Source organism: Schistocerca cancellata, chromosome 2 (genome assembly GCF_023864275.1).
Source record: "Schistocerca cancellata isolate TAMUIC-IGC-003103 chromosome 2, iqSchCanc2.1, whole genome shotgun sequence".
Taxonomy (NCBI): domain Eukaryota; kingdom Metazoa; phylum Arthropoda; class Insecta; order Orthoptera; family Acrididae; genus Schistocerca; species Schistocerca cancellata.
The window spans coordinates 902,262,315-902,550,672 of NC_064627.1; the positions used below are offsets into that span (position 1 = coordinate 902,262,315).

The window sequence follows — 288,358 nt, forward strand, 5'->3', positions numbered from 1 at the left end:
TCAGGAACTTGTGTGCATGAGCTTTTAAGCAGATTGTGTGATAATTCTCGCTTTTGCTAGCCTTTGCAATCTTCAGAATTGTGTGGATGATGTGGTATCAACGAGCGATACCGCACTTGTTAGGGGTTACACTTGTCGACCGCGGTCCTTATTAGTATCGTTGGATCCGCGAGTCACGACCAGCGCCTCTAACGCCGCTCCACGGCTTGTATCAAGTTTCTAGCGAGCTCTCGACCACTCTTGCTCGGGACGTCAAGTAGTAAAGTAGCATAGCCTTCAGCTGATAGGAAGAAACCTCTAACAAGGCGCTTAGTAACGTATGGCCTAAGTGAGGCCTCACTAGCTATCTGTTTATCAATATACGTATGAAGCCAATAAGAATCCTGTACAACCAGTTAAGTACAATATATATTATTTTTACCAACGACTTCCAATTATTTTAGTCGTTGCAGATCCAGACCATGCAGCCAGCACCTTATCGACGTTACTGACAAACCTGCTGTAATTTTTATGTTTCTATTTAGCACTGGTCACCAGTCAACATTGGTGAAGACTCGTTCGTCGCTATCACAACAGATGATGTTCCTCCGAAATTCTGATCGTATATTGCCCGTCTCATACATTTTACACATCAATTTAAATAGCCGTTTTGTAGCCACTTTCCCCAATGATTTTAGAAATTCAGATGCAATGTTATCTATCGAGTGTGCCTTATTTGATCTTAAGGCCTCCAAATTTCTGTTAAATTCTGATCCTAATGCTACATCCCCCACTCGTACTCTGTCGACTCCTCTTTTTCTTGCATCATATCATTAGATAAGTCCTCCTTTGTGCTCTTTCCACCTATTTACTCTCTCATCTGCATTTAACAGTGTTTGTCCCATTGCACTCTTAATGTTACTGTCTTTGCTTTCAATTTCACCGAAGATTATTTTCACTTTTCTATAGGCCGAGTCAGTCCTTCCGACAATCATTTCTTTCTCGATTTTTTCACCTTTTTCACGCATCCCTCCGTATTAGCTTCCCTGAATTTTCTATTTATTTTGTTCCTAAATGACTTGTATCTCTGTATTCCTTAATATTCGCACACATTTCTAAACTTCCTTCGTTCGTTAATCAACTGAAGTATTTCTTCTGTTACTTATGGTTTCTTCCCAATTAGTTTCCTTCCACCTACAGTTTTCTTTCCAGCGTCTGTGGTTGTACTTTCAAGAAATGACCATTCCTCTTCACCTGAAATGCCTACTGAGCTATTCATTGTCGGAGTTTCTATAAACTCTTCTCCGAGAACATCGTAAAACTGTGATGGGAAAGTAGTATGTTGACATTCGCGACAAAATTGGTCTCCAAACATTGAAGAAGTCTGAGAAATGGAATCTTGTTTCTGCGAGATAATGCCCTTCTTCACGAGACGGCTATCACGGAGGAAATATTGACAGAATTTCAATTTGAAATCCTCAAGCATCCGCCCTATGCAGCGAACTTGAACCCCTAAACCTATTATCTGTTCTCAAACCTCAAGAACACTGAGTACGCCAGATAATTGCGGGTGAGTAATTTGTGGCAGAATCGAATTTTTTTTTAGATGGATTAAAGAAGCGGGAAGAAAGATTCCATAAATGTGTTTGGCTGTAGGAGAAATATGTTGAGTTAATTAATTTTTTTCAAACCAATAACATCATTTTCCTTCATAAAGCTAAGGACTTACAATCATCCTCTGATATCTCCACTTCCACTGCTAACATCGAAATTCCACTCCCGTATGATCTTTCTCAGCAATGATTTTTTGGAGATAAGACCACCTGCGTTGTCTTGTGGTTAGTGTTATTGGCTAATGACGCGGAGATCCCGACCTGGTTCACGGTGAGCACCTCAGATTTTTCTGTGATGGAAAGATGCAGCATAGGAGCATTCAGTTTCGTATGGGCACTTTTGAAGCTGACTGGTGAAAACTAATAAGCAGCTGAACTGGTAACGAATCGAATGGCTTGCACCAGGCTTGGTGCCACAGGAGATTTACTTACATAATGATGAATAATTACAGCAGATAATGAATAATTTCAGCGACCCTCTTCGCCTCCCCACACCCCCACCCATGAACCATGGACCCTGCAGTTGGTGGGGAAGCTTGCGTGCCTCAGCGATACAGAAAGCCGTACCGTAGGTGCCTCCACAATGGAGGGGTATCTGTTAAGAGGCCAGACAAACTTGTGGTTCATGAAGAGGTGCAGCATCCTTTTCAGTAGTAGTTGTTGGGCCAATAGTCTGGATGATTGACTGATCTGGCCATGCAACATTCACCAAAACGGCCTTGCTGTGCTGGTACTGCGAACGGCGGAAAGCAAGGGGAAACTACTGCCGTAATTTTTCCCGAGGGCATAGAGCTTTACTGTATGGTTAAATGATGATGGCGCCCCTTTGGGTAAAATATTTTGGGGGTAAAATAGTTCCCCATTCGGATCTCCGGAGGCGACTACTCAGGAGGACGTCGTTATCAGGAGAGAGAAAACTGGCGTTCTACGGGTCGGATCGTGGAATGTCAGATCCCTTAATCGGACAGATAGGTTAGAAAATTTAAAAAGGGAAATGGATAGGTTAAAGTTAGATGTAATGGGAATTAGTGAAGGTTGGTGTCAGGAGGAACAAGATTTCTGGTCAGGTGAATACAAGGTTATAAAAAAAAATCAAATAGGGGTAACACAGGAATCGGTTTAATAATGAATAAAAAATGGGAGCGTAGACAAGCTACGAAAACACAGTAAACACATTATTGTAGCCAAGATAGACACTAAACCCACGCCTACCACAGTAGTACAGGTTTATATGCCAACTAGCTCCGCAGATAATGAAGAGATTGAAGAAGTGTATAATGCGATAAAATAAATTATTCAGATAGTTATGGGAGATGAAAATTTAACAGTGATGGGGGACTGGAATTTGATAGTAGGAAAAAGAAAACAAGGAAAAGTAGTAGGTGAATAAGGACTGGGGATAAGGAATGAATGAGGAAGCCACCTGGAGGAATTCTGTACAGAGCACAACTTAATCATAGCTAATACTTGGTTTAAGAAGCATGAAAGAAAATTCTATACGTGGAAGAGTCCTGGAGACACTGGAAGGTTTCAGATAGAGTATGTAATGATAAGACAGAGGTTTAAGAACCAGGTTTTAAATTTTAAGACATTTCCAGGGTCTGGCGTGTACTCTGGCCACAATTTATTGGCTATGAACTGGAGATTAAAATTGCTCTAGAAAGGTAGGAATTTAAGAAGATATGACGTGAATAAACTGAAAGAACCAGAGGTTGTAGAGTGTTTCAGAGAGAGTATTAGGGAACGATTGACGTGAATATTGGAAAGAAATACAGTATAAGAAGAATGGGTAGCTTTGAAAGATGAAATAGTTAAGGCAGCAGAGGATCAAGTAGGTAAAAAGACGAGGGCTAGTAGAAATTCTTAGATAACAGAGGAGATATTGAATTTAACTGATGAAAGGAGAAAATATAAAAACACAGTAAATGAAGCAGGCGAAAAGGAATACAAACGTTCTCAAAATGAAAGCGACATGAAGTGCAAAGTGGCTAAGCAGAAATAACCAAAGGACAAATGTAAGGATGTAGAAGCATGTATCGCAAGGGGTAAGATAGATACTGCCTACAGGAAAATTAAAGAGACCTTTGGAGAAAAGAGAACCACCTCTATGAATATCAAGAGCTCAGATGGATAACCAGTCCTAAGCAAACAAGGGAAAGCAGAGAGGTGGAAGGAATATATAGAGGGTTTATACAAAGGCGATGTAATTGAGGGCAATATTGTGGAAATGGAAGAAAACGTAGATGAAGATAAAATGGGAGATACGATACTGCGTGAAGAATTTGACAGAGTATTTAAATACCTAAAGACCTAAGTCGAAACAAGGCCCCGGGAGCAGACAACTTTCCATTGGAACTAGTGATACACCTTGGGAGAGCCAGCCATGATTAAACTCTTTTATCAGTGAGCAAGATGTACAAAACAGACAAAATACCCTCAGACTTCAAGAAGAATGTAATAATTCCAATCCCGAAGGAAGCAGGTGTTGACAGATGTGAAATTTACGGAGCCATCAGTTTAATAATTCACGGATGCAAAATACTAACACGAATTCTTTACAGACGAATGGAAAAACTAGTAGAAGCCTACGTCGGGGGAGATCAGTTTGGAATCCGGAGAAATGTAGGAACACGCGAGGCAATGCTGACCCTACGACTTATTTTAGAAGATTGATTAAGAAAAAGCAAACCTCCATTCCTAGCATTTGTAGACTTAGAGAAACCTTTTGACAATGTTGACTGCAATACTCTGTTTCAAATTCGGAAGGTGGCAGGAGTAAAATACATGGACCGAAAGGCTATTTACAATTTATACATAAACCAGAAGACAGTTACAAGACTCGAGAGGTATGAAAGGGTAGCAGTGGTGGAGGACGGAGTGAGACAGGATTGTAGCTAATCCTCGATGCTATTCGGTCTGTGTATTGAGCAAGCAGTAAAGGAAACAAAAAAAAATTCGGAGTAAGAATTAAAATCCATGGAGAAGAAATAAAAACTTTGAGGTTTGCCGACGACATTGTAATTCTGTCGGAGACAGAAGTACCTGGAAGATCAGTTGAACAGAATGGACAGTGTCTTGAAAGGAGGGTATAAGGTGAACATCCAAAACGAGGATAAATAAATCTGGTCTATTTATATCAGGTGATGCTGACTAGGAAATCAGACACTTAAAGTAGTAGATGTGTTTTGGTTTTTGGGGACCAAATTAACTGATAATAGTCGAAGTAGAGAGGACATAAAATGTAGCGTGGCTATGGCAAAAAAAAAAGTTCCTGAAGAAGAGACATTTGTTAACCTCGAGTATCGATTGAAGTGTCAGGAAGTTTTTTCTGAAAGTATTTGAATGGAGTGCTGCGACGTATGGAAGCGAAACCTGAACGATAAATAGTTCAGACAAGAAGAGAATAGAAGCTTTTGAAATGTGGTGCTACAGAAGAATGCTGAAGGTTAGATGGGTAGATCATCTAACTAATGAGGACCTTCTGAACAGAACTGAGGAGAAGAGGAATTCGTGGTACAACTTGACTAGAAGAAGGGATCGTTTGGTAGGACACGTTCTGAGGCATCAAGAGATCACCAATTTAATACTGGAGGTAAACGTGTGGCGTAAAAATCGTAGAAGGAGACCAAGAGATGAATACACTAAACAGATTCAGAAGGATGTAGTTGCAGTAATTACTCGGAGATCAAGAATCTTGCACAGGATGGAGTAGCATGGAGATCTGCATTAAACCAGTCTCACGACTGAAGACGACAACAACAACAATTACAGCACAATTATTGAGCCCGTTGAAGTCGACTTGCCGAACTAGGTGCCACGAAGACGTCAAAAAACGATTTTTAAACTTATACAATGGACTGTGACCAGTTAGAACGGTGAACTACCACAGTATTAACTGCAGGATGAGCTTTTTACATAACTAACTGTGTCAGTCACGTCAGTTATATATTGCTGGAACACGGATTGCAGTTTACAGTTTTTGGTGTGCACATTAAGCACTAATCACAGTACCCAAAATTTAATTCGTTTTATTCCGATGTTAATCAGGCTTATCGTCTTCCGTGAAGTTAAGAGTAGTCGCTCATGACTGTTGCTGCAAATGTCCCACTCAGTTGGGGAGAGTATTGCAACTTGAGGATAGTGTACCTAGGGACAGACGATGTTTCTCTTGTCGGCTCTGCAGTCTAGTGACTGATTTTAGAATTGTATGATGCAATGCACGCAAGAGATTGGCATATGAGGTTTCCGCCATTATCTAGAGTTTTGTAGTTATTAGACATGATGATGAGTTTACGCAACATTTGTAAATAGATTGCGTTCTACACATTTAAGTACTGTTTAATATATTAAAGCTATTTGGAATATTAAAGCTATTTGGCGTATCAAAGTTATTTGGAATATATCATTAATTCTTCAAGAACAGAACTTCATGGTGAGTAAAACGTTACATATTTTTTAACTGTTTATATAACATGTGGACAGGTAAGCCAACAGGTTACCTTCCATTAGGAACGTGGATGCACTCAACGACTGTGATCTGATTTATACATGATAGAGTACAGCAATCAGTCGCCGTTTTTTGCAGGTTTTATTTGGCAAATCCAGATTTCGGCTACTGCCTAGCCATTATCAGTGCACTATTTTCTAGTCTCAGTGCATGTCAGTACCCTGCTGTTAGGGTGTCAGTCACAGTTCTTTGAATACAGAAAATAGTGCATTGATAATGGCTAGGCACTAGCCGAAATCTGGATCTGATAAGGAAAACTTGCAAAAAAGGACGACTGACTGCTGTGCTCTATCATTTATAGATCAATTAAACTATGCCTTACGGGCGGTGCACCGTCTTGTAGCTTGAAGGATAAGAATGCCTGTTAAGAAACATGTGATACTTGAAATAAAATCATTTCCTTTAACGTCTTAACATTCGGGGTTGTATTGAAAAATGAAATGTGTACTAGTTTCCAATATCTCCTATGTCAAACGTATTTTATTTCTGGATGCTTTTTGATAATGCTTCTTCTTAATTGGATTTCACTTACTGATTATTGGTCTCTAGTAGAATAGTAGTGTATAGTACTGTAACAGATAGTATTGTAAATAAATTATTGACAATATTTTATCGACTGTAACGCTTTCAAATTTCTGTCGAACGTACATGACCATGTTGAAACTTGATTTCACATGTGAAAGTACCTAACTTCGGAAAACGGCTGCAGCCCAAAAAAAGTGAGTGTCATGGAATGGAATAACAAAATGTATGAAACATCTTTTACAGGGCTGGCTAGAGGTGGAAGTCTGAGAAGTGTTTCATGGTAATACACTCTCCCATACTCAGGTTACTCTGCGGTAGCGGTATGAATGTGAAATGTTTCACTTTGCAACAATTCAGTGTTAACTGCTACAACCAAATGTAAGGAAGAGAGTTGGGACAGTCGAGATTTTTTTTTTTTTTACTGGCGTTTACGATCCATCGGCATAACAGGAATACGTTGCACCAGCACTCCACGCAGACATATCCAGAAGTCACAATATTTCGGCATGTCGACATTGTGGAGTGGGCCACCGTCAGCGCACCCGACTATGGCGACATGTCGGATCGCCGAAGTATTTTGCACCCTCTATGAACCTGCAACACACCCATGGACTGTTCAATTCGCAGATGCGCTGGAAGAAACTGAAGAATTACAAACGCTGACTGCTGATCAATATTCGCGGCCAGTGTAAGAACACTGTTTCAGTGTAACTTTATCTCTTGAGTAAGCTATACAATTCACTGTGGGAGTAGCTTAGCCAGATCCTAATTGTGTCACTTTATAGTGACATTAACAGAAGTGTGTTGAAGTGTTACATTCTGCATGTGATAGGACGAATGTCCGAGACCAATCCCGTGGCCAGGTGGAACCTATTATGCCAGATTTTTATTAATTACTTTAAAAACCCGTTGAGCGACCTCATCCGCGTGCCCCGTGAAATTCCAGGGTTCATCCAAGATGAAGGTATCGAACTTCACTACAATCTCCGAACCCTGTAATCGGTTCTCTTGCTAAGTTATTATTTGTCAGTCTGTAGTTGGATTTTCTGGGTGACAAGGTGAGTTTGGTCTTTTTGCACCAACTTGCAACCACTGACTTGAGTATAGAGATCTTTTATTCATCTACATCTACATGGATAATCTGCAAATCACATTTAAGTGTCTGGCAAAGGGTTCATCGAACAACCTTCACAATTATCTATTATTCCAATCTCGTATAGCGCGTGGAAAAAACAAACCCCTATATGTTTCCGTACGAGCTCTGATTTCCCTGGCTTTATCATGGTGATCGTTTCTGCCTTTGTAGGTCGACGTCAACAAAATATTTTCGCATTCTAAGGAGAAAGTTGGTGATTGGAATTTCGTGAGAAGATTGCTCCGCAACGAAAAATGCCGTTGTTTTAATGATGTCAATCCCAACTCCTGTATCATTTCAGTGACACTCTCTCCCCTATTTCGCGATAGTACTAAACGTGCTGCCCGTTTGAACTTTTTCGATGTACTCCGTCAATGCAATGCAGTATTCTAAGAGAGGACAGACAAGCATAGTGTAGGCAGTCCCCATTAGTAGATATGTTACATTTTCTAAGTGTCCCGCCTATAAAACGCAGTCTTTGGTTAGCCTTCCCCACATCATTTTCTATGTGTTCCTTTCAATTTAAGTTGTTCGGAATTGTAATTCCTAGGTATTTAGTTGAATTTACGGCATTTAGATTTGACTGATTTATCTTGTAACCGAAGTTTAACGGATTCCTTTTAGCACTCATGACGATGCCCTCAAACTTTTCGTTATTTAGGCTCAATTGCTAATTTTCGCATCATATAGATATCTTTTGTAAATTGTTTTGCAATTTGTTTTGATCTTCTGATTACTTTACTAGTCGTTAAAAGACTACGTCATCTGCAAACAATCTAAGACGGCTGCTCAGATTGTCACTCAAATCGTTTTTAAAGATAAGGAACAACATAGGGCCCACGTTCTTGGCGTGGCCATTCGCGTCCAGTATGTTTATTTCTTGTTGCAGTGGGACAAAAATTGATTCCTTATGGATGTCCCAGAAAACACGGCACAAAAATGAGTTGCGGAACATCCATTAATTATCGTTTTCTGAACTGTTCTGTTGGGAAAGGCAGCCGGCCATTCCTGTTTTACACAGTATCTCCATAGTATTGATTTTACACCGCGACTTTTCTTCTAGGTGACGGATTCGTTATTGTTATAAAAAAGGCCCAAAATATTGTCTTGTTGCAAACAAGGCCATTTCCTGATTGAAGACATGTGACAAAGTTGTTCCGTCCTGTATGGCCGAGTGAATAATATCTCTGTCCTCTCGGACACTAGTCGCTTGGTGTCGTTTCTATCTTGCCTGACGTTACGAATGGCCGTCTTGAACCCATGGTTTTCATATTGGAATCATAATTTTTTATTCAAAACAGCGTTAATAACAATATCACCATACAATAAACTGCAACCTACATTACTCCGCTGCCGAATTCCGACTCATTGTGGTAGACATTTCTTCTTCTTACACGACACATTACACAACCTTCACAGAAACAACCTATATTCGAATGTGATTTGCGAATAAGAAAAGCTTGCTTAATCTTTCAGTAATTATAGAATGTACGTAGATGGCGCTATTTATATTTTGTGCATTCACATTAAAATGCCAGTAATTTGCATATACAAGCGTGTAGTACACTTTGTGCTAGTTTGATATGCCTGCTTCATGGTGTTGCAATTTGAGTGGTCAGAGCTGTACAACTGTCTCTGTTTGTCCCATAAATCTGCTCACAGTCGGTTAAGACGTGAAGGTGAAAAACCTGTGTATTGTTTCTTCGTGTGCGTCCGAAGGCTTCATGGAATTTGCTGCCCTAAGTCAGGGCTGCTGGATACAAGTGAAGACAAGGGGATACCCTAATGTCCGCGGTAGTGTCTGGAGTGAAAACCGCGACTTGCGGAGCCGCAGGCCCTGAATTTTAAGGCCGCTCCGCAGGCAGTTGGTGCGCCCTCTGCTGCAGGAGCCAGCCCTCCCACCTCCACTTCCTCCCTTCATCGCCCTCCCTCCATCCGCAACCCGCAACGCCCACCTGTCTGCTCGGACAGCGGACGAGCGATGTGCAGCACCCGACCCGCTTATTAAAGCCGCAGACACCATCCATCTTTCACACGCCTGATGGGCTGCCAAAGCTGCTACGGACAATGACCCGCTGACGAGGTTACCTGGTTCACACATACAATTTTTCTTAACTGCGTAATGCAATTATTCCGAAGGCTGTTATATCGTTAAGGAGGAAACGGCACATTTAATTCTATGTTTTCAACATGTCACAAGCTTAGCCATAGCTGGTAGGGGAGAGAGAGAAGGAAGCGGTTGCTGAAGAGTTTTCGTCTTTCAAGAACGTTCATAGCAGCAAGTATTTCAGTGCACAGCAAAAATGACTTGTTTCTGCTAGCCATAAAAACATAATCAGCAACAAAGATAAATTTCACCGCCCTTATACAGGGTCTTATAAACTGGTGGCCATAAAACTAGGTGTGTGTTCCTGCCACTAAAACATTGCCAGAAGTTCGGATGAACATAAGTCCGAAAATCCTTCGTTACAGAGTTAGATGGACATTGAGCTTTTGTGATACATTTAACAACTTCCATTCACAAAAATTGCTCAGACTTCCTCCTATATCGGTGCATACCCTGTGCCTACATTCCATGCTTTTTCATATTCTGTTGAACCCCCTGGAGTGCGTTGTATTTGGTGGACTCTACTTTGGATTCGCTTCCGCAGGACATCGATACCATTTACAGAAGTTGACTAAACGATTTTAAATCTCCCCAGTGGTAAAAATCGACTCAGTTCAAATATGGTGACGGAACAGGCTATGCAATGGAACCCGTTTAAACAAACCTGTGATTACAACACAAGTTATCGAGATACCGACGAACTATGGAAGTGAGACAGTGCAGCGTCATGCAAAAGCCACATACGTTAGATGACGTCTAGAGGTAAAGTAATTTAGCAAGCCCGCATCTCGTGGTCGTGCGGTAGCGTTCTCGCTTCCCACGCCCGGGTTCCCGGGTTCGATTCCCGGCGGGGTCATGGATTTTCTCTGCCTCGTGATGGCTGGGTGTTGTGTGCTGTCCTTAGGTTAGTTAGGTTTAAGTAGTTCTAAGTTCTAGGGGACTTATGACCACAGCAGTTGAGTCCCATAGTGCTCAGAGCCATTTGAACCATTTTTTGTAATTTAGCACTCCGTTTCTCAGAAGCAATAGGTACGTTTGCCAAACAAGACGTTGTGGTAAGAAGTAGGGATCAACAAGATTATCGTGAATGATTCCTCCCCAAACACTGATACTGCACCATCGTTGTTTGTCATGTCGTACTTCATTAGCGTTTTCGTATGCCCAGTTATAGCTGTGCTGTATCTGTGGTAGTGAAACATCCCCTTACGAAAATTTATATTTTACTGTGCTGGAAAACCTCTACGTTATTTGATTTTCAAACAGCTGAGCAGAACTGAACGTACTCAGACATTTCGCTCTTTACTTATTCTGATCAACACTAAACCGACACTCAATATTTTTAGCGCAACGCAACCTGACATTCAATAATCCCTACAAAACAATGGCCCTGACTAACAATAACCTATACCTTTCATGAATCACTTACCTCACAAAAATCTTCGTTACTCGAACTACTGCAATACAGCGAGCGCCAATACTGCCAGCTAAATAAAAGATTGTAACTACTGAAGGCACTAACTACGGATAGGCATAGTTAGCAACTGAAAGATTTTGTTGGAGAACAAACAGTGTATTTACCTTAATAGTGTTCAAAAGTCATAATATATATAGCAGTTCATGACATCCAGTCTTACAAATTTATTCTTTGTGGTGGACACACGTCCAGATCATCCGCTCTCAAAATTCTGCCATCTCTCTTCCCACATCCACCACGGTTCGCGGCTCACCCCCAACTGTGCAACGCTACGCGCTGTTAACTGCCAACTGCCCAACACTACAATAGCAAATTCCAACAATGCAAACCAGCCACAGACTGCACACAGCACAGTCAGTGATTTTCATACCGAGCGTTACGTGGCGTTACCAACATAAAAACCTAAACAGTCTACTTACAGTAATAGAGATAAAAATCGAATGGTATTCCTCAATCTGGTTTTATTGGGAAAAAGCAATGAGCAAGAACAATACTAATGTCGACAAAGTAGTCTAAACGAAACACAATTTTAAGCAAGAAACAAGGTATTGACCCCACTTCGGATCTTAAACAGAAGAATAACAAAATGAAATGTTTTCCTCACAGGTATGTCGCTCGAGAAAGACCACCAAAGAAAAGACGGACACAAAACTATTAGAGAGAGATCGACACAGCATCACAGCATTACTACAAAGCTGTTCATGGAGGCCAGACCACTTCTACAAGACGCTCTTGACTCACATTCCCAAACTATCACTTCTGACATTCCAGAACTTCAAATGGGTCAAATTGCTCTGATCACTATGGGATTTAACATGTGAGGTCATCAGTCCCCTAGAACGTAGAACTAGCAGTGTCCGGGATGACAGGCCCCTACAAATCCAGTTGACTTGTCGCAGTGCACCAGCTTATAAGATCAGCTGGCGGATGGATCTTCTGGCACTATTTTCGATCACGTGAGCGACGTAGGAAAATAGTCTGCTTGTTGATCGCGACCTCTGGCGCTGCTACCGATCCGGGGTGCTCGGCCAGCAGGCCCTGGCGACCGTTGGCTGGCGTCACGAAACTGTTTTTTCGCCTCCGGCGGGGGCCTCGTTCGTATCGTAAACATCTATTTTGGTTTCACTCGCTGTGATGAAAGCATCCCACATCTCTGTTCTGTCGTGTGGGATGTCGATGTTGCAGGCGGACGGGACGGTGCTGCAGTTTGTTATGATAACTGCAGATAGCATCGTGTGGGAAGCCAGCTTGATTAGTGCATCGATGAACGAATCCCACTACTTTTACATACACTTTCATAAATTGCCTACCAGGACACCCTGCATAAATCTGAGGTGCTGCTACCGCGTTCCCATGTGCTAGACCAGTGGTCGTCACACTGCGGCCGCATGCGGCACGAATCAAGTAGTCGTGCTGCACACGATTCTCAGCCTATTTTACAATAATATGAATCTAACTACGAAAAGCCGAAACCAAAAACGTCAACTAAGGTACAGAGCTTCTTAATACTGTAGTTTTCCCGCTGAGTAACAAACAAAAGTATTTCCAGATGCAGTAATATTTTAAGATGCGCTTAATGCTAATAGACGTTGTTGAAATCGGCCGTGAGCTAAATAAAATTGGTCGCTTAACCCAAGAGGCAGAGGGGTAAGCAGTGCGGCGAACGTTTTCTTGTGGCGCACTATGGCCCTTACCACAAAAAGAGGGTATATTTATCTTTGAATAACTTTTCCCATGAGAACTGCTATTCATAATTCCATCGACAACATTACACATGAACAACTTGGAGAGAGTACTGCAGAGCAAATAGAAATACATGCTGACGTATGTGGTTATCACGTTCACGGAGTATGAACTGATATTCCAGCCTGCAGTAGATACACACACCAACTGTTATAAAAACAATTTAAAAGATCATGAATTTTATACGGCGTTTAAATGAATTATATTCCAGAGTAGGTCCATGGCAGTGCACAGTACTTTAGGATTATGGGACTCTGTACGATGAGAATTCAGTATGTTGTTAAGCTCCTAAGCACTGCTGTTAGATCCTCTGAATGGCATGACTGAAGCTAAGACGGTCTGCATCGGTACCTGGGGAATAATCTCTCCTCGCCGTCTATATGCCTGTCTACTAAGACCCATCCTTTGAACTGGAGAAGTGGCACTGAAAGCATTGGCAGATTCGTAGCTTTTCTTTGTTTTGGTAGAGTGTGGGGCATGGTCGTCATTAGTTGGTAGAGCGATTTGTTGGGTTAATTCCGGTAACTAATGACTCCCTAACCAGCTACCTGCTCGAGTGATTTACTTTCTTCTTAGAGGGACTGGACGTTCGAAAACCTCAGAAAAATAGGTATAAGCTACAGGGAAGCAAATGTAATAATCAATATGTACAAGAACCAAGAGGAGCAATGAAAACGGAAGGAAAAAAGAGAAGTGCTCACATTAAAAGCAATGTAACGCAGGGCTGTAGTGATTCTCACATACTCCACAGCTTCCTTTAGTAACATTGGTGTCCTAGCAGTTTTACATGGTTAATTCAACATTAATTTTTTTGACACCTGATACAGTAATAGCCTAAAATGAATAATGAAATAAATAACATACAAATATACAGATTACTAATTAACAAAGAAACCAAGTATTTCGACTTTACTCATCAGAATTGTTTTGATTCCAGTATTGACGATTTTTGCCCATTGATGGTGTTTGCAGCTGGAGGTTCGTTGCGGCTGTGTGTTCCTGGAAGCTGACTCCTTGTAAAGGGGTGCCTCGTTCGTGTGGCTTCTGCAGCTTTCTGTCCAGTCTTCACGTGCCTTGTCGCTGCGTTTTGATATTGGTAGGAACCCATCAGTTTGTTGTTAGCTGGCCTGGTTGCTGACCGTCGTATTTAAAACGGTAGCTAATGCCTAATGCAACGATGAAGAGGTTCAAAGGGACTCTTTATGTTATTTCATTTTATTTTATTAGTGTATTTATTTATTTTTGCATTTTGGTCGCCTATAAGTGCTAGCATGAGTTTCTTAGAAGTAGATACCTTAGGGGTTGCGAAGCAACTCAAATCGCTTGATACGGGCAAGTCTTCAGGTCCAGATTGTATACCGATTAGGTTCCTTTCAGATTACCCTGATACAATAGCTCCCTACTTAGCAATCATATACAACCGCTCGCTCACCGATAGATCTGTACCTACAGATTGGAAAATTGCGCAGGTCGCACCAATGTTTAAGAAGGGTAGTAAGAGTAATCCATCGATCTACAGACCTATATCATTGACGTCGGTTTGCAGTAGTGTTTTGGAGCATATACAGTATTCAAACATTATGAATCACCTCGAAGGGAACGATCAATTGATACGTAATCAGCATGGTTTCAGAAAACATCGTTCTTGTGCAACGCAGCTAGCTCTTTATTCGCACGAAGTAATGGCCGCTATCGACAGGGGATCTCAGGTTGATTCCGTATTTCTGGATTTCCGGAAAGCTTTTGACACCGTTCCTCACAAGTGACTTCTATTCAAGCTGCGGGCCTATGGGGTATCGTCTCAGTGGTGCGACTGGATTCTTGATTTCCTGTCAGGAAGATCGCAGTTCGTAGTAATAGACGGCAAATCATCGAGTAAAACTGAAGTGATATCAGGTGTTCCCCAGGGAAGCGTCCTGGGACCTCTGCTGTTCCTGATCTACATAAATGACCTGGATGACAATCTGAGCAGTTCTCTTAGGTTGTTCGTAGATGATGCTGTAATTTACCGTCTAGTAAGGTCATCCGAAGACCAGTATCAGTTGCAAAGTGATTTAGAAAAGATTGCTGTATGGTGTGGCAGGTGGCAGTTGACGCTAAATAACGAAAAGTGTGAGGTGATCCACATAAGTTCCAAAAGAAATCCGTTGAAATTGGATTACTTGATAAATAGTACAATTCTCAACGCTGTCAATTCAACTAAGCACCTGGGTGTTAAAATTACGAGTAACTTCATTTGGAAAGACCACATAGATAATATTGTGTGAAAGGCGAGCCAAAGGTTGCGTTTCATTGGCAAGACACTTAGAAGATGCAACAAGTCCACTAAAGAGACTGCTTACACTACACTCGTTCGTCCTCTGTTAGAATATTGCTGGGCGGTGTGGGATCCTTACCAGGTGGGATTGACGGAGGACATCGAAAGGGTGCAAAAAAGGGCACCTCGTTTTGTATTATCACGTAATAGGGGAGAGAGTGTGGCAGATATAATACGCGAGTTGGGGTAGAAGTCATTAAAGCAAAGACGTTTTTCGTCGCGGCGAGATCTATTTACGAAATTTCAGTCACCAACTTTCTCTTCCGAATGCGAAAATATTTTGTCGAGCCCAACCTACATAGGTAGGAATGATCATCAAAATAAAATAAGAGAAATCAGAGCTCGAACAGAAAGGTTTAGGTGTTCGTTTTTCCCGTGTGCTGTTCGGGAGTGGAATGGTAGAGAGATAGTATGACTGTGGTTCGATTAACCCTCTGCCAAGCACTTAAATTTGAATTGCAGTGTACTCATGTAGATATAGATGAAATTGTAGTTTCTCGATGTATCGCAGTTGCGGGATAGTATGTGCGGTGTGAACGACTATCCGTATGGTATCATTTCTCTTCAACTAAAAGTAGTTCAAAATGGTTCAAATGGCTCTGAGCACTATGGGACTTAACTGCTGTGGTCATCAGACCCCTAGAACTTAGAACTACTTAAACCTAACTAACCTAAGGACATCACACACATCCAAACCCGAGGCAGGATTCGAACCTGCGACCGTAGCGGTCGCGCGGTTCCAGACTGTAGCGCTTAGAACCGCTCGGCCACTCCGGGCGGCAACTAAAAGTAGTCCCATACACAGTGATTTAACGTAGGAGAGCATGTGAGAGGGCGGGTAAATAATCAAAACAGTCCCTATTTCCTTTCGTCGCTATGAAAAGACACTTGAATTGTTTGCGCGTGCTTTATTCCTACCTTCGCCTTTTATAAGTGACTGAAAATTATTTTTGCCATCGGCCAGAAAGTGATGCAGAACATACTGACCGTAATTTCCAGTCTGCAAGTCCACATTATGCATTGTGCTCACTGAAGGAAAATGTTCCTACTTGTTATTTACTCAGCGGTGTCAGGAACAATGACTAAAAAAAAAAGATTTTGATTTTTAACTGGTTCATGTATTCAGTAAAAAATCACATACACAAAATATGATAATATTCCTAATAATAGTAATAATGCCCCAACGCAAAAAGAAATATTAACAGTTCAGAGGCGACCTCTACTGAAAGTTCTAGGTAAAATTGTCTATCACCCTGACTTCTAATCACCAAAAGTTAATTGCTGGCCTTAAAAGTGGAAAATAATCTCAACACTTGCCACGCAGTTTTGTCAACATTATGGTGACACACAAACAGTTACTTCCGCGAAAGCTCAGCAATTCAGGACGGTGTACAGTCCTCGCGTGTTCACTAGCTGCTTTACTGAAACCGCTTTTGGTGGCTACTTGGTTCTGACGTCATCCGTGGTACTGCGCACGCAGGCGTTTGACAGACACGGACAGATTGATTTCTTGTTGCGAAGTGCCTCTTTTCGCCGTCTCTCTGGCAATATTTATATAGGGGCTCAGCGGACCACCGAACGTAATATCTGCCATCAACCGTCTAATGTGCAGATAGCAGTATCTAAATGGACGCTTTCTTGGACACGTATCAATTGATATCTCTCTCTTTTAACAATTTCAAATTTTCTTGATGTTTATGTAAATAGTGGTAAGTTTGGTTTAGTTACTGAAAAAGTTTTAGCTCGATTGCATTTAAATTTTGCCAGCCAGAATTCGTGAAACGGAAACAACAGTAAAATATGAGCTCTGAACTGGCTCTTTAGGATTCCTTCTAACGACTGTTATTTAAAATAGATTTTAGAAACTCGGTTCATATGTATTATTTCATGAAAGCAATCGAGTGCCGTAATTAGAAATTTTTATTAAAAATACAAGTGATCTTTAATCCTTTATGACTAAGGACATTTTTGTTCCAAATTCTTAGTAAACAAAAACTAAAAGACATAGCTTATTGGTGTCATAGATCTCAAGTTTGTAGGTCAAACTCAGGCTACATACGAGTTTTTATCTTCATGAGTCAATTATTTAGCGCCCTCAATGTTTCGTCAGAACGACGATTTTGATCAAAATATTTCTATGATCAAGTTGAGACTTTTACTTGCGACATACAATTGCTCATTCTGAACAGTTTTCGGGTTCCAGCTTCATTATTTAGCGCCACTTATTTTTTCTTAAAATACGTTGAAGCGCCACCGAAACTGGTATAGGGGATGCGCATTCAAAAACAGAGCTATATAAACAGGGAGAATACGGCGCTGCAGTCAGCAACGGCTATATGAGGCAACAAGTGTCTGGCACAGTTGTTAGATCGGTTACTGGTGCTACAATGTAGGTTATCAAGATTTAAGTGAGTCTAAACGTAGCGTTGCAGTCGACGCAGGAGCGTTGGGACACAGCAAATCCGAGGTAGCGATGGAGTGGGGATTTTCCCGTACAACCATTTCAAGTGTGCTGCGAATATCAGGAATCCGGTAAAACATCGGACCTCCGGCCGGAAAAAGATTCTGCAGAAATGGGACCAACGACGACTGAAGAGAATCGTTTAACGAGGCAGAAACGCAGCCCTTCCGCAAATTGCTGGTGACTGCAGTGCTGGGCCATCAACAAGTGTGAGCGTGCGAACCGTTCAACGAAACATCATCGATATGGGCTTTCGGAGCCGAAGGCCCACTTGTGTACCCTTGACGACTGCGCGACACCGTCAACACCGACATCGGACTCTCCGTGACTAAAAACTGTTCGGACGAGTCTCGTTTCAAATTGCATCGGTCGGATGAGAGTGCACAGCAAAACTGGTACACCTGCCAAATATCGTGTAGGGTTCCCGCGAGCACGCAGAAGTGCCGCAACACGATGTGGCATGAATCCATGGACCCTGCACGTTAGCAGGGAACTGTTCAAGCTGGTGGAGGCGTTTTAGTAGTATGGGGAGTATGCAGTTGGGGTGATTTGGGACCCCTGACGGTCTAGATACGACTCTGACAGGTGACTCGTTTGAAAGCATCCCGTCTGATGTCCATTGTGCATTCCGACGGACTTGGGCAATTCTAGCAGAACAATGCGACACTTTACTCTACTCTAAATTGCTACAGAGTGGCTCCAGGAACGCTCTTCTGAGTTTAAACACTTCCGCTGGCCAGAAAACTCCCCAGACATGAACATTATTGCGCATGGACGTGCTGTTCGGAAGAGATTTCCTCTTTCGTTCCTTATGGATTTAAGGACAGCCCTGCAGGATTCATGGAACCAGTTCCCTCCAGCACTTCTTCAGGCATCAGTCCAATCCATGCCACGTCGTGTTGCGGCACTTCTGCCTGCTAGCGGGGGCCCTACACGATATTAGGCAGGTGTACCAGTTTCTTTGGCTCTTCAATGTATTTAGCGAAATATATTCGTTTGACCATTCTGAGACTTCACAGTTTTATCATTGATATACTGAAGCATGTCCGCAGCTCTTGGTCTTGCGGTAGAGTTCTCGCTTTCCGCTCACGGGGTCCCCAGTTTGGTTTCGGGCTTGGTCAGGGATTTTCCCTGCCTCGAGATGACTAGGTGTTCTTGTGTCGTCTTCATCATAATCATTCATCCTCATTACGGTCGGAGGAAGGCAATGGCAAACCACCTCCCATAGGACCTTGCCTAGTCGGCGGTGCTGGTCTACCGCATCGTCCCCTACGCTCCTGTGGGAACTCTTCATCATCATCATACTGAAGCATACACTAACAGAGTTTCTAGGCGCTACAGTCTGGAACAGCGCGACCGCTACACGGTAGCAGGTTCGAATCCTGCCTCGGGCATGGATGTGTGTGATGTCCTTAGGTTAGTTAGGTTTAAGTAGTTCTATGTTCTAGTGGGCTGATGACCTCAGAAGTTAAGTCCAATAGTGCTCAGAGCTTTTGAACCATTTGAACTAACAGAGTTTGAAGAAGATAATTTAATATTTTGTTTCACTCTTATGTTACGGTGCAATCCTTTGTATTCTAAGTACAGGTGCGTGATAATGACGCGGCATTACTAGTAGTGAACTGGGAGAAGCCCCAGTACACTCGCTCTCCTCTGCACTTCTTACAATGATACAGCGCTTGTTTCGTCTCAAGCAGATGTGGGAATCCTGCATCGCCGTTGTACAACTGATCCTAGTGCAGATGGCTTCCCGTTGCCTTTCCCGGCCTGTTTTGAAGCATCAACTGTGTAATGAAGAGAAGGCAGTGGATGAAACCCGGTGCCAACTCATAAGCTATTCCTCTTGAATAGCACCAAGGGCGCCGCCGATAGACGGATCGGCATCAACTGTATCACATGCCCTCACCTCAGAACACACTACAGAAAAGTTACAGAATATATTCCAGGACTGTGATCAAGAACTTTGGGTCATCGCCTCTCCTCCACTTGCTAGCCAAATACTGGCAGTGCAAATTTTTCACTCGCAGGATTCTAACTGGCGTACCTCCGAATCGAGCGTCACCGGGGAGACGTGCGTTAATGATCTCGCCTATGGAGGCTGGTCCTGATTTCCTGCGTGCAGGGAATGTCTCGATGTCTGGTGCCGTTATTGTTGTTGCGCCAGAATGGTCCGGCACGCTTCTCTTCATCAGACTACTTATTTACTAGTATTTCAAAGGACTGCAAACATTCGACACAAAATCCTGTGCTCCAGGGTATATAGTTCACTTATCGTGTATCAGGAGCCGCCATAGATCACGTGTGTGACTGCCGATTTTCATTGACCATCATCCTCCTGTTTACAATCTTGTACCTCATGCTGAGGTCTTTTCGTGGTAAGAAACGCGCCAATTCCCTATATGATGTTCTACCGGTACTGCGAAGCTTCGACGCGATGGTAGTCCAAAGTGAGTTGCCTCCCACAGCGTCGTATGTGCTGTCTTCTCCCAATGATTCTGTTAAGTATCTCTTCTTGCGTGTTGTACTGCCATATGTTTCGAAATGTAGATGGTATCTTTTTGTAGTCCATTAGCGCTGTTGCGGACTCTGCGCTGTATCTGTCGATAAAATTGGGCTGACCGAGTGCTTTTCCAAGATTTTTTATGTCCTGTATGTCAGTGGTACTGCATACTTCGGTATAAAGACGGTAAGGCACATCGGAAGTAGCTCACTTTCCTGACAGTTAACATTTTGTGGAACGCTGAAATGTTGTGATTTACATAAAACAAAGTTGTAGTTCAAGCAGCTAGGTGACTCAGAGTCGAAGCAAATATCACCATCCCGTTATTCAGTGTCTTATGAAATAAGTATACTCCGTGCAACAATGTAAACGGGCCTTCTCTGTATTGGAAGAATAATCTAAAAATTATTATTAATTTTATTTTCTGTTGGGGATTCTTGGACAACTTTAGAACCAGCAAGCCAATATATCGGCAATACTATTGCATGTAGCATTGATTAGGGTGTTACATTCCCTGATAGAGAACAGTAGCAATAGAGGCCTAAACTATTGTTCAAATGTGTGTGAATTCTTAAGGGACCAAACTGCTGACGTCATCGGTCCCTAGACTTACACATAACTTAATTTACCTTAAACTAACTTATGCTAAGAACAACAGACACACCCATCTCCGAGGGGCCGCGCAGTCCGTGACATGGCGCCTCGAACCGCGCGGCCATTCCGCGCAATCCTAAACGATTGTTCATCATCGAGGAAAACGCCGCGGTCTGCAACCCAGCGTAGCTGTGGTTGTCACACGCCTCCATCTTCCAGCAGTCCGAGCTTCTGCTCTGTTTATGATTACCTAAAAAAGGTCGGGACGTTAAACTCTACCCTACATTTCTTTCCGGCACGACATAAATTCTTGTATAATTCTATGTTGAGTCATTATAACTATAAATGCTTACCTGTTCGCTGAATTAATTTATTTCTACGATTGTCCAACTATGGCGTTAAGCCGTTAAAAAGCGGACACTTTGAGTGCTACTGCAGAGGTCATAACGTCTCACACAGTGTGGCAATGAATAACATATCTGAAACTAAAAGTCACATTTATGTCACAGTCGAACTCTAATGGTCTCCTTGATATCGACCTAACGCCGAAGTTGGCCAGTCATGGAAACGCGGATATGCTGTCGCGTTTGGCAAATACGTTATCAGTTAAAAAAATCATTATGACTGCAACACCAGTAATAACGAAATTAATATATTATATCAACGTTATCTGTAGTAAACATTAGCAGAGAATGCTGACGGCTCGTAGTTTACGATGCCTGAATGAACTTTCCTGCTTCCATTATTCGGCTATAGATTTAAAACGTTATATTACTTGAGATTTTAAGGTTTATGCTGCTGCCAGGTGAGACTCAAGTACGACACAAATTTCTTGCAAAATATAATGAGTGGTTCAGTCATCATTTTTGTGCGGCGATTCAGTACTTTTAATTCTGATGTAAGCAATGCTTTATATATCCGGAAGGCGGTAACTACATTATTATTTCTAAAAGTATTTCTTGGGCGCATTATTCCGTGCGTCCATGTAGCCAAAGAGCACTATCATATTCTTCGGAGCGTCAAGCACATAAGCCGTGGAGTATATTCCATTTTCTTTCCACTTACACCCGCAGTCATCGTTAGTGCGTCTGTCTCAAACGCCATTCATCTACCGCCAGTGCTACTGTTTAACAGTTTCACCATTTCACAGGCCTTCAATGTAAATCACTTTAGTCCCATTATGGTAATAAACTGGCACAATTTTAATCGTCATTGTCTGATATATGTGAATCATTAGTAGCACTTACGAAAATCACTATGTGATGAGTTCCACTTTCAAGGAGTGCCTTTTTCAGAAAACAGTGAAAATATTATAAATTACTTTATTTTATAAGTTTTTCGTGGTAATGCCGGTAGGTGAAGGGCAAGGGGGCGAGAGGAAGGTGTGATAGTACTTTTACCTATTTATGAGCTTGTACTTGTTCTTCACTAGACATCTTGTACATCATTCACTGAATCTGAAAGAAACAATACTGTAAGTTAGGGTGGAAACTATTCATCTCTCTAAGGTTCTCACTGGACTTTACTTACGCCAGGAAATGTTTACATATGTACTTGGAGAATGTGAATGTAAAACACATAATTTATTATATAGTAGAATACTTCGTACCGTAGCCTAAGTTTATCAGTGTTTCTATGAACGCTCGAAAGGTGGAAGTCATTTAGCTGAATTTTGCATGGACAAGGAAATCACTTAGTTCTCCGAATTGATGAACTTTTGGTATGAAAACTGTTGCTTTGACTGCAAAAAATGAGAACTTGCTTTATAGCGATAGCGGCAGAAAGGAAGTCAATTATCTGTACTGAATTATTTATTTCCTCTTTATAAACTGCAGTCAAGATAAATAGTAATTGCATAAGACATTTGTGATTTGTGATAGTTTTTTGTTGATTGTGTTCCACAGCTTCGATAAACGGCAGAAATGTAAGACATTTGTGATTTGTGATAGTTTTTTGTTGATTGTGTTCCACAGCTTCGATAAACGGCAGAAATGTAACACCGTATGCAGCAGTTTACTTTAGTCCTTAATGTCCTGGATATTGCTCTTCGACAAAGCCGGCTGCACATTAACGAATAATTTAAGCAGCTTACGGTGTTACTGGATGCAATTTCTGTAATTTATAATAGTCGTCAAATGCAATGCCGCGTGCAACATATTTTAGCTGGACTTTTAGAATAATCTTATTTGAGAACGGGGTGTAAAACGGTGATATATTGCCTCAGTACCTATACATATTATAACACGAAAGCGCGTAAGAACAGTAACATTTCAATTGGTGTCCGTATTTTCCGACCGTCAAAATGAAAATTATTTTATTGTTAAAAACGCTTGATTTAAAGCAATCATTTAAACGCTGTAGCATAGGACCACCGGCACGTTCTACAGTGGCGCCCTATCTAATAATTCACAGCCGTCTTTCACCGTCACGCTTTGAGAGAGATTCATAAAAGCCGTGAGAAGAGTTAATGACGTATATAAAGATAAGAGCAATAATATTTCAGCTCTTAAGCCACAATTGCTCGTTGAGGGCAATAAATCCGCCGTTACGATGAATGCCGACTGCCGATACCACGCAATTTTTCAGTGCATCCGCCATTCCAACCGTTTTGTACCATCAGGATCGTTCACTTCTCCACGGAATTTTTTTGGCAGATCGTAGTATAGAGGACACTGGTACTCGTAATGATCTTTTAGTAACAGATATATAGCAAAGGACAATCGATGAATAGATTAGTTACTTATTATATTTACGACTTTTTCTCCTAAATCCCTCTAAGTTGTATATGATGTGTTATTTACAGGAGCACGACCGGTTTCGGATACCAAGTCACATCTTCAGGTGTGCATCTACGTAATAAGAACATACCATAAACATAACGATAAAAATGGATACCTATCATAATAATCTAAGCTCTATGACAACCATAATCAAATGCATACACATCAGTTAAGAAGAAGGAAGGCAACAAGGAAGGCATCGTAGATCAATTTGAGCACCTGAACAACTAACATTATAAAAGCACGTTAACTACAAAGAAAAGAGCAAATTAAGAAAACAGAGGAAAGGTAAAAATTCCTAGCCGGTAACGCTGAAGGCTCGACGGTTAAGAAAACCTGCTTCAAATGAGGAATGGCAGACAGTAGCCTTCCAACCACCTTTTCGTGCAGAGCCAAATTGCTCGTCTTCGTGTTCATATGTGACACGGAAAGCACTAGCGCCACCATACACATTTTCGCGGGTATACTAATACGAGAATTACTGAGGTTCCGTTACACAATGCAGTCATTTAAACTATAAAATAGTTAAGCTTAAAAAAAGAGATGAAATCCAATAAACCAGACGCAATAGCATGTAGCAACATGCCCAAAATCAATAAACAAGCAGTCGTAAACATTCAACATGTCCTTGAAAGTCAGGGTTAGTAAATTGTAATGTCTTAACTCCACTTGATTATTAAAGGTGTGTTGGGCATATAGCTTTAAACTCCCCACAATTTCAGCATCTCACGGAATAACTAAGGTCTGACCCTTTACTTCCTTGTGTAAGTTTTTTAAATTACATGCTACACCTGTTATGGAGTGGTCAGCATTACTTAAGCGGTTACTTAACATAGTTTTCGAGTTCTTCAGTCTTTAGTGTTATCGTAACCTAATGCCATACCCTATACTAGTCTGCCCAACATACCTGGCAGGACAATTGTCGGAACTGATGCTGTATACACCAACAGCGTCGTAGAAGCTAGAAAATATGAAGAGGGAAATGATAAGGCTCAGTGTGGACGCATTGGGATCGTGTGAAGTGGAATGTAAAGAAGAAATGTGTTTCTGGTCGGATGAGTATACAGTGTGAATCAATGGCTAAACGGGGCTCGTAACTCTTAAGGTATGCATTTTCGACGCTATGTTTACTCAGACTTTTTTGCTTCTGTTATCGTGTACTTTCAACTGTATGCTTTTACGCCATTCATTATGATACTCCCTGTACAGTAATATCAACAGCAGCAGAATATCTTATAACGGAAGTAGGATTCATTATGCATAGGAAGGTGGGACAGAGAGTGAGGTACGGTGAACAGTTCAGTGTTGCGGTTGTTCTCATCAGAATCGACAGCAAACCGACACCTACAACATTTGTTCAGGTATGAGATGAAGAGACAGAGAAAGTATATGAGGAGGTTGAACGGGTAATTGAGTACGTTAAAGGAGTGAAAATCTAAGACTCGTGTGGAATGTGGCTGTAGGCAAAGGAATAGAATAACGCTTTATGGGAGAATATTCGAGATATTAGGAATGACAAGTGAGAAAGACTAATTGAGTACTGTAATAAATTTCAGCCAGTAACAGCGAATTCTCTGTTCAATGATCAAATGAGGAGGAGGAGTACTTGGAAAAGACCAGGAGATACTGGAAGATTTCATTTAGATTACATCATGGTCAGGCAGAGATTGTGAAATCAGATACTAAATTGTACGGCATACACAGGAGCAGATGTAGACTCAGATCTCAATGTTGTGGTTATGAAGAGTAGATTAAAGTTTAAAAGAATAGTCAGAAACAGTCAGTATGAAAAGAAGTACGATATGGAAGTAAGGAATGAAGAAATAAGCTTCGAGTTCTCTAAGCCTATGGATAATGGAGTAAGAAATAGCTCAGTATGCAGTGCACTTGAAGAGGAGTGGACACCTCTAAAAATGGCAATCACAGAAGTTGGAAAGAAAAACATAGGCACAAAGACGGTATTGCGAAGAAAGCATCGATAGCAGAAGAAATCTTTAGTAGATTGATGAAAGAAGGAAGTACACAAATGTTCAAGAAAATTCAATAATAGAGAAATAAAAGTCGCTGAGGAATGAAATAAATAGTAAGTGCAGGGAAGGTAAGACGAAATGGCTGCATGAAAAATTTGAAAAATGGAAACCGAAGTGATTTTCGGAACGACAAACTCAGCATATGGGAAAGTCAAAACGACCTTCGGCGAAATTAAAATCAAGGGTGGTACAAGGGAATTCCAATGTTAAATGCAGAGGACGGAGCTGATAGGTGGAAAGAGTACACTGAATGCCTCCATGAGAGGGAAGATTTGTCTGCTGTGATTGAAGAAAATGCAGGAGTTTAAGAGAAATAGTCGATGCAGTATTGAAATCAAAATTTAAGCAGATCTGGAAGACTTAATATCAGTCAGACTGAAGAAATACATAAAATTCTGTCAGAATTTCTAAAATCATTGAGGGCGGTGAAAACAAAACGGCTGTTCACAATGGTGTGTTGAATGTATGAGTATGGCGATATAGCATTTGATTATCGGAAAAATGTCATCCACACAATTCAGAAGATTTCAAGCGCTGACAAGTGCACGAAATATCGCACAATCAGCTAAACACCTCATGCATCCACGTTGGAGAAAGAATAATATACAGAAGAAAGGCAAAGGAAACTGAGTATGTGTTAGATGGCGATCAGTATGGCTTTGGGAAAGGTAAAGGCACAAGAGAAGTAATTCTGAAGTTTAATCGATAATGGAAGCAAGACTAAAGAAAACTCGAGTCGCTTTAAACGTTCTATAATGCAAAATCGGGCAAAATATTTGAAATTCAGAGGAAATAGGGTAAACTACAGGGAGAGACGGGTAATGTATAATATGTACAAGAGCGAAGATGAAATAATAAGACTGGAGGACCAAGAACGACGTGCTCCGGTTAAAACAGTGTACAAGTAGCTAATGTATTTAACAATCATTTCTTAAGTTTAGGAGAAAAAAATTGTGAGAACATTTCAAAAGAAAAAGCTAGGGAGTACATGGAAGAGTCTGTTTTGAAAAAAAGCAGTTGTGAAATAGGTAAAATTATTAAATCTCTGAAAAATATATGTTCTACTGGAGTAGATGACATCTCTAATAATATATTAAAACAATGTGGAGCAATTACAGTTGATGTTCTGAGTCACATATGTAATGCATCACTAACACAAGGTATTTTCCCAGACAGGTTAAAATATGTCATTGTCAGGCATGTCTACAAAAAGGGGGACACCACAGATGTCAATAATTATTGGCCAGTATCCTTGCTTACAGCATTCTCAAAAATCTTCGAGAAAATAATGCACTCAAGAGTGGTTAGCCATCTCAACAGAAATGGGTACTTAGTAAATCATAGTTCAAGTTTCAAAAATGCTGCTCCACTGAGACATCAATATACAATTTCACTTTCCACATAATAGAGTCTTTTAACAGTAAAATGCCATCAATAGAAATTTTCTGTGACTTGTCCAAAGTATTTGATTGTGTGAACCATGACATTATGTTACAGAAATTAAAATTCTATGGTATAAACGGAAAAGCATATGAGTGTTTTAAGTCATACCTACAGAACAGGAAGCAAAACGTTTCCTTATACGGGTCAAGTGCTTTAAATAAGTTTGCCACTTCATCTAACTGGGGTGGAATTGCATTAGGTGTTCCACAGGGTTCAATCATTGGTCCCCTTCTGTTCTTCATATACGTGAACGACCTCGCTTCCTATCTGAAACAGGAAGCTGATCATTGAAACATCATTATTAATCCAGTAAAAGAAAGTCCAATCTAAAATGATACAAATAAGATCTTTGGGAAAGTCATTAATTGGTTTTCTTCAAATGGGCTTGCTCTAAACTTTGAAAAAACACAGTACATCCAATTTTCTGCTGCAAAAAGTACGGTTTCTTCAATAAATATAACACATCGACGGAAGTCAGTGGACAGGGTAGAGCATATAAATTTTTTGGATGTACACATAGATGAGAATCTTAATTGGAAAATTCATATTTTGGATCTCCTAAAGCGACTAGGTTCCACAACTTTTGCGATCAGAATAATTGTCAATTTTGAGGATATAGAAATTAGTAAGCTTTGCATAATTTCACTCTCTGATGTCGTACAGAATAATATTATGGGGTAACTCAACATTTAGACAAAAAGTATCCACTGCTCCAAAGAAAGTGGTTAGAATTTTGTGTAGGGTTCATAGTCGTATATCTTGTAGGCATCTTTTTAAAAGATTGGGAATTCTTACAACAGCCTCACAATACATCTACTCACTAATGAAATTTGTTCTCAACAACATGGACCATTTCAAAAACAACAGTGGTATTCATGATTATAATACCAGAAAAAAGAAAGACTTACACTAGCCTTTGCTCAAACTATCTTTTCTTGGAAAGGGGCAAAATATGCAGCTATAAAAATGTTCGACAAATTACCAGATGAAATAAAGTGTCTGACAGACAGCAATAATAGCTTCAAAAATAAGTTGAAATCATATCTTCTTGACAACTCCTTCTATAACATAGATGAATTCTTGAATAGGAATAAACAAATATATAAATATAGTATATGCATTTTGTGCCATTTAAGGGAATGGGGTAACTAATAAAAATATTAATGCTTAACTTCATATTGTAATATATATGTATTAAAAAATTTTGTTTTGTATGTGCATTTCTTGTGCACATGACACGTTCCACATCATAACGGCTACCGTTCCGTGCGATTGATCAATGGAACACGCAACCGACTACCTAACTAACTATCTAAAGAGTGTAAGACAGAGATATAATCTGTTGTCCTTACTGTTCAATCTATGCATTGAAGAAACAATAACAGAAAAAAAGAAAGGTTCATGAGTGAAATTAAAATTCAAGGTTTACCGATCTCAGTGATAAGACTTGATGATGACATTGTTAACGTCAGTGAAAGGGAAGAAGAATTACAGGATCTACTGAATGGAGTGAAGAGTCTAATGATTAGAGGATATCAGTTGAGAGTAAATCCAAGAAAGATGAAAGTACTGAGAAGTAGCAGAAATGAGAACAGGGAGGAACTTAACATCAGGATTGGTGAAGTATATGAAATTAAGGAATTCTGCTACCTAGGCAGCAAAGTGACCCTTTACGGACAGAACAATGAGGACTTAAAATTCATATTAGCACTGGAAAGGGCATTTCCGTCCAATAGAAGTCTACTATTATCGGGAAAAGGCCTTAAGCTGAGGAAGAAATTTCTAAGAATGTACGTTTGGAGCACAGCTTTGTATGGCAGTGAAACACTGACTTTTGGAAAACCAGAAAAGAAGAGAATCGAAGCATTTGAGATGTAATGCTACAGAAAACTGTTGAGAATTAGATCGGCTAATAAGGTCAGTAAGGACGAGGTTCTCCAGAGAATAGGAGAGGAAAGGAATATACAGAATATGGAGAACACTGACAAGAAGAAGGAACAGGATGGTTGGACATCTGTTAAGATATCATGGAATAGCTTCTATGGTATTAGAGGGAGCTGCAGAGGATGAAAGCTGTAGAGGAAGACAGAGATTGGAATACATCCAGCAAATAACTGAGGACATAGGTTGCAAGTGCTACTATGAGATAGGTTAGCACAGGAGAGGAATTCGTAGCGGGCCGCTCCTATGACCTATGAAAAGTCCTACTTTTCACATACTATTTTCTCTCCGTGCACAAGCCTTTGACCAGGATTCTGTGGAGTAAAGAAATCTGCCTTTATCTTCCTTGTTCTTACGTTTTTGTCGTGTCAAACTATGATAACATATTGTAACCAATCAATGCACCTTGCTCTTTGTCCAAAGTCAGTAGCGTGATTTCATTACCCTTTGACCTCTGCCTACTCCTAGTAAATTCCCTTTTACGCAGTATAGAATACTCATTAAATCATTCTGGAAGCGGCATAAATTCTAGAGGCTAAAGATATCCTCCCAACACATCTTTAATAATCAGGCGCAGCTAGGACGTTACTAAATACTATCCAGCTCTGACTGCCTTTCAGAGACCTAATGTCAAATGTTTGCGACTGCTTGCTTATCGATCCTGGACTCTTGTTGTGATATGCTCTTGTTTCTGGTCTACTCGGTTTTATCACTATTTTTAAATATTTTATAGTTGATTCGGTTGCGTTGTGTACCGTGCGGAAATGTTTGTAACTTTCCCCGCAATTGGATGAGGAATCTCGTCTTATGCAAGACACTCATGCATGTGGAATTCCTCTTTCAATTTCCTTAATAATCACGGAAATAATAAGAACTGTAACACTGCAAGACGATCATTTCTCCGCTAAGTGTGTGGTGGCACTAATGCCTTCCGTGACACACATGATCACGCTGAATAGCAGTGTGGCCCTTCACGGTGAGGCTGTTGCAACGTTATTGTCCGCTATTCCTTATTTGAAATGCGTTTTCTTAAACATCGGGACTTCGACGTTACCATCTGGGATTTTATCCCTTTTTTGTATTCTTAATTTGCTCTTCTCACTTCCAGCATGTCAGTTTTTCAAGTGGTCAATTTGAACTATGACGCCCTGCTTATTGCGGGTAACACTACTTCGTTTTGAGAAGGTTGAATTCCCTTCCTTCCTGTTCATGGGATTAATGTCTAACTAAGATCTGAGTATTTGATATTAGTTGTCACAGAGCTTAGATTATTAGGATAGGTATTCGTTCTTTTAAGATAATGTCGATTGTGTGTTTCCTGTCTTGTAGATGCACACTTGAAGATGTGGTGTGATATCAGGAAACTGGTCGTGTTCCTGTACAAAAAAGATTATGTACAGCTGAAAGCCGTTTATTTCTGAAACATGGACTGCTTGAGCTGTCGTTTCGCTCAACAAAAACCTTTTTTCTTTCCTAGATGCAAACATCCAATTTTTTGTAGTGCTCCCACTGCTTTATCGAATGGCCTGAATCTCCCCTTATCTTTTAATAGCAAACAGCAAAGGACAGTTTACGAATAGATGAGTTACGTATTTTAGTTAGCATTGTAATTCAATCTTCCTTCTTTATGAAAACATCCAGTCTTTTGTAGCGGGCCTATAACTGTGTGGAGTGGACTGAAACTCTCCTCCTTTTCTTCTCTACACGAGCAGTCTGGTAATGTGACATTTCCTCCCTTTTTCTACAACATAACAACATTGATAACTACCTCGTCGGTTCATAAATTTCGAGACTGGAACAATAAAAAATACTAAAAAGTTCACATGATTGTTTTAATACTTGACGTGTTCCACATGGTCTCCGCCCACTTGAGTACAACGCACAGAACGTTCTTACAACAAAGTGAAACTTTCAGTCTTTCTTTGCGATACTGTTCAACTCGTGCGTGACATCGCACCGTCTTCGGTTTTGGCGAAGCATCAGAGATTCTGCACTCTGTCGTTTCGTGGTACGTTCATACTGATACCACAAAGTCTCATTACCCGCTGTGATTTTTTTCAGAACAGAAGTTTTTTTTTCATTTCAGTCAAGTCACGACAGACATCCACGCGTCGTTTTCGCTCGCGCATTTTTCTCTTCTTCCAAACATCTAGGCACTGTCTTGAAGCCGGACGGAGTGGCCGAGCGGTTGTAGGCGCCATAGTCTGCAACCGCGCGACTGCTACGGTCGCAGGTTCGAATCCTGCCTCGGGCAAAGGGGTGTGTGGTGTCCTTAGGTTAGTTAGGTTTAAGCAGTTCTAAGTTCTAGGGGACTAATGACTTCAGACGTTAAGTCTCATAGTGCTCAGAGTCATTTGAACCATTTGAACTGTCTTGAATACTTGTTGTCACGATGTTGAGTTCTCTGCTCGATTGCGGTATGTGACACAACAGCGATGACGCAGTAGGGCTTCACGCCCAGCACTTAACACTGTTAGCTCGTATCGGACCGATCGAATGCACATCTGTGTTTATTGTGGTTAGTTCCAGCTGCCGCCGTACGCCATTTATACATCAGAAATAAATCAGTCTCAAAACTTTTTTAACCAATGGTGAATACACTGTACGACTTGTTATCAGTTCCACAAACCACTGTATATTGTTCGACATTCTAGCTGAATAAAACCACGTGAAAGAGGCCTAGAAGTTACCCTCTGACAACAATGACATTACAGAAGTTTACAGGAAACAGTTTAGTTGTAACGTATCTCGTAGTAAGATACTTGTTTGATCTCGCCTGTTAAGTATCCAGAGAAGATATTATTCACATCCTCCTCATATTCCACTTATTATTCCTGCCATTATTTATCCCACACATCTAAGTCTGACTCTATCAATCTTTGTAAGAAATCGGTAGCTGGTACTCTTCAACGTGAGTAAGTGCCTCATCCAAAATGTAATCAGCATTATTTATTTAATTTTTTGGCATCGTGGGACTTTTACTCTCTGTCAGGTTGCAAGAAACTGTTGAAACGACGTAGAGCTAATTTGTACAACACTTCTGTGAGGCGCATTAAAAGATTTCATACCTTCATACTTTCATTTTTGAAAACCTCATACCATCGATGTTTCTCATCTAGCATTAATGTTTTTTTTTTTTCGTATTCGATAATGAGCACAATTATCTCAGTTACGTTACCTTACATAAATAAACTTATGACGCTAACCAGTACACGGTTATGGAGATCCAGTCCTCGATTCCATTTTCAAGCTCAGATGTTTTTTAAGCCTGCCGTTAGTATAATACACTAATGAAAAATAAATAAAAATTCAATGGTACCTTGTGAAGTAAGTCTTACTCTCATATAAAGTGTGTGTAACATTTTATTTTAAAAACTGACACGCATGAACATCTACAGTAATAGAAATAAAGACGCTCCTATAAACAAAGGTCCGAAAATGAGCCGCCTGAATGGTTACTGTGAATGTGTGGCTAGGCGCCACAGACATCAACATTGATAATTATCCGATTTAATACAAAGAGATAAGTAAACTTCTGAATTAAGTCCCTGTCTAAGTGGAAGCTGTTCGCTGGATTCAATGAAATAAGAAAAGACCTGAACGATGACTAATGGGAGATGGGTTATTGCCATCATAAAACGTGCAGGAAGAACATGAATTCTCAGACCGTCTACAGTAGGCGTTTATCCAGTAGTTGATGCTGTATGGCTGACGGTAATCCACCTATTTAACGGATACATCATCATACGTCCCTGTTTTTGTTTGACGTAACTAAGTGATGTCAGCACTATGGAGAGAAGCTAGAGTACAAAATACGCAACACGGACAACCAATAAACTAAAATCATTCAGTCAACGAAATAGTGAGTTCCGGAACATCGGCTGCATGAGATGTCGTAAAAGTGCGCTTGTTCCAGACATGCATCCTGATTACCACACGAGAAGGTACTGATTTTGCACTGCATTTGTAGAAGACGTGGAAGAGAACAATTTTTTCTGGACGATTAATTTTTTTAGAATGAATCGAATAGCCGGCCGTTGTGGCCGAGCGGTTCTAGGCGCTTCAGTCCGGAACCGCGCTGCTGCTACGGTCGCAGGTTCCAATCCTGCCTCGGACATGGATGTGTGTGCTGTCCTTAGGTTAGTTAGGTTTAGGTAGTTCTAAGTCTAGCGGACTGATGACCTCAGAAGTTAAGTCCCATAGTGCTTAGAGCCATTTGAACCATTTGAATCGAATATTCATATATCTGCTACACTTAATCGCCATAACGTGAGATCTTGTTCGAGTGAAAATTCTGTATCAGTTATTCAACACGAATGCGTTCGCTGGCAGTTAACGCATTTTGTGCTATCCGAATAAACAAAGTTTATGGGTCATTTTACTTCATTAACATTGCGAAAAGGATCTGGTATCTATACATGCTAGAAATCTGGCAATTTTCGCCACTGCAAAGTGATTCACATACGTCCTTTTCGTGCAGGATTGCTTCCCGCCCCACTTTTCCAACCCCGTCCGACGTTAGCCGAATAACACCATTCCGAGATTTGGGATTTGAAGAAGAGGAGCAAAAAAACAGTTCCACCGTCGATGGCCCCCATAGTCACGACACCTCACTCCTTGCATTTTTTATCTGCAGTGATGACTTTCACCCGTCTGTGGATGCTATCCTCCAAGATCTGTGACGTGGAACTGGTGAAGATGTAAGTTCGAAATCTAGAGTTTCGTGATTGGCAAAAACGTTTGCCGTGTAACACATAGTGCTCACACAGAGTGCAGAACCATTTGAACCATGAAGTCTCAACGTTCCTTTGTCCACGAATGTTGGAATAATGCTTCTGCTTTTTAGTTTCTTAAAAATAAATTCTTGAATTCAGCTCTCTCTTTTTGAATAGCTGTGTATTTTTTGAAGCAAGATACATGAGTATAATGGCTGCTTGGATTCCGAAACAACACACAGAAAGAAATAGTACGTCCTGGAACAGAAGAAAAGAAAAACTTCAAGTATGAGAAAGATTAAACGGAATTATTCACATGGTCCACTGCAGTCTTCGGACGATTTTAAGGCGAAAGTAATGACGCTAGATGAGAATGTGGATTGAGAGCTGACGCTGTATGCACGGCCTGGGATAGAACATGCAGTCACAGGAGGAGAGAAGAAATCTTCATTTTAATTGTTTGAGAAAAGAACAGTAAAGCTGTTACCAGACGGCACGGACGTGGAAAGTGCGATTAAGTGCGACGATTCTGGGTAATTGCCTTGAGATGGAATTTTTCTTGCGTTTTTTTTTAATTTAATTAATATTATTTGTGTTACACAAAATATGGACATTTGTGTTTAATTGTTATACATTTGCATTTTTCGTTGCACGAATGCTTTGTCCATAGACTTTAATATCAGTGTGAAATCAGAGGAACAGACATTTGAAGGGAGGTGGAAGAAGTAATGGTTTGAGTTTTTCGAGACGTCATGTGTTGTAAAATAAGGACATGGAAGGCTCAGGGACTAACAGCCAGTGAAGAAGTTATATAAACGTGGAGTAAAGAACGTGTGATTCCAACTGATTAAATTTGTTGAGTTTCTGAAATCGATTTCTGAGCATAGAGGAGGTGATCTGTAAATGGGGTTATGACGCAAATTTTTAATGAAGCTTGTAGAAGGATTGGTTACCAAAACACATTTACGTACAGGAATAGGACTTGTAAGGGCCTTATGTGCCTTATCCGTTTAGGAAAGGCTTGAATCCTACAGTTCTATATCCAATGTTGCGATCAAACGCTACTGAAATTCGACGATTGTGAATAAATTGAAGATATGAGTCCCAGTTGAATATTCTTTTATGTACTTCCTTGATTTTGTATGTACCGCCGAGAGAAGCTGTTTGATTCGAGTCAATGTGTCTCCTAAGACTGTATGTTCGCATAAAAATCAAGAAATGCGCCAGGCATTCTCAGTAAAATCAGCGAAGGCAGAGATTGCAGTATCACTCTCGTCTTCATACTTCACTGGGGCCAGTTCGAGGACATTTTGCCAGACAAGCGATATGCAATTTAGTGTCTCCCGCCCCCTCTCTCAGGCATTAGTTCGTTTCCTTGGGCTCCTGGTAAGACGCTTAAAAATTCTTTAAGTCGCCACCAGTGGCGCTCCTCTCTGTAGGGCTCCCCAAGTAGACGCTGGTATCGCCTGGTTCTCAAAGCGGGCAATTACGTCACTAGGCTGGAGAGATTTCTTTGCACGTATGTTTGGGAAACGAAAAACAATGAAAGCAAAAGTGTACAAATAAGCAGTGTCACCTACAATTAGTTAGCAGAAACTATCATACCTTGCCTAAATGCATTAATCCTGTGCCCGAACGAAATGTTGGCATCGAAGTAAAGTAGCGGGAGAACTTTAGTAAGGACGTAAAATAAAATAAACCTATCCTCATACCCGTTTTAAGATGTGATGCAGTTCTAACTCGAGCGGTTCATGAGTAGTAGAGCTGACCAGAGTTACGAAGATATGGTTACAGTCGAAACTAGCTTTAAATAAACAGAGTACTCAATAAATAAAGCTTTCAATGAGTACACAAATACACTCCTGGAAATGGAAAAAAGAACACATTGACACCGGTGTGTCAGACCCACCATACTTGCTCCGGACACTGCGAGAGGGCTGTACAAGCAATGATCACACGCACGGCACAGCGGACACACCAGGAACCGCGGTGTTGGCCGTCGAATGGCGCTAGCTGCGCAGCATTTGTGCACCGCCGCCGTCAGTGTCAGCCAGTTTGCCGTGGCATACGGAGCTCCATCGCAGTCTTTAACACTGGTAGCATGCCGCGACAGCGTGGACGTGAACCGTATGTGCAGTTGACGGACTTTGAGCGAGGGCGTATAGTGGGCATTCGGGAGGCCGGGTGGACGTACCGCCGAATTGCTCAACACGAGGGGCGTGAGGTCTCCACAGTACATCGATGTTGTCGCCAGTGGTCGGCGGAAGGTGCACGTGCCCGTCGACCTGGGACCGGACCGCAGCGACGCACGGATGCACGCCAAGACCGTAGGATCCTACGCAGTGCCGTAGGGGACCGCACCGCCACTTCCCAGCAAATTAGGGACACTGTTGCTCCTGGGGTATCGGCGAGGACCATTCGCAACCGTCTCCATGAAGCTGGGCTACGGTCCCGCACACTGTTAGGCCGTCTTCCGCTCACGCCCCAACATCGTGCAGCCCGCCTCCAGTGGTGTCGCGACAGGCGTGAATTGAGGGACGAATGGAGACGTGTCGTCTTCAGCGATGAGAGTCGCTTCTGCCTTGGTGCCAATGATGGTCGTATGCATGTTTGGCGCCGTGCAGGTGAGCGCCACAATCAGGACTGCATACGACCGAGGCACACAGGGCCAACATCCGGCATCATGGTGTGGGGAGCGATCTCCTACACTGGCCGTACACCACTGGTGATCGTCGAGGGGACACTGAATAGTGCACGGTACATCCAAACCGTCATCGAACCCATCGTTCTACCATCCCAGACCGGCAAGGGAACTTGCTGTTCCAACAGGACAATGCACGTCCGCATGCATCCCGTGCCACCCAACGTGCTCTAGAAGGTGTAAGTCAACTACCCTGGCCAGCAAGATCTCCGGATCTGTCCCCCATTGAGCATGTTTGGGACTGGATGAAGCGTCGTCTCACGCGGTCTGCACGTCCAGCACGAACGCTGGTCCAACTGAGGCGCCAGGTGGAAATGGCATGACAAGCCGTTCCACAGGACTACACCCAGCATCGCTACGATCGTCTCCATGGGAGAATAGCAGCCTGCATTGCTGCGAAAGGTGGATATACACTGTACTAGTGCCGACATTGTGCATGCTCTGTTGCCTGTGTCTATGTGCCTGTGGTTCTGTCAGTGTGATCATGTGATGTATCTGACCCCAGGAATGTGTCAATAAAGTTTCCCCTTCCTGGGACAATGAATTCACGGTGTTCTTATTTCAATTTCCAGGAGTGTATATTCAAAATTTTAGCACAATGCATTGAGACATGTAAATGTCTCTGAACTGACAGTATATGTCCCAGAGCAATATATTTTGTTGTACAGATTAGGTAACGATTAAAAAAACAAGCTTCTAACTATACAAGGTTAGAAGAGCTCTCTATGAGAAAAGATGTATTATTTTGATTGGGAATGTTCGTAACCAATTTTCTTATACTTGCTTTCACACACTGGCCAGCACGAAAATCATAACACTTCGATATATTTCAAAAAAATTTATTCTACTTTTTATGTTAAATTCCAGTCACTTATGACACTGATGTACTATTTTATGGTAAAACTTTGTTTTATAGATCCATCTAAATCTAACATTGAAACATAAGACGGCTGTGAACAAATGCTGAGATGCGGAAGTAACACGAATCGATCACTTTTAAAGAAAATTTTGAGGGAGTTCATGAAGATAATGCACCTGTGTTTAGATTTTCTACGCTTCACACTTCGCTGCACAGAACTCCCTTTGCATCCTCATCCCGTGGCACCTATCACATCATCCAACTTTCCTACCATACCCCTGATTAATGATGCAACGTGCTCTTCATGATCCATGTCCCATTCCTTCAGGAAGGCCTCCCGTAGGTCCTGTAGGGATTCCGAATGGTGTTGATGGACCTCTCTTCCCAGCTGGTCCCATACGAGTTCGATAGGATTCGGTTCGAGTTCGATAGGGCTTCAAGCATGCCAAGCCATAGCATGGATATCCTCTTCATCCAACAGTTCTAGTACAATTCTTGAAACATGTGGGCGTGCACTGTCATGCATTAGTGTAAAGTAATTACTAATAAATGGATCGAAAGGTACAACATAGTCCAAAAAGATATCCCTGCTGTAAGGCCCCAAAGGTCCAAGAAGACCCCATCTGTTCTTGCAATCATACTGATCGCTGCCCACACCACTAGACAACCACCCTGAAAGACGTCCTGGAGGAGAATATGCATGGGCAATACCTTTTCTAAGGTTTTCTGCACATTCCCTCTCTACTGACAGGTGATAGCAGAGGGCGAATCACGACTCATAGGTGGACAACATTTACTCCCATTTTTGTACTCTCCAACCGCGATATTCTCTTGCAAAACCTAACCGAGCTGTGCGTTGATCTCTGGTGAGTTCTGGGCCTATAGAAGATTGTCTTCTACCAGTTTTCTTCCGACAGTTCCCTCATTAACTTTGACCTTTTCGAATGTGGTGGAGTTCATTTCGTCCTTCATCGGAGGTGGGGTGACGACTGAGAAGAACACGGAAGAAATGTTTATCTGTCACCGATGCTGCTCTTCTCTGGCCTAATCCTAGTATCCTTACATAGTCTCTAGTTTCTGTATCTTCTTAGCGGTTCTGGAAATCGTGGAAGATGAGGTCCTCACATCTTCTACCAGAGCAATAGATTTTGCAGCGTCTACAGGGTTTAACAGAATGTTTACTTCAGAAAGCTGATTATGACGAACACAGAAGGACCTTAAAAACACGTGTGACTGAAATGAAAACAATACAAGATAGAACAATAGGTACTAAAAGAGCGGGAATACATCATTGCCTCAAATTTAGCATTATGTTTTCTGGTTGCGTGGGGAAAAACGATTAAGGCTAATGTAATAAGCAGTCGACGATTCATTGTCAGCTCACAAAGCAGCGTCAATATCGCACTAATGACATATAGGGAAAAGTGCTGCAGTTTGATAATTACACACCATTTCTTGCGTTTCACGTTTTTCGTGACGGTCAGCGTATATTACCCGTAAAAACAACTGCTTGAAAAAGGAGGTAAATAATGGAGCAAACGTGCAGAGAACAAGATAGTAACGTGCACAAGAGAGTAAAAGACTAAACAATTCTGATAATTGACCGAATAAGGGTGCTGGACTATTATCAAGGAGGTTCACCTGATGCACTAAGGGTGAGCAGGCCCCAGCTGGGTACGGAACGAATGTCTGATGGTAGCCAGCATTACCAATATTATTCATGTTGTGCTTAGTGCCATTGTGTCCTTCATCCTAACCCTGTGCAAAGACTGTTGACGGGTTGATGACAAATACTGTTATATCTTAAAGCTCACTCTGAAGGTCCTCAGTGTGTTGCAAAATTACGAGGGCTATGTGGAAAGTGAGGGACGGTCGGTCGCGAAATGGAAACCACTGTGAAAATCCGACGAGGCGCTCTTTTCAGTTGTGAGCGCACTGTGAGCGAGTAAAGGTGCGTAGAACAACAATGTTTCCCGGCAAGTAGGAGGGCCCACTGAGAGGCTTCGCCTTAATGAATGCAAACCACCTAACACAGCTGCTACGCACTTCCTTCTTCATGGCAATTCTCAACTGTACTCTGCAGGGGCAGTGAAGATGTTCCTGCAGCCTTTTCGATGGGAAGTGTTCGATCACCCGCATCACAGCCCTAATTGGCTCGTCCTGAGTTTCATCTCAGTTCACATGAAACGCTGGATAGGAAAACAACATTTGGGCGCAGTCTATGCGCTACAGGTCAGCGTGGAAAATTATCGGAAAGCACAGGCAGTTGCCTTCTATGACGATGGTGTTGGAAATTTGGTACAGTGCTTCAACAAATGTCTAAGTCGGAGCGGCGACTATGTACAGAAGTACCTGGAAGTTGTAGCTACATGTGCTAAGAAAACAGTTTTGATTTTCACTGTGGTTTCCATTTCGCGACCGATCGCTCCTTACTTTCCGAACAACCCTCTTATGATGAAGCATTGTGTACAACGCGACAAGTGTAATTTCACCTCTCCTCAATAGATAACCCAATGGATGAACCGTTCATACGGCCATTCGACAGTCTTCCAATAAGTTAATTAATACGATGTAAATTCCTTCATTTGACAACGAAGTTTTGGTGTATGTTGTTCAGTACTGGATATAAATTTGTGAGCATAGTTAGACTATTAAACAATTACGCCTTGATACTCATTTTTTCTTTTGTGTGAAATCAGAGTCTAATCTGTGCCCTTTACGTTTTTAAAGTAGTATCGATATGAGACAGCCGCACGTCGTATTTTCATCTAGCTGTATTTAATCAACAACCATTTATGTTTGTTATGCTGTCTCAGTTGTAGTCCGTTATTTCAGACAGTAAACATATATTTAATTTTGTAACTGTAGCTGACATATTCGCCCTGAGAGAAACTCCTATTACCATTTATTCACCAGTATCAGTTGCACATATTTAATTGCGTGACTTGTTTCGATCACTCTGAATCATCTTCAGATCTAAAATAGAGTGCAACAGAATATGTAAAATTTAATACTTTACAAAAAGTGGAAAAGAACTGTTCAGTATGCGGCTCGCGTTCGTGCCGTTGGTAGGTTCGCATCGTGTAATGGGGATAGTGGCGTCTCGTTTTCTTCTTCTGTTTACTGGCGCCACTAAGTTTGATAGCATTGTCTGTCCACGAGTGGCAGCAGCAGCGTTTATCGATATCTACTATCTTTGGAAGGACGCGAAGTGTTTTCTGGGTCGGGTGTGACGGTAGTTCAGTTGGGACGGAGCTGCAGTGAGCTCCAACAGCGCCAGTAACCGCCGAGGGAGCTGGCGATATATGCACTGTCCGATGGAAGGATGTGGTCGCGAGAGTGCACGACCACGTCGAGGTCCAGATTCAGCGAGTTTAAGTTGAATGGATCGTTGTATTCGAGTAGTGTAACATTCAGTTGTGTGTGTGTCCGTCCGCCGAAGTAACCTCGAGCCATCAAGCGGTCAGTTGGCGGTTTTATATTCAGACATTTGCCTTACCTAACTCGATCAAGAGCGACCGCTGGTTGGTCGTCTCAACGAACGACGTCATTTGGTCTTCCGACGGCCTCTGCGTTCTCTGTGTTTGTGTCGACTTGTAATTCGTCCTTGTTGCTCCATAGTGACTGGTTTTAGTATTGTTAGTGGAATTGTTTTCGCGGATCCGTGTATATCTAGTGTAGTTTTGTATGAGCAGTCATTTTAACGCTGTCGGTGTACTTGATTCGTGGAGGCAGCCTGTTGTGATTTCCTCGGATTACTCTTGCGTTTGAACATGTTCTTTTGTATAATGTTTGTCGTTTTACAATGTCAAGAGTGTAGTCCGCTCGTCTGCCTGGCATGGGTTATTCTATCGTGTATAAGGCGTCGGACGATGAGTAGATTCTACGAGAGTGTTGGTCTTGCTTTTAACTGTGACTGGTTTGATTTGCCATCCTGTTAAGTGAGTATAACATTGGGCTGCCTGTCTCACCTTACTTACGTTTGAGGGACTTTTCCAGGTCGATCCTTGGAGCACTGTCTGGGGATCACTCCCTTCTTTATTTGGTCTGATTGTGTCAATTGTTTAAAAATATTTTGTTTAAATTATTCCTATTGTTTGTTGCCATCAGCCGACAAATGATTTGAATTCTTCTCAATAAGGCCTTCAGCCATCAGTGTAGCTTGTGTCACAGTCAAATATTTTTAAAGTGATTTTCTTTTTAAAAAATATTTTCTTAAGTAAAGTGTACGTGTTTACTGTGTAACTAACGGTACGTGATTAGCCCTCGTCCACACCTTTCCCTGCTTTCCCTAAGTCTCATGTTTCATGTTCATAAATGTGCAAGTTACCTAAGAAGCTGCGTAAGCAAACCGTTGTGTCTGTTCATAACCTGATATCACAGTACTGCGTTTTGCTACAGTAGTCAATGTTTTAAATAAGTATCTGGCGGTGGTGGGGGAGGGATGGAGGGTGAATGGGGGAAAGAGGTGGAGATGGAGAAAATGGAGCGAGAGTGATTGAGAGAGGGGAAAGGAAGCAGAGAGGCGGAATGGTATGGATGTTAAGAGTTTAAAAAGGGCATCTTGTTAAAATCGTAAACAGTAAAATTATGTAAAAATTATCTTTAAAATATTAATTGTGTGAAACAATGTGTTTGTCAACTGTAAACAATATAGCAAGTATAATTATAAAATGGAGGGAGGGAGCTTGAGAGCTGGGAAAGAAGGCGCGAGTGAGTGGGGGAGGGGGTTGGAGGGGTGGAAGGTGTAGCGGTAGGGATGTTATGGGTTATAGTAAAACTTCAAAACGTCAATAATGTACAAAGTTTTTCCTTTAAAATATTAAAAGCGTAGACCACTGGACATGTAAGATGCCAAAAGGGATAAAATAGTGAGGTAAAAAGTGGAAATAAAGTAGTTAAAACAGAATTAATGTTTCAAAATGTAAAAAAAATATGAAATGTTGACAATATAAAACTATAATGTCTTTCTCTGAAAGTACGAAAGTATAGAAAATAAAACTGTATAAAAGTTTTCGTTAAAATATCAAAAGTAAAGAACAATGGATCTGTAAATAGAAAAATACATAATGATCATCAAATTGTAGAACTGGGAATCTGTAGAGTACCTAAAACTGAGTTAAGGCTCATTAAATATCAAAAATTTGAACATCGAAAGGATAAAACCACGGCATGTGTAAAACAATAAATTATAAAATTGAAACTACGTGCAGCAGCTACAGTTGCAGGGAACAAGATGTGGCAGTTATGGTTATTGGCATTTGGCTCTGTTTGATGGCGTTCTAAGGTGCACAGTTGTACAGTTTGCCCGAGAGTCAATCTGTACGCCGAACTTCTGTAAGAACGGTGTACGAGCCGGTAGTACGCTGCCAGTGTCTCTGTTCACTGAATGGGGCTGTTGCTCATCCGTGCACTGAGTCGCGTTGGACGAATGGAATTCAAAGGTTCGTTGCATTTTGCCCTCCCCCCACCCCCCTCTCTCTCTCTCTTTCCGTCCCGTTTCTCCATCCCCCTCTCTTGTGCCTCCATCAGATATTCATTTAAAACACTGACTAAACTTTCAAAATGCAGTTCTCTGGTATAAGGTTGAGAAGATAGGAGACAGTTTGCTGATGCAACTACTTAGGTAAATTCTACATTTATGTACAATTCTTTTCTACGTTTTGTAAACTATTAGACGGAACATATTTAGTTTTACATTGTTTTAGATCTCAAGATGATCCAGCGTTATCAAAACATATCATTTTATTAAAAACATGTAACTGGCACTAAAGAATAAATGAGAAATGTTTTAAATTTAATTTTGTATATAGACACTAATTTGAGGTCAGACGCCGCAACTTAGCCACTTTTGTACGAGGGTGAGTCAAATGAAAACCTTAAATTTGTAATAACAAATCTAAATTTCGCGCCGTTATCCTGTAAGTTGCTAATCGTGCGACAAACAGCGTGCAGAATGGCCTGTAGGTGGCAGCACAGTGCAGATGCACACATACCGTCGCAGTATCAAAGTAAAGATGGTTGCCCCACTTGCGACTTGCACCAGGGAAGAACAGTGTTCTGTTATCCGGTTTTTACGTATTGAAGGTGTGAAACCTATTGAAATTCATCGACGAATGAAGGCTCAGTACGGCGATGCATGTTTGTCACAGCAGCGAGTCTACGAATGGAGTACGACGTTCGCAAACGGTGTGACTTCAGTGGAAGATGCTCCTCGTCCAGGTCAGGCACAAGGAGTTGTGACTCCACAGCAGTTGAAGCCGTAGTGAAGGAAACCCGCCGAGTGACACTGAATGACATTGCAGCATGTTTACAGATTAGTCTTCGGTCAGCACACCACATTGTGCATGATGTGCTCCAGTTTCACAAAGTGTTTGCAAGATGGGTGCCACGGCAGCTGACTCCTGAAATGAGAGAACGACGTGATTTTGCTTGTGAAGAACTTCTTCGGCGCTTTGAACGAGAAGGTGATGGCTTCCTTGCAAGAATCGTTGCTGGGGACGAAACGTAGATTCACTTCCACCAACCGGAAACGAAGAGAGCGTGCAAGGAATGGCGCCATTCCTCATCACCAAACCCAAAGAAGTTTCGAACAGAACCATCAACAGGAAATGTTATGCTGACTCACTTTTGGGTCAAGAAAGGCGTCATTTTGGAGCATTACATGCCTAGAGGGACCATTGCCACCAGTGTATCATACACAGATCTCCTTAAAAATCATCTGCGTCCTGCAATCAAATCAAAGCAACGTGGATTGCTGTCAGCAGGTGTCCTTTTGCAACATGACAATGCAAGGCCCCATACTGCCCGTACAACAGTTCTAACAATCACAGACCTGGAGTGTCTTCCTCATCCACCATACTCACCATACCTTGCCCCATGTGATTTCCGTATGTTTGGACCACTCAAAGACGCAATGGGAAGAAAGAAGTTCAATTCTGATGAAGAGGTATACCACACAGTGCATGAGTGGTTGCGCGGACTACCAAAAGAATTTTTTGTAAAGGATTTTATGCACTTTGTAAGCGCTGGAGGACTTTTATTGAGCGTGGGGGAGATTATGTTGAAAAGTGATACAGCTTTCTACCACTTCTGCACAATAAACAATATTTAAAAAAATATTTAAGGTTTTTATTTGACTCACCCTCGTATATACAGGGTGATTGTTCTTAACACTTAGAAACTCCCAAAGCGACGCAGATTTCGCTGAGACAATTAATTTAACATAAACAGATGGGGCCGCAAAAGTCAGGAGACATCCAAAAAGTGGATGAAAAGCGTTGACGAACCTGATTATCCCAACCCAAATCAAGTAAGTTCAAATGGCTCTGAGCACTATGGGACACAACTGCTGTGGTCATAAGTCCCCTAGAACTTAGAACTACTTAAACCTAACTAACCTAAGGACAGCACACAACACCCAGCCATCACGAGGCAGAGAAAATCCCTGACCCCGCCGGGAATCGAACCCGGGAACCCGGGCGTGGGAAGCGAGAACGCTACCGCACGACCACGAGATGCGGGCAATCAAGTACGTATTCACGTCGGTGTGACTCCGGACCTACATGTGCACTTCAGCGCGTGAAGCACAGTGTTCGAGACTTCCGCCTGGCAGCGGTATTTGTTGCATTACGACACACAATTATTTTGCAGGAATGTAGTGGCCATTACTCAGTTACTGTTCCGTTGTGCGGTCAGTTATTTCATCTATACTGTTCTGCTACCTACAATTTAGTGTGTCCCATGTGGCTGACGACTACATTTCATGTTCTACTATCTGTTGCACACTTTCCACGAACCTAAACCACAATCGCTCCCATCAATTACGAACGGGCGCTGGTAACCTCACTGTTGAGTGCCCTACATGGTGGTAGCCGCAACCATCACCACAACTCAGTGAAGGCATTTTCATGAGATATTTAAACATATGTTTAATGTAAATGTCTCTTTTTTACTGTCGCCGATGCGTGGTAATAAGTGTGTAGCGGCTGGACTATGTGAGGAGGAACGTTCCTTACACAAACTGCAGCCTCCAACATATTGTGTTGTGAGACAATGCTAGTATTTCATAAAGAAAGATGTGGCAGGCATGTAGTCGCAAGGAGACCAGATCCCGAACGGCCACGTGGAACTACCGAGAAGAAAGACCATCGTCTTCTGCGTTGGCTCTGGCGCATCGTATTGTGTTTGCAGCAGCAGTATAGAAGCAATGGGCATCACAGTAACACAAAGAACTGTGAATAATCGGTTACTTCATGAACAGCTCCGAGCAAGACATCCGGTAGCGTGCATTCCAATCATCAGAACTACCACCATTTGCGACTTGAGTGGTGTCAAGCGAGAGCTCATTGGAAGGCGGGATGGAGGTCTTTTCTGTTTTCTGATGCAGGCTGGTTCTGCGTTGGTGCAAGTAATGGCCGTGTGAGGACTAGAAGGAGGTCAGTTAAGGGGCTGCAACCAACCTGTCTGCGTACTAGACACAAAGGACCTCCTGTAAGGTGGCTATAATTTCGCACCATACAAGCACTTATCTACACTCCTGGAAATTGAAATAAGAACACCGTGAATTCATTGTCCCAGGAAAGGGAAACTTTATTGACACATTCCTGGGGTCAGATACATCACATGATCACACTGACAGAACCACAGGCACATAGACACAGGCAACAGAGCATGCACAATGTCGGCACTAGTACAGTGTATATCCACCTTTCGCAGCAATGCAGGCTGCTATTCTCCCATGGAGACGATCGTAGAGATGCTGGATGTAGTCCTGTGGAACGGCTTGCCATGCCATTTCCACCTGGCGCCTCAGTTGGACCAGCGTTCGTGCTGAACGTGCAGACCGCGTGAGACGGCGCTTCATCCAGTCCCAAACATGCTCAATGGGGGACAGATCCGGAGATCTTGCTGGCCAGGGTAGTTGACTTACACCTTCTAGAGCACGTTGGGTGGCACGGGATACATGCGGACGTGCATTGTCCTGTTGGAACAGCAAGTTCCCTTGCCGGTCTAGGAATGGTAGAACGATGGGTTCGATGACGGTTTGGATGTACCGTGCACTATTCAGTGTCCCCTCGACGATCACCAGTGGTGTACGGCCAGTGTAGGAGATCGCTCATCACACCATGATGCCGGGTGTTGGCCCTGTGTGCCTCGGTCGCATGCAGTCCTGATTGTGGCGCTCACCTGCACGGCGCCAAACACGCATACGACCATCATTGGCACCAAGGCAGAAGCGACTCTCATCGCTGAAGACGACACGTCTCCATTCGTCCCTCCATTCACGCCTGTCGCGACACCACTGGAGGCGGGCTGCACGATGTTGGGGCGTGGGCGGAAGACGGCCTAACGGTGTGCGGGACAGTAGCCCAGCTTCATGGAGACGGTTGCGAATGGTCCTCGCCGATACCCCAGGAGCAACAGTGTCCCTAATTTGCTGGGAAGTGGCGGTGCGGTCCCCTATGGCACTGCGTAGGATCCTACGGTCTTGGCGTGCATCCGTGCGTCGCTGCGGTCCGGTCCCAGGTCGACGGGCACGTGCACCTTCCGCCGACCACTGGCGACAACATCGATGTACTGTGGAGACCTCACGCCCCACGTGTTGAGCAATTCGGCGGTACGTCCACCCGGCCTCCCGCATTCCCACTATACGCCCTCGCTCAAAGTCCGTCAACTGCACATACGGTTCACGTCCACGCTGTCGCGGCATGCTACCAGTGTTAAAGACTGCGATGGAGCTCCGTATGCCACGGTAAACTGGCTGACACTGACGGCGGCGGTGCACAAATGCTGCGCAGCTAGCGCCATTCGACGGCCAACACCGCGGTTCCTGGTGTGTCCGCTGTTCCGTGCGTGTGATCATTGCTTGTACAGTAGAGATGGGCAAAACTGTTCTTTTCAGAGATTGGATCAGAACTGTTCACTCCCTGAAATGAATTAGCTCTTTTTCATGACTCACCACTCATTTACAATATAAAATAAATGGAAGGCACATTGCCCTTTAAACTTGGTTTATTCCAGTACTATACCTGTATTTTGATCTTATTTGATCCTATTTTGAAGTAACACAGATAATGAGTAAGAATTTTGTTTTGTTTATTGAAATTTCCACGATATGACAAAGTTTTTGATTATTGATTTATTTTCCACTATCGTGGTTTTTTGGGTGATCGGAAAATGTTGTAACTTGAGATTTACATTAACAATATATTTGGCTATAACGTATTAAAATTGCATTAACCTCATACAAATACATCGCAAGCCATATATTTTTAAAGTGAACGTTTCCTTTCAAAGACGCCCAAAATTGCAAAATCCGTACCAGAATAAGAAAAAAAAATATAAATTTGACTGTAAAACGAAAGTGCTTCATATAGCCTAACGCAGAATAAAACAAGGAAAATATTGGTGTATCACATTTTGCGATACGTTTATCGGTTCGCCCGTAATTAAAGCGTAAATTCGAGTGTCTATAATAAAAATCCTATACTAAGAGGAGTCATCAGGAACCTAATCTAATCAGTTTAAACAAATAAAAATAAAATAAAAACAATTGATGTATACATAACATAATAATGTAATATACATAGCGGCATTACTACGAAGAACAATATCCAGTGGGGACGAACTCCGATGCAGAGGCGCTGAGTCGAGCAGGTCGAGCCGCGAGCTGTATTACTGCGTGAGCTGAGACCGCAGAGACCGCAGTGACACCTGAGTCGCTTTGCTCGACGCTCTGGCTAGAGTCGAGACGGTGGGGCGAGCGTTGTGCGGGCGAGTTCCGAGGGAGGGGGTAGCGGTGAACTCATCCGCTCCGAGACAAATAGTTCGTTCCCTTGCGAGCAGGTTTTTGCAAGTAGTTCCTATGTTATCCGCTAGGTGGCTCTTTGTCCTGTTGCTCGCATCAACTGCCCAGAGGGCAGGACGTGCGACTGAAACGATCGCCGACAGAGTGCGATGCGAAGTTACGCTGCGCCAGACACTGCGCGGCAGACGACGCACAGAGACGCCACGGCATATGTGAAATACAAAATCCAATGGGGCACTGCACAATGCAGGCAGCCAAGGTAGAAGCAGGGCAGAGGCTGGCGCTGGCTGTGTTGTGTGGCGTGCAGTGTGCTCTGACCAGCAGAGGCGCTGCTGATATGCTCCATCTCTCTCTCTCTCTCTCTCTCTCTCTCTCTCTCTGCCGTGGGAAACGTTTGGAGCTACCGTTCTTTTTTTCTGAATCACTGATTGTTCACTCCTTTGAAAGATTGAACTCTATGAATTAGTTCAAGAGCGGATCCCCCATCTCTATTGTACAGCCCTCTCGCAGTGTCCGGAGCATGAATGGTGGGTCTGACACACCGGTGTCAATGTGTTCTTTTTTCCATTTCCAGGAGTATACATTCTTTGCCGTGATTTACAACCGGAATTAGGTATCATTTGGCAGGTTGTATATTGTATATAAGAATATGTAAAAAAGACTGACATTGTCACGTAATCCTTGAAAATAGTTATTCACGCTTATTGCATAAAAGGTGAAGGAGTGCAAAACAGTGTAATGAATGATTGCCTAAAGGTTGGAACGCCAGTGGAAGTGAAATGGCAAGCATAACTGAAGCTGTGGGTGGAAAAGCCCGCACAGGTGTGTTGGTCCTGGTTAACACAGGAAGTAGACAAGACAGAGGACGGTCGGAACACCTGAGCGCTGAAGCAAAATACAGTGGCGACCGGACGGTTTTGTAGCGTGGCCGCAAGGATAACCTGATAATACTTCGGAAACTCTGAAAATCTTGGACGCAGCAGAGAGGAACGAGGAGGCATTACCTCGGAAATCGCAGGATGGGTTATTTCCGAGGATTTTTACTCTGAGAAGCGTACCATTGTATGAGTATAGGTATTTCCTCGCAAACTTTCCGCGCTGGACGACAAAAGACTAAAATATGGTTGGTCGGTGTTCCGAAGAATCTGTAAATAGGGAGAATATTCCGTGGTTTCGAGAATATGATTGGCCTTTGAGTTACGAGGGAGGGGAGCCGAGCTTTGCTGGGAATCCAGCAGTGGAGAGAAAAGGTCTCCCGTTTTCAGCGCCATAGTTTGACAGTCGCTCAGTATCAGCTTTTGCTAGTACAGACGGACTTGCTGCTTTGCTCTTAGGTGATTTTATAATTAGAATTTATAGTTAGAACCGTTAGACACTGCAATGTTGCCAACTTATACGATTGTGGACTTCGCCTCCGGGTAAGGAGTCGTCGTTGACAACGCAACGTTCAGTGATTGAGAGCACTTCATCTGCCCATACTCATGTTTAGACACCTGAACTCTGTCCTTGTAGCTTGGAGTTCGCGTTTCTCGTCTGTAGAACACCGAGAGGAGAAGAGAGTTTTAGATTATACAACTCAGCGTGTGGCGGTTTTTGTGTGTCATCAATATGGACAAATGCAATGAATATGGTTGATATGATACTCTATGGTATCCTGCGGTTTGAATTCACTCTGTTATTTAGCAGTTGCATTGATTTGATTTTGTAAATGATACTGACAATATTATACACATGTATAATGCGTTACTCATATTACAACTTCTCCCGGATAATTATTTTGTTGAAATTGCACAAGAATTCCACCTGACGTAGTGTAATAATGTTGTGTTCATATGACTAAAATTACAGATCGTACATCAGAGCTTTAAAATTTTTGTTTTCGATTGATTTAATTATTCTTGGCAAATTGATCATGAAAAGGAACCACAGAATACCACCCGCACACAACACTGACGTGTGCTACCAGAAATATTTTTCTCCACGATTCGTGCGTACTTCAATTTTGGCCTCATACATCAGCAATGAAATCTTGTTCAACAATAAATACCATCAGCACTGTTCTTAGAAAATGCAGTCTGATTCGATTTTTTTTTTATAAATAGAGTTCAGTACCACCGGTGCACATTTATTTCTTACACATCGGAATATTGTTTGCAGTTTCAAGTAATTTAAATTTGCCGCTCTGATAAAAGTTAAGATGGCGGCCAACAAAAGATAGAGGATTTCTTTATAATAAAGATTTTCCTTTTCTCAATAAATAATTAATCATTTAAATTGATGCCACCAATAAAAAAGAATTATTAAATTGTTTTGCAAATTAGTTTAACAAAAACCCATGCTATTTTCAATTAGAAGTACAGACGAAGTTGCTATATAATCGCAACTAACAATGGCTGCGCTTCTTGGAGCTATGATAAAACAATTAATACAAAATTATAATTGAAACAGGAAGTGATTGTTCAATAATTAATCATAAATAAATTTAACGCATTTGGCTCTATTGTTTTTTTGCCAGCAAATTAACATAAAAGTACAATAATTTTACATTAAATATTTTTCATTCAACTGACCTCAAATCGATTCGCGTCTTGCGTCGGCGACGCGTACATCAGAAGAAGACGACAAAAAATATATATATCGTGGATGTTATATTGCCCCTTGGGCTGATAAAAAAATAGTTTATTCACCATGTTTATTTCTCATCACCCTTTTTTTATCAGTCCACATAATCCACGAAGATTCATTGTTTTTAATGTCCGAATATTTGATTTAAATGTAACTTGACACAGAAAATTGTATTTGAATTGAGTAACAAAAAAAAAAAATAAAAAAAAAACTTCGTGACTGTATTACCTCGAAAATTGCTTAAGATACCTCCCGGATTATCTTATCCCCCCCCCCCCCCCCAACCCACCCAATTTGTGTTAGCTGGAATCTCAAGGGGCTTCAAGACAATACATTCACCTACTATTTATAGTCCGGCTTGACATAGTTAAGATTGTACATACTGGAACACGAATTCATGTTTCTGTCGTATGTGCGAAATACATTGAAGTTTTATGATGTTTTTCTAACAGTTTTAATATATTTCTCGGGTATGACATAATGTGTCGTTGACGTTATAAAAATTTCTTCCACGTCGACCCGTCGGAACGCAGTCAGGTAGTGGCTGCCGCCGGTCCGCCCCTGGCCGCGTCGGCGTAGCGTCAACTGCCGTCGGCTGCGTCGAGATTGCGATCTGCTGCCGGCCGGAACTACCCCTGCAGCAGCTCTGGATTCTCTTGTGCCTCGTCATTTAGTTCAAGATAGGTACATGTGTCAGTGACAAGATAAACACTCTTACCATCCTGTGGAGAAAATTTGTTAGTGTCCATATCACTCGCATTTCCACAGAAGGAATTACTTTTGTCCTGTATCTTGACACAGCTCAACGCAATGTAGTGATTCATTTAGGAATTCATCACAATATGCACATTTCAATCACGGCACTGTTAATCACACACGTGTCCGTAGCGTGCTTTGTGTATACTCGGAGAATGTGGTTACACTTTCTCTCTCGCGACGCGTTGCGAAGCCAACGTTGCACTGCTTTTGTTCGACGCGGCTGGCTCTACAGTCACTCACATATTTTACCCGCAAAGACGCTCCGAATATAATTATTAGAGGTCACGAGTTCCTTTTAACTGCTAATATTGGCAACAGGACTTAACTTCCATAGCGTTTCTGTTACTTTCGACACTACATGAGTGTTATTAAGGTTTCTTGATCACAGTTTATCACTGTTCACATTTTTCGCTAAATAAATCAGTGTCCACTAGGCTTTTGTGCAGTTCTTGTAAGACACAGATCAACTTTCTAATTGCTGTGAGTACATGTCCATAGTACTTACACACAGTCTATATGCGAACGACACCTTTCATGAAAAGAGGTCCGGTACATTTGCACATCTTTTCGTATTACAATAACTGAATAACAAGATCAAAATTTTATCCAGTTACGTAAACATAATACAGTATAAAACTTTGGGATTCTGCTACATTGTTGTGATCATTAAATCACTCTCGAACTATCGAGATAACAGTACATTTCCGTGTTCATGGCAAATACAAATATTTTATCATCCCTTAGGACAGAGATCCATGTTTGACTTCTTTTAACCGGAATGTCCCTGATAAGTCATTTTATATAACTTCATACTGAAATGTGTACATTAATAAGTACACAGTCAGATACTATTCGAGAGGTGGCTGACATGATCACACAGCCCACACATGACCAACACTCGTTGCATGTATGGGACTATATGACTCAATCTCATTTAAAATATTTTATGCATTTCGTTGATATGTATGCTACATAAAAAATAATAAAATTTATTACATCTAATACAACAACATTTAAGTGAACTTTTATGAAGATACTGATTTCTTTTATTAAAATGTGTTTGTCATGGAGATTCTTTACTCCTTGCACAAATAATTCAAGAATATTATATTGTGACACTTGACATGTAAATCTACAAACTAACAATCATATAATATCATTGCATTACTAAAACTAAACATCACATTTATTAATGTTCGGTACATTAGCACCTCTTATTAGTCCTTTCTAAATACAAACATTTTATTGCCAATATTTTTTCATGTCTTTATGGCATTATAGCCCCTAGTCCAGGGAACGGAGTAAGCTGCTTTACAATAGGTCTTGTGCGGGAATACATTCATTTTATATTGATAATATTTTATGATACCAGGTTGTTAACGAATACTTCATGATATTCAGACAATAATTCGGTCAATAGCTTAGCCTCAGAAGTATTAATGCTAGTTCTCTCCTTTATTTTTTCTTGTATTGTTGCCACTATGTCATTCGCATTACTGGGTACATCGTTATTTCGGATTTGACTACAAACCTGCGGGTGCTCTTGGCTCAACATTAACATCTTTTGTTTACTGACAGAAAGGTGTACCTTTAGCATTAATGGAAGGTTTGCACCGAACTCCCGATTCAACATCAAAGTTATCGGTCACTGTTGGTAATTGAGATCACACGTCCCCCGGGCAAGATTAATTATACCTTTCTGTTCCTGAAGGAACTCAAGTCCAAGTACCACTGGTACGGATGAGTTATGTATCAATAGGAACGTGCATGTCAAGCGATCATTTCCTAAGGTAACTTCCGCCTGTGTCTGGAATTTTATGCTTTGTGTCTTATTCCCAATGCTCCAATATCCTTGCAATTTGCGACGGGTAAGATCGGTAATTTTCCTAGTTGCGAAACCTTCTTGAATAACTGCTTATTCATTACGGATACATTTGCACCTGTATCGAGCAGAATTGTAGTTGGCATCCCATTTTTACTCCCGGTGACACTTGCTTGAATTATTTCCTTTTCTATCTTATCAGAAATGACAGGTTCTTGATATAACTCAATTTATTTCCATCCTGGTATCGAATCATGTTTATATTGTGCTTCTTCGACCTATTGCCTTCCTTGTTGCCCTCGGTCGCCTGACGAAGGCCGACAGGGACCGCAGTTAGTTTGTCGGCTTCTGTGAATTTTGTTTGGTATCAGAAGGTACCTCCGTTATTTTCACATTTTGTGAATTTTCTGTTGTAGTTGGAGGTGGCCTGATTGTGTCCCACCACGATGGATATTGGCTGTTTGACATCGGAATAGCATGGACATACACTCCTGGAAGTGGAAAAAAGAACACATTGACACCGGTGTGTCAGACCCACCATACTTGCTCCGGACACTGCGAGAGGGCTGTACAAGCAATGATCACACGCACGGCACAGCGGACACACCAGGAACCGCGGTGTTGGCCGTCGAATGGCGCTAGCTGCGCAGCATTTGTGTACCGCCGCCGTCAGTGTCAGCCAGTTTGCCGTGGCATACGGAGCTCCATCGCAGTCTTTAACACTGGTAGCATGCCGCGACAGCGTGGACGTGAAGCGTATGTGCAGTTGACGGACTTTGAGCGAGGGCGTATAGTGGGCATGCGGGAGGCCGGGTGAACGTACCGCCGAATTGCTCAACACGTGGGGCGTGAGGTCTCCACAGTACATCGATGTTGTCGCCAGTGGTCGGCGGAAGGTGCACGTACCCGTCGACCTGGGACCGGACCGCAGCGACGCACGGATGCACGCCAAGACCGTAGGATACTACGCAGTGCCGTAGGAGACCGCACCGCCACTTCCCAGCAAATTAGGGACACTGTTGCTCCTGGGGTATCGGCGAGGACCATTCGCAACCGTCTCCATGAAGCTGGGCTACGGTCCCGCACACCGTTAGGCCGTCTTCCGCTCACGCCCCAACATCGTGCAGCCCGCCTCCAGTGGTGTCGCGACAGGCGTGAATGGAGGGACGAATGGAGACGTGTCGTCTTCAGCGATGAGAGTCGCTTCTGTATTGGTGCCAATGATGGTCGTATGCGTGTTTGGCGCCGTGCAGGTGAGCGCCACAATCAGGACTGCATACGACCGAGGCACACAGGGCCAACACCCGGCATCATGGTGTGGGGAGCGATCTCCTACACTGGCCGTACACCACTGGTGATCGTCGAGGGGACACTGAATAGTGCACGGTACATCCAAACCGTCATCGAACCCATCGTTCTACCATTCCTAGACCGGCAAGGGAACTTGCTGTTCCAACAGGACAATGCACGTCCGCATGCATCCCGTGCCACCCAACGTGCTCTAGAAGGTGTAAGTCAACTACCCTGGCCAGCAAGATCTCCGGATCTGTCCCCCATTGAGCATGTTTGGGACTGGATGAAGCGTCGTCTCACGCGGTCTGCACGTCCAGCACGAACGCTGGTCCAACTGAGGCGCCAGGTGGAAATGGCATGGCAAGCCGTTCCACAGGACTACATCCAGCATCTCTACGATCGTCTCCATGGGAGAATAGCAGCCTGCATTGCTGCGAAAGGTGGATATACACTGTACTAGTGCCGACATTGTGCATGCTCTGTTGCCTGTGTCTATGTGCCTGTGGTTCTGTCAGTGTGATCATGTGATGTATCTGACCCCAGGAATGTATCAATAAAGTTTCCCCTTCCTGGGACAATGAATTCACGGTGTTCTAATTTCAATTTCCAGGAGTGTAGTTTACCGGCTGGCCTGTATTAAAAGAACCTTGCGACGGTTGCCAATGGCTTGGTCCTGGTTGCCGCCAATATTCGTTATCTCCGCGCATATTCTTTGGCTTATCTTTGTACGGACTGTCTGGTCTGTGGTCATTCCGTCTTTTTCGGTTATTAATGTCACTATGAAAATTTGAATTCTGATTGTGATGCTGCCTTGGATTACCATTCGGCTGCTGATATTCTTCAGCTTTCCTATAATCCTTGTTATTATTATCGTTGTAACCACAATTTTGGTTGTATTGGTTTCTATTACTGTTATTGTTGTAATTGCTGTTACCATAAGATTATGTTTATTTTGTATAGGAATTGCTTCGCCCCTATTTCCCTTGTTTGAATTTCATGAATTCTTTCCGTTCGGACTGTTTGTATTCCAGATGGCACTAGAAGTTTTTCTGGCGTCCTCCTGCACAACATCCAAGGAACCGATTACAGACAGAAATTCTTTTAAGCCGGTGTCTGTAAAATTGAACAGTTTCCCTCTAATGTTGATTGTTAGTCTGGCTTTTAGTACTCGTAACAAATCTCTAGTGGTAACTAGCTCATCCCAGTATCTGGTCATGTTAACATATTTTTCAAAATATTTCCTTAACGAACCTGATTTCGGATTATAGACTTCGGCATTGTATACTATTTTACAAAGTCGTTCTTGAATAGACGCCGACCAAAATTGATCTAAAAACGCCTTTTCAAAGTCATGAAAGGTTTTACAAGTTTCTGCGGCATTTAATGCCCATAATGACGCATCACCAGAGATATGTGATACCACAAATTGTATCTTTTGTTCTTCTGACCATGATTTTGGGAGAACACTTTTGAAATTACGGATAAATACAACAGGGTGTACATTTCTTTTGCTTTCTGCATTGAAGATCTGAAACTGCCGATGCTTGATGAGACTCTCTTCATGCATCAGAGTTTTTAGTTGCATTGAACTGCTATCATTTGCAGGTGTTGCATTTACCTTTTTACAAGTACACTCTGCTTCGTTATCATGTTTGTCTCTTGTTGTCACGCATTGCTGTGGCAAAATCATTTGATTACCAAAGTCTGGTTTTCTTTGCGGTACAACATGATTCGGTGTAGAATTTTCTGTGTACGTTTGCCTGTCATAGCTTCAATGCTGTTGCAGATATAGCTCACAGCGGAATGATTCCGCTGGTCTGCGTTGGCCGCTTTTGTACCGAGAGCCTGACAGATTTTGTGGGTTACGGTTTTCAGGATACATTGCTCTGGCTATCTCAGTTTTGACTTGCCTATGAATTTCGGAAGGAATATCTTCCTGCAATGTTTCGACAGCTGTAGCTAGAGCTTTGAATCTATTTTGAAGCTTATCCACATCAGTTTGAAGGCTGCTAACCTGAACTGGAATTTTCACTAATGGTTCGATCGTGGATTTCACTGCATCGATCTCTTGTTTCACATGATCAGTAATTGCACTATCCTGTTCGTTTAAAGTTTGATTGATGTGGCGGACAATTTCCTCATCTCTTTTAAGAAATATGTTGTTGATATTTTCAACTAATTTCCTTTCCCTTTCTTGGTCGTTAATTTCTTGTTCCTGTCTCTCTCTAGACCTTTTTTCCCTCTGCTGGATAGTAAATTTTTCGAATAATGCTGTTAACATATCCTGTAATGGCATTGCTTGTGCGTTGTGCACTTGTGCCCCAGGGCCGGTACAAATAGTGTCTATTTTCTAACTGATTTACTGGTGGAGTGCAAGTTTGCTTCGGCAGCTCTTCAGTCTCACTATCTGTCGGAACATCATCTACAAAATTGTCATCGATAATTAAATTCTCTATTGACTGAGTAGGAGTGTGAACAGATTGTTCTACTGGAGGATCTGATACCATTTCTGCCTCCGTATCCTAACTAGGTTTAACCAGTTTCCTTGGCCTAACCATTTTATACACAATGTAACACAACAAGTCTATATATATCACTGACACATATACATCAACACAAAATAATCTTATAACAAAATAATATTATTGGAAAGCAATTAACAGTAAACCTAATTACCCTACAATAATGTGAAATTGTGAAGTACAAACGAAAGACATTTCATCAGACGGTATTGTTTCGTCTTCAACAAACGATACTCTTAACAATGCGTATTTCGCGTATAGTCATTACGAGTACGTTTAGCTGAATTCATTTACTGTGTAGTCTCTTTTTGTGTTTCGGGTTACTGTGAGTGGAGAAATGGGAAGTGCCAGTGAATTTGAAAACACAAGCACGAAACTTTCGTGCACGCCGGAGAAAAAACGTCTAAAAAGAGGTGAAATCTCAAAGACAGAACGGCCTGTCCATCACCAACAAAAATTTCGTGATGAGTGGCTACATATGCCAGGTTTACGTAATTGGCTGGTGCGCGATAGTGATCCGCTCAGGGCGCGATGCAGATATTGCAAGACCAGCTTGGTTTCCGAAATCCAGAATATTAAAAACCGTTCCAGAAGTAAGAAGCACCTAAACATGGTGCAGTCTGCTACCGTGCTACAGCCTTCAGTAGCTCAATTTGTCACAAACGCACAACTAGTTAAGAGGAAGGTTGCTAAAGCTGAAATCGAATTATCAGCATTCTTAGCAGAATATAATGTGGCATTTTTAGCTGCTGACCATTTATCCGGTTTGTTAAAAGATAATTTTCCACACTCGGATATTGCAAGGGCAATGACTCTTAAACGGCACAAAGCACGCGCCATTGTTTCTAATGTTATTGAGACGTCACACAAAGAAGTGTTGGCGAAGAAACTAGAACACGCCAAATTTAGCATAATGACGGACGAGTCCACCGATATCGGAACTGTGAAAAATTCCTGCGTGGCGATCCGCTTTTATGACAAAGATTCAGGTGAGTAACAATAAGAGCTAGTTTTGAAATAATTATCAAATTAATTGTAAAATAAATTTTCCTATTAAGTTACCAATTTGTATCACTTCTCCTTTTACAGGTTGTATTGACACTAAGTTTTGGGAGCTATATAAAGTTTATGAAGATGGAGGAGACTTAAATACTGAGAAAGCTTCTACTGCAGAAAATCTCTACAATGGTGTAGTAAAAACGTTTCAACAGCATAACATTCCATTTGCCAATATTATTGGCTTTGAAGCAGATGGTTGCAATTCTGTGATGGGAGTTCGTAATTCTGTAGCAAACAGATTCCGAGATAGCTGCCCGGGAATTATTGTAATGAAGTGTGTTTGTCATTCGGTGCATATATGCGCAAGCGTGGCGTGCAAGAACCTTCCAAGAGCTTGTGAGGACCTCGCGAGGAATATTTATGGTTTGTTTCAAACTCAATGCGAAGAGGCAGGCAGAGTTCAAGGAATTTCAGGTATTGTAGCATTTTATATCTCATAGTCTTTATTTTACGTCCGATCGTGCGGAAATAGGCTAAACATTACGTTTTATTCCAGGTATTTTTAAACTTGGAACCACATAAATTACTACATCCTTCACAGACTCGTTGGCTGTCAATGATCGCGATTGTTAGGACACTGCTGGAAAACTGGGATGCTCTAATGCTGTTTTTTTAACCAAAAATGGCTTTCTGAGCGAGTTCTAAGTGCTGAACAAGTTTTTAACTGTTTACACGACTCCTTTGCAAAAATGTATTTTATGTTCTTAGAGTGGATTGTACCAAAATTTACTACTTTCAACGAGTATTTCCAGTCTAGATTAGTAGTAATTGTTGACCTTCATGACAAGATTAGAGCTCTTTATACAGAAATACTTCTGTATTTCATGAAACGCACTTATGTCATGGGAAAAAATCTCAGTGACGTTGACCCAAAAAATGCAGCTCATCATCTGGAAGATTCACAACTGTATTTTGATGTGAAAATTCTGAAGAATGTTGGCACACCAGAGATAAAGAATCACCCACATCTTATCAAGGATTTTTATCATCGATGCAGAAACTTTCTTGTGGTGAGTAGACCTCGTTTGCCTGAAATCATATATAATTTGTGTTTTATTGTTTTCTATACATTTGTGTGTTTATGTGTGGCATACCTGATGAGAGCTATTAATTCTCAAATATTACAGACAGCTTCGTGCCAGATCAAATTACGGTATGATGTTGTTGTTGTTGTGGTCTTCAGTCCTGAGACTGGTTTGATGCAGCTCTCCATGCTACTCTATCCTGTGCAAGCTTCTTCATCTCCCAGTACCTACTGCAACCTACATCCTTCTGAATCTGCTTAGTGTATTCATCTCTTGGTCTCCCTCTACGATTTTTACCCTCCACGCTGCCCTCCAATACTAAATTCCTGATCCCTTGATGCCTCAGAACATGTCCTACCAACCGATCCCTTCTTCTGGTCAAGTTGTCCCACAAATTTCTCTTCTCCCCAATCCTATTCAATACTTCCTCATTAGTTATGTGATCTATCCATCTAATCTTCAGCATTTTTCTGTAGCACCACATTTCGAAAGCTTCTATTCTCTTCTTGTCCAAACTATTTATCGTCCATGTTTCACTTCCTTACATGGCTACACTCCATACAAACACTTTCAGAAACGACTTCCTGACACTTAAATCTATACTCGATGTTAACAAATTTTTCTTCTTCAGAAACGCTTTCCTTGCCATTGCCAGTCTACATTTTATATCCTCTCTACTTCGACCATCATCAGTTAACTCCTTGACTACTTTAAGTGTCTCATTTCCTAATCTAAAACCCTCAGCATCACCCGACTTAATTCGACTACATTCCATTATCCTCGTTTTGCTTTTGTTGATGATCATCTTATATCCTCCTTTCAAGACATTCCGTTCATCTGCTCAAGTCCTTTGCTGTCTCGGACAGAATTACAATGTCATCGGCGAACCTCAAGGTTTTTATTTCTTCTCCATGGATTTTAATACCTACTCCGAATTTTTCTTTTGTTTCCTTCACTGCTTGCTCAATATACAGATTGAATAACATCGGGGAGAGACAACAATCCTGTCTCACTCCCTTCCCAACCACTGCTTCCCTTTCATGTCCCTCAACTCTTATAACTGCCATCTGGTTTCTGTACAAATTGTAAATAGCCTTTCGCTCCCTGTGTTTTACCCCTGCCACCTTCAGAATTTGAAAGAGAGTATTCCAGTCAACATTGTCAAAAGCTTTCTCTAAGTCTACAAATGCTAGAAACGTAGCTTTGCCCTTCCTTAATCTAGCTTCTAAGATAAGTCGTGGGGTCAGTATTGCCTCACGTGTTCCAAAATTTCTACGGAATCGAAACTGATCTTCCCCGATGTCGGTATCTACTAGTTTTTCCATTCGTCTGTAAAGAATTCGCGTTAGTATTTTGCAGCTGTGACTTATTAAACTGATAGTTCGGTAATTTTCACATCTGTCAACACCTGCTTTCTTTGGGATTGGAAGATAAAGTGCTGTCCAAACTAGCGGCACTCAGACCTACAAATGCCCTGTCACAAAGGTTCCGGGATACAACACCTTCACTCATGCCTTTAATGGAACTGTTGCCGTGTATAATTCCTCCCTCAGATCTCGATTTAGCCCAAACTACAGATGACCAGTGGAGGCGTCTCCCTCTGGTTTTGGCTGGTCTCCCAGACTCACTACAATAGGAGCAATCACCGGATAAAATGTGGAATATATTAAATAACGAATCTGAAGAATTTAAGGAACTGAGCGTTTTCGCTCTCTCAATTTTGAGTTTACCTCATTCAAATGCAGACTGCGAAAGAGTTTTTTCTAAGGTATGTAAAGCAATGAAGCTAATAACTACTTAATAATATGATTTCATACTTGTCAGGTTATTGAAGTTTCATGTTAAAATTCAGGTAAACCTCACGAAAACTAAAATTAGGAACAGACTCCAAACCAGTACACTGAATGGAGCACTTTTTGCCTCTGAATGCATTAAAGAACGACCAGGAAACAATGGAACATGTGTAAATTTTGAGCCAACACACGAAATGCACGAGAAAATGACGTCAGACACTCTTTATAAAACGAAACAGGGAGAAGAAGATGTAGACATCGAATTTGTTTCATCATTACAAATTCTTGTTCATAGTTTTATTCATTTGTAAATAAGGTTTTGTAAAGCTATATATATATATGTGTGTGTGTGTGTGTGTGTGTGTGTGTGTGTGTGTGTGTGTGTGTGTGTGTAACGAATAAAAAATTTTCAAAACGTACGAGAATTTTTATTAAAATCCGAGAATTTCATGAGGTTGGTACGAGAATTGCGCTATCTGGATATCACAATCCTGATTTAGATGAATAAATGTGCATTGGTGGCTCCTGATAGGGCGCCAGTGTGGCGGGCTTTGTGTATCATCAACATGGACAAATGCAATGAATATGGATGATACGGTACACTATGGTATCCTGTGGTTTGAATTCACTCTGTTATTTAGCAGCTCCATTGATTTGATTTTGTAAATGATACTGACAATATTATACACATGTATAATGCATTATTCATACTACAACGTCTCCCAGATAATTATCTTGTTCAAATTGCACAAGAATTCCACCTGATGTAGTGTGATAATGTTGACTGTTGGTTGTGTTCATATCACTAAAACTACAGATCGTACATCAGAGCTTTTATAATTTTTGTCTTCGATGGATTTAATTATTCTTAGCAAATTGATCATGAAAAGGAACCACAGAATACCACCCGCACACAACACTCACGTATGCTACCAGAAATATTTTTCTCCGTGATTCATGCGTAATTTAATTTTGGTCTCATACATCAGCAATGAAATATTGCTCAGCAATAAATACCATAAGCACTGTTCTTAGAAAATGCCGTCTGACTCGATTTTTCTTATATAAATAGAGTTCAGTACCACCGCTGCACATCTATTTCTTACACATCGGAATATTGTTTGCAGTTTCAAGTAATTTAAATTTGCCGCTGTGATAAAAGTTAAGATGGTGGCCAACAAAAGATAGAGGATTTCTTTTCTAATTACGATTTTCCTTTTCTCAATAAATAATTAATCATTTAAATTGATGCCACCAATAAAAAAGAATTATTAAATTGTTTTGCAAATTAGTTTAACAAAAACCCATGCTATTTTCAATTAGAAGTACAGACGAAGTTGCTATATAATCGCAACTAACAATGGCTGCGCTTCTTGCAGCTATGATAAAACAATTAATACAAAATTATAATTAAAACAGGAAGTGATTTTTCAATAATTAATCATAAATAGTTTTAACGCATTTGGCTCTATTTGTTTTCTTACCAGCAAATGAACATAAAAGTACAATAATTTTACATTAAATATTTTTCATTCAACTGACCTCAAATCGATTCGCGTCGTGCGTCGGCGACGTACATCAGAAGAAAACGACAAAAGGGTACAAAACAAAAGAAAAGAATGACATAGATTAACAAAGAATGTGAGACAAATATTGTCTCTGTTTTACATAACTATCATCTTTCTAAGAAATAATTACATAATTGAATGAATGTTATTGAGTTACGTAATTTTCCACACGTTCATATTCCACTCGTAATAAAAAAATATACACTCCTGGAAATTGAAATAAGAACACCGTGAATTCATTGTCCCAGGAAGGGGAAACTTTATTGACACATTCCTGGGGTCAGATACATCACATGATCACACTGACAGAACCACAGGCACATAGACACAGGCAACAGAGCATGCACAATGTCGGCACTAGTACAGTGTATATCCACCTTTCGCAGCAATGCAGGCTGCTATTCTCCCATGGAGACGATCGTAGAGATGCTGGATGTAGTCCTGTGGAACGGCTTGCCATGCCATTTCCACCTGACGCCTCAGTTGGACCAGCGTTCGTGCTGGACGTGCAGACCGCGTGAGACGACGCTTCATCCAGTCCCAAACATGCTCAATGGGGGACAGATCCGGATATCTTGCTGGCCGGGGTAGTTGACTTACACCTTCTAGAGCACGTTGGGTGGCACGGGATACATGCGGACGTGCATTGTCCTGTTGGAACAGGAAGTTCCCTTGCCGGTCTAGGAATGGTAGAACGATGGGTTCGATGACGGTTTGGATGTACCGTGCACTATTCAGTGCCCCCTCGACGATCACCAGTGGTGCACGGCCAGTGTAGGAGATCGCTCCCCACACCATGATGCCGGGTGTTGGCCCTGTGTACCTCGGTCGTATGCAGTCCTGATTGTGGCGCTCACCTGCACGGCGCCAAACACGCATACGACCATCATTGGCACCAAGGCAGAAGCGCCTCTCATCGCTGAAGACGACACGTCTCCATTCGTCCCTCCATTCACGCCTGTCGCGACACCACTGGAGGCGGGCTGCACGATGTTGGGGCGTGAGCGGAAGACGGCCTAACGGTGTGCGGGACCGTAGCCCAGCTTCATGGAGACGGTTGCGAATGGTCCTCGCCAATACCCCAGGAGCAACAGTGTCCCTAATTTGCTGGGAAGTGGCGGTGCGGTCCCCTACGGCACTGCGTAGTATCCTACGGTCTTGGCGTGCATCCGTGCGTCGCTGCGGTCCGGTCCCAGGTCGACGGGCACGTGCACCTTCCGCTGACCACTGGCGACAACATCGATGTACTGAGGAGACCTCACGCCCCACGTGTTGAGCAATTCGGCGGTACGTCCACCCGGCCTCCCGCATGCCCACTATACGCCCTCGCTCAAAGTCCGTCAACTGCACATACGGTTCACGTCCACGCTGTCGCGGCATGCTACCAGTGTTAAAGACTGCGATGGAGCTCCGTATGCCACGGCAAACTGGCTGACACTGACGGCGGCGGTGCACAAATGCTGCGCAGCTAGCGCCATTCGACGGCCAACACCGCGGTTCCTGGTGTGTACGCTGTGCCGTGCGTGTGATCATTGCTTGTACAGCCCTCTCGCAGTGTCCGGAGGAAGTATGGTGGGTCTGACACGCCGGTGTCAATGTGTTCTTTTTTCCATTTCCAGGAGTGTATATATATATCGTGGATGTTATAAGCGGACCGTCTTATGCCGTCCTAGTGTTTGAATGAGTTTTTTGTATATTTTGTGGCTGGAGGTCTTCCGTCGTCGCAGACGTGTACGAGAACCATCACTTCGACGCACTGGATGCAGTGCATACGGTGATACTGCTTATTACTTCGGCTTATAAGGGGTATAATGCTAAACAGCTGTGGTCACGAAATTTTTATTTGCACCGAGGCTACACAACACTAGATCATCTTTGAAAGTAATGTCTTCTAGTCTTTGGTACGTAGATGATGTCAGTCGTCTCATGTTATTTATATTAGACCGTGTAGCCATAAAAAATGGCACCGTTTGTAAAACTGTTTATACCTTGAGAGTTTAAATAATCACTAGAATTACAAAATCTCTTGGATTTAGTTACACGTCATTCGTTCATAAAGTTAAGTACAAAACTACACTGAAGAGCCAAAGAAACTGGTACACCTGCCTAAAACCGTGTAGGGCCCCCGCGAACACGCAAAAGTGCCCCAACACGACGTGGCATGGATGTGACTTAAGTAGGGTTGGAGCGAACTAACACGATGAATCCTACAGGATTGTCCTTAAATCCGTAAGAGCATGAAGGAGTGGAGATCCCTTCTGAACAGCACGTTGCAAGGCATCCCAGATAACCACAATAATGTTCATGTCTGGGGAGTTTAGTGGCCAGCGGAAGTGTTCAAACTTAGAAGAATGTTCTTGGAGCCACTCTGTACCATTATTGACGTGTGGGGTGTTGAATGGTTCTGCTGGAATTGCCCAAGTCCGTCGGAATACACAATGCACATTAATGGATGCTTAAGTTCGTGTCACCTGTCAGAGTCGTATCTAGAGGTATCAGGGGCCCCACATCACTCCAACTGCACACACCCCATACCACTACAGAGCCTCCACCAGCTTGAACATTACCCTGCTGACCTGCAGGTTTCGCAGGTTCCATGGATTCATGAGGTTGTCTCCATACCCGTACACGTCCGTCCGCTCAGTACAATTTAAAACAAGACTCGTCCGACCAGGAAACATGTTTCCAGTCGCCAACAGTCCACTGTCGGTGTTGACGAGCCCAGGCGAGGCGTAAAGCTTTGTGTCATGCAGTCATCAAGGGTACAAGAGTGGGACTTTGGCTCCTAAAGCTCGTCTCGATACGTTTCGTTGGATGGTTCGCACTCTGACATTTGTTAATGGCCCTGCATTGAAATTGAAACGTCCCTGAGAAAAATTATAAATAAGAATGGACCTAACCTACAATAACCTATACCTTTCATGAATCACTTACCTCACAAAAATCTTCGTTGCTCTAACTACTGCGATACAGCGATACAGCCAGCTAAATGAAAGATTCTAACTACTGAAGGCACTAAATATTGATAGGCATAGTCAGTAAATGAATGATTTTGATAGAGAACAAACAATGTATTTACCTTAACAATGTTCAAAAGTCATTATATATATATATATATATATATATATATATATATATATATATATATATATATATATCAGTTCATGATATCCTGTATTACAAATTTACTCTTTCTGGCGGACACACGTCCAGATCGTCCGCTCTTAAAATTCTGCCATCTCTCTCCCCACATCCAGCACTGCTGGCGGCTCACCTCCAATTGCGCAACGCTACGCGCTGTTCACATCCAACTGCCCAACACTACAATAGCGACTATTCCAACAATGTCAACCAGCCACAAACTTCACACACCACAGCCAGTGATTTTCATACAGAGCGCTACGTGGCGTTACCAATATAAAAACCTAAACAGCCTACTTACAAAATCACCAGCAATTTTCGGAGGGATTGCATTTCTGTCGCGTTCAACGATACTCTTCAGTCGTCCTTGGTCCCGTTCTTGTAGGATCTTTTTCCGGCCGCAGCGATTTGATGTTTTACAGGATTCCCGATATTCACGGTACAATCGTGAAATGGTCGTACCGGAAAATCCCCACTTCATCGCTACCTAGGAGATGTTGTCTACTACCGCTCGTGTGCCGGTAACACCACGTTCAGACTCACTTCAATATTGATAACCTGCCACTGTAGCTGCAGTAACCGATCTAACAACTGGGCCACACACTTGATGTCTTATATAGGTGTTGCTGACCGCAGCGCCGTATTCTGCTTGTTTACATATCTCTGTATTTAAATACGCAAATTTATACCAGTTTATTTCGCGCTTCAGTGTACATTTCGTATAAGGACTGACTTTGACGGACGCGGCGCTTGTTTCACTCACATCCTACAATAAAGGAAATGAATTGTTATCTTGTTCCAACAGCACGACCGTTATTTTGATAAAAATTATTTCCCAACGGATATGTTTTTGAAGAGCGAACGGTATGTAGTACTCTAGTAGATTTACGTCAGATACCAGAAGGTAAGTTTACGTGAAGAAATTCAGATCAGCAGTGATGATGCATACCCATGTAATGTTTTGTAAAAATCTTGTATTCTCTACTTCGCCATAAAAGGGTGTTTAAGGAAGGACCTAGCGCTCTCTTTATAGGTGTTTTCTCTATGAGAAATGCTTAGAGGATCCCGAGTTGGCTTCTGTGAAACTGTGTTTGTGCACTACTTAGCAATAAACAACATTCGACGCACTGTTAACTGTTGCGCAACGTAAGTTTATCTGTGTTAGATTGTTCTTGTAGTCTGACTGCGTTATAAAAGTATTTTAGAAGTCGACGTACTCGGAGAAAAGAGGGCGTTTTCATCAGGGCAATTGTATGTGGGGATTTCCACGCCCAACCAATCCACTACAAAACAACAGACTTGCAAGTGAGTGTGTCGCGTCAGTGGGTCAGTTCCAGCCACAAAATCGATCGTTTTCCACCAATCCGTGCTTAAGCGTTCCCTGATCTACACTGCTGGCGTACTGTGACGAGCCAGTTTCTCGGCCACCATTGACCATACGTTTTCAATTGGTGAGAGATCTAGAGAATGTGGTGGCCAGGGCAGCATTCGAACATTTTCTGTACCCAGGAAGGCCCGTACAGGACCTGCCACATGTGGTCGTGCATTATCCTGCCGAAATGTAGGGTTTCGCAGGGATCGAATGAAGGGTAGAGCCACGGGTCGTAACACATCTGAAATGTAACGTCCACTGTTCAAAGTACCTTCAGTGTGAACAAGAGGTGACCGAGAAGTGTAACCAATGGCACCCCATAACATCACGCCGGGTGATACGCCAGTATGGCGATGACGAATACACGCTTACAATGCCGCGATTTCGCCAAACACGGATGCGACCATCATGATACTGTAAACAGAACTTGGATTCACCCGAAAAAATGACGTTTTGCCATTCGTGCACCCAGGTTCGTCGTTAAGTACACTCTCGCAGGCACTCCTGTCTGTGATGCAGCGTCAAGGGTAACCGCAGCCATGGTCTCCGAGTTGACAGTCCATGTTGCTGCAAATGTCGTCGAACTGTTCGTGCAGATGGTATTGTCTTGCAAACGTCCCCATCTGTTGACTCGGGGATCGAGACGTGGCTGCACGATCCGTTACAGCCATGCGGATAAGATGTCTGTCGTCTCGACTGCTAGTGATACCAGGCGTTCCGTATTACCCTCCTGAAACCACCGATTCCATATTCTGCTAACAGTCATTGCATCTTGACCAACGCGAGCAGCAATGTCGAGATACGATAAACCGCAATAGCGATAGGCTACAATCCGACCTTTATCAAAGTCAGAAACGTGATGGTACGCATTTATCCTCCTTACACGGGGCATCTCAACAACGTTTCACAGGCAACGCCGGTCAACTGCTGTTTTCGTATGAGAAATAGGTTGGAAACTTTCCTCATGTCAGCACGTTGTAAGTGTCGCCACCGGTGCCAACCTTACGTGAATGCTTTGAAAAGCTAATCATTTGCATATCACAGCATCTTCTTCCTGTCGGTTAATTTCGCGTCTGTAGCGCGTCATCTTCGTGATGTAGCAATTTTAATGGCCAGTAGTGTATATGCATTTTGGTAGACGGCATGTACTGAGTAGCTGACTTCGAGTTAAACTGCGTTGTTTCTTTCAAAGAAGGGCAACTGCTTCAACTGCAAGTGCGCGAAGTTGCCGAAGTGTAAGAGGGCGAAATAAATGCGTGCACCTGACGCAGACGGTTTTGTACAGCCTAAAATGACGGTAAGCCGAGCAGTTCTTTTACGTCGCCAGCAATCAGATTCTAAGCGTTCGAAATTGAGGCTGAGAAGCCGGCAAAGTGAAGAATACCTCTCCCAGTCGTTGTCAGATTTCACCGAGATTATGATTAACTGTACATATTACTGAAGCAGCATGTTTGCAGTGAGAACTTCTCCGTTAGCACCACGGGGAATGACCTCTACGAAATTTCACAGAGACCGTCTGATGACTTCGGAAATGTGACTGCAGCTGCCTTTGTACCTCGCATGTCGTGGTCTGCCGCACAAATTCAACCCAAAACTCGGAAGGCTACACCTTGAGGACCTCGGATATGGGTGTGGCCTTCAGTCTGTTACAAGCCTCCGCTAAGGGACGCCACTAGTGCCCGTTTGCACGTAACCTTAACTTACCCCACAGGCGCCGTGGAATCTGGCGCATTACGCCCATCGGAGCGATCCCCGTGTCAATGGGGAACTTAAGCAATAAGAGAGTAGACCAGCAACGCACCAACTGTCAGGTTGTTCGCCACGTCGCGTGCCATCACTGCATGTTGCTGCGATGAGTCAGATGCGTTGAGGAACGCGCCAGCTGTGCCTGTACGCGCAAAAAGGTAATGCCATCCCTCAACGCAAGCTGCGACTAAGAACACGTCGTCAGCTGTCGTGGCTGCGTCTGCTTCAAACTTGCCGCGGCAAGAACACATTGTTTAGATCGTGGTGCTGCAAAATCATCGACCGTTCGCCCAGGAGGGCTTTTTGCTCGGGCTATCTCCACCCAGGCCACAGAAAACTGCACCGCTGCCAGAAATACAACCGCAGCCAAAAAAGAGAAAGGGAAGCAATCTCACCGAAGGGCTGCGGCAGGCGCTCTTAAGCTCATTCTGTCGAGGAATCTGAAGTGGTCCACAGCCAGCGCAAAAAATGGCTCTGAGCACTATGGGACTTAACAGAGGAGGTCATCAGTTCCCTAGAACTTAGAACTACTTAAACCTAACTAACCTAAGGACATCACACACATCCATGCCCGAGGCAGGATTCGAACCTGCGACCGTAGCAGTCGCGCGGTTCCAGACTGTAGCGCCTAGAAGCGCTCGGCCACTCCGGCCGGCAGCCAGTGCACCGAGCTGACCTTCCCGCCAATGCGGTTCCACCTAACGGAAGAAGCCGTCGGGCCTAAGATGCTTAAAATGACAGGTAGCAATAGAAATCATCTGCAGGCACAACTCCAGCAACATTTCAGTGAGAAAAATATCTTTCTGAGACGAATAATCAAGCACGTTAACAGAATGAGATTTTCACTCTGCAGTGGTGTGTGTGCCGATATGGAACTTCCTGGCAGATTAAAACTGTGTGTCTCACCGAGTCTCGAACTCGGGACCGTTGCCTTTGGCGGGCAAGTTCTCTAACAAATGAGCTACCCAAGCTCGATTCACGACTTCTCCTAACAGCTATAATTCTGCCAGTACCTCGTCTCCTACCGTCCAAACTTCGCAGAAGAATGTAGGAGACGAGGAACTGGCAGAATTGAAGCTGTGAGGACGGGTCGTGAATCGTGCTTCGGCAGCTCATTTGAGACAGCGCTTGCCCGTGTAAGGCAAAGGTCTCGAGTTCGAGACTCGGTTCGGCACACAGTTTTAATCTGCCAGGAAGTGTCATATCGGCGCACGCTCCGCTGCAGAGTGAAACTCTCATTCTGGAAACATCCCCAAGTCTGTGGCTAAGCCATGTCTCCACATTATCCTTTCTTCTAGGAGTACTAGTTCTGCAAGGTTCGCAGAAGAGCCTCTGTGAAGTTTGGAAGGTAGGATACGAGGTACTGGCAGAATTGAAGCTGTGAGGACGGGTCGTGAGTTGTGGTTGGGGAGCTCAGTTGGTAGAGCACTTGCCCGCGAAAGGCAAAATCCCGAGTTTGAGTCTCGGGCCGGCACACAGTTTTAGTCCGCCAGGAAGTTTCAAGCGCCTTATCAATGATCAAGGAATCTACATCACAGTCCGCAAGCCACCCAATGTTGTGTGGCGGAGGGCACTTTCGGTACCACTATCTGATCCCTTCAACCACTTTCCGCTCGCAAACAGTGCGTGGGAGGAATGATTGTCGCTAAGCCTCTGTATTGTCTCTAATTTCTCGAATTTACTCCTCGTGGTCAATACGTGAGATGTATGGGGGGGGGAGGGGGGAGGCGGTGGAGTAATATGTTGTCCGATTCCTCCTGAAAAGTGCTGTCCCGAAATTTCAGTAGTAAATCCCTCCATGATGCACAACTCCTATCTTGTAAAGTCTACCAGTGGAGTTTGTTTAGCATCTCCGTAACGCTCTCTCGCCAGCTAAACGCTCCCGTCACCAATAGCGCCGCTCTTCGTTGTGTCTTCCCTATCGCCTCTATCAGTTCTACCTGATAGGTATCCCAGATAGATGAACAATACCCAAGAATTGGGCAAAAAAGCGCCTTATAACTCACTTCTTTCGTGGATGAGTTACATTTCGTTAAGATTCTTCCGATGAATCAGAGTCTTGTGTCTGCTTTCCCCACTATCTGTTTTATATGTTCATTCCACTTAAGGTTGCTCTGGATAGTTACTACTAAATATTTTACGGCAGACGCTGCCTCCAGCAGTTTGTCATCAGTAGAGTAGCTGTACAGTAGTGGATTTATTTTCCTATGTATACGCAATATGTTACATTTATTTACGTTCTGGGTCAACTACCAGAGTCTGCACCATTCATCAATTCTCTGCAGGTCTTTCTGTAAACTCTGGCGTTGGTACTTTGGCATAAAAAAGTGACTCATCTGCGAATAGCTTTAAAGAGCATCCCACGCTTTCTAGTAGATTATTTATATATATTGTGGTTCATGGTGTGGGTTCCTGTAGCCATGTCCTAGTTCATGAACCACGGGCAACGTATGAGTGGCCAAGTAAGTGGTCCCGACAGTCGGGATACCAGTTACTTTGGAATAAGACTGGGCATCTCGGACGTATTCTGAGTCGTGGTCACCTTTGTGCTCATACGGCAAAGACTACCAAATCCACCGGTTAGTCCCTCAGCCGTTAGGGGTAAAACCCAATGGGACTCGGGGCAAGTAAGGCTAGCAACCTGCTTCCCTGGTACTTTAAATATGATGCTGGCAACAATCAGAGCAAAATGCCTCGGACCTTTGGAGGTGACGGAGTCCCACCTCTAACTGACAAACCAGGGACTCCTAAGATACGACTTGGCAAGCAAATGGTAATGAGATGGGGAGCTATTAATATCAATGGGGGCTACTCTGGGAAGAAGGTAGAGCTGGCAGAGGCTGCAAGTAAGATGGGGCTGGACGTTTTAGCTGTGAGTGACATTCGGGTAAGGGGTGAGTAAGAAGAGGAAGTGGGAGAATACAAGATCTACCTGTCAGGAGTCAAAGCAGGAATAGCACAATGGGGTGTAGGGCTTTACATCAGGAAAGAAATGGAACCCAGCGCAGTTGCAATAAGGTATGTAAACGAACGACTGATGTCGATAGATTTGACAGTGTCTAGCAAGAAAATTAGGATTGTGTCACTATATTCGCATTGTGAAGGGGCAGATCAAGATAAGATGGATAGTTTTTATGAGGCACTCAGTGATGTAGTTGTTAGAATAAAGGACAAGGACAGTGTTCTGCTCATGGGTGATTTTAACGCCAGGGTTGGAAATCGAACAGAAGGGTATGAAAAGGTTATGGGTAAATTTGGAGAGGATATGGAGTCCAACAGGAACGGGAAACAACTCTTAGATTTCTGTGCCGGTATGGGCTTAGTAATCACAAACTCCTTTTTTAAACATAAGAACATTCACCGGTATACTTGGGAAGGCAGGGGAACCAGATCTGTTATTGACTATATAATAACAGATCAGGAATTCAGGAAGGCTGTGAGGGACACACGTGTATTCAGGGGATTCTTTGATGACACTGATCATTATTTAATCTGCAGTGAAATTGGGATTGTGAGGCCGAAAGTTCAGGAGGTCAGGTCCATATGTAGGACGATAAGAGTGGAGAAACTTCAGGATAAGGAAATCAGGAACAAGTACATAACAGCGATCTCAGAAAGGTACCAGTTAGTTGAATGTAGTCAATTACAGTCATTGGAAAAGGAATGGACAAGGTACAGGGACACAGTACTAGAAGTGGCTAAAGAATGTCTTGGAACAGTAGTGTGTAAAAGTAGGATGAAGCAAACAGCTTGGTGGAATGATACAGTCAAGGCAGCCTGTAAAAGGAAAAAAAGGCGTATCAAAAATGGCTACATACCAGAACCCAGGTAGACAGAGAAAGTTATGTTGAAGAAAGAAACAAAGCCAAACAGATAATTGCAGCATCCAAGAAGAAATCGTGGGAAGACTTTGGAAACAGGTTGGAGACTATGGGTCAAGCTGCTGGAAAACCATTCTGGAGTGTAATTAGCAGTCTTCGAAAGGGGGGTAAGAAGGAAATGACAAGTATTTTGGACAGGTGAGGAAAACTGCTGGTGAATTCTGTGGATGCCTTGGGCAGATGGAGGGAATATTTTGAAGAGTTGCTCAATGTAGGTGAAAATGCGATCAGTAATGTTTCAGGTTTCGGGGTAGAATGGGATAGGAATGATGATGGAAATAGGATCACATTTGAGGAAGTGGAAAAAATGGTCAATAGATTGCAGTGCAATAAAGCGGCTGGGGTGGATGAAATTAAGTCGGAACTCATCAAATACAGTGGAATGTCAGGTCTTAAATGGCTACACAGGATAACTGAAATGGCCTGGGAGTCGGGACAGGTTCCATCAGACTGGACAAAAGCAGTAATCACACCAATCTTTAAACATGGAAACAGAAAAGATTGTAACAACTACAGAGGTATCTCTTTAATCAGCGTTGTGGGTAAAATCTTCTGAGGTAATGTTGAAAGGAAAGTGCGAGTATTAGTTGAGGACCAATTGGATGAAAATCGGTGTGGGTTTAGGCCTCTTAGAGGTTGTCAGGACCAGATCTTTAGCTTACGGCAAATAATGGAGAAGTGTTATGAGTGGAACAGGGAATTGTATCTATGCTTTATAGATCTAGAAAAGGCATATGACCGGGTTCCTAGGAGGAAGCTATTGTCTGTTCTACAAGATTATGGAATAGGAGGCAAACTTTTGCAAGCAATTAAAGGTCTTTACATGGATAGTCAGGCAGCAGTTAGAGTTGACAGTAAATTGAGTTCATGGTTCAGAGTAGTTTCAGGGGTAAGACAAGGCTGCAACTTGTCTCCACTGTTGTTCATATTATTTATGGATCATATGTTGAAAACAATAGGCTGGCTGGGTGAAATTAAGATATGTGAACACAAAATAAGCAGTCTTGCATATGCGGATGACTTAGTTGTGATGGCAGATTCGATTGAAAGATTGCCAAGTAATATTTCAGAGCTAGATCAGAAATGTAAGGACTATGGTATGAAGATTAGCATCTCCAAAACGAAAGTAATGTCAGTGGGAAAGAAATATAAACGGATTGAGTGCCAAATAGGAGGAACAAAGTTAGAACAGGTGGACGGTTTCAAGTACTTAGGATGCATATTCTCACAGGATGGCAACATAGTGAAAGAACTGGAAGCAAGGTGCAGCAAAGCTAATGCAGTGAGCGCTCAGCTACGATCTACTCTCTTCTGCAAGAAGGAAGTCAGTACCAAGACTTCTTTGCGCCCTAAAACAAAAAAAAAAGTACCAAGACTAAGTTATCTGTGCACCGTTCAATCTTTCGACCAACTTTGTTGTATGGGAGCGAAAGCTGGGTGGATTCAGGTTACCTTATCAACAAGGTTGAGGTTACGGATATGAAAGTAGCTAGGATGATTGCAGGTACTAGTAGATGGGAACAATGACAGGAGGGTGTCCACAATGAGGAAATCAAAGAAAAACTGGTAATGAACTCTATAGATGTAGCAGTCAGGGCGAACAGGCTTAGATGGTGGGGTCATGTTACACGCATGGGATAAGCAAGGTTACCCAAGAGACTCATGGATTCAGCAGTAGAGGGTAGGAGGAGTCGGGGCAGACCGAGGAGAAGGTACCTGGATTCAGTTAAGAATGAATTTGAAGTAATAGGTTTAACATCAGAAGAGGCACCAATGTTAGCACTGAATAGGGGATCATGGAGGAACTGTATAAGGGGGGCTATGCTCCAGACTGAACGCTGAAAGGCATAATCAGTCTTAAATGATGATGATGATGATGATGATGATGATGATGATTGTGAATAGCAACGGTCCTGTCATACTTCCCTGTGATACTCCGGATATTACCTTTACATCAGTCGATTTAGTTCCGTTGAGAGCGACGTGTTGAGTTCTACCTGCAAGAAAGTCTTGAATACAATCGCAGGTCTACTCCGATACTCCGTATGCTCGTATTTTTTTCATTAAAAGCAATGCTGGATGGTGTCAAATGCCTTACTGAAATCAAGGAACACGGCATCAGCCTGAGCGCCGTGGTCCACTGCGCTGTGGAGGAACAGAGCGAGCTGAGTTTCGCAGGACCTCTGTTTGCTGAATCCATGTTGATTTTTATAGAGGAGACGTTCATTTCCCAATAATGTCATAACTCTCGAGAGTAAAACGTGTTCCATAATTCTACAACAGATTGACGTCAACGATATAGGTCTATAATTGTGTGGATCTGTCTTATGGCCTTTCTTAAAAACGGGAATGACCTGCACATTTTTCCAGTCGTTAGGTACCTTTCGTTGCTCAAGCGATCGACGATAAATTACTTCTAGAAGGGTAGCAAGTTCTTTCGCGTAATCTTTACAGAATCTCATCTGGTCCTGGAGCCTTTCCACTACCAAGCGATTGTAGCTGCTTTTCGATTCCGCGATCGGTTATCTCAATATCTGCCATTTCGACGTTCGTACGACGATTGCAAGGAGGGGCAATGTTACGATCCTCCACGGTGAAATAATTTCGGGAGACCGAATTCAGTATTTCGGCCTTCCCTCTGTTATCTTCAATTTCGGTTACGGTGTGGTCGCTGAGAGAGTGAATAGATGATTTTGACCCAGTTACTGATTTCTTAAGGTTTTTACTCAGGTCGGGTGACAACATATTACTTTCGAAGTAATTGAAAGCTTCTCTCATTGCTCTCCTTACTCTCATTTTCGTTTCGTTTTGCTTTTGCTTGTCAGCTAGGTTTTTACTTCCCCTGGATCTGAGATGAAGTGCTCTTTGTTTACGTATCGCTTTTCTAACACGGCTATTAAACCATGGTGGATCTTTCCCATCCCTTAAAATCTTGCTCGGAATAAACTTGTCTAGGGTATACTCAACGATGCATTTGAATTTTTTTCCATTTGTTCTCCACATCTTCGTCTTCATCACCGAGTATTTGATACTGACTGATGAGATATTCTGAGATTTGTATCCTGTCATCCTTGCTGAGCAAATATATCTTTCTACCTTTCTTAACATTCCTTGTAGGACCCGTCGTCGTGGATGCTGTCACAGCCTTATGATCACTGATACTTCCTCTATGTTAACTGATTCGATAAGTTCAGGTCTGTTTGTTTACAGGACGTCTAATACATTACCCTCACGAGTTGGTTCTCTAACTATCTGCTCAAGGCAATTTTCGGACAAGACATCCATAACAATGCCACACGATTTCCGGTCCATGGCACCAGTTTTGATGGCATAACACTCCCAATCTATACCTGGCAAGTTAAAGTCACTCCCTATTACAAGGGCATGAACAGGAAAATTACTAGTGATATTCTGCAAGCTCTGTCTGAAACACTCTACAACTACAGATCCTGACCCAGGTGGTCTGTAAAAGCATCTGATCACCATTTTTGACTGTGTTTTGGTACTCAATTACACCCAGATAAATTCACATTCGGAATCCGTGTTAAACTCACTAGATTTTATGGAATATTTTACTGCAATAAACACAACGCCACCATTCGCGACTAACCTATCCTTACGATAAACATTCCGTCTGTATTTAGGATTTCGTTGTCATTGCCGTCTGGCTTCCACCAACTTTCTGTTCCCAATACTATCTGCGCATTATAACCTTCAATAAGCAGTACTAATTCTGGGATCTTTCCTTGGATGCTCCAGCAGTTTACTAAAATCGTATTATTCTTTTCTATCTCTGATCTGGGAGGACCAAGATTCTCTGAGATCGCTGTGGCTGATTTAACAGACAAATCGTGTTTGCTCCCAGGGCAGGAGTCCTCTAACCTAAAAAAGACCCATGTGCACACCACACGTATTCCGGTATCCCAGTATCCGCTTCCTGCGTGTAGTGCACGCCTGACCTACTAAGGGGAAGCTTACAAATCTGCGCCCCGTAGCGGAGGTCGAGAAATTCGCATCCGATATCGTCACAGAGCCGTCTGAGCTTCTGGTTTAGACCTTCCTCTCAGTTCCAAACCAGAGGACCGCGATCAACCCTGGGTACGATGCTACAAATAGACAGCTTAGCAGCCTGCACCCCGCGTGTGTTGCTAGTTGCCTTCACCAAGTCAGCCAGTCGCCGAATGGAGCCGAGGGTGGCCTCAGAGGAGGAGGAGGAGGAGGAGGAATTTAGTGTTTAACGTCCCGTCGACAACGAGGTCATTAGAGACGGAACACAAGCTCGGATCAGGGAAGAATGGAGAAGGAAATCGGCCGTGCCCTTTCGAAGGAACCATCCCAGCATTTTCCTGAAGTGATCTAGGGAAATCACGGAAAACCTAAATCAGGATGGCCGGACGCGGGATTGAACCGTCGTCCTCCCGAATGCGAGTCCAGTGGGCTAACCACTGCGCCACCTCGCTCGGTGGTGGTGGTGGTGGCCTCAGAAACCAAGCGGCAGGCATCATTCGTGCCAAGATGTGCCACTACATGCAGCCGGTTGCATCCAATGCACTCGATAGCCACCGGCAGGGCGTCCTCCACATCATGGATGAGACCTCCAGGCAAAAATACCGAATGCACACTGGGATTGTTTCTCGCCTTGGTTGCTATGTCCCTGAGGGGCTCCATCAACCGCTTAATATTATAGCTCCCAATGACTAGCGTACCCACCATCCGTACTTTTCCGGTCTAGGCAGGAAAATTGACCGCTGGCCCAACAGGAGAGGCACCCCGTGCTGGCTCAGTCATCAACAATGGGAAGCCCTCGTACCTGTTGCTAAGACGTAGGGAGCCAGCCGCACGGCCTGCTCCCTTTTTCGCCTTCCTACTAGTGACACGCGAACCCACCACTGTCTGCCACCCACTCTGGAGAAAGTGGACCGGTCAGACATTGCGTATCGGAAGCCGCAGTGACGTCCTTGCCACCAGGGGATTCCAGTGACACCAAATGTGTCGCTGGTCGCGTCACTGGCGTCCCGACGTCACCGCAACTTGGAGCATTAGCTAGAATCTTGTCGACGGTAGCCAGCGCAACTTCCAGCTGTTTACAGACAGCAGTCAACTCTCCTTGTGTGCGCTCACAACAAGCACAATCCCTAGCCATATCGTACTATGTTTAAAATAGATATGAGGCCGCAAATGGCGCTACTGAGTTTGAAAAGACGCTTGTCACGCCTGAGGAACAACTACCACGGACATTCCTGCAGCAAATCACAACGACCCTCAAGGAGGTCATCCAGGCCACCACCACTTCACATCACAACATCGCCAAGGCCCCTATTGGCCTCTAAAGGCGGAACGAGGAATGTCGGAAATTCTAGCACGAAGATGTGAGCGAGACCCACCTGAAGCCGTAAGAGGACTTGCGTGTTGGAACTCCAGTCTACATGACCACGTCTCTTACCCACTACCAGACGCTTCTACTTCTGCTACTACGGTCGTCATTGACATCTCTCACGGGCTTCCCACGTTCTAAGTGGCCTATCGTCCACAAAGAGGCTTAATGGACCCAGCTAATGTGGAATTCTTCTTCTCTCTCCCAGCAAAGTCTTCCTTGGGGCTGAATTTAATGCTAAACATTAAGCATCCAACTCTCATTTAGCTATTGGCAACAAAAAGGCCCGCACGAGACCACGATACGTCCAACATCTGATCGCCAACCAGACAGTGAGACAGCGAAAGGGAAGCAATCTCACCGCTGGGTCGCAGCAGGTTCTCTCAGGCTTGCACCTGAGATAACTCACCTCCTAAGAACTTTGATGATGGAAGTGCTCTACAGGCAGTGAACCGAGCTAACATTCCTGCCATTTAAAGGAAGAGGCTTCAGGACCTGCGACGCATGTCGGTGGTGCCGCAAATCGTTGCATATTCGCCCAGGAGTGCGTTTTGCTCGCGCTGTCTCCGCCTAGGCCACGGCATCACTGCAGTTTTGCCACTAGAGTAAGCACAGGTGTACTAAGCGTTATCACCATCAGCCGCATGGTATATTATCTGAAGATTGCCTACTACTTGAGCCCGAAACGGTGATATTGTTAATAAAAGACTATGCAGTCGAGACAATTGTTTACTAATTTCACTACAAAAAGGATTGCAGCCACCAAACGCAAATTGAAGCAACCTCGCCACAGGGCCACAGCAGGCGCTACCACGCGCGGACCTGAGATGACTCAAACTCTCAAGAACTGTAGCTCTTAATAAAGACTTACCTGACATTTTATCGGCGAGCACGTTCCCTCGTTTTAGAACTCAACATCGATAGGAGATAATCAGAATGCTTGGCTGTAGACACCTATTATGCGAATTGTAAGCAAACCAGGGTGTACAACGATGAGATGATGGTTTCAGCGCATGCATCTGAAGTAGTAGATTCTGACACATCAGTTTGGCACCTAACAGGCATTGGAGTCTAAATTACCACCACAACGACAGGAACTGCTAGACCGTTCTCGGCAATAAGCACCATAAGTTCGTAACATAATTGCAGAGGCTCCTGGGACTCGCCGAAAATCCAAATGATTAACCGCTAGCTAGATCGGATACAGCTTCAGATTAATATGGCCAATCTTTTGGAAACGGTCTGGACTGGTCGGAATGCTTGTCGGTGCTACGTGTCAGTCATGAGTCAGCACTGTGGGCCACAAAGACGGGGCCACGTAGGCCTTCCTTCACAGATGAGTTCCTACCACTAAAAGTCGGCTTCGTGGTTGTTCAGCGGAACAGAAACGAAAGTGGAATCGTGCTACACTTGGGACACATCTGCAACGCCTGAACACCGCGAAATGGCCACAACTACTTTGGAGCCGATCTTTCGATAGAAGTGGTAACAAGGAAACACAAACAGAAGATTCAACTGAGAAACAATCGCTTGACAATAATTTTTAATAAATTGACTTAGGTTTCGACACTTCATCAGTATGAAGTTTTAACAAGCGTAAAATTACATTGGGAGCAGGCAGTAATGGAAATTACGAGAAGACATGCTCAAGACAAAAAGTAAAAATTTAAAATGTTCCAGCGCTTGGTCCGTACACCTTGTCATGAACGACATCAGACTGACGTGTTATCATTTTAGCTATGAAAGAAATGACATTATATTCTTTCCTTTTCCCCTTCTGCCAGCGCCACGATATAGATGTAAATGCACTCATTGTTACGTTTACCAATAGTAACTGGACCAGTATGTTTCAAAAATCTGTTTTATTTCGCAAAAAGATCAAACTATCAGTTCTCCTGTTCTAGGTGTATAATGCAAGTAATTACTGGTCATTTAAATTAGGTTGCAAGCGACTCGCTTGGTGACACAGCCAGCCGCTGTGGTTGAACGGTTCTAGGCGCTCCAGTCCGGAACCGCGCGCCTCCTACGGTCGAAGGTTCGAATCCTGCCTCGGGCGTGGGTGTGTGTGATCTCCTTAGGTTAGTTAGGTTTAAGTAATTCTAAGTCTATGGGACTGATGACCTCAGATGTTAAGTCCCGTAGTGTTCAGAGCCATTTGAACCATTTGGTGACACAACGATCGACTGTCATAAGCACCCTGGCGTTACTTGCCTCATATTTTGAAAGTTGAGCCTGCATCTCAAATCCGAAGTCCGGGTAACATTTTACAGAATAATTACCTTTTTATGAACATTAACAGTACGAACGATCCTTCGTGACGAAACGCACAGTTAACCAACAATGACTATTTTGGACTGGATTTAATTTTCATTTAAATTAACTTTATACAAATTGAGCGGTAGAGAAATAGCATGAAGGTGGTTCGATGAACCCTCTGCCAGGCACTTAATTGTGGATTGCAGAGGAATCCTGTGGATGCAGATGTAGATGACTGGTGTGAATTATCGGGATGACATTCTTGCAAGCTATGTGGCTCCATTTGGAGCACTTATTGGAGCGGGATTCATCCTGATGGACGCGCACACAGGCACAATCTTGTGAACGCCTCCGTAGTGGACCACATAAACAGTCCAGATCCCATGTGCATGGGCCATGCTAAAACGAGCGGCCTGCAATCGTCCTGTCCCACCAGAGATACTTAACAGGGCATCCTACATGCCACTGTGGAGGAAATGGACAATATAGCACAGGCTTATCTGGACAATCTGGTAAGGAGTCGCATTCAGAAGTGTCTCCAGTTACGAGGAGGGCCAGCTGATTCATAAACAATGTGTTATAAAAGATGAAAATGAGCAGATAGTTTAGCCGGCCGGAGTGGCCGAGCAGTTCTAGGCCCTTCAGTCTGGCACCGCGTGACCGCTACGGTCGCAGGTTCGAATCCTGCCTCGGGCATGGATGTGTGTGATGTCCTTAGGTTAGTTAGGTTTAAGTAGTTCTAAGTTCTAGGGGACTGATGACCTCCACTTTAAGTCCCATAGTGCTCAGAGCCATTTGAACCATTTGAGCAGATAGTTTATTTTTCAGTGGAATGTATCGTAAGGCTTTTTTTATCAAGTGAGAAAGTGTTTAGCGTCATTCTTTTTGTTTTCTTATGAACAAAATTAGTTTTGTTTCCTATTCTGCCCAGTATTGACAGTAAAGCAATATATAACATTTATTTAGACCACTGTATTTTCATTTACGATAAAAGAAGAGTATTGAATAATAAGAAATAAATAAATGACGTAGTGTGTGACATAGAGTGTTGCAGCGGTTTAGCAACAGCCGTAAAAAAGAATAATGAATATATTCAACACGAGGTTACGGCAGACACGAAACGGCAGACTACCTGTTGGCAGGGGAATGGATAGAGCCTCCGGCGTGTATTCTGCAGGTGATCGGCAACTCGTGAATTGCAAAGGCGGCCTCGGGGGCCGTTGGGATGGGAGCGGCAGCAACAGCCTGCGCGATGCGGCAGTAAATGCAAATCCGTTAGCCGAGACCGTCGCCCGCCCCCTCTCCGGTATCTGGACGAGCAGCGCGCCCACGCCGCCGCCGCTTCCGCCGGCCCTGCGCCGGAAGGCGGGCCCGCGGCGTTATAAATCAATATTGTTTTCAGGCCGGCCAGCTCGCCTGTGTCCGCCGCCGGCTGCCTGCAACCTGGGCACACGGCCAGCCGGTCCATTTCCCAGCTCCAGCCGCCAACCGTGCCGTCTCTACGCTTTACTTGCCTCTCGGCAACAACCCTAGGTAATGCGATCGGTGGCCGCATCACTGACGTTTGCATTACAGCATAGAAGTATGAGCGACATTGAATGTTCTGAAGCGTTTTCGTGTGTTCAAGAGGGTGGATTGTCCAAATAATGCGATATTTTGACAATCAGTCTTGTTTTCATCTTCAGACGATCCTGATGAATCGAGTTCACCTTAACAAAATGCTTGAAGTATCTCGTTGCTCTATTCAGACAAATGGGGTTATATATTTTTCACAATTTTACATTTATCACTTTCTTGGCTCTGAGCACTATGCGACTTAACTTCTGAGTTCATTAGTCGCCTAGAACTTAGAACTAATTAAACCTAACTAACCTAAGGACATCACACACATCCATGCCCGAGGCAGCATTCGAACCTGCGACCGTAGCGGTCGCTCGGCTCCAGACTGTAGTGCCTAGAACCGCACTATCACTTTCTTCTGTTAACTATTTTTACTCACATTCAATTCGTTATAGTCGATAATAGACTGGTGTGCAAAGCTTAAGATCGAAAGTAACTTACACCCGATGTATCCTTGCCAAGTAATATAGCTCTATGAGACTTGGCCTGTCAGAGCCAAAGAAACTGGTACACCTGCCTAATATCATGTAGGGTCCTGTGAGCACGCAGAAGTACCACACCACGACGTGGCATGGACTCGACTAATGTCTGATATGAAGCTGGAGAGAATTGACACCATAAATCCTGCAGGGTTTTCCATAAATCCGTAAGAGTACGAGGGGGTGAAAATCTCTTCTGAACAGCACGCAGAGAAGAGCTTTGGCGAGACTCCCTAGCTGAAGACAATCACATAACGGTCAAGTTCACACCTGGCATACGTGACATGGAAGACTTTGAACAGACTGCGTGTTGGGGTGTCAAGGTGCAAAGCCAACCTCAGGAAATGGGGCTTCAGTAATGAGGAGGAAACTTGTCATTGTGGTGATGTACAGGACAAACATCTGCTAGTCTGCAGGAACCTACCGGCTGCATAATCTGTGATCTTGCTGGAGCCAGCGAAACTACTGTGATAACCACCGAATCCTGGGCCCGTCAAAAAATATAATCATCTTGCTGCTTGTTTGTATATATTATTGAATCTGTGTCATAAATACTACTGTACATGTTTAATATTGCAAATGTGTTATGTGAATCAATACTTATTAGTTTTGGTTATTATTTTATGTCCAGGACTCGAAAAATAAATAAATAAGCACGTTGCATGGAATTTCAGATATGCTCAATAATGCTCATGTCTGGGGAATTTGGTGGCCAGCGAAAGTGTTTAATCGTAGAAGAGTGTTCCTGGAGCCGTGCTGAACGTCTGGTGTGCCTTATTGTTCTGCTCGAAGTGCCCAAGTCCGTCGGAATGCATAACGGACATGAATGGATGAATTTGATCACACAGGATGCTTATGTATGTGTCACCCGCCAGAGTGGAACCTAAACGTATCAGGGATCCCATATCACTGAAGCTGCACACGCCCCACACCATTACAGAGCCTCCACCAAGAACAGTCCCCTGCTGACATGTAGGGTCCGTGTGTTTATGGGGCTGTGTCCATACCCGTACACGTCCATCCGCTCGATACAATTTGAAACGAGACTCGTCCGACCAGGCAACACGTATCCAGTCATCAACAGTCCAATGTCGGTGTTGACGAGCCCAGTCGAGGCTAAAGCTTTGTGTCGTGCAGTCATCAAGAGTACACGAGTGGGTCTTCGGCTCCAAAAGCTCATATCGATGATGTTCCGTTGCATGGTCCGCACTCTGTCATATGTTGATGGCCCTGCCGTGAAACCTGCCGCAGTTTTGCGGAAGGGTTTCATTTTTGTCACGCTGAACGATTCTCTTCAGTTATCGTTGGTCGCGTTCTTGCAGCATCTTTTCCCGGCAGCAGCGATGTCGGAGATTCGATCACTCGTGAAATGGTCGTCCAGAAAAATCCCCACTTCATCGCTACCTAGGAGATTCTGTGTCCCAGCGCTCGTGCGCCGACTATAAAACAGCGTTCGATCGCACTTAAATCTAGATAACCTGGCATTTCAGCAGCAGTAACCGATCTAATACTGCGCCAGACACTTGTCTCATATAGGCCTTCCTGACCGCAGCGCCGTATCCTGTCTATTTACATATCTTCGAATTTGAATACGCATGTCTGTACCAGTTTCTTTGGCGCTTCAGTGTAGAAAGAATTTCTGAAATAATTGTAAAAAAATAACTGAAAGTAATATGGAATGAAAAGAACAGAATTTACACTTTTATTCAAAAACAGTATTTACACTGCTGTCACCATGCCCTCTTAATATTACAAAAGGCGACACATAGAGTGTGTGATAACCACGGACCGCAGTGCATGCTCTCCAAAGTCCTCTCATGCTGGCCTCAAGATTGGTTGGTAGTTCTTCAGCGCGGTTGGCAACTGCTGAATGGTCACTGGTGCATGTCAAATGCTGCAATACGTCCCCCGAAGGCATCCCACGTATGCTCGATGGGATCTGACTTTGGGGGAAAGGACAGACCAGAACCGCGAGACTGCTACGGTCGCAGGTTCAAATCCTGCCTCGGGCATGGATGTGTGTGATGTCCTTAGGTTAGTTAGGTTTAAGTAGTTCTAAGTTCTAGGGGACTGATGACCACAGATGTTAAGTCCCATAGTGCTCAGAGCCATTTAAACCATTTTTTGGACAGACCAGTCCATTCACCGAATATCCCCTCATTCCAGCATCTGATCCACCTGTGCAGTTCGATGCGGTTACGCTTTGTCACCCGTGAAAATAAAGTCACGGCCGAATGCATCCCTGAAAAGACGCACGTGCTGAAGGAGTACAGTGTCACAATAATGTTGCTGGTGACTGTGTCGTGTTCAAAGATTATACGTCAGTTCGCCCATGCAACACTATGTACCCTTCTACAGCGAGAGGTGCGGACACTTAATGAACCCAGGAATACTTTGGGACACTATTGTCTTCATGGTCAGATTTTATCTCGTGGGGAGGCGTAACGGTGCTTGGGAGTACTGACCTCTAAGTCTTTGAACTACCTGGTCAACATTATTTTGACCCTGTACTTCTTCATCACTGCGTTCTCTCAGGAGTGCAATCGGCCATGACTGCACAGGTGGGCCCGCCGTTGTGGCCGAGCGGTTCTAGGCGCTTCAGTATGGACCCGCGCCACTGCTACGATCGCAGGTTCAAATCCTGCCTCGGGCAAGGATGTGTGTAATGTCCATAGGTTAGTTAGGTTTAAGTAGTTCTAAGTTCTAGGGGACTGACGACCTCAAAATTAAGTCCTTTTTTCTTTTTTTCACAGGTGGCGGAGCTCGTGGGTCGAGAGAATACTCGGCGAATGTACTGGTCTGTCCGCTGCCCCGACTCAAATCCCATCGACCACGTTTGGGATGTGTTGGGTAGACGTATTGCTGCACGTCCACATGCACCAGCGACCACCGAGTGGTTGTCAACACCGCTGCCGAAGGAATGCAATGTCCTACCACAATAACTCTTTAGCGTGGGAATACCCCGCAGAGCATGCACTGCCGTCACTGGTGATCACACGCCCTGTCAAGAGCCACTCCCAGCTTGTAATATCCAGGAGACCAACCTAAATCTCTGCGACATTAGTGTAATTACTGCCTTTCAATAAAAGTGTCATATTTGTTCATCTCTTTGCGTATTTCTTTCAGTTAACTTCTCTACTATACTGCAGCAGTTCTTTCTACGTGTGGTCCAATAATCTTCGAGCTATGTTACTTGCAACTGATGTTACATGCATGTTACACACCATGCGTAAGTTACTTTCGTCCTTCACTTTTGCGCACCAGTGTGTATTAACGGCTGCTGCTTTATTGGCCATTTTGTGTGAACTAAATTTCTTTTGCTTTATGCAGAGGCTGGTTGCTAAATTTTCTAAGCTAATTTTTATCTCGTATTTTCTGTTTCAGCTATAGCTATTTGTGGGTCTCGTGTTCAATTTACCTGCCTTCTGCAGGTGCTGATTGCTGCATTTTATGTGTATACGTCTGAATGAAGAATGGAAAAGAAAATTGAGAATGCACTAGGGGACGATCAGTTTGGCTTTAGGAAAAGTAAAGGGACGAGAGAGGCAATTCTGACTTTACGGCTAATAATGGAAGCAAGGCTAAAGAAAAATCAAGACACTTTCATAGGATTTGTCGACTTGGAAAAAGCGTTCGACAACATAAAATGTGCAAGCTGTTCGAGATTCTGAAAAAAGTAGGGGTAAGCTATAGGGAGAGACGGGTCATATACAATATGTACAACAACCAAGAGGGAATAATAAGAGTGGACGATCAAGAACGAAGTGCTCGTATTAAGAAGGGTGTAAGACAAGGCTGTAGCCTTTCGCCCCTAATCTCAATCTGTACATCGAGGAAGCAATGATGGAAATAAAAGGAATGTTCAGGAGTGGAATTAAAATACAAGGTGAAAGGATATCAATGATACGATTCGCTGATGACATTGCTATCCTGAGTGAAAGTGAAGAAGAATTAAATGATCTGCTGAACGGAATGAACAGTCTAATGAGTACACAGTATGGATTGAGAGTAAATCGGAGAAAGACGAAGGTAATGAGAAGTAGTAGAAATTAGAACAGCGAGAAACTTAACATCAGGATTGATGGTCACGAAGTCAACGAAGTTAAGGAATTCTGCTACCTAGGCAGTAAAATAACCAATGACGGACGGAGCAAGGAGGAAATCAAAAGCAGACTCGCTATGGCAAAAAAGGCATTTCTGGCCAAGAGAAGTCTACTAATATCAAATACCGGCCTTAATTTGAGGGAGAAATTTCTGAGGATGTACGACTGGAGTACAGCATTGTATGGTAGTGAAACATGGACTGTGGGAAAACCGTAACAGAAGAGAATCGAAGCATTTGAGACGTGGTGCTATAGACTTATGTTGAAAATTAGGTGGACTGATAAGGTAAGGAATGAGGAGGTTCTACGCACAGTCGGAGAGGAAAGGAATATGTGGAAAACACTGATAAGGAGAAGGGAAAGGATACGTCAAGCAAATAATTGAGGACGTAGGTTGCAAGTGCTACTCTGAGATGAAGAGGTTAGCATAGGAAAGGAATTCGTGGCGGGCCGCATCAAACCAGTCAGTAGACTGATGTAGACTTGTGTTAGATATTTATATTTATATTATGCTTAGTAAAGTCTTTCGTCCACGAGATGTGGTAGTTCCTTGTTCTGAGTGAGTGGTGCCATTATTAGGGCAAAAGCGTAGAATATTATGGAGGTGTTTTGAGCCATGGTTCTGTTCGATAAGATGTACTTTTGTTTAGATTTTCTTATGATCTTCACTTTGGCCATTACTCAGTACACTACGCCAGGTCTGTTTTGCAGAATATGTCGTTCACATCTCACTCTTAAGTTGTTTAAGCAGTGTCTGCAGGCCTGCTGCCTTTGCAGTTTTGAACACTTCATCGCTTGAGGTCCTGTTGCAAAGGCTCATGAAGCCCCGTAGTAGTCTTCTTTTTGCCGCGTATAGTCTTTGGTTTGTGTTCCGCTTTGAGCTGTCGTGTATACCATCTCGTCCCGCTGACGATCTAGGGCCCTGGTACACATGAGGAGCAAGCTGGAAGAGGGAGTGCGCGGCTGGGACACGAGTCACTGTCGACTCTAGCGGTCGGGTTGCCATTAATGAGGAGAAAGCATGTCCAGTTTGTGTGATCTAAGCTACTCTCATGACGTGACATGAATGTCCCTCAACATAGACTGTTGTCGAAAGCTGGGCCCCAGATCTTGCTCAGCTGCAAGCCATTGGCTTCATTTATCAGCTCATCTTAATTCACTGAAGATTCTTTAAAACACAGACAAGTGTCGATTGTCTCTTTCTCTCTCTCTCTCTCTCTCTCTCTCTCTCTCTCTCTCTCTTTTTTTTTTTTTTAAGTACCAATCTTATGACTAGTTTGATGCACGTCGACGATTCGCCTGCCCTACTGTAGTCCTTACAAGCGAGATAACTCCGTACGGTCATTGTGGTATTCGCTTACCTGTAACATACTCGTTCCCTTGGAATATTACGTCTAGCTGATTCGTGCTGCAATCTTGGCTATTTCATATGTTCACCCGGGCTAAGAGCTGCCTACAAAGTCATTTTTCTCTCTGAACGTTCGATTGCAGCCGCTCCGTGCTACAACCGTGACTCAGTAGTTCCACGACGTCAGGGTGTTATCCGCCGATAGGTCGTACTCGTTCTGAAAGTAATAAAGAAAAGGACCGAACTGGAAAGCGCCCAGTTGTTCTACGCAAACAGTGTCATCCTTTTAACGCGGATACCGTGACACGCTTACAGTAGTAAGTGTGTTATGCGTTCTACACAGCAGTCCTTTGAAACCTCCCCTTAGAAAAATTAATGAATTACTGTGCTGATAAACCTCTTACGTTATTTGATTTACTAGCAGCTGAGAAAACCTGAACGTACTCAGACATTTCTCTCTTTACTTATTCTGATCATCACTAAAGTGACACACAATATTTTTAGCGCAACGCAATCTGACTTTCAATAATCCGTACAAAAGAATGACCCTGACCTATACCTCTCATGAATCACTTACCTCACAAAAACCTTCGTTTCTCGAACTACTGCAATACAGCGAGCGCCAATACTGCCAGCTAAATAAAAGATTCTAACTACTGAAGGCACTAACTACTGATCGGCATAGTTAGCAAATGAAAGATTTTGATAGAAAACAAACAATGTATTTACCTTAATAACTTCAAAAGTCATCATACGTATATATATATATATATATATATATATATATATATATATATATATATATATATATATATATATATATATCAGTTCATGATATCCAGAATTACTCATTTACTCTTTCTGATGGACACACGCCCAGAACGTCCGCTCTCAAAATTCTGCCATCTCTCTCTCTCTCCACATCCACCACTGCTGGCGGCTCACCTCCAACTGCCCAACGCTACGCGCTGTTCACATCCAGCTGCCCAACACTACAATAGCGAATATTCCAACAATGCCAACCAGCCACAGACTGCCCACAGCACAGCTAGTGATTTTCATACAGAGCGCTACGTGGCGTTACCAACATAAAAACCTAAACAGCCTACTTACACTGTACTAGTGAATTACGCAAATGGACATACCATTGGAAAGTGAAGCATAAACACTGATAACTCAAAACATTATGACCACTGGGCACCTTGGCGTTGGATGTCACCTGAAAGCGTTGTGCACAGATGATGCGGTAACAGAGGTATGTAAGCGGAGCCGACACGGACGAAGAATCATCCTGGCGAAGATGTGACCTAGACAAAGGGCAGATCATTAATCGAAGCTGGTCGAATGTTCCCTGCTACTGTCGTGAGCATCTGCGGAAAGAGTTAGAAGGACAGTGAAACTACCTCTGGGCAGTGGACGTCCACGACTCGTCACAGAACTTGGGGTTCGGAGGCTTGTCTGTTTTGTAAAGTAGTATAGATGGTGACCTGAGGAATATCTGCCGTAAAAGTACAACGCTGATGCACGCACAGGTGTTTCGGACTATACCGTTCATCGTAGATTGTTGAACATGGAGAACCGCAGCAGACCGCCCCTACGCGTTCACATGTTGACCCAACGACATTGTCAATTACGGCTGTAGTGGACAGGGGCCATTGGGACTCGACCGTCGAAACATATCGACTCTTGGGGTGACAGTTTCGCTGCACTAGGTGGCTGGTAGTCTCCACAAACGCCATCATCCAGGTGCTCGAAACGTGCAGCGCGCCACGGACGCAGATTGGTGGGACCAGTATCATGTTAGGGGGAAAGTCTCCTGCGCTTGCAGGACTGAAGGCACGCTGACTGTTGCGAACCACCTGCATCCCTTCACACTTGATGACATCCCCAACGACAGTGTCATCTTTCAGTAGTACGGGGTGTTCAAAAAGAAGCTCCGCAGTGCCGTATGATAGTTAGCCGTGCGTGCCGTATGCTGCAGTGAATATACCGAAATGAAACTCAGTGAAATACAAGTTATTAATTTATTGAATATTTATTTTTACTTACAAAATTTCACATTAAATGTTGAAAGTGTCCCCCCTGTTGTTGAATGCGCAATTCAATTCGTCTAATCATGTTTCCAAACACAAGCTGTAACATTTCTTCTGTAACAGAAGCAGTGAAAGTGGATATTACAGTTTTCAATTCATAGATGGATTTTGGACGCTTTTTATAGACAGTTGCTTTCGCTGTACCCCAGAAGAAAAAGTCAGGTGGTGTTCGGTCAGGCGATCGTGGAGGCCAAAGTCCCTGTGAAATTATGCTATCACCAAAAACATCATCAAGCAGTGACATTGAAACACGAGCTTTATGCGCGTATGCACTATCTTGTTGAAAATAACCGTTCAGTATTTCACTTAATACTTCTCCTATGAATGGGTACAGAATATCACTGCAGTGTCGTTGTGCGTTTATTGTTTCGTTGAAAAATATGGGACCCACGATCCGGCGTCTAGTAATTGCAATCCAAACTCCTATTTCCGCAGAATGAAATGGTTCCTCATGAATTCACAATGGATTTGCAGTAACCCACATACGAGAATTTTGCGACTTCATGTACCTGGATAGGTGAAACCACGCCTCATCAGTGAAAAACGTTTCATTAACAATAACCCTTCCATTTCGTTGAACGAAATTTTTGAACCATTGGCAATAATGCAGTCTCTTGCATGATCAGTATTTTTCAGTTCTTGCACGACTGTCACTTTGTATGGGAAAAGTTCTAATTTTTTCCTTACAGCTGTGTGGGCCGTTCCGACACTAACATCGACTTCCTGGGCGAGTTTTATTACTGATTCTCCCGGAATCATGTACATTTTATCAGGAATAACGAGTAGTTTATCCTCAGATAAAACGCTAGGACGACCACTTCTCGGTACATCTGTCACTGAACCCATACTTCGAAATTTTTTAATCAAATCTCGCGATGTGGGTGTGTTGTCTCCGGGAAAAGTGAATTAAATGTTTTATGAGTTAAAACGGTGTATCTACCGCCAGCTTTGAACACTTGCTCGACTTACAACACACGTTCCTCAATGGTTAGCATTTTAACAGTGACAAGAACGAAACAAACGAACAAAGGAATTAACATAAACGTTCACGTCAACACGTAACGACACACACCAACGATACTACTGACGCTGGCTGAGATAAACGAAACAGTGGAATGTTGGGAGAGTCCACTTGAAGGGAAGGAAGTAACCCAGGTAGGCGAACAATCATACGGCACGAGCGGCTAACAATCATACGGCACTGCGGAGAGACTTTTTGAACACCCCGTATAGTTGTCTGTATCTCGGAGCCAGATCCGTGCTTCAATGGTTTGAGGAGTATTATAGTAAATTCACGTTGATCTCTCGGCGCCCAAATTCACCTATGTAATTCCTACGGAACCCATCCGGGTCGCTATCAGGTGCCATCACCGCGTAGGCAAATCAGCGGCCCATTCTTTAAGCAAATTACATGACCAGTGCGTAGATATCTAACACCACATACCTCTACAAACCTATGTGTATTTCGTTCCAAGGACGGACAAAAAAGCCATTATGAAGGTGGTCGTAATGTTTTGGCTCATCAGCGCAAAAGTTACATTTGGTTACGTGTGTAGCTATTTATGGTTGCCAACCACGAATAAAAATCCACTTATTTGTGGGAGTAGTTTTCTGTAAGAGTCGGCAATAGCCAAATTACGAATTAGAATATCTGAAGTGAAATATGTTTCAAAACGACTGTGACTAATCTGAAAAATGTCTGCTGTGAGAGCACAACAAATCGCAAATGCGTAAAAAATGTTCTGTTTTGACATGAGGTTTGCTACGTGTTGAAGGAACCATGGGAATCATGGGAGCATTAATTAGATTCATAAATCGTAAGCAAATCAAACAAAAAATTATTTCCATAGCCACATAAAACATTCCTACAATAAGAATACAATTTCGCTGGTTTGTGTACTTCATAGATTATGTGGAATTTATCAATTAATTAGTAGTCTCTGTTACCAATTAATTGGCTGGAACTGGGATATTGTAATCTATTTATCGTCGGTAGTAGGTTAGCAGAATCGTAGCAATCACTACGTTGCACAAACTATTATGCACAATTAAGTTCGTGCAGTTCAGTCATCCTTGTTTACTACTGGTACCACAGCTATGTAACTTTTATTATTGTCACAGTGTTTAAATTCTGGACAGACCTTTAGCTTTCATTCATTTAGTTTTTTTTTCGTTCTGTGAGAGGGATAGTGTCAGTTCCTTGGGGGAACTCAACCGTTAAACAAACGACATTCTAGCTCCACACAGAGATGTTCTATGATATTTTGTGTAGGATGCTTCCTATGGCAAGTTAATATTTGAAAACTATCGTAGTGGTCAAATCAGCATATTAGTGAACAAATTCTATTGTGCACTTTGTAAAAACGCTACCTTACAATTTCTAAAAATTTGAACTACTGATTATTTTCTCTGTACTACCTAGACACTATCTTTGTTGAATATGTTTCAGTGTCCTCTTTACTATACATCTGAACGCCCATAATGCATACCTAACGTTTTGCTGCCGGCCATCTAATCGATAACAATATGTACTGCTAAGCCAATTCCACTGTGTTTGCACTGCCTCACCATTCTAGATAGCAACACAAATATGTTTACACGTCCACATATTCAAGCTCACACACGCTAACAAGGCAAACAGAACATAAGTAAATGTTACAGAACGTAAAGTAAGTAAGTTAGTAACGAATTGCAGCAATAATGATTGACTAAGTGAGTTATGGAGCTTATGTTAAATTAAACTAGTATCTAGGTTATCTGACACTTGTTGTGTGTTTCTGATCTTAGGTTACATTTTATTCTGTGGTTAATTTTAAATGAATCTGACGTATTTCTATCGTGATCACGGAAGTAGCAAACTTTAATGACTCCTGTCTGAAAAATATACTAAGTGTAAGAATATGACTCAAGGTTCATTGAATAATATTGATCAATTACATGTACTTAAACTTAACACTTTTATGCTGAAATGATGTAAGTCTGTGATCTAAAGTGCGTTTTGTCTGTACTGCAACACTCGAACACAGCTATAACTGCTAAAGTGTTCTATACCTAACAATTTAATTAATAATTTATTTTACATACTTATTCGATGCGAATACTGCATCTATTTTCAGCAAACAAACGATGTTATTGTCAATCGGTTGCCCTTAAACATGTAGGCCTATATCTAAGATCCGCCTACATCTGGCTGTAGACTGGCAGTTGTCTCTGTTTGCTGTGCGAAACTCGCTGTACTGCACTGCTGTCGCTGACCTGAGGTGGATACAACAATTGTGGTGCATCTTGTTCCAATTTAATAGAATTATGTGAAATTGAAACACCGAAGATTCAACTCCAAACAACAGTTCGATGTACAATATACTCACACGTCTCGTAGAATGCTTGGCACGATCCAGGATTGGTTTCAAGGAGGTTTTACGTAAAACAACAATACTAGTAGCAAAAATGAACACCCGATATATTATCGTATTTGATTGGAGTGCCCGTTTATTCATATACATCGCTTTCCTTAAATCATACGCTCTAACAAATAAACAGTTCTAAATAGCCCGTTGCATACCTAATTGAAGGCTACACTGACTGATCCAATTCTTTCGTTTACTGTAGTTCACAAATGTCTTTCTCTTCAGCGACTTATAACTTAACGAGCCATTGCTTTCTTTCACTCGTTCTGTCCATAATTCTTCAATTTGAAAGCAGACTTTATAGCCTCCTTCAATTAGACGTAGTTACCATTCGCCACTAAACAGCTCTCGATATCTTCTGTTCTTCTCTTACTTCTCGAAATCTTCTACATCAAATAAATTCAACTTCTTCTCCGTCTGTCGATCCTCCTCTCACAGTTCAGGAGCCGTCTCCACAGTTTCTGAAAAATTCACATTCGTAATGTCCAACTAGAAGATTGTCAACACGTCCAACTGCAATCACATGACTCAGTCTCTGATAACCTTTCACGTTTCACCGACAAATTCTCCAAAATAGCAGAACTTTAACTCCTTCTTTTTATAGTGCTTCTTTCTACACTCATCTCCACACATCGCTCAAAACATTCCTTCCTCCCTCACTATATGAACCGTTCTTCAACTAACGTATTGCCATCATCTCACTCCATTTGTCCACTAGCAACTGTCTTTTTCTTCATTTTCAGAAGACGCACAGTAATTATTTCCAAACGGCCAAAGCACTGGCCTACATACATTCAGTACATTAATATTAAACAAAAGTAAAGTAAAAGGCGTACATTTAAAAAGTAAGCGTCATACTTTCGAATACATTGAATTACATTTTACGTTTTTACTAACAAAAACTCAGTAAATACATATGCAGTAAATTTATATTCGAACCAAAGACGATCCAGGAAACGGAGACTATTGTAAAATGAACGCGTAGCAATTACATAAAACGAAAACCTCCGTCAGAGCGTGAATGAAGTATTCATTCCGGATGCTACCTACAACAAGTTTTTGTTAATGCAGCGCCTCCGATGCCTGTAGACGTCTACAAAAATACTTCCTAGGATCTTACATGAAAATAAACAATAAGGGGGAGATATAATGAAGGGAGAATCGAAAGAATTCAAGTACGTAACGTTAATGTGCGACCACGTCGTGCAACACGCACATATATCTTGAAAGAGGGTAGTTTGTTAAACAACAGGTGAAATTACTCAACAGAATATTAATTAATACATGAACCCTTTACAGCCACAGCCTATCCGTAACAACCCGCAGCACCTTAAGTATGAGGAATGACACTGTTAATAAAAATGAGTTGTGAAACGATCGCTAAAACCACCTCACATTTCTTATTTCTTGCTTTTTGGGTCATCATCTGACTGCTTTGATACAACCCCACAGGACTTACTCTCCTATGCCGGTTTATTCATCTCGGAGTGGCACATACACTCTACGTCCTCAATTATTTGTAGGATATACTGCCATTGCTGTCTTCTTCTATAGTTCTTACCCTCTGCTGCTCTCTCCCTGATGTCTTACCAAGTGTCATCTCGTCCTGTCGGTTCTTCTTCTCAATGTTTCCATACGTTTGTACTCTCGCCGATCCTCCAGAGAAACTATTCATTTCTTATCTTACCAGGCCACCTAACATTCAACATCTTTTTATAGCCCTACATCTTAAACCACTCGTTTCCCATACTCTCTGGTTGCCCCACAGTCAGGGATTCACCACCAGACAATTAAGTGCTCCAAACATAACATTCTCACAAAATGCTTCCTGAAATTGAGGCCAATGTTTGATGCTAGCAGACTTCGTTTGGTCAGGAATTCTCTCTTCGCCTGTTCTAGTTTCCTTTTTTGTCCTCTTTGCAACGTCCACCATGGGTTATTTTCTTCCCAAGCTAGCAGAATTTCTTCATTTCGTCTACTCTGTGATCACGAAATATGATCTTAAGTTTATCTTTTCGTTTCTCCTACACCCTATTACTTTCGCCTTTCTTCGGTTTAATCTTAATCCATATCCCGCGCTCAACAGATTGTTCATTGGATGCAGCATGTCCTGTAATTCTTCTTGACTCTGATTGAGGATTTTACTATTGATATTCTTTCACTCCGAATTTTAGTCCCAGTCTTGAACCTATCTGTCATACTCATCACTGTTTCTTCTACATACAAACTGAAAATTGGGGAAGAAAGGCTTTTTGATCCGAGTATTTCCTTCTTGGTCTTCACTTTTTATTGATTCTTCTTGGTTCTTACACGTATAGTATATTGTTCGTCTTTCCCTATAGTTTACACCTACTTTCCCTTAGAATTTGGAGCAGCTTCCACTGTTCTACACTGCCGAATGCTTTGTCTAGGTCGACAAATCCTATAAAAGTATTTTTATTTTATTAAGTATTTTTCCCATTATAGCGCAACGTCAGAGCTGCTTCTCTAATGCTCTTTCAATTCTCATGGCCAAACTAAAGATCATCTAACAGACAGGTTTTTTCCATTCTTTTGTATATTATTCTTTTCAGTAACTTGAATGTATGAGTTGTGAAGCTGATTATGTGATAGTTTCGCAAGCATATGCTTATACTATCTTCGGAAAACTGTATATGATATTTTCCCGAAACTCTGATGGTATGTTTCTAATCTCATATACATTGTACGCGCCAACCTGAACGCTTCATTCTCCAATGATTTTAAAAATTACGAAGGAATGTTATCTATGACTTCTAACTTATTTAACTGCTAATTTCCCAAAGGACTGTCAAATTCTGACTGTAATACTAGCTCCAACATATCTTCCAAATGGAATTCCATTTCTTCTTCTTTCATTTCAGTAGACTTCTATACCTTACACACAAAGCCAATAATAGCCTTTGGAGACATCACTAAATACTGTTATTGTTACCTGCATATAAATGTGTTTGCGTTCTTTAGGAGTGGCTGAAATTACTGCAAAATGTAACGACGATGCTCCACGTTACTGATACCACGTATAGCCCGACAATTGAACGCTGGAAGTGGAGGGTGGTCTTCAAATTGATCCAAAGGATCAGAATAGGGCTTGAGATATCGGCTACGAATACATCTGAATGTAGTTAGAAAATATCTCAGCTTAGGCCTCTAAAGATATCGTTTGTCCATTAGTTTAATCAAACAACCTGTCATCATTTCAGTGAGAAAATAGGCACTGCACAGGTAATTATCCCAGCTAAAAGACTTACAGATTATGCAGTGAGTACTACACGTATAGCCTCACAATTTATAAGCTCACCATATCGAGCGATTAGCCTTATACTGGATATTAAGGTACATCCCTAAAACTGACAACTAATGCCAGTATGGAATAAGCTTGTATTGGAAGTAAGAGGAAGAAAACAGACAATATTTTTCCTAGTGCGATGAATCGCACTGTTACCTACTTGGGAATGACGATAAAATCCATGTACACCAGCAGTTTATCGTTGAGTGTCATTGACTGTGACTACAATAGGTACTGCATGTTTGAAACACTTACATGTGTCCACGCTGACAGGTTTCGAGGTATTTTTTCTAACTGGTCGCTTAATTTGCGTTCGACGAGATTTCGGGATTGCAGACGGTCGTCATAAGCTTCGCTTCACAATATTTCGCAGGGCACCTGTCAGTCATCGTGGGGTGTGGCTCACCTGAAGACGATTGGTAGGTATCCAGTCGAAATACCGTAGAGTGAAGTTTACGTCGACCGGCTGAAATATCGAAATCTCTTCGAACATTCAATTTGCCAGGAAAATTTTTAACTTCAAATCAGACTCTTAAATTGCATTCACTGAGTGCCCACGAATTCAGTATATTTTGAAGTGACTTTCTCATTGGAAGCATTTTTTTGCTCTCAGAATCCCTAAGATCGTTCTATTTCAATAGTTTATATAGGCCTTGCACTGGAATACAGTTGAACATCGGGAGCTGCAAATGATCTCGTCGAATTTTCTTTTAATTGTAAAATTTAACAATAACTGAAATGTCGGTTTCTTTACGTCTAGTGTTATAAAAGTGTGCCCCAGGCAACATTCAACATTCGTCCTTTACTGGCCTATAAAGCATCACAAATAATTGATTTTTTCTCTTCTATCATGAATTAATCAGGACGCATTGACAAAAATAAATGTTTCGAACTTTTAATGAGAGATGAGAAGGTTAATACGAAATAAAACAAGTATAAACAGTTTTCAGATTTATTTTTTGTTTCAAAAAGATCGTAACAACTAGAGGAAAATATCAGGCACAGCAACTACACACACAAGGATAAAGTAACATTTAACTGAAGGCAATGTCTACCACATAATGCGTATCTGCACGCTTTAAAGGACTTCAGCTATAAGTTCCTGAATGCGGAACAGTTGCATCATGATATATATAATAAACTGGTTAAAAAAACAATACCAAACATAATAGTAGGGATATGTATTTCAAGATAGTTTACAACATTTCATACATTTGCTCGTGGAAGAAACGTAAATGACAAATGTGTGAACTTTCGTTAACAGAGACAGTTAGTGAGAATATCTACTATGAGACACATACACACAGTGTTGTAACTAAGATCTACAGACATCGCACACGAATAAACAATACGACGGATAGAAATTTAAACATTATCGTTACAAACAAACATTGACTTAAATGTAAGGAAGGAAAACGATTATGAGAAAAGAAATATTTTGAGCACATATTATATTGACATTTCATTGACAATAGGAACGCTTCGACATTCGACCTTATTTCTTTCGAACTGTACGTCAATTACTATTGTTAGGCCATGAGAGCAGTTTAAAGAAACAACGTCGAGATCTTTTAAAACACTGTTAGGTACAGCTTTATGGTTAGTTTCTGGAGAGGAGGATGTCATTTACACTAAATGTCGGGGCATTGTTACAAACTGGATAAGCGACAGATTAGCTACAGAATAATAAATGCCCACGTGCAGGCAGATTTAAGTCGTATTCGCTCCCAATTTTATGTCTCATCCAAGACTGTACGTCGATTGGTTACTAGAAACTTTAAAATTATATTATCAGGATCCAATCTGAATGAATTCTGATGTTTCTGTATAAACTCCATATAAAATTTATACAATATTTAAATGTTATATAATCATTATTTTAACAACTTTAATTAAACATTATCTTGTCAAATATTTAAAAATTATGTCTTAAGTTCCTTTTTAAGTTAACTTCAAATTCCTTAACAGTTATGTCACTAAATCACCAAATGTTCTTTTATCCATTGTTTTTCATCCTTTTCAAAATATAAAATACAGGTGAGTTCATTTTTCTTGCAAAGGAGATAAAACATGATTATTATATTTATAGAATCACGCATAACGTTATTTTAATATAAGATCAATCCCTTTTGATTGTGCGATTTATTTCTTAATCACTTATTAGTGTCTCTAGATATGAGTTCGTACCCCACAGTTAATACAACACTTTTATAATAGGTACATATTTATGTTTGTGATTACGTTTTAATACTATATTCGTGAGAATGTCTAGAAGCTTTAGGTGGGAAGAGTCGATAGAATCCCAGATAATTCTTGGTGATATAGAGTACTGTATGCGAATCGTAACTGAAGAAGATCACAGAAGCTCGCAACACTAATGGATTGAACAAAAAGTAAACTAACATCACATGATGTATATGAAGTAGGATTTGAAGCTACATAGAATAACTTACTTACGAAACAAAGATAATGGATAACATGTAATTACACTGCTATTCACAGAAGCGCCAAAAAAATTATTTGCTGTCGAGAATATGAGGCACCTCAGTCTCCACCTCGGTTGAGCAGATTCATCAGGCAACAAAATTATTCTGCACGTATCTTTCTTGCTAGTAATCTGCGCCATTTGTGTGGTCTTCTGAAGTGCCAATGTCTCTCTAGTGTCGATTCCATTTATTTGCTACCCTCAGTGAAGGCACGTAAATTTGAGTTTAAAATGAATCCGAAGAAAGGTGTTTGTTACTTGACTCAGCTGTGACACTATGTAAGAGTGTGGAATTCAGACTCTATTATGGAACACAAGTATGGTAATTAACGTCTTACAATATATAAGTTTAGTACTGTTTGCTACTCAGATGTATACCTTTACGGTCACCAAAAATGTTTAAAAATACAGTTCTTTACGAGTGTTATCTGTGGCTGCAATATTATACAAGTGGAGGATATCATTCAACTCATTTTATTGATGCAAATGGGTAGCGATAATACGTGGATTTATTTGAAGATGTCCTACAATTTTCACAAGCACACGTAATAAAAACGGGCAAATTTGTAGTTTGCCTGCTTTCAAATGAGAAGAACTGCTGTGGTATTATATGTTTAACGGAAACGTTCAAAAACACAAATTGGTTTTATAAATGGAGACAAGCTGATTGTAAAGAATACTTGGCCCACAGAGGAATACGTTTCTAAAGTCACAGGCCAATAACAGATGTAACAAAATGACAAGATAATGACGCAGCAGATTTTAATTATATCTTCCCACAATTTACTCAGCCTCTGATGTTGCTTTCTTGTAGCTCTTATCATTTCACTGAAATTTTCTCGATGATTAAAACTGTGAGACTAACCAGAACTTGCCAGCAACGACTCCCGAACCGCCTCACAGCTTCAATTGTCAGTTGCCTTTGTACGACATCTGCATTGTCTGATTGTGTATAATGCATAACGAGTTTGACGAGACGCGGTAATCTAAGAAGTTCTTAACAACATTGTGTGATACTATGTTTTTAGGATGTAGCCTGTAGCTCATTTTCCAACCTTTCACTCTTGTATTACTTTTAGGTTAAGTAGTTTTCAGGGAATAACTTATTCATCCTTCCAAATGTTATTCTGATACTGATAAGTATGACAGCTGTGTGGAGAAAATGTAAGTATAACGACACATTTTTTTACACTGTACCTTTGATGTGCATTTGCACACTTGATGGGGAGTTTCAAAATGGTTTGATCAGGATGCACACACTGAAATATCATCCGTTTGCAGAAAATAAATCACCGACTAAAGAGTCTTATTACTTGTAATACATTGATCCAAATAAGTAATTAAAATTTTCGCATTCTCTCCTGGGACGGAATGCCCATGTACACTCCCGTCTACCCTGCACTTAACAGAGCCGTGCAGAAAGATGACACACAGTGTGTCATTAATACTGTCTGTGCTCTGGGCACGAAATGCGCCTAGGGTGCTGTTGTTTTAGGAACAAAAGCATAGCGAACATCGCGTTGCCTATTCGGCGGTGGTGAAGACTAAATACGAGTATACAAGGAGGTTCAGACACAGGCAAAGCAACTCTGATATGCAAGGAAGAGCTGCGAGCGATACTGGTTCGCAGCAACATAGTCTGAGCCGCTGATGCTTCTGGGAAATCTGCAGTTCGGAAATATTATGGCACTTTTGACATTAGTAAGCGAATTTTGTAATAGGGACAATCACACATTTATGCAGGGTAAGAATGAAAGCTGAAGTAATACGTTATTCGCTGCTAAGTGAAAGGTTTCAATAAAAGTGAGCTAAAGTCCTTCAGATGATATTGACTTCTTACCTTTCACCTTCCTGATACATACATGTAGATGCAAGCGTATTTGTTTCTCTGATTGCATTTCTAGATACCATATTGCCCTTCGGAACATCATTGATGATAACATGAATCAATAAAATACAATTCTGATGAAACATTCACGACTGAAGTTCGACCGCTGCAATGAGAGGGCCTCGTTGTAATGATGTACGATCTGTGGCAAACGTATTAAGAGATAAACTTTGTTTCCTCTGTGGGATTCACCCACAATAATGGAAAAAAACTTAAATATATTCTACGACATGGTGCAGTCGTATGCCTAACTTCCTTTTGTTGAAACTGACTGCCGCCGCCGAATCATGCGTACGGAAATAAAATACTAAAATGATATCAGCATGTAGGATTGAGAGTAAAGCCAAAAATTTAAGAATGAAATTATTTTTTCGTGCCGTAACAAACAGAGTAACGTATTATTCCAACAACTGCGCTCGTGTTTCTGCTAAAAAGCTACTAAAAATTCATCAGCAAGTCACCTTTTCAGCGAGATCAGCAGCTGTTGGAAACATCGGACATTCTCAGAAAGCATATTTTACGCATTAGCCTTAATTATTGCAAGCTGTTTTGTTTGTCATAGATTCTGATTTAGCAAGTAAAGAGAACATAGTAACGACACCTTTCAAGACCACGCCACTTCTAGAAGCCGTTCTCGAACCTATAACCTTCACTCAACGAGGTAGCGACGCGACCCCGAGATAAAGAGATAACTGTATAAAAACCGATTTAACGTTGAACTTACCGGCACAGAACATGAGGACATTCTGAGGCTTTTATTGGTGCACGAAGGCTTTATACGTTTTCGAGGTGGGCATTTTCTAGGAACTGCATTTCACTGTGCAGCACGATGTTGCAGGTGCCTAGCTAAGAAGCGAAGGACATTTGATTTTGGGACAGATTTTGAACAAGAAGGATATCAAAATGCTAATGTGAAAAGTCTGTCCTGTCTGGAACAGATTCGCCTCATACTCATACAAAACACGTGCCTAATCCAGGAGTAGAAGAAACTTTTTCAGAAAATTAAAATATTATATTTTTCCATCTATTATAAGAAAAACTGATGTCACTGTGCATGGGAACACAGGAAGAAGCACAGGTTTTTTTTTTTTTTCCTTTCCACGCCCAGCAGACGCACTGTACCATCGTAGCAAGAGCACAGCGTAATCGCTTCTTTACAGTTATGTATGGCCCACTGCTCAGACCTGTGGTGCCGTTAACGAGAAGTCATTAGGTGCGTGGTGCATACGATGGTGATCTTCTACACAACTATGATGGTCGTATAGATACACAGAATCTGAAGACTAACGGTTGGCGTCCCATGTAGACAAGTGTAACTCCCTTAGAGATACAGCAGTCGGGCGTCAGTCACGTGTGGTACATCACACGGACGTGGTGATGTACTGCAATGGGTCGGTGGCCATCGGATGTTGACCAACTGCTTTGGTACATGTACCGTAACTATATGGCCAAAAGAGGCACACTTTTATTAGCCACGTGATGATCTGCTCGACACGTGTGATGGGCTGGTGACGACCCAGCAAGTTGGGGAGCAGCTGTTTGGGATCTGCGGCCCTGAGAAAGACACTGGTATCAGCAGCGGGCGAAACGTCACACGGAGGTGGTGATCTGCTCGACGACCGTGATTGGCTGGTGGCGCCCTAACCCCTCGGGGACGCTCCGGCACGGCCGCACGGGCCGCCAGTACTCGTCGGTCATGGGCAGGTCGAGCGGCGTCGCGAAGGAGATGCTCTTGTGCAGACGAGGTCGACCGCAGACTGTGGCGGGGGCGGAGACGGGTGGCGGCAGGGGCAGCGGAGGCGGGCCGTCCTCCCAGTCGCTGCAGGCACCCGCGCCGCCGTTGCCGCCTCCAGAGCCGCCGCCCACCAGGAAGAGCAGAACCGCCCCCAGCAGCGTCGCCAGCAGCGAGAAGTAGTAGCCCGCCTTGGGGTGGCTCTGGTTGATGTAACCTGCGGCGTTGTCACATCTGTCAGTCTGTCACACAGTGAAAGGCATTCACGGCCGATCCACATAATGAACCGAAAAGAGGAAATCATGAGTAAAGAGTACGATCAGATATGTGGCATAACAAGTACAACTGGCAACGTCTGCCTTCGTTTTCTCATTGTTTGATGCATCATTATAAGTAGCTAGCCTGATTATCGGTTTATTGAGATCAAATGACGCCACAATGAAGTAAAAGGTGCACGCTACAGTAATTCTGTTTCGCTTGATACCGTTCAAAACTTGGGATAACATACAGCCCAAAGTAACTTGCTTGCAACAATAACGCGATCTTTACCACCTAACAAAGCGAAGCAAAAAATGCAAAATGAGAAAAAGGAAAGCAAAATATAGACTTCATAATTTCATTGTGCTGGCTTACTTGTCATACAGATAGGGGCTCCATTCGACAGCCGAAAATCAGAAACAAGCTCCACTGTACCCATGTAAAACACATCTTATGGTACTGTTGCTCAGCATGGTCGACTCCGAATTTCCTCAAGTTTTCCTTCCATATATCACCTCCGGCTTCCCATTGTATGCCCTCCTATCATTTCCCTCCTACTGTTTCGTCTTCTTCTTCTTATCCTTCTTCTTCTTCTTCTTCTTCTTCTTCCCTTGGCTACTTTGCCCTCCCTCCTCCTCTTTTCTGTTTCTCATTCCTCATTTTTTGCGCTTGTCGCAAAGCTGCGACTCAAAGGGAACGGTGCCACTCGCCCGGGCTGTCATACTGCAGTTGCGGCACCGGATCATACTAGTAAATCATTAATAATCCTAATAGTAAGTGACGGAACAGACAGCAACTTTGAGCTTGACAACATGTGAAGTGCTCCGCAATATATGTTAAATACATAAAATAAAATATTTTAAAATGGCATAAACGGCTGAAACGGTGTTGTACTTAAATAAACAATGAAACAGTCAAATGACGGTGTGTTTCTTTAAAAAATAAATAGAAAGGGATAGTATTATTTGGGTTACAGCATTACGGCTATGTTCTAAGTATGGATCTTATGTAGCAAATAATATATACTGGGGAAGTATTTACATACATCAAGGCTGACAGGCGCGTAATGTGAACTTGGCTAGCTGCTATCGGCGATTAAGGCTAATAACTCGCTCTGTAAAATGTATAAGTAAAAAGAAATATTAATTTCCTGTAGGCAAAGAAGTCATTAGAGGCAACGAGTGAACACGGCTGGAGAACGAAGTCTGCGACGGCCTTCACAAAGTGATTCAGGAAAGCAGCAAAGAACGTGTATGCGCATGATCCCATAAATCCGGGTAAGCCGCTGCATTGATTCAAGCACTGGTAAATCGGTGTATGTGGTTAAAGCTCTCGACCAACTATCTACTTTATGCTTTTCCATTGTTTTCTAAACCAATAAAGGCGGATGCTGGTACCATTTACTTTAAAAGGAAGTAGTAGAATCTTCCCTTTCTTCGTTCTGTATCATAGTATAGTCAGTAAATTAGGATACGGCAGTTAAGGTGTGCTCTGGGCATCATTTCCGTGGGGATGCAATTTTGTGACAGATGGAAAAAAATGGAAAACGACCAAAGAAAATGGGAAGAGGGAGAACAAGGTACGAGGAGGGAAAAGAATTTCTAGGAGAACAAGAAAAGTAAAAAGCATCGAAGCGCATCATTACGAGAATTTGGTGGACATGAAAGAAAATGCTGAGCAGACTCTATTTCACTATTTGACCGTGCAATAAGACGTATTACTCTAAATGGAGAACTATAGAACCGACTGTAACGGGAAATAAATAAGACAGCCACGATTAAATTTAAATTGGCTTGTGTTTCTACAACGCAGTACAAGGAAAATAATCACACAAAATGCTTTCACGGGCAGCAGCTAGCCGTCAATGTCATCACCTTGATTGAGGCTGAGAAACAGTATAAAATGACGATGCAGACGGATAAGGTGACGGAAAGTGCAGCCAAAAAGCTATAGTTGAGTAAATATATGCTGCAATCAGTTGGAGTATGTGTCTCAAATAACAAGCACCAAAGCGCACACTCTAAAACTCCAATAGGCTGCATGGATAAATGTGTTAATAGGAAGCATTTTTAGCGATATTATTAACCGTATATGGAAAAAGCAGCATTTGCTCAACAAAACTATACTTCAGGGCTAGCAAAAAAACTCTGACAAAAGATGCTCCGTCCATGAGATTTGCTTTTAAAGGTTGCCAAAATAAACGAGCTACCATTAACAAACGAGAAGTCATGGTATCAAAAGAGACAAATTACATTCGATATTGGGATAAAATTGAGCATCAAAATTAAGGTGGTTGGTGATATACACTATCTGATGAAATGTGTCAGGGCATATATATATATATATATATATATATATATATATATATATATATATATATATATATATATATATATATATATAATGCTGAATTGACCACCAGATGTTACCAGAGGTGGCCCAGCCAGTATAAAAGAAGGCCCGGAGTATTGTGTTGTCAGCAGACAAACAGGAACGGCAGAACACGGCGGTCAGCAGAGCTAAGTGGCCTAGTGACCGGATGTGACCTGATAAAGAAATCCATCAGGGACATTTGAACCCTTCTGAAGGTGCCCAAGACAACTGTTGGTCGCGAAGAAACAACCACATTGCAACCGAGACCAGGCCGACCTCAAAGCACATATTTTTGTATTCAGTGCTAGGTGGAAACGTGTGGTTTGGAATGATGAATCACGGAAGTCAGTGGCAATTCGATACAATGGTTTGAGTTTGCCGATTACCTGGAAAATGATACTTTCCATCAACTGTGAAGTACGGAAGTGTTCGTCTTATGGTACGAGGGTGTTTTTCTTTTTTAGAGTGTGCTCTCTTTATTGCCATTAAGAAAACAGTAAAGGGTATGAACGCAAGTTACTGCACTTTATACTGCATACAGGAGAGGAACAGCTGAGACGATGGTTGTATCAGCATGGCAACACACCCTTTCATAAAGCAACAATTGTGACGTAATGGTTTTCTGACAACAACAATCCTGAAATGGACTGGCCTGCTCAGAGTCCGGATGTGGAACACCTTTCGGATGAGGCAGAACGTCGACTTTGCTCCAGATCCCAGCTCCCAACGTAATTATCTTTTTTGCGTCCGCCTCTTGAGAAAGAATGGACTGCCATTCCTCTATAGCAGTGGTTCCCAATAGGTGGTCCGCGGACCTCCAGGGCTCCGCGAGGTTTGCCAGAGGGGTCCGCAAGATGGTATTAGAATAAAAAATTATATTAAATATATTTAGTATGATAACAGATTTTTTGTTTGGCCGCTTCCAGCATGAGCAGAGCTTTCGCGAACGCTAACTTCTGCGTCTAGCGTCTTTCTAGAGCCAACTGACAGTAGCACACCTTGTATGAAATTAGTGTTTTCTTATTTTTCACACATGTCTACTCAATGCAATTTCAAGTGTAGTACACTTGAAAGACCAATGCACTCAGTTTTAATTTTCTCCTGTCATTTTCAGTTCATACTCAATTTTTATTTTTTTAAGGAGTTTGTTATACTAAACACCCAGATTTGATGACAAAGATTTTGAGCAATAAACAAAAATTTAACAATAACAATATGGCTAAATTGATAAAGTTTTAAGCTCAATATTTTTTCAATAATGAATATGTCAATATTCTTTCTAAGTACCAAAAATAGAAAACGTATGAAAAGACTCTTAATTTGGCTTTTTTAGCTACTTGATACTGTGATATGATGCTCGATGATGGGGTCCTCGAGAAAATTTTGTTGGGAACCCCTGCCCTATCCGGACGCCTCTTTGAAAGTATTCCCAGCAGAGTCCAGTCCGTCAGAAAAGGCAGACACACCAGGTATTACTGTTCGCTAATACATTTGACCAGATAATGTACACTTTCATACCAGCCTTCATGAACATGTATTTCAGGCATTGCTCCACACTGCTCGATGTGATATTCAAAAGCTGGTTGGTTGCATGATACAAGTAATACAGCAGTGTGTTTGTGTCATTGGGGTTCACAACTCGTACTGATACTGTCTTATATCCCGAACGGAATGAAAGTTGAATCACTTAATATGCTTTACGCGATGAAAACATCCACAAAGTTTAGTAATTATCGTAGTGCTGCTTCATGGTGCGACAGTTTCCCTGGACCTCTACTGTACGCTAGGACCTACCTGTTATTGGCACACCGAGCAGCAGGGGCAGCGCCTCGGCGCCCTGCACGAAGCCCCAGGCCCGAGCGAAGTAGCGCGAGCGCACGCTCTGCATGGTGAACACCTTGAGCGAGTAGAAGAAGCCGCCGAGGCAGACACCGTACAGCCACACCACCAACACGTAGCCGTGGTAGCCCTGCACCGTGCTCAGCGCCAGCAGCGACAGGCCTGCGAACACATATATCAAGCGGTTCCTCACACAAACGAGGAAGAAAGAAACAGATCGTAATCCCAAAATATTTCTTCAGTCAATTGGAAAAAGATTCGAATATTGCAACCAAACGGATCAAGCCAAGAGAACTGCTGGAATGTAATAAACCATAACAATGAAGATATGTGGCACAGTGCAACTATTACTGTGACGGTAAAGACTGTGTGTTTCCTTGTGGCATTGGCAGAAGTCAGCAGCTATCTGCTACGGGTTAGCACTGAAAGCTTAGGTGATATTGTTCCTCACGGTAGGGGTACATGTATTGGCCTCTGCTGTGTGAGGAAATTTTGAAAAGAAACTCCTAAGGATTAGGTAGTGAAGTGAAAGGAAAGGAAATGATCGTCAGAAGGACAGATTCAATATACAGGCTGCCTCACCTGCCCCTACAGTTGTGTTTTATGCAACCTGTTGTGTCTTCAAATACTACACACAACGTTTTTATATTCTCTCAATCACTACACGCACATTGTTAGTCCTTCACAAAAAAATGAACAGCACATTTTTGTAGAAAATTTAATGTAGGTGAAATTTTTACAGGGTATGTTTTGGCTAGAGGCCATAGATTCCGAATTATTTGAGAAAAAAGTAAAAAATCGACGTCTAAATACGCTTTTCTTCAATACGAGTCACACGAAAACCGTGGCTTCCACTGAAAATGCATCCCAGTACAAAATTTAACTACATTACATTTTATTAAAGAAAGTCATGTTCATTTTTTTCTGTAGGACTAACAGTTTGCATGTAGCGAACGAGCGAATACGAAAATCTCACCAGTAGTTTTTGGAAGGCATTCTGGGTTGCATAAAACCCGCCGGTAGGAGCAGCTGAATCACCCTCTATAAAAAAAGGCAGTTATGAGTGGCAAAGGAGGAACTTCCGTCCCTCCCCTCCCATCTCTTGTTGAAATCTGGAGTACAGAGTTTTTATTCAGTACAGAATTATCATGCATATCTAAAAGTGAGTGAACTGCCATATATTCTCGGTAATGCAAGTTTTATATGTCACCTATAAAATTTACTTCTTTACATGTAAGTAAGAAAAAACAATTTTAGAGTCTTCAGAGAACAAGACCTGTGATACTGTACAAGAAACTCTCCAGTAACGTGTCGTCATTATTATGGACGAATTGCTTAGGCCGAATGTGATCTCTGAGAAATATTGCACTGATTTCCAATATAACGACTGCTACAGTTTAATGCTCCATCATTAGGACGAAGTGATGCTGCATTAAAATGCGGAAGAACATGACAATGAATCAGTGGTAACCTGATAATGGAACTACCATATTACCTCTATTTATTTAGGGGAATGCAAGAAAAGTCCAAATTACGATCACAGGTAGAATTTTTAACCTTCATAACACGACTTCAGTCCCTTACTAATATTTCACTGTCAACGATGACAGACAGTTTCAATAGAAATTTGTAAATGCAAGGTGGCTGCACAGGTTTCAAGACCACTGCTAAGAGGGAGAAGGGCTATTCTTTCAGGCCTCAGGATCTATTGATTAGTTTGATGCAGTTTTCGTTTCACGTATATCCGAGTGCACAGCAGAACTCTACGAAGTTCACAAATGGACAGCTCAAAGTCAGCCTTACGCACGTACCTTGGCAAAACGGGACATACTGCCACAAACGTGGACCGCAATTTGTTATACACCATCAGGAGAAAGATCTGATTCTCAGTAACACTCCCATGACACACTTTAAATAACCAGATGGAAATGAGATGCTGCCGTTTTTCAAGTAATTCTCATTGTTTAAAAAGTGAAATGTAATACCTCGGATCCCATGAGACTTTTTTTATTCACTTTTGGTACCTTATTCCCTCACTATGTACACTCCTGGAAATAGAAATAAGAACACCGTGAATTCATTGTCCCAGGAAGGGGAAACTTTATTGACACATTCCTGGGGTCAGATACATCACATGATCACACTGACAGAACCACAGGCACATAGACACAGGCAACAGAGCATGCACAATGTCGGCACTAGTACAGTGTATATCCACCTTTCGCAGCAATGCAGGCTGCTATTCTCCCATGGAGACGATCGTAGAGATGCTGGATGTAGTCCTGTGGAACGGCTTGCCATGCCATTTCCACCTGGCGCCTCAGTTGGACCAGCGTTCGCGCTGGACGTGTAGACCGCGTGAGACGACGCTTCATCCAGTCCCAAACATGCTCAATGGGGGACAGATCCGGAGATCTTGCTGGCCAGGGTAGTTGACTTACACCTTCTAGAGCACGTTGGGTGGCACGGGATACATGCGGACGTGCATTGTCCTGTTGGAACAGCAAGTTCCCTCACCGGTCTAGGAATGGTAGAACGATGGGTTCGATGACGGTTTGGATGTACCGTGCACTGTTCAGTGTCCCCTCGACGATCACCAGTGGTGTACGGCCAGTGTAGGAGATGGCTCCCCACACCATGATGCCGGGTGTTGGCCCTGTGTGCCTCGGTCGTATGCAGTCCTGATTGTGGCGCTCACCTGCACGGCGCCAAACACGCATACGACCATCATTGGCACCAAGGCAGAAGCGACTCTCATCGCTGAAGACGACACGTCTCCATTCGTCCCTCCATTCACGCCTGTCGCGACACCACTGGAGGCGGGCTGCACGATGTTGGGGCGTGAGCGGAAGACGGCCTAACGGTGTGCGGGACCGTAGCCCAGCTTCATGGAGACGGTTGCGAATGGTCCTCGCCGATACCCCAGGAGCAACAGTGTCCCTAATTTGCTGGGAAGTGGCGGTGCGGTCCCCTACGGCACTGCGTAGGATCCTACGGTCTTGGCGTGCATCCGTGCGTCGCTGCGGTCCGGTCCCAGGTCGACGGGCACGTGCACCTTCCGCCGAACACTGGCGACAACATCGATGTACTGTGGAGACCTCACGCCCCACGTGTTGAGCAATTCGGCGGTACGTCCACCCGGCCTCCCGCATGCCCACTATACGCCCTCGCTCAAAGTCCGTCAACTGCACATACGGTTCACGTCCACGCTGTCGCGGCATGCTACCAGTGTTAAAGACTGCGATGGAGCTCCGTATGCCACGGCAAACTGGCTGAAACTGACGGCGGCGGTGCACAAATGCTGCGCAGCTAGCGCCATTCGACGGCCAACACCGCGGTTCCTGGTGTGTCCGCTGTGCCGTGCGTGTGATCATTGCTTGTACAGCCCTCTCGCAGTGTCCGGAGCAACTATGGTGTGTCTGACACACCGGTGTCAATGTGTTCTTTTTTCCATTTCCAGGAGTGTATCTTTTTAACATTCCGACTTATACTGTGAGCTAGGTTTTACTGTGTTCCCAGTTATAGTGTTCTACTGTTAAGGCACTCCCCACCCTTCGGATTTGATAATCCCGCCGCGCCTATCAAGTGCTGTGGTCTTCCATCGTTCACTAGCGTCTCCGGTCGTATGGAGATCCACGCAAGTTTAGTAACCAGCGGACCACCTCCAATACTTTACTCTTGCATAACGCACTACAGAGGATTATTTGAATTTCGTGAATTGGTATATTTAGACATTCAAGTTATGCTAGGTGGTTCATTAATCTGTTCTTCTGGTTCCTAAGCTTACGTTTAGAAATGGGCTCCTCTATTATCTGACATTTATTCTCGGTTCTTACTAGTTCTTGGTAAACATCTTAAATAAAATTTCTAACATGTGTGAGACTGGTTCTGATCTATCTTCCTACCACAGTTGCGAAAGGACGCTTTGTGAGTGTATTAGAAATTTGGTGTTGAACCTACTGCCTGCAAGGTAGGAAAATACCATCTCACGCAACCAGAGTTCAGAAGAGTGCAGCAGTACGGTCAGTGATGTACTCGTAATCAGGCAATGATATCAATGTCAAATCCACTGCAATCCTCGTACAGGAAACGTAATCGCTAACAGAAATTAGTGTATGGGTTCAGGCATAACTATGTATTAGCGAAAATGTTTTTACTCTAAGTATGACTTCATGACATATTATATTAGGTCTACAACTTCGCTTCCGCCGTTTTGCAATAGACGGCAGTAGCGGCATTGGGGTTCGGGCGGTTGGTCATAGGTGTAATACAATAAGCATCTGTAAGCATAATGCCATAAAAAATATTAGTCGATTAGTGATTGCATCATAATGTTATTCCCGATTAAGTACGTCAACTTACGTACCCATTTCTCGCCATTTGCGGGAAGTTTTAATTTTCAGCTTTAATATGAATAAATCTGAGGCTGTGTCTCTTAAAATGCTGGGTAATACCAATGGTGAGGGAACTATTAGTAGAAGAACGTGCAGAGAATGTTTTCAACGCCTTAAGAAGGGTGATTCTGATGTCGAAGACCGGCATGGCGGTGGAAGAGAGAACGTTTTCGTACCTACTGAAACAGACTAAGACAGTCACAGGACATCATTATCGAAAGCAATTGATGCGTTCGAGCCCAGCACTGAAACGCAAACGGCCACAATACAGCGATAGACACGTAAAGGTAATTTTGCAGCAGGTCAGTGCTCGATCCCATGTCGCAAAACCCGTCAAAATATGCCTCCCGCCGTATTCTCCATACGTTGTTCTCTATGACAACCAACATTTTAGATCAGTGGCATACAGTCTGGCTGACCAGCACTTCCGATCATATGAAAAACTGCAAAATTGAATCGTTTCATGGATCCCCAAAAAAAGACGGCCAGGTCTTCAGCCACGGGATTCGTATGCTATCCGAAAGATGGGAGAATGTAGTGGTCAGCGATGGTCAATACTATGAATCATATTTTTTTGTAAGTTTTTCACAATAAAGCCCCGAACTTCGAGAAAAAACCGCGGAAGCAAAGTTGTAGACCTAGTAATAAGTACAGGATGGTAAAATATTGATGTGAGGTGTTCACAACTGTGAAACGAAATCCTAACTATTCTAAGGTTCTTTAATAGTGAGATGGTTGAAGACCATGGTTGTGGATCGATAAAATACAAAAAAGTTAAACACAGTTGGGCCAGAGATATCAGTTAAGCTAAAACTACAGAATTAAAATGACCTTTTAATTGATTGTTGTGGGTAAAGAGGAATCAGAAAGAAGCACACAGTTAAAACAGTTCAATAACTTTAGGGTATAAAGCACTCTATAGCGGCTGATCGATCATTTTCATTAAATCGGATATCTCGCGTTTCTGCTTCACTTAAGCCTGATATGTTTAACTACACATTATGGTTGAATCTACAATAAAAAAAAGGAGGAGAGCCGGAGACGACCGCAATTCTGAGTGCCAACTGAATATCACTTTCTGGCATTGGGCGAGCGCACGTGTTTAGCTTTCATCGGCGGCAGCAGTGGCGGCTGTTGGCGCGAGCTGTAAACCTGAGAATCTATTCTAAATCTCTCTTGGCTGTTAAACTCTACCCTGATACATTTTCTACATCTGCCAAGAGTGACATACCAATTTGGCAGATGGACCGGCACCATCAGTGGTCTGTGTCCTTTCTTTTTGATCTACTATCGAGTCACGTTTATTCTGGGACAATTGCACACCCTAGAATGATATCGATAACCGAGCGAGGTGGCGCAGTGGCTACACACTGGAATCACATTTGGGAGGGTTATGGTTCAATCCCGCGTCGAGCCATTCTTATTTAGGTTTTCCATGGTTCTGAGCACTATGGGACTTAACATCTGAAGTCATCAGTCCCCTATAACTTAGAACTACTTAAACTTAACTAACCTAAGGACAGCACACACATCCATGCCCGAGGCAGCATTCGAACCTGTGACCGTAGCGCTCGCGCGGCTCCAGACTGAAGCGCCTAGAACCGCTCGGCCACAACGGCCAACTAGGTTTTCCATGATATCCCTAAATCACTCCAGGAAAATGCTGGGGTGGTTCCTGTGAAAGGGCACAGCCCACTCCCTTCCCTGTCCTTCCCTAATCCGACGAGACCGATGACCTCGTTGTTTGGTCTCCTCCTCCAAACAACCCAACCCAACCCAATGATACCGAACTGCACGCCATCTCCTCAGCTCTACTCACAGGGAAATTCTTGTGATTGTAACATACATTTTAAGATGTTTTCTCATCACAATTGGAAAAGTCACTACCTACAGATCCAGTGCCAACGAGCTACTATGCATTAAAGATATAGAGTAAATAAAAAAAACTTGAAAGTCATTTTCTACAATTTATGGGTATCTACAGAAGAATTTTGAAGTTAGTTGAACCATTAAGGTAAGGAATGAGCAGATTCTTCTCATAACCGATAAAAAAAGGAGCATATGAACACACTGACAATATGAATGGACAGGATGCTAGGACATGTGTTAAAACATCAGAGAATAACTTACATAGTACTAGAGTGAGGTGTATAGGGCAAAAACTGTAGAGGAAGTAAGAGAGGACAAGTTCATCTCTCTATATTTTGCATATGGAAAATTATTAAAGATTTTATTACAACCTGACACACCTTGAGCGAGACTCTAGAAAGTTAACAGCCGAGCAGATGCTGATGGAGCCTGGTGGGGCGCTAAAAGCATGAGGTATTTTTGTGACCCTTACCTCGTAGAAATGGCTTGTTGGGAGTTGAAAGCAATTGGCGGCAAGCCAATCCCTTAGTAAATCTTGCCAGACAGGCCCACAGCTGTACAGGGCAGATAGGGCAGCCCCTCATCAAGACAGGACTCCAGCAGAACAATGCCACGCTACCTGCCATAGCGCCAGCGGAAGCCTTAGCTGGGGCGACGGTCTCGACAGTGAATGAGTCTACATAGTGTAGTCCTAAACTGGGCATTGTGTGCAGAGTCAAGTGTAATAAAAATTCACAAGTTGTCATGTTCGCCGATAGTGCAAATAGGCCAGTGAACCACTTCCTTCAGCTGCCTCGGTTGTATAAGAAAAATCTGGTGTCTGAAAAATTTTGGAGACAGAATTTTTATTACAGCTCATAGCTAGGACTAATGAGCTCCAATGCACAGCCGATTTAGACAAAGATCTTTGAGACTGTATCTGTTAACTTGTTGCTGTGGGAAGAGACATGACTTCAGAAAAAAAGATCATCCCTTCCCCCTCTGTGAAAATTAAAAAAACGGTAGTAACTGGTGGTTTCCTTTCTTTCAGAAACGCAGGTTTCATAACTCTCGCTCTGGTTGGACATGAGTTTATGATGCCATGTGGGAGAGGAGAATTAGCGCCTCTAAAGCCTTGTGATTGGCTCAAGACAGGGTGAAGGTGATGTCGTTCGTGCACTTTGCAGGAAAACGAAATTATTTTTCTGGAATGGTGTGAAGCACTTGGGTGTGGGAATTTGGTCTGGTAAGCACTTCTGGTCGAAGCTCTGGCATGTGTGGTTGGTACTTGGGACCTGTCCTGGGAATTACTTCACTTGCGAGTAGTTTAGACTGAACAGCGTGTGGTGAAGTTCTTACTGTACCGACAGTGTGACTTTAAACGTCTCAGACTACTCGTTTGCCGAGGACACACTTATTCGTTTTTGGTTTACCAGTCTTGATGTTTGGTATCCTTGTGGGCTCTGTCGTATTTGTGAGACTAATTGGTCCTTGGTACGACCAGCAAACGGGTGTGTCACACACTGAAATCTACCGTGATTTCATGGCTCTGGAAGAGAGTATATTGTGATCTGTCTGCCTGATCGCTAGATCATGAGATTTTCGCATTTCTTTCGTGGCCGCGATCGATTCACAGGTGCTGCCTCCACGTCTCATCTCCGCCGCACACATCTCGCCAGCTGCAAGTTACATCGCCACACGAAACAAACAGGATAACGTGCTGCTGCTCCGGTATTGTCAGAGCGTGCAGATCTAAATCTTCACTTGCTCTCAGCTGCACCTATGTAGATAAACTTCAGTGGATTTGGTCAACCATAGTCTGCTCAGCGTCAGATCAATTCAGATTGCTTTGTCCACATTTTTAGGGCCAGATTACTTAAGTCATTTCACTAGTTAAACTGTATCTGCCACCCTGGATTGTTGTCCAGCGTAGTCTAAAATCACCTGTTATTTGTTTACGGTATTCAGTCATTAACCTGTTTAGCATAATTTTTGTCTGTTTTTGGAAAATAAATACTCATAGTACACTAAAATTTGCCTATTTCCTCTATCATTTACACTAATGGCCATTAAAATTGCTACACCATGAAAGATGACGTGCTACAGACGCGAAATTTAATCGACAGGAAGAAGATGCTGTGATATCCAAATGATTAGCTTTTCAGAGCATTCACACAAGGTTGGCGCCGTTGGAGACACCTACAACGTGCTGACATGAGGAAAGTTTCCAAGCGATTTCTTATACACAAACAGCAGTTGACTGGCGTTGCCTAGTTAACCGTTGTTGTGATGTCTCGTGTAAGGAGGAGAAATGCGTACCATCATGTTTCCAACATTGATGAAGGTCGGATTGTAGCCTATCGCGATTGAGGTTCATCGTATCGCCACATTGCTGCTCGCGTTGGTCGAGATACAATGACAGTTAGCAGGATATGGAATCGGTGGGTTCAGGAAGGTAACACGGAACGCCTTGCTGGATCCCAATGGCCTCGTGTCACTAGCAGTGGAGATGACAGGCATCTTATCCGCATGGCTGTAATGGATCGTGCAGCCACGTCTCGATCCCTGAGTCAACAGATGGGGATGTTTGCAAGACAACAACCATCTGCACGAACAGTTCGACGACGTTTGCAGCAGCACGGACTGTCAGCTCAGAGACAATGGCTGCGGTTACCCCTGACGCTGCATCACAGACAGGAGCGCCTACGATGGTGTACTCAACGACGAACCTGGGTGCACGAATGGCAAAACGTCATTTTTTTCGGATGAATCCAGGTTCTGTTTACAGCATCATGATGGTCGCATCCATGTTTGGCGACATCATGGTGAGCGCACATTGGAAGCGTGTATTCGTTATCGCCATACTGGCGTATCACCCAGCGTAGTGGTATGGGGTGCCATTGGTTACACGTCTCGGTCACCTCTGGTTCGCATTGACGGCACTTTGAACAGTGGACGTTACATTTTAGATGTGTTACGACCCGTGGTGCTACCCTTCATTCGATCCATTCGAAACCCTACATTTCAGCAGGATAATGCACGACCGCATGTTGCAGGTCCTGTACGGGCCTTTCTGGATACAGAAAATGTTCGAATACTGCCCTGGCCAGCACATTCTCCAGATCTCTCACCAATTGGAAACGTCTGGTCAATGGTGGCCGAGCAACTGGCTCGTCACAATACACCAGTCACTACTCTTGATGAACTTTGGTATCGTGTTGAAGCTGCATGGGCAGCTGTACCTGTACACGCCATCCAAGCGCTGTTTGACGTAATGCCCAGGCTTATCAAGGCTATTATTAAGGCCAGAGGTGGTTATTCTGGGTACTGATTTCTCAGGATCTATGTACCCCAAATTGAGTGAAAATGTAATTACATGTCAGTTCTACTATTATATATTTGTCCAATGAATACCCGTTTATCATCTGCTTTTCTTATTGGTGTAGCAATTTTAATGGCCAGTTGTGTAGATTGTCCCATCAGAGTTACCCTTTAAAAGACAGAGATAGGAAAATATCCAACAAATACCGCATGTGCTACTGTGAGACGAAGCTTTAGGCACAGGAGAGGAATTCGTGGTGGACCGCTTCATCCCAGTGAGAAGACTTACGACTGAAAAAGAAAGTGGCACATGCCTGTCAATCTTTTACCCTTTTAACGTATGTCTAACCCATAGAAGTGTTACCTGAAGTAGTACTGATGTTGGCTTACCGATGCCCGCCATGGCGGCCTGGCAGAGGTACTGCCTGGAGACGAGGCACTGGTCGCTGGCGCGCACCACCATCAGGCCGAAGCCCACGCAGCCCAGAGCCGTGGCGAAGCCCAGGAACGTCTGCAGAAGCACCAGTGCGCTGTCGTCGAGGCCTTCTTGGTACCCTTGTAGTGCCTGAAAACATACACATCCATTGAAAGTGAAACTTGGAAGAGCAGTTGAGCCAAGTGCGTAATGTCTTGAGAAAACGATGTAAGATGACCATCGACAAATGTAAAAAAAAAACGGGTAATAGGATATTGTCGAATTGAATCAGGTGATGCTAAGGGAATTAGATTATGAATTGAGGCAACTGAAAGTAAAAAATTAGTTTTGATATTAGACAGTAAAGTAATTGACAACGCGTGCGGTGCAGAGGATATAAAATGTAGACTGAAAATAACAAGAAAAGCGTTCTCAAGAATGAGAAATAAGTTAATACTGAATACAAATTAAAGTGTTAGGACATCTTTGTGAAGGTATTTGTATGAAGTGTACCGTTGTATGTGAGTGAAGCTTGGGTGATAAAAAGTTGAGATCTTTTGAATTGGGGTTTATAAAAGATTACTGATGATAGATGAGTGGAGCGAATAACTAATGAAAACAGACTTAAGGGAGCAGGGGAGATAAACATTTGTAATACAACTTTACTAAAAGAAAGGAGCACGTGACGTCAGGAAATCTTAAGTTAGTAATGGAAGTAAGTATGGGGTAAATACTGTAGGAGACAAGATCTGAGTATAGAAAGGAAGTTCCAGTGGGGGTAAGTTGCACTAGTTACAGGGTGATGTAGAGATTGGCACAGTATAGCATCAGACAGATCATCGGACTGAAGAGCACAAAAACACGTGTCAAAACAACATTGCAAACATTTAAGTGAATGCTTGAGAAAAATAGGGAAGATTCACGAGTGAATCGTTTTATCCATTCTAGAGCAATTAGATCGACACTTGACTGTAAGAGAATCCACACAGCCATGGAAGCGAAATTGTACATACATTTGTGTATAGTTTGGCGATACAGTTAGTAGACGACAGGATGTAGAAAAATTTCCGCTACCAGTCACAATAACAGGTTATCTATTTGTCACACGGCTGGTTTCGGGCTTGCGCCCATCCTCAGGTGTTTATACATTCACGTACATGTTTATATCGCTGGAGATCACTATATAAATACAAAAAAAAATTATTTGCTGGTGACTAAAGAGATACAAGGGGCGATGTCCCACTTGCACCTGTTTAGTCAGAAGCTAATATTTTTTTTATTTATACAGTGATCTCCAGCAATATAAACATGTACATGAATGTATAACACCTGAGAATGGGCGCAAGCCCGAAACCGGTCGTTTGACAAATAAATAACCTTTTATTGTGACTGGTGGCGGAAATTTCTCTACGCCCTGGAAAGGAACAATCACGGAGTTCAACAGCATCCACTATGGATAAAATTCATAGCAGACGATAATTCTGGTGTCGCAGACTGTGTGAAAACCTAACATGGTACTCCTGGCCACGCCCGTAGGCGCATCTTCTTCATTACTGTGGACACCAGAACTGATGACAAGAGGCCTTATCTAGCCTACAGAAGATGGACTTGTCAGTCTAAGTGTTATCTAGGGCTAGGATGATACCTTAAGTACTAGTGAGTTCCCCATCAGGGCACAAGAACTAATAAGTTTCCCATCAAGGGACATATTTTCTAGTACCTGTTGGAAATAAACTTCTGAAAGCTGTGGCAGGGAGCAACATATGACAGAGGAGTGCTATTGGCGAAAGAAGATATAAAGAGGTGAGTCTGCATTCCCAGCTGCGTGGCCTCGAAACGACCGCCCACTATCCCAGTCCCTGCCCTGACCGCGCCTAACGCATCGAATTCATCTTCTACTGCAGTCTTGATTCGACCTTGACTGCAGTACACTAGGGGCGATGACAGATTAAGGATGGGGCAGGATAAGAGAATATACTTGAATAAGAGTCGACTACAGACTCAGTTCAGTAGGTTTAGTCTGATGAATCAACGAAAATACATTAATAATGAAACTCAAATGCTTGAACGTCTTAAATAGGCACGGAAATTGGTGACAAAAATTCTCGGATATTACTTGCCAGGGAGACTACGTTCGGTCAATCAATTAAAACAACATAAATAATCGGAGGAGACAAACAAATTTATGAAATAAAAATTGCAACTGAGGGTGAGCGAGAGATACTGTCCACTGAAGGGATGTGGCCGCATAAAATTACAGATTGCAGATTATCTTAATTATCTTAGTGCGGGGAGGGGAGGGGGTGGAGCGCATGTAGGCGTCAGCGGTCTGAAGGCGATCGTAATTACGATTTGTCATCATCATTGCGGATGAATTGATTTTTCGCAGCTAGCCACCAATAAGACCGGTGATTGCTTCTCCGAGAAACGGCTCTCTATTATCGACCATTTGGTGCATTAGCGCTTAGTTAAACGGTACCAACATGGTATCAAAATGGTAGGACCATTTGTTTGGGCACTTACTATACCAGCCACCGAAACCACATCTTGACTTCAAGAGAAGAACCAGTGAGGCAGAGCTCTTGCTGTGGCGACTGTTTAAAAGCTCATATAACGACAGGTAGCGCAGAGGGCAACCGAGAGCAAACGATAACTCATTCCCATATTTGGTTGTACAATTCTGCTTATTCATTTTCCACATCTAAACCAGAGAATGGAGAATTTTCATAGCCAACTAAAAAGTGCGTATGTAGATAGCATTGGGCACGCTGCTTAGTTTGGTTGCAAGAAACTCACTTCTTCTAACAGCCAGAACCACTTTTCCAGAATTTCTCAGGTGTATTCATACGCAAAGGGTCATTCAGACCTAGCACAAACAGTTTCTCTACAACGGTAAATTCCATATTAGTGAAAATGAGTACTTTCTGAACTGATTGCAATTTTGGGCACCGGAGCATCATTACTGTCTATTTGGCATCTCGTACGTGTTCGCGGCACATACAAAATCAATAACCAAATTAAAGTCAAAATTAATTATTTCATAAAGGACTATCACTGATAGCCTGAATGGCTTGTAATTTCTAATTAACCGCATTATGATATGGCGATAATAGTGTGCCATTAGTGGAGATTGTGCCATCACACAGAAAATCGCCAATAAACGTGCCTGCATTTTGCTCATGCGGTTCACTGGCTGCAAAGCCTAAATATTAAGGCGTTATCGTCATGATGCTTGTAACTAGCAAAACAGAGCAGGAGGCGAGCAGTGGTTGTTCCCGACAGAGCGTACCGGCGCAATGGTTAGCACACTGGACTCGCATTCAGGAGGACGACTGTTCAAACCCGCGTCCAGCCAACCTGGTTTAGGTTTCCCGCGATTTCCAACGGCACGGCCGCTTTCCTTCTCAGTCCTCCCCTAATCGGAGCTTGTGCTCCGTCTCTAATGACCTCGTTGTCGACGGGACGTTAAACACCAATCTCCTCCTCCTCCGGTTGTACGTATATATGGCAAATAAACATAGGTCCGGAATGGATGGTGATTTAAGCATTTAATATTTCTGAAGATGAGAGTTAGTGATCCGCCCTGATCAACTAAGTTATTTGTATTATACAGAACTACCGTAACAAACGGAACTGCGTCTTTGTATGTGGTTGTATAGTTCTGTTTACTCACTTTCGAGCCTTATAGGCGAGTATGGCAAATAAGTGAGCCTATGGCTGTGCAGCTGGACGGAGCATCATATCAGATCGTGTGAGCATTACTTACTTAAAGAAGTGATGTTAAGCATTACAACTGTTAAACATCACATTTGCATCCACAGATGATTGGAGTCCGGTTTTTATATATTTCCTGGTTCACAAGAAACTGTTATCCTCCTCATTCTTTGCGGAGGTCTCAGGTATATGTTGTTGGAAAACAACTGGAGGCAGTGTACCGAGTGTGGGCGGTGTACATTGCAGGTTACTGTGAACATGCACCGGAATGTTAGTTTCAGCATTCTCGGTGACTAAGAGTTACCCTGAATAAAATGTTCTCCGGTTTCCAACCGCGTAAATTGCTTAAAACTACACTAGCTTTCGGCGAAGCACTCCTTGGCCATTGTCAAGTGTTATGACTGCCAGTGGGCTGTTGGTGCGCCCTTATATTCGCTAGCTGCCGGCTGTGACGTCACTGGTGCCCGTGAAATTGCCATACATGGCTATGTTTTGAGTCGGCGTTCGATGTGTCCTCTACAACTGCGCGATCGCTGGATCTCACGCAACGCTGAGCTGCAAGCCAGCGTCTCTATTCAGGATGTTTGCGGTGATTTTTATTTCAATAGCTTCGTTTATTAAACTGTCCCAGAAGCCGTTAGTGCGAGCAACGACAGAGGTATCGTCAAATTTTATGTGGTGACCGTTTTCTAACGCATGCTCAGCTAATACAGATTTCTCTGGGTAGCGTAGGCGATAATACCTCTCATGTTCTTTCCTGCGTTGTTCCACAGTGCGCACTGTTTGTCCGATGTACTTCTGGCAACACTCGCAAGGTATTTCGTAGACTCCAGGTGTTCTGAGACATACTGCGTCTTTAACTGGTCTCAGTAATTGACGGATTTTCGTTGGAGGCCTGAAGATTGATTTGATCATGTGTCTTTTCAACAGGCGGCTTATCTTGCCCGACACAGAGTCACAGAAGGGCAGCAAAGCAAGTTTCATTTCCTCCTTTTCGTCGGTGGTCTTATTCTGATATCTCCCAGAAATCACTTCTTTCACTTGATGGGCGCTGTAACCGTTATTCCTGAAAACCTTGTGTAGGTGGCTCAGTTCATGGGGCAGGTTATCGTCGTCTGATATTACTCTTGCACGATGCACCAATGTTTGTAATACTGTACGCTTCTGTGCTGGATGATGATGGCTGGTGGCGTGTAGTATGGGTTTGTGTGGGTGGGTTTTCTGTAGGCCCTGTGGCCAAGGCACACATTTCGTTTACGGTGGACAAAGACGTCGAGGAAGTTCAATGCATTATCTTTTTCCAGCTCCGTGGTGAACTGGATATTACTGTTGATGCCATTGAGGTGTTCCAAAAACTCGTCTAGTATATTGTGTCCGTATGGCCAAATGACGAACGTGTCGTCAACGTACCGAAGGAAGTATTTCGGCTTCAATGGCGCAGTATCTATGGCAATATCCTCAAAAAATAATAAAGGAAGCTATTGAAATAAAAATTACCGCAAACACCCTGAATATACACTACTGGAAATGGAAAAAAGAACACATTGACACCGGTGTGTCAGACCCACCATACTTGCTCCGGACACTGCGAGAGGGCTGTACAAGCAATGATCACACGCACGGCACAGCGGACACACCAGGAACCGCGGTGTTGGCCGTCGAATGGCGCTAGCTGCGCAGCATTTGTGCACCGCCGCCGTCAGTGTCAGCCAGTTTGCCGTGGCATACGGAGCTCCATCGCAGTCTTTAACACTGGTAGCATGCCGCGACAGCGTGAACGTGAACCGTATGTGCAGTTGACGGACTTTGAGCGAGGGCGTATAGTGGGCATGCGGGAGGCCGGGTGGACATACCGCCGAATTGCTCAACACGTGGGGCGTGAGGTCTCCACAGTACATCGATGTTGTCGCCAGTGGTCGGCGGAAGGTGCACGTGCCCGTCGACCTGGGACCGGACCGCAGCGACGCACGGATGCACGCCAAGACCGTAGGATCCTACGCAGTGCCGTAGGGGACCGCACCGCCACTTCCCAGCAAATTAGGGACACTGTTGCTCCTGGGGTATCGGCGAGGACCATTCGCAACCGTCTCCATGAAGCTGGGCTACGGTCCCGCACACCGTTAGGCCGTCTTCCGCTCACGCCCCAACATCGTGCAGCCCGCCTCCAGTGGTGTCGCGACAGGCGTGAATGGAGGGACGAATGGAGACGTGTCGTCTTCAGCGATGAGAGTCGCTTCTGCCTTGGTGCCAATGATGGTCGTATGCGTGTTTGGCGCCGTGCAGGTGAGCGCCACAATCAGGACTGCATACGACCGAGGCACACAGGGCCAACACCCGGCATCGTGGTGTGGGGAGCGATCTCCTACACTGGCCGTACACCACTGGTGATCGTCGAGGGGACACTGAATAGTGCACGGTACATCCAAACCGTCATCGAACCCATCGTTCTACCATTCCTAGACCGGCAAGGGAACTTGCTGTTCCAACAGGACAATGCACGTCCGCATGTATCCCGTGCCACCCAACGTGCTCTAGAAGGTGTAAGTCAACTACCCTGGCCAGCAAGATCTCCGGATGTGTCCCCCATTGAGCATGTTTGGGACTGGATGAAGCGTCGTCTCACGCGGTCTGCACGTCCAGCACGAACGCTGGTCCAACTGAGGCGCCAGGTGGAAATGGCATGGCAAGCCGTTCCACAGGACTACATCCAGCATCTCCACGATCGTCTCCATGGGAGAATAGCAGCCTGCATTGCTGCGAAAGGTGGATATACACTGTACTAGTGCCGACGTTGTGCATGCTCTGTTGCCTGTGTCTATGTGCCTGTGGTTCTGTCAGTGTGATCATGTGATGTATCTGACCCCAGGAATGTGTCAATAAAGTTTCCCCTTCCTGGGACAATGAGTTCACGGTGTTCTTATTTCTATTTCCAGGAGTGTAGATGGTGGCTTGCAGCTCAGCGTTGCGTGGGATCCAGCGATCGCGCGGTTGAAAAGGGCACATCGAACGCCGACTCAAAACATGCTCATATATGGCAATGTCATGGGCACCAGTGACGTCACAGCCGGCAGCTAGCGTATATAAGGGCGCACCAACAGCCCACTGGCAGTCATACCACTTGCCAATGGCCATGGAGTGCTTGGCCGAAAGCTCGTGTAGTTTTAAGCAATTGACGCGGTTGGAAACCCGAGAACATTTTATTCAGTGTTATCGCCGCGAGACACTGCATTCATACAAGAGTTACCCTTTCCCATACGTCTTCATGATGAGTATGTTGTGGACTCTACCGTCTTCCAAGAGCATAACAGCCGTCTTCATAGCCATGTAAGTATACGATCCTGGTTCGACGACCACTCACGCAACCTGTCACACCTCGAAAGCCCCACTACAGCACACGATCCTGTGGAGACTGTCTGCGGTTATTTGAATCAGAGGATGAAACGTAACAACCCACATCTCCGCAATTTGGCCGTTATACAGGATTTAATCCTCAGTGTGAGGCTTCACTTGGTGTGCCACACCTGAATAATTTTCAATTCGTCAAGTAGAGGCAATTTCCAGGGATATATACTGTCTTACTCGATGTTAATATGACGTCTCTATGGGGTGACTACTTTTCCATCTGCTGCATTCGTATTTGCTACTTGTCCAACACCTGGCTCATCAGTGATTTTTATGTCATCTGCTACAGAACCTGATGGTTGAGTTTGGCGACTACAAAATAAATTGAATGTGAATGAATTAACGGAAAGGCAGTGATGGTAACGCGAAATAAATCTTGTGTATAAAGAGAAGTGAATTTCCTTTATTTAATCTTCAGTGATTCTTACTGATAATATATATACAATCAGAGTAGTAACTAGCTGTTGTTGTTGCTGTGTGGTGTGTGCAGGTACCCGAAACCATACACCAGCCTATAGTGCGCACTAGTGTTTCAACTCTGCTATCGTGGCAACAACTGAAATGCTTCAAATTCCAAATGGTTCAGTTACGTTCCTTCCAATCTTCACTGAGGGTCGACTTCAATGGTGCGGGTCTTATATTTGCGAAAGATGGAATGCATGACAGAGATTCACTTCAGTACACCTCCATTGGTATGACCAACTGAAGTTGAAGTTCGGCTAACCAGATTTTGCGTTTCAATAATTTCTGTTAGTCGCTTTAGGCGAATGCCGTGATGATTTCCTTGAAAGGACACAGTCGAAGTTCTTCCTCAATCCGAGCTTGTGCTCCACCTCTGACTTCGTCGTCGAGAGGAGATTAAGCCCTGATCTTACACTTTAGTCGCAGTTCTGTTGATCGCATTGGGAGGAATCCGATAGCAACGGTTTATCGGATTCGACTCCTATGAGTCATCATCAGAACCTGTGTCTTGTTACAACAGCAACATGCCGAAGAGTCATCTAACGTCCAACCTAGTCACTTGACATCAATTCAGATGGGGACCTGGAAAAGTCTCAATGTCTCACAGGCCTTAGAACTATGTTTTCGAGCGGATCGTTGCGTACTGCTCTTCGAAACTTTCGTGTGTGTCGTATTTAAGGCATCGCGCGTGATTTCTATTCGTTGTACTCTCTCATACCGTGTGGGGGTTTTGTTTTCTCAACCGGTGATTTGGAATTAGTCACATTAGCAGCCAGTAAAGACGAACTATACTTTTGTTTCGCATAATGCTATATAATAAGTTCTGGTCAGTAAATAATAGAGTTTTACGAAATCAAGGCTAATTAGTTATTTTAGAACCAGTTTGTGCTATCGTAAAATTATACAGTCTGTACAAACTATTACTGGTGGACTTTCATTTGCTTGTAATTATGTATAATTAATGAATAAATTACATTCAAAGTATTTGTACTGTGTTGCCTGTGCTTACAAGTCTTATGATATTGCTTTTAGAGTACATCTCATGAAGATTTTCCAGGTACATGCATCTTCTAATGAAAAGAGGAATAAGTGTGTCTTTGGTCTAATCCTAGGCCGCCTCGTTAGCCGTTCGATCTAAAGCAATGTTTTCCGGGCGGGAAGGTGTGCCGGTCCCCGGCACGAATCCGCCCGGCGGATTAGTGTCGAGCTCCGGTGTGCCAGCCAGTCTGTGGATGGTTTTTAAGGCGGTTTTCCATCTGCCACGGCGAATGCGAGCTGGTTCCCCTTATTCCGCCTGAGTTACACTATGTCGGCGATTGCTGTGCAAACACTTTCTCCACGTACGCGTACACCATAATTATTCTACCACGCAAACACAGGGTTTGCACTCGTCTGAGGGGGGTGGGGGTGGGGGCGGGGGCACTGTGGGCCGAACTGCATAATAACCCTGGATTCGGTGTGGCGCGGTGGTGGGGTGAGTGGACTACTGTAGTCTGTTGTGGGGTTGTGAACCACTGAGGGCTACGGCGGGGACAAAGCCTCTCCGTCATTCATAGGCCCCCAGTTCCATACAATACAATACGTCTAGTACTACAATCTCAATGACTATTCCTGTAAAGCTAAGGATCACACACGTTAACCCAGCAAAATACAGTATGAGAACAGGGTCCGTCAATAATATCTTCCTTTTTCAAAAAGTAATAGCATACAAACAAACATACAGAGAAAATTAATTTAATTGTCAACAACACTAGCTGGGTTTTAAATTTATATTTTCAGTCGTCGACACATTGACGAAGCCTTTCCCGGACGTTTTCCATTGATGGTTGTACATTTGAGCCTTACAGTGTCCTCAAAGACAAACAAGGGGATAAATCGGATGACTCTCGTGGCAAGGTGATGTATCCTCACGAAGAGACGGCTACGAAACATCTCTCTCAAAATTTCTAGTGGTGCATGTGAATATATCTGGGCGGGATTCTTTTTACACTCCTATCAGACAGTCCCAAGGCAGATGCATCCCTAAGTGCTGAAGCTTTGATGATTGCTGAACGGACGCTCTCACACGTGCCACATTTTCCGGCGTTGTTACTGTCTGAAATGGGCAAGTAGATTTTCTTTTCTGTGCTGAACCTGATGCTCTAAAATCTGATACCCCATATGGAATGGATTTTTCGTCAGGAACAGAATCAAGTCCGAACCGAATGTGATATGTTAGCTGACTAGTAATCACAGAACCACCATTACGAAGACTATGTTCGTTCTCAAAAGAAGCACGATGCTCAACTGGTCTGGGTACTGCATGTATCGAAAATCGCAGGTATACCGCTACCGACTGAGACTCCCTCGACGTCAGTATCCGCACCACAGCCCACTCAACGGCATCTCCAAATATGCGAGGTCTTTTGCGAGACCCTGTACAAGATGGGTTGATTTCAAGTGGCCCAAGATGAACATTCGATGCATTACGTTTGTAAAAGACACTGGTTATAAAGATGGAAGCACTGAAAGTAGTAAGCTGTCAAAAGTGAAGTCCTTGGAATGCAGTCAGATGTGAATATAACAGTACATAGCGCTGAAGAATAAAAGTCCTCTGACCACATGCCGTGTGTTCTTTGTGTGCTGGAGGCTGTGTGATCGAAACAACGTACTGCAGGCAGCAGAATGGTCCGGTAATCATGTCGGGAACAAACCGAGATGGTGTTTATATGTGCGACCAAGCAGACGGAAATTGCCGAGATGCAGCACAGCTATACTAAAACAAATACCCTCACAGACACTGACAAGCCGGCCTAAGTGGCCGTGCGGTTAAAGGCGCTGCAGTCTGGAACCGCAAGGCCGCTACGGTCGCAGGTTCGAATCCTGCGTCAGGCATGGATGTTTGTGATGTACTTAGGTTAGTTAGGTTTAACTAGTTCTAAGTTCTAGGGGACTAATGACCTCAGCAGTTGAGTCCCATAGTGCTCAGAGCCATTTGAACCATAGACACTGACAACATCATCCAACATTTCATGTCCTTTTTGTGTGTGATCATGGTTCCTTTCAGACAGACGAATGCCGGCCGCGGTGGCAGAGCGGTTCTAGGCGCTTCAGACCGGAACCGCGCGAGTGCTAGGGTCGCAGGTTCGAATAATGTCTAGGGCATTGACGTGTGTGATGTCCTTAGGTTAGTTAGGTTTAAGTAGTTCTACGTTCTAGGGGACTGATGACCTCAGATGTTAAGTCCCATAGTGCTTAGAACCATTTGAACCAGACAGACGAATGCGCATGACTCTACGAACATAAGAGCTGGGGGAACGGGTTCTACAGGATATTGTGACGAACCCTAGTACAAGGTAAAGTGACCAGCCAACATGCTGTAGGCCAAAGTACGATTATGTGTATCCTGCACGACAACCGCTACTATCCAACTGCAACGAGCTCAAAGACTATCAGCAACGGGTTTCCCTCTACGAAAAGCATTTTGTCGAGGATTTTTGCACTTTTACGTACGAAATAATACGGCATCCCATAATGCGACGAGTGTACGCGTGCACCACATCCCCTGGATACCACATTGAACATCTTTTGCGACGCTGATGCGATGCAGGTCTGTACTGCGTTCCCGAATGACTTGTTGTCGTTACACGCACACCGCCCATTTCCGGATACATGGTAATACGACATTTTCTTTTTGCAATTTCTAGTCAAGAATCCGTTCCTGCAGCTTGTCGGTTTCACTAAGGTTCACCCTGTAGATGGAGTGCTCCAGTTTAACAGTGTCGAATGTTTCCAGAATGAGATTTTCACACTGCAGCTGAGTGTGCACTGATATAAAACCGCCTGCCTGGAGAGCTTCTGTGAAGTTTCGAAAGGAGGAGACGAGGTACTGGTAGAAATGAAGCTGTGAGGAAGAGTCGTGAGTCGTGCTTGGGTAGCTCAGTCGGCTGCCTACACGGTAGCTCAGCAAGTTCGGTCAGAGAGCTGGCTGGCCTCTGAATTAAAAAACTGAGTGAAACAAAGGATCAACAACGAACTTCAATGGGTGTCATGTGACGTCCGCTACGACCAAATACAATGAACAATAAAGAACAAAAATACAAAAAGAAAAAAAAGTCGGCAGAGCCACTGACCGCGAAAGACAAAGGTCCCGAGTTCGAGTCTCGAGCCGGCACACAGTTTTAATGTACCAGGAAGTTTCAGTGTCGAATTTAATCAAAATTGATATGGCGCGCGCCGCTATCCTGTGATCTTGTTTAGAGCGCGCGTTATAATCGATTATAGTTCGCTGTTCTGGTGCGGGTGGCGCTCCGGTGGTGATTTGCTATTACGTCGCTGGCGTGTGTTTGCGGTAGCCGGCGGAAAGCGAGAGGGTAGTCGGTTTCCGGGTATTGCACGTGTAAGTAGGCTGTTTAGGTTCTTTTATTGGTAACGCCGCCGCCAGGTAGCGCTCTCTGTATGAAAATCACTGGCTGTGATGTGTGCAGTCTGTGGCTAGTTTGCATTGTTGTCTGCCATTGTAGTGTTGGGCAGCGGCAGCTGGATGTGAACAGCACATAGCGTTGCGCAGTTGGAGGTGAGCCGCCAGCAGTGGTGGATGTTGGGAATGAGGTGGCGGATTTTTGAGTACAGAATGGATATTATGAACTGCTATGTATATTATGCTTTTTCAACACTATTAAGGTAAATACATTGTTTGTTCTCTATTAAAATCTTTCATTTGCTAACTATGCCTATCAGTAGTTAGTGCCTTCCGTAGTTTGAATCTTTTATTTAGCTGGCAGTAGTGGCGCTCGCTGTATTGCAGTAGTTCGAGTGACGGAGATTTTTGGTGAGCTAAGTGATTTGTGAAAGGTATAGATTAATGTCAGTCAGGGCCATTCTTTTGCAGGGATTTTTGAAAGTCAGATTGCGTTGCGCTAAAAATATTGTGTGTCAGTTTAAGCACAGTCGTGTACAATTTTTCAAAGGGGACGTTTCACACGGAACGTGAAGTTCGCTCTGCCTGACCTGCTGGTGACTAGCGCTAAGGGTGTTGTGCTTCGCAATATGAGCAGAGTGGTCTGGGGCGGAGGCGAATCGCCGCTGTGCTGGCCATGCGGTGGTGATAAATTGGAGTCGGCGTACTTGTTCTGCCTGCCTGTCTGATATGGAGGTCCGGTGGGATCCTGTGATACTCTGGTCCAGAGCCAACTAGTTGCTGAATTTTGGAGTCGTCTGCCAGGTTAGGGTGTGGACTCGGTTGGCTCGTCAGATTTTCCGCTGGAAGCACCAGCAGCGGTTTCTGAACTTCATTCTGATGTGGGACGGCGTTGTTGGAAGTTTTTGCTGTGTGTGTGTGTGTGTGGCACGTTACGATATTTGTTGGTACTAATTTATTTGCTCAACTGGAGTGTCTTTTGGTCATCCCACTGAGTGGGTCGTTGCCCACCTGGTCTGCTCAGCGTTACCTTTGATGGCGCCTGTTTGTTCAAGGAATTCACGTAGATGATTCCTGTTACCTGCCCGGAGTTGCATTCATGTCTGGTATATTTGGATTTTTATGTGTTAGGTAAAGTCTGCGAAGAAAGGCGGTTTTGGACAGTATATGCATAGTGAATTACTGCTGCTTGGTAATTGTGGTCTTATGGGACTTGAACAACACGATATCGTCAGTTTGGTTTGTATAACAGCATTTACTGGTATTTTGTATATTTTTATCTTACTCTATTATTAGTAACTTGGTGGAATAGTCGCGTTTGGTGTCGTTAAGGCACTCCTAAGACTGTGGTTTGACTAATAATGTGCGCTTGGCTTTTATTGTTTTGTTTTAAGAAGCGAGAATTGTTCATTAAGATTTATGTGTGTTGGCCTCCGGCACTTGTTAAGAGCGCCCGAGTTACCGGCGCCGTGGTTATCATGTGCTGTCGGTAGGTTATATTGTTATTTGATTTTTGAATTTTATCTTGTGTTGATATTATCTGTTGTGTATTACAGAACAAACAAGGTGCGTATGTTGATATTATCTGTCGTGTATTACAGAACAACCAAGATGCGTAAGTGATGGGCAGTTGTGGGAGGCATGTCGGGGAGCTCTCAGCGGTTTATTTCGGGGACCGTTTTTGGTGGGAAGAAGTGTTGAGAGCTCGCTCGTCTGTGATTGCGTTGGGAGCTGCCCTTGCCCTTTGGTTGTATCAAATTATTATTTTGTTATTATATTTATTGGTTGTGTGTGGCGCTTCTTTGATATTATGAAGCCAAGTGCCATTATCTTTCTCAAAAATTTTTTATATAAATGATTTTAAAATTTTAATGCCAAGTTAACTTAGTATTGGATCTTGGTCTGTGGAGTAAAAGCTTTGTAATTTGTTCTTGCAGAAGAAATTTCTTTTATTTCATGGTGCCAGCTTGCCATTATTGTTATTTTTTTAAGTTAATTACACTTAATGTTTTCCGATTTTATGATGCCAAGTGTCATTATCATTCTTAACGGTTTTTGTAAATGATCTTAAGTTGTATTGCCAAGTTGTTATTGGTTTTTGTCTCTTGGGTAAACTCTAAAAGCACGATTGTAAAAGGCTCTTTGATTTTATGGTGGCAAGCCGCAGTTATTGTTTTTAAAGCTCATTCTTTTAACAATTTGTTAAGTTCTTTGAGTTAGATGAATTTGTTGTTACTTAAAAGAGTTTAGTGTTGGCAATTTATAAATTGTGTACAGAGTCTGCTGTTTGGATATTGTTGGGTGGAAATCCTTGGATAGTTGTCCTATAGGAACACACATTCCAAAAATCTTGCAAAATTGTTGGCTGACACTTTGAGTTTGTGTGAAAGACATACTTGGGTGACTTATTTGGAAAATTACTCCCTGCAAACGACTGCTGTTTCCTCTGACTGAAACTTTGAATTTGGTAAGGCAGGTAAATTATATTTATGCGTGGTGTCTGTTACGGACACAAGCACGTCCGACCTCCTGCGGGAATCTCAAAGTAGCGAACATGGAGGAAATGGACAGGAACTGTGGATAGGTGCCGCTCTGCGGGAGTGTGGGTCGGCGGTGAGGCGTGCCGAGATTGTCCGTGCAGTTACGATATCACTGGGTCTCGGACGGCTCGGTGATTAAAGAACCTGCCTCCACCAACTTCAATTTATATGTAATGAAGAAAAACACCGAGTAACCAGGCTGTTCCAAATCCGCCCCACAACGCACGGGCGCTTACGGGTGCCCGAGAGCTCGCCTGCGGCCAGGCACAGATTATATCGACCATAAGGTGCTATTACAAGACATCTGTGAGCCTGCCCGCGGTCGGTCGCTCGGTCAGTTTAGTACAATCGGTGGGTTACGGCCGAGCTGCAGGCCTGTCCACATAGCTGTTTGGCCACACCGCCCATCATATCCCGTGGGCACCCGTCCGCCGGCCAGCGGGCGGGCACACGCACGGAGACAGCCTAGTGTACGCTGAAGACGTTCGCCGTAGACATACATCTACATCTGCATCTACATATATACTCCACTAGCCACCAAGAGGTGTGTGGCAGAGGGCATAATTCTCACCAGTCATATTTTGCCCCCTCTGTTCCACTCACGGATCGCGCGAGGGTAAAACGACTGTCTGAACGCCTCAGTACGAGCTCTATTTTTCCCTTATCTTTGGGGAGCGAAAGACTATTTACAATTTGTACAGAAACCAGATGGCAGTTATAAGAGTCGAGGGATATGAAAGGGAAGCAGTGGTTGGGAAGGGAGTGAGACAGGGTTGTAGCCTCTCCCCGATGTTATTCAATCTGCATATGTGTTTCATTCCATACATGGCTACACTCCATACAAATACTTTCAGAAACGAATTCCTGACATTTAAATCTATACTCGATGTTAACAAATTTTTCTTCTTCAGAAACGCTTTCCTTGTCATTGCCACTCTACATTTTATATCCTCTCTACTTCGACCATCGTCAGTTATTTTGCTCCCCAAATAGCAAAACTCCTTTACTACTTTAAGTGTCTCATTTCCTAGTCTCATTTCCTCAGCATGACCCGTCTTAATTCAACTACGTTCCATTATCCTCGTTTTTCTTTTGTTGATGTTCATCTTATATCCTCCTTTCAAGACACTGTCCATTCCGTTCAACTGCTCTTCCAAGTCCTTTGCTGTCTCTGACAGAATTACAATGTCATCGGCGAACCTTAAAGTTTGTATTTTTTCTCCATGGATTTTAATACCTACTACGAACTTTTCTTTTGTTTCCTTTATTGCTTGCTCAATATACAGATTGAACAACACTGGGGATAGGCTACAACCCTGTCTCACTCCCTTCCCAACGACTGCTTCCCTTTCCTGTCCCTCGACTCTTATAACTGCCATCTGGTTTCTGTACAAACTGTAAATAGCATTTGGCTCCCTGTATTTTACCCCTGCCACCTACAGAATTTGAAAGAGACTATTCCAATCAACATCGTCGAAAGCTTTCTCTAAGTCTACAAATGCTAGAAACATAGGTTTGCCTTTCCTTAATCTTTCTTCTAAGATAAGTCGTAGGGTCAGTATTGCCTCACGTGTTCCAACATTTCTACGGAATCCAAACTGATCTTCCCCGAGGTCGGCTTCTATCAGTTTTTCCATTCGTCTGTACAGAATTCGCGTTAGTATTTTGCAGCTGTGACTTATTAAACTGATAGTTCGGTAATTTTCACATCTGTCAACACCTGCTTTCTTTGGGATTGGAATTATTATATTCTTCTTGAAGTCTGACGGTATTTCGCCTGTGTCATACATCTTGCTCACCAGATGGTAGAGTTTTGTCATGGCTGGCTCTCCCAAGGATGTCAGTAGTTCTAATGGAATGTTGTCTACTCCCGGGGCCTTGTTTCGACTCAGGTCTTTCAGTGCTCTGTCAAACTCTTCACGCAGTATCATATCTCCCATTACATCTTCATCTACATCCTCTTCCATTTCCATAATATTGTCCTCAGGTACGTCGCCCTTGTATAGACCCTCTATATACTCCTTCCACCTTTCTGCTTTCCCTTCTTTGCTTAGAACTGGGTTTGCATCTGAGCTCTTGATATTCATGCAAGTGGTTCTCCTTTCTCCAAAGGTCTCTTTAATTTTCCTGTAAGCAGTATCTATTTTACCCCTAGTGGGATTGGGATAAGCCTCTACATCCTTACATCCTCCTCTAGGCATCTCTGCTTAGCCATTTTGCACTTCCTGTCTATCTCATTTTTGAGACGTTTGTATTCCTTTTCGCCTGCTTCATTTACTGCATTTTTTTCTCCTTTCATCAGTTAAATTCAATATCTCTTCTGTTACCCAAGGATTTCTATTAGCACACGTCTTTTTATCTACTTGATCCTCTGTTGCCTTCAGTATTTCATGTCTCAAAGCTACCCATTCTTCTTGTATTGTATTTCTTTCCCCCATTCTTGTCAATGGTTCCCTAATGCTCTCCCAGAAACTCTCTAAATCCTCTTGTCCTCTCAGTTTATCCAGGTCCCATCTCCTTAAATTCCCACCTTTTTGCAGTTTCTTCAGTTTTAATCTACAGTTCATAACCAATAGATTGCGGTCAGAGTCTACATCTGCCCTGGAAATGTCTTACAATTTAAAACCTGGTTCCAAAATCTCTTTCTTACGATTATATAATCTATCTGATACCTTTTAGTATCTCCAGGGTTCTTTCATGTATAAAACCTTCTTCCATGATTCTTGAACCAAGTGTTAGCTATGATTAAGTTATGCTCTGCGCAAAATTCTACCAGACGGCTTCCTCTTTCATTTCTTAGCCCCAATCTATATTCACCCACTATGTTTCCTTCTCTCCCTTTTCCTACTGTCGAATTCCAATCACCCATGACTATTACATTTTCGTCTCCCTTCACTACCTGAATAATTTCTTTTATCTCATCACACATTTCATCAATTTCTTCGTCATCTGCAGAGCTAGTTGGCAAATAAACTTGTACTACTGTAGCAGGCGTCGACTTTGTGTCTATCTTGGCCACAATAATGCGTCCACTATGCTGTTTGTAGTAGCTTACCCGTACTCCTATTATTTTATTCATTATTAAACCTAAACCTGCATTACCCCTATTTGCTTTTGTATTTATAACCCTCTATTCACCTGACCAAAAGTCTTCTTCCTCCTGCCACCGAACGTCACTAATTCCCACTATATCTAACTTGAACCTATCCATTTCCCTTTCAAATTTTCTAACCTACCTGCCCGATTAAGGGATCTGACATTCCAGGCTCCGATCCGTACAATGCCAGTTTTCTTTCTCCTGATAACGATGTCCTCCTGAGTAGTCCCCGCCCGGAGATCCGAATGGGGGACTGTTTTACCTCCGGAATATTTTACCCAAGAGGACGCCATCATCATTAAATCATACAGTAAAGCTGCATGCCCTCGGGAAAAATTACGGCTGTAGTTTCCCCTTGCTTTCAGACGTTCGCAGTAACAGAGCAGCAAGGCCATTTTGGTTAGTGTTACAAGGCCAGATCAGTCAATCATCCAGACTGTTGCCCCTGCAACTACTGAAAAGGCTGCTGCCCCTCTTCAGGAACCACATGTTTGTCTGGCCTCTCAACAGATACCCCTCCGTTGTGGTTGCACCTACGGTACGGCTATCTGTATAGTTGAGGCACGCAAGCCTCCCCACCAACGGCAAGGTCCATGGTTCATGGGGGGAGGAGATCGTATATGTAAATCGTAAAAAGGAGAGGACCCATTACGCTACCCTTGGGCACACCTGAAGTTATTCTTGTTTCTGTTGAAGTTACCCCGTTCAGGACGACATACTTCTCCCTGTCTGTTAGAAAAATTTCTATCCAACCGCATATGTCATTGGATATACCGTAAGGGCGCACTTTTTGTAGCAAGCGACAGTGCGGAACTGAGTCGAACGCCTTTCGAAAGTCGAGAAAAATGGCATCACCCTGGCAGCCGGTATCTAGAACCTGTTGAATATCACGCACAAAGAGGGCCAGTTGTGTTTCGCATGACCGCTGTTTCCTGAAACCATGCTGGTTTCTGCAGATGAGCTACTCAGCGTCTGTTGTTGTTGTTGTCTTCAGTTCTGAGACTGGTTTGATGCAGCTCTCCATGCTACTCTATCCTGTGCAAGCTTCTTCATCTCCCAGTACCTACTGCAGCCTACATCCTTCTGAATCTGCTTAGTAGATTCATCTCTTGGTCTCCCCTATGATTTTTACCCTCCACACTGCCCTCCAGTACTAAATTGGTGATCCCTTGATGCCTCGGAACATGTCCTACCAACCGACCCCTTCTTATAGTCAAGTTGTGCCACAAACTACTCTTCTCCCCAATTCTATTCAATACCTCCTCATTGGTTATGTGATCCATCCATCTAATCTTCAGCATTCTTCTGTAGCACCAAATTTCGAAAGCTTCTATTCTCTTCTTGACCAAAATATTTATCGTCCATGTTTCACTTCCATACATGGCTACACTTCATACAAATACTTTCAGAAACGACTTCCTGACACTTAAATCAATACTCGCTGTTAACAAATTTCTCTTCTTCAGAAATGCTTTCCTTGCCATTGCCAGTCTACATTTTATATCCTCTCTATTTCGACCATCATGAGTTATTTTGCTCCCAAATTAGCCAAACTCAGTTACTACTTTAAGTGTCTCATTTCCTAATCCATTTCCCTCAGCATCACCCGACTTAATTCGACTGCATTCCATTATCCTCGTTTTGCTTTTGTTGATGTTCATCTGATACCCTCCTTTCAAGACACTGTCCATTCCGTTCAACTGCTCTTGCAAGTCCTTTGCTGTCTCTGACAGAATTACAATGTCATCAGTGAACCTCAAAGTTGTTATTTCTTCTCTATGGATTTTAATGCCTACTCCGAATTCTTCTTTTGTTTCCTTTACTGCTTGCTCAATATACAGATTGAATAGCATAGGGGAGTGACTACAATCCTGTCTCACTCCCTTCCCAACCACTGCTTCCCTTTCAGGTCCCTCGACTCTTATAACTGCCATCTGCTTTCTGTACAAATTGTACATAGCCTTTCGTTCCCTTTCTTTTACCCCTGCCACCTTCAGAATTTGAAAGAGAGTATTCTAGTCAACATTGTCAAAAGCTTTCTCTAAGACTACAAATGCTAGAAATGTAGGTTTGCTTTTACTCAATCCAACATTTCTACGGAATCCAAACTGATCTTCCCCGAGGTTGGCTTCTACCAGTTTTTTCCATTCGTCTGTAAAGAATTCGTGTTAGTATTTTGCAGCTGTGACTTATTAACCCATTAGCGCCGGAATTAATTTTTTCGTGATTTTTTTAAAAAAATTGCGTTTTTATGTCAGTAAAAGGCATAAATTACATAACAGAGTTGTTTCGACGAAAGTCATTACCCCCATTAGCGAGATATTTGATTTTGCCATATGGCTACACTAGGCGCTTTCACTACCTAAATTTATATGGATTACAACTTCAACTAAAATAAGTAGGTTTTTGAAATTTCTTATTACATAGACAAGTTTTGCGCAAATTTATTATTCAGTCTTCATCATACAATTGATACTTTATAACACAGTACAATTAATAATCAAAAATCGAACTCATGTATTTTACATGAAAATTTACAGTCCTTGTATGCACACCTTTTCTTCTTCTTTCCTTCTCTATGCTGGACGAGGTAGTCAGTCTTATCAAACCTAATTGAATCCGATATGCGGTTGTCGGAACATGCCCTTGATGCAGATGGTCTCCCGGCTCCTTTTGGTAAAGGGTTGGTGTCTTTGCAAGTACATTGTTGCTACTTCTCTCTTCAAATCAATCTGAGAAATAATTTGGTTTCTTGCTTTATTATACAAAATCCAACTGTTTTGTATGACGACATCTAACATCCATGTAAAGGGACACCAGTACCATTTCTTGCTTCTTATTGCAATGCGATAGCATGCTAGATTCTCATCCATCTGAGCAGTACCTCCGATATATGTATTATATTTGGCTACCAGTTTTGGCCTTGGAATCATTATATTTCGCTTTTTTAGTTGCGAGAATCTCTTGACTTGGCCAACTTCTTGTGCACCACATGAAGAAGAGATCATTGTGACAACTGAGTTGGTCCGCAGCTCGTGGTCGTGCGGTAGCGTTCTCGCTTCCCACGCCCGGGTTCCCGGGTTCGATTCCCGGCGGGGTCAGGGATTTTCTCTGCTTCGTGATGACTGGGTGTTGTGTGATGTCCTTAGGTTAGTTAGGTTTAAGTAGTTCTAAGTTCTAGGGGACTGATGACCGTAGATGTTAAGTCCCATAGTTCTCAGAGCCATTTGAACCATTTGAACCACTGAGTTGTCCAGCCACCGCACATACAATAATCCATCATTCTTCTCTATTCGGATCTGGGAGCTCAACAAACACATCACCTTCAATATCGTCATTATAAAGAATGTCCAGCGCCTCAGCAAGCGAGAAACCTCTTCTAAACCAAAAAAGAGAAAATTCGTCCTTTTACTGAGTACAAGCGCCTAGTGTTGGCATATGGCAACACCGAGGTTCAAACGACCTAAAAGAACGTAATTTATTTCACAGCAAGCAGTAACCCCCAAAGAATATATATTTGAGTATTTAAAGCACCACCATACTAAGAAACCAAATTATATATCGTAAGTTACTCTGTAAAACATACTTACTCGAACTTATACTCCATTTTACTTCGTCATTCAGCAAATGACGACTTCCAACACTGCTTATGCCCCAAAATTTAAATGTATTGTTAAAACTGTTGCATTGTAGTGATCTTTACAGTCTTGTGGAACGGAATCCAATGCTGCCAACACTCTCGCTTCGTTGATGTCGTGGAATCAATGATTTTAAAAAAGTGTTACAAACGTTGCCATATGGCAAGTCTGGGCGCTAATGGGTTACTGACAGTTCCGTAATTTTCACATCTCTCAGAGTGTAGAAAGGTCATTATGTCTGAACACAAAATATGTTCCATGATTAAGTGAAATTGGCCAGTACTTATGTGTATCCGATTTTCTACCCTTTTTGTAGATTGCTATGACCTGGGCCTTCTTCCAGTCCAGACTTACCAGGTAGAAGACGGGCGTGTAGACTCCGAGCGCGCTGACGGCGGATGAGAGCATGAGCACCTGCACGGCGCGGATGCGCAGCGGCGTGACGTCGAAGAAGGGCGGCCGCGGCTGCTGCTGCTGCTGCTGCTGCTGGAGGCGGCGCTGCTGCGGCGAGGGCGGCTTCTTGTGGCGCGCCTTCTTGCGCTGGCTCTTGAGCAGCAGGATGGCGCGCCGCTGCGGGTGGTACATGGACGCCGAGCGGTACAGCATGCCCAGGAAGAAGGCGGCGCACAGCAGCACCGTGACGGCCTGCAGGCCGAGGCGCCAGCCCCACTGCCTGCCGCAAGCACGGCGCGCTCACCACCTGTGGCCGCGCTCCGCCGGAATACCTAGCGCAAAGTGCCGGCGCCCCCCGCCCGGCTAAGCAGCGGCCCGCGGCCGACATCAAAGGCGCGGCTGCCTGCGGTACCCCGCACCGGCTGGCAGTTAACCGGCTTTGTGCGCACGACAGCGCATTACCTGCCCGTGTCAGCTATGGCGGGCCGCACCTCAGTGACGGAGTATATCGAGTTCCGACCACACTTTGTCCGTCCACTCGACTGTCTTTAGAGAGTTCATTAAGTCTCTTCGGGTTTCAAAAGCGACACAGGTGCTTCCTCTTTGTGAATAATGAGCTTAGGTTCCCAAGGGGAATGAAACCGTAACGCTGGAGAGTGCAATTATCCTCTTTCAGAAGCTTTCCAGAATATCTTTCACATATAAGTTAGCTGTACACAAACGGCGTGACGTAAGCTGCGAGGAGGAGGGAACATCCAATAAATAATGCAAAACTTTTTTTTCATGGCCAGTTTCGGCTGAAAAAATGCGGAATTTCCTGTGCGCCATCGAGGAATTTTCCCGTTTCAGCCCTGTAGCTTCACGAAGTTCCGCTAGGTGGCGGCGCTGTACGTGGCCTCCGACATGGCGTCTGTAACGGAGGTGCAGTCTAAGCAGGGAGCTGACATTGAATTTCTTTTGACAGAAAACCAGAGCATCGCAGATAGTCATAGGGACTTCCATAATGCCTTCGGAGAGCTGGTGGTGAACAGAAGCACGGTGAGTCGTTGCACGATAAGCCTGTCAGTTCATCAAGGCTGCTCAAACCTGTCCGATCAGCGGTAGGGAAGGGAAAATCCGACTAATTAAAACCGATACCGATATTTTTGTTCTGAGTAACCTATACTTTTCGGTATTTGTTTGGTCTCGGTTACAAAACGCGTTTAATTTTTATTTTTTAATAACAACAGAATAGTAAGACCGAAACATCAATTAACCACAACAGCAGTACTAAAATATTTCGTTTTTAAATAAACCTTTTTTTAAAGCAGGTGTGATTTTTATTCGTAAAATTTTCGTTGGTTTGAAATACTGCATTATTATAAAAAATGTAAAAAGTGATCAGTGCTATTTTAATAACAATACCGAGAGGAACGAGTAACAAATGCATGACATAGGAATTGGTACAGCATTTCTGAGACAACAACGGCCCTTTTGCCGTACGAAGTGACTTGAGATTTGAGATAAGTGATTACATGCAATACACGGTAGTTTCTCGCTGTAGTCGCTGGACATCTTTTGTATTGCAGAATGGCACCAACTCTGTTCTGGGAATATTTTTATGTGTCATAGCAACGAAATACAATGCTTCATTTGATATGAGTAGGGATTAAAGATCAGTCTCTCATTTGTATCAAATAGTAAAAGAGGAAGAAAATTATATTAACAATAAAAAATTACAAACTTAACAACAGTTCATTCGTAGTGTACAATTGAAATAGAAAGTAGCTGATCTGTCACCTGTGTGTACATAATATGCTTTTGAAAATGGACAAATTAACACAAAAAAAGAGTTCTTCAACCTCAGTTTTCACACTTCAGCGCTGATTATTAGCAGTGGCCAAGTAGTAGTATGGTCCCCGATTACAACATGATTTTTGAGCCGAGTTTCAAAAAATTAGACTTATTAGGAGAATGCTACTCGTTCTTTTGTAGTATTCAACCACTTTTTTTTTACAAAATCACTGAACGTTTGACAGATTAAGATACCTTTTATTTGGCTATTAAATTTGAAATTATCTTGAAACTGAGAGCGTGAAAATCTTTTGCAGTCTTTGTTAGAATTCTACATTTCTTACGGGAAACGATAGACATAAAAACCGAAAATCGATTATTTCAGAAACCGGATTTTTGAGCGGTGTTAACAGTTTAAACTGCCGCGAAAGAAAACGATATGACCGGAAACCAAATGATTCAGCGATAAGCGCCACCCCTAGCCGACAGTCGCAAACCGCTGTGCTGGACTCAGGAAACTGGAGAAACGACTTCAGCGAGTCCGCCACCAGAAAACTGTAAGCTAACTTCTCTCTCTCTATCACAATGCAAGGCCTCACAAAAGCCTGCGCACCCGAGAGCAGATCCTTCATTGCACTCTTCTTCTTCACCCACCATACAGCCCTGATATCACACCTTCCGATTTGCACCTACTTGGCCCAATGAAATATGCAATCCAAGTGAAGCAGTACGTTTATGATGAGGAGGTTATTGATCCACCAAGATGTCGGCTCCGACGCCGCCTAGTAGAGTAGTACCATGCGGGAAAGCACACCTTCCGAGCAAATTGGCGTAAGGCAGAGGCGTTGAACGGAGATTGTGTTGAAAACTTCTGTAGTCAAAATGCTGGGGAATAATATGGTGTATTGGATTCCTGAATGAAAGGAATCTGCTTCCAAGAAAAAAATAGATGTGTTACATTAGTTACTGAAAGCCCCTCGCAAATGTGTCGAGAAGAGTTTAGGTTTCTTTTGCGTGAAACCATTTAAATCTGAAGAACAATAGGCTAGAAGTATTCAGTATGTTGTGCTATCAAGAAATTTTACAATTGTGATGGGCAGATAAAATACTCGTACAAAATGAAGAAATATGACACAGTAGGTGAGGGAAGAGGTCTTTGGAAGCCACTTCAGAAAAGAAAAACAGGCGATCTGCCCGACTGAACGGCATCCCAAAACAGTTAACTCGCCACACTGTATGGAGGAGTAGAAACGAAAACTAGGAACAGGCAAATACTAGAATAGACAAAAAAGAACATAGAGGACGTCGCGGGCGGTACGTAGAAATAAAATAGTATTAGCACAGCATAGCCAAAGACAGAGTACAGTACAGATGAAGACGAAATGCTGATGGTTTTAAAAATGGCCAAATTTTAATTGCCATGAATGGATACAATCATCCTCAGATCCAGTGAACCACAACATTTTCTCAACACTGTAAGTTCAATGTGGGGAAATTATCGGTCTTGAAATGCAGAGAAACTGTACTTGAAAGGGTCACAAGTTTGCAACAACCAGCTACTTTACATAACTTTAGTTTTGCTTGTTTCGGACTTTTCCTCATTCATCTGCCCTAATTGACCTGTATGCTTATCGCTTTTTCGCGGACTGCATTTTGAAATGTGAAACTACATTCCGCGCTTCTTCCCTTATTGGAGACATATTACATTCAATGGGTTACATAGATGAGAGGTGAAATATAAGAACAATTTTAACCAGAGTTTGTATCACATTCACTGGTCATTGTTTTTATTGTTTTAGTCGGTATTATCACATCTCAAATAATGGAATACTTTCATTGACACCTTGTGTATGCAAAAGTTGTTCAATAAATAATTCGCACATCCTTTTTTTACAGCCGTTAATGTATAATGGAAAACGCCCTGCTTCAAATTTGATCTTACGTGTGGTAAGTTCTGAACACTTTTGGCAGATGACTGAGATGAGGTGGACCATCAAAATGGCTTCTCCGCGGGACAATTGTTAAAAGAAACATATTGTAATCGATTCTTGATTGCAGAAAAATGGTTCAAATGGCTTGACGCACTATGGGACTAAACATCTGTCATCAGTTCCCCAGACTTAGAACTACTTAAACGTAACTAACGTAATGACATCACACACATCCATGCCCGAGGCAGGATTCGAACCTGCGACCGTAGCAGCAGTCAGGTTCCGGAATGAAGAGCCTATAACCGCTCGGCCACAGCGGCCGGCTGCTTGCGGAAAAAGAAACCGTAGTGAACACTAATAACAGTTAGTGCGCAGAGAGTGGTGATGATGCAGATGGTAGCTGTTGTGCGATGGGTAAAGAGGTTTAAAGCATTAGGAAATAAAGGAACATTTCAGCCACGTTAGGGACATCCTGTCACAGCCATGGAGCCGACATGGTGAATCGTGCGGATGCCATTATTCGTGTAGAACTGAACAGTTGAACCTACAGCTATCGGTGAGCATTGTAAGTTGGTGCACAATTAGTGTTCTTGCCATGGGGCATTCCACTGTTAAATGCGGACACGGGAGCGGATGGGTGGAAATAATACACTGAAGACCTCTATGACGGGGAGGACTTGGATGACAGCGTGAGGGAAGAAGAGACTGGAGTCGATATACAGAAGATATGGGATCTAGTATCAGAATCGGACTTTAAAAGGGCATTCGAAGACTTAAAATCGAATAAGGTAGCAGATATAGATGGCATTCCATTATCATTTCTAAAAGCATTGGGAGAAGTGGAAACACGGCTATTCACATTGTGCGTAGAATGTATGAGCTTGAAGATCAACATCCACACAATGCCGAAGATTGCAAGAAAAAACAAGTGGAAAAATTATCACACAAACAGCTTAACTGCTAATGCATCCAAGTTGCTGACAAGAACGTAAAACAAAATTGAGAATGTGTTAGGTGACGATCAGTTTGGCTTTAGGAAGGTAAAGGCACTAGAGACGCAGTTCTGACGTTGCGATTGATAATGGGAGCAAAATTAAAGAAGAACAAGACACGTTCATAGGATCTGTCGAATTGGAGAAAGCGTTCGATAATGTCATATAGTGCAAGATGTTAGCAATTCTGAGAAACATAGAGGTGAGCTACAGGGAAAGACGCATATTATACAATGTGTAAAAGAGCCAACATGGAACAATAGGAGTCGAAGACCAAGAACAAAGGGTTCGAATTAAAAAGGAAGTAAGACTATTTTTCAATCTATACATGGAAGAAGCAATGACGGAAATAAAAGAAATGTTCAAGAAAGGAATTAAAAACCAAGATGAAAGGCAATCAGTGAGACCATTCCCTGACGGCACTGTTATTCTCAGTGAAAGTGAACAAGAAAATGGAATGAACAGTTTAATGAGTACAGAATATGGACTGAGAGTAAATCGAAGAACCACGTAAGTAATGAGAAGTAGCAGAAATGAAAACAGCGAGAAAGTTAATATCGGTATTGGTGATCACGCAGTACATAGTTAAGGAATTCTGCCATCTAGGCAGCAAAATAATGCATGGCAGAAAAAGAAAGGAGGACATTAGAACCAAACCAGCACTGGCAGAAAGGGCATTCCTGGCTGACAGAACTCTATTAGTATCAAGAAGAAATTTCTGAGAATGTACATTTGGAACACAGCAATTGTGTGGTACTGATACTTGGATTGTGGGAGAACTAGAAGAGATGAAAACCCTAGCATTTGAGATGTGGTGCTACAGAAGAAGTTTGAAAATTAGATGGACTGCTAAAGTCAGGAATGAAGAGATTGTCCAGAGAATTGGCGAGAAAGTATATATGGAAAACACTAACAAGAAGAAGGGACAGGATGGTAGGACATCTTTTAAAACTTCAGAGAATAATTTCTATGGTATTACAGGGAACTTAGTGGGTAAAAGCTCTAGAGGAAGATAGAGACTGGACTTTATCCAGCCAATAGTAGAGGACGTAGGTTGTAAGCGCTTCTGTGAGATGAAGAGTTTGACACAGGGAAGGAATTCGTGGCGGGCCGCATCAAATCAGTCAGAAGTTTGATGACTAAAAAACAAAAAAAAAACACAAAACATTGTTTCAACGAATGCTAACAGAGTACTGCAAGATCCACTGAAAATCCGTTTCATTTGAAATGTTGAAGCAATGGAGAGGCAATTCGGTCCCTGATCGTTGCATGTGACGAAATCTGACCGCATCAGTTTAAGCTGGAAACTGAACCTGGAGTGGCGCCACCCGCAATCATAAAAAAGAACAAATTCAATTTAGTGTCCTCCGGTCGTGAAGTCATGTTGACACTCTTATGGGATAGTGAGGTTGTCATCCATGAGTGTGTTAGCAAGAGAGTCAACCACTAATTCAGAGGCATATGTGAAGACTGGGAACAAACTCATGAACCGTTTCCGAGTCGTTCGATCTCACAAAAATAAAAAAAATGAAATCTTGCATCAGTAGCACAGCGCACCCCTGAAACAAGTCTGAGAACCCAAGAACACATCGTCTTTATCTAATCCACTCTATAGCCCAGATCTGGCACCCTCGGACTTCAACAAGTTTGGGCTACATAGGGATTATACACATGAAACTTACTTTGAAAATCATGAGAGCGTAATTCATGCAGTTGAATCATGGCTTCGAACACAGGACAACAACTTTTACCAACTCAGAATGCATGCTCTTACAGAACGCTAGCGTAACGCCTCAGAATGGGATGGGATGGCGGCTGTGTAGAATAATAGCACACAGAGGAGATGTGTTGAAAGGTAGTGTCACCAAATAATAGCTCTTAATAATAAACATATTCTGAGAAAAAAATGTGTGGAATTACATTTTAAACTACTCTCACATACACTGATAAGCCAAAACATTATGACCACTGCCTACGACGACATTAGTTACCACATGAAGGCGTTTTCGGTTACATGACGCGGTAATAAAACAATGTAAGATGAGCAGACACGGAAGGGGGACCACCCTAGCGAAGATATGGGCTGCAAATGGGGAAATCGATTGAGATAAGCGACATTAAGAAAGGGCAGATTATTATTACACAGAGCCTGTAAACGAGTGTCTCGGAAACGGCGAACCTGGTCGAATGTTCATTTGCTACTGTCGTGAGCTTCTACGGAAGGTGGAAGGACACTGAAACTACCACTAGGCGCTAAATGGTTGGACGACCACGACTCTTCACGGAACGTGATGTTCGGAGGCTTGTCTGCTCAATAAGGTAGGACTGATGATGATCTGTGTTACCTCTGCCGAAAGAGCACAATGCTGGTGCACGCAAAAGTGTTTCGGAGCACGGAGTTCATCGTACGTTGTTCAACATGGAGCTCCGCAGCGGACCACCCCTACGAGTTCACATGCTGACGCTACAACATCGTCAGTTACGACTGCAGTGGGGATGGGACCATCGGGTTTCAGCCGTCGATCAATGGAAGCGTGTCGGCTCTTCGGTGAATGACATGTTTAGTACACTAGGTCGATCGTCATCTCCACATACGCCATCGTCGAGGTGAATGGCGGCTCGAAGAGTGCAGCGCACCATGGACCCCAGGCTGGTGGGAGCAGTATTACGCTGTGGGAGACGTTCTCCGGCGCTTGCATGGGGCTTGGGGTGGTAGTCGAAGAGAAGCTGAAAGCTGCAAACCGCCAGCATCCCTTCATATCTGATGTCTTCCCTGACCGCGACCTCATCTTTCAGCAGTGTAACTGTCCGTATCTCGCAGCCAGATCCGTGCTACAGTGGTTTGAGGAGCACTGTGGTGAACTGAAGTTGCTGCTTCGGCGACCAAATTAGAGTTATGTAAATCTCGGCATATCAGCGGTCCGTTTTTACATGACCTGTGCGTACATGTCTAACGCCACATACCTTCCACAACCCCACCAACAAACTGTCGGATCCCTGCAGTCGGACAAACAAGCTATTAAGCAAGTGGTCAAAAGGTTTTGAGTCATCAGTGTATGGTACGATCAAACGACTTGCCCGTCGTGCTGGAGGAGGTACCATTCCATTCGTAACGGAACACCAACCTGTTTCCTACAAAACGTCCGAGGACACCTCTACACATATTTAATGGGCAACGGATTGGTCGGTGAGCTCCAGTAAGTTGGACAGCTCGTTCCTGCGATCTTAATCCTATGGATTTTTGGTTGTGGGGCACTTGAAATGTTTGGTACAAGCAAGCACTAGAGACTCGCATCATCGATGACTGTCACCGCGTCCGTGACTGACCTGGAGATTTTCAGAAAGTGCATGATTCCCTAAGGCGTCGGCCAGAAGCACACCTTACTATTGGCACAATACTGAACACCTTTCATCGATGTTCTACAGGTGCAAGTTGCATGTAACATGTAGCCAATTATATTAGAAGCTCTACCGTTTCACAGCAACAAAAAAATATATATATTCCCGTTTATTTACTTATTTGTCTTCTACTTTCTGAATGTCGTTTGTTATACGAAACAATTTGCAGTTGATGAGATGTTTTTAAAGTAGCTAAGGTGAATAAGTGTTCATAGCTGTTAAGGTATACATTTCAGTACCACATTTACCGGACATTTTTCCATGATTTAGCCCACACTACCTCCTCTCAAAATATGGAGTACTTTTTTTCAACGTCCTGTGTACATACGGATGTCCCATTTACGACGGTGAGTCGTATGAAAATCTTAAATAGTTTTCTAAATATTATTTATTGTGCAGAAGTGGTACAAAGCTGTATCACTTTCCAACATAATCTCCCCCACGCTCAATGCAAGCCCTCCAGCGCTTACAAAGTGCATAAATTCCTTTAGAAAAAAATTCTTTTGGTTGTCCGCGCAACCACTCATGCACCGCGTGGGGTACCTCTTCATCAGAACGGAACTTCTTTCTTCCCATTGCGTCTTTGAGTGGTCCAAATATATGGAAATCACTTGGGGCAAGGTATGGTGAGTATGGTGGATGAGGAAGACACTCAAAATGCAAGTCTGTGATTGTTGCAACTGTTGTACGGGCAGTGTGGGGCCTTGCATTGTCATGTTGCAAAAGAACACCTGCTGACAGCAATCCACGTCGCTTTGATTTGATAGCAGGCCGCAGATGATTTTTTAGGAGATCTGTGTATGATGCACTGCTGACAGTGGTTCCTCTAGGCATGTAATGCTCCAAAATGACGCCTTTTTCGTCCCAAAAGAGAGTCAGTATAACCTTCCCTGCTGATTGTTCTGTTCGAAACTTCTTTGGTTTTGGTGATGAGGAATGGTGCCATTCCTTGCTCGCTCGCTTCGTTTCCGGTTGGTGGAGGTGAACCCAAGTTTCGTCCCCAGTAACGATTCTTGCAAGGAAGCCATCACCTTCTCGTTCAAAGCGCCGAAGAAGTTCTTCACAAGCATCAACAGTCGTTCGCTCATTTCAGGATTCAGCTGCCGTGGCACCCATCTTGCAGACACTTTGTGAAACTGGAGCACATCATGCACAATGTGGTGTGCTGACCCATGAATAATCTGTAAACATGTTGCAATGTCATTCAGTGTCACTCGGCGGTTTTCATTCACTATGGCTTCAGCCGCTGCAATGTTCTGTGGAGTCACAACTCGTTGTGCCTGACCTGAACGAGGAGCATCTTCCACTGAAGTCACACAATTTGCAAACTTCCCACTCCATTCGTAGACTTGCTGCTGTGACAAACACGCATTACCATGTTGAACCTTTATTCGTCGATGAATTTCAATAGGTTTCACACATTCACCACGCAAAAACGGAATAACAGAACGCTGTTCTTCCCTGGTGCAAGTCGCAAGTGGGGCAGCCGTCTTTATACTGATACTGCGACGGTATGTGTGCATCTGCACTATGCTGCCACTTACAGGCTATTCTGCAAGCTGTTTGTAGCACGATAACCAACTTACAGGATAACGGCGCGAAATTTCGATTTGTAATTATTAATTTAAGGTTTTCATTTGACTCACCCTCGTACGTTGACTAGCCCAAATAACTTTAGCAGAAGCAATAGAAAGAATATGAAACCAAATGTCGTTTAGCTACAGGGGAAGCTTTAACCAGAATGACTGCCTTTCTTGAGTCTTTATTCCTTACGAAGATGTGAATGCAAATACGTCTTTAGTTCTGCTCAAACACGTATCACGGAATACCATTACCCTAAATGTTAGTTTATTAAATAGGTAAAACAAAACTGACTTTCACTTCCCTGTACTAGCACGGAGTGCATGGATCTTAGATAATGTAAGTAGGTATAGATATTACTTACCATTACTTAACCACGGAGAAAGTAGTTTACAAGAACTGTAATTGCAAGTGTTTACAATTCGGGCACATACAGTACAGTACTGAAGCTATTTTAAATGTATTCCTTCCCTTTGGTGTGAATTCTCCATGTGTTTCCGATTGTTTACCGTCGACTATGGCTCCTATTCATTATTTACATGGTAGTGCTACTACTTTAATGAGTGGGAAAAAGCAAAGTGGCACCTGTGATCTGAAGCGAACGAGATTCAGAAGGGAGAAATACGGACATACAGCAGTATCGAGAAGAAGATCAAAGTAAAGTGAAATAAGGAAAAGTAATAATTTTAAATTATCGACTACAATGAGGCGAAAAAAGTCATGGAATAGCGATCTGCCCATGTACAGACGGTGGTAGTATCGCGTACACATGGTACAAAAGGGCAGTGCATTGGTGGAGCAGCTATTTGTATTCAGGTGATTCACGTGGAAAGGTTTCCGATTTGATTATGGCCGCACGACGGTATTAACTGAACGCGGAATGTTAGTTGGAGCTAAAGGCATGGGGCAACCAGTTTCGGAAATCGTTAGGGAATTCAGTATTACGAGGTTCACAGTGTCAAGAGAATTTAGAGAATACCAAGTTCCAGGCATTACCTCTCAATAATGACAACGCGGTGACCGACGGCATTCGGTTAACTACTGAGAACAGCGGCGTTCGCGTAGAGTTGTCAGTACCATCAAACTAGCAAACCTACGTCAAATAACCGCAGAAATCAATTTAGGACGTATGACGAAGGTATCCAAGACAGGGTGGCGAAATTTGAAGTTAATGGGCTATGGCAGCCGACCACAGGCGCGAGAGTCTTTGTTATTTGCACGGCATGGCCTGTAACACGTTTCCTACCTTCGTGACCATGTGGGTCGGACCCCACACGGGATGAGTCCCGATTTCTACAACTACACCTACATCTACATCTACATCTACATGGATACTCTGCAAATCACATTTAAGTGCCTGGCAGAGGGTTCATCGAACCACCTTCACAATTCTCTATTATTCCAATCTCGTATAGCGCGCGGAAAAAATGAACACCTATATCTCTCCGTACGAGCTCTGACTTCCCTTATTTTATCGTGGTGATAGTTCCTCCATATGTAGGTCGGTGTCAACAAAATATTTTCGCATTCGGAGGAGATAGTAAGTGACTGGAATATCGTGAGAAGATTCCGTCGCAACGAAAAATGCCTTTCTTGTAATGATTTGCAGCCCAAATCCTGTATCATTTCTGTGACACTCTCTCCCATATTTCGCGATAATACGAAACGTGCTGCCTTTCTTTGAACTTTGTCGATGTACTCCGTCAGTCCTATCTGGTAAGGATCCCACACCGCAAGCAGTATTCTAAAAGAGGACTGAGAAGCGTAGTTTAGGCAGTCTCCTCAGTAGGTCTGTTACATTTTCTAAGTGTCCTGCCAATAAAACGCAGTTTTTGGTTAGCCTTCCCCACAACATTTTCCATGTGTTCCTTCCAATTTCAGTTGTTCATAACTGTAATACCTAGGAATTTACGGCTTTTAGATTAAAATGATTTATCGTGTAACCGAAATTTAACGAGTTCCTTTTAACACTCATGTGGATGACCTCATACTATTAGTTATTTATGGTCAACTGCCACTTTTCGCAACATTCATATATTTTTTCTAAATCGTTTTGCAGTTTGTTTTGATCTTCTGATGACTTTATTAGTCGATAAACGACAGCGTCATCTGCAAACAACCGTAGACGGCTGCTCATATTGTCTCCCAAATCGTTTATATAAACAAGGAACAGCAAAGGGCCTATAACACTACCTTGGGGAACGCCAGACATTACTTCCGTTTTAGTCTATGACTTTGCGTCAGTTACTACGAACTGTGACCTCTCTGACAGGAAATCACAGATCCAGTCACATAAATGAGGCGATATTTCGTAAGCACGCAATTTCACTACGAGCCGCTTGTGTGGTACAGTGTCAAAAGCCTTTTTTCAGTTGGTAAGAGGTGATGGTAGGGTTCGAGTGCAGCGGAGACCCCACGAAGGCACGGCAGTTGTCAACAAGGCACTGTGTAAGCTGGTGGTGGCTCGATAATGTTGTGCGCTCTGTTTACATGGAATGGACAGGGTCCTACGGTCCGACTGAACCAATCGTTGGCTGAGTATGGTTATGTTCGGCTACTTGGAGGCCATTTTCTGCAATTCATTGCCCTCTTGTTCCCAAACAACGATGGAATTTTTATGGATGACAATGCGCCATGCTACCGGGCGACAATTGTTCGCGGTTCGTTCGAAGAATATTCTAGATAGTTCGAGCGAATGGTTTGGCTACACAGATCGCTCCACACAGTCGGCCACTGTGGCCGAGCGGTTCTAGGCGCTTCAGTCCGGAACCGCGCTGCTGCTACGGTAGGAGGTTCGAATCCTGCCTCGGGCATTGAAGTGTGTGTAATGTCCGTAGGTTAGTTAGGGTTAAGTGGTTCTAAGTCTAGGGGACTGATGATCTCAGATGTCCCATAATGCTTAGAGCAATTTGAACCATTCTTTTCTTTTTCGCTCCCCACGAATCCCATTGAACATTTATGGTACCTAATCGACATGTCCGTTCGTGGACAAAATACTGCACCGGCAACACTTTCGCAGTTGTGTTGGCTACAGAGGCAACATGGTTCAATATTTATGTAGGGCACTTCCGACAACTTGTTGAGTCCATTCCAGGCGAAGATCTACAGTGGGCCGGCAAAAAGGGTGTCCGACACGATATTAGGAGGCATCTAATGAGTTTTGCCACCTCAGTGTATAGATTTAGGAGGAAAAACAGTTACAACAAAGGTAATAACTGAAAATCTATAACAAAACTGAGCAAGCAGTAAAGGAAACAAAAGAAAAATTCGAAGTAGGTATTAAAATCCATGGAGAAGAATAAAAACTTTGAGGTTCGCCGATGACATTGTAATTCTGTCAGAGACAGCAAAGGACTTGGAAGAGCATTCGAACGGAAATGACAGTGTCTTGAAAGGAGGATATAAGATAAATATCAACAAAACCAAATTGAGGATAATGGAATGTAGTCGAATTAAGTCGGGTGATGCTGAGGGAATTAGATTAGGAAATGAGACTCTTACAGTAGCAAAGGAGTTTTGCTATTTGGGGAACAAAATAACTGTTGATGGTCGAAGTAGAGAGGATATAAAATGTAGACTGGCAATGGACAGGAAAGCGTCTCTGAAGAAGAGAAATTTGTTAACATCGATTAGAGATTTAAGTGTCAGAAAATCGTTTATGAAGGTGTTTGTATAGAGTGTAGCCATGTATGGAAGCGAAACATGAATGATAAATAGTTTGGACAAGAAGAGAATAGAAGCTTTCGAAATGTGGTGCTACAGAAGAATGGTGAAGATTAGATGGGTAGATCACATAACTAACGAGGAGGTATTGAATAGAATTGGGGAGAAGAGGATTTTGTGGCACAACTTGACAAGAAGAAGGGACCGGTTGGTAGGACATGTTCTGAGGCATCAAGGGATCACAAATTTAGCACTGGATGGCAGTGTGAAGGGTAAAAGTCGTCGAGGGAGACCAAGAGATTAATACACTATGCAGATTCAGAAGGATGTAGGTTGCAGTAAGTACTGGGAGATGAAGAAGCGTCCACAGGATAGAGTAGCATGGAGAGCTGCATCAAACCAGTCTCAGGACTGAAGACCAGAACAACAACAACATCAACAACAACAACATAACAAAATAGTGAGATTCATACTGTGAAATTTGTTGACCACCGATATGGTGTAGACGAGAGAAAAAAAAAAAAAACAAAATTAGTGCAGGTCACAAAACCCGCCCATGAAGTTACTACGACGTGCAGTTAGGAGAGGCTTAGACGCGACACGTTGCGCACAGAGCGACTCACCCGACGGCCTCCCTGTAGAGTACGGAGAAGAGGGCGATGCCGACGCCGGCGCCCGCCTGCACCACCATTTCGACGAACTCGCGGCGCCGCCGGAAGTAGTGGCCCAGCGTCAGCGACGCCGTCTCCCGCACCAGGCCGCTAGACATGCCCAGGAGAACGCCGTAGCTGCAACACACCAACGTGACGGCGCCACGTACTTCACTAGATAATCTGAAGAATAGTGTGCTACAGAATGTAAGACAAGTCCTCGACATCTGACTGGTCGACAAATACACTACTGGACATTAAAATTGCTACACCACGAAGATGACGGGCTACAGACACGAAATTTAACGGACAGGAAGAAGATGCTGTGGTATGCAAATGATTAGCTTTTCAGAGCATTCACACAACATTGGCGCCGGTGGAGACACCAACAACGTGCTGACATGAAGAAAGTTTCCAACCGATTTCTCATACACAAACAGCAGTTGACCAGCGTTGCCTGGTGAAACTTTGTTGTAATGCCTCGTGTAAGAAGAAGAAATGCGTACCATCACGTTTCCGACTTTGATAAAGGTCGGATTGTAGCCTATCACGATTGCGGTTTATCGCATTGCGACATTGCTGCTCGCGTTGGTCGAGATCCAATGACTGTTAGCTGAATATGAATCGGTGGGTTCAGGAGGGTAATAAGGAACGTCGTGCTGGATCCCGACGGCCTCGTATCACTAGCAGTCGAGATGACAGGCATCTTATCTGCATGGCTGTAACGGATCGTGCAGCCGCGTCTCGATCCCTGAGTCAACAGTTGCGGACGTTTGCAAGACAGCAACCATCTGCACGAACAGTTCGACGACGTTTGCAGCAGCATGGACTATCAGCTCGAAGACCATGGCTGCGATTACCCTTGACGCTGCATCGCAGACAGGAGCGCCTGCGATGGTGTACGCAACGACGAACCTGGGTGCACGAATGCCAAAACGTCACCCGGCGTGATGGTATGGGGTGCCATTGATTACACGTCTCGGTCACCTATTGTTTGCATTGACGGCACTTTGAACAGTGGACGTTACATTTCAGATGTGTTACGACCAGTTGCTCTGCACTTCAATCGATCCATTCGAAACCCTACATTTCAGCAGGATAATGCACGACCGCATGTTGCAGGTACTGTAAGGGACTTTCTGGTTACAGAAAATTTTCAACTGCTGCCCTGGCCAGCACATTCTCCAGGTCTCTCACCAATTGAAAACGTCTGGTCAATGGTGGCCGAGCAACTGGGTCATCACAATCTGCCAGTTATTACTCCTGATGAACTGTGGTAACGTGTTGCATCTGCATGGGTAGCAGTACCTGTACACGCCATCCAAGTTCTGTTTGACTCAATGCCCAGACGTATCAGGGCCGTTATTATGGCCAGAGGTGGTTGTTACGAGTATTGATTTCTCAAGATCTATGCAACAAAATTGCTTGAAAATGTAATAACGGCGTTGATAGGCCTGGGCATTGAGTCAAACAGAGCTTGGATGTCGTGAACAGCTACAGCTGCACATGCAGCTTCAACACGATACCGAGTTTATCAGGAGTAGTGACTGGCAGATGATGAATACACGCTTTCAATGTGCGTTCACAACGATGTCTCCGAACACGGATGCGACCATCGTGATGCTGTAAACAGAACCTGGATTCATCCGAAAAAAATGACGTTTTGGCATTCGTGCACCAGGTTCGTCGTTGAGTATACCATCGCAGGCGCTCCTGTCAGTGATGCAGCGTCAAGGGTAACCGCAGCCATAGGTTCCGAGCTGATAGTCCATGCTGCTGCAAACGTCGTCGAACTGTTCGTGCAGATGGTTGTTGTCTTGCAAACGTCCTCATCTGTTGACTCAAGGATCGAGACGTGGCTGCACGATCCGTTACAGCCATGCGGATAAGATGCATGTCATCTCGACTGCTAGTGATACGAGGCCGTTGGGATCCAGCACGGCGTTCCGTATTACCCTCCTGAACCCACTGATTCCATATTCTGCTAACAGTCATTGGATCTCGACGAACGCGGGCAGCAATGTCGCGATACGATAAACCGCAATCGCGACAGGCTACAATCTGACAAGTCGGAAACGTGACGGTACGCATTTCTCCTACTTACACGAGGCGTCACAACAACGTTTCTCCAGGCAACGCTGGTCAACTGCTGTTTGTATATGAGAAATCGGTTGGAAACTTTCCTCATGCCAACACGTTGTAGGTGTCACCACCGGCGCCAACCTTGTGTGAATGCTCTGAAAAAATAATCATTTGCATATCACAGCATCTTCTTCCTGTTGGTTAAATTTCGCGTCTGTAGAACGTCAACTTCGTCGTGTAGCAATTTTAATGGCCAGTAGTGTAGATGAATACTATCGCCAAGAGTATTTCTTTGCGAGAAGTAGAGAAATGTGATCTATTCAGTCCTCTGGTGACAACTTGGAGTCATTAAAACAGAATGAACAACTTTAATTTAAATGTGAGACATTGCTGGCTAGAGGAGCTTTGTAATCTTGAAATGTGATGGCACCCCACACGTCGGCTGCCTGGTGAATAACTAACTAGTCCTGGTGACCCATCGCTGCAATTCCGTCCAGTAAATCCCTTAGGCGGAGGTGAAATCATAGCTGATTTGATCAGAGTTAGAGATGACACAGCGTAACATTTAACCCTCTAACGGTAAGGTTGGGGTTGGATCCGACCCCAGCGAGTCTATTTCGTTTATAACTCCCCACTCCCTTTTCTGAGGGCGCTGTGGTTCCAGCTACCTTACCATCCAGTCGTCCCGAGAACACCGAGGAGGCCACATCAGTCTGGTGAGTGACCTGCAGCTACACTCTCTTTCCGAAACCTACATTACCCGCGCTCGGGTTGGATCCGACCCCACCTTACTGTTTACGTCACACTTATTAGTTTCTTTTGTGGGGAGGATTCAACCCCATATTGATGTTTGTATTACATCTAACTTTTGTTTTCTCTTCTACTATCTTACTAAAATGGCGCATCAACTCCTTAGAACTCCTGAGGAGATATACAACGAGTTTCTCCAACAGGAGGCTGAGCCAGAGGATGTCAACAATATCGATGCAGAAAACTGTTCAGAAACCAACTATTACATTATGTGTACAAAGACATTTATTACTGAGAACTTTATATTTCGAAACTGCTGACACTATAATTATTTTCTACAAGTAGTAAGAGATGTTTCTCATTTAGTTCCTATCTTTAGAAATTCTAAAGCACTCAAGTTCCTAGTTGATGACTGAATCTATTGATTTTTACTATGTTTTCAAAAATTTTATACAGAATATTTCTATTAATGTATTTTTTGCAATCAAGTTCCTATTTTTTCCAAAGTACTTTATATTCTTACTTATTGACTATAAAAATAAAAAAAGTGTTATAACAAATATTATATGTCTTTAATTGATAATAAAGCTTTTGACCATTATTCATTTTTTATTTTACCCCGAAAAATCGATATTTGGAGGGTGGGGTATGATCCAACCCCATCTTACCGTTTATGTCAGGAAACTTCACCATACCGTTAGAGTGTTAAGCATGCCTGTGCCATGGTAGCAGAGAAAAAGTCCTCTTTACAAACTGAATGAAGTTAAAGTACTAAGAGCTTGCTAGGAGGTGGGGACATACCTGAGCAGCAGCTGGTGCAGCTGCGTGGCAAAGGACGCGAAGAGGCAGGCCAGTGCCATCACGAGCCCGGCCAACATGGCGGTCAGCCGCGTCCACTTGCGCCTGCACAGAGACACCGCCAGGGGCGCTGCCAGCAGCCACGAGGACGTGCTCAGCGCGCCCAGCCACGCTGAAACAGCAAGACACTCCACAGCTCAGCAAGTGACTGGGCACAGGTGGGGAGGTTAGAGAACTCTAGCGTTTAATTCTGACTGTGCAGCGTCTGCCTGAAGCAAATATCTGTTCAAGTCAATAGCAAATCCTGAACGTGGTTCGTCAAAAAAAAAAAAAAAAGTACAATAAAGTGTCACTGTTATTTTAGTTGTAATGAACTAAAACCGTTGCAATATGTGATTTCTTTTTTGTGTGCGCCCACTAATGTGTCGGACTGGTATGCACATACTGCTAAATGAAACCGTTTCAGCTTTTCTACCTTCATTGTAAAGGACATTTCAGATAAAGTGTCTTCCTCTGTAACTTAGGTGTAAAGAGTAATTAATTAGACAGGCAAATGTAAGAAAGTTACTGTTTCCACCGAGTTTTCAAAATAGTACATTTACACATCTTCCAGAGAGTTATAGAGACTTCGCACAATTTTTTAAACACAACATAATTTTTCTGTATCTTGTTGCCAGTGCTATATTCAAAAATAGTGGAGTGAGTCACATAAAGATCCTATAAGCTGAAATATGGCTCAGACTACTGCACATGTAGATTTGCCTTCTTGCATTGGCTGTCCTACATCTACATCTACATTTATACTCCGCAAGCCACCCAACGGTGTGTTTGTCTGGGCCATTTACCATTGCTCAGTTGACTTCACGGCCAGTATGTTCAATGACTTGTAACTCAGCATTGAGAATAATTTAATGAAGAGAGACGACGAAAGCGAATTACTGTAGTAAGAAAATTTAAAACAAAACTGCTGAAAGAGTAACGTTTCTTACGTTTATCTACTTAACTAAATGCTCCTTTTGCTAATTACTTTCCTTCCAAAATAAGTATTCCTTTCTATTATTATTTTGTAAGTTCCAGACAGAAACAACTTATCTGAAAGACCCTGTAGATCACTTATCGGTTATTGACATCGTTGGAGTGCGGCAGATGGCGCATGCAAATCGTATTGAACTGTAACTGATTCCTCCATTAAATCTAATAGACTCAAATCTACATCTACATCTACATTTATACTCCGCAAGCCATCCAACGGTGTGTGGCGGAGGGCACTTTACGTGCCACTGTCATTACCTCTCTTTTCTGTCCCAGTCGCGTATGGTTCGCGGGAAGAACGACTGTCTGAAAGTCTCCGTGCGCGCTCGAATCTCTCTAATTTTACATTCGTGATCTCCTCGGGAGGTATAAGTAGGGGGAAGCAATATATTCGATACCTCATCCAGAAACGCACCCTCTCGAAACCTGGCGAGCAAGCTACACCGCGATGCAGAGCGCCCCTCTTGCAGAGTCTGCCACTTAAGTTTGCTAAACATCTCCGTAACGCTATCACGGTTACCAAATAACCCTGAGATGAAACGCGCCGCTCATCTTTGGATCTTCTCTATCTCTTCCGTCAACCCGATCTGGTACGGATCCCACACAGATGAGCAATACTCAAGTATAGGTCGAACGAGTGTTTTGTAAGCCACCTCCTTTGTTGATGGACTACATTTTCTAAGGACTCTCCCAATGAATCTCAACCTGGTACCCGCCTTACCAACAATTAATTTTATATGATCATTCCACTTCAAATCATTCCGCACGCATACTCCCAGATATTTTACATAAGTAACTGCTACCAGTGTTTGTTCCGCTATCATATAATCATACAATAAAGGATCCTTCTTTCTATGTATTCGCAATACATTACATTTGTCTATGTTAAGGGTCAATTGCCACTCCCTGCACCAAGTGCCTATCCGCTGCAGATGTTCCTGCATTTCGCTGCAATTTTCTAATGCTGCAACTTCTCTGTATACTACAGCATCATCCGCGAAATGCCGCATGGAACTTCCGACACTATCTACTAGGTCATTTATATATATTGTGAAAAGCAATGGTCCCATAACACTCCCCTGTGGCACGCCAGAGGTTACTTTAACGTCTGTAGACGTCTCTCCATTGATAGCAACATGCTGTGTTCTGTTTGCTAAAAACTCTTCAATCCAGCCACACAGCTGGTCTGATATTCCGTAGGCTCTTAATTTGTTTATCAGGAGACAGTGCGGAACTGTATCGAACGCCTTCCGGAAGTCAAGGAAAATAGCATCCACCTGGGAACCCGCATCTAATACTTTCTGGGTCTCATGAACAAATAAAGCGAGTTGGGTCTCACACAATCGCTGTTTCCGGAATCCATGTTGATTCCTACAGAGTAAATTCTGGGTTTCCAAAAGCGACATGATACTCGAGCAAAAAACCTTGTTCTAAAATTCTACAATAGATCGACGTCAGAGATATAGGTCTATAGTTTTGCGTATCTGGTCGACGACCCTTCTTGAAGACTGGGACTACCTGTGCTCTTTTCCAATCATTTGGAACCTTCCGTTCCTCTAGAGACTTGCGGCACACGGCTGTTAGAAGGGGGGCAAGTTCTTTCGCGTACTCTGTGTAGAATCGAATCGCTATCCCGTCAGGTCCAGTGGACTTTCCTCTGTTGAGTGATCCCAGTTGCTTTTCTATTCCTTGGACACTTATTTCGATGTCAGCCATTTTTTCGTTTGTGCGAGGATTTAGAGAAGGAACTGCAGTGCGGACTTCCTCTGTGTTTAGTATTTTGGCTTTACGTGTGTCATCCTCTGTTTCAATGCCATCATCATCCCGAAGTGTCTGGATATGCTGTTTCGAGCCCCTTACTGATTTAACGTAAGACCAGAACTGCCTAGGATTTTCTGTCAAGTCAGTACAATGAATTTTACTTTCAAATTTACTGAACGCTTCACGCATAGCCCTCCTTACGCTAACTTTGACATCGCTTAGCTTCTGTTTGTCTGAGAGGTTTTGGCTGCGTTTAAACTTGGAGTGAAGCTCTCTTTGCTTTCGCAGTAGTTTCCTAACTTTGTTGTTGAACCACGGTGGGTTTTTCCCGTCCCTCACAGTTTTACTCGGCACGTACCTGTCTAAAAGGCATTTTACGATTTCCTTAAACTTTTTCCACAAACACTCAACATTGTCAGTGTCGGAACCGAAATTTTAGTTTTGATCTGTTAGGTAGTCTGAAATGTGCCTTCTATTACTCTTGCTAAACAGATAAACCTTCCTCCCTTTTTTTATATTCCTATTAACTTCCATATTCAGGGATGCTGCAACGGCTTTATGATCACTGATTCCCTGTTCTGCACTTACAGAGTCGAAAAGTTCGGGTCTGTTTGTTATCAGTAGGTCCAAGATGTTATCTCCACGAGTCGGTTCTCTGTTTAATTGCTCGAGGTAATTTTCGGATAGTGCACTCAGTATAATGTCACTCGATGCTCTGTCCCTACCACACATCCTAAACATCTGAGTGTCCCAGTCTATATCTGGTAAATTGAAATCTCCACCTAAGACTATAACATGCTGAGAAAATTTATGTGAAATGTATTCCAAATTTTCTCTCAGTTGCACTGCCACTAATGCTGCTGAGTCGGGAGGTCGGTAAAATGAGATAATTATTAACCTAGCTCGGTTGTTGAGTGTAACCTCCACCCATAATAATTCACAGGAACTATCCACTTCTACTTCACTACAGGATAAACCACTACTAACAGCGACAAACATGCCACCACCAGTTGCATGCAATCTATCCTTTCTAAACACCGTCTGTGCCTTTGTAAAAATTTCAGCAGAATTTATCTCTGGATTCAGCCAGCTTTCTGTACCTATAACGATTTCAGCTTTGGTGCTTTCTATCAGAGTTTGAAGTTCCGGTACTTTACCAATGCAGCTTCGACAGTTTACAATTACAATACCGATTGCTGCTTGGTCCCCGCACGTCCTGACTTTGCCCCGCACCCTTTGAGGCTGTTGCCTTTTCTGTACTTGCCCGAGGCCATATAACCTAAAAAACCGCCCAGTCCACGCCACACAACCCCTGCTACCCGTGTAGCCGCTTGCTGCGTGTAGTGGACTCCTGACCTATCCAGCGGAACGCGGAACCCCACCATCCTATGGCGCAAGTCGAGGAATCTGCAACCCACACGGTCGCAGAACCGTCTCAGCCTCTGATTAAGGCCCTCCACTCGGCTCTGTACCAAAGGTCCGCAGTCAGTCCTGTCGACGATGCTGCAGATGGTGAGCTCTGCTTTCAGCCCGCTAGCGAGACTGGTAGTCTTCACCAAATCACATAGCCGCCGTAAGCCAGAGAGGATTTCCTCTGATCCATAGCGACACACATCATTGGTGCCGACATGAGCGACCACCTGCAGATGGGTGCACCCTGTACCCTTCATGGCATCCGGAAGGACCCTTTCCACATCTGGAATGACTCCCCCCGGTATGCACACGGAGTGCACATTGGTTTTCTTCCCCTCTCTTGCTGCCATATCCCTAAGGGGCTTCCAACTACCAGTTAGCCCACCCTCTGCGACCGCCCGGATCTTGCAGACTGAGGGGCAACCTCTGGAACGGGACAAGCAGCCATGTCCGGCCGAAGATCAGTATCAGCCTGAGACAGAGCCTGAAACCGGTTCGTCAGACAAACTGGAGAGGCCTTCCGTTCAGCCCTCCGGAATGTCTTTCGCCCCCTGCCACACCTCGAGACGACCTCCCACCCTAACACAGGTGAGGGATCAGCCTCAATGTGGGCAGTATCCCGGGCAGCCACAGTCGTAGTCCGATCGGGGGATGCGTGGGACGAGCTGGCCGTCCCCGACAAACCGCCATCCGGACCCCCACAGTGATGCCCATTGACAACAGCCTCAAGCTGTGTGACCGAAGCCAACACTTCCTGAAGCTGGGAGCGAAGGGATGCCAACTCAGCCTGCATCCGAAAACAGCAGTTGCAGTCCCTATCCATGCTAAAAACTGTTGTGCAAAGACCGTCTGAACTAATCTACAGAGAGCACAAACAAATCGACACAAAATTAAACGGTTATTAAAATACAAGATTGCATAGTAAATGCAGTAATGCTGCTACTTGCGCACTGCTGACACATTGCTCGGCGGCGGAAGAAGACTACACGATTTTACACTATTCAGGTAATAAAACGCGATGCTACAACTCTCAAATACTATAATACGCCCGAAATTTATGAATTAAACAATGCAAGTACCAAAAACACGCAAAGAAATTAAGAATTAAACTATGTAACAAGTAAGTGAGCTATGAGTATACGACTTTCTGCTGGCAGCTGCTTATCCAACGGCGGCAGACAGAACACTGACTGTGGCCAACCGACACTGACCGTTCAACACAAAAACGGAAGACAGACGACTACGCGAATTTACAATATTCAGGTACCAAAATGCGATGCTACAACTCTCAAATACTATAATACGCCCGAAATTTATGAATTAAACAATGCAAGTACCAAAAACACGCAAAGAAATTAAGAATTAAACTATGTAACAAATAAGTGAGCTAGGAGTATACGACTTGCTGCTGACAGCTGCTTATCCAATGGCGGCAGTGAGCTTGTTGTACTTATGTATGAACGTTTTAATAATGCGTAGAATGGCCCCTTTATTAAAAAATAAATTAAGAATTTATCTAGTCGCATGTTATCTATATAACCTGAAAGAATATCTCAAAGCTGGTGATTAAAGACGAGCTCCATCCAACAAAACATTATTAAGACCTCTGTACAACTGTAAACCAAGACACATAGGCAGACAGTGGTGTACTTTACTTTGTACAATAATGGTCTCTTCTGTTGATGTTCTCTTTTAACTTACATTCTGCCGCTGAAGCGAAGCTGCCAAACAGTAGAATTGTGAAGATTACTGAGTGATTTTTTGTTAGCATCCACATGTGATTTTACTTTGGATACATCTGTGATGATTTGTACTGATTTTATGTATGGATACAAGCTATATCACAATCTGGTAATCCGTTTCTAAATGTATAAGGATATGTTTGCTTTGTTTTCAGTACCATCTTAGAATGACCTAAGGTCGAATTGCAGTAACGGATATTGTAAATAAATAGTATACTCAATGGAGTGTCTCAGGTCATTTAAAAATTCCTAAAGACTGTTGACTCACAACAACAAAATTCTGTATAATTGTGTACATATAATGTCATTCTTATTTTATCGTGAAATACATAGTTAATAAGTGGATCTTTATGACTCTGTAATGATACGTATTGTATCCTCATTGCTTTCTATAGTCAATCTGATGATGGCTATCCGAAAGCCAGAATGAGTATTTACTCTTCTTCAGGATATTCGAGTTCTGTCGTTGTAACTACATTTCACTTCTTGCTCCTTACCTTCTCCTCCAACGCACAATCCATTGCACTACTATAAACTTTTGTCCCCTCATCATCGTTTCACACTCCCCCAACCAAAAAAAAAAAAAAACCTCCATCAGTATTCGTCACTGCTCTTACATAGTATATAAATACACAGCAAAATAATTAAGTTGAATTACACACATAAAATAAACTAAAAAAAGAGTATAGGTCATAGACAAACTAGTAATAAGATTATGTTGGCAACACTACAAAATATAATACATATTTGAAGTATAAAAATTAACAGAAAATAGTGCTGTGCGAAAAAGTGTGCTGTGAAAAACATAAAAAAATGCATAGTGTTGCAGAGCAACTAAACATTAGACCACAACTACCAGTGTCTAAAGAGGAAATACATCAACGATGTGTTAGCAGACGGCATTTCCTGATGTAAGCGAGAAATCAAGCGGAAATCACCGTAAGTAAAAGCCAACATATTGTTAAGAAACAGTTTTTAGATCTTAAAGCAAATGAAAATGCAAATAACTTAATTACAGACCACTGATGATGTTTCACCTCAATAAAAGGAAACGCATCTGGTTGAAAGAAAAAGAGAAACAAAACACGCATTCTTTTGTAGTTGCAACGATAGAACTAAAATACCTCAAGATCGTAAAGCAAATACGGACAATACGCCACAAAAATGAAGAATTTAATGAATATTTACTTTGCATCGGAGTGTGGATTGATCTGAAATTTCTTGGCAGATCGTAACTGTATGCTGGACCAGGACTCGAACCCTGGTATTTTACCTTTCAGAGACAAATGCGTCACAGGACTAGCAGTCCTGAAAGAAAGGATAGACTTTCTTCCAGGAGCGCTAGCCCGGCAAGGTGCGTTGGAGAACTTTCTTTGAGTTTTAAACGAAAGGAGAAAAGTAATACCGGAATTATAACTGTGAGGGCAGAGTGCGGCAAAATCCCCAAAATGTGGCCGAAACCCGAAGAAGACAAAACGCCACACAAGGTGGTTTTTGTGGTCGATGGTTACGAATTTGAAGTTACGAAATGGTGGGTCCAATTTAGCAACGAGACGCAAGAAAACCTGTCATAATTTATTAATAATAGCGTATATAGAGAATTTGAAGGCCAATAATTACAGCAGTAAACAGAATGACAACGTGATTTCTTTATTAAACCAAAATAATAGAATATTCATCGTAAATGTGTTGGAGAATAACACTTCTTCAATACCACAAAATTGCCATACAGTAGTATAATGGAACAAATTTTAAGGTCGGTGATTAAATGCAACTAATAAACGTAATAGTATAATCAACGATAGAAGTAATTGTTAGGGTGAAGTAATACTTATAATAATAACAAGAGCAGCTACTAAAGACAACTGGATTTAACATTAAAACGCAACCTGATTGATGTTGAAGATGTTCTGCTGCATAAAAAAGGATGTGGTTGGTTTCATACCTATTAATTCGAATCAGTATCGCTCTCGAAGCCCTCAAAGTCGGAACCTACATCGGAATCTTCTATGGTAGGTCGTGGTGTGATTTTAATTGTAGGCGACAGTATTGTCTTTTCCGACAAAAGTTTCATGTGTTTTTGTGACAGGTTACTAGTACTGGAAATATATGGACTGCGAAGTTACCAGAAGCCGTTTGAAAAAGTCTTCCATTGTTTCTCCGAACACCTTCTGGAAAAGTCTTCACTTTAATATCTTCGTTCCTCGCTTCTTGTGCTTCTTCGGGTAACTGATCGATTGGTACCAAAGCGTGGGCTATTATTTGTGAACTGTGAATCAACGGCTTCTGAACTATAGTGAACATAATACCAAGGATACAGCTTAACGAATTTTTTCGCAGTTGCCAGCGTCCTTTTGTGGTACTTATTAGTGTTGATTTCATGTCAACCTGAAATGACTTGTAAGATGACGTGAAGCCCTTTTAATGCACTTATGTCCAATGATGTAATGAGAATAGATGCTTTTCCACCATTGATACTCCGTAGCCAGGTTTCGGTCAATATACGTAAGTCCGAATTTTGAGCTGTACCTCTTCTGAATGATCTTTCTACCATTTCCTTTTCTTGTCCACTGCATACTCGCCATTCTTTAATCCCAAATTTGTGTGACTAATGCAAACAGCGTTCAAAAAACCTATTCCAATCATGTTACGGTAATAGTCAAAATCTCAGATTCTGTTCGTTGACTGCTTTTTGTAAAAGATCATTGATGTTACTGAAATCTTTACTAATACTTGCACATAAACAGCATCGTTGCAAAGAGTTTGTGGATACGAGCGCGTTGCATACTTTGCCATCGATCATTGTGAACGCCATGTTGTACGAAACCGTGGTTTCTTTTCCACTCATTATAGTTTCAAAGGGAACGAATGACTTTATCTACAAAAACTAAATTAAGTTCCGCCCGAACAGGCCATGAAGGCCAAACGGTACCGACCCTCCTCCGTTTATCCTCAGCCCACAGGCGTCACTGGATGCGAATATGGAGGGACATGTGGTCAGCACACAGCTCTCCCGGCAGTACGTCAGTTTACGGGACCGAAGTGACTTTATCTGCTTTTCAAGACATTGTACCTCACTGCCAGTAGTTACTGTGCTTTCATGCAAATATTGATGGTCTACAAAATCGAAGAGACTAAGGTCTAGAATTCTTCTAAATCAGACTGCTTCCGCTGATTGTGGATCCACAGAAATAAGTGATAAGCGTACCACCGATATAAAAAATACATTCGCATCTGATACGCGCTCATCCTCAAATGTTTGTTTGTATTCAGGTCGTCAAGAACTTCCGTCACAACCCCAGTTGCAAATGAATTGCATGTGGCTACCATTCGTTTGACCAATATTATGAATGATATTCTCTCAGCATAATAAAACACGGTCGATTGTATGATCTAGTAAAGCCTGGCCTGGGCTTCAGCCATGTTTTCTGTGATGGTGATAGGAGTATTAGGTGCACAGCAACGGTTTTCTGCTTTGGTCAGTTTCTTGTATGAATGATACAGCTCACAGTTATTCTCCTTACTTGTCGTTCTGAATCCCTGATACTGACTCTTTGTAGATTTGTATTCAACGTATAGTGAAAGTGCGGCTTCGGTGGACAAAGTTTTCTCGCTTGTGGCGGTCGACTCAAAGGCCTGTCGATACTTGTGCGCTCTCGATGGACTTGTCATTGTCTCATTGTCAGTTTTTGCAGCATCCAATTGATCAGCTGAGCGTAGGCTCATTTGAGTAGCGTAAGATAACTCTTGCGGTGTTAAAGTTTTACGGACTGACTGGGTTCTGCGTTTCGACACCTTCCTCAATGACACAAACTCCCCAGCAGGACGCGCAATGCATTTACTAGTCAATGGCAGATGATTATCAGCCTGCTACTTGCCATCAGCAATAGATCCGGGTGTGTATTAAGCCATTCAGTGTTTTGTTGCAGGAAGAGGCCCTCTGTCCTATTAGCCTTTTGTCACATTGTTCCTAATTTAGCAAACAATAAGGAAAGAGAGACTTTCATATCAGCCGGTACCTGCAACGATCGACCAACTTTCTCGGAGAGTTGTTGCTCCAGGTAAGGAAAAAATGCAGGCAGGCCCTCATTCAGCGGGTGTTTAACGATGCTGAATATATGTTGTCAAGTGAATTTCACGTATTCTTCATATTCTTCATCCGAACCTGTGTGCTAGTTCGGCAAATCATTGCCGTTTTGTACAAGCATCGAAAAAGATAAAACATAACTATGATAACCCTGAGAGTTAGACTACATTAGTATATGAATATACTCTGCACTTTTTTTTTTTTTTTTGGTCATCAGTCTACTGACTGGTTTGATGCGGCCCGCCACGAATTCCTTTCCTGTGCTAACCTCTTCATCTCAGAGTAGCACTTGCAACCTACGTCCTCAATTATTTGCTTGACGTATTCCAATCTCTGTCTTCCTCTACAGTTTTTGCCCTCTACAGCTCCCTCTAGTACCATGGAAGTCATTCCCTCATGTCTTAGCAGATGTCCTATCATCATGTCCCTTCTCCTTATCAGTGTTTTCCACATATTCCTTTCCTCTCCGATTCTGCGTAGAACCTCCTCATTCCTTACCTTATCAGTCCACCTAATTTTCAACATTCGTCTATAGCACCACATCTCAAATGCTTGGATTCTCTTCTGTTCCGGTTTTCCCACAGTCCATGTTTCACTACCATACAATGCTCGTTGCTCCGTCCGTCATTGGTTATTTTACTGCCTAGGTAGCAGAATTCCTTAACTTCATTCACTTCGTGACCATCAATCCTGATGTTAAGTTTCTCGCTGTTCTCATTTCTACAACTTCTCATTACCATCGTATTTCTCCGATTTACTCTCAAATCATACTGTGTACTCATTAGACTGTTCATTCCGTGCAGCAGAGCATTTAATTCTTCTTCACTTTCACTCAGGATAGCAATGTCATCAGCGAATCATATCATTGATATCCTTTCACATTGTATTTTAATTCCACTCCTAAACGTTTCTTTTATTTCCATCATTGCTTCCTCGATGTACAGATTGAAGAGTAGGGGCGAAAGGGTACAGCCTTATCTTACACCCTTCTTAATACGAGCACTTCGTTCTTGATCGCCCACTCTTATTATTCCCTCTTGGTTGTTGTACATATTGTATATGACCCGTCTCTCCCTATAGCTTACCCCTACTTTTTTCAGAATCTCGAACAGCTTGCACCATTTTATATTGTCGAACGCTTTTTCCAGGTCGACAAATCCTATGAAAGTGTCTTGATTTTTATTTAGCCTTGCTTCCATTATTAGCCGTAACGTCAGAATTGCTTCTCTCGTCCCTTTACTTTTCCTAAAGCCAAACTGATCGTCACCAAGCGCATTCTCAATTTTCTTTTCCATTCTTCTGTATATTATTCTTGTAAGCAGCTTCGATCCATGAGCTGTTAAGCTGATTGTGCGATAATTCTCGCACTTGTCTGCTCTTGCCGTCTTCGGAATTGTGTAGATGATGCTTTTCCGAAAGTCAGATGGTATATCGCCAGACTCATATATTCTAGACACCAACGTGAATAGTCGTTTTGTTGCCACTTCCCCCAATGATTTTAGAAATTCTGATAGAATGTTATCTATCCCTTCTGCCTTATTTGACCGTAAGTCCTCCAAAGCTCTTTTAAATTCCGATTCTAATACTGGATCCCCTATCTCTTCTAAATCGACTCCTGTTTCTTCTTCTATCACATCAGACAAATCTTCACCCTCATAGAGGCTTTCAACGTATTCTTTCCACCTATCTGCTCTCTCCTCTGCATTTAACAGTGGAATTCCCGTTGCACTCTTAATGTTACCACCGTTGCGTTTAATGTCACCAAAGGTTGTTTTGACTTTCCTGTATGCTGAGTCTGTCCTTCCGACAATCATATCTCTTACGATGTCTTCACATTTCTCCTGCAGCCATTTCGTCCTAGCTTCCCTGCACTTCCTATTTATTTCATTCCTCAGCGACTTGTATTTCTGCATTCCTGATTTTCCCGGAACATGTTTGTACTTCCTCATTTCATCAATCAACTGAAGTATATCTTCTGTTACCCATTGTTTCTTCGCAGCTACCTTTTTCGTACCTATGTTTTCCTTCCCAACTTCTGTGATGGCCCTTTTTAGAGATGTCCATTCCTCTTCAACTGTACTGCCTACTGCGCTATTCCTTATTGCTGTATCTATAGCGTTAGAGAACTTCAAACGTATCTCGTCATTCCTTAGTATAGTACTTCCGTATCCCACTTCTTTGCGTATTGATTCTTCCTGACTAATGTCTTGAACTTGAGCCTACTCTTCATCACTACTGTATTGTGATCTGAGTCTATATCTGCTCCTGGGTACGCCTTACAATCCAGTATCTGATTTCGGAATCTCTGTCTGACCATGATGTAATCTAATTGAAATCTTCCCATATCTCCCGGCCATTTCCAAGTATACCTCCTCCTCTTGTGATTCTTGAACAGGGTATTCGCTATTACTAGCTGAAACTTGTTACAGAACTCAATTAGTCTTTCTCCTCTTTCATTCCTTGTCCCAAGCCTATATTCTCCTGTAACCTTTTCTTCTACTCCTTCCCCTACAACTGCATTCCAGTCGCCCTTGACTATTAGATTTTCGTCCCCCTTTACATACTGCATTACCCTTTCAATATCCTCATACACTTTCTCTATCTGTTCATCTTCAGCTTGCGACGTCGGCATGTATACCTGAACTATCGTTGTCGGAGTTGGTCTGCTGTCGATTCTGATTAGAACAACCCGGCCACTGAACTGTTCACAGTAACATACCCTCTGCCCTATCTTCCTATTCATAACGAATCCTACACCTGTTATACCATTTTCTGCTGCTGTTGATATTACCCGATACTCATCTGACCAGAAATCCTTCTCTTCCTTCCACTTCACTTCACTGACCCCTACTATAGCTAGAGTGAGCCTTTGCATTTCCCTTTTCAGATTTTCTAGTTTCCCTACCACGTTCAAGCTTCTGACATTCCGCGCCCCGACTCGTAGAACGTTATCCTTTCGTTGATTATTCAATTTTTTTCTCATGGTAACCTCCCTCTCGGCAGTCCCCTCCCGGAGATCCGAATGGGGGACTATTCCGGAATCTTTTCCCAATGGAGAGATCATCATGACACTTCTTCAATTACAGCCCACATGTCCTGTGGATACACGTTACATGTCTTTAATGCAGTGGTTTCCATTGCCTTCTGCATCCTCATGTCGTTGATCATTGCTGATCCTCCCCCCTTAGGGGCAATTTCCCACCCCTAGGACAAGAGAGTGCCCTGAACCTCTATCCGCTCCTTCGCCCTCTTTGACAAGGCCGTTGGCAGAATGAGGCTGACTTCTTATACCGGAAGTCTTCGGCCGCCAATGCTGATTATTTATCAAAATTTAGGCAGTGGCGGGGATCGAACCTGGGACCGAAGACTTTTTTTTTTTTTTTCGTTGTGTTTGGTAGTTGCTGACGTCGCAAGACATCCTGTTTAAGTTCGGTGGTTGATCCTTCCACTTAGTTTTTTATTACAGAGGCCAAACGGCTCTCTGACCGAACACGCTGAGCTACCGTGCCGGCGCCCCTAGACCACGGGTACCCACCATATTCTGCATAACTGTATCAATCGTCTTCCTTTTGTAGAACAGACATTCTCCACTTCACTACGTAAATAAACGTTCACTAATTGAGCGTGGCTCTCGACGTAGGTCGCCTGTGAACTGACGTAATTCGACAGGTATCTAAGACCTGTCCTTTTGGGGGGAAACGCACCAATCCTTCCGCTACCCAACCCACCACTCCAAATTCCCAAATCATTTTTCGGGGTTGTGGACATGTTTTGGGTTCAAAGTCGATCAAATGGCCCTGAGCACTATGGTACTTAACATGTGAGGTCATTAGTCCCCTATAACTTAGAACTACTTAAACCTATCTAACCTAAGGACATCACACAGATCCATGCCCAAGGTAGGATTCGAACCTGCAACCGTAGCGGTCGCGCGGTTCCAGACTGAAGCGCCTAGAACCGCTCGGCCACATCGGCCGGCCATTTTTTTTTTGGATTAGACTCCATTAAGCGTTCTATGTTGTACCAGATTAGCTCAATCGGTAGAGCATTTGTCCCGAAACTTAAAGGTTCTGCTTTTGAACCCCTCTCAGACATACACGTTTAATTTGTCAAGAAGTTTAGAATTCTGAAATACATTTGTGATAGCTGTCGCAAGAAAAAAATAGTAGTTATGTACGTTTTGCGTCGGTACACATCGTAGAACAGTGAAAATTACGGCAAGTAAGACATCTCATTCAGTAATTAGCGAAATGGATATTATCTAGTGAAATATACGACACATTTTTCCAACAACCTTAAGGAAACGGCAATGAAAGCCATGTGTTGAACATTGTCCACTCAGAAAAGCCATTGGTCGCTGTATATAGAGTAACGACGTCGTTTTGTTTGTTCAGTACTTCAACTTCTACATCCTCATTAACCATGTATGGCACAATTAAGAGAGTGGACTGTAATTTAGGGAATGGCGTGTAATTAACGCGATGGATCACAATTAAGGCAATAGACGGGAGCAAGGAAAGTAATCAGCCAACTGGCTGTCAAGTGATATATCGTCATTGTTTGGTTGAGCTAAACAAGTAATTCGAGAAAGTTTCAAGCTCAGGACAAAAAGTCACCGATTAGGAAAACTGCTGCGTATAATATGATCAGGCAAATTAAAGGACAATCAGTATTCACTGAATGGATCATGATTATACATTAAATTAGGGAAAGTGTTTGGCTGGTCTCCCATCGCATCGTAAAAACAGCTTTCTAAATAGATACTCATGGGCTTGCAGTCAAGGAGCAGCTAGAAGAATAAACTGTACAGCAACTAGTTCCGATTTTTTGCCATTATTTGTAAAAACATGTGAGCAGGGTAAAAGTAATAGCGCTCATAAAAAAGATAATATATATAAATATCTGCAACAAACAAATGTACCTCTAGGGGTATAAAGTTAAAACACTATACCAAGTAGTTCGAATGGAAAGTTTATCTTCGTGTTAATGCTTAAGATAGTTCCACATTAGATACTTTGTCACAGTTCACGTTGGACATGCAAAGATCATTTGAGAAGAGAGAGCATCCGTGTTTATGTGTTTATGGATATTGAAGGGGAATACGATAATGTTATCGTCCCTTTATTAAGGAAAAGAATGAGACTGGATTTCCCTACAACATCGTTTTTTGTGTAAGTAATTTTTTCATTAGAAGGAATGTCTTTCTCCACCTAAAAACTAACACTGCAAGCCGTAGAAATGTCACAGGGTTTGACATTAAGCCCTACTCCGTTTAATTTTCACACGGTAGACACTAGAACCAAGTTTCCTAGAGGAATTCAAGTGCTTCAGTACGGTGATGATATATCCACACATACTTCTGCTACTAGCCTTGAATAAACTCAGGAATTTCTCAGTTAGAAACGTGGTTGGAATCTAAAGACTTAGCATATTATTATGCTGACTATTGTTAATTTTGGGCGGAGAATGACTCCACAGGCGATAATACATTTGGGAAAAAATACGCAGATTTTCCCGGTGAAGCGTAAAAGTAAATTTATAGGAATGATAATAGATACAAGAGTCTCATGTATGGGGCATAATGCATATCTCATAGAGAAGATCCAGTCTTGTCTCTAAGAGTTGTGCTCGGTTGCAAGAGTATGATGGGAAGTGGATGATAATATTGTACTATTAACATACAGCGGGTTTATTAAGACCTAAAATCGACTGCGGAAGCACGTTATTCTGCAGAGGCAACGGGAAGTCAATTTTGAAAGTAGAAGACATCCAGATTAGCCGCATTAGAACTTGCATAGGAGCTATGCATTCCACGCCAACAATTGCATTGTTAGCGGTAGCTACAGAAATGCCAGACACCTTACGACGGAAATTAATGGAGGACTTATTCCTCCCTAAAACACTTTCCGCAGCTGACGATTTACTGAAATGGATTTCCAAACCGACAATGATACTGAGACAAAACTGTTTCATCTGTTTATTGAAAAAGGATAGAAAGTTATAACGTGCAGTTTAAAGAACGTACTTGCAAAAAGACCTTACTACGATAGATTTCATAGGAGAAATGAAGCAGCAGTAATTTATCTAGGTGACCCGTGGATTCGAACACATTCCACCGTGAATCAATATTATGAAGTGACAGTATGCAAAGAGTTTTTGGGAAGAACAGTGCTGGTCAACATTTCACTTTATAGATGGAGAATTTCGTTTCGTGTTCATTTCCGCACTATGGCTGCAACAGGAAAACGTCTGACTGTCATGAAAAATGCGGGGAATAAACTGAAAATACTTAGAAACATGAGAAGCCAATCATTTGACATTAATCAATGAGCACCAAGCTTCTGCTATTTACTCCACTGACAAAATGTTTCAGAAAGTGATTCCCTTCGAGCTTCCTTCGAGCTGAATCTTATTAAACTGAATCTTGCAAGGAGTAGTCGTACGACGTCAAGCATCTCGCTCTTTGTTGTTATTGTGGTCTTCAGTCCGATGACTGGTTTGTTGCAGCTCTCCACGCTATTCTACCACGTCCAAACCCAACCAACATCCTGCTGAATATGCTTGCTGTATTCATCTCTTGGTCTCCCTATACAATTTTTACTCCCCCCCCCCCCCACTCCTCCCAACTGACACAGTTCCCACCATTATTAAATTTATGACCCTGTAATGTCTCAGAATGTGTCCTACCAACAAATCTCCTAGTCAAGTTGTACCACAAATTTCTTCTCCCTCAGTTCTGTTCAGAACCTTCTCATTAGTAAGGTGATCTACCTATATGATCTTCAGTATTCTTCTTTAGCATCACATTTCCAAAACTTCTGTTCTTTTCCTGTCTGTACTGTTTATCGTCCATATTTCATTTCCATACATGGCTACACTCCACACAAATAATTTCACAAAAGGCTTCCTAACAGATCTATCTTCAGTGTTAACAAACTTGCCTTCTTCAGAAATACTCTTCTTGCTGTGGCCAGTTTACATTTTATATCCTATCAGCTTCGGCCATCATCAGTTACTTAGCTGCCCAAATAGAAAACCTCGGCTACTATTTTGAGTGCCTCGATCCCTAATCTAATTCCCTCAGCATCACAACATTTAATTTGACTACATACCATTATCCTTGATGATCTTTTGTTGACGGTCATCCTATATTCTCCTTTAAAGGCACTGTCCATTTCGTCCACGTGCTCTCCCCACGTTCTTTGCTGTTTCTGATGGAATTATAATTCCATGGGCAATCGTCAAAGATTTTATTTCTTCTTGCTGAACTTTAATTTTTATTTCAAATATTTCTTTGGCGTCCTTTACTGCTTGCTCATAGTATAGGTCGAATAACATCTGGATAAGCTACAACCCTGTCTCACAGCCTTCTCAATCACTGCTTCCCTTTCTTGCACTTCGATTCTTAAAACTGCAATCTGCTTTCTGTAGAAATTGTAAATAGCCTTTCGCTCCCTGTATTTTACCCTTGCTACCTTCATAATTTCAAAGACAGAATTCCAGTCAACATTGTCAAAAGCGTTCACGAAGTCTACAAATTCTATCGACATAGGTTTACCTATCCTAAGGTAAGTTCTAAGATGTCGTAGGATCAGTACTACCTCGTGTGTTCCTACATTTCACCGGAATCCAAACTTATCTTCCACATGGTCGGCTTCTGTAAATTTTTCCATTCTTCTGTACTGAATACGTGTCAGTATTTTGCAACCGTGGCTTATCAAAATGGTAGTTGGGTAATATTCACACCTGACAGCACCTGCTTTCCTTGGAATTGGAATGATTATATTCTTCTTGAAGTCTGAGCGTATTTCATCTGTCTCATAGATGTTGCACACCAGATAGAAAAGCTTTGTCGTGGCTGGTTCTCCCAAGGCCATCAGTAGTTCTGAGGGAATGTCATCTATTCCAGGAACCTTGTTTCGCCTTAGGTCTTTCAGTACTCTGTCAAATTCATCTAGTAATATCATATCTTCCATCAGTCTTCTTCTATGTGCACTTCCTTGCTCTCTAACCCAAATAAACAACGAAATTAGAATTATGTATTAATACCTTCAGCTGCTGACGATGACGAGCGTTGATATATATAAACGGGGGCAGGTGAAAATGTGTGCCCCGACAGGGACTCGAACCCTGTATCTCCTGCTTACATGGCAGACGCTCTATCCATCTGAGCCACCGAGGGCACAGAGGATAGTATGACTCCAGGGACTATCTCGCGCACGCCTCCCGCGAGACCCACATTCTCACCTTAGGTCCACACACTACATTCGTAGTGTCGCTACCCAACACACTCATTACTCGTGCGAAACATTCTTACCAAGTCCCATAAGAGTTCGGGTAATGTGTATGCATCCGCACAGAAGAAGGAGGTCATGGCCGGTATTGCCAGAACTATATACTTATATGGATATGGTGTCTGTTCTTTCTGACGTGTCACACTTTTTTTGATACCTTCAGAAATGTCATTTTTGACTTTGTTATGTTGATTTGAAAATGCGTCTCGGCGTGAAATTAGTCATCGAATGTAAAACTGATTAACAGAAACAGATGACCTAAGTTACCCTAGCATGCTGGATGCTCGTAAAAAGGTTTGTGATGACTGTTGAGGAAGATATGCTTTCACAGACGAGGAAACTGAAAATATAATCAGATAGCACAGAATCAGATAGCATAGATTCGAAAAGAGTAAAGGCATTTTCATCCGCGACTGAAATAGCAGACCTCGATTCTTCGTACGCAGTTGTGGGAAATAGTGGCATTTTCGGGGAATTTAGTTTCAAGGATACTGGCACCGACGCGCTTGGTTCAGCGGAGATGAGATACACTGCACGTCCTGTTACCGACCTGGTTCATTCAGTGGCGCGCATGTGCGTGTGGCCTGTAACAGCACCCGGCATTTAGGAGTACTCCCCTCGCTGCTTCTCAAGGCGTAAACGCGATGGTTCTGCCAACCTGCTGAAGTAACCTGTCTTCCTAACTGAGTAAGAATTGCGGATGCAGTTTAATCACATTACAAAATATTTTATTTCGTAGACAGTGCTTTGGTAGGAACTGGGAGCAGTACTTGTACGAGGTGCGTTCAAGTTCTAAGGCCTCAGATTTCTTTTCTAATTAACTACTCACCCGAAATCGATGAAACTGGCGTTACTTCTCGACGTAATCGCCCTGCAGACGTAAACACTTTTCACAACGCTGACGCCATGAGTCCATGGCAGCGGCTAAGGCTTCTTTAGGAGTGTGTTTTGACCACTGGAAAATCGCTGAGGCAATAGCAGCACAGCTGGTGAATGTGCGGTCACAGAGAGTGTCTTTCATTGTTGTAAAAAGCCAAAGGTCACTAGGAGCCAGGTCAGGTGAGTAGGGAGCATGAGGAATCACTTCAAAGTTGTTATCACGAAGAAACGGTTGCGTAACGTTAGCTCGATGTGCGGGTGCGTTGTCTTGGTGAAACAGCACACGCGCATCCCTTCGCGGACGTTTTTGTTGCAGTGCAGGAAGGAATTTGTTCTTCAAAACATTTTCGTAGGATGCACCTGTTACCGTAGTGCCCTTTGGAACGCAATGTGTAAGGATTACGCCCTCGCTGTCCCAGAACATGTACACCACCATTTTTTCAGCACTGGCGGTTACCCGAAATTTGTTTGGTGGCGGTGAATGTGTGCTTCCATTGAGCTGACTGGCGCTTTGTTTCTGGACTGAAAAAAGGCATCCACGTCTCATCCATTGTCACAACGGACGAAAAGAAAGTCCCATTCATGCTGCCGTTGCGCGTCAACGTACCACACGGGCAGCCATGTGGTCGTCCATCAGCATTCGTGGCACCCACCTGGATGACACTTTTCGCATTTTCAGGTCGTCATGCAGGATTGTGTGAACAGAACCCACAGAAATGCCAACTCTGGAGGCGATCTGTTCAACAGTCATTCGGCGATCCCCCAAAACAATTCTCTCCACTTTCTCGATCATGTCGTCAGACCGGCTTGTGCGAGCCCGAGGTTTCGGCTTGTTGTCACACGATGTTGTGCCTTCAGTAAACTGTCGCACCCACGAACGTACTTTCGACACATCCATAACTCCATCACCACATGTCTCCTTCAACTGTCGATGAATTTCAATTGGTTTCACACCACGCAAATTCAGAAAACGAATGATTGCACGCTGTTCAAGTAAGGAAAACGTCGCCATTTTAAGTATTTCAAACAGATCTCATTCTCGCCGCTGGCGGTAAAATCCCATTTGCCATACGTTGCTGCCATCTCTGGGACGTATTGACAATGAACGCGGTCTCATTTTAAAACAATGCGCATGTTTCTATCTCTTTCCAGTCCGGAGAAAAAAAATCGGAGGCCTTAGAACTTGAATGCACCTCGTATAAGTAAGTTCCTAGCTGCACTTAATACACTGAGAAGTCAAAACATTATGACCTCTGCTCACCGCGACGTTGGATGCTGCCTGGTGCCTCGTGACGCGGTAACGAAAGTATATACGCGGAGCAGACACGGACGGGGCATCACCCCAGCGAAGATATGGGCTGCATTTGGGGAAATACGTTGAGATAAACGACTCTGACGAAGGGCAGATTATTAGTACACAGATCCTGTGAACGACTATCTCGATAACCCAACGACATCGTCAACTACGATTGCAATGACCATGGGACCATCGGGATTCGACCATAGATCAAAGGAAACGTGTCGGCTTTTCGGCTGAATCACATTTTCGCTACACTGGGTCGATGGTCATCTCGAAACGAGCAGTGCGGCACCAACGAAGGCTGGTGGGAGGAGAATTGTGCTATGGCAGACATTCTCCTGTGCTTGCATGGGACCTATGGTGGTAATCGAGGACACGTTGACAGTTGAGAACCACCTGCATCCCTTCATGCCCGATGTCTTTCTCGACGACGAGGTCATCTTTCAACAGTCAAATTGTCCACGTGTCGGAGTCAGAACAGCTTGAGTAGCATTATATTGAAATCACATTGTTGTCTGGGCGACCAGTTTCACCTGGTGTAAATCCCATGAAACCCATTTGGGTTTCTATGGGGTGCCGTCACCTTGTACGCGATCAGCGACCTGTTATTTACGCGACTTACACGACTTGTGCATAGACATCGAATGCCACATACTTCCACAAAACATACCAGGAAACTGTCGGTTCCCTGACACGCAGCATAAGTGATGTATTTCGTTCCAAAGACGGACAAACAATCTATTAAGCTCGCGATCATAATGTTTTGGCTCAGCGCAGGGTTAGTATTACATAACCATCAGGTGAATTTAATCGTGAAATATAAAGAGAAAATGGAATGAAAAGAAGACGAATAGCGTCATCTAGTGTACTAAATAGTGTGTCTGTGTGGCAGTCTCGCCACAAAAGATGTACAGGAAATTAAAATGATAACACAACGAGGAAAAGAGTTCTGGATGGCACAAACTCACATAACAGAAATATTCAAGACAAACGTTAATAAGAACGTTCGATCCGCTTCCCTTCAGAGTGGAGAGAGATTATCACCCTTCCAACAGGGAGTACTTGAAGATCTCTGCAACTCATAGACTAACGTGGAAGGTTTAGCCTTCGTTGCTGGTCCATTCTTTCGTATCTGTCCCGTTTACCACTCTCTTAAAATAATGTTAAACCTTTCATCAGTGGACCTATAATCTAGTAGCACCAGTTGAAAGGTGTCTTTCCTAACAGTCATCACATGCGTTTTTGTCTGTTGCTTCAAAAGATATTTCCAATTTCATTTTTTCATTGCGTAGCTGGAGTCTGCCCAAACACTGTTCCCACATCTTACATACGACTCCCAGTAACAATAGAAATCCTCGCTTAGTTTTCAATCATAAACAAAACTATTTTTAAATCAGAATCTTACGTGCCCATTAGACACAGCGCTTAAAAATTATTCTATTCCGATATTATTTTAATCGATGTGCATTAACGTGGACAGAAAAATACGAAGGGTAACACCGATCTAGCAGCGATTCTGTTCTACATCTACATCTACATCCATACTCCGCAAGCCACCTGACGGTGTGTGGCGGAGGGTACCCTGAGTACCTCTATCGGTTCACCCTTCTATTCCAGTCCCGTATTGTTCGTGGAAAGAGGGATTGTCGGTATGCTTCTGTCTGGGCTCAAATCTCTCTGATTTTATCCTCATGGTCTCTTCGCGAGATATACCTCGGAGGGAGCAATATGCTGCTTGACTCCTCGGTGAAGGTATGTTCTCGAAACTTTAACAAAAGCTAGTACCGAGCTACTGTGCGTCTCTCCTGCAGAGTCTTCCACTGGAGTTTATCTATCATCTCCGTAACGCTTTCGCGCTTACTAAATGATCCTGTAACGAAGCGCGGTGCTCTCCGTTGGATCTTCTCTCTTCTATCAACCCTATCTGGTACGGATGCCACACTGCTGAGCAGTATTCAAGCAGTGGGCGAACAAGCGTACTGTAACCTACCTCCTTTGTTATCGGATTGCATTTCCTTAGGATTCTTCCAATGAGTCTCAGTCTGGCTTCTGCTTTACCGACGATCAACTTTATATGATAATTCCATTTTAAATCACTCCTAATGCGTACTCCCAGATAATTTATGGAATTAACTGCTTCCAGTTGCTGACCTGCTATTTTGTAGCTAAATGATAAGGGATCTATCTTTCTATGTATTCGCAGCACATTACACTTGTCTACATTGAGATTCAATTGCCATTCCCTGCACCATGCGTCAATTCGCTGCAGATCCCCTGCATTTCAGTACAATTTTCTATTGTTACAACCTCTCGATACACCACAGCATCATCTGCAAAAAGCCTCAGCGAACTTCCGATGTCATCCACCAGGTCATTTATGTATATTCTGAATAGCAACGGTCCTATGACACTCCCCTGCGGCACACCTGAAATCACTCTTACTTCGGAAGACTTCTTTCCATTGAGAATAACATGCTGCGTCCTGTTATCTAGGAACTCCTCAATCCAATCACACAATTGGTCTGATAGCCCATATGCTCTTACTTTGTTCATTAAACGACTGTGGGGAACTGTATCGAACGCCTTGCGGAAATCAAGAAACACGGCATCTACCTGTGAACCCGTGTCTATGGCCCTCTGAGTCTCGTGGACGAATAGCGCGAGCTGGGTTTCACATGACCGTCTTTTTCGAAACCCATGCTGATTCCTACAGAGTCGATTTCTAGTCTCCAGAAAAGTCATTATACTTGAACATAATACATGTTCCAAAATTCTACAACTGATCGACATTAGAGATACAGGTCTATAGTTCTGCACATCTGTTCGACGTCCCTTCTTGAAAACGGGGATAACCTGTGCCCTTTTCCAATCCTTTGGAACGCTACGCTCTTCTAGAGACCTGTGGTACACCGCTGCAAGAAGGGGGGCATGTTCCTTCGCATACTCTGTGTAAAATAGAACTGGTATCCCATCAGGTCCAGCGGCCTTTCCTCTTTTGAGCGATTTTAATTGTTTCTCTATCCCTCTGTCGTCTATTTCGATATCTACCATTTTGTCATCTGTGCAACAATCTAGAGAAGGAACTACAGTGCAGTCTTTGTCTGTGAAACAGCTTTGGAAAAAGACATTTAGTATTTCGGCCTTTAGTCTATCATTCTCTGTTTCAGTACCATTTTGGTCACAGAGTGTCTGGACATTTTGTTTTGATCCACCTACCGCTTTGACATAAGACCAAAATTTCTTAGGATTTTCTGCCAAGTAAGTACATAGAACTTTACTGTCGAATTCATTGAACGCCTCTCGCATAGCCCTCCTCACACTACATTTCGCTTCGCGTAATTTTTGTTTGTCTGCAAGGCTTTGGCTGTGTTTATGTTTGCTGTGAAGTCCCCTTTGCAGCAGATTTCTAACTCGGTTGTTGTACCACGGTGGCTCTTTTCCATCTCTTACGATCTTGCTTGGCACCTACTCATCTAACGCATATTGTACGATGGTTTTGAACTTTGTCCACTGATCCTCAACACTATCTGTACTTGAGACAAAACTTTTGTGTTGAGCCGTCAAGTATTCTGTAATCTGCCTTTTGTCACTTTTGCTAAACAGAAAAATCTTCCTACCCTTTTTAATATTTCTATTTACGGCTGAAATCATCGATGCAGTAACCGCTTTATGATCGCTGATTCCCTGTTCTGCGTTAATTGTCTCAAATAGTTCGGGCCTGTTTGTCACCAGAAGGTCTAATATGTTATCGCCACGAGTCGGTTCTCTGTTTAACTGCTCAAGGTAGTTTTCAGATAAAGCACTTAAAAAAATTTCATGACAGTGCTGTCGCTACTGGAGTATTGGCTATTCTTGGAATTTTACTGTCCCTGTTAATACACATCGATTAAAAGGAATATCGGACTGGACTAATGTGTGATCGCTCTGTCGAATAGCCACGAAAAATTGCCCTTTAAAACTCATTATGTTTGTAGCGAAAAACAAACAGACGCTTTCCGTCGACAATGCGTGTCACTTGATAGACGTGATGAGTACTATCTGAACTCACTCTAGCTACACAACACAAAAAGGAAATTGCAGATATCTTATATCTGGTGAAACGCCACAGAAAGTGCGCCTGAAGCCCCTTAGGAGAGATACCCTCTACATGACGGATTGTTAATTAAAGTGGAGCTATGTAACTAACACATGTTACACATGTTGTTGGGGCGATATCTGTTTCTTTTTATAATAGATATATGAATAGCGACAGTCAGGAGCGCTTGATTTTTTATTCCTATTACTAGTTTCGACAAAATCGTGCAGTTATCTTCAGATTGGCATTACACGTTGTTCACATACATGTCGTCGACATTTTGAGAACATAGCGTAATACATTAAAAAACTCCACATAGTTTGTCATTTGTAAAACAGAGAGCCCCAGGTGGGTTATCAAATGAATGAAAGGTAAAAATTAACATCCATATTTATTTGAAAAATCATCTGGGAACATTCAGTTTTATGAGTGACAAACCAGCGGAGGTTTTTTAATCTATTTGCACTATGTTCTCAAACTGTCGACGACACATGTGTCTGAACATATACGCAAAGTGCAATACCAATCTGAAGATGACAGCACGCTTCTGTCGAAACTAGTAAATGGAATATATATATATATATATATATATATATATATATATATATATATATATATATATATATATATATGAGTGTGTTTGTGTGCGCGTGTGTGTGTGTGTGTGTGTTTGTGTGAATGAGTGTAGTAAAGTGCAGCTACTCACAGAGGTACAGTGCAGGCTATAATTATCGTATGGCAACGAACCTTGGACGCTTGGTAGATGTTCTAACGCATTAATGCTAAACCGATTACAATGGAAGACATTAAGTTTCAGTCTTGCCCATCAGGTGCAAATCTGGAGCTGTGAATCCCAGAAAGACGCCTAGAAATGTTTCAGCATGTACTGAATTAGGCACGGGATGTGGGTAGAAATGGTGCTACTAGTGAGAAAGGCACAATTTTATTCTATTATTAACCACCACTTTCAAAATTTGTTCAATATGAGCACCATAAGCAGTATGCGATCAAAAGTACCCGGACATCTGGCTGAAAATGATTTACAAGTTCTTGGTGCCCTCCATCGGTAATGCTGGAATTTTGTATGGTGTTGGCCCACCCTTAGCCTTAATGACAGTTTCCACTCTCTCACACAAGTTTAATCAGGAGCTGGAAGGTTTCTTGGGGAATGGTAGTCCATTCTTCACTGAGTGCTGCATTGAGGAGACGTGTCGATGTCGGCCGGTCAGGCCTGGCACGACGTTCCAAAACATCCCAAAGGTGTTCTATGGGATTCAAGGCAGGACTCTGTGCACACGAGTCCATTACAGGGATGTTATCGTCTTGTAACCACTCCGCCATACGCCGTGCATTATGAATAGGTGCTCGATCTTGTTGAAAGATGCAATCGCCATCCCCAAATAGCTCTTCAACAGTGGGAAGCAAGAAGGTGCTTAAAACATCAATGTAGGCTTGTGCTGTGATAGTGCCACGCAAACCAACAACTGGTGCAAAGACGACCACACTATAACACCACCGCCCCTGAGTTTTACTGCTGGCACTACACACGCTGGCAGATGACGTTCTTTGGGCATTCGCCATACACACACCCCGCCATCGGATCGCGACATTGTGCACCGTAATTCTTCACTCCACACAAAGTTTTTCCACTGTTCAATCGTCCAATGTTTACGCTCATTACACCAAGCGAGGCGTCGTTTGGCTTTTACCGGTGTGAAGTGTGGCTTATGGGCAGCCGTTCGACCATTAAATCGAGGTTTTCTCACCTCCCGCCTAACTTCATAGTCCTTGCAGTGGATCCTGATACAGTTTCAGATTCCTGTGCAATGGTCTGGATAGATCACTGCCTAGTACACATTACGTACCTCTTCAACTGTAGGCGCCGGGCGGAGTGGCTGAGCGGTTCTAGGCGCTTCAATCTGGAACCGCGCGACCGCTATGGTCGTAGGTTGGAATCCTGCCTCGGGCATGGATGTGTGTGATGTCCTTAGGTTAGTCAGGTTTAAGTAGCTCTAAGTTCTAGGGGACGGATGACCTCCGATGTTAAGTCCCATAGTGCTCAGAGCCATTTGAACCATTTGAAATGTAGGCGGTCTCTGTCAGCCAGCAGACGAGGTCGGCCTGTAAGTTTTTGTGCTGTGCGTGTCCCTTCCCGTTTCCACTTCACTATAAAATCGGAAACAGTGGACCTAGGGATGTTTAGGTGTGTGGAAATCTCGCGTACAGACGTATGACGCAAGTGACATCCAATCACCTGACCACGTTCGAGGTCCGTTAGTTCTGCGGAGAGCCCCATTTTGCTCTCTCACGATGTCTAATGACTACTGAGGCCGCTGATATGGAGTACCTGGCAGTATGTGGCTGGTGGCAGCACAATACCCCTAATATGAAAAACGTATTTTTTTGGGGATGTGCGGATACTTTTGACCACATAGTGTATATCGACGATATTATCCATTAGAATCTGAGCAACGTGTATACTGACATTCAGATTAGATAGAGACGGCAAGTGTCCCTGATAAACGCATTCTTTTACATGTTCCTAGAGCAAAAAGTCACATCGAATCACATCAGGCGATCTTGCAGTCCTTGAATCTGGAAAATCTCTGGAAATAACACTTTCGTTGAAGATTGTATTAAGCATTTCATTCACTGAACGAGTGACATGAGGTGCTGTCCCACCTTGCATGTAAACAGTAGTTTCCACAAAGTTGCGCTCTTCCAAAGCAGGGATTACATGTTGTACCAGGCGGTCTCGATAACGTGCCAAAGTCACGGAACATCTCTGAGTGTATTCTCTTCAAAGAAGAGTGGACCCAGAACAAAGGTGCTCATTAATCTAAAGCACACAATTACATACGGCAAGTTCAATGCCACATGTTATCGACTTTGATCCTTGCCAGGAACCGACGAACAAATTCAAGACGTTCATGAGGTTCCAACAGCAGCAGCGTCTGGATCCTGTAATGGTACCAGTGTCGACACTGGGATCGAGTGGAATCGACTATTCTTGTGCCACTACAGTAGCACTAACAGTATACGCGGCACGTGCTGCATGCTCAGTTACAGCATCAGCAACCTCATCAATACCTACCACCGTGATAGGACTCCTTCCTCTTCCAGGGGCCACGCCAGACAAACTGGTGTTATCTAACTTTATTATTTACATCTACATCTACATAGACACCACTCAATACACCGTACGGCACGTGGCGGAGGGTACCTTGAACCTATACTAGTCGTTTCGTTTCCTATTCCACTCACAAAAACAGCGAGGGGAAACGACTATCCATATGCCTCCGTATGAGCCCTAATTTTTTGTATCTTATCTTCATGGACCTAACATGCTTTACATTTGGCGGCTGAAGATCGTTCGGCGGTCAGCTTCAGATGCGGGTTCGCTAAATTTTCTCAGTATTGTTTCTCGAGAAGCACGTCGTCTTCCCTCCAGGGATTCCCATTTGAGTTCCTGAAGCACCTCCGTTACACTTATGTGTCGTCCGAACCTAAAGCAAACAAATCTAGCAGCCCGCCTCTGAATTGCTTCGATTTCTTCTTTTAATCCGACCTGGTACAGATCCCAAACTCTCCAGCAGTACTCGGGAATAGGCTGCATCAACGTCTTATATGAGGTCTCCTTTACAGATGAGCCACAATTTCCTAAAATTCTCCCAAGAAACCGAAGTTCACCATTCGCCTTCCCTACTGCAGTTTTCGTATTCTTGTTCCATTTCATATCGCTTTGCAGCGTTATGCCCAAATATTGAAACGTCGTGACCGTATCAAGCAGGCCATTATTAATGCCCTAAGCCAACATTACGCGTTTGTTTTTCGTGCTTATCCGTATTAACGTAATTTTTTCTACGTGTAGAGCTAATTACCATTCATAACAGCAACTAGAAACTTCATCTAAGTCATCTTGTATCGTTCACACTTTATCCTTTTCTTTAAATCATTTAATAACATCAGGCCTATCCTCAAACCATTCAGTCGGCGGTACTCTCGCAATTCAGCAGTGTAATTACGGCCGCTCACGTAAAACAGTTTAACTAACAGCGCACGGTCTCTTCTCTTGTTAGCCATACTATTCACTCACGTTACGGCTTGTTAAATAGCAGCGTGGATGTCGTACCGTCATAAAATAGTGTACAGCAGCAGAGTTGCACCTGGTAGCCACAATTGGAACTTTTTTCCAGCTTAAATAGGTTCCGCATTAACGCATTAGCGTATCTACCAAATTTCGATGCCATACGTTTTAATTACAGCCCACACTGGACCTCCATGAATAGCTGCACTTCAATATGTGGGTGTGTATGTAGTACTCGTGTGTGCGTGTGTGTGTGAGAGTGAGAGAGAGAGAGTAAGTGTGTGTGAGCGAGTTTGCGTGAGTGCAGCGACGCCAGTTACAGTGAATCTATAGTGTTAACGAGAGTATATTCACAGAACTGGGTGAAACACGTAAATTTCGACTTGAAGATGTTAATAACACGCGAAAGAACAGAATGAGAGTAGTACAGTGTTCAACTAGCGCATATTAATGATTGACTCTTAATAAAGGCGAAGGGTGATTAAACACACTCTACGAACAAAAAAAGTCGCAGCACGAAGGAATTATCGGAATGGGACGGAAATCTGTAGAAGTGTTGTGCATCTACAAACAAAGAAACGATTACAATTTCAGGAAAAATTGGGTGGTTTATTCTAGAGAATTAGATTTACAAACTGAGAAAGTCCATCACGCGTTGCTCCACCACTGGCCCCAATGCAAGGAGTTATCCGCCTTGGCAATGACTGACAGAATTTTCGGAAGTCCTCCTGATGGATACCGTGCCAATTCTGCCCAACTCACGCGTTAGATCGTCAAAACCCCGAGCTGGTTTGAGGGCTCTCTCCATAATGCTCTAAACATTCTCAATTACAGAGAGATCCGGAGACGTGGCCGGCCAAAGTAGATTTTAACGAACACGGAGACAAGCAGTAGAAACTCTCGGCGTGTGTGCAGGGGCCTTTGAAAAGTAAACCCAGAATGGCTTCCCACGAAGGACAACATACCGTGGCGTGCTGTGCTGGGAGGATACCGCAGTTGACAACCAAAGGCATCCTGCATGAAAGGAAATTGCACTCCCGGCTTTCGGGCCTTATGGCGGACGATCGTCAGGTTGGTATCCCACCTCTTTTCGGGGCGTCTCCAGCCACGCCTTCAGCCTGGAAGCTCCACTGGGGCAGAATTCTGTTCAGTGATGAGCTCGGCTTCAAACTGAGCCCCGATGCCCAGCGAAGACTTATCTTGAGACACTCTCTTGAGTGATGCTCTGGAGTGCTCTCTCTTCTCTTAGGAGGACCCCTCTGGTTGTCAGCAGCGGCACTCTTGCAGCATAGTGTCACGTCGACGATATTCTACATCCCGTTTTGTTAACCTTCATGGCAAACCATCCTGGGCGTGCATTCCAGGAACGTAATGACTGTCCACACACACCGAGAGTTTCTACTGCTTGTCTTTGTGCTTGCCAAACCCTACCTTGGCAAGCAATATCGCCATATCTCTCTTGAGAAAGTTCAGAGCATTATGAGCAGGTCCCTCCAACCAGCTTGGTATTTTGGCGATCCAACGCGCCAATTGGTCATAATTTGGCACGAGACACCTAGGATGGATCTAAAAACTCTATGAATCAATGTCAGGTCTAATAAATGATTGCATCGAGGCCAGAGGTGGACTAATGAGTTATTGACTTATTCAATTTGTGAAGCTATTTCTCTTCAATAAATCATCCATTTTTTCTGTAATTGTTATCATTTGTTTGTCTTTTCAGGTACATCACATTTACCGATTTCCGCCTCATATGGGTGCGCAACTTTCTTGTCTTAAGGTGGACTTTTATTTTCAGAGTGCAAACAGTATTTTAGTTATGTTTAGTTTGGTTATATAGGTGCTGAAGAAAATGACCAGTCCAAGAAACTATTAATATATGAATACTGAGCTGTGCTGCGGCCGGCATTGGTGCTGTTGTAGGTGACTGTCCTCTGTTGGAGGCCAGACTGTATCGTTTAGTTGACATGGTTGCGGTTGTTTGTATTCGTCTTGTGTAGACTGGCGCCACTTGGTTTCGCAAGCGTTGCCTGTCCGCTAGTGGCAGCAGCGGCGTTATCGATAGGTAGTAACTTTGTGATGACGCCGTGGTTCTTCCGTGTCGTGTGAGTGAGCAGTTTGGCTGGGGACTCCGGAGGAGCCAAGGGGGTAGTGCGCGAACAGGCCAGGACCGCTGGTGGCACGCATGCACTGCCGGATGGAGGGGCTGTGGTCGCGAGGATACACGACCCAGTCGTAAACCGGATCCAACAAGCTTTAAGTTGAGTGCATTTTAATCCTAGCAGTGAAACCTCCACCATTGTGAGACCACGCGATTCTCCAGTGACTTGGTTTCGTGTTGCTGCTCGCAGTGTCGCCGAAACGAAGAGCAGAGAGAGCGAGTGGAGTGCTTAGGGAAGGCGGATTTAATTGGCTTTCATCGACTTCTTGTTACTAATTGCTGCATTCTATGTGTTACTATTTGTTAAGTTCAACCAGCGGTATTTTCCTGCCTGGTGGCCGCTAACGCCCCAGTGACTTGCCCTGGAGGTTAATGTATGTAACGGCAGTGTACGTTTCCTCGCCTTACCGTTGCTGTCTGGTAAGGTCTGTAGTTTTGAAAGTTTCCTTGATCTGTAGGTCGGTTCACGTTTCTACTCTGGTAGTAGTGGTTCCTTTCTCCTTTCAGACGCCCTAAAACCACAATTTTGAAGACGTAGTGCTGACCGCCGGTTCCGGCTTTGGCGTAGTGTTTCATCGTTGCATTGGTTATCGGACTTTAGATAACTTCAGCACATTATCATTAGTCATTCACTACACTGCCACTAGTCAAAGTTACCATCTTGTGAAGTGAATGCAACTCTTGGCTGCCTTTCTCATCGTTCGCGGAAGTGTTTTTGGTCTGACCTACTCAGAGGTCGATTCCTGGAGCACCGTCTGTGGCTAGCCCTTGTGTTTTATTATTGTGTTATTATTTTATTATTGTATTACCTCCCCCCCCCCCCCCATGAACCATGGACCTTGGCGTTGGTGGGGAGGCTTGCGTGCCTCAGCGATACAGATGGCCGTACCGTAGGTGCAACCACAATGGAGGGGTATCTGTTGAGAGGCCAGACAAACATGTGGTTCCTGAAGAGGGGCAGCAGCCTTTTCAGTAGTTGCAGGGGCAACAGTCTGGATGATTGACTTATCTGGCCTTGTAACATTAACCAAAACGGCCTTGCTGTGCTGGTACTGCGAACGGCTGAAAGCAAGGGGAAACTACAGCCGTAATTTTTCCCGAGGACATGCAGCTCTACTGTATGATTAAATGATGATGGCGTCCTCTTGGGTAAAATATTCCGGAGGTAAAATAGTCCCCCATTCGGATCTCCGGGCGGGGACTACTCAGGAGAACGTCGTTATCAGGAGAAAGAAAACTGGCGTTCTACGGATCGGAGCGTGGAATGTCAGATCCCTTAATCGGGCAGGTGGGTTAGAAAATTTAAAAAGGGAAATGGATAGGTTAAAGTTAGATATAGTGGGCATTAGTGAAGTTCGGTGGCAGGAGGAAGAAGACTTTTGGTCAGGTGATTACAGGGTTATAAATACAAAATCAAATAGGGGTAATGCAGGAGTAGGTTTAATAATGAATAAAAAAATAGGAGTGCAGGTTAGCTACTACAAACAGCATAGTGAACGCATTATTGTGGAAAAGATAGACACAAAGCCCATGCCTACTACAGTAGTACAAGTTTATATGCCAACTACCTCTGCAGATGATGAAGAAATAGATGAAATGTATGACTAGATAAAAGAAATTATTCGGGTAGTGAAGGGAGACGAAAATTTAATAGTTATGGGTGACTGGAATTCGTCAGTAGGAAAAGGGAGAGAAGGAAACATAGTAGGTGAATATGGATTGGGGGGAAGGAATGAAAGAGGAAGCCACCTTGTAGAATTTTGCACAGAGCATAACTTAATCATAGGCAACACTTGGTTCAAGAATCATAAAAGAAGGTTGTATACCTGGAAGAATCCTGGAGATACTAAAAGGTATCAGATTGATTATATAATGGTAAGACAGAGATTTAGGAACCAGGTTTTAAATTGTAAGACATTTCCTGGGGCAGATGTGGATTCTGACCACAATCTATTGGTTATGAACTGCAGATTGAAACTGAAGAAACTGCAAAAAGGTGGGAATTTAAGGAGATGGGACCTGGATAAACTGAAAGAACCAGAGGTTGTAGAGAGTTTCAGGGAGAGCATAAGGGGAACAATTGACAGGAATGGGGGAAAGAAATACAGTAGAAGAAGAATGGGTAGCTCTGAGGGATGAAGTAGTGAAGGCAGCAGAGGATCAAGTAGGTAAAAAGACGAGGGCTAATAGAAATCCTTGGGTAACAGAAGAAATATTGAATTTAATTGATGAAAGGAGAAAATATAAAAATGCAGTAAATGAATCAGACAAAAAGGAATACAAACGTCTCAAAAATGATATCGACAGGAAGTGCAAAATGGCTAAGCAGGGATGGCTAGAGGACAAATGTAAGGATGTAGAGGCTTGTCTCACTAGGGGTAAGATAGATACTGCCTACAGGAAAATTAAAGAAACCTTTGGAGAGAAGAGAACCACTTGTATGAATATCAAGAGCTCAGATGGCAACCCAGTTCTAAGCAAAGAAGGGAAGGCAGAAAGGTGGAAGGAGAATATAGAGGGTTTATACAAGGGCGATGTACTTGAGGACAATATTACGGAAATGGAAGAGGATGTAGATGAAGACGAAATGGGAGATAAGATACTGCGTGAAGAGTTTGACAGAGCACTGAAAGACCTGAGTCGCAACAAAGCTCCGGGAGTAGACAACATTCCATTTCAACTACTGATGGCCTCGGGAGAGCCAGTCATGACAAAACTCTACCATCTGGTGAGCCCGATTGTATGAGACAGGCGAAATACCCTCAGACTTCAAGAAGAATATAATAATTCCAATCCCAAAGAAAGCAGGTGTTGTCAGATGTTAAAATTACCGAACTATCAGTTTAATAAGTCACAGCTGCAAAATACTAACGCGAATTCTTTACAGACGAATGGAAAAACTGGTAGAAGCCGACCTCGGGGAAGATCAGTTTGGATTCCGTAGAAATGTTGGAACACGTGAGGCAATACTGACCTTACGACTTATCTTAGAAGAAAGATTAAGAAAAGGCAAACCTACGTTTCTAGCATTTGTAGACTTAGAGAAAGCTTTTGACAATGTTAATTGGAATACTCTCTTTCAAATTCTGAAGGTGGCAGGGGTAAAATACAGGGAGCGAAAGGCTATTTACAGTTTGTACAGAAACCAGATGGCAGTTATAAGACTCGAGGGGCATGAAAGGGAAGCAGTGGTTGGGAAAGGAGTAAGACAGGGTTGTAGCCTCTCCCCGATGTTATTCAATCTGTATATTGAGCAAGCAGTAAAGGAAACAAAAGAAAAATTCGGAGTAGGTATTAAAATTCATGGAGCAGAAATAAAAACTTTGAGGTTCGCCGATGACATTGTAATTCTGTCAGAGACAGCAAAGGACTTGGTAGAGCAGTTGAACGGAATGGACAGTGTCTTGAAAGGAGGATATAAGATGAACATCAACAAAAGTAAAACGAGGATAATGGAATGTAGTCAAATTAAGTCGGGTGATGCTGAGGGAATTAGATTAGGAAATGAGACACTTAAAGTAGTAAAGGAGTTTTGCTATTTAGGGAGTAAAATAACCGATGATGGTCGAAGTAGAGAGGATATAAAATGTAGACTGGCAATGGCAAGGAAAGCGTTTCTCAAGAAGAGGAATTTGTTAACATCGAGTATAGATTTAAGTGTCAGGAAGTCGTTTCAGAAAGTATTTGTATGGAGTGTAGCCATGTATGGAAGTGAAACATGGACGATAACTAGTTTGGACAAGAATAGAAGCTTTCGAAATGTGGTGCTACAGAAGAATGCTGAAGATAAGGTGGGTAGATCACATAACTAATGAGGAGGTATTGAATAGGATTGGGGAGAAAAGAAGTTTGTGGCACAACTTGACTAGAAGAAGGGATCGGTTGGTAGGACATGTTTTGAGGCATCAAGGGATCACAAATTTAGCATTGGAGGGCAGTGTGGAGGGTAAAAATCGTAGAGGGAGACCAAGAGATGAATACACTAAGCAGATTCAGAAGGATGTAGGTTGCAGTAGATACTGGGAGATGAAGAAGCTTGCACAGGATAGAGTAGCATGGAGAACTGCATCAAACCAGTCTCAGGACTGAAGACCACAACAACAACAACATTGTATTACCAAGTTATCATCATTTGCCTCACCTGTTTTGTGACCAGTTGCTTGTCCTTTTGAATTAACCTTGTTATTATATTTGCTGTTTTACTGTATGTATCTAAATTTTTAAAATATGATTGCCATTCTTGGCGTTACACCAAGTTAAACGGTTGTGCTATCACGTTTAATATATTTTTTTTATCACCTGTTTGGTGATCAGTTGCCTGTCATTTAAATTAACTTTTGCTATTGCCTTGCTGTCTGACTGTATGTTTGGTAATTTTTTTTTAATAATTGCCATTCTTCGTGTTAAAGGCCTTCAGCCGTGACTGTCGCTTCTTGTCTTAAAATTCTAATGTGGCAGTTGTATTTTAGCAGTTAACCTTTAAGACCTTGGTGATTTGTTTTCAATATTTTAATAATTGTAGTTTGTAAGTTGCAACAAGTTAAACAATTCTTAATTTATTGAGATTGAGGCCTTCAGCCGAGAAACAATTCTTAATTTATTGCCATTATTTTAATTTGTTGATGATTTTAAATAAATTATGTTTGATTAAAAAAAAAGCCAACCAATAGTAACTGATTGCAGCCCCGTCCACAATCGTAACCGAATCCTGCCTTCGTTGACCACCAGGTCTCAAATACGTTTACTAAGAAAGCAGTATATAGTGTAAGACGGCTAAGACATGCTCTAACGAGTACATTCACAACGGATAAATATATCGACGAATTTTATGAGGCCCGTAACTAATTTTTATCGTATGTAGTCGCCAAATTAATCTGTGGTCCGCTGTTTTAGGAATCGGATGTTTCGCTCCTAAGGCTACTGAGACATTTACTATATATACGACAGTCTAAAAAGTGAATATTGTTTATGTCGAATGTCACCATAATGCGTTTTACAGTAGTAGTGCAGTTGCTTGCGCGAAGAGTATTGGGACTGTGCCAAGATATCTTGGGCTGTCTTTGCAAACGTTATAAAAAAAATGTTCCAAAAACAGGAAATGTAGAGAAGAAAATACGCTATGTTATAAGAAGAGCAAGTGACGAGAGAAATGAAACTAATACTATATCATCAGTAACACACAATACAAATATCACTGAGATACATCTCGGAAGTACGTGAAGGATCAATCAAGCGAGTCTACTGCGAACACTACATTTCATTGCACTTCATTCTCTTCACATTTCGCTGCATCCACAGCTCCATTGCAATGACTTCCAAAATTAATAATAGTTTTCCGAACGTTATCTACGGAAAGTGCAAAGCGCTATGCCGTTTTTATGCAAAATTTTGCTTCAGGAAGAAGCGTCGTTTACAGACAATGGGCAAGTTATCTGCGCGATATGCACTAATTGGCAGTTGAAAATCCACCCTGACTCAAAGAAGTGGATAAACCAACGCTTTCGACGTCTGGTGCGAGTTTTTCAAGACCCGCGTCAGCGGTCTCTGTTTTATTTATGGGAATCTAAAATCTGTCAAGTATCTTGAGTTCTTAAGATATGTCACTGCCACAGTTATTGGAAAACATCCCGCAATACACAAGTCAATCAGTGTGGTACCAACATGACGGCTGTCTCTGCCACTCCGCACTTGTAATAACACACCCTCTTACTAAGAAAACTTTTGGTGAGCATTGGAACGGTCGTTCAGGAAGAGCAAAAGGGTATGCACGCCCACCAAACGTAATACTGATGTACTTTTATATGTGACAAAAATTGAAACAAGAGGTTATTAGGGGGCCTCTACGACTCCTGAAGGCATGTTTTGCCTCTTAACTCGGACCTATGCTGCCATTAACTCCAGATACGAAGATCATTTCAAAAGTCCTGCACACTACGCATGCGAGACTGTTACAGTGGCGTCATCAAGTTGAAATTCATTTCAGTTGTGAGCGATATTTTAGGCGTCGCAGTCCTGTATGTGTTTGCTGGTTAGCGTAGCTGTGGAATGAGTAATTCAGCTTAAAACGGAAACCGAAACGGACTCACGTCGGATTACACGTAGTGACCAGCGTTCTTAAACCAAAATCGAATCCCTACGTGGAAAGAACTCAACGGAAATTTACAAGGCTTTCAGAGAGATGTGTGGGGTAGTGTATTGGTAACACAATATCACTATGATTTGCTCGTTTCCGTGAAGGTCGGGTAAGCACTGAGGACAACCCAAGGAATGGAAGGGCAACAACTGCAACACACTACAGCTCTCAGGTTATTGGTAATGACATTTTGCGAAAAAAAACATGTGAGGGAATCGCATATGGGGCCAGAATGTCTGTCATTTTAGTTTAAAGTATCATGATTGAAATGTTAAAGATGAGAGAGGTTGCTGCCAGATGGGTTCGACATGATCTGAGTGGAGAGTAGAAAGCAGGTCGCAAAATAATAGCAGCAGTATTGTTTCAAAGTTATCGAACAGAAGGAGAACAATTTTGGAAAAGGATTTTTGCACTTTATGAAACCTGGATGCGAGATTTTGACCCAGAATTGTAGTCTCAGTCGTCACGATGGAAAGATTCCGACTACACACCAGAAAAAATTCCACCACCAAAAATCAAAGATGAAACTGATGATGACCTTTGAGTGTGACGTTAATGGAGTCATAGCTAAAATTAGAGTGCGCCAAAGTATGTAACTGGCACATATTATAAGTTGTCTATGCAAATTAATTTGCGCCAGAAAATTCGTCAAAAGAGGTGTGACTTGCATGGAGCTGGTGACCTCATTTTGTACAATAATTCAAGAACGCATATTACTGCACTAGTGAGAGAAACGATCCGCAAATATGGTTGGGAAATTCCTCCCCGCCCACCATATAGTCCTGATATGAGCCTACCAGACTTTGATTTGTTTTCCAGACTCCGTGGGAAGTGTTTTGATGCAATTGGTGAAGCTTCCAGTGAGGTGACTAGAGTAATCAGACAGCTCAATAAGGAAAGTGCCTATCCGGAATACAGAAGTTGCCAAAATGTTGAGAAGCTGTCATGAGGATGCCTGTAAAGATAGTTTGTAAAATAAGTTATTTTCTCGAACTCTATCGTACAGTGTGCAGATCTTTTTAAATGGCCCTCGCAAAATTCAACGTGCAGAATCGCTTTACAGCGTGTAGCAACGCTGTACATCAACTTTGTGAGTACTTAGTATGGCAGCAACGAAAATAAATACAAGGGCCGTGCCTGAGTTTCGTGCTTGTTTACATTTGGTGTAACAGAGCGAAGTTTGTGGACCCTGTTTTCCTGACGGTGAGACAATGGTTTGCGGCGCTGTTCTCTTGATACAATTTGATCAAGTCCCACACATCTACATGTACATCACACTCCGCACATCAGCGAATGGTGTATGGTGCAGGGTACTTTCTGTAGTGGACTGACCCGACAGCCAATCCACTAGGACGGGTAGCCGAAAGGCACGCGTTTAAGCTCACGCAGGCTGGCGTGAGGTCTGGAAAATGACAAGGAATTAGAGTAGCCAAAAATAGTACATAGTTTCTGGAATACTTAACTTTAATTCATAATTGGTGAACATCGGTCTGACGGTACAGGCATCCATAGATAAATAAAAAATGTGAATGGCGCCTTGCTAGGTCGTAGCAAATGACTTAGCTGAAGGCTATGCTAACTATCGTCTCGGCAAATGAGAGCGTATTTGTCAGTGTAGCTTCGCTAGCAAAGTCGGCTGTACAACTGGGACGAGTGCTAGGACGTCTCACTAGACCTGCCGTGTGGCGGCGCTCGGTCTGCAATCACTGATAGTGGCGACACGCGGGTCCGACGTATACTAGCGGAGCGCGGCCGATTTAAAGGCTACCGCCTAGCAAGTGTGGTGTCTGGCGGTGACACCACACTTTCGGCATCACTATCTGATCACTCTACCCTGTTACACTCGCGAATAGAGCGTGGGAAAATTGATTGTCGGTACGCCTCAGTATTGGCGCTAATTCCTCGAATTTTCTTCTCGTGGTCAATACGCGAGATGTATGTGGGGGAAAATAATATGTTGCCTGACTCCTCCTCAAAAGTGCTGTCCCCAAATTTCAATAGTAAATCTCTCCGTGATGCACAACGGCTCTCTTGTAACGTCTGCCAGTGGAGTTTGTTTAGCATCTCCATAACGTTCTCTCGTCAGCTGAACGATCCTGTGACAAAACGCGCCGCTCTTAGTTGGATCTTCTCTATCTCCTCTATCACTCCTACATGATAGGGATCCCTGATAGATGAACAATACTCAAATATCGGGCGAACAAGCACCTTATAAGTCAATTCTTTCGTGAATGAGTTACATTCTCTTAAGACTCTTCCGTTGAATCTGAGGCTGGTATCTGCTTTTTCCACTATCTGTCTTATGTAGTCATTCCACTGAGCGTCGCTCTGGATAGTTACGCCTAGGTGTTTTACAGCAGACGCTGTCTCCAGCTGTTTGTCATCAAGAGTGTAGCTGTACAGTAGCAGATTTCTTTTCCTATGGATGCGCAATATGTTACATTTATTTACGTTCAGGGTCAACTACCAGAGTCTGCACCATTCATCATTTCTCTGCAGGTCGTTCTGTAAATTCTGACTAGCTTCTGGCGTTGGTACTTTGGTATAAACAAGTGACTCATCTGCGAATAACCTTAAAGAGCATCCGACACTTTCTACTACATCGTTCATATACAGTATATTGTGAACAGCAACGGTCCTATCTCATTTACTTGTGGTACTCCGGATATTGTCTTAACATCTGTCGATTTAGCTCCGTTAAGAGCGATGTGTTGAGTTCTACCTGCAAGAAAGTCTGGAATACAATCGCAGGTCTGCTCCGATACTCCATAAGCTCGAATTTATTTCATTAAATGACAATGCGAGACGGTGGCAAATGCCTTACTGACATGAACGAACACAGCATCAGACTGAGCGCCGTTGTCCACAGTGCTGTAAATACCGAGCTGAGTTTCACAGGACCTCTGTTTGCGAAATCCACGTTGATTTTTGTAGAGGAGATGTTCATTTTACATAAACGTCATAATTCTTGAGAATAAAACATGTTCTATAAGTCTACAACAGATTTACGTCAGCTGTATGGGTCTATAATTGTGTCTATCTGTGTTACGGCCTTTCTTAAAAACGGGAATGACCTGCCTTTTTCCAGTCGATAGGTACCTCTCAATGCTCAAGCGATCTACGATAAATTACTGCTGGAAGGGGTGAAAATTCTTTAGCATAAAATTTATAGAATCTTACAGGTATCTCTTCTGCTCCTGAAGCCTTTCCACTGCTAAGCGATTGTAGCTGCTTTTCAATTCCGCGATCGGTTAGCTCAATATCTGCCATTTCGACGTTCATACGACGATTGAAAGGAGGGACAGTGTTACGATCTTTCAAGGTGAAACAACTTCGGAAGACCGAATTCAGTATTTCGGCCTTCTCTCTGTTACCTTCCGTTTCGGTGCCGTGGTGGTCGCTGAGGGAACGAATAGATAATTTTGACCCACTTACTGATTTTATATACGACCAAAATCTCTTAGGGTTTTTACTCAGGTCGGTTAACAACGTCTTACTTTCAAAATCATTGAACGCTTCTCTCATTGCTCTCCTTACGCTCATTTTCCATTCGTTCAGCGCTTCAGTCTGGAACCGCGCGATCGCTACGGTCGCAGGTTCGAATCCTGCCTCGGGCATGGATGTGTGTGATGTCCTTACGTTAGTTAGGTTTAGGTAGTTCTAAGTTGTAGGGGACTGATGACCTCAGATATTAAGTCCCATAGTGCTCAGAGCCATTTGAACCATTTGAAATGTAGCTTCACAATGTCCTTTGAGAAAGTTGGAAACGTCCGGGGGTGTCAATAGTGTCAAAGGTTGCCTCTTGCTCAGCTCACTATGAACTGTAGTCTTTGACCGTGAAATATGTTGAATCGGAGCCCCAAGGAAAGGGTGGCCTCAATGACGCCCTTTGTCCCACCCCCTGAGACCTTTTCGTGTCGATTGTGAGCGGCTGTGTGTCTGGAATGTTTTTCTCGTCCACCCGTAACCTAACCACGTGATTTTAAAGCTGGGCGTCGCGGTTCTGACCTCCATCCAACTGTCGCCAAAAAGAAAAAAAAAGGGCTAAATGTGGGTTAAAGTTGTGTGAACGTCCGCAGTGGCACCGAGTAGTATCGTGGTGACAATGTGACATTATTATCCCACCTGCGACATCACAAAAACTTAAAGAGTTGCGACCTTTTTTCTCATGTGTCGACACCTTGCTGTTTCAAGCGTCATCGAGCTCAAGGGTGATGTCGAAGAGCGCTACCCATTTGCACCGCTACAGAGGAATGTTGTAAGCACATTTGCGCCAAATTTAAAATTTTTGCGTCGCAGCGGTAGATAATTACGCGGTTTCGTAAAGCTGATCCTTTAATTGGGTTGCGCAATGTGCATAAATGACCTATTGGATAACGTCGTAAACTCCATAATGTTTTATCGCAGACTATGCTGTTGTTGTCTGTAGGCTGGAGGTCACGTCAGTGGTCTGCAGACACGCAGACATGCAGAGGACTGGTGCAGGGACTGGTAGTTGACCCTGGAAGTAAATATCCTTAAGTACTGCGTGTAAATAGGCAGCGAGATCCATTACTGTTCTCTCACGTTACTGACGTAAGGCAATTATTAGAAGCAATAAGAGGGGAGATGGAGAATTACCAGTGAATAGGAGACCGTTTCGGTGCGGGACCGTTTAGTCGGCTTGAGAGCGACGATTACTGTACCGGTCGTTACAAGAGAGACGTTGTATATTAAGGAGAGGGTAGCAGTTGAAATTTCGAGAGCGTACGTTCGAAGAAGAATGGGACAATGTATAATTTCTTCCAACATTCGTCTCACGATATAACCACAATCAGAAAGTCGGAGGTATGAGAAATCACATAGAAACGTGTACTCAAGCGTTCTTTCCAGGCTCCCATTTGCACAAATGAAACAGACAAATGGGAGATTATAGGGGTACGAAAGGTCTCCTCCGACACACACCTCAAAGTGGCGTGCTGTGTGTAGGCGGATATGTAGGTTTCATTTCTTATAGGCTTCCAGCAGAACTGAACGAAAAAAAGCAACAAAGTTGGAAGTTATTACTGTGGCACACTCCCTCTATTCTGTACGACAGTTCCTTACAGTAGTTGAGAACTTTTCTCAGTGATATGTTGTTGATTCCTACAATCATTCAAAATATATTTTCCTATTTTTATTAATCCTTCAGTTTCTTGTCTTGTTTATACATTTTGTAATAAGTATCCAAACGCAAGTAGCGTTGACTCCCAGGGTGACACAGATCCAGATAAAAAAATTAAGAAAAGGAAGTAGTGTGCTAAATCTGTTATATAATAATCAGTTTAACTTTAGAAAACGTAAAGGTATCAGAGAGACAGGCGTGACAAAGCGTTTAGTTATGAAAGCAAGACTTAAGAAATGTTCATAGGATTTGTCGAACTAAGATACACGTTCGGCAGCGTGAAAAGATGCGAGATGTTCGAAAATATGAGAAAAAGAAATTAAGCGTGAGCTGTAGGTAAAGATGGGTAATATCCAAATACGTATGAAAACTAAGACGGCCCTGCTCCCATAGCGCAAAGTGTAGAGGGACATAGATAGCACACTTACCGAATCCACACGACGGACTCATTTCGTGCTGGTATACCTACCAGTTCAGCTGTGATCGTTTCTCGGTTTTCAATGCTTGTTTAACCAAATCCTGTGCTGTTCCCCAAAGTCAACCTTAGAGTATGCGATGTACTAACCATTAATTTACACCTGTGGACACCTGTTTTTCGATGAATCCATATGACGGCTCGATCTCTGATGAGGACACATTCAGTGAGGTGTCTGAACGTCTGTGGAGGAATGGTAGCCCATTAATCCTCAAGACCCGAAACCAGAAAAGATTGTGATGTCGGAGGGAACAAAAACGTCTGAGAAGTGATGTAGAAAACTAGGTGGACTGTCAAGCAATGAGGAGGTTCTCTGCGGAGAGGACGAGTAAAGAAATATTTGCAAAACACCAGCAAGAAGAAGGGACAGGAAGACTGGAAATGTATTAAGACATCAGGGAATAACTTGGATGGTACTATAGGGAACTGTAGAGGATAGAAACTGGAGGGGTGGAGAGAGGTGGAATTTTTTCAGCAAATAATTGAGAACGTTAAGTGTATGTGCTATTCCAATATGAATAGGTTAGTGGCGCAAATGGTTCAAATGGCTCTAAGTACTAAGGGACTTAACATCTGAGGCCATCAGTCTCCTACACTTAGAAATAATTAAACCTAACTAACTTAAGGACACCACACACATCCATGCCCGAGGCAGGATTCGAAACTGCGACCGTAGCTGCAGCGCGGTACCGGACTGACGCGCCTAGAACCGCTCGACCACAACGGCCGACTGAATAGGTTAGTGCTGACCTCCTGAATTCATTCTGAGGACTGACGACAAATTAGTGAAAGCATTACCTGATATACTTAATTTTCTTTTCATTTCCTTTTAACACATTTCCTATGGTCATAAATTACGGCGAGATGACATTTTATACTACACGGAATGACAATAATGCAGCATCTGTACATAACTGTGAAAGATGGAACTCTTCTTATTTTACGCGTTACGTTGGCTGCAGTGCTCAAAATTTCCTTCGAAAGTTATAGTGGGGTAATATTCTTTCTAGAAAAGAAACGGGACGCCTCTCGCAGTCGTAAGGGAAGACTCCTCGCTCGTAGCATCGAGATCCTACTGGGTCTCGATCGTCGGAAAGTTGGTCCCAACGCGCCATCGGCGGCCCTCGCTGGGGACCCTCGTGGAATCGTGAAGTAGGCCAACGGGAGTCCTCGGCCACCACTAGGAGGTGGGGAGGCTCTCGGGGCGGCCAGAAGTTCTTCGGCAAACGGCAGTCGCGACCACTTCTGACGCAGGCAGCTGCTGCACCGGGTCACGTACGCTCGAAGTCCGGACGGCTTTACCTAAGCTACTGCGGCGGACTTCCCTGGAGTATCTGGCAACTGTCTTTGCAGGTCGAGTACCCGGTGGTGTGCATGTCGGTTTACAGAGGGCATGTTTAATAAATAGAAGATGAGCCTGAACTTAGGTGTCACTGAACAAAAGATCAGCGTTGGCGGGGATTTTGAGGTACGAGGCTGCAACTTGAGCGAAGAATGTTATCGATTGCGCGTAACTAATAGGCTCGTCTATCTGACTCCAGATCCCACAGCTTATCCTTCATTTAATCAAGCGAGCGTGAATGATTTCATAGGTTTTTGTTGTATCTTAGAAAAAATGGTTCAAATGGCTCGGAGCACTATGGGACGTAACTTCTGAGGTCATCAGTCCCCTAGAACGTAGAACTACTTAAACATAACTAACCTAAGGACATCACACACATCCATGCCCGAGGCAGGATTCGAACCTGCGACCACTGCGGTCCAGACTGTAGCGCCTAGAACCGCTCGGCCACCCCGGCCGGCGTATCCTAGGACATCTACTTTATCAGGTATATGGCTCATAGTTAAGTATGTGACATGAAAATAATGTTGACAATTCTATTTCATATGTGAAAAATTTGTAGTTGTTTCTACAGCATTGACAAGAATTTGTTTTAAATGACATCTGTAGAACATTTGTCGAGGCCTATACATGATGTTGGTATGTAGCTATAGCAAAACTGATACTTTTAAGTTCGAAGTGTTATACACGCAGGAGTTTCAAACGAAAACTGCTACAACTTGATTTGTTTGGGATGTGAAGAAGAGAAAAATGTGCCGTGAGCTCGAAAAGTTAGAAGTGGTCTGTTGTAATTTGGAATAGTTCCTGAAGAACGCGTTGGACACGCCAGCCGGAGTGGTCGAGCGGTTCTAGGCACTTGAGTTTGGAACCGCGCGACCACTACGGTCGCAGGTTCGTATCCTGCCTTGGGCATGGATGTGTATGATGTTCTTAGGTTAGTTAGGTTTAAGTAGTTCTACGTTCTAGGGGACTGATGACCTCAGATGTTAAGTCCCATAGTGCACAAACTACGATCATTCTATTCGAGCGGGGGTCTCCAATTATTTTATCCTAAGGGCTAGACTTCCATTAAGTTCCAAGGCCAAGACCAAGCTATGCTGTCTGACTAGTTTTCTTGAGGTCTGATACGCTAATAGTGCGCGGAGCTCCTCGGTACAATTCAGACGTTTTCCTGACACACACCGAGCGAGGTGGCGCAGTGGTTGGCACAATGGACTCGCATTCGGGAGGACGACGGTTCAATCCCGTCTCCAGCCATCCTGATTTAGGTCTTCCGTGATTTCCCTAAATCGTTTCAGGCAAATGCCGGGATGGTTCCTTTGAAAGGGCACGGCCGATTTCCTTCCCCATCCTTCCCTAACCCGAGCTTGCGCTCCGTCTCTAATGACCTCGTTGTCGACGGGACGTTAAAAAAACACTAACCTAACCTAACCTTTTTCTGACACATACCACTGCTGCCAGTGTTTACGAGCTGGCACTGAGTGGCACTACAGTAGTCATTACGCTGTGAACAGCTTATTCTTTGACCTTAAACTGTGAGCTTAATTTCATCTCATATACATTGCTACAAATATATATCACTCGAGAAGTTTGTTGTAACGCGCTTTCGCGAAACATTGTTACTTCCGTGCGTCAGAGCAAGTGGTCAGAAAGAATCGCGAGCTGCATATGCTATCAGCACTGTGGGGTATCTTCCCACCGCAACATTCCTCGCTACGCGGCGCCAATAGCGATAACCCCTTTGTGCCCTGTGGTCACCGCTGACATGGCCTAAAAAAAGTTGGACAGACTACTGTTAGTCATAACAAAATACTGTCCTGTTATACTGTACGCAAATATTCGTTTCAGAAGGAGACGGCGACTGAGATATTTGTAACACAGGGAACGAGGATGGATTCAACACCGCAATTTCTGTTGGCACTTACCGGCAAGTGCCCTGGTCATTTCATTGCCGCGGTGATAGCCGCTGCGTGTGTTGCGCTTTACATGTTGTTAAGACTACTTCCACAATATTAAATATATGACAGTGACGTCTTTCGGAGGGTAAAGAAGTTACGGGCAACAGAACAGCACCATCTTGTGGGAAGCGGAAACATGTACAAACTGAAAAGCAAAATTTAGTGGGACTAGTGTGCAAAATGGTTCAAATGGCTCTGAGCACTATGCGACTCAACTTCTGAGGTCATCAGTTGCCTAGAACTTAGAACTAATTAAACCTAACGAAACTAAGGACATCACACACAGCCATGCCCGAGGCAGGATTCGAACCTGCGACCGTAGCGGTCACGCGGTTCCAGACTGAAGCGCCTTTGACCGCATGGCCACACCGGCCGGCGGGACTAGTGTGTTTTAGACTACAATTACTTTAGTGGAGTCACAGAGTGTTTAATAGTGAGAATTTAATTTGATTAAAATTGTCTTAAAGATAAATCCAGTGTATTTGTTTACTCAGAACCCTTGAACTTAATACTATTAACTGGCATCACTTTGACTTTCATTTACTCAAGTATTACGGCCATGTGTACATTTTGCAATGAAACAATATCATCACTTAAAGAATACGATATAAAACGTTATTATGAGACTGAATCTTCTTATAGATATTCCAAATTTACTGGATGCCAATTGTTAGAAATGTATACATCTTTGAAATGCAGTTTGAAATCTCAGCAAATGTTCTTTAAGATAGTAAATACTTAAAAAGAAGCAGCAAATCGTCCTGGTTTCCACGCGGCTCACTCAGTAGGAACACATGGAAAACCATTTACTGGCGGTGAATTAATAAAGTATTGCACGATTGCGGCAGTTAAAGAACTGTGTCCGGGAAAACCATCAGTCCGTCAGCATTCACTGTGGCTTGAAAAGTAAATGATATTGCCGAAAATATATTAACTCAATTGTGTGAGAAAACTCGACACTTAGAGTGGTTCTCTACTGGTCTGAATGAGTCAACAGGTGTTACAGGTACTGCAAAGGTGCAAACTTTTATTCGAGCGATAAACAAAAATTATGGTGTGAGAAGAGCTTCTTGACGTTAACAGCATCTACGGCACAGCCACGGTAGATGAAATTTTTAAAGATGTAGCAAATGCGGTTCAGAAAAACTCTCTTCAGTGGAAACAAATGAGGTATATCAAAATCGATGATAGCAACAATGTGTGGAAAAAGCGTCGTTGCTCTCGTATCAAAGGCGGTAGAAAATGACGGTGAGTGAGAAACCATTAATCGTACCTTGCATTGTGCCGGAAATGCTCAGATACGTCAGAAGTTTTAAAACCAGTCATATCTGCTGTTAATTATATAAGATCATATGTTCTCAGTAATCTCAATTCCACGATTTTATTGAAGAGATTGAAGATAGTGCCTTATCTCATTATACTGCAGTACAGTGGCTTAGAAATGAAAAAGCACTGACGTGATTTTTTGAGCTGCAAGCAACAACTGAAAAGGAGAAAATCGTCTGCTGCCTGATTTGTACTCTCATATTAAATTGTCTCGACAAAAAAATTGGTTTTGTTTCAGTCTCAAATGAATAAAAAGTGTTTCACGCATTTTAATAAATGCCACACATTCATTCAGCAATCAGGGACTCCATTCACACGGAAATTGTTGATTTGCAATGTAGCCATTATAAAATAAAAATGAATGTAAGATTAAAAATAAATATTTAAATTCATCATTGCTGAAATTTCTTAAGAGCCTTGCACTCACTCAGTTTGATCTGATGCAAAAGTTTGCTCGGGAATTTTTTTCCACTCTCGGCACCACTGTGGAGACAAGTCTCCAAAATGTAATATACAAAAAATACTTGCAGACCTAAACTAACTAATGAGCATTTGAAGTCGCTGGTGATAATTTCCACTACTAAACTTGATCCACAACTGCAAACATTTATAAGTAAGACGTTACAGCTACATAAATCTCGGTCATAATTACAATGATAAATTTTCAGGAAACCTCATGTAATTACTTGAAGTTAAAATGTTCAGCTACATTATACACGCGTGTCAGTTAACCTGTATCTCATTTTGTCATAAAACAAAACCTGATTATATACGTATTTTGTATCATTTATTTGCGTTGTAAATTTTACTCTGTACATTGTTACTTCTCTTAATGAGCATGATTCGTTCCTGAATCTTACTCGTAACTAACACTCGTTAAGTGAAACACTGTTTTCCGTAGGAGTCCTTGTAAAATAGGTCATTGCTTTCCATTCCGTAAGAATAGGTACTCAAACAAATTTGTAATACAGTTTTGTATTCTTGTATTTACAGTATAGTACATCCTATTTTAGAATAAATGTATCTAGATATTTGTTTATGCTTATGCTTCAAAATTTGTCGGAAAAGATACATTGAATTATTGTCAACTGAAGTCGTAGTGGTTTTTTACCTTATGGGTATCTTCAATGAAGTCACGTTAGTTAGTTAACTACGACAAATCGGAACTGTAATTCATAAGCAGATACTGCAAGTGAAAGGGCTCCCATGCGTCGACGTGAAAAGGGTCTCGGTACATCATTGCAGAGAATTTGCATCGTCGCTGCGAGGCGTATTGCGATCAGTACTACAGCCGACTGAACAAAGTATTAACCGCAGCTTCTACTTCACAGAGCGGTAATTTATAGGAGAACGCGTGGCTTAGTTTTTACTTATAGTGGCCAAAGAGCTCGGTCCAGGCCAGAATGTAGTTTCTAAAATGATTATTAAAGGCTCTTTAAGAGAAACGTCGTTCGTTATGTGAGTCAGTTTCTTATATTTTCTTCTACTCTTTGTGCGAACCACTCGTTATGAGGGGATCTTGATAAGCAAGGTTCGACTGTAATAACAGAAAGAAAATACTGCGGGCCGGATACCATGCACGTCTAACGCTTCACAGCGGGCCGCATTGACTGTGTTCGCGGGCCAGTGTTGGCCACGTTTGGAGCCCCTGTATTAGAGTAATAACAGGCGCACTTTGAGCATTCTATGGAGGCGAACGCAAAAATCGACGTGTTCACAGTAGTGGAGACAGAATAGGTTGTTAAAAGGTTTCAGTTTTCTTAGTACTGTGCCTTTCTGTGAATCGCGATACTTATATTTGCTATAATTATGATAACTTGCTCTAATCACTTTCAACACGTAGATAAAATCTCTCATCACCGTGCCAAACGTAAGTCTTCGGTGAGTCGCTTCGCTCTCGACCAGTAGTATTCGTTTGCGGGTGTTGGGACATGTGGTCCTCCTCGTTTGAAAGCAGTTCGCAATTATTGTTGGCCCGTTGTTGTTCCGACTTGCTATGGGAATGTCAAAGGGGCACTTGGTGCTGTGTTACGATGCTGAACATAGCTGTATGGTGGAAATCCACGTAAGAGGCATTACAATACAAAAGGAATCGGTTGAGAACAGTTCAATTTATTTAGTGTGGCGAAAGTTAGTTTTGCGTGGAGAGGTTAGTTTGCTAATGTTTATTTGTATTACCCAGAAACCACGGCGTAGTAAAGTTTTCTGTTCTCTTCATTGCTAATATAATTCTCGTTAAACTCACTTCTCAGGACTTCTTTTGGTAGAGAATCAGTTTACTCCATGTCTTTAAATATACCTGAAAGTGCCGCACTCGCTGGTCGCCATCTTGTTGTCTTACGTACACTGATCACATGAGTCAAAGACATTTTGACAAATAAACATTCGGCAACCGAGAAGCAACTGAGAAATAATAGTGGTGAATAGAAATTCTCTGTATGTTAATTAGGTTCCTGGTGCTGTCAAAAGGTAAGTCGTCGTGTGCTTGATTGCTGACTGCTCCTAATTGTAAAACAAGCTGTGTTGCGTCTCGTCACTTATTCAGTGCCATGTTACATACGAAGGGAATGATCTGTCTACTAATTAACTGTGTTATACATTCTGAATTTATGAGTTCGAAAGCGAGGCGACTGCCTTATTGCAAAACTGGACGCTATAAGCAGAAGGCTAACACAAGTTTAAAAGTGACCTGTTGCATTCACGAACCAGTACCCTTATTTTCTGCCTACAAATGTTAATAATGCAGGCTCCGATATCTTTTCGTTGGCCTGACTTTATGAAAATGTATGCTATGTGAGTATTTTTCATTTAATTCATCGATTAGATCGCATTACTAAGTTTCTTTCTCGGGCATTAGCAATATGACTTCTATATATCATCAAACTATCACTGTCCATTTCACTCCACCTATGAGAGTAGTCTGTGATTCTTCAGACTTACGTAAGCACGCACGCACGCACACACACACACACACACACACACACACACGCACACACACACACACACACACACACACACACACACCTACCTTCATTTTGGTATGGAGATCTGTCACTACGTCATGAACTGAAATTCTATCTCAAGTAAACTACTGTACTTTCTCCCTCTAAAGAAAGTTAATACGATTATAATAAATATGTATCAGCTGTGGATGAGACTCTGGTCGGTTATTTAGCTGAAACTACTAAAGAAACATTTCATACTCCTTTTGATTGGAACCTATGATTGTGTGAAACTTCCAGAGGTAAGAATATATGTGGCGTATTCACGGGAGTGTTCCAAAAGGAAGTAGTGTGTCACGAAAGATTTATATTTTCGTTTTATCAGTTTGACCAGAAATGTAAATGCAGCGGTAGTAAAATTCTCCCAAGTCAGTGGTGCTTTGGACTGAGGAACAGTTTATTTTAAAACTTTAAACGTCACCAAGTATTTTGAAAATCATCTGCACACGATGATATAAACAAAGTGTCGACGCTTAAAACGAGTTCAGTGTATGTAGATTCCACTGTAACTTTTTTTTCACTGTTTTGTGTACTACTGTTGATTGCAGTTTATACATTCTATACCCGCTTTTCAATATTTATTTGGTACAATAGAATCCTGGAATATTGAAACAATGGATTCAAGGGTTAAAAACAGAGATATACCTAAGCAAATCAGGTAAGTGGATGTTTCTAACCTCAGTATGCTTAAAAGGATCATCGAAGGATAATCGTGCCAGGTAGCTGGTATTTACCTGGACGTTACTACCATTGGGGGAAGTGTGGTAATTCTATCACGTAATGTGCCATTGTTCCATCAGATAGCGACATTCCTTGCAATAGTCACGATGTGACGTACAGTACTAGGGGGTAAACGCCAATATGCAGCGAGTACACTGTTTCAAACAACTAGGCTGATGAACGGTAGCAGGATGTTTCAGTTGTGATAATCATATAATGCTGTTAGCATTAGCCGACTAATTGGTATTGATTCAAGCATTGTTCAGTACAGAAAAGGCATTAGGCTTTAAACTCTGCGAGAGCTAATTTCTCTTTTATAATGCATTCATAATTACTTAATTTTTCAGCCATTTCTGAACGAGGCAGACGATAAATAGATTTTTAGTTATGAATATGTTTGGGGCTGCTTATCTCTGTTTGAGACATTTCATAATTCATTTAGTACATGAAAAAACCATTAAAATGCAGTTGTTTGTTTTCAGCACTAACTTATATTCGTCGCACAGCTACGATCGAGGAATTCAGAGAGTGTTCAACATTTGTCAACTTCATGTTTTCAATTTTCGTCACTTATTTCATTGCAATGGAACATTAGCTACTATATATAATCAATGAAGGAACATATGCAATAGTTTTTAAATAAAGTGCTCGATTAATAATATGTTTTGCATAGGCACATGTGGGTTAGAGAGACTTTCGCTCTCATTTAAGTATATGGCCGAAAGACTCAGCGTCGAGGAATTGTAAAACGAACCCTGTCGTCCAGGACCATGTGACAGAAAGAGCGCAGAAGGAAATTGTATTGGTTTTATGTAAAAGAATTTAACGTTTATTATGTAATGGCTATTATTCATACTTTATTTAGAATGTGAAAGTGGTCAAGCTTTGATTATTTAAATATGTTAAAATGTAAAATAATGTAGAATAAGCTGTAGCCAGTCAGATGGACGGCTTCAGGAAAGGGAACAGAGAGAGTCTAGACACCAAGGAGGACAGTACAGTGCTGGTGGAGACGCATAAACGGACAGTTCTGGTCTAGACAAAAAAGGGTACAGTTCGGATTGCGACGCGAAAGCGGACAGTCAATCTTTAGGTAGCTAGGAAGTGAAACAACTTAGAAAATTTCGTGTTGTGTGGTACCGATGGACTTATTCTCTGAGCGGTGAGCAGCCGCGCGCCTGGTGTCAACTCTAACTTTTCGTGTAGATAACGAGGTGGATTATTTGACTTGTATTTTGCGATGAGATTGTGAGAACTGTGTCAGATGGATATGCGCTCGAGTGTAACAGTAACTCTAAATACGACCACTTTCGCCGCACCGATTTAGACATCTGTTGTACCAATTTTTCAGTACCCTCGTCATAGAAGGACGCCGCCTGTGCTTTCTGCCTATTCTCTACGCTGATCTACAGCTCGTTGTCTGTGCCAGAACATTGTCTTCACAGCTAGCGGCTCATGTGAGCAGATATGAAACCCAGGGAGAGTCAATTACGGGGCCTGCCATGGGTGATCAAACACTTCCCATCGAAAACGCTGCAGGTGCATCTTCATTGCCGCTTCAGAGTGCGACCGAGAATTGTCATGCAGAAGGAACGTACGACGTCAGAAGAAATCACATTCCAGGCCCGCATACTTGCCAAGAGACACTATTCTTTTAAGCATCTTTACGTGCTTATTGTGCGCACAGAACTGAAAAGAGCGACGTGACGCGATCGACGGGCATAGTAGAGACACTGCCCAAGACGTCTGTGCAAAGCTTCATCGGATGTGTGGTTTCCATTTAGCACCCTACTTCTCAAATATCCCTTGTATTTCCTTCTTCATGACAATGCTCGGCCGTGCACTGCAGCTGGAACCAAGGCACTCCTACAGCGTTTTGAATGGGAAGTGTTTGATCACCCTCCCATACAGGCTCGACTTGCCTCCGTCCGATTTTCACCTCTGCACTCAACTGCCTCTGATTTTCACCTCTTCTCTCAACTGAGCTGCTGACTAGTTTTGGCACAGACAACGAAATTGCAGACCAGCGTACAGAATTTTAGGAAATCATAGGTGGTTGCCTTCTATGAAGAGAATATCGAAAAGTTGGTAAAACACGATGACGTCTACGTTGAAGCAGCGACTATGTAGATAAGTAGCTGGAAGGTGTGGCTATATGTTAGGAGGAAAACATATTTTACTTTCACTTTGGTTTCCATTTCACGACGATCAGAGGTTAAAAAAATTAGTCCCCGCACTTAACAGATGTTGACAATCGCCTTAATGAACTGCTTAATCCTCTTGTTAGTATCTGTGATGAGGAAACAAAACTCGTGGAATAAATGTGTCAGAGCTTCTTTTTCCCGGCATAGTGCAATATCTCGGCATGGCATGGACTCAATAAGTTGTTGGAAGTCCTCTGCAGCAAACATTGAGTCATGCTGTCTCCATAGCCATCCCTAATTTCGAAAGTGTTGCCAGTGCCGGATTTTGTGCATAAACTGTCCCGTGAATGTTCAGTGGGATTCATGTCGATCTGTGTGGCCAAATCATTCGCTCGAATTGTCCAGAATATTCTTGAAACTAATCGCTGACACTTGCAAGCCGGTGACATGGCGCATTATCATGCATGAAAATTCCATCGTTGTTTGGAAACATGAAGACCATGAATGGCTGCAAATGGTCTGTAAGTATGAAATTTCCTGGCAGATTAAAATTGTGTGCCGGACCGAGATTCGAACTCGGGACCTTTCCCTTTCGCGGGCAAGTACTCTACCATCTGAGCTACCCAAGCAAAACTCACCACCCGTCTTCACAGCATCAGTTCTGCCAGTACCTCGTCTCCTACCTTCAAAACTTCACAGAAGTTCTTCGTTCACAGCTTCAGTTCTGCCAGTACCTCGTCTCCTACCTTGCAAACTTCACAGAAGTGAAGGCGGGTCGTGAGTCTTGCTTGCGTAGCTCAGATGGTAGAGCGCTTGCCCGCGAAAGGTAAAGGTCCCAAGTTCGAGTCTCAGTCCGGCACACAGTTTTATTCTGTCAGGAAGTTTCATATCAGTGCACACCCCGCACTGTAGAGTGAAAATCTCATTCTGGTCTGTAAGTAGCCTAACAGAACTATTTCTATTCAATGGTCGCTTCAGTTGGACCAAAGAACCCATGTAAACACAGTCTACACCATTACGGAGTCCCCACTAGCTTGCACAATGCCTTCTTGGCAACTTGGGTTCATAGCTTCGTGGTGTCGTGCCACACTAACTCTACCACTACCTCTTATCAACAGAAACTGGGACTCATGTGACCAGGCCATAGTTTTCTAGTGGCTGGCTCTGAGCACTATGGGACTTAACTTCTGAGGTCATCAGTACCCTAGAACTTAGAGCTGCTTAAACCTAACTAACCTAAGGACATCACACACATCCATGCCCGAGGCAGGATTCGAACCTGCGACCTGTAGCGGTCGCGCGGTTTCAGACTGTAGCGCCTAGAACCGCTCGGCCACTCCGGCCGGCCCTAGTTTTCTAGTTATTATGGTCCAGTCGATATGGCTACAGGTAATATAATGTTAGTCGTGTGCTGCCATAGCTCATTAACGCCAAATTTTGCCGCTCTCTCATAATGGATACGTTCGTGGTGCGTCCCACATTGATTTCTGCGGTTACATCACTCGTCTGTTAGCACTGACAACTCCACGCAAACGCCGCTGCTCTCAGTCTTTAAGTGAAAGTCTTGTCCATGGTGAGCGGTAACGCTTAGAATTTGGTGTTCTCGACGCACACACTCTTGATATTTTGGATCTCGGACTATTGGATTCCCCAGCGATTTCCGAAATGGAATATCATTTGCTTCTACCTCCAACTACCACTCCGCCTTAAGGCTCTGATAATTCTCGTGTTGCGGCCGTAATCTCGTTGGAAACCTTTTCAGGTCATTCACCTGAGTGTAAATGACAGCTGCGTTAATTTACTGCCATTGCATTCCTTGGGTAAGCTATAATACTGCCATCTGCATGTGTTTACCGCTCTCCGATGACTATTGTCACGTCAGTGTATACTTAAGCTGGTATCAGTAATATTCTTTTCCGTTGTGCGGCCGGATCATAGCGTAATCTTGACACGATATTTCCGCGGTCCAACTGGCCGCCATCTTCAGGTGAGAGTGCTGGGACACGAGCTCGCCGGAACTGACTTCTCAGCGCGTGCGGCTGCCCCTATATAGGCCGCAGAATGTGCCGTAACTGTCCTCTAGCGCAAGTAAATGTACCGCGCCGCCATTGGTGGAAACAGGCGAAATCGACATATCGCTATCAAAAATTAAAAATTATTCCGACGATCGAAACACAGACCGTTGTTTTTTGAAGTCAGATAAAACCGGTTTCCAAGTCTTACTTAAAAGATAACCCTTGTCTCTATTAATAAGATTATCAGATAAACAAATCTCTATGGATTCTTTTAAAACACAGTCCCAATAGCGAGATGCAGCGGCAACCATTTTGTCTCGTCATACAGCATTCTATGTCCCTCTGTGAGACAGTGCTCCACCGCAGCAGATTTCTCAGGTTGAAGCAACCGTGTGTGCCGCCGGTGCTGAACAGATCGGTCCTGAATGGTCCGGATTGTCTGACCACAATAAGCCTTCCCACAGTGGCAAGGGATCTTGTACACACCGGGTACGGGGGTGTTGCAGACGTTGGCAAGAAGAGCTTATACCACTTCAGATGGAGAAAGCTTGACACAAGAACTGCACCATCTTAAGGTTGTGTTCAAGCAGAATGGCTATACAGATAAACAGATCCGTTGTGCTTTCCAGTTTGGACCTTCGCCTGAACCACCAAAAGGTACCTGAAAATCGGTGGCTTTTCTGACTTTTGCTGGGAGCATATCCTCGAAGACAGGAAAAATTGTAAAAAAAATATCATATCAAAAGTATTTTTAGTCCGCCAGCCAAGATTAGAGTGCTTCTTGGGTCTGTTAAGGATGACTTGGGTTTGAGGACGTTATGATCCTGCTGCACACCCGAGAAGAATATTATCAATTATTACTGACAAAACTCTACCATGTGGTGAGCAAGAAGTATGAGACAGGCGGGTGAAATACCCTCAGACTTCAAGAAGAATATAATAATTCCAATCCCAAAGAGAGCAGGTGTTGACAGATGTGTAAATTACCGTACTATCAGCTTAATAAGTCACAGCTGCAAAATACTAACACGAATTCCTTACAGACGAATGGAAAAACTGGTAGAAGCTGACCTCGGGGAAGATCAGTTTGGATTCCGTAGAGATATTGGAACACGTGAGGCAATACTGACCTTACGACTTATCTTAGAAGAAAGATTAAGGAAAGGCAAACCTACGTTTCTGGCATTTGTAGACTGAGAGTAAGCTTTTGACAATGTTGACTGGAATGCTCCGTTTCAAATCCTAAAGGTGGCAGGAGCAAAATACAGGAAGCGAAAGGCTATTTAAAATTTGTACAGAAAGCAGATGGCAGTTATAAGAGTCGAGGAACATGAAAGGGAAGCAGTGGTTGGGAAGGGAGTGAGGCAGGGTTGTAGCCTCTCCCCGATGTTATTCAATCTGTATATTGAGCAAGCAGTAAAGGAAACAAAAAAAAATTTCGAAGTAGGTACTAAAATCCATGGAGAAGAAATAAAAACTTTGAGGTTCGCCGATGACACTGTAATTCTGTCAGAGACAGCAAAGGACTTGGAAGAGAAGTTGAACGGAATGGACAGTGTCTTGAAAGGAGGATATAAGATGAACATCAACAAAAGCAAAACGAGGATAATGGAATGTAGTCAAATTAAGTCGGATGATGCTGAGAGAATTAGAATAGGAAATGAGACCTTAAAGTATTAAAGGAGTTTGGTTATTTGGGGAGCAAAATAACTGACGATGGTCGAAGTAGAGAGGATATAAAATGTAGACTGCCAACGGCAAGGAAAGAGTTTCTGAAGAAGAGAAATTTGTTAACATCGAGTACAGATTTAAGTGTCAGGAAGTCGTTTCTGAAAGTGTATGTAGTGTAGCAATGTATGGGAGTGATACGTGGACGATAAATAGTTTGGACAAGAAGAGAATAGGAGCTTTCAAAATGTGGTGCTACAGAAGAATGCTGAAGATTAGATGGTTAGATCACATAAGTAATGAGGAGGTATTGAATAGAATTGGGGTGAAGAGGAGTTTGTGGCACAACTGGACAAGAAGAAGGGACCGGTTGGTAGGACATGTTCTGAGGCATCAAGGGATCACAAATTTAGCATTGGAAGGCAGCGTGGAGGGTAAAAATAGTAGAGGGAGAACAAGAGATGAATACACTAAGGAAGGATGTAGGTTGCAGTAGGTACTGGGAGATGAAGAAGCTTGCACAGGATAGGGTAGCATGGAGAGCTGCATCAAACCAGTCCCAGGACTGAAGACCACAACAACAACAACCCGGGAAGGCCTTCGTAATCACTTCAAGTCGTATCGGTTTCCACGGTTAATGTTATGGTACACCCACTCAAAGTAAGGAGGCTGGCTGAAGAGACGACGACAGGCAGCGGCGGCGCGACTTACCAGAGTCGATGACGGCGTTGTCGCCGAGGTGCCTCACGGTGTAGAGCAGCAGCAGGCCGAAGGCGAGCTGCAGGCCGCAGGAGAGCAGGTGCGCCAGGAAGCCGGCGGCGCACACGATCCAGCCCCAGCCGCCCTCGGGGTAGTAGTGCTGCCTGGGCGGCGCGCCCGCAGACCCGCACGCCTGGCCCGAGCTGCGCCGCGCCAGCTGCTGCTGCTGCTGCTGCTGCTGCTGCTGGGCCAGGTGGTGGTGGCTGCCGCCGCACGCGTCGCGCTCGCACGCCGCCACCGCTCCGAACCACGAGTCCTCGTCGTCGTACACAGCTACGCCGCCGCCGCCGCCGGCTCCGAGCGCGCCCGTGCTGCCTCCCAGGAACCGCTGCTGGCTACCACAGCTCTCTGTCGACAACCAGGAAACAGTGCCGAGGTGAGCCTCCACACACTGACGCGATTTGTTGCGTCAGATATGTCATTAGCTTTCGAGGTGTGGTCATAACATTTTCATCATAATTTCGATTAAATCAAGTTACTTAAATGGTTCAAATGGCTCTGAGCACTATGGGACTCAACATCTTAGGTCATAAGTCCCCTAGAACTTAGAACTACTTAAACCTAACTAACCTAAGGACATCACACACACCCATGCCCGAGGCAGGATTCGAACCTGCGACCGTAGCAGTCCCGCGGTTCCGGACTGCAGCGCCAGAACCGCTAGACCACCGCGGCCGGCCAAGTTACTTAAATATTTTTATATATAAGAGAAAATAATTCGCCTAAGTAATCATACGACTGTATTGCCCCACAGCCCCATCTTCCAAATATACCTCGCCAGAACACATAAACTGCTCCTACGTGCATCTCACGATAAAGGTAAAAGCCTCGAAATCGATCATGGAAGAATAAAATGAACATCATTTAGTTAAAGTCTCAGTTTCTTTTCTCCAAATTCACAAAACAATGTTGAAACGTGTGTGTGAAATCTTATGGGACTTTGTAAGGTAGCAGTATTTTCCACCTTACTGTAATATTATAATTGTTGCAAAGACGAATTTAATATCGGTTATTATATTCGGCAACCAGCCTATTGAAATTAATATAGGCAGTATCAGACGGCATAAGACGCGTGTCAACTTTACGAAATTCGCATGTTGCATGAAATCGGGGTTCAGGTGATATTTTCACGGAGTTCGGCTGGAGCGGTCGAGCAGTACTGCTGAAAGGCAGGGCAGAGGGGTGCGGAAGCTTACAACCGACCATTACGAGTCGGCATGCGAAAGCGTCCCACTGGGGAAGACGCGCCGCCAGAGCAGGCAGGTACCCCTTGCGCGGACAACTGAGGCAGGCCTTCGATGGTCGGCGCCTCGTTGGCGCTGGGCGTTACGCCGACGCCACTATGTCGAGATGAGCTGGCGCCTAAGGGAGCCTTCCCATGAATCTTAACGTTTTCTGGGGCTTTCTAAGAAACGTGATTAAGCTAGTGCAAGGACCTTTTCCCGTGCGAGGGCGAACAGATAGACACGATTGATGGGTTCAATTTTGAACGGAGTTTGTTTGTTCCAGAACATTCTAGGCGCAGTAGGGTGCAGAATGTTTTAATTGGCTGGAAGAAGCCAGGAAATAATAGTGGGAGCAAGCTGTGCTGGTCTAGAGCCACGGGATTGGCCAGTTCGAAAAATAGCGTGGGGTGCTGATTTTTGCAGAGGAAAGATTTTGAATCTGTTATCGAAGAGAAGCGTCTTAGCTCCTGTAGCGAGCGGATGTCGTGCTTTCGGCTCTGCTGTAGAAGAGTAAATTCTTTTCAGTCTGCTGTGCAGAACCTAGAATAAGTCTGCCAGCTGCAACTGAAACTAGTATTAAGTTAGGGGTACTGTCATGCTTTACTGTTAGAGACAGGCTGATTCCACTAATTACGGTTGGGAATACTGTCTCACAGGAAGCATACACGAGCAGAGCAATTTCCTTGAGCCACACTTTATTAAAGACGTTACTGGATTCCGCCTTTGGGCTGGTGAGTCCCGTCTTAACGAGTGCGAGACGATTGGAAAGAAAGCAGAATTAGCTTTTGAATAGGAGTTTACGAACAGGAACCATGTTCGCGTAAATAAATTCATTTCTTTTACAATTGAGTCTCCTCGACGACGCAGACGCCATCGGCAGCTTGCTGACCTGTCCACGACGCTGCATTTGGTAACGTGATGCTCAGCTTCGGCATTTAATCCGATATTACGCACGCCTGTGGTTAGCAGAGCTCAGTTTTCCAGCCACGCTCTTATTCAGAGTTTGTTAATTGCAGTAGGTTTGTCTGACATATTTTATGCCGTCTGACAAGAGGAGAGAGTAGCAAATAACAAGCGCAGATGCGTTATCCGAACTTAAGAGTTAGTTTTGGAATTTAAGGGCCATTGCCACTGCTAGCTTAATTTTATCACTTATAAATGTGTGTCATAGTTCAGTTTGATGTAAGGAAGATTGTTATTCAATAAATGTATTCAATGCTATCCTTGCTTGTTTAGTAGTAATCAGTTCCCTGAACACTATTTAGTTATTAAATATTAATCAAAATTAGTGAAGGGGCAGTTTTAATTAACAGGCAGGGTCTCATAACAGGCCTTCAGCCAGAGCCAACGACCCGATGCAGTAGGCAAAGTGAACAAGTAAAAGCATTCTTGTTAAAACCCCCCGACATTTGGCTGACCCGCCTAGGGTCTGTAATCATCATTATATTGAAAGAAACCCCTTCCAACTTAACTGCTAAGGTCATCAGTCCCTAAGCTTACGCACTACTAAACCTAAATTATCCTAGGGACTAACACACACACCCATGCCCGAGGGCGTACTACCACCTCCGCCGGGACCAGCCGCACAGTCCATGACTGCAGCGCCCTTGACCGCTCGGCAAATCCCGCGCGGCCCAAATTCCCAATTGTATTGCAATCCCAGCAGTTCTCTCAACGAAAGAAAGCATAAAAATAAGTTTTTGGCTAAATAAAATCTTCTCGGTTTAGAAAGTGCTTCATTTCGAGTAAAACATTCGTCATCACGTGTAGAAATCACTGCCGTGGAGAAAAAAGCATTTCACTTACACAGTGCGTTAAGGAACTATTGGTTGAAATTAACACAGGAGGTGGAGAACATCAAAATAAATACATTGAGTTGACATACATGTGGTTGGTGACGGCAATTCCTGATGCTGGTGACGATTTACACAGAATATACACTCTGTAATCGAAAGTATCCGAACATCCCCAGCAACATACGTTTTTCATATTAGGTGCAATGCGCTGCCACCTTCTGCCAGGTACTTATGGTCAGCGACCTCAGTAGTCATTAGACATCGTGAGGGAGCAGAATGGGGCTCTCCGCGGAACTCAGGGACTTCCAACGTAGTCAGGTGATTGGGTGTCACATGTGTGTCATACTTCTTTACGCGAGATTTCCACACACCTTAACATCCCTAGGTCCACCGTTTCCGATGTGATGCTGTTGTTGTTCTGGTCTTCAGTCCTGAGACTGGTTTGATGCAGCTCTCCATGCTACTCTATCCTGTGCAAGCTTGTTCTTCTCCCAGTACTTACTGCAACCTACATCCTTCTGAATTGCTTAGTGTATTCATCTCTTGGTCTCCCTCTACGATTTTTACCCTCCACGCTGCCCTACAATGCTAAATTTGTGATCCCTTGATGCCTCAGAACATGTCCTACCAACCGGTCCCTTCTTCTTGTCAAGTTGTGCCACAAACTCCTCCTCCCTCAAATTCTATTCAGTACCTCCTCATTAGTTATGTGATCTACCCATCTAATCTTCAGCATTCTTCTGTAGTACCACATTTCGAAAGCTTCTATTCTCTTCTTGTCCCAACTAGTTATCGTCCATGTTTCACTTCCATACATGGCTACACTCCAAACAAATACTTTCAGAAACGACTTCCTGACACTTAAATCTATACTCGATGTTAACAAATTTCTCTTCTTCAGAAACGCTTTCCTTGCCATTGCCAGTCTACATTTTATATCCTCTCTACTTCGACCATCGTCAGTTATTGTGCTACCCAAACAGCAAAACTCCTTTACTACTTTATGTGTCTCATTTCCTAATCTAATTCCCGCGGCATCACCCGACTTAATTCGACTACATTCCATTATCCTCGTTTTGCTTTTGTTGATGTTCATCTTATATCCTCCTTTCAAGACACTGTCCATTCCGTTCAGCTGCTCTTCCAGGTCCTTTGCTGTCTCTGACAGAATTACAATGTCATCGGCGAACCTCAAAGTTTTTATTTCCTCTCCATGGATTTTAATACCTACTCCGAATTTTTATTTTGTTTCCTTTACTGCTTGCCCAGTATATAGATTGAATGATATCGGGGAGAGGCTACAACCCTGTTTCACTCCCTTCCCATTCGCTGCTTCCCTTTCATGTCCCTCGACTCTTATAACTGCCATCTGGTTTCTGTACAAATTGTAAATAGCCTTTCGCTCCCTGTATTTTACCCCTGCCACCTTGAGATTTTGAAAGAGAGTATTCCAGTCGACATTGTCAAAAGCTCTCTCTAAGTCTACAAATGCTAGAAACGTAGGTTTGCCTTTCCTTAATCTTTCTTCTAAGATAAGTCGCAAGGTCAGTACTGCCTCACGTGTACCAATATTTCTACGGAATGATCGTCCCCAAGGTCGGCTTCTACTAGCTTTTCCATTCGTTTGTAAGGAATTCGCGTTAGTATTTTGCAGCTGTGGCTTATTAAACTGATTGTTCGGTAATTTTCACATTTGTCAACACCTGATTTCTTTGGGATTGGAATTATTATATTCTTCTTGAAGTCTTAGGGAATTTCGCCTGTCTCATACATCCTGCTCACCAGATGGTAGAGTTTTGTCAGGACTGGCTCTCCCAAGGCCGTCAGTAGTTCTAATGGAATGTTATCTACTCCCGGGACCTTGTTTCGACTCAGATCTTTCAGTGCTCTATCAAACTCTTCACGCAGTATTGTATCTCCCATTTCGTCTTCCTCTACATTCTCTTCCATTTCCAGAATATTGTCCTCAAGTACGTCGGCCTTGTATAGACCCTCTATATACTCCTTCCACCTTTCTGCTTTCCCTTCTTTGCTTATAACTGGGTTTCCATCAGAGCTCTTGATATTCATACAAGTGGTTCTCTTTTCTCCAAAGGTCTCTTTAAATTTCCTGTAGGCAGTATCTATCTTACCCCTACTGAGATAAGCCTCTACATCCTTACATTTGTTCCCTAGCCATCCCTGCTTAGTCATTTTGCACTTCCTGTCGATCTCATTTTTGAGATTTTTGTATTCCTTTTTGCCTGCTTCACTCACTGCATTTTTTAAATTTTCTCCTTTCATCAATTAAATTCAGTATCTCTTCTGTTACCCAAGGATTTCTACTAGCCCTCGTATTTTTACCTACTTGATCCTCTGCTGCCTTCACTACTTCATCCCTCAGAGTTACCCATTCTTCTTCTACTGTATTTCTTTCCCCCATGTGTGACAATTGTTCCCTTATGCTCTCCCTGAAACTCTGTATAACCTCTGGTTTAATCACTTTGTCCAGGTAGCATCTCCTTAAATTCCCATCTTTTTGCAGTTTCTTCAGTTTTACTCTACAGTTAATAACCAATAGATTGTGGTCAGAGTCCACATCTGCCCCTGGATATGTCTTACAATTTAATACCTGGTTCCTAAATCTCTGTCTTACCATTATATAACCTATTTGATACCTTCTAGTATTTCCAGGATTCTTCCATGTATACAACCTTCTTTCATGGTTCTTGAACCAAGTGTTAGCTATGATTAAGTTATGCTCTGTGCAAAATTCTACCAGACGGCTTCCTCTTTCATTTCTTTCCCCCAATCCATATTCACCTACTATGTTTCCTTCTCTCCCTTTTCCTACTCTCGAATTCCAGTCACCCATGACTATTAAATTTTCGTCTCCCTTCACTACCTGAATAATTTCTTTTATCTCATCATACATTTGATCAATTTCTTCATCATCTGCAGAGCCAGTTGGCATATAAACTTGTACTACTGTAGTAGGCATGGGCTTCGTATCTATCTCGGCCACAATAATGCGTTCACTATGCTGTTTGTAGTAGCTTACCCGCACTCCTATTTTTTTGTTCATTGTTAAACCTTCTCCTGCATTACCCCTATTTGATTTTGTATTTATAACCCTGTCCGATGTGATAGTGAAGTGGAAACATGAAGGGACACGTACAGCACAAAAGCGTACAGGCCGACCTCGTCTGTTGACTGACAGAGACCGCCGACAGTTAAAGAGGGTAGTAATGTGTAATAAGAAGACATCTATCCAGACCATCACACATGAATTTCAAACTGAATCAGGATCCACTGCAAGTAGTATGACAGGCGGGAGGTGAGAAAACGTGGATTTCATGGTCGAGCGCCTGCTGACATGCCACATATCAAGCCGGTAAATGCCAAACGACTCCTCGCTTGGTCTAAGGAGCGTAAACATTGGACAATTGAACAGTGGAAAAACGTTGTGTTGAGTGACGAATCGCGGTACACAATGTGGCGATCCGATGGCAGGGTGTGGGTACGGCGAATGCTCGGTGAACGTTATCGGCCAGCGTGTTTAGTGCCAACAGTAAAATTCGGAGTCGGTGGTGTTATGGTGTGGACATGTTTTTCATGGAGGGTGCTTGCACCTATTGTTTTGCGTGGCACTATCACAGCACAGGCCTACATTGATATTTTGTGTACCTTCTTGCTTCCCACTGTCGAAGATTAATTCGGGGATGTCAACTGCATCTTTCAACACGAACGAGAACCTATTCATAATGCACTGCCTGTGGCGGACTGGTTACACGCTAATAACATCCCTGTAATGGACTGGCCTGCACAGAGTCCTGACCTGAATCGTATAGAACACCTTTGGGATGTTTTGGATCGCCGACTTTGTGCCAGGCCTCACCGACCAACATCGATACCTCTCCTCAGTGCAGCACTGCCCGATGAATGGCCTGCCATTTCCCAAGAAACCTTGTAGCACATGACTGAACGTATGCTTGCGAGAGTGGAAGCTGTCATAAAAGCTAAGGGTGGGCAAAAACTATATCGAATTCCAGCATTACCGATGGAGAGCGCCACGAACTTGTAAGTCATTTTCAGCCGGGTGTCCGGATACTTTTGATCATATACTGTAGTATACGAGTCCGTTCCGACAGTCCTGCAGTCGTCAAGAGAGAGTCGCGCGTAATGCGGAGGTGAGGACCTCGTTACGTTCGAGAACGAAAACACCAGTGACAACAACACATTTATTAGACAGTAATACAAGACAGTCTTCCAAAGCGCCGTGCCGGCGGAGCATCGCCTCTCAGGAATGCAAGACCAGCATGTGACCAACTTGTAGTACTACCAGCGTAGCGAAGCGTCGGATAGTGTCTGTTACGTCATAGAGCAGTTGTCGATCCTTGGACTCCTGCGGCCTCCAGCTCTATGTATTCTATGTATCGGTCTTCGAAGTGTACTCGTTGATATCAAAGATATCTACTGAGCTAGTAACTGGCACCCAGGGGTAAGCTCTCGGCCCCCGGTTGGTCCATCCATGTCTGCAATAGAAACAGGATGAGCAGCAGCAGTGGCCTTCCCTTACAAAGGACGAATAGCCTCCAGGTCATGCAGGTCAAGCCTTCACACCATCAATATTGCCTTAGAAGTTGGCAGTGCAACTGACAGCAGCAGCGTCCTTCCAGCCGGACTCGTGGTTCCATAGACGATCCAAGACACCTAGACCTGCCTAGGGTTGACCATCACAGCCTCCCTTCACACTTGATAGCTGCGTGGACTGAGAGTAAACATTGGGTAGTGAGCAATCAGAATTCATCAATCAGTAATGGCACACTTATTAAGAAGGGTGTGATATTTGTGTTGACGCTCCCAGTGCGCTCTGCAGCGATAGCCATAGCTATTACATCAAGTGTCCTGGTTTTATCTCGCTGCCGGCTCTTCTAGTGGCTTCAAACTTCCGCATCTTCACTTTTAAGAGGCTCTTTTCTGCTGGTTCGACCGAGCCCTTCTTACGAAACACTCCTTCAGCACTAGTATGACGATACCATTCGGCTTTCATGATGTCGTTATGTTTCACTCTCAGACTGGGCGCTCGGTTGTTTCCCCATGCTGCGATAGCTTCCGTGTTTGCCGCAACTCGCTCAGCATACCACTCTATTTGGCAATCTATTGGTCACTGATACAGGCGATTCGCCTTCCGAGAACTGCCAAGGTAGAACAAGGTAGAATTTTTCATGTCTGCCAAGAATACTAACCTGGGGCGAAACAATTCTCCACGATAGTCATCAGGTGTAAAAACCAGTGACGAGGCTGGCAAAGTATTTCGCTTGCACAGGGTGTAACGAAACTATTCGTTGCAATTATTACGGGAGGTAGAGAACATCAAAACAAATATATTTAGTTATGATTCATGACTCGAATGCGCGACCATTGCCCTCTGTACACGCAGTAAACCGCCAGAGTATTGATTTTCGTGTCCGTTTGAAGATAACTGGCATGTCCGCAATTATGTTCTTCTGCTTCCCAAACTGTTCCATACACCAGCTACTTCATATGCTCTCGGAGGAAGATAAGCAGACATCTGAGGTCGGTCAGGTCACAGGGCCAACTCGGGCGATACGTCGATTCCCGAAGGTGGCTCTCGGATGAATCCTCACAGCTGTGAAGAAATGGGCTGGCGCCCCATGATGCTGAAATACATTGTCTAACGTTCAGAGGTACGCCCCGAACAGTTCTGGCAACACGTGAATCACGAAGAGGCGATATCTCCGTCCTTTGAGGCGGAATGTAAGAATTTCAATTCAACGTGCCACCGAGAATGCGGTCGATACATCAGCACCGAATGACTATTGGTGAGAACAACGTGGAGTCCCTTGTATATTAACATGTGACAACATAGTTTTGAATGTCAGAATTCATTCTCAGTCAGTCATATACCACTAACAAATGTTGCTTAACATTACACTCTGACATCAGGGACCGTATGTTCCTTGTCGAAATTTCTTTGTTTTGATATTCTCTAGTGGTTCATGGTGTGGGTTCCTGTAGTCATGTCCTAGTTCATGAACCACGGGCAACGTATGAGTGGCCAAGTAAATGGTCCCGACAGTCGGGATACCAGTTACTTTGGAATAAGACTGGGCATCTCGGACATATTCTGAGTCATGGTCACCTTTGTGCTCATACGGCAAAGACTACCAAATCCACCGGTTAGTCCCTCAGCCGTTAGGGGTAAAACCAAATGGGACTCGGGGCAAGTAAGGCTAGCAACCTGCTTCCCTGGTACTTTAAATATGATGCTGGCAGTAATCACAGCAAAATGCCTCGGACCTTTGGAGGTGACGGAGTCCCACCTCTAACTGACAAACCAGGGACTCCTAAGATACGACTTGGCAAACAAATGGTAATGAGATGGGGAGCTATTAATATCAATGGGGGCTAATCTGGGAAGAAGGTAGAGCTGGCAGAGGCTGCAAGTAAGATGGGGCTGGACGTTTTAGCTGTTAGTGACATTCGGGTAAGGGGTGAGAAAGAAGAGGAAGTAGGACAATACAAGGTCTACCTGTCAGGAGTCAAAGCAGAAATAGCACAATGCGGTGTAGGGCTTTACATCAGGAAAGAAATGGAACCCAGCGTAGTTGCAATAAGGTCTGTAAACGAACGACTGATGTGGATAGATTTGACAGTGTCTAGCAAGAAAATTAGGATTGTGTCAGTATATTCGCATTGTGAAGGGACAGATCAAGATAAGATGGATAGTTTTTATGAGGCACTCAGTGATGTAGTTGTTAGAGTAAAGGACAAGGACAGTGTTCTGCTCATGGGTGATTTTAACGCCAGGATTGGAAATCGAACAGAAGGGTATGAAAAGGTTATGGGTAAATTTGGAGAGGATATGGAGGCCAACAGGAACGGGAAACAACTCTTGGATTTCTGTGCCAGTATGGGCTTAGTAATCACAAACTCCTGTTTTAAACATAATAACATTCACCGGTATACTTGGGAAGGCAGGGGAACCAGATCTGTCATTGACTATATAATAACAGATCAGGAATTCAGGAAGGCTGTGAGGGACACACGTGTATTCAGGGGATTCTTTGATGACACAGATCATTATTTAATCTGCAGTGAAATTGGGATTGTGAGGCCGAAAGTGCAGGAGGTCAGGTCCATATGTAGGAGGATAAGAGTGGAGAAACTTCAGGATAAGGAAATCAGGCACAAGTACATAACAGCGATCTCAGAAAGGTACCAGTTAGTTGAATGTAGTCAATTACAGTCATTGGAAAAGGAATGGACAAGGTACAGGGACACAGTACTAGAAGTGGCTAAAGAATGTCTTGGAACAGTAGTGTGTAAAAGTAGGATGAAGCAAACAGCTTGGTGGAATGATACAGTCAAGGCAGCCTGTAAAAGGAAAAAGAAGCCGTATCAAAAATGGCTACATACCAGAACCCAGGTAGATAGAGAAAGTTATGTTGAAGAAAGAAACAAAGCCAAACAGATAATTGCAACATCGAAGAAGAAATCGTGGGAAGACTTTGGAAACAGGTTGGAGACTATGGGTCAAGCTGCTGGAAAACCATTCTGGAGTGTAATTAGCAGTCTTAGAAAGGCAGGTAAGAAGGAAATGACAAGTATTTTGAACAGGTCAGGAAAACTGCTGGTGAATCCTGTGGATGCCTTGGGCAGATGGAGGGAATATTTTGAAGAGTTGCTCAATGTAGGTGAAAATGCAATCAATAATGTTTCAGATTTCGAGGTAGAATGGGATAGGAATGATGGAAATAGGATCACATTTGAGGAAGTGGAAAAAATGGTCAATAGATTGCAGTGCAATAAAGCGGCTGGGGTGGATGAAATTAAGTCGGAACTCATCAAATACAGTGGAATGTCAGGTCTTAAATGACTACACAGGATAATTGAAATGGCCTGGGAGTCGGGACAGGTTCCATCAGACTGGACAAAAGCAATAATCACACCAATCTTTAAACATGGAAACAGAAAAGATTGTAACAACTACAGAGGTATCTCTTTAATCAGCGTTGTGGGTAAAATCTTCGCAGGTATTGTTGAAAGGAAAGTGCGAGTATTAGTTGAGGACCAATTGGATGAAAATCAGTGTGGGTTTAGGCCTCTTAGAGGTTGTCAGGACCAGATCTTTAGCTTACGACAAATAATGGAGAAGTGTTATGAGTGGAACAGGGAATTGTATCTTTGCTTTATAGATCTAGAAAAGGCATATGACCGGGTTCCTAGGAGGAAGTTATTGTCTGTTCTACAAGATTATGGAATAGGAGGCAAACTTTTGCAAGCAATTAAAGGTCTTTACATGGATAGTCAGGCAGCAGTTAGAGTTGACGGTAAATTGAGTTCATGGTTCAGAGTAGTTTCAGGGGTAAGACAAGGCTGCAACCTGTCTCCACTGTTGTTCATATTATTTATGGATCATATGTTGAAAACAATAGACTGGCTGGGTGAGATTAAGATATGTGAACACAAAATAAGCAGTCTTGCATATGCGGATGACTTAGTTGTGATGGCAGATTCGATTGAAAGTTTGCAAAGTAATATTTCAGAGCTAGATCAGAAATGTAAGGACTATGGTATGAAGATTAGCATCTCCAAAACGAAAGTAATGTCAGTGGGAAAGAAATATAAACGGTTTGAGTGCCAAATAGGAGGAACAAAGTTAGAACAGGTGGACGGTTTCAAGTACTTAGGATGCATGTTCTCACAGGATGGCAACATAGTGAAAAAACTGGAAGCGAGGTGTAGCAAAGCTAATGCAGTGAGCGCTCAGCTACGATCTACTCTCTTCTGCAAGAAGGAAGTCAGTACCAAGACTAAGTTATCTGTGCACCGTTCAATCTTTCGACCAACTTTGTTGTATGGGAGCGAAAGCTGGGTGGATTCAGGTTACCTTATCAACAAGGTTGAGGTTACGGATATGAAAGTAGCTAGGATGATTGCAGGTACTAGTAGATGGGAACAATGGCAGGAGGGTGTCCACAATGAGGAAATCAAAGAAAAACTGGGAATGAACGCTATAGATGTAGCAGTCAGGGCGAACAGGCTTAGACGGTGGGGTCATGTTACACGCATGGGAGAAGCAAGGTTACCCAAGAGACTCATGGATTCAGCAGTAGAGAGTAGGAGGAGTCGGGGCAGACCGAGGAGAAGGTACCTGGATTCGGTTAAGAATGATTTTGAAGTAATAGGTTTAACATCAGAAGAGGCACCAATGTTAGCACTGAATAGGGGATCATGGAGGAACTGTATAAGGGGGGCTATGCTCCAGACTGAACGCTGAAAGGCATAATCAGTCTTAAATGATGATGATGATGATGATGATGATGATGATGATGATATTCTCTAGCTCCGTTCCTAATCTAAACTATTAGTTTCGGAGCACCCTGCGTATGTACGATAGCACCTACCTAATGCTGCAATCGCATCCACTGACAAAGTTTCAGTGGTTGTTCAGGGATATTTTCTGAGTGTTTTGGCTTGAAGGATCCGTGGTCTCCAGTGGCTCGTTGCAGATTAATTGCATTTCGTTTGATTTCGTGCCTTCATTTATCTTTTTACCTGTATTGCATTAAAAATATCTGCATAAGACTGCAAATGTTGATAAAATGCACAGTATGTTGTGTTCGGAAACACTTGTTCCATTCACTAATGGTAATTGTTGACAGCAGTAAAGCCCACGTTACTCTTCGACTGGATTCAGAACTGCACGCTTCTGGAAATTTGTGGCAAGTTCCTATGGGACTAAGCTGCTGAGGTCATAGGTCCCTAGGCTTACGCACTACTTAATCTAACAAACTAACTTACGCGAAGGACGACACACACACCCGTGCCCGAGGGAGGACTCGAACCTCCGTGGGGGGGAGTCGCGCGAACCGTGGAAGGAAAGCCGCCCTACACCGCGCAGCCACCCCGCGCGGCTGCACGCTTTAGTCTCGTGTTTCTTTTTTTCGGCTGAGTTGGTTGTTCGTTAACAGTGATGCGTACTGACTTACTGCTGAAGAGTTTGGCGAAATGCACATCGTCTATGGGTTCGCTGAAAGAAATGGAAGGGCCGCACAGTGCCGCTGTTCTGAGATGTTCTTCTCTCGACAGCAATCCCTTTACACCAGTTTTGCATCTACTTGAGGACTGTTGCATTACTCTGTGTTTTGTGCTGTCGTATAACCAACCTTTTTGCTATTGTGAAGATGTTTCCCATAAATAAAGGTAATTAAGTGAAAAACCAGAATAAATTACAATTACATCGTTACTCTGTATCAAGCGATGAAGACCACAGGTCCCTTATAACTAAATATTCAGAACATATCCCTGAACAACCTCAGCATCTTGGCAGTGGACTTTTGATTAACTCGTATAAACGGTGCATTGTGACTGTCCCAGTAGTCAGTGATTACTGGTCCTGATGATGATGGCAGAGAAGGCAATTATTGAAAACTCGAGTGTTTTATTCGAACTGACGTGGCTTGCAAACCAAGAAGACTTTGTGCAGACATGCCAGGGCGAAAGACTCCGAGGACATAATTTTTTAGCGGTTGTAGGCATGTGTCCGCAGTTGTGGGAAACACTGAAATGTCTACGACACAATACCTTAGCACATCTGTAAGTGAAATAATTAATAATTACGGACATTTATTCTTTCCAGGTGATAATTAGAATTTTATGATTATGTCTCATAAGCTCTTATCTGTCCTTATGTCCATTAATGTCTCTATGATGTTCTAGGAACGTGGGCCCACTGTTGACGAGAATTACCTTAAATGATTCTATGTTTGGCTTATTTTTTGTACTATTGTTCAATTTCTGCCTTAGGATAGTTTAAAGTATCCAAGTACAGTACATCACAGTATGATCATCAACGTCTAAGAGGCTAATACTGCTACGCTGGTCTCTCACACGTGTTGTATACGGAGTGAATCCTATAAAGCTTCGAACCCTTTTGTTTCGTGATCCGTTCAAGACATCACAATGAAGTTTCCGTATGATTTTTGGCAAGTATTTGTGATGCATCTTCTTCACTCTTGGATGAATCAAAATAATGCCTGCATTTTTATTTAAGAGTATACAATTTTTAATTGCTTTTCAATGGTCTAAGACCTAAATCATGCGGTAGAAATGAAAATACACTCCTGGAAATTGAAATAAGAACACCGTGAATTCATTGTCCAGGAAGGGGAAACTTTATTGACACATTCCTGGGGTCAGATACATCACATGATCACACTGACAGAACCACAGGCACATAGACACAGGCAACAGAGCATGCACAATGTCGGCACTAGTACAGTGTATATCCACCTTTCGCAGCAATGCAGGCTGCTATTCTCCCATGGAGACGATCGTAGAGATGCTGGATGTAGTCCTGTGGAACGGCTTGCCATGCCATTTCCACCTGGCGCCTCAGTTGGACCAGCGTTCGTGCTGGACGTGCAGACCGCGTGAGACGACGCTTCATCCAGTCCCAAACATGCTCAATGGGGGACAGATCCGGAGATCTTGCTGGCCAGGGTAGTTGACTTACACCTTCTAGAGCACGTTGGGTGGCACGGGATACATGCGGACGTGCATTGTCCTGTTGGAACAGCAAGTTCCCTTGTCGGTCTAGGAATGGTAGAACGATGGGTTCGATGACGGTTTGGATGTACCGTGCACCATTCAGTGTCCCCTCGACGATCACCAGTGGTGTACGGCCAGTGTAGGAGATCGCTCCCCACACCATGATGCCGGGTGTTGCCCCTGTGTGCCTCGGTCGTATGCAGTCCTGATTGTGGCGCACACCTGCACGGCGCCAAACACGCATACGACCATCATTGGCACCAAGGCAGAAGCGACTCTCATCGCTGAAGACGACACGTCTCCATTCGTCCCTCCATTCACGCCTGTCGCGACACCACTGGAGGCGGGCTGCACGATGTTGGGGTGTGAGCGGAAGACGGCCTAACGGTGTGCGGGACTGTAGCCCAGCTTGATGGAGACGGTTGCGAATGGTCCTCGCCGATACCCCAGGAGCAACAGTGTCCCTAATTTGCTGGGAAGTGGCGGTGCGGTCCCCTACGGCACTGCGTAGGATCCTACGTGCATCCGTGCGTCGCTGCGGTCCGGTCCCAGGTCGACGGGCACGTGCACCTTCCGCCGACCACTGGCGACAACATCGATGTACTGTGGAGACCTCACGCCCCACGTGTTGAGCAATTCGGCGGTACGTCCACCCGGCCTCCCGCATGCCCACTATACGCCCTCGCTCAAAGTCCGTCAACTGCACATACGGTTCACGTCCACGCTGTCGCGGCATGCTACCAGTGTTAAAGACTGCGATGGAGCTCCGTATGCCACGGCAAACTGGCTGACACTGACGGCGGCGGTGCACAAATGCTGCGCAGCTAGCGCCATTCGACGGCCAACACCGCGGTTCCTGATGTGTCCGCTGTGCCGTGCGTGTGATCATTGCTTGTACAGCCCTCTCGCAGTGTCCGTAGCAAGTATGGTGGGTCTGACACACCGGTGTCAATGTGTTCTTTTTTCCATTTCCAGGAGTGTAAATCTGAAACCAACACTTGCAGGCTGGATGGATTCTTTACAAAATAATTTATTTCTTTATTGAGCACTACAGTGAATTACTCTTCAAAGTACATTAAAGATGTCGCACTATTTGTACGAACGTAAGCGGATGAATAAGCTGCAGTGTCGTGACAAAACACGGGCGACCCCATGCCGCGGCTATGGGACATAGGGGAATCACGATTTTATTCTATCAATAAGGGCAACAAAAACGTGAGCTCGCATCTCTGCCAAGTAAAGGCACACTGGTGTGACTGCTATATTCATCTGCTAAGTGAGCATTGATCTCCCTTCATGAAGAAAAAAAAAAAAGATAGGATGTCACCACTTTAGCAGCGTCAGCCAACTGTCAGTTTCAAAGAAAGAGTAAAGATTCTACGTCTGCTGCTGTAACACTGATAACACATAACAATATACCAGGGCCCACGATAGTTGCAGTATTCCCTGGTGACGCTGCGGGCACATGTCTCAAGCAAAATGTACTGTGTAAGCAGAGAAGAGATCAAGGTCTGATTCCAGTGACGATACGGACGTCAAATGGGAAATGCATTATCATAAGCAAAATAAACCCACACGTGTGATCTAGGAGTAGCATCTTTGTAGTAATTAAAACGTCCTCGGTCGTGGGTTCGAAACAAGCCATCGCTTAAATTTTGATTAATAATCAGCATTGTCGGCCGAAGAATTACGGCATAAGAAGTCAGCCTCATTCTGCCTACGGCGTTGCCAAAGAAGGCGGAGCAGAGGACAGAGATTCAGGACACCCTCTTTCCTTGAGGTGGGAAACTGTCCCTAAAGGCGGAAGAATCAGCAATGGTCAACGGCATGAGGATGCGGAAACGAATGGATACGACTGCATTAAATACACACATCGTGTATCAACACGACATCTCCAATGAAAAAAGATTCCGGAATAGTCCCCAATTCAGATCACAGGTGGGGACTGCCAGGGAGAGGGGGGGGGGGGGGGGTGCGTGAGAAAAAAAGCCGCAAAAGGATAACATTCTACGAACTGGGACGTGGAATGTCAGAAGCTTGAACGAGGTAGGAAAGCCAGAACATCCGGAAAGGGAAATGCAAACGCACAATCTAGATAGAGCACGGGTAAGTGAAGTGAAATGGAAAGAAAACAAGGACTTCTGGTCAGATGAGTACAGGGTAATATCTACAGCAGCATAAAATGGTATAACGTGAGTAGGATTTGTTGTGAATAGGAAGTTGGGGAAGAAAGTGTGTTGCTGTGAACAGTTCAGTGAGAGGGTTGTTCTTACCGGAATCGGCAGCGAACCAACTCTGACAACTATAGTTGAGGTATAAATGCCGACGTCCAAAGCTGGAGATGAAGAGATAAAGTATATGAAGATATTGAAAGGGTAATACAGTGCGTAAAGGGAGATGAGAATCTAATTGTCATGGGGGACTGGAATGCAATTGTAGGGAAAGGAGAAGAAGAAAAGGTTATAGGTTTGGGTCAAGCAGTGATAGAGGAAAAAGGCTAATTGAGTTTTCTAAGAAGTTTCAGCTAGCAATAGCGAATACCCTGTGGAAGTATCAGAAGAGGACGAGGTATACTTGGAAAAGGTCAGGTGATATGAGAAGATTTCAGTTAGATTACATCATGGTCAGACAGAGATTCCGAAATCATATACTGGATTTTAAGGCTTACCAGGAGCAGATATAGACTCAGATCACAATGTAGTAGTGACGAAGACTAGGTTGATGTTTAAAGTTGAAAAGGAATGGACATCTCTAAAAAGGGTAATCATAGAAGTTGGAAAGAAAAACAGAGGTAGAAAAAAGGTAAATGCGAAGAAACCATGAGTAACGGAAGACATACCTCAGCTGATCGATAGAAGAAAGAAGTACAAAAATGTTCAAGGAAATTCAGAAATACAGAAATGCAAGTCGATGAGGAGTGAGATAAACAGTAAGTGCAGGTAAGCTAAGATAAAATGACTGCGTGAAGAATGTGAATAAATCGAAAAAGAAATTATTGTGGGAAGAACTGACTCAGCATATAGGAAAGTCAAAACAACATTCGGTGAAATTAAAAACAATGGTGTTAACACTAAGAGTGCAACGGTAATTCCGCTGTTAAATGCAGAGGAGAGAGCGGATAGGTAGGAAGAATACACTGAAGGCCTCTACGAGGGGGAAGATGTGTCTGAAATGGTAGAAGAGATTAGGGATCCAGTATTAGAATCGGAAATTAAGAGAGTTTTGGAGGACTTAAGATCAAATAAGGTCGACGAGATGGATAATATTCGATTAGAATTATAAGATGATCGGCGGAAGTGGCAGCAGAACGACTGTTCAAGTTGGCATATAGAATGTATGAATCTGGCGACATACCAACTGACGTCCGGAAAAATATCAGCCACACAATTCCGAAGACTGCAAGAGCTGACAATTCCGAGAATTATCGCACAATCTGCTTAACAAGTCAAGCATCAAAGTTACTTACAAAAATAATATACACAAGAATGTAAATGTAAACTGAGGATGTTTTATATGACGATCAGTTGGTTTTAGGAAAAGAGAGGGAATTCTGAAGCAGTGGTTGATAATGGATGCAACAGTAAAGAAAAGTGAAGCACAGTCATAGGGTCTGTCGACCTGAGAAAAGCGTTCGACACTGTAAAATGGTGCAAGATGTCCGAATTCGGGAAAAATAGAGGTAAGCTATAGGGAGAGAGACGGGTAGTATACAATATGTACAAGAACCAAGAGGGAATAGTAAAGAGTCGGTGACCAAGAACGAAGTGCTCTGATTAAAAAAGGTGTAAGTAGGGGAAATAGCCTTTCGCCCCTACTGTTCAATCTGTACATCGAAGAAGCAACGATGGAAATAAAAGAATCAGGAGTGGAATTGAGCCTCGTGATGACTGGGTGTTTTGTGATGTCCTTAGGTTAGTTAGGTTTAAGTAGTTCTAAGTTCTAGGGGACTGATGACCATAGATGTTAAGTCCCATAGTGCTCAGAGCCATTTGAACCATTTTTTAGTGGAATTGAAATTGAAGGTGAAATTATTCAGCGATATGATTTGGTGATGACATTGCTATCCTGAGTGAAAGTGAAGAAGAATTACATAATCTCCTGAATGGAATGAACAGTCTAATGAGCACAGAAAATGGACTGAGAGTAAATCGAAGAAAGACGGAAGTAACGAGAAGAAGCAGAAGTGGGAACAGCGAGAAACCTAACATCAGGATTAATGGTCACGAACTAGATGATGTTAAAGAGTTCTACTACCTAGCCAGTCAAATAACCAATGACGGATGGGGTAAAGAGGGCATCAAACGCAGACTAGCACTGACAAAAGGGGCATTCCTGGCCGTGAGAAATCTACTAGTATCCAACATAGGCCTTAATTTGAGGAAGAAATTTCTGAGAACGTACGTTTGCTGCACAGCATCGTATGGCAGTGATAGATGTACTGTGGGAAAACCGGTACAGAAGAGAATCGAAGCATTTGGGATGTGATGATACAGATGAATGTTGAAAATTAAGTTGACTCATAAGGTAAGGAAAAAGGATGTTGTACCGAGAATCAGAGAGGAATGGAATGTGTGGACAATGCTGACAAAGATATCGGACAGGATGATAGGACATCTGTTGAGACATCAAGGAATGACTTCCATGGTACTCGGGGGAGGTGTATGGGGAAAATAATGTAGAGGAAGATAGAGAATTGGAATACATCCAGCAAACAATTGAGGACCTAGGTTGCAAGTGCTTCTCTGAGATGAAGAAGTTGGCACAGGAGAGGAATTCGTGGCGGGCCGCGTCAAATTAGTCAGAAAACTGATGTCTGAGAAAGAGAAAAGCAACGTTGACAAAGGGGCGAATGTTGTGACCAGTGCCTGACAAGCTGCCGAATTGGTGGAGATACACGACTGCTTGAGTGCTGTTGTCGTGAGCGTCTATGGAAAGTTCCTGAGGAATGATGACATGACAGGTAGGCATGAAGGATTAGGACATCGATGCCTCATCACAGAACATATAGGTTGTAACGGTACAAGTATTATCATTACGACTGTAAACAGTAAACTTCAATCTATATGAATTTTTTCAGTAATAACATTGCAGTGTAACAGTTGGCTGCTCTTAAGAACTTGTCTGCTCTCTTGAGTAAGGAAGTGCGGCATAGAGTACCTGACTATACACAGGTCCCTTCTAGCGGGTGTAACGAGAAGTAATATACTGAAGTGGTGATAACATAGAAAGTCATTGTAACGTGCTGCCGCATCATGACCAAAGTTGTAACTAATGATGCTGTGGACGTTCATATTTGCGAAATATGCAAATGTATGTCGTTTTACTTATTTTATGAAAAGGGTTATGTTATTAAGAATATTGTAGCGTTAGGTATTTCTCATTGTAAGGAGACATGGCTTTCGTACTAACGAATATTTTGTAGGGAAATCCAGGCAAATATACCGCCGGCTATATAGAGTAAATGTAGTTCCATAACAGTACAATATACAGAGTCTTAGGTCACACCTACTGACATGAAGACCTACTGTGTCTGTGTCGTATTAACTAAGCTAATAACCAATGATAGCCTTGAAAAACAATGGCAGAATTCTACTTCTCTGCAAGAAGAGCAGCTAAACCTATACCTTTAATTATAGAAGAAGGAGCTAAAATGTGTGCCTAACATGTTGTGGAGTCGTGTACTCGGCAGAACTTCAGGATACATGGTACTGACTATTAGTACACAGGAGGAAGCAGTATTATTCAAAGCCACAAAAGTATAAGCTGCGAAGCGAATTTTGTAGTAGCATTATCGACGGAGGCTTGGACGTAGCTCACCGCACAAGTGGAAGATATTAAGTTTATTTATATTTGTGCTTTTGTTTAATTCGGATTTCATACAAGGAGGCCATATTTGAATTGTGAAAGCCGTGCTCTGTCCCATTTTTCAAGTTACGTCGTAATTAGTTGAGTTGTTCCAAAAGCAAGCGCTTTTACTGTGTTATTATTTGTATGGACAGAAAATGATCCGTTTTCCTTTGAGAGTGTGTTTTAAACTGATTACGTTTTGCAGTGATAAAAACTGGTAGGAATCTGAGTATAAAGAATACATGTCAATTACTTAGACGAAGCTAATACGTAAATTACGACTCAGCTAAATCCTCTTATACATGTAACGGGTTGCTGAAGCTGAACTTAAGAAGATTGCAACACAAGGCAGACTGTAACTTTTATTTTTCTCGTTAAAAGTACCTTGGTGGATTGTACATTACGAAAATTCTCAATTAGTGCGAATGTGACGAAATAATATTCTGCATATTCAGAGTCAGGCTCAAGCGATATCTCAAACGGAAATTGTAATTTCTTGTCAGAAGTTGGCAAGTGGTCTAAATAATTTCAGCTTTGCATGGAACACATGTTCATAACAGTACATTTAAAAAATCTGTGATCATGTTAAGCTAAGCATCTTCTATGCTTTGCGGGCCAGCTAATACAATATTTCTTCGATCAATATCTGTAAAGTGTCTTACTTCAAAGTAGTTATTTGCGTATGAGTGTATGTAGAAATGCTCGTTAGGCACTGATTTTCGTAAAATCATCATGTTAGTTGATCATTACTTTCCTCTACTTTCATTTTGCAACAACTGTTTATGTATAATGGTGTGGTAGTGTGCACGTTCTGTCTAATATACAAAGCAATCAGTAGTTTTAATGCTGAGCAGCTTCTGCACGCTATTTTTTCCCGTTCCTTCGAGTCCGATTGCCAGATATGGCGATTAGAGGAATTGATATTCCTAATTAGGATGTAACTTAAACGAACGGGGATATCTCAAGGCAGGAGGCATGCTCGCTGAATAAAGCAGGATTGGTAGCGATCTGACGCACGTTTTGATGACAGGCATCAATGCTGGTGCAGGCACCAATCTTTTGCAGCTCACCATTCAACGCACACAAATGGCTCCGCAGCAAACGACCCCTATTTGTTCCTATGCTCACCTAACGACATCGTCAACTACGACTGATGAGAGCAGAGGGTCACCAAGAGTCGATGAGTGGAAATATGTTGTCTGGTCGAAGAATCACGTTAATAACAAGTTTTAGGAAGTGGTGCCCCAAAGTTCGTAAATATTTGAAAAATCGCCAAGAGCTGCTGACAAAAATTTGTTTATTGTACAGCCTTTTATCGTCCATAGACCGTCATTAGATACCCAAAAACATTTACAACTGCTTAGTAGTCGATATAACATCAATGACTTCAAATAACGTAAAATCCAAGGCTAACCACTGTTGTCAAAAATACATTGCGAACTGTAACTGACGATGTAATTTATGTTACCTTTTGCAAATACATCCTGATACCTGAAGATGGTCTGCGTACCGAAAATGATTGTAAAGTGTTGAAACATGTTGAAATAATTATTAGCAGCTCTTGGTAGTGGATCTTGACGTTTTTCAAGTCATGTTTCTTGTTACACCAGGCGATGGTTGTGTCCGGGTATGCCATCATGCAGCAGAATGTTTTCTCGAAGCGTGCCACAGGTACAAGCCGATATGGGCGGTGTTATGCTACGCGGGACATTCACCTATGATTCCATTGGACGCCTACATCCTCAATTATTTTCTGTATGTATTTTAGTCTGTCTTCCTCTAAATTTTTTCCTTTACAGCTCCCTCTACCGTGGAAGTTGTTCTCTAATGTCTTCACACATTTCCTAGCACCCTACCCCTTCTTCTTATCAGTGTTTGCCATATATTTCTTTCCTAGCCGATTTTGCGGAGAATCTCTGTAGCACCACATCTCAAATGCTTCAACTCTTTCCGTTCCGGGTTCCGACAGTCCATTTTTCACTGCTACACAATATTGCCCTCCAGACTTACATTCTCGAAATTTCTTCCTCAAATTAAGGCCTATGTTTGATACTAGCAGACTTCTCTTGGTCTTTTCCGTGTGCTGAGCTTTTTATATCCTCCTTGCTCAGTCCAAAATGGAATATTTTGCTGCCTATGTAGTAGAACTCCTTAACTTCCACTTCGTGATCACCAATTTTGACTTTAAGTTTCCAGGTATTTTCATTTCTGCAGCTTCTCATTACTTTCGACTTTCTGTGATTTCTTGTCTACCCATATTCTGTACTCATAGACTGTCCATTCCATTACACACATCCTGTAATTCTTCTTCACTTTCACTGAGGATAGAAACGTCAGCAGCAAATGTTGTCAGTTATACCGTTTCACCTTGAATTTTAATCCCACCCATGAATCTTTCTTTTACTTCCCTCATCGCTTCATCGATGGCAGATTGAACTATACGAGTCTTACACTCTTTTTAATCCGAGCACTTCGTTCTTAGGCTCATTCTCTCTTACTGTTCCCTCTTCGCTCTCGTTCATGTGGTATATTCCCCGTCTTCCCCTATAGCTTACCCCTATTTTTCTCATAATTTCGTACATCTTGCGCCATTTTATACTGTCGAAAGCTTTTACAAGGTCGACAAATACCATGAATGTTTCTTTATTTTCCTTAAGTCTTGCTTCCATTATCAAACGCAACGCCAAAACTGTTCCCTCTGGTGCCTTTCCCTTTCCTAAACCCAAACTGATCGTCATCTTACAGAGCCACCAGTTTCTTTTCCATTCATCTGCATATTATTATAGTCAGAAGCTTGGATTCATGGGCTGTTCCGCTGATTGTGCGACAATTCTCGCGCTTGTAGAGTCTTGCAGCCTTCGGAACTGTGTGGATGATGTATTCCAGAAAGTGTGATGGTACATCACCAGCCTCATACATTCTGCAAATCAACATTAACAGTCGTTTTGTTGTCACATCCCCAAATGTTTTTAGAAATTCCGATGAAATCTTACCTATCCATACTGCCTTATTTGATCTTAAGTCTTCCAAAGCCCTTTTAAATACTGATTCTAGCACTGGATCCCCTATCTCTTCCCTATTAGCTTCTGTTTCTTCTTCTATCACGTCATTAAACAAGTCCGCCCCTTGACAGAAGCCCTCACTGTACTCCTTCCACTTACTTGCCCTCTCCTCTGCATTTATCTGTGAAATTACCATTCCACATTTAATACTGTCCTCCTTGCTTTTAATTTCACGGAAGGTTGTTTGCCTTTTCTATATGTTAAGTCAGACCTTCCGAAATCTGTATTTTTGTATTTATCCACATTTTATATGCTCCTAGCGCTCCAGCGACCACTTCGGGAACTACAGACTCCATGGCACTGACAGCTCACGTGTTGTTGACAGTTACCGAGGCATGAAGCAAAGCTTCGGAAACACGTCAAAACTTAGTAAGCGGCCCCGGTACCAAATGTAGAGACTCTTCGTGCTCGTGTTGTGGACGGCTGTGATACAATACGGCATTATCCAGGGCTGCATCAGCGCATCAGGGATTCCATGCGACGGAGAGTCGATGCATGTATCCTCGCTAACGGAGGACATTTTGAACATTTCCTGTAACAAAGTGTTTGAAGTCACGCTGGTACTTTCTGTTGCTGTGTGTTTCCATTCCATGATTAATGTGATTTGAAGAGAAGTAATAAAATGAGCTGTAACATGGAAAGTAAGCGTTTTCGGACACATGTCCACATAACATATTTTCTTTATTTGTGTGTGAGGAATGTTTCCTGAAAGTTTGGCCGTACCTTTTTGTAACACCGTATATATATATATATATATATATATATATATATATATATATATATATATGTGTGTGTGTGTGTGTGTGTGTGTGTGTGTGTGTATGTGTGTGTGTGTGTGTGTGCGCAGAGCAGACTCTTAAAAAAAAAAAAAAAACGATTGCCTCCTACAGATACGTTTGTACGGGGTGTTTCCGTAAGAGAGTGCAAAACTGTAACGGAACATAGAGAATGCTGCACTGAACAATTTAACAATTTGAGATAGGGATAATGGGGTCGTGAAGCCAGCTTAAGTAGATGTGGAAGTAACATTTGTGGAAGGTGACAGTCAACAGCCGTTAACTAATGTATAAAATGCATATTTGAACCTCATTTTATTTTAAACTCAGATATCTACCGTTTTAGGCCTTTGACCATATTCACGGATGAAGGGTTAAAATGGTTTAAGCCACCATATTGCACTAGTCATTACTTAAAATGTGTAGTGTATGCCATGACTGTTAATATATGACACAGGACTTTAAAATCAAACATACGGATACTAAATTTATACAGAACACTTCTGCAATATGGAAGCTTAAATCATTTTAACTCTTCATCCGTGAAGATAGTTCAAGACCGAAACTGGTAGATATTTGGGTTTAAAATAAAAACAACTGATGGTTCAAACATGCGTTTTATACATATGGAAGTAAACCCTTTGTCTAGCATTACTGTTTTCCAACTTACTTGCAGTTAACATGGGTACAAGTTATTTCCCGCATGGAAACAAGGAGGACGAGCCTGATTACCAGGATTACCAGGTTTTGTCTGCTTTACTTGCCCAGAAGGCGATTCTGTTATACTGTATTTACATTGTCACGTACTATGAACCAAAGACAGACCCATTAGTTACTCAGTGCTGTTCCGAGCCATCTAGCATGATATGATGGAGCTGTACCAGTACAGTATTCCTTGGTCGCTGGTTTTGGAGGGGAGGTCATATTCTACGGCCTGCGAGGTCACTTGACCTGAATCCCTTTGATTATTTTCTCCGGGGATATCTAAAGTAACTTGTGTATCATACCTCAGTGGATATGGAGATGGAATTAGTTGCCAGAATTGTAGCTACCTGTGATGTGATTCGAAATTCACCAGGGATATTTGCCAGGTTGCGCCAGAATCTTGTTCGCCGATGTCATGCTTGCATTGAGGTTGATGATCTTCAGTTCGAGCACATTTTGTAAAATGCAGTACAAATGGTGTGTTCATTCTGTCAGTGATGGTACTTGCAGTTAAGTAATGCAAATAAAAAGTACACAGTAATGCGATTTTATTTGTATTCTCACCTTAAGCTGGCTTCTCTTACCCCAGGTTTCCTACCACAAATAGGTCAATGAAGCATCCGCTATGTCCTATTACAGTTTTTCATGCTCTTACGGAAACAGCCTGTATATGTCAAAATGTCTTCCTCTGGTCGCTTTTGGTGTGCCACGAACAGATTATACCTCCCATGGTGTCTATCTAATTTGGGTTTGTCTTGCAGGGACAAAGACGCCTACCTTTAAGAAAATAGCAGTGACCTCTAAAATGCCACCTGAACACAGTCACGGAGAAGTGGAGTCATCCCTTATTAAACGGAATAAAGCTGCTAGAGCTGACAGAACGAGGCAAAGGGCCGTGTGGGCATGTGAAGAGCGCAACTGACTGGATTCAAGAGCAGAATTATTTGAGAGACTCGTACCCAAGATAGTAATAAATCTGCCCGTGGTAAAGAGCTGTGATAATTTACAACTCGGTGTCCTCTTCCTGAACCCGCTGGGATATAATCTGTAGCTCTGTTGTTTTATTGAGGTCTTTTTGTAAATTACACTAAGAATAAGCAACGTCATCCTCCCTTTCCAAGTAGATAATCACTGTCATTGCATGCTTGCATTAATGGCAATTACATGTGCACGTGTGCAGTTCTCATCCTTAATTATTTTATCCACGACGGTTTCTTGGTACGAAACACCAATACTTACAGTCACTGACTCTTTCGAAATGTTAGTACTGCGGACAACTGTCACCTCAATTTGCACCTCGTTGCCGCTACCTGCTCTTCACACCTAAGTTTGCAATATTATCTACAGGAACCCTTCTTTCTTGAAAAGAACAAAGGAAACCCCGCTGCGCGTGAAATACGTGCTCCAGCTTGAGGACGTGTCGCCATTTCACTTTTTAAACTAAATTTTTTAGCGAAGAAATTACAAAGGCTTGAAGGCACAACACTTGGAATACACCTAACACGGTTCTTACCTTAACGACACTGGCCCCGTACTTTGCGTTTCGCGTGACGGACGCTTCAGCGCTATTGTCATCTGAATGGGAATAGGCAACCTATGTGTCACCGTTTACACTTAAAACGATGTTTCGACAGATCGAGTACTCTGAAGGAAACTTACAGACATCATTCGTGGAAGTATTTCTTTCCAGAACTGTTTTGGCAGTACCAGGCAACTCCATTTACTGTAAACTGATGAGACAAAACATTATGAGTGCTGCACTCAGCAAGAGTGAATGCTGTCTGTTGGCGTTTCGGGCACTTGACATGGAAAGGGAGGTACACAAGCGGAGTAGACAAATGGCTAGTAATTTAACAACGACACGGGCCGCAAATGGGGAAGTCCACTGATGTAAGCGATTTTAATAAAGAGCAAAATTTTAAGGTCCAGCGCCTGGGAACGACCATCTGTGGAAAGTGAATGACGCACAGTGAAAGTCCGAGGTGGCAACTACATACTCGATAAAATGTCAAATCAACGGCAAGAAATGTCACACTTGTTAAAACGTACTGAGCTTTTATGCTGCGGTCGTGTTTTCTTTTAACCAATGTTCCGTCACCATTTGTGGGGGTGGGGTTAGCTCCTTCGAAGGCCCGATGGACACCCGGACTCACACAGTCAGTTGCGAGTGGGAAGAAAACGTCTTTCAATAAGAAATTCATCTGACTGCGACTGCCTCGTATACTTCAATGAGTGTGTACACCCTCTGTTAAAAATCAGTAGAGGCAACATAGGCTAATCATTTTCGGGCTGGCTGCCTCTCAGTTTCTGCCTATCGGCTCTAGCAAGCAGTTTTTGATGGCGTATCTTCGTGATTTTCTCGAAAATGAAGATTTCATTCTGATTGTCTTCTCCACTGGTCTTTAACGCGTTGGACATGGCAACTATTTAATTGAAGTTCAGGACCGAGGAATCCTAGCTGTGATGTGATGGATGACAGTTTCCACAGTTTCCACAGTAGCGTGCTCGACATTGGATCGATCTGGAAACAACATTTCTAATGAGGCCCAAAGAAAAACATAGAGTAAGCAGTTTACTGTAGTTTTGTTAATTGTCCCAGGGAATACCAGCCTTATCGAAGTCACATTGAATGGTGGGAGGGATGTTTTCCGTGCTTGTGCTTCGGTGAAGTTAATGTGCCAGCGGTAGAGTAGTTACAAGTAACACCACCCAAGCCGGAGTAGTCTCGACAGAGAAGCCAGGCAAAGTGTATCTCCCAACATAGGGCAAGGAAGGTCCTAGAGGTGCTACAGTGCCGCATTTCCTAGCGTGGACGATGCTAATAAAAAAACATATCACAGGAGTTGACGATCTCTTAAGTCATAGTCCACCCAGGAGAAAATCCTCTGATTTAAGACCCGGCCTTCCAGGTGGGGATTGCGTGACGGGCTTGTTACACATGCACATAAAAAAATTACAACTTTTAAGTCTCTAAAGTACAAGCCGGACAGTTCTCAAAGATGGCGACAAGCCTGTGATAAAGTAAACTTGTTGGGGGTAAAGCCATTTTATGCATAGCTACCTCGATTGCAAGATGAAATTTTAATACAAAGATATAAAAACTTGTAGAAAATCTTAAACGAAGACGCACGAGTATTCTAATAACATAAACAAGAAGAAATTGAGTGAATCTATAGATTTAAATAATTACACATTAATCTACAGTGAAGTCAAATAAACGCCACGATCGGTGGGTGGAGTAGGTATTCTTATACATGAAAAGTGGAAAAGAATGACAGATATTTATAACAATATAAATAAAAAATACTGATCGCTAGATTTGGAATTGATGGAGGGCATCTGCGCGTCACAGGCGTATATGTACCAGAAGAAGAAAAAACTGCAAAGTTTTGTAATATTTTATGAAGAACTGCGAAACAGTAAATGAATGTAATAAAACAGATCATTCGTTAATGCAAGTAGCCTTAAATGGAATAACATGAGTAGTACCAATAGTGATAAAGTAGGCACATTTGGTGAAATAACTTTAAATGAAAATTGTAAGACATTAAGAGATGTTGCTACATTTAATTAGTTAAAAATCACCACTACATTCTTCAGAAAGTATGATACAAATAATAAATACACACAAGAGTTTCAATAATTCATTATGTAACAGGTAATAAAAAAATAGGCTCTCAAATCCGTGATATTCATGTGTTTAGAGGTTCTGATGGGCTCTGATCACTTCCTGGTTACTTCAAAAATTGGAATAAAGACAAGTTGAAACAAACAAACAAATTCAAAGAAAACCCATAGCCAAAATTTGAAATTTAAGTTCATCTCCTACTGGAAGAAAGCATAACGAATTAGTATCAAAGAAAGATTAACATGCGATTAGCAAACTGTTTAAATAAAACCAGTACTCAAGAAAGATTGAAATTAGCAATGACGAAAATAGCTAAACAGGTACTGTGGGAAATTAGTATGTTGAATTGGAAAAGCCTTCTGAAAATGTGGAAGACAAAAACATTCAACAGTACCAAAGAAAGCCACTACGCTTACTACGCGTATTTACAAACATGGACGAACGAAGCCTGGGAATATGGATAAAACAAAATTTTAAAATCACATACCATTGTGAATTCTGGAAAAGATTCAGTGCTAATGTGGAAAATGACACTCACAGAAGACAGAATGCAGAACTTCAACTTACTATACAAATGACTAAAATGGAGAAAAACACTGCAAATATTACTTACAGAAAATCAATAGCTCCAACATTGCAGAAACGTCTAGAGAATGCAGATATAGAGCAAAGAATTTGAACTGAGAGTGGCAAACTGGAGCCCATGTTTGTTTAAATCCCCACATATTAATAACTTTAACTTAGAATGTTGATAATCGATCGAACCTATAGAACAACATATAACTGATCCAAAATTGGCATTTCATGAAAAATAATTAGCGAACCTGGCATTAATTTGCATAACAGCTAACTATGTATGATTTTGTATTTCGACATAAATGTCATCAAGGAGCGTGACTGAACAAAATTTAAAATGTTTATTTGACACCACAAACGGTCGTCAAGCTACAGTCACTAAAACAATGAATTTTTTAAAAGGTTACTTAACTAGATTGGATGCATTGAATCGTCATTAAGAAATGTAATCATAAACCTGGAAAATAATAATAATTGCAACCACACTTCTTTCAAATATTACGAAAAATACACTGAAACCATCAAACTGAAGCAAAGGCAGCAGAAGCAGGTCACAAGACGTCATGACAATTACTGGTTGATCATCCATTTCAAACTTTAATGCAGTGGAGATGAAAACTGAATTGGATACATAATACCTTTCATCCCAATGCTGTTTTCATCTACATTAAATACGCACATATTCTAATGCAAAGTTGTATCAAAATTTCAAAGCAACTGTTGAAGAATTTTCTGAAATTCAAGATTTTGAATCAAAAAAGACACATAAATTTTTATTTTCACACATTAATAACAATCGTACAACATATTGACAGCTAATACTAGCAAATACGATTATTATAAACGTAAACTCATAGCACTGTATATTCTAGAAAGACAATCTTGCTTAATATCTCTGACTGACATGTAATTGGTCAATAAACACGAACTCCGATGGTTTATGTCCAGAAATTTTCACGTTTTTGTTTTGAGTTGTCAGTATGTTGGCAACACTCTGTCGCCTTGTTTGCTAAACTGTGTTACAGACACTAAAGCAGTAGCGTTCATCGCAATGAAAAGGCGAAGGTGTTTGATAATACTATGACCGTCTGCACGTGAAATGATGTTGTTCCATACGCCGGTCAATGGACAATAAGCGGATCAGTGAATCGATGGACAGTGTTTTAAGGAATGTTAGTAGCGTCTGTTTCGTCTAGTTACTAGAAAGTAAAGATACTGCATCAGGTAGACAGGGAAAGAATAGTTCTAGTGTTATTATGTCTTTGGCAGGCTCACTAACAGATGATTTCGGCTGCTTTGTACAGATACACTATGTGATAAGTAAGGTCCGTATTTTAATGACAAGTCATTTTTTTTTTGAACTGTATGATGAAATTTAGAACAATTTAGACACAAATCTAGGCATTTTAGTGTCGAAAAATGTATTTTGATTGTGCATATGAAGTGATATTTCAACAAATTTTAGTAATAGGTCATATTGCAGATAACTTTTAATATAATAGGTCATATTTCCGTCAACTTTTGCCAAAAATGCATGTATCGTTTTTCTCGTATCTTATGGGACACACGAATAAGAAAATGAATATGTTGCTCACGAGACAATATTAATGTGCTATTATGGAAGATAAACAGATAAATTAATACACAGCTTTATTTCTCAGGACTGTAGCAGAAAATCGGTGACCACAATAGTCGTATCGCGAACATAAAATATTGTTGCACAGAGTCGACAATAAGATCTCAGAGCCAACTAAGGCGGCTTCTGCCGTAATAATCATCGCAGTCGCACAGGTGTTCCCAGTAACCAGTTTGAATACAGCCTTTGCCTTGTTCAACATGCCTAAAGCAAAGTGCTCCGACAGCGTGAAGTTGCGGGGATATGTTCGAGTATTTGGAGAGACGTTCTTTAGTACTGATACGAAAATATTAATTTGTAAACTGTTCGAAGTTAAAGTTAGTGCAGAAAAGCGCTTTAATGTGCAACAACACTGTAATACCTCTAAACACAGCAGCTGTGTGAAACGAAGTGCTGAAAATAACAGCAGGCAAACGCTGTTATTTGAACAGACAGGTCAATCGTCAACCGTGCAATCATTCTGCAAGGATTTGTGTGAGATGATGGCATCCTGCAACATCCCATTTGAAAAGCTGAAGAATCCACGTTTCAGACAGTTCTTGGAGAAGTACACATCACATCCGGTTCCAGATGAAATAAATGTTCAAATGGGTGTGAAATCTTATGGGACTTAATTTCTAAGGTCATCAGTCCCTAAGCTTACACACTACTTAACCTAAATTATCCTAAGGACAAACACACACACCCATGCCCGAGGGAGGACTCGAACCTCCGCCAGGATCAGCCGTACAGTCCATGACTTTTTCCAGCTGAATCACACTGAGAAAGAACTATTTATCCGTAAGCTACGATGATGTGCTCAACAAAATATGAATTACTATTGCTGAGCAAAAAATCTGGCTGCCGACAGATGAAACTACGGATGTTAGTGGGCGACATATTGCAAATGTTGTTGTTGGTGTTCTAAAAGTTGATGGCTCTGGAGATATGTTCCAACTAACGTGTGAACCTCTCGACAGAGTAAACAATTCGATGATTGCTATTTTGTTTGACAACTCTCTGAAGATTCTGTGGCTGGATGGTGTGAAAAGAGACAACGTTTTGCTGCTTGTAACAGATGGTGCTTCGTATGTGGCTAAAGCAGCCAAAGGGCTTCAGATTCTTTACCCCAGTCTCGTGTACGCCACTTGTCTTGCACATGCGTTGCACAGAGTTGCCAAAGAGGTGCGATCAAATTACCCTGACGTGGACAAATTAAGTTCCTGTGGCAAGAAAATATATGTGAATGCTCCGCTACGGGTGCAGAAATTCAAGGAACAAGCACCTTCAACGCCCCTCCCACCTAAACCTGTTCTCACACGATGGGGTTCTTGGCTTAATGCTGCTGAGTATTACTGAACCAGCTATACCCAAATAAAGACAATCTTCTGTGAGCTTGATAGCGATGAATCAAGTGCTATCAACATTGTGAAAGAAGTTTTTACAGATACATTGTCTCGAAACTTGGCATACATCAACACCAATTTTTCAGTGACATCAAAAGCCATCAAACTATTGGAAGCTGTTGGCACTCAGCTATGTGAAGCCCTGAGTAGTGTGCAACATGTGCAGAGTGAGTTGTGTCGAGTTCGTGGTCATGTGGCTGACAAAGTGAAAACCAAATTGCAAAGTGTTCTCCAACGGAATCCTGGACAGTCTTTAAGGGAATGCCGCAACATTTGAAGATACTGAAACAAAGCTGAACTCCAGTCACCTGTCTGCCTTCAAATACGCTCCAGTGACGTCTTGTGAAGTGGAGAGGAGCTTTTCCAGCTACAAAACTATCCTCAGCGGCAACTGTAGATCTTTGACAATGGAAAACCTGAAAATGCACCTCGCGATCCATTGCAAATTTGCAGATACTGAAGATTGACATACGGTATTAAACAATGTGAAACGCTTTATATACTATGTAGAAATAAAAAACATTGTTTTACTGTTTCGGTAGATGATCTTTTCACTGTACGTTGTGTTTAGAAAATAAAACATTCAGACATTCAAAAAGTAGGTGAAAATTAGCTACAAACCCAACAGAAAGAAAGAACTATACTTACAATATTTTGAGAAGTGAATTTTGTATTACTTTATGGTGAATAAAAAATTAAATAAATAAACAAGAATGCTATAAATAAACTTCTATTAAGTCGTATTTTATTTTGAGGTCATATTTATGTAAGTTTTAGGTCATAAATGCTTGCATATTTCACTGTTTTTAGGTAATTAAAATCTGGGCCCTAGTGATGAATGTTAGATGAAAAAGTAAAATTACTTTTTTGATAATTTGCAACTTGTACATATTTATCTATTTTTCTCAAGAGTGCCTCGTGATTATGGACTTGCTCTTCTGGCTTAGGGATGGAGCAGGGTTTTTTTCGTTAGTATCCCAAGAAAAGGGAAATACGATACAACTCCTAAAAGACGTTTCAGCCTCCAACGAACAACTCCACGTGTAGGGGAACGGTTCCTACGCATAGAATATCAAATGAAGGAATGTTCTACACTATATGATTACGTATTTTGACGTTTACACAAATCTCCCCAAAGCACCCACAGTTGCGTGCAACGCTCCATCCTGCACCGGAATTATTCAGTACAAAGGCTGCTGCAGGGCTTGAAATCTGTCCAAACCGGTAGCTGTCTGCCACCAGCCATTAACGCCTCATCACACTTTAATGATCCTATATTGGTCTGGACAGATTGCGGAATTTTCGCGTGCTTCTCCGTCAGAAATTCGCGAACTGGCTACAGAGGCTGTGCCAATAAACTGAGGACTACTTCCCAAAATATATTTACTTGTTAACATCAATTTATTATGTATAAATGTATTACCACGAGATAATGAACATAATTTCGTATCATTTAAATTCATCTTAGTGAGGTAGAAAGAAAAGAAAAAATGTAGCACTGTTCGATCTTAAAAGTTACTGTAGAGCGCTAGCCCCTCAAAACCGTTACAACAAACCTATCAGAGTTTCATTTTTTACAATTTAAATATAGTTTTTACAAACTGTAGTTAATTCCAAAACTTCGGTTAGTACGTGTCTGCGTTTGATGCATACAAATGTCATGGGAAGCCACACACTGCAATCTCGAAAGCTTTCGTTTCACAAGTGCAAATACAAGAACGTTCAAATCTACTCACTCACATTACTTATCTGAGTTTGTTGATAAATTTTTAGTTCTCCTGTCACTTCCACCGTTGCTGAAAGTGGCTGTTGGAACTGTACTATGAGAAGTTCATTTTCCTGGTTCAGCAAACAATTTCAACCAAATGCTTTTCGTGTAATTCATTTGCAGACATTTTTAGTTACCTTTTTGCACAAAGTACTATTTATGCTGAATCAGTTTTTGACTTGATTCAGGGTTTGTATAATATTTTCAGATGCATTCAATTAGCAACAAAAAACATATAGTCACAGCTGCAAAGAGAACTTAGTATTATCTGTTTGTGTTTATCTTTAAAACTACTCGGCATTTTAACTTATCATGCGTGAGATACTTCAGCGCTCTACCGTAGTAGGCCTAAAGTTTTTATTTTCGTTACACTTCTTTTTGGGCGAGGAAGAACTATATGCTGAAGATCCTACACTTGGGTTTTCATGTTAAATGTGATTTTGCTTTCAAAACAAACGTAGCACAGTTATTGGGTACACTGTCGTTAACGTGCTTTACAACATTTGCGTCCAGGCCTCTATTACTGACAACAACTTAAACGCGATTTACGGCAAGTAAACATTTTGACCAGTCATTTATTGTAATGACACTTTTATTTCAACAAACAAGAAAACATAAAACGATGTCCACGTCATGGCGTGTTGGTACAGTAGCCAGTATGACGAATGTGGTGGAAACAGACAGCCTCCGATACAGAATTAATGTTGTTCCTTTATTTATCGTGACACGCGTTTCACCTAGTACGAGCCATCTACATATTGACCTATATTAATTATGACTTTACTAGAAAAGCTTGATCGTCGTTTGTAACTGCAAATTTTACAATTTTCTTTTTTTTAAGTTATCAACATAGTGTTGGTAACTGGGTTTTAGGTGACGTGATTAGGGCACTGACAAAACTAGACTCTCTCGTCATGTATAGTAAAACTAATCGAAACCAGTATGTGCTCACGTAAAGTGTTAAAAACGTAACAACCAATGACATACGGATGAATAAAATAAATTAAAATATGAAAGAAGTTATAGGGGTTGGCTCTGCGACAGATGTGGTCCGTATAGATAAGAAAACAGAAGAAGATGTAACTTAATCGCCTTTCACGTCTGTGTAGCATAGACCAGTGAGTACAAGGCACGATCAGGCCTGTACGTCGTCTATCACGAGGTAAATACGGTGGACGCAACGTTCTTCGTTCTCCGATCGGATACACTATCCTGAATGCCGCGGCACATCGTACCTACAGGAAGAGCCTTTTAAAAGATCAGCTAGTTAGTAAAAGTCAAATATATTATGATGCCATAAGTTTATTGCTCAGAAATGTAAAGCAGATTTCACAAAAGAGCTGACGTCACACAGGTAGATAAGTACTGCTCACCCAAATATTATAGAGTAGTTTGGATACACTCTACGCTTGTCTTACTTTAATATTGGTTTCACAGAAATAATTACTTCATTTATCTGAATGGAGTTTTTATCTAAATTTCCTGATTCACAGCGAAATACATACTATTCGTACGAACACTTCTCTTTTCAACACAGCGCTTTGTCACACAGTAGTCATTCCTACGGTTACCATGTTATGGGCATCTGGAGCGTCTTCTACCGTCAAATCATCGTCCAGCTCCACATCTTTTAGCCCTTTAAACTACTGTATCGCTTGTTTTCATAAGGTGAGGTTCAACAGCCGTAAGGTATCTTATAAAACGCATTTTAACCATCAGCTGTTTATTTGTTCCATTAGTCATCTAACAATTTCGGTATATGACAAAAGGATGTCTTGTTTTTCCTTTTATGTCTGTCTGTTTGACATGAGATACGAATTTCAGCCTTCTGGGTCAAATTATGTCAGGTGTTTGTGACATTTCACTGGATAATTTCGATATTGTTCTGTTTCAAAGAAATATGGGATGCTTTTAATTAATCTGTTGTACCGTGAATCTTGAATGATGGTTAATATCCGAAACGAGTAGATGACTAACGGGACAAATAAACAGCTGATCGTTAAAATGCATTTTATAAAATACTGTATGGTATTTGGGTGAGCAATATTGAGCTGCCAGTGCAATGTCAGCTTTTTCATGAAATTTGGTATACATTTCTGAGAAAGGAATCCTCGGTAACATAACATATTTGATTTTTACTAACTAGCTGATCGTTTAAAAGGCGACGAAATCAGACGTGCAAGCTCACATGAAATTACATGTGCTATTAAGCACACCATGGCTAGGAAAGCTTCTTGTCCCGATAGCATTCAGAAACGTGCGCTCCGGGAGTTAATAGACAAAGCAACAGAATACCCGACATACATCAGAATTCCATGTTAGACATCTTCACTTGGCTACCGTTTGGGAGGCGGTCAAAACCCTGACGTTCGTGAAGCCAGGAAAAGACCACTCCAGCCCACACTATTACGGACGCCTGAACTTAAAGTGCTTGTACAACAAGATTGTCGAGAAGGTAATTCGGGCACTGCATTACCAACACCCTGAGACCGGAGCAGTTCGGCCTCAGGAATCACCACTCCAGTTCCAACAACTCCTTCGCGTAGGTGAACGTATAACAGACGGGTGCAACACCAACAAAGCAATAGAAGCTGTATTTCTAAACATTGAAAAAGCTTTAGATCGTCTCTGGAACAATGGCCTCGTTCGCAAAATCAGCGACGCCGATTTCCTCGACGATCTCGCACGTCTCATACACTCAACCACAGCAACAGAAGCTTGAACACTGACGTTCAATGCAAGCAGTCAATACGGCGCTTACTATTAACCTTATTAGGAAATACATTTATTATAATCCTAGAATCCTAGGATAATTAATTCTAGAATCAGCAGTAGCTCTAATCCAAGCTTATGTTTTCTCAATTTTAAGAACTCTATATTCTAGAGAAGTTGTAACAACACTAACGTTATCCTACTGTATATGTAATAAATTTTTTTTCTTCTGAATTTCAATTAATTAGTATAATCGATGTTCTGATTTCATTTCTTTTTTGTTTCATGCCATGATGTTGAAGAAGCTATAAACAATTTTCGATGTAAATTTTAATATTTATGTCAAATTTCAAGCAATGTTGTAATCGAAGGGAAGTGTACCTAATGTTGAAACTATTGTAAGATGTGAAAGTTGTATTTGTACGCCTGGTCCATACGTAGGCAATGTGTTAGAATATGTGGAATGTAAAACCTTTGGTGAATACCCTGTCTGTAGGGGAGCAGTAAAAGGTGGAAGCAGGGGAGCGCGGGAAAATGCACACGGGCGCTGCACGGCATAACGGGCTCAGCAGAGTTAGTCGGAGTTGGGCATCGATCTGAGAAACACGTGCTGGATCGAGGAGGCTCTCCTGGAAAAAGTGGTTTCGTTGAGCCTCGGATACGCTGTTTCCGACGTCTATACAGAATGACAATATTTCATAGGCACTAAATGGAAAAGCATTGCGACGCCATGAAGAAGTAAAGTGCTGATATTTCATGAGCCATTGCTGTAATTGCACGTGTGCTTTGTGCCTCGCCGTCTCGCCGCCTGCCGACCGCCTCATCGATACGAACAGGTTGAAACTTTCAGTACTGTATTCGTGTGGACCAGTGTCACTTTTGCTACATACTGTTCAATAACAACTTAAATTTTACCAGAACTGTCCTATCAATTAATTATCCTCACAACTAACCTAGACGGGGTCCTTTCCCCATGTTGTGCAATCCGAGTATCCAAAGATGAAGATTTAAAGTTTATGTTAATAATAATTACCTGCAGACCTATCAATGTTAAAATGATGTTTAAAGAACTTTGTTGTTAATGAATACTGGACGAATAATATAGGTATGACAAAGTTGGAAGATAATGTTGAAATTGGTTTAGTAATGAAGTTTATTTAAATTGAGACAAAAATAACGGTAGTTAAATGAGCTGGAAATAAGACAAAAAGAGTGGTAAATCATATTTTGAAAATCTTGAATGCTTAATGCTCTCAATAATCAAACTTTCACTAGAGTGATCATAATAGTTTCAGGCCCCCCCCTTTTTTTTCTTTTATATTCATTTGAATTCTGAAGTGTACTGAACTGATTTGACCAGCAAAGTTAAAGTCAATATAAAACCTAAATTTATCAGTGTTTTACCCTTCTTGAAATTGACATTGTATGTGTGTTTCAAAAGTGCTATTTCTAGGGTAACCTATGCTCGATTTCAGTAATCATTTTGTAGTAATCATTATAGTGTAATGTTGTGTATTTATAGCTTGTCCAAATTAGTACAAAAAGGGAAAATATTAGTTCAGTAGATTTTTCTGGTTCTAAAATTTACCATATAATGCAGTATTACTACGTGTTGTTATGCTTTTACGTACATCCACTTGTACAAGAAAAAAAAACTCACTTAATGCCTAATTAGGCTGGCGACTGTATTATTAACAATTGGTAGCATCTGCTGTGTATGTTTCTTGCCCGTCCTAATGTGTAGTTGCACTTTAGACTTGCTTGACGTATCATTGTTGTTATTGAGTGGGTGTGAGTCTGATTTTGCATCCATTCAGGTACACGCAGTCAACATATTTACTAAAATCCTTTCTTATAAGGTGAAGCCCATCAACTTACCATAGTACAGGCTTTAAAGAATTGACATACGCCCGAGCGTAGACGTTACAAAGTATACTAAACTTATGTTAACAACCTACTCAAATCACCCATTCAACTTAGTAGACTATAGACCTTGACCACTTACAGGAGCAATTGGAGCAATAGTCCTAGTATCAGGATTAGCAAAATGATTCCACCTATTTAACATTAATTTATTCATGACTGGATTTGGAATTACCTTATTAACTATAATTCAACGATGAAGATATTTAGTATGGGAAGGAACTTATCAAGGATTACATACAGGATTTGTATCAATTGGATTATGATGAGGAATAATCCTATTTATTGCATCAGAAGTATTATTCTTCGTATCATTCTTCTGAGCCTTCTTTAGAGGAAGACTATCAATAAAAATTGAACTAGGAATATGATGTCCTTCTATAGGAATACAACCTTTCAATCCCATACAAATTCCATTACTTAATACAGCTATTCTTTTAGCCTCAGGAGTAACTGTAACATGATATATCGCAGTCTAATAGAATCTAACCACACTCACCCATTACAAGGCCTATTCTTTCCAGTACTATTAGGATTATATTTCACAATACTTCAAGCATATGAATAGTCAGGAGCACCTTTCACTATCGCAGATGCAGTATATGGATCAAAATTCTTTGTTGCAACAGGTTTCCATTGACTCCACGTAATTATTGGAACAATCTTCTTAACAAAATGTTTACTTTGACACTCAATAAATCAATTCTCTTCAAGACACAACTTTGGATTTGAAGCAGCAGCATAATATTAACACATTGTAGATGCAGTATGATTATTTTTATATATTTCTATTTATTGATGAGGTAGATAATTGTTTTTCTAGTAGAAATAGTACATTTGACTTAATTCTATCTACAAGAGTTCTTATTAGATTTATTATTCCAGTAATTCTTATAATCCTTGCAACAACTCTCTCAAAAAAATTAATCATTGACCAGGTAGAAAGATCACCATTCGAATGCAATTTCGATCCAAAAAGATCAACACAAATACTGTTCTCCCTTCAATTCTTCTTAATCTCAGTAATTTTTCTAATCTTTGATGTGGAAATTGCACTAATTCTACAAATAATAATTATTTTTGAAACATCAGACATTATAGTCTAAACAGTACCAACAATATTTTTCATTCTAGCCCTATTAGGTGAACTATACGACAAATGAAATCAAGGTGCCTTGCAATGAGCAGAATAGAGTGTTGTAGTTAACTAAAACATTTGGTTTGCATTCAAAAAGTATTGATATAATCTATCAACCTTAAATAGAATAAGAATAGAAATATTGCGGTCAGTTTTGACATGAAAGATTGGTAAATAATATACCCGATTCTTATTAATTAAAGCCAAAAAGAGGCATATTACTGTAATATAATTGAACTATAAAGCTCCAGTTAAGGAAATGTAAAGCCAATATGAAAGTTGCTAACTCTTTATATTAGCGATTAAACTCTGTTAACATTTGTACAATTCATATATTTTAAATAAAACATTACATTTTCACTACAAAAATAATATATTTATATTTATAAATATCTAAAAGTAAAAATACTTCATTCACATCTTCAGTGTTGCACTCTAATTATAAGCTATTTATGTATAAGAAAAATAACATCACTAAAACAAATGTTCAAAAATTAAAAGTTAAAAGATAAATCTTAAAGTTAGAATCATATCAACCTTGAATATAACAAATTAAATAAATAAATAATCTATATAAATCCTGGCCACCAAATAACTCACCTCAATCATAATCAAATGATTTTGATGAATAATAACCTAACTTCAAAGGAACATACCTAACAAACTTAGTTGAAAGAAAAGGTATAAATCATATAGAACCAGCAAATGTAACAAAAGAAAGCATACTTAAAGAAAATAGATTATGAGAAAAAACAAACTTAGAGATAAGATAACACAAATAAGCACCTAAAACAACAACTATAATTGTCAAAAACTTTAAATATTAAGGCAAGGCAATCACATGAGGAATAGGGAAAATCAACCAAGATAAAAGACTACCACCAAAAACAGAAACAAATAATACACCAATCATACCAAATGAAATATAATAGCCGTTATCATGAAAAGAAAATCTAGAATAAAAATTATTATCAACAGATATTGAATAATAAAATAAACGAAAAGAATAAGAAGCAGTTATGTCAGTAGAAAAAAATCAAGGAAAAAATTACGCAATTAATTCATCTTAAACAAACCATTTCAAGAATTAAGTCCTTTGAATAAAATCTGACCAAAATAGGTATACCACACAAAGACAAACTAGAAACATTAAAACAAACAGAAGTTAAAGGCATAAAATTAACAATTGAACCCATAAAACGAATATCCTGAGAATCCTTTAAAATATGAATTATTAAAGCTGCGCACACAAATATCAATGCCTTAAATAAAGCATGAGCCAATAAATGAAAAATGCAAGCTTTGGATAACCCATAGCCAAAATTCTTATTATCACACCAAGTTGTCTTAAAGTAAAAAGAGCAATAATTTTCTTTAAATCAAATTCAAAATTAGCACCCAATCCAGCAATAAATATAGTTATACAACCAATTAAAAGTAAAAATCACCAACAATTATAGGTATCTAATATTGGTCTAAAACGAATCAATAAATAAACAGTAACAAGAGTAGGAGAATGAACTAAAGCAGAAACAGGAGTAGGAGCAGCCATAGCATCAGGAAGTCAAGTAGAAACAAGATTTGAGCTCGTTTAGTTATAGCTGCCAAAACAATTAATATAGTAATAAGCTTTATTTCAAAAGAACTAGAAATAAAATCATAATAATAAATATAATTCCAACCACCAAAATTTAATATTCAAGCAATAGAAATTAAAATAGCAACATCACCAATCAGATTATAAAGAGCAGTTAATATACCAGCACTATAAGATTTTATATTTTGGTAATAAATAACTAAACAATAAGAAACCGAACCTAATCCATCCCATGCTAATAAAGTTCTAATAAATTAGGACTAATAATTAAAAACCCTATTGAAAAAATAAATATTAAAACAATAATAATAAAACGATTTGTATTTTTTTCTCATGACATGTAATCCTCTCTTTAATAAATTACCAAAGAAGAAATATACATAAAAGAAACATAAAAATATGGGACATTTAATCCAAAATAAAAGTCATAACAATCACAGAGCCATTCAAATTAAAAAGTTCTCATTCAACAAAAACTCTATAATCAATTATTAAATAATAAATTCCTAAAATAAAATTATGGTTTTTGAAAAGAACAAAAACTCAAAGAACAATTAGAATATAAATTCATGGCCTTAGATGAAAAACTTCATATCATTGATCCCACAAAATATTTTTAATTAAAGTACTTAAGCAATTTACACAAAGAAATATCACACTTCAAACAAAGAATATTTAAAGGTAATCAATGCAAAAGTAAAAGATGATATTCCCAAAAATAACCAAGAGAACAAGTATTAACCCCAGAATAATAGTTTCCATGCTGAAAATGAGAAGATATATGTATAAAGTACAAACATCTCTAAAAAAGACATAAAAATTAAATCAAAAAATCTAAAAGAAAAACCAAACATAATTCTATTTAATAATCTAAGTTCACCTACCAAGTTCAGTGATGGAGGAACAGCTATACTTGATTATCTTAAAAGGAATCACCATAAAGCCATTCTAGGCATCAAATTAATTATTCCCTTGTTAATTAGTAGTCTTCATCTACCTAAACGCTCATAAATAATATTAGATAAACAAAGAAATCCAGAAGAACGTAAACCATGACCAACTATCAAAGAAAGGAAGCCGTGTATATGCAGGCCTCAACCAACTTTATCCAATACTTAACAGGTGACATACACAGAAGGAGGTGGAGCAGGTTAGTGTTTAACGTCCCATCGACAACGAGGTCATTAGAGACGGAGCACAAGCTCGGGTTAAAGAAGGATGTGGGCAGAAATCAGCCATGCCCCTTCAAAGGAATCATCCTATCATATGCCTGAAGTGGTTAAAGGAAATCACAGAAAACCTAAATCAGGATGGCCAGACGCTGGTTTGAATGAGAGTTCTCTGTGCTAACCACTGCGCTACTTTGCTCGGTCAAGACACTGAATAGGAGGGTGGCGAGGTCCATATGCTCGAAGCTGATTAGACCTCAAATGACATGCGCGGCTCCAGTCTGGTGCTATCCAGCTCCAGCCACCTGCGCCACCTGCAGGTCATACAGAAGAGGTGCTACAGGTCATAAGCAATGCTCCACGATTAGTCTATTAATAAAATATTGGTGTATTGATATTACTATCAAAAAGTATTCCTTCCAAAAGATGTCGATGGATCTTAGCGATATCTTTTCCACCGATATAGCGATATCAAATTGGCAATATCGATTGCCGATATTTTCATTTTATAGTACATTTTTTCAAAATTTTCTGTAAATATATGAAGTTGTTGTTTTAAAATTGCAATAGAACTTAATTTTACTTTCAGTGTACGAAGGAGTCCTACTACTTTTTGAGTTTTCATCACGCCCAACTTTTCTCTTTGACTGCGTGAAGTACGTATATGTGGTGCAAAAGAGGAAGTCTGATTGCACTGGAAAAGGGAGGAAGGGGTGCGAAGGGTAAACATGATTTTCAAAAATAGTTCAAATGGCTCTGAGCACCATGGGACCTAACATCTGAGGTCATCAGTCCCCTAGAACTTAGAACTACTTAAACCTAACTAACCTAAGGATATCACACACAACGTAAGGATATTGGAACCAGCGACCATAGCAATCAGTCGTACTTTTCTTTCAGGTTTTATTAGGAAAATCTAGATTTCGGTTAGTGCCTAGCCAATATAAATGCACTATTTCATGGTATCAATGCATGTCCTAGTACGTCGGTCCCCTGTTGTTGGGGCTTCTGTCACAGTTTGTTCAAGACTACTAGTAGCCGAAATCTAGATTTGTGCTGTGCTCTATAATTTGAAAAGATCTAACTGTCAAAATTGGTCTTTGCCATCAGGAAATGCTGAAGTAATCGGCTCTCGGCGCTACCAATACAAACTGCAACGTTTAGCTTCACCACGAAATTTTTACACTGCAACTGCTATGTCGTTGATGTTGGAAGAAGTGAAAAAAACAGGGAAATCGACATGAAGTGTCCTGGACAAATCCGATATGTGAGGAAACCGAAAGACTGATCCGTCGGACACCTTTTATTGTATCCCTTACATGCAGTTACCGTTGTTAGAAAAGTGGTTACCGCCAAGCGAGAACGCGCACCGTTTTCCTTTCAATTATTGCTCTAAGAGAGATAGGCACGCTGCTAGCTTGAGACAGAATATCTAATAATAAATGAATTGCCCCATACAACAGCAAGTGTCAACCAGGTACTACGTCCAAATACTGCTTATACATCTCAGGTAAAGTTCAGGTGGAGTCCACGAAAACATTTGGACCTCCAATCAATTGCTGTTTATTAAACTGCCCAGCCAAGTCAATATCTATCGCCTTCAAACTGCGATACACAGGTACACTATGCCGCCAGCGACTACGTTCACTTGTGTTAACGTGCCACAGCAATGCCTCTGCGACGTGGTTACCGTCGTCGCTGGCGGCGCAGTGTACCTGTGTATCGCAGTTTGAAGGCGATAGATATTGACTTGGCTGGGCAGTTTAATAAACAGCAATTGATTGGAGGTCCAAATGTTTTTCGTGGATTCCATCTGAACTTTACCGGTGATGTACAAGCAGTGTTTGGAGGTAGTACCTGGTTGACACTTGCTGTTGTATGGGGCAATCACGCAGATTATGGTGGCCTTGAAGCATTTCCAGATGCTAACATTTTGGCTTGGAAGACATGGAGTATAACTGAGACTACAGGACTCTTGGCTAAACAGCCTTATGGTACTCTTGTTCCAAGCATGCCATTTGTTTTGATTACGAGAAGGAAGAAGAAGTTAAATGCTGATGAGTACCTCTTTTTATGGGCGAAAGTCGGCAATGCCTCTGCGACGTGGTTACCGTCGTCGCTAGCTGGCAGTTTGAAGGCGATAGATATTGACTTGGCTGGGCAGTTTAATAAACAGCAATTGACTGGAGGTCCAAATGTTTTTCGTGGACTCCATATGAACTTTACCTGTGATGTACAGCCCTAAAACCGGCAGTATATTTACAATGTTCAGCCGATATTTTTATAGGTTGTTACGTCGATATCTTTTTTCTATTTATCGACAGTCAATAATAACACTTTCTTAAATATCGATGTATCAGACTCCTGACACTTTTAAAATTACCATCAGTCCTATCTACGAGACACATGAACCGCAGATCTTCACAATAAATAACGCCTAGAGACTCTCTCGGAGATATTAAAAAACGCGCCGCACGACTGTATAGGAAAACGAGACGCTCAATAACCCCTTCATCCTAAATCGAACTCCGATCACAACCATAGGTGCATAGATAATCGCCAAAGAACACTATTTACTAGGGACGCTTAACCATATAAGGAAAGTTGAACGTACGTGAACAACGCAAATATCGGTGAAGCCTTGCGTTTCAGCAAAGCTGACTGGCACTACGCTTGCATAATCTGCCGCAGCAACTAAGAAACCCCCTACTGCTCTTACTACCCGTCCACAGTGTCGCAGAGATTTCTTTCTCTTGGAGGTTGTCTTAGAACTTTTTCCCACTGCCCTTAAATCTGCTACTCTTCAACCGCTTTCGCCGATTTTCTATCACCTCGATACGCCCATGTTAATGGCTAGTGGTACCCAGACGCAACATCACAGACCCACATGGTGCGAACCCCCCCCCCCCCCCCCTTTAAAACCAACAAACGCAGAGGTGACAGGGTAACTTTTGTATGGTCACGATGACGGTGTGGGCATGGAGAGACTCCATCCATCCTTTATATAATAATATAAGAAAAAGATCGAGCTCTCAGTTCACCCGCCCCCGTGCCGGGCCCACAGTTTATAGCTTATAATTCCATATTGCAATCCACAAGCTCATCCACCTACACTATTAATTTGAGTAGGTGTCACCAAAAAAATAATCATAGAAAAATTTTTTGTACTTGCATTGCCGATGCCAATGCACTTGCATTGCAGTCTATTTCTACGCTGTACGTGCCGGCCGCGGTCGCACGTTCGAATCCTGCCTCGGGCATGGATGTGTGTGATGTCCTTAGGTTAGTTAGGTTTAAGTAGTTCTAAGTTCTAGGGGACTGATGACCACAGTAGTTAAGTCCCATAGTGCTCAGAGCCATTTGAACCATCTACGCTGTACTGCCTTCCGTACGTAATAGTAATTACACTACCTATATTTTGTTAGTAGACAGCACAAAAGTAATGGAAAGGGACATATCTCTACTCTGTGTTGCATAACTTAGCCAACTCATCACAACGTTATTTAGTTTTAGTACAGTCCATGTTAGAAGTTACGTTCCCTGGTTTCAGCACTACCGGCTAGCTTATAAACTAAGTATTTACAAGTATATAACTACATGTATTCCGTACATAAGCTGAAAAAATTCTCAGTGGATTATGTTTGAACATAGGTTCACTAAATATGTTCTAATACGCTTGAGTTTTAACGTAATTTACTCCGCGTCCGGCCATCCTAATTTATGTTTTCCGTGATTTCCCAAAATCACTCCAGGCAAATGCAGGGATGATTCCTTTAAAAGGGTACGGTCGACTTCCTTCCCCGTCCTTCACTAATCCGATGAGACCGATGACCTCGCTGTCTGGTCTCCTACCCCAGACAATCCAACCCAACCGTAATTTACTGAAGGCCTTTTTACTGCAAAATTACATAAGTTACCTATACTACTGCCTATACACAAAATTTAACGTTATATAAGCTTCAAAGCAACCATCATAAAAACATGCAACTTAACTAACGGTTACCAGTGCACCTACCGTGAAAGACGGACACTTACTCTAGGTACGATATGCCGCGGCGCTCGGTGTACTATAGTGTATCAGACCGGAGAACGAAGAACGTTGCCTCCAGCGTATTTACCATGAAGCGGACAATGTAAAGGCCTGATTCTGCCTGGTACCTACTGGTCTATGCTACACAGACTTCCAAGGGACTTAATTTACTTTTCTTCCGTTATATTTACCACACTGACTATAGCCATCATAAAGCCAATCGCTTTCAATTTTTCCATATTTCAATTCATTTTATTCATTAGTATGTTATCGTCTGTTAGGTTTTTAACATATGACGTGAGAATGTACGGGCGTCGATTTGTTTTACTGCGCATGACGAGGGCAGTCTATTTTTGGCGATTCCTCGGTCATGGCATCTAAAAACCGGCTTACCAACAATAGCTATACTGATAAGTCAAAAATAGAGAGAGAAAGACGTAGCCTTCCAGTCGCAAGTTAGGATCAAGCATTTCTAATACAGTCGTAACCAATGTATGTCAATCTGAAGATGCCTTGCATTAGGAGTAATGTGTGTCATGAATAAATAAGGCAAAAATGAATTCTGTAACCAAAACTGTTGTTTTCATTAAAAATACATGAGTAATCATTTGCCTAATGCACGTAAATTGTGTCTATGAAGGAAATGCTATTATTACGGAAGGTCACAGAAACGAACGTATGGCGTAAAAATTTTCGTGTAGGTATACATCATATTCCGAATGGTTTGAGGAATAGAATTTCAGGTACAGCATATTACTTTTATTTTATTTCCTTAGAGTTGCACCGTCTCTATTTTTTTACAGCGACACTAACGAGCAACTGGATTATTCTCAGCTGGCTAGGAGAGCTCTGCTGTAACTACAACTAATACCAAGGGTCCTCCTGTCACTTCAACTCACACCAATAGTTCGGCGTGTACGCGACTGGGCATGATCAAGCCAGAAACATCACGGTGGATGACAGTCGAGCATACGATGGACAACAGGTGCAGTACAACAGTCAAGGCAGTGAATGACTCACGAGTCATGCCACTGCGAGACAGTTCAGCCTTTGTGGTTTTCACTCCACACACTATCAAGGGTGTACCGTGGGTAATTTCAGTCACCTGCCATAGAAACATGAATACATGTACCAATTTTTTTGAGAAACTTCACAATGGAAACAGTGCTGCGCGACTTGAATTTTAGTGCTGAACCCACACTGAATGAACTCAGTAACACGAGTAAATCACTGCAGAACTGATTCATAGGTCTTGTTAGGTAGTTTATATTTTAGCAGACAAAGTTTGTTGGTCTTCATTCGGAATTCCACACTATGTGCTGGCATAACAAATTTATAACGTCGACTGTACTTTTTACTCGTTTCTAGTTAAGAAATTACAAGATGATTTCTAACATGAAAAACGTGGACAAAACATAATAACGAATCAAACTTGGCCCATAAAAATCCTAAATATATAAACCACAGCCTTAAGATTGGAATGTTTCAAAATTTTACGTATTTTTATTGTTTGTGACTTTCAGCTTACAAGGAATAAGTAGTTCATTTTATTTTTCACTGTTATGACGCGAAGAAAACTGAAAAGTTTTATGATGAATCTTCTTCCGAGAGGAGTATATTTAATACTGGTGTTCCACAATATTCAGTACTGTGTCCCTGCCTGGTACTGCTGTTTATAAATGTCCTTTCATCTAAAGCCGAAGCGATGCTCTGTGTTGAAGATATCAGTATCATACTCAAGCTCAATAAGGGTGGTTTTCAGTAAATGGGCTACAAATAACTCAAAACGTTCTTTCATTTCTGTACGAGGCATCAATGATAACATACCTTGCAGAAAAAGAGATATATAAACACGTATACACACTTCACAAAAACGTGCAGTAAGGATAACGTCTGGTGTCCTCCTGAGAAACTCGTGTTATCGACTTCTTAAAAACCTTGGCAGTCTAACAACAGCTTTACAGTGCCTGTTCTCTACAGGAAAATTCACTGTGAAGAGGTACTCAAAATTTGAAAATAACTGTAGGTTCCACCGCACTGCTGCTGCGGTCGCAGGTTCGAATCCTGCCTCGGGCATGGGTGTGTGTGATGTATTTAGGTTAGTTGGGTTTAAGTAGTTCTAAGTCTAGGAGACTGATGACCTCAGATGTGAAGTCCCATAGCGCTTAGAGCCATGTGAACAATTTTGTAGGTCCCATAAACATAGAATTAGGAACAAAACTAACATCCAGTATCCACAAATTAGCCTTACCCTTACACAGAAGAAGGAAAGTGTAAAGCCATAAATATATTTGACCATCTCCTTCGTGAATTGAAGTTGCTGGCTGAAACTGAATGTTTTAAAAACGAGCTGAAAACTTATCCACTTGACAACTCCTCCTACCACATGCACGAATATCTGAATATGTCGTTACTTCGTATATTTGAGTTACTTTTATTAAATTTTGTTTTAGAGTAAAATAAAAGTAAGAATCTAATTCTGTAAATGGCTGGAAAGTATCATGTTTTCACTGTGAAAACATATAGTATTTTCAAACTTGATGTCAAGTTTTATAACATAGCAAACAGTAGTAAATTTGATACATCGTACATTTAAATAATGTTCGAAATAGAATTTCATGGATCTTCGTATTCTTTAGTTTTCTGTAAGACATTGTTTGTAAATGTCTTTCTGTTTCACTAGTTCCTGCAGCCCTTTTATATTTCGACATATTTCTTAATTACCTTTTTAATTTTAATATTTATGTTCTTCTAAATATTCTTGATGTATTTCGGATCATTTTTTCTTACAAAAACACACATTTTTGTTTTCACTAGTATGTTGTAGTGACCTTTGTTACAAATATTATTAGTTGTATCAGACGCCATTTCTATTTTCTAGAGCTTTTCATCTGTAGCGATTTTTCCCAAAACTACGAGGGTAGGCTAGAAAGTAATGCACACATGCTTGCAGAAGATGAACGAAAACAATTAGGAAGTCGTGAAATAATTACATTAAAGTACAATTCTTAGGTTTCAAAATTATATATTTGTTTTCCAACAAAATTACCATCGAGACCAACACTTTTCTGCCAACATGTAACAAATTTCTTCATTCCGTCAATGAAAATGTCTTCCGATTTTCTTGAATCCAGGATCTGACCATTGCCTTCACCTCATTGTCCGAGGTGTAATGATTATCCTCGAAGTCCTCTTGAGTATCGGAAAAAAATACAAATCTCAAGGTACAAAATCGAAGGAGTAAGGATGGTGCGGAATCGGTTCAGATATCAGGTTCTGCAAGTCTCTTCAGTTGCACGAAGAATGAATGAACGTTGCCATGTTGGAGGATTATTGTCACCAGGCTGCCTCTAACACGACAAACTCGACGTCGTAGGAATTTTAGAGCCTCTATGCAATGGGAAGAATTTACCGTTGCACCTCGCACCTGATAATCAGGCACATAAACTCGGTGAGCACCACAAATTACAGTCAAAAAAGTTGGTTTGTAGATAGTTGTATTTTGAACTACTTCGCCCGAGGAGAAGGCGGATGTCGAAATATAATGCTCTGTCTTTTCTGCTCTGGCTCTTAGTGATGGACCCATGACTCGTCCTCCGTCACAATATTCAAAAGGTAGCCGTTTCCTCCGTCATAGTATCGCTCCAAGTGTTGCCCGCAGCATTTCAGTCAATCCTATATGTTCTTGTCTGGGAGACGGCGTGGTACCCATCGAGTATTACGGTATCGTAATTGTTAGTGAAGCCGACACTCTCCATGGATATTCCACGACGATTTGCGATACGCTTTTGAGTGATTCGCCGGTGAAATCGTTTACGAGTTTACAATGTTTATCTCCTGTGACGGTCATCGGACGTCCGCTGCGTATTTCATCTACAATTCAATTGTATACACGCGCAACAACGAAATTTTACTACCCATCGATTTACTGTAGACGTATGAACAGTATCGTCACCATAAATAGCCTTTAAACGACGATGAATCCCAGTACGAGTAATTTTTTCAGCTGTTAAAAATGTGATAACAGCACGGTGTTCGATGCGCGTTGACATAACATTAGAAGATGTCTCCATGCTTCCGCTACTCAAAAAACATTGGATGAAGGTGACACAAACAAATTGTGCAAGGATATAGGAGGAGACGTAACCTTCCACACGCCATCTGGAGCGTTTCTCTAGGTCATTTACGTCGCGTTCTACATGCACGTATGCATTACTTTTCAAACTTACCCTCGTATTTTGTGTCTCCTTGCATCTATTTCAATAAATTATGCTCATTGTGCTTTAACAATAACTATCGGAAATTTCTTCTATATTTCTCGCAACAGTTATAATGATGATTTCCAGTCTCTAATACCTTTACTTTTGGTATATGTAAAGGCAAACTAAGCTAAATACAGTCACTGTCACGTATGAATTTACTTTTTAACAGCCAGAGATTTCACTGTTATTTTGCTTTTGGTGTTGTATCTTCCAGTGCTTTACAGATTTCATTTGTCTGTTGACATTTACACTGAAGTGATAAAGTCATGGGATAGCGATAAATACAAGGCATAAAAGGGCAGTGCCTTGGTGGAACTCTCATTTCTACTCCCTCGCGGCGGGAATTAACAGACTTCTCTGCGCGACAGCAATGGAGATACTATCGAAGACAGTGCTGCCAAAGCAGAGTTACTAAACACAACCTCCCGAATTGCCTTCACAAAAGAAGACGAAGTAAATATTCCAGAATTCGAATCAAGAACAGCTGCCAACTTGAGTAACGTAGAAGTAAATATCCTCGGAGTAGTGAAGCAACTTAAATCACTTAATAAAAGCAAGTCTTCTGATCCAGACAGTATACCAGTTAGGTTCCTTTCGGGGTATGCTGATGCATTAGTTCCATACTTAACAATCATATATGACCGTGCGCTCGAAGAAAGATCCGTACCCAAAGACTGGAAAGTTACACGGGTCATACCAATATTCAAGAAAGGTAGTATGAGTAATCCACTAAATTACTGGCCCATATCGTTGACGTCGATATGTAGCAGGATTTTAGAACATATATTGTGTTCGAACATTATGAATTACCTCGAAGAAAACTGTCTATTGACACACAGTCGACTTTGGTTTGGAAATCATCGTTCCTATGAAACACAACTAGCTCTTTATTCACATGAAGTGTTGAGTGCTATTGACATGGGATTTCAGATCGATTCCGTATTTCTGGATTTCCAGAAGGCTTTTGAAACTGACCACACAAGCGGCTAGTAGTGAAATTGCGTGCTTATGGAATATTGTCTCAGTTATGTGACTGGATTTGTGATTTCCTGTCCGAGAGGTCACAGTTCGTAGTAACTGACAGAAAGTCATCGAGTAAAACAGAAGTGATTTCTGTCGTTCCCCAGGGTAGTGTTACAGGCCCTTTGTTGTTCCTTATCTATGTAAACATTTGGGAGACAATCCGAGCAGCGGTCTTCGGTTGTTTGCAGATGACGCTGTCGTTTATCAACTAATAAAGTCATCAGAAGACCAAAACAAACTGCAAAACTATTTAGAAAAAATATATGAATGTTGCAAAAAGTGGCAGTTGAGGCTGAATAACGAAAAGTGTGAGGTCATCCACATGAGTGCTAAAAGGAACTCGTTAAACTTCGGTTACACGATAAATCAGTCTAATATAAAAGCCATTAATTCAATTAAATACCTAGGTATTACAATTACGAACAACTTAAATTGGAAAGAACACATAGAAAATGTTGTGGGGACGGCTAACCAAGGGCTGCATTTTATTGGCAGGACACTTAGAAAATGTAACAGACCTACTAAGGGGACTGCCTACACTACGTTTGTCCGTCCTCTTTTAGAATACTGCTGCACGGTGTGGAATCCTTACCGGATAGGACTGACGGAGTACATCGAAAAAGTTCAACGAAATTCAGCTCGTTTCGTATTATCGCGAAATATGGGAGAGAATGCCACAGAAATGATACAGGATTTGGGTTGGAAATCGTTAAAGGAAAGGCGTTTTTCTTTGTGACGGAATCTTCTCACGAAATTCCAATCACCAGCTTTCTCCTCCGAATGCGAAAACATTTTGTTGACACCGACCTACATAGGGAGGAAGGATAACCACGATAAAATAAGGGAAATCAGAGCTCGTACTGAAAGATATAAGAATAATAGAGAATTGTGAAGGTGGTTCGATGAACCCTCTGCCAGGCACTTAAATGTGATTTGCAGAGTATCCACGTAGATGTAGATAGAGACGTAGAGCGTGCAGTGGTAGTTGGAGACGGACGCATGGCACATTCCATTTCGGAAGTCGTTAGGAAATTCTATTCTCCGAGATCCACTCCGAGAACACCAAGTTTCAGGCACTACCTCTCATCAGGGACAACGCACTGGCCCGACTGTCTTCACTTAAAAACCGAGAGCAGTGGCGTTTGCGTAAAACGGTCAGTGCTAACAGAGAAGCAACACTGCATGACATACCCATAGAAACCAATATGGCTCATACGACGAACATATCCGTTAGGAGAGAGTACGGTGAAATTTTGGATTAAGGGGCTGCGGTAGCAGAAGACCGACGCGAGTGTCTTTGCTAATAGCACGAAATCAAATGGTTCAGATGGCTCTGAGCACTATGGAACTTAACTTCTGAGGTCATAAGTCCCCTAGAACTTAGAATTACTTAAACCTAACTAACCTAAGGACATCACACACACTCATGCCCGAGGCAGGATTCGAACCTGAGACCATAGCGGTCGCGCGGCTCCAGACTGTAGCGCCTAGAACCGCTCGGCCACACCGGCCGGCAGCACGAAATCGCCTGCAGTGTCTCTCTTTGGCTCGTGACCATATCGGGTCAACCCTACGCAACTGGAAAACCGTGGCCTGCTCAGATGCGCCCGTATTTGAGATGGTAAGAGCTGATGGCAGGGTTCGGGTGTGGTGCAGACCGGACAAGTCTCTGCGCAAGCTGCTGGTGATTCAATAATGATGTGGACTGTGTTTACATGGAGTGGACTGGGACCCCTGGCCCACTTGAACCGACCGTTGAGTGTAAATGTTTATGTTCGGTTACTTGGAGATGATTTACAGTTAATCATGGACTTCATGTTCCCAAACAACAGTGCCATGTCGCCGGACCACAGTGACATTCTGGACATTTCGAGGGAATGGTTTGGCCACCCAGATCGCATGACATGAATCTCATTCAACATTTGTGGGGCGTAGTTGAGAGGTCAGTTGGCGCAAAACAATGTGCACGGGTAGCACGTTCGTAATTACGGCAGCGTGGCTCAATATTTCCGCAGGGGACTTTCAGCGACTTTTTGCCTCTTTGTGGCCGAGAGGTTCTAGGCGCTTCAGTCCGGAACCGCGCGACCGCTGCGGTCGAATCTTGTGACTTTTTTCTTTGGGGGTACCTAAAGGAAATACAATAATTTCGCAGCAAACTATGCCTAAACGATCAATTTTCGAAAACTGGCGCTTGCAATGGATTATGAATCAAGTTATACTCAGGGATTACGCTGAAAACAATTTGAAATGATTTATTACTTCCTTCAAATTCATTCGCCAGACACACGATTAGTAGACGAATAAGGGCAGCATTATTTCAGTATACGTTGGAAAACATTTGTGTAGTAATCTTCTGCTGACAGGGATGTATAATTTGAAAACCAAAATTAAATTAATTATAGGGTTTAGAACACTAAGTGCAAATTTGTGAAGCTAGCCACCGTGCCAACTCTTCGGCTGAACTATTTTCTGGCCAAAAGGCGCATGCAGTACATCGAAAACTTTGACCGTTGTTTTCTCACAAAAGGTCGAGTATCTATGTGTAAGCTGTGACACGTGTTAACTTCTTTTTCTCCTCTTCCACTGAGGGAAGTTTCTGAGAAACCGGGTTATCGCAGTTGCCTTGTTCTTCTCGTGAGCTAAGCTACTACAGCCTCCGCCACATGCCGCCTTGTTTTGCCAGGACCAATGTATACCATGGGATGCCGTCTTCATTGACTGTATTGATTCTGCTAAATAAATATGTTTTTTTTTTTTCAGGATGTCTCCGTTTCTCGAACCTGCTGCCGATTCAACCATCCTGAAGCGGTACATAGACTCGTTACAAGGTAAATAACACTCGGACCATCCTGAAGCGTAAAAACTGGCGTTAGAAGTGACCAGTGACATTGATCAACGTCTTGGGGTCGCAGTGGGGACAGCGAGTTTAGCTCGTCATTTCTCGCCGTGCTTACTTCGACTGAATCACGATGCCTCCATTGAGGCTACAACTATTCAATTTATGTTTTGTTAGACAGTCGAATACTTCGTGCAGAGTTCCTACCTTCTTTCTACATCACGAATGCACCATCTCAGTTTCTATAAAAGAGCTTTTGCGGACATGGGTCTGTCCTTGGAGGAACGTCTTTTAACTTGTCCATGCAAACTTTTAGTACCAATGGAGCTCCATTTACTTGTTATAAAATTATGTCGTCCTCAAAAGAAGTGGGTTGTACAGAATACTATTTTTTAATGTAGAACTTTTTAGTATTACATCATAGTACATGTTTAGGGCTAAGAGTGACAAGATAAACGACTTCTTCCTTCCGTCAACGTCTACAAAAGACGAAATACTGTGCACACAGCACTTCCCTCAAGTTCCGGAGTAACAGCAGAAAGTTCTTCACTGGCGTTATTTATTCAGCCATCAAGCACGCACAGAGAGTGTTCCTTGGTTTATGTCTCAGACTGTGGATCTTGAAACTTGCTGGAAGATTTTCATTCTGGAAACTGTGGATCTTGCTAGAGAAAGTTTCCTAATGGATCTTGCTAGAGAATGTTTCCTAAGCCAGAGCTTAAATAGTAAACAGAAAGAATGATCAATGATTTCGAAATAAATTTTTTAAATGTCAACGCTTTGTTCTTACTGACTTTGTTTCCCACAGCATGCAGCGTGGAAAAAGGAAGATATACATTAATAAAGGAAAGTAGCTGTTAGATGCCACTATTGAAAGCTATATAAGACTGAAATATCAGTAATTATTAGTAATTTCTGCTGTTACTTCTGAACCGTTTTCTGTCCTCAATTCCTTCTTGTGAAAGTTTCAGTTTTTGCAGGCCTTTTTGTGAGTCTTTCATCTAACTGAGTTTTATTTGCTTGCATTAACGATGTTAAAAATGTCTTTAATGAGGCTTTTTTCATTCATCCTACTTAGGGATCCGATCCAAATGGCTATAATAATAATAAATAAATAATAGTAGTAGTAATAACACATAACCGTCCGTAGAACTGTAGGCGTCTTTTCCTAAATTTATCTGTGATAACTGTGTATTCGTAGCGTTCCTTTGTATGTCCTGTGAGACAAGTTCCTCCTCGCAGAACAACGCCGTAGATATTTCTTTTTTCGTTGTTCTCTCTGTATCATTAATTTCTTCCAAGTCTCTAATCACTGTGGTTTCTGCCGCACACAAGGCTTGTGGTAAAACAACCGTTCTGTAGTGTCGTAATTTTACATTGCTAGATGTTGCTGTTATGTTGTAGTGATTCCATGTCAGTTTGTACATTTTTCACTGTTTGAATATTTTTTCTGTGTTGGAGATTGTGTTGAGCCCTAGGGATTGGATGGTTTCACTTAAATACTAAGAATGAGTGACCCATAAGATTTTTCCGTACTGTATTTTCAGTGGGAGTTTTCCGGTTGATCTCTTGTCAGTGTACTGTGTGATTTCAAAGGAAATTTGGACATCGGTATTACAGGAGATTTCGTTTGGTTTACTTACTGCTAGTTTTGCTTCATGTTTGTTATTCGTTAATGAAGGCCGGTCATTTGCTAAGGCCAAGCATTGCACAGTTACCCCTTTTTTTTCTCTTTTCTACCATGGATACTCTTGATGAGCTTTCCCATTCCCTGATTATTTTTCCCAGTACGATGTTGAACAAACTTGTTAATAAGCCATCTCCTTTTCCGATTCCTGTGTGAATTTCGAAAGAGTTAGGGATCTCTCCCATTAATTTCACTTTTGGGGTGTGCTTTCTGGATGATGGCTCTGCTCTTAATATCGACTTAATTCTTCTAGGCTATTAAACAGCATTTAACTGTCAACAGAATCATAAGCTTCTCTGAAATCCACAGATTTGACTGCTTTGTCCGGTATCGTCTGATGGATACTATGGGTTGGAGGTTCCAGATCTGTTCAATGCAGGATCTCCCTTTCCTGAATTCCGCCTAATACTCGCCAGTCTGTGAGTTGGCTTTCGGTTCAGGTCGGTTCATGGAAGCTTTTGAGAGATTATTGTATGTTACTGGAAGAAGTGGGATTGCTCTGGAATTGTTTTCATCTCTTTTGCCCTCTTTCTTATGGGATGGGTATATAAAGATGCTCTTCCGTTCCTTTTTTCCTGACTTCTGATATTATCCTTTTCTATAAATTGCGTGGATGAGTGTGTGTGTGTGTGTGAGAGAGAGAGAGAGAGAGAGAGAGAGAGAGAGAGAGCATACGTGGGTGTGTCTGTGTGTGTTTTTGCGTTGAAGGGATATCGAAAAACCGTTGCACAGTTGAAGAGCGATAAGTGACGTGTGTGTTTCAGTACGGACGTCCACAAGCCGGGCAAAATCTGACACGGTTATTTATCTATTGGCTTTCGGTTCATGCCTATTCAGCCGTCTCACTAATGGAAAGACGATACGACAGTGTATTGGAGAAGATTTTTTTTTGTCAGTTACAATGACACGAACGTAAGGAAAACACAAAACACGGTCCCCGAGCAGATGAAACCTCCAACCCGACCGATAATCGAACCAGGGCCCGTTTAGTGAGCAATCTGGAGCGCCGACCCCGCAGCTACCGAGGCGGGAGACACAGTCAATGAATGCGTTTAAATACCTCCGTGGCAACGACCCAACTAGCTAAACTCCCTATTTCACTGGGAAAATATGCTGTATTTCCATGCTGTATCGAAGACAGTTGTGTAGTGAATCTAAGAAATTACGATAGAAAACGTTCTTCACCGTCACTCAGTCATTCTTCAATAAAACCCATTCGCAGAATACTAGATGTACTTCAAATACCGCGGAGCACAATGTGTAACGATATTATTTGAAAAAATTGAAAATGAAGGACCTGATAGTAGCTACGTTGATAACGGCCAGACTGTTGTGGATGGCACCTAGGAACGAACACCTCGGAAATGACACAGCTGGTTGGCTGTTCCTGTGCAACTGTGTTAAGCATGTATGTAAAGTGTAAATAGTTGGATGGTGGAACCACGAATGAAACGTCCACACCTCATCACAGATTGAGGTTTTCCCGCTCTGTAAGGGAAGGTAGACAGTGATCTGTGGCAGGTCTGACGATATAAATCCGGTGCAGGTACGGGAGTTTCGGAGCACACTTAGCTTACATTGATGTACGTGGAACTCTACAGCAAACGTGGAGCTCCACCGCAGACGAACTCTGAGTGTGCCCTTGCTCATCCAGTGACGGCTGCCGTGGTCACAGGTCATCGAGAATGGACCGTGGGTCAATGGAAAATATCATGTGGTAGCATGAATCGCATCGAACGGCTCCTGTTTCAGACTACTTTCATGGTATTTGTAGTAGCACTCCTTGTTTGAAGTCTCTCAAATGTCATTTCTTCCAACATTGTTTTTTTTATTGGTCTTCCGACTTGCTTGATGCGGCCCGCCAGGAATTCCTCTGCTGCGTAATACTCCTCATTTGAGAATAGTGCTCGTACTGTTTTAAACTATACAGCTTGACGATTGCTGAGGAACAACTGACGGTTGTTAAGGAACAACTGCCACTGCCACGAAACAACCGACAGCTACAAATGATAATAAAAAGAGGTTCAAATAGTTCAAATGGCTCTGAGCACTATGGGACTTAACATCTGTGGCCATCAGTCCCCTAGAACTTAGAACTACTTAAACCTAAGTAACCTATGGACATCACACACATCCATGCCCGAGGCAGGATTCGAACCTGCGACCGTAGCAGTCGCGCGGCTCCGGACTGAGCGCCTAGAACCGCGAGACCACCGCGGCCGGCAGTAAAAGAGGAAATGCAGAAAGCGTGGCGAGTTAACTCCAGTGAAGTCTGTGCACGAACGCTCTGTATGCATTCGACAGTTCATGCAGTACGGTATTTGGTAAAAGTTGTTGTGGAACCAATTGATACGACATTCCGTGTGGTACTGCAATATATCTGCAAGACATCATTGGAGTCTTTACAATCGTGGACGAGCAGTTGGATGACTCAAAGCCGGTCAAAATGTTACTACCGTGATCACAGCAATAGATGTGTCCGTAAGTGTAACACCCCGATTATAAAAGGCTGCTGAAGGTGGAAATGCTACGAATAAGCATGCCGGCGGTTGTAGACAGACCACCTCACCTCAAGAGGATTCAGTACTTAGCCCTAGTGGAGAAAAGTAACGGCCGTCTCACTCCTAGACAGGTCACTGCAGAGTCGCAACCGCGTCTGGTACTCTTTTCTGTGAGAAACATTTCGCAGCCTTTAATCAGGCTAGTTTGTATGCTCGGTAGGCTGTTAAATGCACCCCGCTTCAACCACGCCATCATCTAGAAAGAGTTCGTTAGTGTAATGAGCGTGATGGTCGGGGTTAGCAACAGTGGCCGAAAGAAATGTTCTCCGACGAATCCCACTTCACTGCGGCAAGTGATTCTCGTCACCATTTAATGTGGAGAGAGACAGGAACACGCTACATACCACAGAATGTTCTTGACTTCATCGGTATGGCCTAGATGTTAGGGTGTTCATAAGCATTATGCACAATGGCCGAACACAGTTGCGTATCAGACACTATTAATGCCTGCTACCCTGCTTTCCCATATGGTGAGATCGGTACCGTTTTTCGTTATAAAAACACCACATCACGTCTACTATGTATATACTGCATTCCAGTCACTGTCTTCTGCAGTTTTTACCCTCTACGGTTCCATCTACTTGCCTCATGCCTTAACATATATCTTATCATCCTTCCGCTTCTTCTTGTCACGGTTTTCCACACGTTTATTTCTTCGCAGGTTCTGCGGAGAAATTCTCATTCCTTATCTTATCAGTCCAGTTCTTTTGTATCACCACCTCTCAAAGGCTTCTATTCTCTTCTCCTCCGGTTTTCCATCTGTGCACGGCTCACTACCTCACGCTCCTGTATTCCAATCGCACATTCTCAGAAATTTCTTCATCACATTAAGGCCGATGTTTCACATCAGTCGACTTCTCTCGGTCAGTAATGCCATCGTAGCCTATGCTTGTCTGCTTTTATTTCCTCCTTGGGCCGTTTTTTTCATGAGTTGTTTTGCTTGCAGTGTAGCATAATTCCTTAAATTCGTCCAACAGACAACTCCTCCCCCACGTAGTTACCGTTAAAAATTGTTTTGTCTTTTCTACGTGCTGAGTCCCTCCTTCCGACAGTCATTTCTGTTTATATTTCTCCACATTCATACTGCCACCATTTCGCCTTTGCTGTCCTGTATCTCCTGATTTATAATGCTGTATTCCTGTCTTTCCCTGAACTTCCTCCTGTCGTCGATCAACTGAAATACTGTTACATAGAGTTGCTTCAGACTTACCTTCCTCATGTCTGATAGGCTAACATCCTTCCTTGCCCTTATTAGAGATGACCACTCCTCTTCAATGAGCTGCCTTCTGTGGTATTTCTTTTCACAGTATCCCCACCCTTGGTGAACTTCAAACGCGACTCTTCAGTCCACAATAGTTCGGCATCCCACTTCCTACCACACTGGTTTTTCCATGCGGTTCCCTTAAACTTCAGACTACTCTTCGTCATTACTAAATTACGATCTGAGTCTTTATTTGCTCCTTGGTATATATTTGCTCCTTGGTACTCCTTACAGTTCAATATCAGATATCGGAATCTCTGTCTGACAATGATGTAATGGAGCAGGAATCTTTCCGTGTCTCCGGGTCTTTTCTTAAGTATGTCTCCCCCTTTTGATTCTTGAACAGAGTATTGGCTACCATCCGAAATTTATTGCACAACTCAGTATCTTCCTCCCACATTCCTGCTGCCTAGTGTTCTCCTGTAACCATTTTTTCTATTCCTTCCACAACTGCCGTGTCCCAGTCTCTATTGCATACTGAATTACCAGGTTATAATCCTCATGTAATTTACCTAACTCTTATCTTCAGTTTGCGTTGTCGCCGTGTATATCTGAACCATCGTTATCGGCCGTGGTTTGATGTCCATTCTGATGAGAACAACCCTAACATTGAATTGTTCACATAGCTCATCCACTCGCCTACTCTCGTACTCTGAACGAATTATGCTCCACGGTGCTCTTGACATTATCTTGTGTTCGTCTAACCACTATAGCCCGACTGAGCATTTGAATTTCTGTTTTTAGATTTTCCTACTACTTTCAAACATCTGACGTTCCTTATTCTGACCCGTAGTGTATGATCTCTTCATTGGTTATTTTTCTCATGGTCTCCTGGGCATCCCCTGCCGGAGATCTGAATTTGGAGGGGGTGGGGGTGAGGGGAGGGGGAGGTGCTAACAGGGAATCTTTTACCAATAGAGAGATCATCATGACAATTTTTCAGTTGCAGATTACATGTCCTGTGGATACACATTATGTGTCTTTACCGCAATGATTTCCACTGACTTCTGCATCCTCATGCTGTTGACCATTGCTGATTCATCCGCTTTTTAGGGGCAGTTTCCCACTCCAAAGACAAAAGAATGGCCTTAATCTCTGTCCGCTGGTCCGCCCACTTTGACAAGGCTGTTGGCAGGGCGAAGGTGACTTCTGATGCCGGCATTCTTCGGCCGTCGTTGCTAATGATTTTTATCTGATATTTAAGCAGTGGCTGGGTTCAAATCCCGGACCCAGACATTTTGAATGTTTGTCAAAAGATGCTACCCTAGACCACGGCTATGGGTCCCCAGTAGCATCGTTTGCTGTAGATTCGGAGCTTTCTCGCTTTTTTGGTTCGTTCGATTGGAGTTCACCCTCGATATAAGAAAAAAGAGGCTCGACCCCAACTATCGTCCGTTGACTGTTCTTCTAGGACACTCTTGTTGAATTTGTTGGCTCTTTAGAATCTCTGTGCTTCAGAAAAAGGACCGTTGTAAGTTCAGACTCCTTTCTGTAGTTCAAAATGTGGACAGCGATGAGGGTAGCGGTGCGCTTATATCGATTTATCAGTCATATTTTTGGACAGTTTCTTTATTCCAATAAAATCTGCAAATAATTCGGGATCTTGGTTGTGCTTTGTTTGTAGTCCGGATCAGGTCACGTGCTCTCACTATGTCTGCTGTAATTATGTTCGATTCGCGGCGGGGTCAGGGATTTTCTCTGCCTCGTGATGACTGGGTGTTGTGTGATGTCCTTAGGTTAGTTAGGTTTAAGTAGTTCTAAGTTCTAGGGGACTGATGACCATAGACGTTAAGTCCCATAGTGCTCAGAGCCATTTCCACCATAATTATGTTCAACTTTTGCCCCCATTGCCCAACAACTACAGCTCTCCCCTTTTGTTCCGTCTAGCGGTAGGCCGCCATTGTAGCGCTGTCTGATAATTAACGTAAATTTTATCTGTATTTTTGAAAAATATAATAGAAATTGTTATTAGAAAGTGTGTATTACTGACTTAGTTTTCACCTCTCATGATTGCAACCATTAATTATAATTAAAAAAATTTTTACAGAACTTCGTAGTGCAGGGATTTCATCTCTCCTACCAGGATTTTAGTCGGCCATTATGCTGACTGTATTATTTAATTAAAATTTCATATCATAATATTAAATGTAAATGCAAGAGACTTCTCAATTTTGATCTTTCATTAATTTTGAAGTAAAAATTAATTTCAGTTACCAAAATTCACAGCACTGAATGAGTTCAGTATGTTTCATTCTGGCCGCCTAACGGCAGACGAGATTCTCTCCAGTTTTGCCTTGCAAATAATGGATAAGAAATATTGAAAGGCATTACATTCCGCAATATCTCAGTTAATCTTTGTGTCATTTGGTACATAAATAACCAGTAGCCCCTGGGACCCATATTAATAATTACAGTTTGCGTAAGAATACGAATATTTTCTTTTCTAAATAGCAGCGCTCACGTAAACTATTTATTAGAAGGCGGTGAGTCGCGCGCTGTGTTTAAAAATATTATATCATACGTACTTCGGGGCAGCCGATGTCCGTACGAGTGTTATCGCAGTATAAGTTAATTACAAGTCTCATGCTAGCCCACAATATTTAAAGCCACCCCAAACAAAATCATAAAATATATAATTATAAAAATAAAAATATACACTTGTACCGTGATATGCTGTAATTATGTTCAACTTTTTCCCCAATTGCCTAACAACTACTTTACTCTAGTGTGCGGCATGCGGCTCTTTCTTGTGTCTTACAGGTTGAACTTCTCTGTTGTGTGGTACTCACCACCACATGTAATCGAGCAAATGATTTTCTCTTGGGGAACATTCCTATACGACAGTGCTAAATTTCCTGAATACCTATGATTCATTTATATGGATGGTGGTTTTTATAAATTATTTTTATGAGTTGCCTCTGAACTCGATTTCTAAGTTCAGTAATCATCTCCTATAGTACTAACTTTCCTGAACGATTCGAAATCCTACATGTACAATGGTAATTCCATACGTAGTGATCAGTAAGAATTAATCTCTTTTGTACGGATGTAGGAGAATTTGGTGTCTGTCTTTGTAGCCTCTGAGATAAATAAGTTTTTTTGTATTCGCGCTGTCCGTACTATTTTCCACAGTTTTCTGCTGTTTGAGTGATCATTGGAGTTGCGGTACAGAATCATGGATTCCTCAACAATTCCCGGAACTTTTATCCTAATCCTGTCGTCAGACTTCTGTGCTGATGGTTACTATAAGGAAGTTCATTAATGTTTTCACGTGTTCGTATGTAAGGGATCTTGCAGACCCATTATTTTATCCCATAATATAGCGGCTATATTCTGTAATAGTTGTCCTTTTGCTAGTCCAAGCTCGCACACCCTCTCAAGCTCTGCTTCCCCTTATAATTGCTGGAAATCCAATGATCAGAACGACCAGTTTCCAAAAAAGATTTTCTTTTCTTGCTCCGTTATGTACTATGAACACTTAAAGAATCGATCGTTATGATGTAGTCGTGCCGAAGCTCTGTAGTTTGCCGTAGTGCACCTTATATGCTAGACTATCAGTTTGCCAGAGCCTAATAAGTAATTTTACCACAGCTTAGGGCGACACTACATGCACAGTAACCGAATATAAGACACAATGAAAGTCATTTAATGAATATTTACAGTCGGTATAAAGAAGGACCAGGATTCAACCATCACTTTATCGACCCCTTATCAAAGTATATTCAGTAAAATGGAACGACTGTTCGAAACATGCGCCCCACCATGGACACAGGTTGGTGGGGGCAGTATTATGCTATGGGGGACATTCCATGCGATCTGTGGTAATCTTCTAAAGCACTACGACATCTGCGGGATACGTGAACTTTATTGCAGACCAATTACACCCCCTCATGCCTAATGTCTCCTGTTGACGGCGACGGCATCATCGAGAAGGTCAATTGTCCGTGTCACGAGATCATAATATTGCAACTATGGTTTAAGGGGCATGATAGTTAAGCCACGTTAATATTTTTGCCCAACAAATTAGTTAAATCTGAGGCTGATGGAACCCAGGGATACAATCGGGCACCAGTTTCGAGCCCACAAACCACCGGGCTTTAATTTACGAGTACTGCATGACCTGTCTGTAGAAGCAGGTTGCCACGTTACTGTAAAAGAACTGCCAAGGACTTCTCAACTCGATGCCACGCAATATCGCTGCTGCACTGCGTTCCTAAGATGGACCAGCACGCTACTAACTAACTATATTAATGAAAATAGTAAGATCATTGTTACTCCTTAAAAGTTATATTTGCTGACAACCCCCTCTTTAAAACAAAAAAAGAAAACCGCAAATCATACTTGGTTCATAAAACACCTGAATAAGTAACAATGATAACTCATATTTTGCCAAGGACTTTGGATGCGGACAACGACTTGGGATAAATTATAACATCAAATGTAGTTAGTTTTCTGACTATAAAGGTTCTGTATTCAAAAATTCTCTCTTTCTTAGGCTCACAAAGATTAGTACACAAAACATTACAGTTCGAGAGTGGATTCACGTAAGTAGATTTTTACGTCGAATGAGATCTTTTCAAAAATTCAGCTCGTAAAAATGACATTAAATATTCGACAGTTATTCGGAACTCCAAATTCAAATTCAAAATTGTGCATGGTGGTTTCCCTTTCCCGATACTCAGGTCTCTGTGTGTCTGAACCAATAATGCGTACCTACAAGCTGCCGCAATGAAGTATAAAAACCTGAAATCAATTACCTTGAATTAAATGCTCTTCTATCACCCATGAAAATAATCAAACAAATTATTCTTCCCAAGATTATTCAAAATCTGTCCCCACCTCAAATAATTAATCAGTAAATCAACATGTTTCACATCCTCAGAAAGTAATAGCAACCGTACCACCCGGCCTTTGCCGTACTACCACTTATGACGCGCCACTGATGACTACAGTGTCTACCGCTACAGTCGCGGGTTCGAATCCTGCCTCGGGAATGGATGTGTGTGATGTCCTTAGGTTAGTTAGGTTTAAGTAGTTCTAAGTTCTAAGGGACTGATGACCACAGCAGTTGTGTTCTGGAATAGCCCCCCCCCCCCCCCCCCAAATCAGACGGCAAACGTTGGCGATGGCCGAACGAAGCAGGCAGTGCGAAGACAGAAGACATCCCCTGTACGCACATCAGCCAGCGGAGGCAAGACTTAAATCTAGGAAAGACTTCATAAAAGTTGAACGCCCACTAACTGAAAGTCAGTCTACAACTAGAGAATCAATGTGGAAACAGAAATTGCATAAAGGCAGTCTGAAAAGTTGGAACATTAAAGAAAAACTTCCTGCTGGATCACAATTGGAATGGAGAGTCTGGAAGAGCCTAAATAAAGTTAGATGTCAAATGGGAAGATCACAGGATAACCTGATCAAGTGGGGATACGCCGAAGAAGAGTCCTGCCAATTGTGGAGGAAAACAAACCATGACACACCTGCTGACCTGTCCATCTTTGCTGGCCCCGTGCACTTTCCAAGACCTGTGGTTGGCCAACGACGCTGCAGTGAAGTGTGCCGAACACTGGAGAGAGATATGAGCCTTGCTTTAGACAATAATGACGACTTACAATATGTGAAGATCATGAATGTACATATGAATGAATAACTATCATTTACTTGTATTTGTAATCTAGTATATATAGCGTATTAATTAATTACAGATGTAGCTCAGACACGATTAAATAAATAAACCACAGCAGTTAAGTCCCATAGTGCTCCGAGCCATTTGACCCAACTACAGTGTCTCCTCACCTCACGATTAACAGTGCACATCATCTCCTGTGCATCTTCCAAACCACAAATGGTCCAAGCAAGCCTCGCCTCCAGCCGACACAGCATCTCTGATGACACTGCGCTCTTGTAATTTCAACTAGTACAAAGGTGCAATGGTGCTTACGCGTTCATGAATCCAAATACTAGAGAAATGACCATGAAATTATGCACAACCCCCTATCATTACTAAAAATGTTTTGACTTAGCAATATATAATTCATAACCCTTCCGCAGGGCAAACGCTGTGCAGACATATGCCCTATTTCTAGCTTTTTCCGTTGTCAGACAACACCAGTCTAATAAAATGAAAATGGGAATGATGCTACTTCTTGTCAACGTTACATTGCAACATGTTTACAGACACTTCTAACAACTCCAGTACAAATCTACATCTACAGCTGTAAGTAGGCTGTTTAGATTTTTATATTGGTAATGCCACGTAGCGCTCTGTATGAAAATCACTGGCTGTGCTGTGTGCAGTATGTGGCTAGTTTGCATTGTTGTCTGCCATTGTAGTGTTGGGCAGCGGCAGCTGTATGTGTGCCACGTAGCGCTCTGTGTGAAAATCACTGGCTGTGCTGTGTGCAGTATGTGGCTAGTTTGCATTGTTGTCTGCCATTGTAGTGTTAGGCAGCGGCAGCTGGATGTGAACAGCGCGCAGCGTTGCGCAGTTGAAGGTGAGCCGCCAGCAGTGGTGGATGTGGGGAGAGAGATGGCGGAAGTTTTGAAATTGAAGGGACACGTAACGCGTATATATACTCTGAGAGTAGAGCGTGTACTAGATGTGTGCCGCAGTTCTATTTTTTGACTCTTAGCATACTGAAACATTCCCTTAGAAAAATTGTACATGACTGTGCTTAAACTGACACACAATATTTTTAGCGCAACGCAATCTGACTTTCAAAAATCCCTACAAAAGAATGGCCCTGACTAACATTAACCTATACCTTTCACAAATCACTTACCTCACAAAAATCTTCGTTACTCGAACTACTGCAATACGGCGAGCGCCACTACTGCCAGCTAAATAAAAGATTCCAACTAATGAAGGCACTAACTACTGATAGGGATAGTTAGGAAATGAAAGATTTTAATAGAGAACAAACACTGTATTTACCTTAATAGTTATAATATATATAGCAGTTCATGACATCCATTCGTACAAATATACTGTTTCTGATGGACACACTTCCAGATTATCCATTCTCAAAAATCCGCCATCTCACTTCCCCACATCCACCACTGCTGGCGGCCCGCCTCCAACTGCGCAACGCTACGCGCTGTAAACATCCAACTGCCCAACATTATAATGGCAGACAACAATGCAAACTGGCCACAGACCGCACACAGCACAGCCAGTGATTTTCATACAGAGCGCTACGTGGCATTACCAATATAAAAATCTAAACAGCCTACTTACAATACGTCTATTTTCTCTTGTTGATTAGTTCGTTTCCTGAAGACTGGTGTCAGTTCACGTGACATACACGAGAGCTGTGTGAGCTGCGTTAACTCTCAAGCGATCACGTGTTTGCGTTACATCTAAAATGCGTACTTTCTGAGTTAAGGATGAGGATTAATGCTTACTATTTTTATACAGCATTTTATAACCCACAGCTTCTTGACATATCTTGAAAGCGTACTCAAATCGAAGGTTACGTGGTTCTAACGAAATGTGTAGTATGAACTGTTTAATTCCAGAAGAGGCATTTTCTAACACACAGCTTCTTGACATATCTTGAAAGCGTACTCAAATCGAAGGTTACGTGGTTCTAACGAAATGTGTAGTATGAACTGTTTAATTCCAGAAGAGGTGTAAGTACTGTATACCCGTGATTCGTGGTATCGTGTTTTGTGGTCAGCGCGACAGACCGTCAATCCTAAGGACCCGGGTTCGATTCCCAGCTGGGTCGGAGATTTTCTCCGCTCAGGGACTGGGTGTTGTGGTGTCCTAATCATCATCATTTCATCCCCATCGACGCGCAAGTCGCCGAAATGGCGTCAAATCGAAAGACTTGCACCAGGCGAGCGGTCTACCCCACGGGAGGCCCTCGTCACACGCCATTATTATTATTATTGGTGAATATTGGTCTCTACGCCAATTTTAGTTGTTTTGTCGTTAGCGGGCTCCAGTTCAATTTAGAACATAAAATTTGAAGTAAGCAGTTTTCTTGCACCCTGTTCTCTCTAAAGTCAAGTAAATTGTAAACAAGAGCACCTGTTTCGTTGACCAAAGGAACCTCCTCATGGCCGATTAACGATTAATAACTTGTATGTAAAACCTTTACTATCACATGGAACAATTATGTAAATAGATCAGTTACTAATTTGTATCCCAGGTTTGACTACAAACACCCTTCGATGTAGAATGTTGGAAACAATTCGTCGTACTATTACAGTTCGACCTCAAGTAATACCAAGATAAGGAATTTCTTCACTGCATGACAGTAGAGGTACACACACTGAGGTTGTTTCAGAGAACGCTACCTGTGACGTTACGAATGTCGCCACGAGCACCGGCACATGAACTTATCGTGACGGACGGAGATAAAAGAAGTGCGCTGGTTCGTGCGTGCCTGCACAGCGAGGAAGGACCACGTGGCTGGAGGGCTCTGGAATTATCGTCATGGTGTTGTGAAGGCGGGTGCTCTGGACTATCTTGGAGGCGGTGGTGAAAGTTGAATCCGGGCTTTTGGTGAGAGAAAGTGCACGAACATTGTGGCTGATTTGCACTATTATAACGCGGCGATTTAGCATTGGATCCTACCATTTATGAATGATAGTTTTGACTGAGACAGCAAATGAAGTCAGTGGAGTGTGCAGCCAGTATACGCTCGAATGGTGGTTTTATGAAACTGGTATGGCGATAACATTCACAATTGACTTTGACTATTTGTTGTAGTTAGGTTTCATTAATCCGTTTCGAGCAACCTATATGCTGTCAACAGTTACTTATAGCTTGGGCGCCCGGCGTATTTAAAGGGGCCCTTGTATATTTTCAAATTATTGTACCTTGTTTTTTCATTGCTCACATTTTAGTTCTATTGGTGGGATTGATCTGGAAGTAATTTCTGTTGCTTGAAAAATACGTGGTAAATCACTGTGTTGTGTTTGCTCCGACTAGCGGCTGTTGGTTGTTTTCCTTATTGTGAATGGTAGCTTGGCCGATCTATGGCCGTATATTAACGAAGTTATATTGCAATCTTGAAGTTAGATATCATCGAGCGTGGCAAAAGAATTGTTACAGTTATCCAGTGGACTTATTTATTAGGAACTCAACAAACTTGGAAAGCGCCATATCTGTTATGTGGTAAATACTTGGCATATACCTAAGCACGATAATGTTGGAAGCTGAAGAAATGCATTAAAATTTGTGCCGCGGCTGGGACTCGAACCCGGGTTTTCTTGCTTACTATGCAGTAATGCTGACAATTAGACCACCTTTTTTTGCATTTTTTGTTCATTATTGTTCGTTGTATTTGGTTTTAGCGGACCTCACATGACATCCGTTTAAGTTCGTTGTTGATCCATTCACTCCTCAGTTTTTTATTACAGAGACGAACCAGCTCTCTTACCAAACACGCTGAGCTACCGTCCCAGCAGTGCAGCACTATGGTCAACATTGCTGCACGAACTACCCAAGTCGAATTCCCTCCTTAACACAAACTTCATACCTAAGTGATGATCTCGTCGATTAACGCCTCTCAATTGGTTTCTTGACAGTATGTTGTTGCCCTTTCGATCTGTGGCCGTGTTGGAATCAGACAATGAAATTATGTTGCTAATTTGACGTTAGATGTACTCGAGCGTAATCGCTTGTGACGAAGGAATTATTTCAATTATTCAGGGGACGTATTTATTTGCAAGTGGCCTTTCTGTTATGTAGTAAATTTTCATAGTTGGCCGTTTAATGCTTGTTTATCGATTTTTTGATTGTATACTGTCGTCCTGTTTTTCTGTCGCTGTACTGTAATCAGACAACTAAATTATACTGAAAACTAGACATGGAGTGTATTTAGGGAGAGACCCCTGATGGAAAGACATCATTATGGTTATTTAATTGACTTGATTAATACGAATTTAACAATGTGCGTCCCTATTTTTTTGAGATGGGTTGATGGTCATTTCCAGTAAAGTAATAAATATTTCTATGAGCCTATGTGCTTCCCTGTCAACCCTGCACGACCTACACCCACTGGGAACCTGTTCTCACTTGACTATCCTCACCTCTCTGTCCTCTGTGTTTTGATTTTTTCCATTATGATATTTTCTAATAATGCAAATAGTTTTTTCTACCGCCGGTGGTAAATTAACCGCCTGTTCAAATGATAAGCAACTGTTTTAAAGTGTAACGGTTTGATATCGAACCGACTGCGCCACTGAATGCGACCAGACACCTCTGTCTCGATCGGGTTCCGAAAAACCACTACTTATTTATTTAGTATAATGTAAATGAACTATTATTTACTGCAACCCACCTAAACAGTAACATCCTGTTCAGGTTAAATACATATATGAATATGTCCAGGCTGAGAACTAAGTCCCTTAACAAAATAGTCACTTCCAGGTGCAACACCCATCCCTTGACTAAGTCCGTCCTCACCGAAGTTGCACAAAAAGCTTGCCGAGGTTCTTATCCTCGTGTGCTGTTTGCCGTAGGCAGCTAATTCCAAACTGGCGGCTGCTCTCGTCAAACTGCTGCTAAGCGCCGATCTATTGGCTTCAGTGGATGATGAACTCTGTTGCTGCCGGTGAAAAACTGCCGCTAGCTCGCTGACCTGCGAGTTACAAAGTCGCGCTGATTGATGTACCTGATACTCGTGACTGACTGGGGCCCGCGTCCTGTTGGTTGGTCGCCAGGCGGAATGACGTCATCGTCACCCGGAGTGGTGTACGTGACGAAGAGTGACAAAATAATGTAGCTGCCACAGTCGTCCTCTGTGGCCAAACGCTGAATGGCTCGCTGCTATTGTGCTCGCCTAAATGTAGGCTATGCTGATACGCCACCGTGATAGAATTGTTTACTACCCAGATGTTTCAGCAGCAAGTACGACATAAACCACTTTGCAACGATATTCTTTACGAAATCAGTTTCACACCAAAAATGCTACTATCACAGTTTCCGTAAGTAATAGGTATACTTCTACAAATTACACAATATTGGGCTAGTTAACACACATACAGACACAACTCACGACGCCCATATCCCGACTTATTTGCTGAAATTTTCCTGGTTTCAGTTATGAATAGTAGTGTTCAGAAAGGGTTACAGACTGCACAAAAATGGTACAAAAAGTGAAGACAAACTTACCAAGGAGAAAACGCTCTCATTACATTCTTGCGCGCGTTTGGCACAAACGTCCCTCTGCCACGTGTGGTGTCCGTTCTTTCGGATACGTCCGAAACAACTGACACCATGCATTATCCAGCAGCCGTACACAAATGCCGAAGGAGAAATTCCCGCATCAGATACAATCGGGCACCGAAATAAATCCATTGCGACAAGTGAAAATTGTGCCGAGCCGGAACTCGAACCCCGATTTCCAGCTCATCAAGAGCAGTTTCCTTAACCAATTCGGCTATATTACCGTGTATTTAGGGGCCGATGACCTCAGCAGTATGTTCCCTTAGAAATTTACACACATTTGAATATTTTTGAACAATGCATCCCGTCCAGTCTAAATTCCCATACGTCGCACAATACTTACGTAGTGTCCCCTCTCCTTTATCCTCAGTGCCCACTGTCTAACATGATACGTGCAAGAGATTCAACGAAGATTGCAAGGGGCAGCCGCTCATGATAAATAGGAAATCCAGGTTAGAGAGCCGCATCGGCAAAAATTCTCATTTGTCACATTAGATTTATATCACTGCCCGATAGCAGCTGACGTCGGCATTTCTTTCGTCATGTGCATATTTCTGCAGGATCATGGATTGTGTCTACTTTTTCGGACATGGTTGACAGAAGAGACACCACATATACAAACATATGCGCCTTGCCGGAAAATAATATCTTCAGTGCAGATGCAGTTTTGGGAATCAGGTGGGGCTGCAAGCAACGAGAATAATAGACAGGGAACACTATGTATGTAGCGTGCGACATATGAGAATATGTTGGACGGGAAATATGCTCGGACAGCCGAAGTGGTTACGGTAACCGCTCGGAATAAGCGGGAAATCTTGTTCCGAGTTTTAAGCCGGTACAAATTTTCACTTGTCGCCACAGCATTTATTTCAGTACCTGATTGCAACTGACGCCCGAATTTCTATTCGTCAATTCTGTAAGTGCCAAATTAAAGGGAATACCTGAACAAAGTTATATGTTGCAGACAAAATTACAAACCGTATGAAAGACAGGGTAAAAGGCTGTGTGACGTTGAAACAAGAATTCTCACACTCGTATTCATAAAATGTGTTTATAGCTTGTTGATGAACTATCTACTCTGTAGTATCGAGGCACTCTATATAATGCGAACTTCACCACTAGATGTCATGAGAGGAGGACGGCCAGTATAGAGGGTGGTCCATTGATAGTGACCGGGCCAAATATCTCACGAAATAAGCATCAAACGAAAAAACTACAAGGAACGAAACTCGTCTAGCTTGAAGGGGGAAAACAGATGGCGCTATGGTTGGCCCGCTAGATGGCACTGCCATAGGTCAAACGAATGTCAACTGCGTTTTTTAAAATAGGAACCCCCATTTTTTATTACATATTCGTGTAGTACGTAACGAAATATGAATGTTTTAGTTGGACCACTTTTTTAGCTTTCTGATAGATGGCGCTATAATAGTCACAAACGTGTAAGTACGTGGTGTCACGTAACATTCCACCAGTGCGGGCGGTATTTGCTTCTACATTACCTGTGTTAAAATGGGCCGTTTACGAATTGTGGAAAAGGTCGATATCGTGTTGATGTATGGCTATTGTGATCAAAACGCGCAACGGGCGTGTGCTATGTATGTTGCCCGGTATCCTGGACGACATCATCCAAGTGTCAGGACCTTTCGCCGGATAGTTACGTTATTTAAGGAAACAAGAAGTGTTCAGCCACATGTGAAACGTCAACCACGACCTGCAACAAATGATGACACCCAAGTTGGTGTTTTAGCCGCTGTCGCGGCTAATCTGCACATCAATAGCAGACAAATTGCTCGAGAATTGGGAATCTCAAAAACATTGGTGTTGTTAATGCTACATCAACATCGGTTGCACCCGTACCATATTTCTGTGCACCGGGAATTGCATGGCGACGACTTTGAACGTCGTGTACAGTTCTGCCACTGGGGGCAAGAGAAATTACGGGACGATGGCACATGTTTTGCACGCTTTCTATTTAGCGACGAAGCGTCTTTCACCAACAGTGGTAACGGAAACCGGCATAATATGCACTATTGGGCAACAGAAAATCCACGATGGCTGCGACTAGTGGAACATCAGTGACCTTGGCGGGTTAATATATGGTGCGGCATTATGGGAGGAAGGATAATTGGCCCCCATTTTATCGATGACAGTCTAAATGGTGCAATGCTGCTGATTTCCTACTTAACGTTGTACCGATGTTGCTACAAGATGTTTCACTGCATGACAGAATGGCGATGTACTTCCAACATGATGGATGTCCGCCACATAGCCGGCGTGCAGTTGAAGCGGTACTGAACGGCATATTTCATGACAGGTGGATTGATCGCACGTTCACCGGATCTGATGTTCACGGATTTCTTTCTCTGGGGAAAGTTGAAGGATATTTGCTATCGGGATCCACCTACAACGGCTGACAAAATGCGTCAGCGCATTGTCAATGCATGTGCAGACATTACGGAAGGCGAGCTATTCGCTGTTGAGACGAATGTCGTTACACGTATTGCCAAATGCATTGAGGTAGACGGACATAATTTTGAGCATTTATTGCATTAATGTGGTATTTATAGGTAATCACGCTGCAACAGCATGCGTTCTCACAAATGATAAGTTCACAAAGGTACATGTATCACATTGGAACAACTGAAATAAAATGTTCAAACGTAACTACGTTCTATATTTAATTTAAAAAACCTACCTGTTACCAACTGTTCGTCTAAAATTATGAGCCATATGTTTGTGACTATCACAGCACCATCTATCACAAAGCGAAAAAAGTGGTCCAACTAAAACATTCTTATTTCTTTATGTACTACACGAATATGTAATAAAAAATGGGGGTTCCTATTTAAAAAAAAA

At 42.5% G+C, this 288,358-nt stretch overlaps 1 protein-coding gene and 1 non-coding gene across 2 annotated transcripts; both read right to left on the reverse strand.

Moving 5' to 3' along the window:
* Positions 1-102,790: 102,790 nt before the first annotated feature.
* Positions 102,791-216,133, reverse strand: LOC126159673 (monocarboxylate transporter 12-like; the record flags this gene model as incomplete). Its single annotated transcript, XM_049916567.1, has 9 exons — positions 102,791-102,957; positions 103,039-103,149; positions 107,358-107,564; positions 117,356-117,530; positions 138,987-139,305; positions 152,988-153,152; positions 156,648-156,816; positions 214,113-214,264; positions 216,081-216,133. Coding segments are annotated over 9 exons (1,518 nt in total), but the record flags the coding sequence as incomplete, so codon positions are not given.
* On the reverse strand, positions 174,788-174,862 carry Trnat-ugu (transfer RNA threonine (anticodon UGU)). Its single transcript has one exon. It is a non-coding gene; the product is annotated as a tRNA-Thr (tRNA).
* Positions 216,134-288,358: the final 72,225 nt, after the last annotated feature.